Source organism: Phoca vitulina, unplaced genomic scaffold (genome assembly GCF_004348235.1).
Source record: "Phoca vitulina isolate PV1807 unplaced genomic scaffold, GSC_HSeal_1.0 scaffold41, whole genome shotgun sequence".
Taxonomy (NCBI): domain Eukaryota; kingdom Metazoa; phylum Chordata; class Mammalia; order Carnivora; family Phocidae; genus Phoca; species Phoca vitulina.
In genome coordinates this window covers 3,890,495-4,155,962 of record NW_022589744.1, presented here as the reverse complement: position 1 = coordinate 4,155,962, position 265,468 = coordinate 3,890,495, and the positions used below count along the sequence as shown (strand labels likewise).

General features: G+C 44.3%; 4 protein-coding genes across 8 annotated transcripts; 3 read left to right on the top strand and 1 right to left on the bottom strand.

Annotated features, from left to right (window-relative positions):
* Positions 1-241: 241 nt before the first annotated feature.
* CACNG4 (calcium voltage-gated channel auxiliary subunit gamma 4) lies at positions 242-57,648 on the top strand. Its single transcript, XM_032429521.1, has 4 exons — positions 242-510; positions 45,779-45,862; positions 50,874-51,014; positions 54,760-57,648. The coding sequence occupies exons 1-4, from the start codon at positions 291-293 to the stop codon at positions 55,296-55,298; spliced, it is 984 nt and encodes a 327-aa protein (XP_032285412.1). The 5' UTR covers positions 242-290; the 3' UTR covers positions 55,299-57,648.
* An 11,426-nt stretch (positions 57,649-69,074) lies between these two features.
* Positions 69,075-79,656, top strand: CACNG1 (calcium voltage-gated channel auxiliary subunit gamma 1). The gene is made up of 4 exons (XM_032429402.1): positions 69,075-69,309; positions 78,136-78,210; positions 79,177-79,314; positions 79,430-79,656. The coding sequence occupies exons 1-4, from the start codon at positions 69,075-69,077 to the stop codon at positions 79,654-79,656; spliced, it is 675 nt and encodes a 224-aa protein (XP_032285293.1).
* Positions 79,657-98,146: 18,490 nt separating this feature from the next.
* On the bottom strand, positions 98,147-257,231 carry HELZ (helicase with zinc finger). 5 transcript variants are annotated; one of them, XM_032429922.1, is made up of 34 exons: positions 257,162-257,231; positions 255,774-255,829; positions 254,716-254,820; positions 250,831-250,887; positions 228,953-229,180; positions 227,345-227,381; positions 215,989-216,113; positions 213,176-213,232; positions 207,804-207,855; positions 206,355-206,430; positions 204,085-204,283; positions 203,531-203,638; positions 202,181-202,478; positions 193,684-193,951; positions 182,009-182,342; positions 180,998-181,128; positions 174,404-174,583; positions 173,787-173,891; positions 167,854-168,032; positions 164,899-165,017; positions 163,600-163,745; positions 162,167-162,314; positions 158,717-158,900; positions 154,046-154,274; positions 148,090-148,294; positions 141,100-141,151; positions 140,146-140,336; positions 138,214-138,421; positions 131,473-131,552; positions 126,021-126,594; positions 125,361-125,604; positions 123,815-124,331; positions 104,951-105,203; positions 98,147-98,791 (listed from the first exon to the last, which is right to left on the bottom strand). In XM_032429922.1, exons 5-34 carry the CDS (start codon positions 229,160-229,162, stop codon positions 98,457-98,459), a joined length of 5,844 nt encoding a protein of 1,947 aa, XP_032285813.1. In that variant the 5' UTR covers positions 229,163-229,180; positions 250,831-250,887; positions 254,716-254,820; positions 255,774-255,829; positions 257,162-257,231; the 3' UTR covers positions 98,147-98,456. The 5 variants fall into 5 exon arrangements, with proteins under 5 accessions (XP_032285813.1, XP_032285816.1, XP_032285817.1 ...); XM_032429925.1 differs by having other exon boundaries at positions 173,787-173,888; XM_032429926.1 differs by lacking the exon at positions 173,787-173,891.
* On the top strand, positions 235,769-236,130 carry LOC116648110 (60S ribosomal protein L37a-like). Its single transcript, XM_032429928.1, has one exon. The coding sequence runs from the start codon at positions 235,799-235,801 to the stop codon at positions 236,075-236,077; it is 279 nt and encodes a 92-aa protein (XP_032285819.1). The 5' UTR covers positions 235,769-235,798; the 3' UTR covers positions 236,078-236,130.
* Positions 257,232-265,468: the final 8,237 nt, after the last annotated feature.

The window sequence follows — 265,468 nt, the reverse complement described above, 5'->3', positions numbered from 1 at the left end:
GCGGGCCGAGCCGGGAGGGCGGGCCGAGAGGGAGGAGCCCCCGGCCTCCGCCGCCAGCCCGCCCGGCGGCCCGCGCAGCCCTCACTCGCCGCCGCGCCTCGGAGTTTGAGCCCCGGCGGGGGCCCGCGCGCAGGCACGCCCGGGGCGCGGGGTCGGAGAGCGCAGCGCGGCGCCGCCCCCCGGCCCTCGGCCCCCCCAGCCCCGGCGCCCCCGGAGCGGCGCGCGGAGGGAGGAGGGCGGGCGGGCGCGGCGGGCCGGGCCGGCGGGCGGCGGACTATGAGGCGCCCACCATGGTGCGATGCGACCGCGGGCTGCAGATGCTGCTGACCACGGCCGGAGCCTTCGCCGCCTTCTCGCTCATGGCCATCGCCATCGGCACCGACTACTGGCTCTACTCCAGCGCGCACATCTGCAACGGCACCAACCTGACCATGGACGACGGGCCCGCGCCCCGCCGCGCCCGCGGCGACCTCACCCACTCGGGGCTGTGGCGGGTGTGCTGCATCGAAGGTACGGCCGGCCCCGGCACCCACCCACCCCGCAGCACACACACGCACACGCACACGCACACCCTGCCCGGGGTGCCGGCCGGGAAGGGGGTGGGCGCGGCACTGGCTTCGCGCGACACACAAAGGAGCCGGAGCGAGCGGGCGGGTCCCCTCGCGGCCAGCTGTGCACCAGCTCGGGGTCCCTCAAAGCGATCCCACAAACTCCACGCACACGCACACCCCCTCGCACACAGACACAATGAAACACCCCGAAACTCACGGGCGCGCGTGCAGCCCGAGACCGGAGCGATCCCGAGGGGCCGCGCCGGAGCCCCCGGGGGAGGTGGAGGATGGCGTGGGGGCGGGAGGAGGCTGGGGTTGGGGGGAGCGGACCGGAGAGGAGGGGAGGGAGGAGGGGGAGGGGTTGCTTGGCAACCGGTGTCTGTGCGATTGCTATGGGAACTGGCCATCCTGGGGCGGGGCCGGCCGGGGGCGGGGAGCGCCGGGGCCGCTCCTCGCTCGCTCCAGGCCCGGGCCGAGGGGTGGGGGTGGGGGCCGGGCTCCGAGCGGCTCCGGGCGAGCGGGGTCGCCGGAGCCTGACGCCGCCCAGACCCTGCTCCACCGCCTACTCTTCCATGGGGCCCCGGCCCGCTGCTCCCTGCTCGGTGGGGAGGGAGGGGTGCGTCACCGAGACTCCCCCCCCCACCCCGACTCGGGGAGCAAGCCCTTCGTCGCGGTCCCTCGACAGGGAGGCTGCGGGAGACCTCGGCAGGACACCGGAGTGCGCAGAGGCGACCCGCGGACCGACAACTGCCTGGGAGGGGCGTGGCCGCCCCGTCGGGGCAAGAGGGGCGGGGCGCTGCGCCCCCCAGATGCGCGAGGAGGCCGTGTAGTGGGTGTTGTAAGGTTGGAACGCCTCTGGGGGCCGGGATTGGGTGTCCCGGGACCGTGGGGACCGCTCCCTCTGCGGGAGGGGCCCGGACGCCTCCAGTGGCTCAATGCGCCCGACTTCAGCGCCTCCCGCCCGCCCTGCTGCGGAACTGGAACTAACAGGTGGCTGTGGAGGGGCGGTCTGGTCCCAGCCAGGTTGTGGACGGGGCCTGCCGCTTGGTCTTGGCTTTCAGATTGGAGGAGGGATGGGGAGAAGTTGGCGGAACGTTCCTTTCCGATATCCTTGGACAGAGTTTCCTCTTTCTTTTTCTGTAACCTTTTCCCGTGTGTTAACTCCTCCCCTCCGTTATTCGGGGAGTTCTCCCACACACTCAGGCTTCCTTACTGCAGTTACAGCCCCTGCAAATAGTTCAGCGGCGTTGGAGCTTGGTGGAGGTTGGTAGGGAGCTCTTAAAGAGATTATGGCCCTTTTTCTGGCCGCATTTGGAGGCCTCTAAAAAAAAGGCTTTATAAAGCTGGGTCGGCTCCGCCAGGTTGAACTTGCGCCCTTCCCCTCCTCCTAGACCTGCTCTGGCGGGAATCCTGCCCACCTCTGCCCCCCACACCCTCTCCCAAACGAGGCTGCCTTGCCCTTTGCAATCTGGAGTTTAACGCCAAGGCTAAGCGGAGTCTTGGAGGAGCGGGCATGTGCAATCAATAGTTTGGGAAACACAGCCACACAAAGGATCGGTGGGCCCACGATCACACCCTCCCCTTTTCTTTTGAAAAACATCATTTCTGGTGTGCAACTGCTCAGATCACGAACACCTACTCTTCTCATCTGGAGAATGTACCCACGTCACTACCTGCCACAGCACCTGAATTAGACACAGAAGAGGGGCTGCAGAGCCCCCATGTTCTGCCTCACAGGCTCTGCGTGGCACAGTAAGTCATGCCACTGTCACCTCCCAAACGCACACGTGGACCCCAGGCCTCCCAGTTTCCCCGTGGAAATCGGAACTAACTCCTCCACAGCGGCGAGCCTGGCCTCTGCAGAGCAGCTCGAATGCCTCCTTTATTAATTCCTCATCCTAATTAGGACTGATGCTGCACTTAGCATCTAGCCAGCTGCCTGGAGCCATTTGCACCCGGTGTTCATCAAGAGAGCCCCAAGCCGATCTGGGCAGCTGGCTCCGCTGGCGGAGGGAGGGTGGGGAATTGCCATCTGGGGGACTTCACCGCAAGAACTGAGCTGCCTCTGTCATCCTCCCCCCACCCCCCCCCCACTCGAGCTCATGGGTTCTGAGGGCCAAACCAGGCCACATCCAAAGGCTGGAACATCCTCGGACCAACCCAGGGCTGGGAGCGCTGGTTCAGGATTCCTTGTTGTGGCTAGCATCATCCATCCCTGGACCTGGGTGGAAATTGCTGGCAGACCTCGGAGAAGCACAGTCGCCCGACCCCGGTGATGCCTCCACCTGTCAGCGAGGGTCCAGGCCAGGACCCGGACAGCACAGCCATCCCAGGCTTCCCTGGGGCCCTGGTCACCCCAGTGTTGGCTTTGTGTGTAAAATGCATGATTTCCACCTGTTCTCTAGCAAAGTACCCCCAAAGCTTGACATGGGGGAAAAAAAGAAAAGAAAAGATCAAGCCTCTGGGATGAACCTGGGAGAAATCCTGTAGCCGGCCGCTAACAAAGCACTGGTTGTGACGGTGGGACTCGGAAGGGTTTGCTGGCAACTCACAGTGATTCCGTTTCCTGGTTGTCTCCCATCGGTGATGCTGCCGGGGCCCGGAGAGCCCAGCCCTCCGTGTACTGAAGGCATCCCTGCAGTCGGACAGGCCCGCCCCCAGCCGGCCAGGGCTGCCATCACCCCAGCCTCTTTCTGCCCCCCCACCCCGAGCCCCTCTATCGGACAAGCGCTCAGAGCCTGTGCATGTTAGCACATGGCGTGCTCACAGCAGCCCCGAGAGGATGCTGTCTGCACCCCCGTCTGCAGCCGAGGGTACAGAGGCTCAGAGAGGGCAAGGCACTTGCCCAGATGCGCCCAGGTAGGAGGCTGCTGGGCCAGATTTGAGCCTTTGTCTCACTACAAAGCTCTTCCCACCATGTCATCCTGCCCTTTTCCAAACAGCTTCTGGGTTGCCATTAAAAATAGAACCGAGTACTTGACTACCCAGTGGAGCCTAGCTCTGAGGTTGGGCTGACAGCAGCATGAAGCCATTCAGAAGTGAGAATGTATAGGTGATGCCCAAATTGCATAACATACTCTCTCTCCCCTCCCCTTCCCTCCCCTCTCCTCCCCTCTCCTCCCCTCTCCCCTCGCTCCTCCTTTCTCTTCTCTTCTCTTCTCTTCTCTTCTCTTCTCTTCTCTTCTCTTCTCTTCTCTTCTTTCTCTTCTCTTCTCTTCATCTATTTCTGCCTCTGTTTCTGTTTCTGTCTCTCTCTCTCTCTCTCTCTCTTCTACCACGTTCTGGACTAGCCCATCCCCATCACCATCAGTCTCCTGCTCCCTCCCTTCCCAAGCCCACCTCATTCTTTCTTTGTGTCTTTGGTGACACTCAGCCCAAAGCTGGGGACACAGGAAAGAAGTCATAAATCTTTGTGGACTTTTCTATCATAGGTATCACCAACCAGCATTTGTTCAATCTCTAATGCATTTTGCAATTAGGCAAGGTATAGAACGTAAGCAAGCATTATGGAGCATGTACTATGTGCTGGGAACAGAAGACCTCGTGTAAACATAGGAGGGGAGGAGACTGTGGGCCCAGAAGGCCCCAGCTTATGTCAGCCTGCCAAAGCCCCCACGCCCACTGTTAGCTCCGGAGTATTCGCTGGGGCCGCTGGAGGCCAGGGTCCGTGAGGGACCCACCTCCCTCACCTGGGCAACATCTCTCACACCAGTATACCCAGACTTCATTCACACCATGGCACACAGAGAAAAAGAAACCATTAGTACTGCACCCTGGGGCCAGGGGAGAGAGAAGACAGCCACCAGGGACTACCCGGGGGCTCCAGTCGGCCCAGGCCCTGCCCAGGCCCCGCCCAGTTGCCCAGAGGCCTGGGGGCGGAGCTTACTCCTCCAGGACCCTTGGAACCCTTTCTGGGCAGGTGCTGGGCAGTTCTGCCTTACCATGCTCCCAACATAGGACCCTTCAGAGACGTTCTGATTTAAATAATGTCCTTTCCACACCCACTCCACTCCAGGCACTGGGCTGGGGACTTTTCCTGTCTGTGTTTGCTTTCATTTTCTCTTGCAAAAACTCACAGGCAGCCTGTCCAGTCAAACCCAGGTGGGTGGACAGCAGCTACAGCAGGGCGCTCCGAGCTAGTCACCTCACCTGCCGGCTCTCCTTGGCCCTCTGGTGTTGATAATAACAGCCATCACTTAGTGAAGACCTCCGTGCAGGACTATGTTAGTTCATGTCATTGTCAACAACACTTCAAGGTAAATATTAATTATCTGCCTTTCATAGATGTAGAAGATGAGGCTTAAGATGGTCACAGCTCTTGAGTATCAGAGAATGTCTTCGGTCTGGACAGATTAGCCCGGCTTTCCACCAGCCAGAGGATGTCCTTTATTTGAACCACACAGATTTGAGAAGGGGCAAGTAAGGGGGTTGTCTTATTCAGTTTGCGCTGCTGTAACAAAATATGATAGACCCAGTGGCTTAAACAACATTTATTTCTTAGAGTTCTGGAGGCTGGAAGCCCAAGATCAAGCACCAGCCGATTTGGCTCCTGGCTTGTAGGTGGCCCCTTCTCATTGTGTCCTCACAAGGTAGAGTGCAGGCTCTCTGGTCTCTCCTTATAAGGGCACTAATCCCATCATGAGGACCCCCCCCCCACCTCAAGACCTCATCTAAACCTAGTCACCGCCTCCAAAGCCCCACCTCCAAATACCACTGGGGGTTAGAGTGTCAACGTATATGAATTTCGGGGGGACATCAGCATTCAGTCTGTTAGAGGGCTGTTCTCCCTTCCTGTCCCTGCTCCCTAACTGGTACTCACTCTCTAGTCACTCAGGAAGGGGCCCTGGCAGTCCCTTCTCCTGTCCACCTTCCCTTAATGCCCTGGTTCTTCACTGCTTTCTCTCTTCTTGTAAGAAAAAACCAGGTCCTTTTAACTGGACCCGATTGACTTAGTGAGGAGAAGCTGGGGATCCTGGCGGTCTGATTTAAGGACCTCACCACAGAGCCGGCTTTGGAGGACCCCCATGTGAGAGGCTTCAGAAAGGCTCAGTAGGAAAGCAGCAGGTCTTTAAAATAAATCTCCTGGGCACACACATCTCTCTGTGTGCCATGGTGTGAATGAAGTCTGGGTATACTGGTGTGAGAGATGTTGCCCAGGTGAGGGAGGTGGGTCCCTCACGGACCCTGGCCTCCAGCGACCCCAGCGAACAGATGGGGAGACTCGAGATTTTCGGGCTATAGTCAAAGAAGGGCAGCGGAATCATCAGATCCAGAGTCTCAGAGGTGAGGGAAGCAAAGAATGGCATAGCCAAACTAGAGCTGTGGAAGAGAGCCTGGTGGGCCTGAGGGGAGGGGCCTAGCTGATCTGGAACATTCCTCCCATTTCTGACTTTCTGCTATAGAAGCCCCAGAGAGTCCCTTGCCGCCAGCCTCTAGGTTGAATCAGGTTCATGTGGCCGTGACATGGGCCAGCAGGAGGGGTTGGGCGGGGTGGGGGTGGGGGCTCCTCCAGCTGGAAAAACCTCTGAGATTACTTCGTTCAGTGGCTCTCGACCTTTTTTCTGCTAAGACACACACAGAAAGGCTATAAGTCACTGATCTGCCGGGCCTGCTTCTATTCATTCATTCATTCATTCATTCATCCATTCACTTATTCGTCATTCCATACATATTCACTGAGCCCCTGCTCTATGTCAGACGCGTGAGGCTCTTAGTCACAGCGGTGGATGGGACAGACTCGGTCCCTGCTCTCCCGGAGCCAACATTCTCATGGGGTAGCTGACACTTCCAGGTCCTGATGAGGGTTAGGACAGACACAGAGCAGAGGTGTGCTGGGAGAGGCTGGGGAGGGTTGCCATTGGTCAAGAGGACAGGAAAGAGCTGTTGGAGGACTGGAGGAAGACCTTCCAAGAAGAGGAAAAGGCAAGCTGAGGCTCTGAGGCAGGAAAGGCTGGGCAGGGCTCCAGCACCCGCATGGGGGTCCCGGAGAGGCTTGGAGGTCAGGATCAGGGTCAGTGCTTTGAGGGGTTTGGGCCAGGGGAGTAAAGTGATCTGACTTATGATTTTAGAAGAGCCTCCGGCTGCACATGGAGAGTGGAGACTCTGGAAGGTAGAGGAGGCCACCAGGAGACCAGACTGGAAGCCTGGGGCTAATGGGTGGCAGCAGAGATGGCGAGACGTGGTGAGAAGGACAGGCAGGAGGAGGTGAGGAGTCAAGGGTGACTGCCTGGATCTGGGGCTACGGTGGCTGCGAGACGGCGGGGCCATAGCCGAGTGGGGAACACGGAGGAAGGAGCGGGAACAGGAAAGGAAATCAAGCATGTACCCATGGGGGTTCCAAAGTTTGGCGTGACCACCCAATGTGCCCGCCGCCAGAAGTCATGCTGAGAAGTACCGAGGAGGGTAACTCGGGAGGATCACCCTAAGTCCTCACGGTCCCGAGTGTTTGGATTCATCATCAACTGCCCGTCACAACAGGACAGGGTTTGTCAACATCAGGACACCGACATTTGGGGCTGGGTCCTTCTTGGTGGCTGGGGCTGTCTTGGGCGCTGTAGGCTGTTTAGTGGCATCTCCGGCTTCTGCGTACTAGAAGCCAGGAGCATCCCCCTGCTGCCAAGCTGTGACAACCAAAAATACTCCCAGATGTCCCCTGGGCATGGTGGGGGGGGGTGGAGTGGGGAGGCAAAATCAGCCCCCTGTGGAGAACCTCTGCTCTAAGGGAAGCAGCATGTAGGTGGGGGGGTAGGGGAGGACCCGATTCCTGGCAGCTGGAAGGAGCTCCCCTCTCTTCTTGTTCCTTCAAGAAAACACGTGAGGAGAGCAGCTCTACGGATAGGGGGACCTGGCGTCTGCTTTCGGTGACTGGTGGCATAAGTGGTCACTTCCATTCCCTTCTTAAGAGTAATGACTCAAAAAAAAAAAAAAAGAGTAATGACTCGCAGGTGACCCAGCTCACCCCCCGCCAGTGACACCCCAGCGTGTGTCCACACTGGGGATGAGAACTGCTGATGGGGCCTGAGCCTCACACTCTGCAGGCAAAGGAAACTCAAGGCCAGGGAGGCAAAGTGACTCATCCAAGGTCACACGGCTCGTTGGTAACAGGGAGCAGAAGGGGGTGTGGGGGCTGCCTGGTTAGGGCTTCCTGGGCATAGCCTCCCCTCAGGTGGGCACCGGGAAACGCAGGAAGATGAAGGGAGCTCACTCCCTCAGGGCCTTTCTCTGCCACAGCTCATCAGCTCCATCACAGTTAACCCACAAACACACACTCAGACCAGCCAGGGTCCTCCAATAAGGACGCGTGTCCCTGGGATCGGCTTCAGCAAGAGAACGCACTGGTTTTAACCCCAGCGCCATGCCCAAGCCCCCCCCGCAATTCTTGCTCTTCACCCCTATGGCGTTCTGGGAGGTGCTGATGAGACTGTCTCTTCCGAACTGCGAGTCAGGACATGGTACCAGACGAGGGACATTCCTTTTCTAACGTAACAATTTCTTTATGTGAAAACCTTTTCAAAGCTGTGAAAATGACATCACATGATTTTACTCTATTTAGTTCTTCCTCCAACCAAAAAAAAGAGAAAGGAAGAAAGGGACGAGATTTAAAAAAAAAAAAAAGTAGAGGAGGCATTGGGTCAGAAGTAGAAATAAGGGCAGGAAAATAAGAGGATGGTTGAGTTCGATGAGCCCGCAAAATGCATGCTGCAAAGGTTGGCCGTGTTGCTAGAGACGGGCCACTGCTTGTCTCTGAGCTTCCCGGGGCTGGGACGGAGAGGGGAGCATGACCAAATGTGAGGAACCCCATGTGCAGGAAATCACTGCTCAAGAGAAGCCTGATTGTCTCTGATACAGAGGCCTGGGAGAAATGTATTCCCTGTCTCCTTCTATCGCATTAAAATAGACTCTGTTGAAAAGGCAGCATGGGCTGCAGGCAGGAGGCCAGGTTTTCAGTTCAAATCCCAGCTTTCCCAGGTAAGCTGTGCAGCTTGAGGCAGGTTCCTTAACCTCCCTGAGTTGTTGTTCACATACCTGGAAAATAAGATAATGAAGCAACAAATGTGAAAGTGCCCAGCGCACACCTACAGAGTAGGTGCTCCCCAAACGGAATGCTTGGTAGGACAACACTGGGGGGACTCAGGAGTGCCCCTGGCCTCTGTATGCCAGGAGCTTCCCAGGTGTAGGCCTTGCCCCTTTGCATTTCAAGGGCTCTGCGATTTCTCTGCTGTGTCAGGACAGGGCTGGGGGCCAGACGACCCTGTGAGGGAAGCTCTAGGGTCTTTGGAAGCTCCAGTAACTCCCCTGGAAGCCAGGCTCTGCTGGCTCAAAGATGGCAGACTATGACGCCATACGCAGCCATGCCTGGCCTTGATTCTACTGTCCTGGAGCCAGGATGGGGCCTGGGAGCCGCCCTGTTGGGGTGCTGGGTCAGGAGAGTCCTCTGATTGTTTTTGCTCCCTAAACATCAGGATCTATCGCCTCACTTCCACCCCTCTCCCCGACTTCCAACCATCCTTCAAGCCAACCTCCCCCCCGAAACCAACCCCAGCTCTTCCGTTGAGCTCCCGGAGGATTTATGCCCAGCCGCAGAGCTCGTACACTGGCTTGTAGGGCTTGGGATTTTCATTTTTTTTAAAGATCTTATTTATTGATTTGAGAGAGAGTGGGGAGAGCACAGAGGGAGAGTGAAAGGGAGAAGCAGACTCCCCGCTGAGCAGGGAGCCCAATGCGGGGCTCGATCCCAGGACCCCGAGACCATGACCAGAACTGAAGGCAGATGCTTAACCGACTGAGCGCCCCCGGCGCCCCCAGGGCTTGGGATTTTAACTGGAGCTGCTCTCACCCTTCCCCTGCCTATCCCTCCCCTCCCCCACCTCCGAGGATTACAGACCTGAAGCCAGGTCCCTCCTGTCGTGACATCCACCCTTCTGTGCCTCCTACCACACCAAGCCCACAGGGGCAGAGGTATTCCCAAGTGCTGTTTAGGTGTCCCTCCTCCTCCCTGGCCATTGCCCCTGTCTCTGAGAGTGCGGGAAGGCCACGGGGAAATTCTTGACTCAAGCCCAGCTCCAGAGCTTGGGAGAAAACCCACTAGCTAAAGCTGGTCAGCCTCCCTGGCTCACCTGCCATCACTCCCTCCTGCCCCCCACCCCGGGGAGAGAGGCAGGGCGGGATGCCCACCCCAACTCTCTCTCCCAGCCCCCACCAGCCCACACGGAAGCATCGGACACCCGGCCCTGAAGTCACGCGGACCTGGGTTTGAGTCCAGGCTCTGTCACTCATCAGACAAAGTACTCAGCCTCTCTAAACGTCCGTCCCTTCACGGTGAGACAGCCCCTGGGATCACTGTGAAAGTGTCGTGAGTAAACCTCACGCTTACATGCAAAGGGTTGTGTGCAAAATAACCTTCGAGGTGCGTGGCATCTTGTAGATATTCACGGCGGGATTGCCTTCTCCCTGGCTCCATGTTTCCGGAACCTTGGAAATTTTCCCAGAAGAAAAAAGTTGCTCCACCTTTGCAGCCAATTTGAGCAGGGCCCCGGGTCAGCTCCCTGGCCCCCAGGGTCTGGGGAAGGAAGACACTGAGCCTCTGCGGGGATGTTTGGGCCAGCGGAGAACACGGGGCTGTGTCATCATCTCTCAGGGGCAGAACCGCTCGGAGCGGCTTCTGTGAGCCATAAAATCAGAACCTGAGGGCTCTCAGTTAGGAGTTGAAATAGGGTCTAGCACCAAGGCAGTGCCCAGGGCGGTGACGGCGGCCACCCAGGCCGAGGGGCCCCCCACCCCATCTCCTGGTACTGAGGCTGCTGCTGCGAACTGCGGTGTGGCGGGACCTGGGCTGTGATAGAGGAGGACGGGGTGCTGGGCTGTGGAAACATCAGAACGGGGCTCAGGAGACCTGTGGCCTGATCCCAACCCTGCCACTGACCATCTGAACCGTCTTTTGCTTATCCCTCAACCTCCTAGAGCCTCGGTTTGCTTGTTTGGCGAATTGGCAAATGATACCTGTCCTTCCCTCCATCCTTCCCTTCATCCTCCATTCTTCTTCCATCCTTCATCCCTTTATCCCTCCATCCTCCCTCCTCCCTCCATCCCTCTCCCTCCACCCTCCTCTCTCCCTCCTCCCTCCACCCTCCTCTCTCCCTCTCCCTCCATCCTCTTCCTTCCATCCTCCTCTCTCCCTCCATCCCTTCCCTCTCCCTCCATCCTCCCCTTTCCCTCCTCCCTCCATCCCTTCCCTCTCCCTCTCCCTCCATCCCTCCTCTCTCCCCGTCCCTCCTTCCCTCTTTCATTCCTCCTTCCTCCCTCTCTCCTTCCGTCCTCCTCTTCCTTCCCTTCTTTCTCCTCCTTCCCTCTTCCCTGCATCCTCCCTCTGTCCACCCTCCCCGCAGGGTTATGGGATTATGCAGTGAGAAGGTACTTGGGAAGGTGCTGGTGAGGCCCAGCGGCCGCTCCCACAGAGGCACTGCAGAGGGGACAGGACTGCAGGCTGCTGTTCTTGGAAACACGTGGGCTTGGCCTCTCATCACCCTGACACCTTGGCAAGGAACCCCATGCGGGCAGTGGCCTCCCATGTCAGATGTGCTCTTGCTGGCCAGTGTGGTCTCTCCTCAAGAGAATCAGCTGCGACTCCTCTCCCACCCACTCGATGCTTAGCTCAGCCCCCGGCAAACATTGCGAGCCTGCTTGGCGCCCAGCACAGTGCCGGCCACCACAGAGACCAGACGAAAGCCACTTCCCTGCAGGAGCCCTACCAGGTTCACCCCCGGAACACACCCGCTGCTTCCCCACCACTTCTCCCCACCTGGCTCCCAGCCTCTGTCATCTCTCACCCCGATGCCCCATGCAGGGTCCTGACTGATGTCCCTGCTCTCTCTCCTGCCCCCCAACCCATGCCAGCCCCTCACTCACAGCCAGAAAGATCTTATAAAACTATAATCAGATGACATCATTCCCCAGCTTGACACCTTTTGATGGGACCACAACCCATTTGTGATAAAGTCAGGCTCATTCCCTGATCCATGAAACCCTGCAGATGTGGCCCCACATACCTCTCCGACATCTCCCACCAAGAGCTTCAGTTTCCAGAAAAAGAGTCAGGGAAGGTGATATCTGAACCAAGTCCAAGCGATGGTTAATAGCACGGGGGCTGGTCAAAGATACGTGCATTTGAATCCTGCTCTACCCTGCATTCCCTGCAACCTTGGGCAAATTCCCCAGCTGCTCTGAGGCTCAGTTTTCTCATCTGTAAAATGGGATACAGTGATAGACACCCCCAGGCAGTGGAGCCATTCCCCAAGACACAGAACCAAGGAGGAGTGGTCTAGGGGGACTGGAGACAGGACAGCTGGACTTCGGATGGGCTGAGTGCACAGGGTGGGGGACCACCCCTCTCTACAGGGATGAGGCAGGGCAGACCCAAAGACACAGGTGTGGGAGTCATCTGCTGGAGGGATGAAAACAGTTCCCCCTTGTGATGGCATGTCAGGCCGTGAATGTGGAACCCCATTGCCTTCGGTTCCCCCACAGGTCAAATGGCACTGTGGCATTTCTATTTTCTGAACTAAAACTAGATAAAAAGCAGGTAAGAGGTTTTCTATTGTTGTTGAGGGTATAAGATCTTGGTAATACAGGAGGTGTTATTGGGATCCTGAAATGTTGGCATTCCTAGTTTGTTTGAGGAGGTGGCGGGGCAGGGGAGAGGTCCAGACAATTTAAAATCAAGACTGTCCTAGAAAAATCCAGACCCCAGTAACAGGTCACGTGCAAAGGCCTCAAAGCGACTATTGTCACCAGGGCTGTATTCACAGGCCGGGGACTTGTGCAGTTGGGACCCCGTCTGTGTGTTCGGTGCTCTGCTGTCACCATCTTTAAATTCTTAATCATTTTTGAATAAGAGGATCTGCATTTCCATTTTGCCCTGGACCCCGTAAATGACATAGCCTCTCTCGAGTATCCTTCTGCCTCGAGAAGAGCCTTTGTTGAGAAAAATGGGATGGAGAAGCTGGTACCGGAGGGTCCTGAGGTTGCGCAGAAATTGGCGGCTGGAGTGGGGAGTGGAGCTGGGTGCTGGAAGCAGACCTCACCTCTCTCTTTTGTCCAAGGGATGGCCACCAGCTCTACACAAGGCCAGGGGCTGCCTCGGAGAGCAGTAGGACCTAAAACTCTGTCACCGTGAAGCATTTGTGGGGTGCCTACTGAGTGTGCCTGGCTTCGTGCTGGGCTCGGTGGGTACAGAAGGTTCTCGGGGAACTTACCCTCTGGTTCCGGGGAACCCAGAGGAGACAAGGCGGCCACATACAACGGTGCAGGGCGTGGAGAGCTCCAGAGCATACCTGGCTGTCCGGGACTCCTCCTGGGGGCCCTAACAAGACCTGTCTCATAGGGCCGGCAGGAGGATCAAGAGGAAAACACACGCAGGGTTCCACACACATCTGCTTCGCCACAGACGTGCAATACACAGCGGCTGTATGAGGGGCCTCGTGGAGAAAGGTAGCGCATGGGGGGGGGGGTGGGGGAGGAGGGCGCAAATCCCCTGGTGAGGGGGGTCTGAGCCCAGGCTCTGCCTCCCCTAACTGTGGGGCCACCGGCCAATCATTCCACGTGTCTGTCGAGCCCCTTTTGCTTTTTGGCAAAATGGGGTGTTAGCAACAACCTACAGTGCAGATTTGCTCACAGGAGCCGAGATGAGATATGTCCGTGCTTAGCTCGAGCCAGGAATAAAGGGTCCAGTGCCTGGTAGTCAGTGTCCTTTACTAACCCAGAGAACGCCCTGCACGTGGGACGGTGGGAAGGGGTCGCACCTGTGAGGATGGGTCTCAGAGGAAGGGAGACTTCAGCAAGCCCCCGGCCCCCCGCCCAAACCACAAGCAAGGGAAAGCACTGAGATCCCTGAAGACTCCCCGGGGACATTTCAGGACACGCAGGCTCCCTTCCAGGGACCGGACGGTCCGGCCAAGGCCGTGTCACCAGCTCATCTCTGCCACGCAGTGGGGGAGGACGGCCCGCGCTCGCTTCCGGCCCTCGCTCTGAAAAGCCCGATAACAAGCGCACATTGACGGCCGGGTTCCCCTGGGCGAGCATGCTCTTCCCGGCTCGCATCTGAGCCCTCGCCCGATACATTTTCTCGCTTCAGCAATTTGGCATGTCATACAAAGGGGCTCTGATTTTTCCTGATGTCCAGCTCCTCTTGCATGAAAAATAGCTTTTGTTGTCTTTCTGCCCACGGATTCCTGCGTGTGAGTCAAGGCCAGATGCCTGGTGGGTGAAGAGTCCCGTTTGCTTAGCCGTGTGCGGGGTCTCCCTTCTTCCACCTTGGTGGCCCTTTGTGGCCTGTGGCCCCTGAGGTTCAGTCTTTCCGGCAGTTGCCTGCTGGCCCCTGGCCTGTCCCCCCGCCTTTGCTCTGGTCAGTTCGTCTCCCCACTGGGTGGCTGTGTCCCAAGGGTCCTTGTTGGGGTTGTAGCCAACTCCCACTGTCCCACCATCACCCCACCCACCCGGCCAACCCATAGGTCTCCTTCCACGAGTGTCCGTGAAACCAACGCGTTTTGTTATTCCTACCTCCCAATCTTCCCTCCCTCCTTCCTTCCCCCCCCACCTCCCTCCCTCTCTTGCTTTCTGCCTTATATTCCTATTTCTTCCCCTTTCCCTTTGTTCTGTGCCATATTCAAATCACACAAACCCTCTCCTGCTTCCTGTTCAAGGCAGACTTTTTGAAAGTTCTTGAGGCACTTACTAGATAAAAATGTATTATCTTAAGTCTGTGATTATTAGAAGGTTTATTAAACATGGGGAGAATTCTATTAAGTAGCAAATTGAGTGAGTCAAAAACCCATAGATGTGGAACCTCTAAAGGTCATCTGGTACAAAATAGGAATATGGCTATGATTATTCTATGAGGCCAGGAAAAAAAATTGGAAGGAAATTCACCAAAATGTTAAAATGGTGGTCATGGGAACCATGCAAGATTTCTTTGCTCTCCTTCTATCTTTTTCAGATTTTCTGTTATGTTAGTGGGGGGGGGGGGGGAATAGAAGCTTGATATTTAAATTTAAAAAGCATTGGGGGGGGCACCTGGGTGGCTCAGTCAGTTAAGCGTCTGCCTTCGGCTCAGGTCACGATCTCAGGGTCCTGGGATCGAGTCTTGCATCGGGCTCCTTGCTCAGCGAGGAGTCTGCTTCTCCCTCTCCTTCTCCCTCTCCCTCTGTGATCTCTCTCTCTCTCTCAAGTAAATAAATAAAACCTTTTTTAAAAAAATAAAATAAAAAATAAAAAGCACTAGGGCCTGTCTCCAGTCCTCAGACAGATGAATGGGTGTGTAGGTTCATTCAGCATTGACGGTATTTGTTCTCTTTATTCTTAAATGCCTCCAGGAGCGTGCTCCCCGGCATCACGCCCAGTCACCTTTTGTCGGTGTTTTATTACAGGCCACCCCTGACTTATAACCAAATTGATTCCTGGATGAAAGCCTCTATGAGCCGTCCACAGGCGAATTATTGTTTCCTGTAAGCACAAATTACACACTGGGTTTGCATTCCTAGAAATCCATCTCATACCATCAAAGTACCCAAACTGACCACAAAAGTAAATGAAAAGAAAATAAAACCCAGATAGACGCTCCTACACACTTTTCTCCCATATGTAAAACTAAGTACTTCATATAAAAGCTGCATCATGAAATGTTCCTTTGGGGGAATTTTTCTGCCTGAGCCAGACTGGCCCACGTTTCTCGAAATAGGAAATCCAGTGAAGTTTGAACAGAAATTTCTTTCCTTTTTTTTCCTTTTCTTTTCCGAAAAATCTCATCTCCCTGTGGCAAGTTTACGCATGCTTTGTGGCACCAAAAAAAAAAAAAAAAAAAAAAAATCCTCAAACGCTTTAAAATAACGGGTTCTTCGGTCTCGGATTTTTTTCCATTGCCAATTCCGTTCGTGTAAATTGTTTAGAAAAAGGCTTTGCGTGGCGAATACTGGAGGAAAGGCAGTTCCCACTGTGATCTGGACCAGCACCACTTTGCCCTTCGGGGCAGTGAGTCAGTTGACCCTTCAGATGCCCGGTGATGCTGAGCTGTCAACGCCCAGGGGTCCCTGTGGCCAGATGCTCATTAGAGCTGCTTTCAGCGGGCCTTAGCGAAGACAGCCGTGCAGGCCGCCGTGCAGAGGCAGACGTGAGGTCCCAAGCCCAGCGGCTGTGGTGGAGATGCCCAGTCTTACATGGGAGGGTTCTTCGTTGATGCCCATCAAAATCGCTGGGCCTCTGATGGTAACGTTTGTTCCTTCTCGTTCAGTCCTTCCCGAAGCCGAAAACAAAGCACTCATCTTCGCCCTTAAAAGCCCTTCATGTTCTCGCAAGTGGTGCTTATGTCCACCCTTAGTTCTCCCATCTCTGAAGGATCGGGAAGGAAATTTTCCTGTTTTGTTTTGGTTGTTTTGTTTGTTTTTAAACCTGGTGGTTTTCTCTAGACCATTTCTGGCTTTCAGTCAACCAGCCTTCGTAGGGTGCCTGTTGGTGCAAAGCACTGGGCAGGGGGTGGTGGGGAGGGGAGGAACTGCAGGAGACCCTCCCCACTTCTCAGAGGTGGGTTGTTGAGTTGCCCACGAGCAGGTAGGTGCCCAGGCCAGCCCGCCCCGCCTGACGGTGCCCTTGTCCCCCAACACCCTCACCTGCTGATCCATCCCACACACCCCTGCCCACTTCTTTGCGTAGGGTCCAAATTACGAATTTTTTTTTTTTAAATAAGAGTGAATATCTAGTGAGCACTCACTGTGTATCAGGCACTAAATGTATTATTTCCAGAACCTTCCATATGGTATCTCATCATCATAACAGCTCTGATTTAGTGCTATTTAAGTAGTTATTTAATGACCATTGGTTAATCAGGTATATTACAGAGGGAGAAGGAGAGAGAGTGAGCTAACACTCACACGGCGCTTGCTACGTGCCAGGAACTGTCCCAAGCACTTAATTATATATTGATTTAGTTAATCCTCACCCGCCCCGTGAGGCAGGTACTATCACCACTTCTACTGTAGAGATGGGGAAACTGAGGGATGGAGAAATTAAGTTACCTGCCCCAGAGGCCCCAGAGCCGACAAGTGGTGACAACAGAATTCAGACTCAGGCAGTCTAGCTTCACATCACCTCCTCTTCATTTTCGAGCTACAACTTCTGAAAATCGCTAACGTGCAGGCACTTGGCGTGGTGCATCCCCTCCTTACAGCACCGCACGAGCAACCCTTCCCCTGTGGGGGGCGGAGATGCTAAGGCAGGCTCAGGCCAACAGGTACACCCAGGCGTCTGCCTCCAAAACCTGCTTCCAGCTCTTTCTACAGCCCCATGCAAAAAAACTGTCCCCTGCCTGCCGCATGTCGAGAAAGAGGAGCAGGCTTAGTCGCCCTGAGGAGAGGCGGTCGGGTGGCTCTGTGTCCTGCAAATATCCCAAACTGTCCATAATGACACGAGGAACCTAAGGGCCCAAATGCAGGCTGCTGTGCTGCTGGTGGGGAGGGGGGGCTGGATGACAAGAGAAAAGGATGCAGCTCCGCCATTAGCAGCTGCTGGCTGTGAGCCAGGCTGGCTCGGCAGGCTTCTCGGAAGAGGTGGGCACAGCATCGTGACCAGAACAGAGCACGATGCTGGGCTCTGAGTCTGACTCATGCAGCCCAGAGAGGAAAGATTCTGCTGTCAGACTGAAGGCGGCTCTTAAGATCGGGGGCTCTTGGCAGAGAAGGTGAAATGCATTCTGCTCAAGACAGCTCCTTGAAGGAGGCATTAACCATACCCTTCAAAGCCCCAGAACCCACGTTTTGCAGGGGATGCCACCTGTCAGTACACTTTCACACCCAGATCCCAGGTGTTGGCACTCACGTGCTCACTCCCAGCTCACAAGAAGCACATAGAAGAACAGAGTCTGATCATACTGTATGCTTCCATTCCTATCAAGTTCAAATGTAGGCAGGACTAATCCAGGGCAATGGAAGTCAGCAGCATGGCTCCCCTTTGTGGAGAACCGACTGGAACGGGGCAAGAGGGAGCCCCCGGGCATGTGTGGGACCACGTTCTATATCCTGATCTGGCTGGTAGTTGCATCAGTGTAGAGATACGTTCATCGAGCTGCTCTCTGTGTATTATCCTCAATAAAAATTAAAAACAGACAGGGGCACCTGGGTGGCTCAGTCAGTTGAGCGTCTGACTCTTGGCTTAGGCTCAGGTCGGGGTCTCAGAGTCGTGGGATCGAGCCCCAAGTCGGGCTCTGTGCTCAGCACTGAGTCTGCTTGATATTTTCTTTCTCTGCCTCTGCCCCTCCCCACTACTTGTGCTCACTCTCTCTCTCTCTAAAAGAAATAAATCTTTTTTTAAAAAAAACTTACAAACAGACAAATACAGGTCTGGGGTGACAAAGGCCCCCAGGTGGCCTGTCACCAGTCCTCACCTGCCGCCATCGATCCCCACCTGCTGGCCCATGTTTTCTTCAATTCTAGTCAATCCCTCAAATACTCATTGGGAATGTGGGCACCTAGCCTGTGCTAAGTTCTGAGGACTCAGTGATTCGGTTCATTTATTCTTCCCTTCAGCCATGATTTTTGCATCCAGCCTTTTGGGAATGCTGCTCGGCCGGCTAGAGGAAAAAGACTTTCCTGTATCAGCGGGTGGCGTGATTGGGAGCTGACGAGACCTCCCGCTTGGGCATGCCTCCCGAGCCGTAGTCTCTCACGGAACTCTCTCCACCCCACAGAGACGTGGGTTCTGTCGGCCTCAGACGGTAGAACTGGGGAGGCAGAGTTTGAACTTGCATTGTGCACTCTTCTGGTCACGATGCTGTACCCACCTCCTCTGAGGGGAGTCTGAGCCCACCCCAGGGCTGCTCTGGTTATTGGGCCCGAGTATGTGCGGGCGACCAGCTGAGTGCCCGTCTCACCCCACACGGGCCTCGTCCTTATGGAGATGCTCGCCTGAGCCCAGCGCACCTGCTGAGGAGGGGCCAGTCCTAAGCGTAGCAGAAGCTTGGCATGTTTTGGATGAGGAAGGTCTGGCCCAAGGGCCAAGAATGACCTTGCTTCTCTGAAACCGTTCTTGCTCCCAGCCAGGCAACTGTGATTCTCAGAGACCTCTCGTTACCCTGCCTGGGGGAGCCCTCATCCCGCCCCATGTGCCCCTAGTGCCCCGCCAGCATTTCTGAGTCTCCGGCAAATCCATCAAATATTTACTGAGAATTTAAAAACCAGACCCCAGACTGAGTCCTGGACACTCAGGTTATTCATTCATTCAGCATACTCATTCACTGAGTGCCTGCTACTTAACCAAGCAGTGTTCTAGGTGATGGGGGAAGTTTCCTTCACAGCCGTGAGGAAAACAGACAGTGATTCACATAATGATTATATGGTGTCAGAGGACAATAAGCAAGAAAAATCAGGAGAGTGGCCGGGGAGGGCCCCCCTGGGAGGAGGCATTTGAGTAGCCTGGAGGAGGTGAGGAGGTGAGCTTTGGGGAGGTCTCGGGGACAGTCGTGTGGGGCAGAGGGGACAGCAAGCGTCACAGCCCTGTTCGAGCTTGTCTGAGGCCTTAGTGGGTAGAGCAGGGAGAAGGAGATGTCGGTCAGAGAGGGGACCATGGCCACCAGTAAGGACTTGGCCTTTTACTCTGAAGGAAGAAGCACTGGAGAGCACGAAGCAGAGGTCTGACAGGTTCTCACCTGAGTTCCAACAGGATACCCATGGCTACTATGTTGAATTATGTGGGGACTGCCCTTGGCTGGCTCCTAAGTGGGTGGAGAATTCCGGAGAAGCCTGACCTCTGTCAACCTGCGGAAGTCAGGGAAGGCTGCCCAGAGATGGTGACATTGGCTGTGTCCTGCAGAATGTGTAAGAGTCTGCAGTCAGGGGGAACTGACCCTACAGAGAGAGGCACATGCCTTCATTCATTCACCCATTCATTCACTCCTCAACAGACATTTTATTGAGCCACCTGGGTGAAAAATAGAGTTCTGCCCTATTCCTAGAGGAAATGAGTGCCCACTAGGGAGAGCAGAGACAGAGAGACCGCCAAATCCATTACAATTCCGTGTGGAAGTGTGATGATAAATGCATCTTCCAGAAGCTGTAGTCCCACAGGTTGGGGAGAGGGAGACCCTCCGAGGCATAGTGTGTGGACATAGGCGTCTTTCTAGGCAATGGGTCATCTGAGCCCGTTTTGAGAGGTGAACATGAGTTCATTAAGAAAATGAGAAGAAGAGGGTTCTAGGCAGAGTAACAGCATGGCCAAGGTACAAAGCAGGTGTCCAGGCCCTCAGACATTCTGCAATAACTGAGTGCCGACCATGTCCCAGGTCCCGAGCGAGCCACTGCGGATGCACAGAACACAGGGTGTCTTCTGGAATGCTGAAGAAATTTGGGACCACTGAAACAAAAGGTCCAGTAGGAGAGGAGGCCCGGGAGCTGGGGTTGGGGAGAAAGGCAGGGCCGGAGCTTAGAGTCCTTCACACCGTGCTCAGGAGCCTGCATCTGGCCCTCCTGGCAAGAGTTGCTAGTGAAGCGTTCCACTGGGGGTGGCATCCAGGTTCTGACTCGTGTCTTGAGAGCTCACTGTGGCTCTCCTACAGAGGATGGAGCAAGGCTGGAGGCACCGAGATCTGCTAGGAAAATACTGGAAAAGGCCTGACCGGGGGCGATGGGCCCTGGATTAGGACAGTGAGATGGAGCAGAGAGAGAGTGGATATGAGATCCACCTTGGAGACAGACTGGATGTGGGGATACAGAGGGGAGTCCATCACGGCGGGAGGGGGGGGGAGGGGGGGAGGGGCGAGTGGCACCGTACCAAGCAAGACAGGACACCTGGGAAGAGCAGCAGGCTTTGTGAGTGGGGCTGCCGAGGACAGCTCCAGACCAGAGCCCAGGCGCATGCAGGGAACAACAGGGCCTTTACAGGTCGGATCAAACTCTACAAGGCTCTGGTGTCTTAGCTCATTTCTTCACTATTTAACTCTACCCATTTTGCAGATGGGGAGACCAAGGCCCAGCAAGTTGCAGTGAGTGTCCCAAGTGGCAGGGCATGTAAGCAGCAGAGCTGGCCCAGGAATTCGCACAGAGGCAGTCTGGCTCTGGGTATCACGCTCCTGGCCTCCACACTGAGAGGCCACCCTAGGGAGGTCCCCAGCCCCTGGATGCAGCAGAGAGCCGGGAACATCTCCGGGGTGCTGTGAAGAGCCACGCAGGCTGGTACCTGTTTCTCAGCAGGACATGGGTAGCTCTGTACTCCAAGATCCCGCAGATGTGACCCCAGCTCTGTTTCCTGGAAGACCCGCCTGTGGCACCTGCCCCCCCACCCAGCCCTAGTCATGTCTACATCCCTGCAGCAGAGACAACATTGCTGCTCGCTTACTGTCTAGAGACCCCTCGCTATCAACCCTCTAGAGTTAAGCCCTGGCAGACGCAGCACAGAGGCGAGCATGCTTCTGCAGTATGAGTGAGCCTCGAAAACATGGGCAGTGAAAGAAGGCAGCCACAAAAGCTAGGGCTTCCATAACAAAGTGCCACACACTGGGAGGCTTGAACACCAGAAATTCATTGTCTCACCGTTCTGGAGGCCGGAGTCCAAGATCAAGGTGGGGGCAGGATTGGTTCCTTCTGCCCATGTGAGGGAGAATCTGTTCCGTGCTTCCCCCACCCAGCTTCCCCTGGCGGTCTGTGGTGTTCCTTGGCTGGTACACCTCTGTCTTCATCGTCTTGTGGCCTTCTCCCCATGAGCATGTGTCTGTGTCAGATCTTCCCTTCCTATAAAGACATCAGTCCTATCAAATCGGGGCCCACCCTAATGGCCTTCTGAACTGTATCTGCGGTGGCTCTTTCCAAACAAGGTCACATTCTGAGATCCTGGGGGGTTAGAACTTGAACATATGAATTTGAGGAAGGGGGGACACAGTTCAACTCTTCACAGCCTCACACTGTATTATTCCATTTATACGAAGTGTCCAACATACTCATGGAAACAGGAAGCAGATTAATGGTTGCCAAGAGCTCAGGAGACAGGGGAACGGGGGCAACTGCTTAATGGGTACGGGTTTCCATTTAGGATGATAAAAATATTCTAGAACTAGGAAACAGGTTTAGGAAGACTAGGCAACTTGGCTGAGCCCAGAGAGCTACTAAGGGGTTGAAATGAGGTTTGTACCAAAGCTTGTGTTCTTTCGATTACAACGGGGTTGAAATGGAGGTTTCTCCTTGGGCAAGTTGGCTAAGTTCTCTGAGCCTCATCTTCTTTGTCTACAAGATGGAATCGATTGAGCCTCCTCCTTGTCTACCCATGTGAGAATTTAAGGAGATAATGCATGAAAGAATCACTGGCACCTTCTATGTGCTTAATAAATGGTGGTTGTCGTTATTCTATCAGTCTAGGTCCATCCCCAAAAAACAAAAGCCTCTCTCCGTCATTCAGACTGAGGAAATTTCATAAAGGGAGTTGATTTTCCAGGTGAGAGAAGAGCTGAGAAGCCAAACAGGGGAATCATGAGGCACCCAGACATGAGCGACAAGAGGAAGCCCCTTCCAGCCCTGCAGTGAAATGAGACAAGAGGAGGTGGTTTTGCCAGAGGCCAGCCCATCCAGCAAGTGCTTGGATTGTGGCGGAAGCTGGGACCACAAAGGGAAGGACTTTCCAGAAGGAACTGGACCCCCAGAGGAGATGCAGTAGCCTCCACCAACACTGTCCAAGGAAGAGAGGGAGAAACACCCCGACTTCTCCCTTCCTTGTACCTTCTCATGTTCCATCAGAGCCTCCTATTGGCCAAAACTGCCCAGAAGCCACGGGCAAGGGAGCCTGGGAAGTGTAGTTCCCTGGGATACAGGGGTACCCCCAGCTGCCTGGGTGGGTGGTGAGGCATGTTGGTCTGTGTGTGCTGGTTCACGTATGACACCTGCCTGTTGCGATCGGATGTGCCCCTGGTCTGTGCGGGCCACCGGTCTGCACCGAGGGAGAAAGCAAGAGTTGCACCCCATGGCTGTGTGTGAGCCTTGTGGCTACACAACCCCTTTGTGTGCACATGCATGCAACCCCACACGGTATGGCCACAGCGTCTCCAGCCCGAGAGGGCACGGCGGACTGTGTGAGTCCCCATGCACTGGCGCCTGGAAGCCTCTGCAGCTGCATCTGTCAGCAGCCCATCCCTTCCTGTTGCCGGGACAGAAGATCCACGTTGGATCACAAGCATCGGGGCTCAGAGTGGCTCAGCTGATCTGGTCAGCGGAGCCACTGGGCAGGTGCACCTTCCTCCTCCACTGCCCTCAGTGAGAGAGAGGATAGAGGAGCTGGCAAAAGAGAAGGCCCCAGAAACTGCAGCACCAGCTTTTCTTTGAAGTGAGGAAGCAGCCTTTACTGTTTTCCTGAGAAATCCAGGGATCTTGTGGCATCTGCCTATCGACCCCACACGAAGCCTGGCCTCCTGCCGGGCCGGCCTCCTGCACCTGCCCCCATGCTTCCTGTCACCTCCATCATTCACTGGGCTCTTGCACCTGAGCAGCGCCTGGTCTCTGGGGTTCTCCAGAGAGCCCGGAGGATACAGGCCATCGATGTGGGCTGCCTCCCTCAGGCCAGAACACGGCAGAAATCCATTGGCAGAGGCTTCCCATTTCTGGTTCCTTCCCATGCAAGGCATTGAAACAGCTGGAGAGTTGGGTAAGAGGAGGGGAGGGTGAGGGTCTTTACCACTGGGGTGTGATGTGAGTTGCATTGCGCCCCCCAAAAAGATATGCCAAAGTCCTCACCCTGGTATCTGTAAATGGGACCTTATATAGAAATGGGGCCTTTTCAGATGTAATCAAGTCAAGATGAGGTCCCACTCCATAGCCTGGGTCCTCGGAAGAAGATGAGAGCCACGCACAGGGAGCAGGTCCCGTGGAGGCAGAGATTGAAGTGTCGTAGCCGAGGATCGCAGGCAAACGCCGGAAGCGAGGAGAACGGCCTGGAACAGATTCTTCCCTCGGTCTTTCAGAGAACGCAGAGCCCTGTTGACTCTTTGATTTTGGACTTCTGGCCTCCAGAACTATGAGAGAATCAATCTCTTTTGTGTTAAGTCCTCCTTGTTTGTTGTGCTCTGGGACAGAGGGCCTGGGAAGCGAATCCAGGGAAATTAATTCAGCCTTGCCAATAACCACCGAATGAGCCAGCCTCCCGAAGCCTTTCTGTCGTCACGCTCCGAGAGCGGGTAACCTGAAATAAAAGATATGTGACTTCGTTAGCCACTGTGTGTTGAGAACGCACTTTGCAGGCTGAGAAGGAGTCTGCATCCCCTCATCGAACCCTCCCACCAGCCCTCTGACGTCGGGACTGTTATTGTCCTCGTTTACAATTGAGGAAACTGATTCGCAGAGAGCTGAAATAATTTTTCCAAGGCAACGTGAATATTTTTATTTCTTTCTGGGTCAATGGCTATTTTCAAGACTGGACTGAGCTACTGAAGGCTACACGGACTTGTTTAGATGAGAAACCTATTAGTTTGCGAGGCTTTTCTTAACAAAGTACCGCAAGCTTAGTGGCTTGCAACAACACAGATTTATGACCTCACAGTTTCCGTGGATCGGGAGTCGGGGCCAGCCTGGCTGTATCCCCTGCTCGTGGGGTCTCCCCAGGCTGCACTCAAGGTGTCAGCCGGACGGCATTCCTTTCTGGAGCCTGGGGTTCTCTTCCGAGCTCACTGGTTGCTGGCAGAATTGGTTTCTGTTCTCTTGCTAGCCATCAGCCTGGAGCCTCCCAGCCCCGAGGGGTGCCCACAGCTCCTTGCCACACGGCCCCATTGGTGGTTCACAACGTGCCAATGTGCTTCCTTCCAGACCAGCAGGAACGTGTCTCTGACTTCGCCCCCTCCAGCCTGCCACAGTGGGGTTTTATATAATGTAATTTCCTCATCAAATTCACAGGTTCCTCCCACACTCAAGGGGAGCACGCCCGGGTGGGGTGGGGGTGGGGGGCATTCCAGAAACTGTGTTAGGACTCTGCCTACCAGGTCCAGAGGAACTTGACTCGGAGTCCTGGCTGTGTCCCTGACTTTAGGGTGTGACCTTGGGGAAATCTCTTGCACGCCCTTTAAATCAGAGTCTCCTTATTTATCAAGGATGGGCAATCATACCAGCCGCAGAGCACTGTGCGGAGGATTAGATGGGTTAGACCGTCAAGCGCGGCAGTTGCTAGGAGCTCAGGAAGTGGCAGCTTTGCAAGCGCGGTTCCCTCACAGAGGAAAACACGGGATGGGTGGTGTGCATGTGGGAGGCGCCTGGCCCTGGAGCCTGAAAGTGTGGCTGAGCTCCAGCCCCATCTCAGGCGGGGCTCAGCTGTCCCACAGTTTCTGCCTGCCCCTTCCCCTTCTCCTGAATGGTAAGCATCACTGCAGCTTTGCCTGGTGAAAGGTGATGAAATAAGATCCCCCAAACAAACAAACAAAATGCTTTGGAAAGGTCTTCCTCCCTATATAGTGTGAGGCAGGGTTCCCTGTGCCCAGAGGCCAGATCCCATAGGAAGGGTCCCTGCCCCTCCTGGTGCTGAGCTGAGCCGTGGTGGGGGGAGGGGGGAGGGAGGAAGGTGCAGGCTGGGGGCAGATGCCTTTCTTCCTGTGAGATCACTTGTTGGTCCATTTGGTACCTTCGGCACGTGGTGTCATGCCCCTCATAAGAATCTCGTATGGACCAGGGTGTTCTCGCTCAGGGAATGCACCTCCTTACCCAGCCCCCATGTACTAGCTCTGGATATGACCTGTCCCCTCCCAAGCACATACTGATGGTTCTTGGGTGCATGAAGAATCAGGAAAGTGTCTTGCCAACTGACGACCAGAAACCTTGTATGTTTAGGGCATAATGTGGCCCTGACGTTGAAGGGTATAGAAATCAGATATATGGAGGCACAGATGTGCAGGCTGAGCTTTTTTTGCCACTTCAGAGGAGAATTCTGGGTTGGAATTCTGCTGTCTGCTCTGCATTTCCAACCCCACCTCCCACCACGCCGGCTGGGATGACATGCGACCGTCCCCAGTGGGAGCCACTGCTCACCAAACTCCGTCCATCCTTCAAGAGTTATCTCAGAGGTGGTCTTCCCCATGAAACCTTAACCTCATCCATCCGTCCATCTATCCATCCATCCATCCATCCATCCATTCGCTCAACCTAGCACTCCCTGGAGCCTGAAGTAGAGACCATAGGTCTGGCAGGGGGCTTCTTGAAAAGGTAACAGAGTGGGAGGGGGCGTGGTGTTCACATCGCTTTCTCTGAGCAAGATCAGCCATGGGGCCTGGGCCCCTGGGCTGGGTTAGCCCAAAGATGGACTTAATGTGATGCTTAAGAAGCCTCACGTCCCTCCCTTGCACGGGCACTTCCTAGGCTTAATTTTGTGTGTTCTTTTTCTTTAGGAGGGTGTCTAATTGCACAAACTTCAGGGCCCAACAAAATCTAGATCTGTTCCTGATAGGGCTGTAGATATAAACATCACCCAAGCAGGACTTCCCAGGAAGATGGGGTCCCTGCCCATGGGGGCACCGAGAGACCCTTTACGAAAGAAGGTACAGAGTTCCCGAATGTAAGTGCATCCCTCTGTGGGTAGCCCAATTTCCTCCAGCAGGTCTCCCTAAATCAAAGTATGGGGACAGAGACAGTGGGCTTCTCTCTCTGAAATAGAGCCCGTCTCCAGGGGTGGAACTGGGGGGTCCCTTCTGCTCTTAGAACCTCACTCTCCTCAGGCCAGTTACAGGTCCCCCAATAAGGATGGTGAGTTATGTTTCCTTTCCTCACTCTACTCTCTAGCTCCCCAGACAGTTGGAAAACACACTCATCAGACTGACCTTTCAGACTCCAACCAGCGATCCCGATCTGTGTCAGCAAACACAGGGCCCTCCAAACCTGGCTGCCTCTGAGTTCCCCAAAGGAAATCCCAGACGCAACACCCACCCCAGCGCCCAACATTCCCACCCTGGCTCCGACTGGCTGTAAGAGACCTCATGCCTGGCCACCCTCCCCGCCTCACTCACCCGGAGGCCGGCTGGCTCGTGGTCGTGTGGGCCCGAGGCTCGCAGCGGGGGCTGCAAGCACCATGTCGGGGCTCAACATTTGCTGAGAGGTTCTCTCTCATTTATTAACAAGCGGTGGCAGCAGCCCTGTGAATTAGGGCTCGGTTGGAGCCGTGGGCTCGAGAGCCTGGCAGGCAAGGCTACTGGCTTCCAGGGCTTTGGCATCTGCCACACTCCGTGTTGCCCCTGCTTACCTCTGTCCAATGTGCTTGTCTGCTCGAAGTAAAGCATATGCATTTGGGGGCAGAAGGCAGCTTCTCACCCCTGCTGGGGCTGGTCTGGGCCCCCGGAACAGGTGCACTCCAGTCCATCTACCTTCTCCCCCATCGCCGTCCCCACCACATGCCTGTGCCCTCGCTCGCGGGATGACACATTCTGTCATTCAGGGACAATAGTGTCTCAAGGCTGGGCAGATACACGTGGGGAAGGCACATCAGGCACGTGGCCAAGGACCTCTCGTGCTGTACCTAATCCTCCCCTTGGATGCAGGTCCTGCAGTTATCCTGGCTGCTCGAAGCAGGAAAACAAGGCACAGAGGGGTTAAACAACTCACCAAAGAGGAACAGCCCCTAGCGGACTCAGCTGACTCCTAAATTGGCCCCCAGGTGGCCCAGTCCTGGTGACCACTAAGCTGGGTGTCGCGTGAGTAAAAAGTGTGCACTTTGGAACCAGAGAGCTGAGTTCAAATCCTGGCCTCTCTGCTGCTTCTTGGAGTCTCAGTTTCCTTCTCTATAAAATGGGGACAGGTGGTAAATCTAAGGGCCGCGTGGCAGGGTGCCCACACAAAGTCACTCTCTGCTGCCCCTCCCCTCTTTCTTGGAGGCTGACTGGCGAGCAGGTCATGAGCGAAGGAGTGACATCTCCAGGACGGGGAGAGGAGTGAGGAATGGGGGCGCCACAGCATTGACATGAGCTGGAGCTCCACGGGTTGGAACAATTTGCCACCCGGATCGCCCAGCAATCCACGGCCTTGCGAACATAGGTGGAGAAAGCCACCTTGCAATGTGCGAGAGACTCCGTCCAACATCTTTATTTCTCTTTAACAAATTTCCCCTGGGCCAGTTTCAAATCAGGTTTATTCTGGTATCTCAAGGTATAAAGCCTCTCTAACTCAGAGCCATTAGATGTAACATATTCAGGCCTCCACGGACATGGTGCTGGCTCCCGGCCACGGTCGCGCTGCTGACCCCGGTCATGGCACCTTGACGGGCCTCGTTCTCCTGGCTGTGACTTGAAGTGCTGGAGATGGGCGTCCTGAGCTTCCGTCCGCAGGCAGGGCGAGGTCCAGCGGGGGATCTGGAGGCTGTGCTGTTCCTATGTCCAGATCCGGATTTCAGGATTTCAGTCGGGAGGAAAAATGGCTTCCTGAATAATGAAAGCTTTACCATCACACGGCGAGGGCTTCTCGCGGTGCCCAAGGAAGTGCGGACTTCCGAGCTCTGGCTGAGGAAGGTGCGGGGCAGGTGTCCCAAGGGCAGATGGCCGGCCGGCTCAGGCTCTCCCAGGCGTCGCCCCGGCCAGGGTCTCAGGAGCCCACACCTCCCATTTGCCCGCATCTTCTCTGGATGGGCCAACGTGTCTTCTGAAACATCAAGACGAGGAGTTCACGGTAGCACGTGCTGTGTTGAAAGCGGGATCCAGACAGGCCTCTGGGTTTTTCCTTTTTCCCTTTTGTCCCTCCCTATTTACGAGGTGGCAGTTTTTACTCTGGTTTTAGAGTTGGTTAAAATGGAGCTAGTCTGGCAGCCGGTCACCCTGGGTCCCCGGCTGGGCAGCCCAAGGATTCGCCTCTAGATCAAGTTGTATTTATCATATTACAATCGGCTCGTGCTTCCATGATTTGTTGACTTAGGAAGGTTGATGACAAGCGGCGCGTTCCGTTGGCATCTCGTGAACAAAGGCAGTGCCTGAACTGCCAGGGCCTTTGGGCTTTGCGAGTGGGCATACCGTGCCTTTTCTGGGAATTTTCACCCACTGCTGGGCAAGACAGATGGGAGGGCCGAGCAGATGTTCTCTCCACCTTTCCCATGTGGACGCGGAACCAGGGGACCAAGAGAGAACAGTGACACCCCCCTGCCATGTCTCCAATCCCACAGAAACTCCCTTTGGAGAAGTTCAGTGCAATCCAACCACCATGGATCGAGCAGACCGGAATAGGACCTCCAGATTCAAAGATAAGTCTCAGACCTGGCCGTCTGGCTCAGGGAGGAGACCCGATTTAAATGTAAGGCGGGAAGCTGCAGCAATAGGGGTGTGCACAGAGCATTATATGGACTCAAAAAAGAAGGTGGCTGTGGGTCAAGGAAGGCTTCTTGGAAGGGGCAGCACCTGCCCTGATGACTTTTGGAAGTTCACAAGGAGGAAAACTCCAGACAAGAGGGAAAGCCAGAACCAGAAGACAGCTCAGAAGAGCACACCTGGAGTGAGGAGCACTGCACACAGCTCAGTGTTTTTGGAGGACGGGGCCAGCCATGAGACTCGCAGTCAGTGGGAACCAGCCCTTACTGGCCCGCATGCCCAAACTTTATCCTGCAGGAGGTAGAAAGTCACCGACGGTGCTGTGGCCAGTCCCGTGTCACCAGACCACCCCAGCAGGTGATTCTGAGGGAGGCAGTGACAGAATACCAGTTAAGAGAAAGGCCATGCAAACCCAGATGAGGGCACGTCGTGTGAATGGAGGGGAGTGATGGGCCTGAGGCATCCTGTGGGGGTCACGTCGCAAGATCGGCTGGTGGATGGAATATAGGCAAGGGGACAAAGAGGGAAGAGACAGGGTGCCTTCCAGTGAGGACCTCCCAGAGGGTCGGGGCAACACCACAGTGGCAGGAGGCGGAGGGTTACCAGGGGTGGGATGAGAGTTTAAGTATGAGCTGTGCCATCCAGGTGGAGTTGTCCTCTTGGTTGGTCCCCTTGGGCCCCCAGCCCAGGACCTACAGAAGCTGGCGAGTGGGAGGTGCTCCTGAGATGGTCCAGGTAGCTCACGAAACATTCCAGCAGATGGGTTAGGACTCCCTCAGCCCTTGCATGGCCAGCAAGTGCCTGTATCCATGTACGTATTATATAGAGTCCGTGCTGGTGGTAGAGCCGGGGGTCTAAGCGCCCGGGCTCTGAAGGACGATTGCCTGGGTTCTAATTCCAGCTCTGCACTTAGGATTTGGGCAGCCCCGGGCACGTCACTTAACCCCTCAGGGCCTCAGTTTTCCCATCTGGAAAATGGGGTGGATGATAACGGCAGAACCCACAAGAGAGGGCTGTAGGAGGCCTCGATGAGTGAAGACATAAAGCGCTTAGGACGGAGAGAGCCTCAGTACGTGTTAGCTGCTCCTGGTGGTCGTCCTCATTGTAGCAATGGTGGCAGTTAGTGTGGGAGCAGCTGCTCCAGCCCCGAGGGGCTCCCCTCTGCAGACTTTGGTCCTGCGTCCCCCGCCCATCTCCGCAGAGCGGCAAGAAACCAGGGCACCTGCACGCTCTCAGGATAGAGGAGGCTGCAAGTTCAGGCTGCCGGCTGGGTGGCCTCCGGACAGCGGGCTTTGGTTAGACGAATAGGGAGAGGGCTGGCCCCTCCGCCCCCACTGACTTTCAGTGGGCCCGGAAAGGGATGGTGAGTCACAGATGTCGAAGCCCCTGGAGATGATGTGAAATCAGTGGTGTGCAAACACTGATTGCCTTCCTAATTAGGGGACGAATGTGGCTCCTTGCCACCCGCTTCGGCCAGGTCCCCACCCGGGCTCCCTGCGCACAGAGCCCTGCGGCATGCGGGGCCTCTCCTCTCTCCCTTTGTGTCTTTCGCCAGCATTTCTCGTGCTTAATGGTGAGAAGCTGGGATATGGCTTCCCATTAACTTTTATCCTCCCCATAAACGGTCTGCTTGAGTCACAATGACCGTTGTGGGGCTCTCTTCCTGGGGGGTTTCTCCGGCGTAGTGAGCGACACCAGCTCACAACCAGCCTGGAGCTGCCACGTCCCAGCCCACCAACACCCTGCTCGCGGGCCCTGCTGAGCCTTGGACGCAGGGAAGTTAGCTTTTATATTTTGCATTTTTGGGTTTTTTTTTTTTTTCCGTGCAAGCAAAAGCCCCAGGCCTTAGCTCCCAATCTCCTGGAGGAAGCCAAGGCCAATGGAGCTGTGCCTGGGATTACAGGGCCTGGAGCCAGAAGGGCCAAGGGTGCAGGGCACCTGCTCTGGAGGGGCATCAGTATGGCCTCTGGGACAAACTAGGGATAACAAGTGAAGGCTAGGGGCCAGGTCTCCCAGGCCCTGAGTCTGGGCATAGCCAGGAGGAAGTCAGTGAAACAGCCCTGGGAAGGCCACTTTGAGAGGGTGTTGGTCTCTCTAAGCCAGAGCTGTTTTCCAGAGGGGATGGATGATAAAGATGGGGACATGGATGAGCCTTGGGGAATCCTTCCTCTCTGCCCCAAGTCAGTGGGTGACCTCGAGGGAGGCTCCTGTCCCAGAGCCTGGATTCTAGCTGGCCTCCCTGCCTCTTGCCTCTGGGCCGTGGCAGGGCCGTGCCGTCTGTCAGCGGTGTCTGCCCAGTCTTCCTCCTTCAGGGCTCCTGTCGATCCCACGGGCAGCTTCCCTGACTCTGCTACAGGCTCCCCAGCCCCCTTGGTGCCGACTCAAAGTTGAGAGATTCTGGCTGACTGCCCGCCGTAGCCCAGTGCCCAGGCCAGTGTCTGGCATGCGGCAGCCTCTCGGGACACGGGCGTGGACCCGAATCGAGGAGGCCCGGGTGGCTGTGAAGCCTGGGCTGCAGGGCCCTGGGAGGGGGGATGGAATTGACGTGCTCTCTCTGGCTCTAAAGAGGAATGGAAGGTACAGGGGCCAAAAATAAAGAAGCCCTTCCTGGAAAGCTGCCAGGCAGGATGTCAGGTGCTCTGGGGGGTGGGGACAAAGGGACAGGCCACCAGGGCTGTCTGGGGGGTGGGGACAAAGGGATAGGGTGGCTGATCAGCCCAGGCACTCTGAGTCCGGTCTAAGCCTACGATTTGGTGGCTCCTCACCAAGTCACCTGGAAGTACCGGGGTTCTAGCAGGTGAGGGAGAATTTTAACCTGGCGCTCTGGACCACAGGTGCTGGCAGTAGGGAGAAGGATCTTTTTTTTAAGATTTATATGTTTATCTATTTGAGAGAGAGAGCATGCATGCACACGAGTTGGGGAAGGGGCAGAGGGAGAGGAAGAGAGAGAATATTCAGCAGACTCCATGCCCAGCATGGAGCCCGACGAGGGGCTCGATCCCTCAACCTTGAGAGCATGACCTGAGCCGAAATCAACAGTCGGACTCCTGACCGATGGAGCCACCTAGGCACCCCAGTGAGAAGGATCTTAAAAACTGGGTTTGCATCTGGCTTCTGGCTGCCCGGGAGGAACCGTTCCCCCAGCGCCCAGGAAACTCTGGGAGTGACTCTGTGCCCCACACACCAGCCCATCCGCACCACCAGAAAATGCTGGTGACCTGGCAGGTGTGCGCCCTCCAAGACGCCGGCTCTCTCTGATTCCCATCTTTCCACTCTCTCTCTCTTGGCCTTTTTTCAAATAGAAGAAGGAGGCAGGGAGGCACCGTGGTGAGACTCTGGGGCCAGGGTCAGACAGGAACAGAATCCTGGCTTGGCTGCTGGGGGCTCGATTACCTCCGGCAGTTACTTAATGCTCTGACAGTCTTGGCTTCCTCATCTGTAAAATGGGTTCCTAGGAGCTTTTCTACTTCCGAGGTTACTTCAAGGCTTTCATGAGAAAATGGGAAGAGCTTAGCACAGGGCTTTGCAGGAGGTCTGTGCTCAACTGAAGCCAGCCCTGATTAGCCCATGGGTCATGGGGCTAAGGGAAAGCAAGGTCACAAGAGTCAGGAAGGCTTTGCTCGCTTTGAAAGCGACAATATCACAGATATATGAAGACAAGGAAAAATCCATGTCAGTCCTGATAGGGGACCAACCTGGCCTGCTCCCTTCCCCTGGTGGGACCAGCTGTCTCTCTGTCACTAGACTGGAGTTGGTTATAGTAACAACATGTACTCACCAGTAGTACTGAGCTCCCCCAAGTTCTGACAATCAAAATGGTCTCCAGACAGTGTCTCCTGGGAGGCAAAATCGCCCCTGGCTGAGAACCCTTGCGCTGGAGCAGGCAGCGGGCGATGGGCAAAAAGAACATTGAACTCGGAGTCAGGAGACCTGAATTCTAGTCTTGGCGGCACCAACCAGCCCATCACCATGGAAACGGCCCTTCGCCTCCCCAGGCTTCAGGTTCTTAATGTGTAACGTGAACGGGATGAAGGGGATGGTCCCAAAGGTCCCTTCTAGAAGTTCATGATTCCACACTATGATTCTCCTTCCCTCGCCCAGGCCCTTCAATTAAAACTCTCAGGTTACTGGAGCATAACTTTCCAGAGATCTGCAGAGGCAAACCAACGGAGAAGCCTGGAATCTGCAGAGAACTGTTTCACCCCCTTGGAGTTACAGATTTTCTCCTCATTAAAAGGAAGAAAGAAAGAAAAAAACCTGAACCTCGGTACTGAGATTTCATCCAAGCAGCAGGTCCCAAGCAAGTACAAGTAGAAAAATCACAGAGACAATCACTGAACCCCCATTTCCCTGTGTTAGGAGATAAAGGGAGCTATTGGTTGGGGAAGTCTCCCCGGCTCTGTTCAATTATGAATCTCGGTAGGAAGCCTGGAAAATCCCGGCCCACCCAGGAGCGAAGGGTTGGAGGAGGCGTGAGGCTGGTGCTGTGAGTTCTTGAAGAACTCACGGAGGGACGTGAGGGATTTGGGATGGCGCGTGAGGCCAGGCTCCCATCTCCTGCCCAAGGGCCGGGGCGCATGGGCAAGAGCAGGGCCGTGAGGATGGGGCCTCAGGGGGCCAAGAGCCATCTCTGAGGTCCTCACAGCAGGCTTATGTCCAGAGACCTGGTTTATTGACCGCCAACAAGTAGGAAGGCCTTTTTTATTGGGATGGAGGAGAAACCACCATTTATGGGGAAACTTCTCCATGCTGGCCTCACGGGGTCTCATTACGTTATTCCTCATGGAATAAGGAGGTGCACAGGTATCCCCACTTTATAGATGAGGAAGCAGAGACGTATATAATTGTATAATTATAATGGTGTATAATTAATGGACTGGCCTGATGAGGGTTTTCCCAGGGGACTGAGACCTCGAAAGGTGAAGTTCACAGGACACTCGGCTTCCACCTGGCAGCATAGGGACTGGCATTCAGCATTCCTGTCTGCAGACACAATATCCCTCTGTGCCCTGGGATCTCTGGTCTCCCAGGAGCCTACGCTCATCTTTGTATCTTGTAAAAGCTTTGCACACGTGTCCTGAGGAATGATGTATGAGCCGGGCTTCGGAGCCCACCAAAACTGGGTGGGAATCTCTTTCCCCGATGAAGGTGCACTTGGTTGGGTGTTGGGCTTCTCCTGGTTGTAGACACAGAAACCAACTTCTTCTGGCTAGATCCCAAAAGAGGACTTTATTGGATGTGGAGGGTCCAAGGGATTGAGGAAGTTTAACAGCGGACCACTGAGAACACCCCGTTCGTGAACTCCCCAATGTCCCTTGGCCCCTAGGTCCCCTCTGCTTCTGATCCAAAATCCAAACTCCCAAGAGAGCTTCTGGCTGGTCCAGCTCTTGGGCCACCTGTGTGTCCAGGATTCCTGGTTGGGGCAGAGCCATCCAAAGTGGCCACCGGGGAGAACTCTGTGTGAGGAACCCATCCCCAGAGAAAGGGGCTCCCCATGGGTACACTCCAGAGGTACCTCAGAACCTCGGATGGGCTTAGTGCCAGGCACCTGGCCCACGCTTTCTTTCTCTCCTCGTCTTCCGCCCCTCTGGGCAAGCACAAAAGCTTTAGAATCCAGGTCCTGGAGAGCTGTCTCAGTTTACAGAGTAACTTTGCTCTCCAGGTTGCGGGTTTATAGTGACAGAGTTTCAGGGCAGAAATAGAGTTCTCTCTGGGAATCCCACTACCTGGGGAAAGGAGCTTGAACCAGAACCCTAGCAGACATGGAGCCAGACTCTAGCCCCCATTGAAACAGGTGCCATCTTCCTTCTGTTGCTGACGGCAAGAGTGACCTCTCACAAATGCTCCACTAGGACTCTCCTAGTCAAGAGTAACACCCTTTTGGACCTAGTAGCTCACCTAGACTGCTCGAGGGAGTAGGCGTCTTGGAGGTAGAGCCCCATGCCACCATCTGGTTATGCAGACAAGACCTGAGGGAGGAGGCCTGGTGTCCAAGGCGCTGTGGAATCCATTCTTCTCTGTTGGCACCCATCACTCCTCCACGTGGCTCCCTCCTTGTGACTGACAGTGGGTGGGGGCGAGGCAGGCTGAGCCCTGGGTCCGCTGCGGGCCTCCCCGCCCCATGCTCCGGGGACTAGGGCTCCCTGCATTAGTCATGAAGAGACCATTCCAGCTGCAGGAACACTCACAATGGCACCTCCCAGAGCCAACAGCATTCAGTCCAGTCCCCTTACAGGGTGAGGCAGGCACCCCCATGACAGCGGCCCCACATGCCTTTCTCAGCCTCCGTTTCTCCTCACCATGCATGCCTTCTTCCAGAAACTCACTCCCTGGAGCTGTCCCAGACACCCCATCCAGCACTTCTCCATGAACCCCCTACTTCCCTCATAGCACATGTCACTGGCTCGCTTGTTTTAAGGTGATGTGGATATATTCACCTCCCCAACTGGGCTGTAAGTTCCTGCCAGCAGGACCAATGTCTTTGGGCTCCCACAGGGCCTGGCATCAATCAGTGAATACCGAAGTAAAAGAAAGGACAGGCATGGGGCGCCTGGGTGGCTCAGTCAGTTAAGCGTCTGACTCTTGGTTTGGGCTCAGGTCATGATCTCAGGGTCATGAGATCGAGCCCCGCATCAGGCTCCACGCTCGGCATGGAGTCTGCTTGGGATTCTCTCTCCCTCTCCCTCCCCCCACCTCTCTAAAATAAATAAATAAATCTTGAAAGGAAGGAAGGGAGGGAGGGAGGGAGAGAGGGTAAAGGTCAAATGGATGAATCATGTCTCTATCAAAGGAAAGACCCCAACAGATCCTCTAGGCACAAGGAGGCACCTCAATGACTCTAACCTAGGGCTACCCAGAGAAGGAAAGAGCACATATGAAACATGTCCCAGGCACTGGTGGTGGGTGGTCATGATGCCCTAGGAGGCCTCCCAGGCTGTGAATCCCCGTGGCCATGGAGAGGACGTGGAGGGCTCTGGTCTGGTCTGAAGGCATCTCCGAGAAACTCTCTATTCGCCCTCACAACATCCTCAGGATTTATCCTTCTCAAAGTGCTCTGACCAACATGGGGCTCACTGGGCCTCCCTTTGGCTCTGAAAGATCATAAAAATATTTCTCCATTTTCCAGACGCGGAGAAGCTTTCCTGACTTCCACTCGGCAACCCGGGTCAGGTCCTCCATGAAGTGCTCTCTGAGACTCCGGCCTCCTCCTTCAGACCTCTCCCCTCAGTCATAATTAACTCTGTAACCGGAAAGCTCCGGGATGGCAGAGGCCATGTCCGCCTGGTTCTCTTCTTGTATCATTCTTGCTGGAACAGACACGCGCTAAAACATGTAGTATCTTAAACTTCCTAGAGGTGGATTTATTGCTCATGGAACAGTTCAAAGTGGATAGCTCTCTTAGTGGGCAGCTTTCCTCCACGGTCGGATCCAGGGACTCAGGCCCTTTCTGTCGCGTGGCCCCGCCATTCCCTGCGGCGTGGAGAGGGAGGGGCGCCCCCTCTTCTCCAGAGCTTTGTCCGGGAAGGGCGCACACCGCCTCCGCTCACACTCCACTCACCACCTCGGTCGCGCTGCCGCAGCTAACTGCAAAGGAAGCTGAGAAGTACAGGGCGGCCCTGCACCCAGTAAGGAAAGGGCTCGAGTTGTTAGCAAGCGATGTTCTGCTGCATCCGAGGGCCCAGCACGCAGCGCACAGCAGATGCTCTATCGACGTAAGCTGAAGGCCATCGTGGTTTAACGGGGTCTCCCGGAGAGTCCCTCACGAGCCAGGGAACGGGGGCACCCCCAGGAAAGTCCAGCCCAGCCCACAGTGCCTCCTCAAGCCTGGAGTGTGTCTACGGGAGCCCAGACAGTGGTTCCCCAACCGCGCTCACTGCCGCTGGAGAGAGGCCAGTCCGCAGGAGGACTCCGGAGTGTGCCAAGTGGGAAATCACAGTTACCAGGACAGTTCTCCGGAGACAGGCACGGAGGTGGAGGAATCATGAGGGGAACTCTGAGGGGGGATTACGGGAGCAGGAGGTGGGGCAGAGCGAAGGGCTGGAGGGGTGGGAGAAGTGGGGAGCCTTCCAGCCCCAGGCCTGGATGCCTGGCCATGTGCCCCTCACCCTGCATTCTGAGCCCCCCCTCAAACTCTTATGTTGAAGTCCTAACCCCAGGACCTCAGAATGTGACCTTATTTGGAGGTAGGGTCTTTACAGAGATAATCAAGTTAAAAGGCGGTCCTTAGGGTGGGCGCTAAACCATAGGACTGCTGTCCTCAAGCTAAGGGGAAGGGTGGAGACGGACACGCACACGGGGAGAACACCTTGTGCGGCTGAAGGTGGAAATGGAGGCCCGGCCTCTAGAGGCCGAGTGAGGCCTTTCTTCTCTCTACACCCTTCACGACCCTCACCCCATGCACCTCCCTTGAGGAGCGGCCGCGGCCCGCCAAGGCCTCCCAACTTCAAGTCACCCCCATGAAGACTGTGCAGTAAAGCCCCATCTCCCCGCTTCCCACGTGAGACCCCCACACCCGGCCCAGCCTCTTCCGCCTCTGCATCCCCCACTGCTGCTCTCACTCATGCCACGCCCCGAGGTTCCAGAACACAAGGCTGGCCTACCTGCCCACCTTCGCCGCCCGTGCCCTCTGCTTGTGCTGCCCACCATATAGCACCTCTGTGTGCGCATCAGCCTCCCTCCAAATTCCCAGCCTTAGCCAAGCACGGCCCTCGAGTTCCCCCGCCCCCTACGGCCACTGTCCCGACTGGCCCTGGATGGCCGAGCCCTCCACCTTCCAGTGAAAGGCTAATCAGCCTCACCCACCAGCCAGTACCCCTTTGCCCAAGAGTCCGGGAAAACATGCTTTCCCGCCTCTAAAGAGTGTCGGGGACCCATACCTCCGCATCATGCTCCAAGCAATCAGAACTCTCTGCAAATGCACTGCATCCTTCTGACTCCAAAGTGAGGGAGGTAAGGGCGTGGCTGCTGAAGCCGGGTGGCCTGGTTCAAATCCCGGCTAGGACACTTAGTGGCAAATGGTATTAGTCATCCTATGGACCTCATAGGCTTAGTAGGAAGGTGATGTGAGTCAATAAGTGACAGGTGCTTTTACCATAGAGCCTGGCACATAGTAGGTGCTAAGTAAATCCTTGCTGCTCTTCTTGCCATGAGGATAATACTCTTCCCCACCTCCCCCCCCTCAATCAGCCTGGCCAAAGCCTGGCCGCCCCTCAGTTCTCCACTTCCTCCGCAAGGTCCTGGGTCCTTTCTAGAAGAGCCTGTGTCCTCCTGGGAACGTACAGCACTCCAGTCCTCCAAGCTGTTCCCGCCCCTCCCACAGGCAGTTAGGGTTAGGGTTGGGGGCCAGCTGCCAGATACACAGCTCTGGGAAGACACTGGAGGGAAAGCAGCCCTGGTGGGTCATCGGCACCAGGACTGGGAGGCATAGGCTCCCTCTGAGCTTCTCCCACGTGCCCCACCTCCACCCCAAGGTAAGGACTTGGTCCACTTGGCCCTTGGACCTGAGCTGGGACCAGCATATGACGGCCCAATTCGCAGGGCACAGTCCAGCGACACCCCCTTAATTTGGACTCATTAGGAGACAGCTATTTCAGATTATTGTGAAGTCAATTGATAACTATGTAGGAAAATAAATGTCGTTCGATTGTTTTCCAACACATAAGATGATTTAGATGAATCTGCTGGAATGTGCTGGCCCATGGGTGGGCCTCACCCTCACCTCCCCCGTCAGCAGCTGGGCCTCCTTTGGGCTTTTCCACTCCTCCTATTGATCCAGGAGGGCGGGAATGTTCTGCTGTCATGGGTCTGAGCAGTCTCTGCAGGGATGTCTGTTCCCAGATGTGGGCATCACCCCTGAGCCCCCCGCCCCCGACCTCAGCTTTGAGCTCAGCCAGAACTTCAGGCCAAGAGCCTACAATGTGAAGTGCCTCTGATGCCTTCCCCCGCCTTCCAGCCCCGATCACCCCCGCAAAATGATACTCACAGTGATTTCTCCGGGCTTCTCGTGTTGTCAGTGCCCCCAGCCGAGAGCTCGCTCTGTCAGGGTGAGGACGGAGCCTCACTCAGACCTGAAGCTCTAGCACCTGGACCACACTTGGCACATGAGAGTGAAAATCCTGGTGGGGGATGACTGATGCAGAGAAGCCCCCACTCAGCACCTCCTTCCACTTGGCCCTTGCGCTGTATGCTCACACTCATCGTGTCCTCGAGCCAAAGGGGCCTTGTCGTGTCAGGCCGCCTTCTCTGCCCCTCCACCCGTCCCCGCTGACCCACAGCTGCCCTTTCCAAGGCCCGGAGATGCCTTTGCCTCCGGCTTCAGTGTCAGGAAACCATTACCTGGAGGCTAACCCGGCGCTCTTGGCGGCTATGTGGTTGCGCGTCCTGACCTGTCCTGGGGAGGAGGACCAGAAGCCCACGCTTCATTAGAAGCCCCCCCACCACATTTGCTGAGGGGTCTCGGAAAGGTACCGGGAAAAACACTTGATGAGACGTCAAGAAGATGGATTCCAGGCGCCGTCACTCTGCCGCGGGCACTCCAGGCGTCCCCCGAGCCTCTTCTTTAAAATGGAGCAAAAGACACTTTCCAGCTAAGGGAGAATGCCCAGGCTTTCCGAATTGGACTCTCTGCAGCGCGGCCTGGGGAGCAGGCTTTCCAACATTTCTCAGCTCCTTTCTTCCATCTTCAAAGGAGTGTTATTGCAAAGATGAAATGGGCTGATGCATGGAACGTGCTCAGCACATTACCTTTTTCACCGTAGCCTGAGCCCAGGGCTTGCATGCAGGTGCTGTATCTTGGATGGCGGTCCTAGGGAGCTGGCACAGTGGCGGGGGGCAGGGGTGTTGGGGAGAGTGAAACCCAGATAGAGGGAAAGCCAGTGCCAGGAGCATCCCTGAGTTGACCATCTTTGGGCCCGGTCCTCTTGGAACCCGCCCCCAGAAGCAGGCAGCATGGACTCCCAGGAGGGAGGATGGGCACATTTACCCACCAGCTCCCATCCTCCTGCGCAAAGGTTACGGCGGGGGGTTGGGGGGGATCCTCATCATCCCTCGATCTTCCGGCTCCACGCGTGGGCGTGCAGTGCGGCTCTCCCCGCCCCCCAACCTGGGGCAACATACCCAGTGCCCTGATGGGTGCCAGAAATGATGGGTGCAGCCGAATCGAGGTATCGGCAGGTGATCCGTTCGTAGAGCTGGTGGCTGCATGGACGAAGGGCTGGAGTAAGAAGCCGGCAGAGAAGTATGGAGGTGGGGGGCAAAGTGTGTCTGTACTCTCAGCAAGTGTCGGTGACTGCAGTTAGTGTTTGTGAGGATCGAATGAAGTCACACTGATGGAAATGCTTTGCACGCAGTAGAGGAGTACGCGAACGATCACGTTCAGTGATCCGTCTTTTCTCCAGGATTCCGCTCACGACAACAGACCTCGGAAGTGGTCCATATGGAGCTTGTGTCAGATGCTGGCCTTCCTGAAATGACTTGTACAGTGACCTACTCCTACCGCTTTGCACGGAACGTCCAACATCCCCGTAACCAACCCAAGTTGTGGGGGCTGCTCCCCCTGGCTGCATGGGGGGGCATAACCCGGGATGAGCAGCATAGCACAGAGCGGGGCACCAGGGACGCTGCCCCTCAAGAGGCTACAAGGCCGCCCGCAACAGTCCCACCTCCGAGGTCCACACCCCACTCACCAGCTGCGGCATCTGAGTGGAACTGTGGTCCTTCCCGAAGGATGCTCACGTAGTCACTAAGTATCAAAGATTTCCTTTCTTTTCTTTCTTTCAGTAAGCCCTGCCGGTTCATGTTCAGACATTGTAGGAAATTCAGAGAAAAAAAAAGTAAAGAAGAAAACTTTAATTCGCTCATAACCCTGTCTCCCAGAAATGAAACACGGCACATTTTAAGAATATTTCTTTCCAGATGTTTCCTGTGCCTTTAGAAATACCTTTAACAAAAGTGGTCTATGATATCTATAGACGAATGGCTGTATTAACCTATGCACACACATATCTTCTCTACACAAAATAGTTTTAGAATCTTAGAGCAGGAGAGGCTCCCTCTGGCCCAATTCCTGAGTTTTGCAGATGAAGAAATAACTCGCCTGAGGCCATGTGACAAACAAAGTGGTTTCCTGACCCCCAGGAAGGAGAGGATCACAGACCAGTGACCGCAGGAATGCCTCAGTATTCCTGCAACGTGGCCCGGCCAGGATCTCATCATTAACCGCCCTAAATATCACTTAATAGATAACATGGCAAATAGCCTGTTCACGGAGAGAGAGCACATGTGAAGTGGGTTGGAAATGGCTTTCTCTCTTACCTCTCACATCAGCCATTCATTTTCTCCCTATCGAATGCTTTGGGCCGACACTAACAAAATTAAATTTGACAGGGATAAATGTGAAGTCCCTAGGAATAAACATGCCGTTCAACAAAAACAAGTTGGGGGAGGTGAGCCAGTTCTTGAGAAAAATTCCTGGGAGCCTGAGTCGACACTGGGTCCCATTAACAGAAGCATAGAGTCCAGAGGAGAGGAGGGGACAGCTCCACTGTGCTCTGAAACATTGGGTTTGGTGGTGGGAGCTGAGAGTTGGAAGCTGACGCAAAGAAGGGAGCTAGGCTGGAGAAGTCTCTTGGAACCATCAATAAAGAAATAACTGAAGGAACTGAAGATGTCTGACCTAGAGAAGATTTCATTTAAAGGAAATACCCAAATCCTTGACTCTGGGGGAAGGGAGCAATCTTTTTCACTCCATGTACCAAAGACAAGTGGTGCCTTCTTCTCCACAGCCCCCCTTCTTTAGACTAAGGTTGGGGATAAGGTTGATGGGGATGGGGGTCAGGCTTCCTGCCTGTTAATAAGGTCTGCTAGGGGAGGGTCTGGTCTCAACTGTTGGCAGCTGATAGGCCATCCCTTATCCTCAGCTCTGGGCCTCACCTGCAAATCCTGGGCAGCTGGAAAAGTAGCTTTGGCTTCCATCCTGTCAGACACATTCAGTGATTTGAAGGGTCCACACATGACAGACAGATTCTTTTATTCCTAGGGATTATAAGTAGCACCAGTGGTTGGAGTTTTATGGAGGATCTTTCAGGAACTTCAAAGCTAAAGCTGTTTAAAAATGAAACGTCTTGGGGAGGTAATGAGGTCCCCGTGGCTGGCAGTTACCAAAATGGGAGAGAATCAGGAGAGGATTCGGGGCCCCAGTGGGGACATGCACCAGATGACTGGCCAAGTTGCTTTGAAAGCCTGAATCTGAGAGATGACGTGAGTTTCACTCCAGCACACTTAACAAGGAGATGCGCAGTGAACCTGACTTCTTACCCTTTGCCCACCGGCTCCCACAGCTGGCTGAGGAGCAGGAAGATGGAACACGACCGTGAGCAAGGCACCTTCACCTTCCTGTAAGGCTGCACTCCCCCCGGGAGTGAATGAGGCACGCTGCATTTTCTCCCACACAGCACAACACGTGTATGAGCTTCCAAGGGCCCCCGTAACAAACTGTCACAAACCAGGCGGCTGGGAACAACAGAAATGTATTGTCTCACAGTTGTGCAGGCCGGAAGTCCAAAAGCAAGGTGTCAGCAGGGCGGTGGTCCCTCTGAGACCCTAGTAGGATCTTTCCTTGCTTCTCCCTAGCTTTTGGTGGTGGCGGGTAATCCTTGGCATCCCTTGGTATATAGACACATCACTCTGGTATCCGCCTCTGTCTTCACATGACCTTCTCCCTTGTGTGTGTCTCTTTCCACATTTCCCTTTATTTTTTTTTGTAAGAACACCAGTCCCTGAATTCAGGGTCCACCTGAATTCAGTGTGACCTCATCTTAACTTGCTTAGATCTTTAAGACCCTATTTCTAGGGCGCCTGGGTCGCTCAGTTGGTTAAGCAACGGCCTTCAGCTCAGGTCATAATCCTGGAGTCCCAGGATCGAGTCCCGTATCAGGCTCCCTGCTCAGCAGGGAGTCTGCTTCTCCCTCTGACCCTCCCCCCTCTCATGTGCTCTCTTTCTCCCTCATTCTCTCTCTCTCAGATAAATAAATAAAATCTTAAAAAAAAAAAAAACCCTATTTCTAAATAAAGTCACATTCATGGGTACCAGGGGTTAGGACTTCAATCCATCTTTCAGGGGGACATAATTCAACCCCCAAACAATGCCCATTTGTTCCGTCTGTGCATAAGAGTTCAGTGTGGAAGGCGAGAAGGAACGAAGAAAGGAAAGGTAAAGGGGTCAATGCGCCACAGCGTGTGCGCATTCAATGTATCTCTGAGCATAATTGTACGTGGTGGGATCTATAGTGCGTGCACACAGCCCCAAGAAAGAGATTCCGTGGGCTAGTTGAATTGATAAACCATAACTGTGGATGACTATGCAGCCACTAAAAAGAATGGGTTTTTTTAAAACAGTCAATATGTTGGACAGTGTAAGTTCTACTTACAGTTTCTATCGAATATAAAACTCTCCTAAATGTAGAGTTGAGGTGAGCAAAACCTATTGAGGGAACATCTGGAGCAAAGGTATCTGTAGGCAAGCTAACAGTTCAAAACCTGAGTTTTGTTTTCAGATTGAATATATAAATATATTCCTTTCCTCATTTCTGCCAAGGGCATATTTCCCTTTTACATTATCGGTGCCAGAGTAAGCTTTCTTGTCCTAGACTCTAGGCTATTTCTCGCCAGGGTTTCCAGCGACTGTTGGATTAGTATCAACTTATTATTTTTTATTAAAAATAGATAAAAGTTTTTCCAGAAGTTAAATCTATAGGTACTGACCCGGAAGGATGTTTGTACATATTGTTAAACGAGAAAAGCAGGTTATGGATTGAAGCGTAATGTAGAATTCCATTCAAAAAATAAGCATCCTTGAAACCACTTTTATCAGTCCCTTATAAAACTAACCTATCCTATGACTCAGCAGTTGTACTCCTGGGCATTTATCCCAGAGAATGAAAACTTAGGTTCACCCAAAAACTTGTACGTGAACGTTCATAGCAACGTTATTAGAACTAGCTGGACACCGCAGGCGTAACCGCTTTGAACAGTCAGATGTCGCAAACCATGGTACGTCCTGGTTGTGATACTATAATTTCGCAGGATGTTACCATTGAGGGAGAGTGGGAAGAGGGTACGTGTATTATGTCTTACAACTGCCCGCACATCTACCATTATCTCCAAGCAAAAAGTTCCATTTAAAAAAATGGGGGGAACCTCACCTAGATGTACGCGCACACGTGTGCGCACAGCGGAAAATGCGGGAAGATACACATGGCTGGCCTCTGGAAAGCCAGTCTGAAGAGACGTTATTTACTTTTTCGTTGTCAACCTCTTACTATTTGACTTGGTCCGACAAGCACGCATGACTTGGTGATTTTGTTTAGGCTCATAAAGTGGCCCGAAAAAGGTGTGTGGGGAGAGGGAGGACCGGTAGAGGGCTCGGCCCGCCTAGGCCACCCCTGCCTGGAAAACCCTCGCTCTGGGTTTCCACGAACACCCCGGATATGGGGTGTGGGAGGCCGGCGTGAGGGGAGGGCCTGGCTGGCCCACTCTGGCCTCCGTGGGGCCCACTTCCCGGCCAGCCTGACCCTCGTGCTCTGTCCTCCCACTCACAACCCCTCGTGCTTCTCCACCAACCCAGGCGCTCGTGGAAGAGTAAGGACCTGCAGAGGGTCCTCCCACCACCCCTTGACCAAACCCGGCCCACCCCCCAATGGGTCCTCGAGGCCTTCAGGAAGCGGGGGTCTTCACCCAGCACCCCGGCAGAGGGGAAAGCTTGGGGAGGCTAGTTGGTAAACGGGTGGAAGGGCAGCGTGCCCCGCGCTCGTCAGGGGCCTCTCTCAATTGGAAGCACCGAGAGATGGGTGCCAGTCCGGCACAGGCCCTGCTTCTGACACTGCGCCTCCAACCGAGAGGTCAGGCCCGCTGTGGGAGGCCAGAGGGACGCTTGGCAGCAGCTGCACAACAAGAACCGGCCCCAGTGTGGGAAGCAGCCCCAGCCCCGGCCGTGCAGCGTTGTCAAGAGGGGCTCCTTGCAGAAGCAGGGAGGCCGAGCCGGGCATGAGGGGGTGGCTGGCAGGGCAGGGCCTGACGCCCTGGGGGCCCCGCTCCCCGCCTGTGTCCCCTTCTGTGCTGGGCATTCCCAGACTGCAGGGGAGCAGGGGCTGAGAGAGCGGGACAGAAGCTTCTGGAAGGGAGGCCTGGCCTCTCCTCCAGGGTGTCCTGCCTCCCCCTCTGTGGAGGCTACTTCTCAGAGCGGGGAAGGGAAAGCAGGCAGGAGATGGTCTCGGCCTTTCTGGAATGTTCTCTGGCTCCATGTTATCGTCCCTCCATCACACTGATTTGGAGTGTGTGTTAGGAGGGATTTACAAGTGTTTACAAGAGAGGAAAGACAGACAGACATCCCAGGGGCAGATTTCATCCCGACTCACCTGACCCAGACCCAGACCTTCCCCCCAAGACGGCCCCCAGCCCCTCCCCCTCCTGAGTCCAGCCACCGAACCTCTTACCACTCCCCAGGCTCTGACCCCAGCCCTCCCTTTTCTCAGCTTCCTCCTCCACCCAGAAGGCCCCCCCTCCCCCTATTCCCAGGGGCAAATTCTTCATCATTTTTCTAGATGGCTCTGCAGTCCCCTTGGAAGGGGGATCGAAGGTCAGGCTTGCCCCGAGCAGTTCAGCTCGATGCCCCTTGTCCCTGCATAGTTACTGATGGTGGGCCTTTCACTCTTTCGGGCACCCAGATGTGGATCATGAGTGAGATGGTCACCTCCGGGGCGCTGCCCCCACCCCCCTGCGGTCCTTCTCTGTGTGTGTGCCCATCCCCGCACAGACCGGGGATGCCAGAGCGGGCCTTCCTCCTCTCAACGTGCCCCGGGCCTGTCCAGAGCCTGGCACACACGCCGTACACGAGGCTGGAGCGAGTGGGCGCATGAACCCTGCAACATTTACAATGTTCTTTCCCTCTTGCTCTCCCCAGGGATCTATAAAGGCCACTGCTTCCGGATCAATCACTTCCCAGAGGACAATGACTATGACCACGACAGCTCGGAGTATCTCCTTCGTAAGTGTCAAGAATCTTTGGCTTCCTTGGTGTGCGTGGAGCAGGGAGGGGTGTGGCTGGAGGAAAGACGGGCCCCGTGCGGGTAAAGGGGGTGCTGTTCTTGGGATGCTCTTTCCCTCCCTTTCTGATTCAGAATTGTTCGTCCAGAGGATGGACTTTTGTCCAACGCTGCCGTGACGTGCTGGGTATCCCAGTGGACTTCCTTGGTGGGTAGGCCCGTGTCTGGGGAGACTGAGGCAGAGCCGGAGCAGATGAGGGTGTGGGCGTCCCACTCCCCAGGGCTGCTGGTCCTGGCTAGTTTCAGAGTCACTGATTATTGCCGCTGTGCCTGGAACAAGGAGGTTAAGGACATAGGCTCCTCCAGGCCAAGCATCCCGGGGCGGGGGGGGGGGGGGGGGGGGGGGGGGGGTGTGCCGTGACACCCCAAGTACTTTGCCCTGCCAGCACGGCACCTGCCCATCCCACCCCACACACCCAGCATTCTATTCTGGAAAAAATCAGAGGAGGCCGCACCCTCAGGCTGCCTGGGGGAGAAGGCAAGGGGGTGGCTCTCGGCACCAGCTGGGGGAGCCACGGCCTGTGCCCGGGCCCTGGGGCTGCGTCGGCCCCAGACTGGAACTCGCAGCATATACTGGACAAGGACAAACCCCGTCCCACACCCCAAAGCCGGATCTCACCCCTGGGCCTGTGAATACCTCCCTGGGAAGAAGGATGGAGCCACAGCCAGGGAAGGGGCCTGGAAATGGAAGAACAGCACCATTTTGAGGCCACTTTCCCTTTCCCATTAGCTAAGACACACACAGAGCTGCTCACAGCATCCCCCTCGGGGGCCGGGGCCTGGCTTCATTTATGGAGAATCGATATCAGCGTCCTCGGAGGGAGCAGAATTCACTCTGCACCTGCTTATGGATCGTTTGGGTTTTGTTTTTTTCCTAAGAGAAAGGATTTGGGTTCTGAGTCATCTGGTGAAAAAGTACAGCGTGTGGTTCCCATGGAGCCTGGGGAAGTGTTGGGCAGCTCTGGCCGAGCCCAGGACCTGAAAAAATTTGGCTAGATATGCCTCCCAACCCTCCTCCCTCACCTTCTCTTCTTCTTCTTGCCTGTCCTTTCTTTCTGCTTTCTGTGGGGCCAACACTGAAGCAAGCAAATGATATTCCATAGGGCCACCGCAAATGGCCACGCATCTCACACACTGCTCAAGGAATGCCACGTACATAGACTACGGTATAAATGACACCCTTGAGTTGCACAGTGCGTGGCCTGCACAGCCATCCGGGGCGACCCCTGGTACTCAGCCTGGTGGGGATGGCTCAGCTAGACTGATTCAGAACCTGCCATTCTCTGCCCTACCCTGGGCAATCAGGTGGTTCTTAAGGCTCTGAGAGCAGATTTGCCCCACTGACCAGCCCCGGGGCTGTGAGGAGTGAGGCATGGAGAAAGAAACCATCCCCTCCCCATTTCCCGCTTGAACTTACTTGAGGTTATGGACATTGGTGCTGGCTCTTCCTCTTTACTTCCCTGCCCCTGTCCCCTCTTTGTCCCCAGAGCCCTGCAATCTCTTTCTGGATCGTTCTCATGACTAGCGACCCAGAGGTCAGATGATGTAGCTTTTTGAGGTCCCAGCAGGAAGCAGATGGTTTGCTCAGAGGGGGTGAATGAAGGGTAGCTAGTGAAGGACTATTTACAAAGGTGTGGGCAGGGTTAAAGAAAACTCGTGGGGGACGGTGAAAACACCAGGGCTGACAGCCAAGGGAGCCCTTCCACTCCCGGGCCTGAGCAGGTGACGAAAGCAGGTATGGGAGCTGGGAAGAGGGAAGCCGCGAGGATGGGGCTACCCAGCAGGAGCTGCGGCTTTTAGGAAGGAAGGCAGCCACCTCACTGCAGCCCCCAGGAAGGAAGCTAAGGGGATAACACTCCCCTGCGCGCTCCTCCCAAAGCCAGAGGCAAGGGAACCCAAAGATTCTGTGCATGGCTTGTGCCTCCCGGGGCCCAGGGCAGGGGGCAGAAAGTTGGAACAAGGATGGGGAGGGGCAGATCAGGAATTGGTCCTGAAACGAGGTTCAGAGTGCAGGTAGCTGAGAGCTTCAGCCAGAGGAAGCAAGCAACATCCCGGGACAGGCCAAGGTCACGGTCACCGTGCTCATTGCCCCTGATTCCCAATATGTGGTCCTCTGGTCCCCAGACTACTGTGATTCCAAAAATGTGTAGACGCACAGGAGAGAGAGACAAGGGTCATGAGAGTTCATCTAATCACCCATTGAACAAAAAGTGATTATGGACCTACGTGCCAGGCACTGTATTAAGCATGTGGGGGTACTGCACTGGACAAAACAGGGCTCTGCCATCCTGGTGTTGACATTCCAGTGGAGAACAGGTGGGTCAGAGAAGGTCACAGAAGGTTCCATGGTGTCTGCCTGTGGGAGAGCCTGCTGGGGTGCAGCTTAGCTGTCCGGGCACAGGGGATCAGCCCCGACAGGTCCGAGGCTGTCCTCCTCACACCCTGTCTTCGACAATTCAAGAACAAGGTCAGCCTTCGGGCCGTGTGTTCTGAAGTCTTCCAGAGAAACCAGGCTTGTGCATTGAGTTCCATAACCGTCAGAGGGCTTCCTCCTGGCCTTGGGGCTCTGGCGGTGCCCCCCCTGGGTGGTAGACCACCCCACACCCTGCCTGCCATGTCTTTTCCACTGGCCCCGCTGGCCCCAGGGATGCCCATCCGCCCTGCCCTGCACCTGGTGCCCCTTTTCCAGGCTCCGCACTTTCCCATCAGGTGGCTGGTTTCTGTGCTAAGCCCGGCAGAGCGGTGTGAGGGCTGTCCGGAGGCCATGGTGTGCCTGTGAGTGAGTTAGAAGGAGGTGCCCGTCCTCTAGACAGACACAGGTTCTCGCCAGGGCTTGATGTGGCCACGACGCATGGGCTGGACCTCAGCCCCGCTCGTCCTTTAGCTCTGTGCAAGACCCAACCCGCACCACTGTCCACAGCGACCCCAGCTGGTATCTGCACATCCGGAGCTTGGGAATGAGCCCGTGTGGCAAAGGACAGGTACACACATGACTTACGTGGGCAGGATGGATGGCTCTGAGCCAAGTCTGACCTCAGGGACCTCAGAGGCCCTGGGCTTCCTCCTCCCCAGCCCTTCCAACCTGCCTGCAGAACGAGAACATCTAGGGGGAGCTGATCCCGGATTTTTCTGGCCAGCATGGCTCAGAGGCATGTTTCCAAAGCCCACGGGAAGCCTCCTCCCAGAGCCTGTGGCTGCGAGAAGGCAGAGGAAGGAGGAGGAGGTGCTAGAGAGAAGAGCTTTATTTAATGCCCCCAACAAAGCCCCCTCTGTGAAGCAGGGCACACACTGGTGGGCTTACAAGAAAGGAGACAAATGCTGCCTTCAGAGGCTGAGAGGCCACAAACTGGCTCAGCTGGCTCAGGAGTTGGCGCCTGCCAGGGCTCCCGGGCTCACTGTCCCCTGCTGGGGCCACCAAGGGTCTGTGTAGCCAGGATTTCTACTAGGCTGGGAGACCTGCAGGCCCCTCAGGCAGGCTGAGCTCGGGGCTCGTCCCGGTGCCCCCCAGCCAGACGCTAAGGAAGAGGGACCCAGGTCCCCGGAGCCCCTCAGAAGCACAGGGAGTGTATTCTTTTCCTAGGGCCACCAGGATCAAGTACGAAAGCTAGGTGGCTTCAAACAACAGGAATTAACTCTCTCACAGTGTGGAGGCTGAAGACTTCAAGGGGTGGTGGCTGGGCTGCGCTCCATCCACGGGGCCCCAAGGAGAAGCTGTCCTTGCCTCTCCCAGCGTCTGCGGCTCCCAGCTCTCCTCGACTTGGGGCCACTTCACCCCTTTCTCTGCCTCTGTCTTCACACTGCTGCTCCCGCATGCGCCTCGTCTTCTGCCTGTGTCTCTCCCTCTTCTTACGAGGACACTTGTCCTTGGATTTGGGACCCACCCTAATCTAGGATAGTGTCATCTTGAGATCCTTAATTTAATCACATCTGCAAAGACCTTTTATCCAAATACAAGTCACATTTGTAGGTTCCCATGGTTAGGATTTGGTCATATCTGGGGGCGGGAAGAATTCAACCCCCACGGATAGGTATTACTACTCTCCCGGGTTATAAAAGAGGGGACTGACGTCAGAAGTCCGCTGCCCTGGCCATCCCCCTAGTCAGTGGTGGAGCAAATGTGCAGATCTAGCTCTGCTGGGCAGCGAGGTCCACTCATGTCCCACTCTGTTCAGCTACCTCCTCCTCTGTGACCTCGGGAGGTCCCGTGCTCCCGTGTCCCTGTCTGTCATCTGGGCATGATGACAGTGTGAAGACGCTAGAGAGAAAAGCTGTCCCTCAGGAAGTGTGTGCTATGGCCAGGCTCTGGGCTAAGTCCCTTATTTGTACAAAACCAAGTGTAGGATGTAGGTACTACGGTGAACTGCTTTCTACAAATGGGGGAGCTCAGTTTTAGGGGAAATGATTTGACCAAAGCCCCATAGCCGGCATGTCGCGGAGCAGACCCAGACCCACCTGAAGCCAAAGCCTGTGTTCTCAGCTACCCATCAGAGCTGCCTCTTGTGGACACCACTTTCCAGCCTTCCAGAAGCTTCTTAGAGATAGTGTCCGTGAAAGTCTCAGTGGGCTGTGAGGTCTCATCTGAATGGAAGGCAGCCCAGCGTTTTCATGGCTGTCATTGTTGCTCCCAGATGCCATTGAGGGGCTCTCCTGCCTTCGGGCTGGCAGAAGTGTGACCCACACCCAGGGAGAGCCTAAGTGAGCTACGGGCAGACGCGACCCAGGCCACCCGGCATCCTGCAGGGAGTGACCAGCAGGCCTGGGCCATCACTTCAGTCTGGTCCAGCTGCCCCCACCCGGCCAGCTCCCAACCCACCGTGGTCTCCAGGGCCTGATGGGAACCTTCCAGGTCAGGGGAAGGGCCCCGAGCTTCAGGGCTCCGGGCCAGTGCCCATGGCCATGCCCCGGATGGCAGCCCCTCTCACTGCCCTCTGCTCTGTCTCCTGCCCAACCCAGGCATCGTGCGCGCCTCCAGCGTCTTCCCCATCCTCAGCACCATCCTGCTGCTGCTCGGCGGGCTCTGCATCGGCGCCGGAAGGTTCTACAGCCACAAGAACAACATCGTCCTCAGCGCAGGCATCCTCTTTGTGGCTGCAGGTGGGCTGCCAGCTCTGTGGCCCCTGCACAGGGCGCACGTCTTGGTGCGTGCACGGGGGGCGGGGCGGGTGTAAAGTCACTTCTCGTAATTGAGTTCAGACATCCAGGTGTGAGGGGGGCCGGAGCGGAGAGTGGGGAGCAATTGCTCAATGGGCATGGGGGTCTCCTCTTGGCGTGATGAAAAACGTTCTGGACCTAGACAGTGGTGGTGGGTGCTCAACATTGTAGATGTAGCCAATGCCACTGACTTGTGCACTTTAAAGGGTTAATTTGTGTTCTATGAAAAACGTAAGTAAGTCCAAGTGTGCAAAGTGCCCCAAGGGGACAGTGCTGGGCCTCACAAGCCTGTGATGGGGAGGCCTGGCTGAGTCGGGGGGTGGGGGTGGTGGGCAGGGAGGTACCCAGAGGGAGTCAACGAAGCCGGGACCTGCAGGAGCTGACCAGGTGAGGACAGGGCGAAGGGGGTATGGAACTGGCACAGCGACCCAGTGAAAACCCACAGAGCTGTGGGCGACAGTAACACACCCCTTGCCTACCTGGCCCCAAATGGCTTCACCCTGTCACCCCTCTGAGTCTCGGTGGAGACACTTCAGCGCATGTCTTGCCACTGCAGACATGGGAGAAATCCAGGCCGGAAGTGGGTCTCAGAGCTGGTCCCTGGCCAGCAGGTGCATATACACAGTCCAGGACAAAACCCCGGGTTTTCTGGCCTGAGTCTCTGGGGGAGCCTTGAGGGGGCACCTGCCGGGGCAGAATTTGGCCGGTGGCATCCTGGAAGCTCCAGGCAGCACCGGTGGAGTTCAGATAAACTCGCAACAAGGGTCCCTGTCAGGAGAAACAGGACCTGCCTGCTGTCTTAGGCCTTCTAGTACATAAGTTTGAGATATGTTACGAAGTTCAATGATTCTTTTTTTGTAAAGATTTTTATTTATTTGAGAGAGAGAGAGAGCATGAGGGGTGGGGGGCAGAAGGAGAGGGAGAAGAAGACTCCCCACTGAGCAGGGAGCACGACAAGGGGCTCGATCCCAGGACCCTGGGATCATGACCTGAGCCGAAGGCAGATGCTGAACTGAGCCACCCAGGTGCCCTGAGTTCAGTGATTCTTTCCTAAATTGTTACCATAGCTCCTTGCAAGGCCTTAACAGTGTTCTTGCTTTCAAAGCATCTTTTTTCTGACCCCGGTCTGGGGAGACAGCCCTAGCTTGGCCTGAGCTCTGCGTCCTACAACAGCCCAGGAGTCCCGTGATGGTGACAATGAGAATCCAAGTAACGGCGGTGGTCGCTGGTGGTCCTTGGTGGTCAAGCTTCCTTCGCTGAGGACAGCGGAGGGGGGCTGGAGGGGGGTTGGAAGGGCCTCACGGTGCCCGAGCCCATCTTGTCCTCTCTGCATGGTTTCTGTGAGAGAGGGAAGGTGACTTCGGGGTCAGAGCAGTTAAGGGACTGGCTCAAAATCTTTCAGTCAGCTTCTTATGCTCCTTCCTCGACATCACTTCTGCTTCTGTGTCCTTCCAAGGCAATGAATAATGTGTGTGTGTGTGTGTGTGTGTGTCTGTCTGTCTGTCTGTCTGAGGGGGTTGTATGTGTGTCAGGGGTGCAGAGTGTGCATGTGTGTGTGTTGGCAAGGAGAGCCTGAGTGTGTAGAGTCTCCTTCTTGGCCAGGTCCCCATCCCTTTCCTTCTTGTCCCCTCCAGGGGCAGAGGTGGGGGGAAAGGGGTATACCCCATTCTCCCTCCTCCTTTGAGCCCCCAGATTTCTGAAGGTGTGAACCGTTAAAGAAGTCCCAGCCATGAGGTTTGAGTCCTGTCCCCTCTCCTTTCCCCACGGAAGGGAAAGAAGACTTGCACCAACACCAGCTACCACATATGAAGGCCATGTGCCAAGTGCTCAGGGAGCACAACCACAGCATCCCAGATTCTGAGGAGGCCGTCAGGTGGCCCAGGTGGCTGTCAGCCTCCACTGTAAGGTGCCCTATGCAGCTGCCCATCTCCCCAGGAGGAACCATACAAAGCCATATCCAGAGGCTCCAGGTCACCAGAGGCACTGTGGAGTCCCAGGCCCGGGGACACTCAGCTAAAAACATGGGTCCAGAGAGGAGAGGAAGCAGGGACAAGGAGCAATCACAGCAGGCAAGCAAGGCGATGTTCATTTGTTCCTGTTTATTCCCTGGTTTATGGAAGCTTTGATCTTGGGCCAAGGCAGTGGCAGGCCAGGGCTCATGCATAGGGCCCCCAGCTCCAGACCATTCCAGCCCCAGCAGTGAGGTGAGATGGGCCCCTAAAGCATTTGAGGCGGGAAATGGTCAGAGCCTGGGGACAGGTATGGTTCAAAGGCTGGGAGAGCCTGGGGCACACCATCCACACTGGGATCTCTGCAATAGGCGAATGGACAAAGGACATGGCGGTGCATGGACCACACAACACGTTACTTCACAATGAAACACAATGGGTTATAACAGAATGTAAAAGCATGCTCACTGCGTGCCAAGTGCTATTGTAAGTGCTATGTATATATTAGCTCATTTAATCCTCACATCTGCCCTATGAAGCGCATACCACTGGGACTCCCACTTTGCACATGAGAATTCTGAGACACGGGAAGTTGAGTAATAAATTATAGGCTGTGGAGACATTTTGCGCGGGGCGGTGACTCTGAATTCAAAACACAACATGGTACCCTGGGTGGATCCTGGAACAGAAAAAGAACACCAGTGGAAACCCCAGTGAAATCCAAGTAAAACCTGGAGAGTAGTGAGTAGTAACGTACCAGGGGGGTTTCCTGGTTGTGACAGACGTACACGGTAATGTCGGCTGTTCGCGGGGGGAAACCGGGTGAGGAGGTAGAAAGGCGCTCTCCGTACTCTCTTCACAACTTTTCAGTACATCTGACATCCCCAAAGTTTATTTTTAAGTTTTTAAATGCACCCAATGAAGCAGCAGTTTCACGTCAAGGAATTCTTCCCGCAGTTGTAGTCATGTGTGTGTGGGATGGTGTGGACACAAGGATGTCCGTGACAACGCTGCACAGCGGAGGGCTGGAAGCTCCCTGAACGTCCACAGCAGAGCCACTGCTGCCACATGCACTCAGAAAGACAGACAGCTCTCTGTCCTGACGTGGCCCCATCTGCCAGGTGGACTATTCCAGGAAGAGGCAAGGGGACAAAGAGTCTTGTGCAAAGAAAAAAATAGATGGGTGTGTGTATGTGTGTGTATGTGTGAAAGACAGAGAGAGAGGGAGGGAGGGAGAGAGACTGGACATAACAATGATATAAGAAAGAAGAACAGGGGCGTCTGGGTGGCTCAGGCGGTTAAGCGTCTGCCTTCGGCTCAGGTCATGATCTCAGGGTCCTGGGATCGAGTCCCACATCGGGCTCCCTGCTCGGCGGGAAGCCTGCTTCTCCCTCTCCCTCTGATCCTCCTCCCTGCTTGTGCGCTCTCTCTCTCTCTCTCAAATAAATAAGTAAAATCCTAGAAAGAGAGAAAGAAAGAGAGAGAGAGGAAGGGAGGAAGGAAGGGTAGCTGCCTTCAGGAGGGCAACTGGGCAGCCAAGTGCCTGCGCTTTATTGCACACCGCATCTGAACTTTTACTTTACTACCCATTCAAAACCAATTACTTAAAAGAAAAGTTGGCGACCAGAAGAAAGCAACGCCTGTCCAAGGGAGTGTGGCCACCAGCCCCTCCTCTGTTTGTCCAGCCGCGGGTCTGACCTCTGCCTCACGCCCCCCACCCCTTTCTGCTTCCCTTTCAGGCCTCAGTAACATCATAGGCATCATCGTCTACATTTCCAGCAACACAGGTGACCCAAGCGACAAGCGTGACGAAGACAAAAAAAACCATTACAACTACGGTTGGTCTTTTTACTTTGGAGCCCTGTCCTTCATTGTGGCCGAGACCGTGGGTGTCCTGGCTGTAAACATTTACATTGAGAAAAATAAAGAGTTGAGATTTAAGACCAAACGGGAGTTCCTCAAGGCTCCCTCCTCGTCCCCCTACGCCAGGATGCCGACCTACAGGTACCGGCGGCGGCGCTCGCGGTCCAGCTCCAGGTCCACCGAGGCCTCTCCCTCCAGGGCGGCGTCCCCGGTGGGCCTGAAGATCACCGGGGCCATCCCCATGGGCGAGCTGTCCATGTACACGCTGTCCAGGGAGCCCCTCAAGGTGACCCCCGCCGCCAGCTACAGCCCCGACCAGGAGGCCAGCTTCCTGCAGGTGCACGACTTCTTCCAGCAGGACCTGAAGGAAGGCTTGCACGTCAGCATGCTGAACCGGCGGACGACCCCTGTGTGAGCTGCCCCTTCCTCTCAGCACCGGCCTGTCCCCAGAACAGCTGTGTGGATCCCACACCAGGGCACCTGCCCCTTAAGATGGACCAACAATGGACGGAAGCCAAACCCACCCCTCCCTGGTCTCCAGCAAGTGTCACGGGCTGGCTTGGCGCAAAGCCACCCGGGAGACGGGAAATGGAGGCGGAAGGCTGACTTTGTCCCCAGAGAGGGTGTCTGATGCCCCGGGATTCTGAAATCTCCTGAGGCCTTGAGCGGCCCCAGGGAAGACAAAATTGAGCCATTATCTCCTCTTGGAAACAAATCTTGCCAGAAGAATGGGCTTTCGGGGTCCTCCCTCCCTGCCTGGGTGCTGGGCCACCGGGAGCGCCTCACCGGGCACACGGGGGCCTTTGGACACTGGTCCACTGCTTTCTGATCTGAGGTTTCCGTGTCCGTGAGCAGGAAACGAGGAAGCCGAAACTTGCCCCCTTCCTGTCTATTGCGCGCTCTCTCTCTCTCTCTGGCAGTGGCCGGTTGTTGAAATAACGGTGATCCTGAGGAGAAAGCCCTGCGGCCAACTGGTGCTTTGGCCTTTGGGCTGTCCTAGGGCCAGCTTCCCTTGACCTGAGGAGACCAAGGCCGCTGGAAGAATCCGCAGAGGGGGAGGCCTTTGCTGGCCGAGGAGGGGGTGGTGTGAGATAAAGGCCGGAGTCTGTTGCTGGCATTCCTGTCCGCTTGTAGAAGTTTCTGCCTCACACAGAAAGGGCAGAACGCACTGATGGTACTTGAGAGTCTGGAAGATTCCACGGGTCCGAGGAAAGGTGGCCATACGGTCTCTTGCTGGGTTGCTCCCCACTGACCGGAGGAGCCGCTCTGTCCCTCCTCGGGGAGAGGAAGGGGCAGACCCCCGCACCCCCCACACACACACCCTGGTATTTGGCAACAGGACCCTGAACTTCTGATCAAGAAAGGGAGACCCAGGTAAACAGCGACCAAAAAATCAGCTCAAACGTCCACTTCCTAAGCGGTCATTAATCCAGATTTGTTGCCAGTAGAGGCCAGGAGAGCAAGTGACATTCATTTCTTCATCTTAAAAAGGCAGCAGTCCCTCCCCGACTCCTAGGATTGTGATTCATCCTGCCACCCCCTGAAGGGCTCAGCCGAGAACGTTTGGACGGAAAGGCCCCGCCGTGCTGTCCTTCCTCCTCGGGAGAGGGACATCCCAGCACCGGGGGGCCTGGGAGGCGGCTCCATGTCTGACGTTCCTTCCATCCACAACCGTTCCTCCCTCTCCCGAAGCGAGCAGAGAACGTGGAAGCGGGTGTGGGTTCAGAAGCAAAACTTTCTGGAACAGGGAGCTCACCCTCTTTTATATCAAACACGTGCTTTCTAAAGACAAATCCTTTCTTACTTTTTGAGACTTGGTAATCCGATCTCGAGCAGTCGTCTGTGGTCCCAGTAGCTGTCCTCCTTAGAAGTGACAAGCAAATTCTTACCTCAGCCACCTGCTCAGCGACCCCCCTCCACCCCCTGGGCGGACTCAGCCCCTTAGGAGTTCAGATCTGGGTCATGGTCATCGCCATCCTCCTTCGCCCCCGCCCCCCCCGAGAGGAAATCTCCCCGGGGACCCCTCACCTGACCACCCTGGAGTGCGGGCCCGCGGAGGCGCGGTGTGCTGGGGGCCCCTTTGTGCTTGCTCGAAACCCCTTCCTCCCGTTGAGGTTGGCTTTGTGTGGTGGCCTGTCCAAGCATGTGCGGCAGTAAATGCTGGAGTGTCAGGGCTCGTGGCCTGCCCTGCTGGGGGCCAACCCCGTCCCCGTCCTGCCCCCCCCCCCCGGACCACCCTCGGCGCACCCCTCCCCCCATCCAGGACACCATCGCATCAGGCTCAAAGGAAGGGGGCAAAATCTGGGAAGCCACCTCCCAGCGAGGTCCCCAGGCTCTTCTGTCACTTCCCAAAGCCAGGCAGCCGTGCTGTTTCTACCACCTCCACACTTGCTGCCCTAGAGGTTTCTATCATTCCACGGAGAAAAGCTGTGTTCCGATGAATCCTACCTCTTGCCCAGTCCCAGACAGAGAATGTGGGGCCCACTCTAGGGACCAGGAAAGAGTAGAAAAGAAGCAACAAAGGAGGACAGAAGAGCAGGGAGCCCCCGGGCTCCTGGCCCCTCGGCCCTGGTCCACCCCTCCTGCCCACCGACCCTCGGCCAGGGCTGCCCAGGGACGTGGGCGGAGCTGGCTCCCTGCCACCTGTCAGTCTGAGACCTGCGGCCTGGGCCTGCCCCCTCCCATCCCACCGCCCTCTCCAACCAGCCCCTGTGTGTTTCACCAGTTAAGCACCCGTGAATCCTGTACCTACTACTGGTTTTGGGTTGTTGGTTCTGTCTTTTTTTTTTTTTTAATTAAATAAAAACATTTTTAAAATGTTCTCTTCTTGATGTGGGGGGGCGGGAGGGTAGCTAGAGCTCCCCTCAGGTCTTGGTGGGCACTTAGGGCAACCAGTGTCCCTGAGTCTGGGGGGACACGGTGGACCCTCCAGGAGAAGAGGGTCAGGCAGGGTGGATCCTGTGCTGGGCAAGGTGGGTTTCTCTGGCTTCAACCTGGCTTTAATCGGGTTTCCGAGTGCTGGGCAGTGCCGTCCAGGTGTCTCTTCACGGATGGGCTGGAAGGTGGACAGGCCACCCCAGGGCTGCGGTGTGGGCATCCGGGCAGCGAAGCAAGCCTGGCCTGTCTTCAGAACCTTGCAGGGTGGGAGCCAGACAGACGGAACCATGGCCTCGGGGGCCCTAAGCTGCCTGGCTGGCTTTCTAAGGCGTCCAGCCTCCTTTGCCCTCCAAATTCTGAAATGATTAAGAAATAAAGGAAGGCCAAGTACCCCAATGACTGGGAAAGCCGGGCAGGAGAATGTGGCTCCAACCAGAGGCCAGATGGGACCACGCCACCTAATCTCAGGCACAGCAGCTGGCCACCACTGCCCCCAGCCACCGAGGAGGAGTGAGGTCAGGGTCAGCGAGAGGGACAGCGTGACCCCTCTGATCAGGGCAATGTCGACATTCGGTCACAGGCCCTGGCCAGTCACAGCGGACGCCCACCGTAAGCCAGGACCTTCACCCTCGCAGACGGGCACTGGCGGGTTGTCAGCCCTACGCTCTTGGGAGGCACGGCGAGGGGATGATTGGTATCCTCCCCTGGTTCTACCCGAGCGGCTGCCCAGGGGGCTTTTAACATCCAAGCACACGTGCCCCTGTCTTCCAGGACCCAGACTGCGGGTTTTCCTCCTACAGCCCCAGGCTTTGGCGCTCTTCCTGGAACCTAGAGGTACTAAACTCTGAGCCTCAGGAAGGCCTTTCTCACCCTGGTCCCAGCAAAGGGAGGGCGAGGTACACCGTCCCCACTCTGGGGGCAGCAGGAACCCCTCCCAGCATGTCTGAACTTTCAACCCCGGCTTTTTGACCCTCTTTCCTCCTGCCTGAGATGGGTACGTGGGGAAACTGAGGTCCCGGACGAGCCACCAAGTACCGGGGCCGGGGGAGTTCAGTCCCCCACCCCCACCAACTGAGCCCCTGCCAAGCTCCAGGCCGATGGCCCCACCAGCCTGAGCCAACGCCACCCAGCACGAGCCCCATGTGCCAAAACTTCCCTGCCTCCTATTTATTCTTAGTCCTCAGGAAACCGGCTCAACACGAGCTTTGCGGCCATTCTGGTGGAATCCCATGGCAGTCTGAATGTAGGGGCAGGGTACGGCCTCCAACGTGGGGCTCACGGGGTCACGAATTTCTGCCAACTAAAAACTCTGCCACCCTAATCCGCAGCGTTAGATCCACAAGAACTGACACAAAAGGGGCCCCCCCATTCTTCCCTTCACTTACATCACTCAGAGCAGGCTACCAGCATAACCAAAAACCCCCACTCGTAGAATGGCTTAATGCAACAGAAGCTTCCTTCTCACTCATGTCAAGTCCAACCAACAGGGCGGGATGGGGCGTGCTGTGCTTCACACATTCAGAGGTAAAGACCCATCCTGTGGAGGCTCACTCAGCTTCGACATAGGCTTCCCACGTCGCCCTGGCATGGACATCCTGCAGCCCGATGGAGGAGACAGAGGGCAGGTGATCTTGGGAATAGGGGAGTCTTGTGGGGACATTTAATTGACCAGGAAGCTGTGACTTCCCCTTCTGCTCACGTGCTGTTGGCCAGAACTCAGTAACACAGTCACGTCTCTAAGAGCCAGGGAAGATGGGAAATGTAGTCCCACCCAGGGGAAAGAAAACCGGTTAGGCGAACAACTGGCCAGTCTCAGCTCCCTGGTCTATGTCTTTCAGTACCTCCCTCTTTTGCCTCCCCCACCACCAATCTTTGGGGGAATGCCCCCTTGACACTGACACTTTGGGACTGCATCCACCTCTGCGCGGCCTGAGCCCTCCTTCAGCGCCAGTGGGATGCCTGGCCTCTTCTCTGCTCCAGATGCCCCATCTGTAAAATGGGCCCAGGCTCCCTTCTCCCGAGGCTTGGAGGAATAGGCTTGCACTTGCGCCTTGACCCAAACGAGAACCACGGAATCACTGGACATCACGCCCAACGGCAGGGGTAGGCACTTTAGGAATTATCTCATTTGAGGTATTCATCCTAGAAGAGGAAATAAGCCTGAAGAGGGAAGGAGGGACCAAGGAAGAATAAACAGGAAGAAGGAAATCCTTTTTGAGGATGTTCACAAGGATCATGAAAGGGAGATGCCACTAGCCCAGTGGTTCTCAAGCAGGGGTGATTTTGTTCAGAGACATTTTTGGCTGTCACAACTTGAAAGGGGGGGTGCTCCTGGCATCTAGTGCGTGGAGGCTAAGGATGTTGCTCAACATATTACACCTTCACCCCACACGCCAGGAATGATCCGGTCCAAAATGTCCATAATGCCAGAAACCGTGCACCGGCCTGATTCTACAGCGAGGGAGACTAAGGCACCGGTGGGTGAGGTCCCTGGCGCAAGATCACCCGCGAGGTTTTGGTATTTGCATCGACGCTGTGGACATATTAGGAAAACTCATCCGTTTATTTCCAGGATTTCCTTTCCCTGCGACACTTTCTGATTGTTGCCTTTTTCCTCTTCGCTTCTGAGCCAGCAGTTTGGGTAACAGATAGGTTGTGGCAGAAGGAAATGGGAAAACATCCACCTGTCCTGGGTGAGGGTGGGGGGTGCCTGGGTTTGGGGTCAGAAGGCTGACTGAATCCAACCAAACAGGTCACCGGAGAACAAGCCCAGCAACCCAGCCCAGCTCGAGGCTGGGCCGCACCCACCCGGCAGCTACAGGGACGGGGCCCGGAGCCGGAAAGACCGACTCACCAGCAGGCAGCACTGGGCTAGGCCCCCAACATCTCAGAGCCCCCCGTTCCGTCCTCCTGGGTCAGATGAGGAGGGGGCGCTTCCCTCCCAGGGTTATTGGAAGAATGAATAAAACTTAAACGAGGAAAAGTACATAAATACCCCAGCTCAGCAAGGAGAATTAACAGTGAGCTTTCGGGAGCGTTGGCTTCTCCAGATGGACTGTTCTAGAACAGCCCTCAGAGGTGGTGCTCTGAGAGCCAGGCCCGTAGGGTGCCGTGCTCACTGCACTTTGGTTTGGGAGACACCTGTCATCCAGCCGATCCAACACAGTGCAGCGCCCCCGGAAAAGGGCTCCTGTCGCAGCCGCTTCTCTGGCTGAAGCCCATTCATTTCCCCCCTCAGTGGTCTCCAGGCCACCAGGTGGTAGAGGGCACAGCTGCCACACGGCTCCTGCCTTCTTCGAAGCTTCTGCAGGCCCCCAAACCTTACTAGGGCCTTTCCAGTTCCTCACGGGCCATGCAGGCTGCAGGAGCCCAGTCCTGACCACTCTCAGGTGCCCCCAGGCTACACGAGAAGGTCTGGGTTATCCTAGCATGAGGCTGGCACAGAGGAGCAGCCTGGGGTGGGGGTGGGGGGTGGGAGGGAGGGGAGGCCTCCTTGCAGGGAGCTCAGAGCCAGCACGTGGCTTCAGCTCCCTGCACTCGTTCCTAATATAGCACCCCTGGCTGCCCAGCCCTAGACACGAGGGGTGGGGTGAGGGACTGAGGGTAGGAGAGGCGCTCAGGGACCTTAGAATCCAAAGGGGGAGATGAGGCCCATACACCTGATACAGATATTTTTAAACTTGCAGCTTCCAACAAAACTGCCAGTACCACCTCAGGAACAGAAGTCTGCCATGGAAGAGGTTTACAAGTGCTTTTCCTTGTGCTTACAACTGCAGGACAGGGACCTTGGAAGGACCTACTTCCTGACCTTTGTCCCCTGACAAGTTTTCTCGGACATGCATTAACCCCTGTGGGATCTCCAGGATCCACACATTAAATTGCAAAGAGCTAGGTCCTTTTTAAAACAAATACTATGTTTTCCTAATCCTAAGAGTATTCCCTTTTACCTTTAAAAATCTGAAAAATACAGAGAAATTAAAGAAGAAAACCGTATCAGCCAAAATCCCACTACCCAAGATGTAAACACAAGTATAAACTTTCAGTGCACCCCAATGCATGTCGGGGTGTGGCTTAATACGCTGCCTCTGCTCACTGGTTTTCATCATGGGAATCTTCCCGGGTCTTTTTTTTTTTTAAGATTTGTTTATTTATTTTAGAGAAAGAGAGAGCTCATGTGTGCAAGTAGGGGGAGGGGCAGAGGGAGAGAGAGAATCTCAAGCAGACTCCCCACTGAGCACAGAACCCAACTGAGGTTCCACGCAGGGCTCCATCTCACGACCCTGAGATCATGACCTGAGCTGAAATCAAGAGTCAGATGCTTACCCCACTGAGCCACTCAGGTGCCCCTTCCCGTGTCTTTAAATATTCCTCAAAACCACAGTCTTTAACGGCTGCACAAAACAGAGATGTTGCCATTTATCTGACTCGTGTCCTATTGCTAGACATAGCTTATCTGCTCCCTAGATCTTAAATGGGGTCTGAATGGGGCCAAAGTGCTGGGATTCTCAGGATACATTTGGTTAAGATCTGGTGACTTCTCACTATGAACTTCTGGCTCAGCTTTGTCCTACAGCCTGATGAAAAGGTCAGACTCCTTGTCCACCCCGAAAGACACTCAGGATCTTGTCGACACGCACACCTGGGTATCTAGGCTGGGGGGATAACAGCCTCCCCTCCCCAGTAGCTGGGAAGCAGCTTCATACCAAGTTCCTCTTGAAAGCCTGGGCTGCTTCATTCCACCAGACCTCACATTTAGCCACCCTCAGCCAGGCTAAATGTAACTCCTTCCTCTCTCTCAGAGCGTATCAGTTAGTAGGGCTGTGTAACAAATTACACCAGAACTTAGTGGCGTTAAACAACCATTAAATATGGTCATGGATTCTTATCTCTGCTTGACAGGGACAGGATCAGGATGGCTTATCTCTGCTCCACCGGTCTGGGGTCTTGGCTGGAAGACTCGATGGTTGGGGGCTGGAATCATCTGGAAACTTATTTGCTCACATGTCTGGCATTTGACACTGGCTATTGGCCAAGACTTCAGCAGCAGTTTTCAGCCTGAATGTCTACACATGGCTTCTCTGTGTGACCTGAGGTTCCTCATAGCATAGTGGTTGGGTCCAAGGGCCACTGTCCCCAGAGCAAGAGAGAAAGGTGGAAGTCTCAGAAGTCACTTCCACTGCACTTTAAGGGTGAAGACAGTCAAAAGCCTCCTTGAGTTGAAGGAGAGAAGAAATAGTCCACGGTTTTGACAAGAAGTGACAGGTTCTGGAAGAACATGTGGGCACAGAAATACTTCTGTGGCCATTTTTTGGAAAATGAAATCTCCCCTCCCCCCATCCCCATCTCTTGGGTATCCTGCTTGGCTCTAGACTTCTTCTCCACCCACCAATCCTCCCTTCCATTCTCTGTCTCCACCGTGCCCTCTGGAACTCCCTGCAGCTCCACCTCCTGGGACACATGAAACCATCCTCTCTCCTAAGGACTCTCCTTCCCACTCCCCCAACCGCCCCCCCACCGTCCTCCTGGTGAAAGCTGTCCCTTCTTCTGCTAGCGTTCTCTGCCCAGGTTCCCAACATGACATTCCTGGCTGCTCAGCCCCATACTCAATCCCGAGAGATGTGGGGTTGCAAAGGGAGAAAGGGAATCCAAGGGACCTTAGGGTCTAGAGGAAGACCGGGGCCCATACACCTGATACAGATATTTTTAAACTTGCAGCTTCCAACAAAACTGCCAATACAACCTCAGGAACAGAAGTCTGTGGTCAGAGAAGGTTATGAACGCATGTCCTTGGACTCGTAATAGCAAGAAAGGGAAGTGAGGGGGATGCTGATGCCTCCAGACCATTATTCCTCTACCTTCCTGGGGAAAAGCCTTCTCTGAGGGCCTGGGGTAGACCACCCCGAGCTCCTCCTCCTCACTGTCATCTCTCAAACACCTTCCTGGCCACTCCTTCACATTCATCAGAGGCTTCACCTCTGCACCCCACATCCTGCCCACCATCAACATCCATGGGGCCAACCACCCCAACTCCCTGGTCTCACAGTTCTCCTTCCTTCGCACCTCTAAAGACTTTTGTCTCCAACCTGGATCTTGGCAGCACCCCTGACCGTCCCCCCGCCCCCTGTAATCTTCTGGGACAGCATCCTCCTCTCTGCCCACAGCTGCAAATGCTCCACTCCTTCTCTCCCTTACCACCACTCTACCCGTTCTCCAACCTCTCAAGCCCTGCAGGGCCTTGACTGCTCCATATTTTCCCAATACATCAACCTTCCTGGTTGCAGGGCCATCAAGAGTCATCACTCAAACTCATCCTTGCCAATGCCCTCCATTCCCTTGGTCCCTTTTCGTTCTACCTTTTCCCCCTGGAAGACCCCAAACTTCCTAATCTCACCTTCCACCTTCTCCTGCACCCGAGCTGCAAGGTGATGCCAGAGAAAATCAAGCAAATTGTAAATCAGCACATGTGTAGGAAGATAGTGACCTCCAAGGCCTCCAAGGCCTCCAAGGATGTCCAAGTCCTAATCCCTGGAACCTGCAAATATGTCGTTTTACGTGGCAGGTGTGATTAAAGTAAGGATCTTGAGATGGGGAGCTGTTCCTGGATTAGCTGGGTGGACCCAGTGTCATCACAAGGGTCCATCTAAGGGAAAGAGGGAGGCGGCAGAGTCAGAGGAGACATGATGGCAGAAGCAGAGGTTAGCATGGCACCATCATGGGCCTCAAAGATGGAGGAGCTCCTGGTCCCCTGGGCTCACAGGATGGAATTGGGGACAGCAAGCCTGATGCAACAGAGGGTCCGAATTGAACAGTGCAGGGAGGCGGATGAAGTGGTGGAAAGAGGTTGGACCAATTGCGTGGCACCGTGCTTTTTTATAGTATCTTAAGATCAAACGCCCAAGGCCATGGCGCAGCCTAATTAAGGCTGAGCTCAAAATTAGATCAGCATGTTGCCAGGGAAGACTTACTCAGCCCCCTCCCAGGTGTGCCCTGGCCCCAGCTCCGAATGAGGTCCACCTATGGGAGATGTTTTCCTTCCTTCCCCTAGTTATGTCTGGTCCTTCTTGGGAAAAGAGCAGTCATTTGGGACAAATGAAAACTGGTTCATCTGGATAAGTAAAATATAGACAACTCCCGTTTAGCTGAGTGTGGCATATCTAAAGATTGTAGAAAATGTTGGATCTCAGGAGGCTGCTTCCTTTTGAACTTGACCACAGAGGTAACAATGATGCCCTCCTGGGGTGTCCCTCAGCATCTTGAGGCAAATTAGCCATTGGTCCAAGCTGTTCTGGGTCTGCCCCAGCTGCCATTTCTAATGTCCCTATGGCCTTAAACCACATAGAAAGGTCCTCTGGATCATCTGGTGGGGTAAATTATTTGAGTTTCTGTCCCCTTCTTTCAGTCCATCTGTCCACCCAGCCATCCATCAGTCATTCAGCAAATGTATATGAAGATCCACCCTGGGCTCAAATGTGGGGGTGTTCTCTGAGGGCACCCAGAATGAGTATATGATACAGCCTCATTTTCTCTACCCTCCAGAAGCTTATTGCCCATCAGAGAAGTGGATCCATTTGTGGTCTGTAAGTAATAATAATATCACTAGCCATCCTGGATATGACTGCCTACTCTGTTAGCTCAGGTAACAAAATACCATAGACGGACTTAAACAACAGAAATGTACCTTCTCATGGTTCTGGAGGCTGGAAGTCTTAGATCAGGGTGCCAGCGTGGTTGGGTTCTGGGAAGAGCCCTCTTCCTGGGTTTCACCGCACCGAGTCCTCACGTGGCAGAGAAAAAGAAAGAACAAGCTGTCTGGTATCTCTTCCTTTAAGGACACTAATCCCATCATGGGCCCCATTCTCATGACCTCATCTAATACAATCACCTCCCAAAGGCCCCACCTCCAAATACCATCACACTGGGGTTTGGGCTTCAACTTCTGAATTGAGGGGCGGACATAATTCTGTCCACAGCACCTAGCACAGGCTAAGCTGGTAAAGAGCGTTATCCCTGATGCTTGCCAGCTCCCCAGCCAGACATCACTGCCCTCATTTAAGATGCAGGAGGGCAGCTTAGAGAGGCTGATGAGCCCAGCCCAGGACAGCCGAGCAGGCTCTGATCTGCGGCTGGCCACTCCATCCCTGGCAGGCTGGTTCCCCAGGGCGCCCTCCTTCCCCATGCCCTGGAAAGGGGAGGGCCCCCCCCGCAGCAGCTGCGGATATCTCCCAGCCCCAGCTCCCAGCAAACGCCAACATCCACCGAGCCCCTTCCCCGGCCCAGCAAGGTTCTGGAGAGCCGCACAGGTGGCCTGGCAGTGGCCTCAATGAGCAGAAAAGGTCTGTTTGGAGGAATTTTAGGAAACGCGGCTGGGGGGCTACGACTTACCTGCAACCCCTGGAGTTGCCCACATGGGGCCGATTTACACAAAGACGACTTCAAGAGGAAGAGGCCATACATCTTTAATGCTCTGCTCCCTGGGGTGGAGGACTCAGGACCCCCCATGCTGCACAAGCCTGCCCCCCACTGAGGCCAGGAGGTTCACCGGGAACAGAGGCAGGGGGGCAGGGAGAGAAGGAGAGCGGAGATGAGGAAGGTTGAGGGCGGAGCTCTGGCAGATTTACCACCTGGATGGGGAGGCTGGTTTGCAACACGAAGGGTGAGCGGTAACTGCCCTCCACCGGCCTATGGCTTTGGACGGGAGGCCTCAGCTCAGCACTGGCGCTTGGTCACTGGGCAGGCCTGGCTTGGCGCATCCTCTCTCTAGGCTGCAGCTTCCTTTTCTCGGTCATGACGGGGTTCAGGGCACATTACTCCAAAATATGGCACCTTGGCATACTGAATAGTTTAGGTGGAAGGAATTCGAGGAACGGCATGTGCCAGGACCCCCGCCCTGCCCGTCTGCCCTGAAGCAGGACCTGAGACCCTCAGGTGGGAGTTGTCCTCCCTCTACCCGGAGGAAAGGAGCTCCTGCATCCCCAGGACCCCAAGAGGGATCTAAATAGACCTCGCTGTTTCCCCAATTTACTGCACTTAGTTCATAGCCTCTTGTTTTCCTGATATCTTTCACCAACTTTCTGCTCTTCATCCCACTGTGCATCCCAGTGCATAAAAACACTCAGTGTGAACCGTTCCTTCGGGTCTTTGTTTCCCGAGCCAAGGCTCCTGTGTCATGGAAAACTTATAGCGAATAAGTGTGTATGCGTTTCTCTTGTGACAGGAGCCTGAGCTGAGAACTTAGAAGGGTAGAAGGAAAGGATACTTTTGCTCCCCCGTAACCACAATAGAGCCAGACTTCTCCTCCCATCTCCAACCATCGCTTCAGAGTTTGGGCTCTGGGTTCTGAAACCTGGCTTCACCATTTCCCTGCTGTGTGACCTTGGACAAGTTGCTTCGTGTCTCTGAGCCTCTGTATCCTTATCTGTAAAATGGATGTCATAGTCTCACTCACCTCATGGATTGGTGTGAAGTTTAAGGGCAATGATGTGGAAAGGCTTAGCACAGCAGATGCTATATAGTAAACACTCACTCAAGATGCGCTGTTCCTATGATTATCGTTATTATTAACAGACTGTGATTCCAAGGCTGGATGCCTCTGAGTGTTTCTCCGCACACAGGAAGAGTATTTCTGTAAGCTGTGGCAACCTGAGGCCAGGATCTTGAAGCTCAAAACCCTGCCCAGCTCAGGGATCTATTCCTGGCCCCACATCAGCCTCTTGGATAGACCCCCAAAGAGACAACTGGTCAACTGATAAAGAGATGCAGAACACAGGAGGGGTGCAGGGGCTCGAGACCCGGGGGGCACATGGGCAGGCAGGACTCTCTGGGGTCCGTCCCAAATTGCTCTCTGTCCTCTGCTGGGTCCACACACCATCAGCCTCTTAATAGTCCTCTTAATAGTCAACCCACTGCTGTTCTTTTTTACTTAAATATATGTATTTTGTTTTTTTTTTTTTTTTTTTTTTTTAAAGATTTTATTTATTTATTTGAGAGAGAGAATGAGATAGAGAGAGCATGAGAGGGGGAAGGGTCAGAGGGAGAAGCAGACTCCCTGCTGAGCAGGGAGCCGGACGCGGGACTCGATCCTAGGACTCCAGGCTCATTCCCTGAGCCGAAGGCAGTTGCTTAACCAACTGAGCGACCCAGATGCCCGCAAATATATGTATTTTGTAAAAGAAAACATAACTGGCAAATCTTGAACAGAAGTAAAACTGAAACAGTAAAATGAAACCAGAACTACAGTCAGGTCCAGCTGGATTCTTTGTCTTTTCCAGGCTATTCTTTGATTAGCAAGCATTGGAAAGGTGTCCGAGAATTACTAACCCCAAACGGAGCTTTCCTTCCGCACCCAGTTGGAGGGATGCGAGGAGAACTGAGAAGGAAAAAGCGGGGGCGCCTGGGTGGCTCAGTGGGTTAAGCATCTGCCTTAGGCTCAGGTCATGATCTCGGGTCCTGGGATCAAGCCCCGTGTTGGGCTCCCTGCTCAGCGGCGAGTCTGCTTCTCCCTCTCCTTCTGCCCCCTCCCCCGTGCACACCGTGCACTCATTCTCTCTCTCAAATAAATAAAATCTTAAAAAAAAAAAAAAAAAAAGCAAGCAAGCAAGAAAAGGAAACAGTGTTCCCACGCTGGGCACAGTGCTGGGTAATGCCAGGCCCAGGAGCCACCGGAAATCTTCCTGCAGTTCGGGGATGTGCTAGGGCTCCAGAGTTCCTGGCAGGGGATCCTCAAGATGTCCTTAGGCAGGATCCTGAGTCCCCCAAGCCTCCAGGACAAGGACCCACTCACACCCGCCCCACTGGTGAGAGCACCAGGCTGTGGAACCTGTGTCCCCCAGGGTCCCCTGCCCCCACCCAGCAGTGTCCCCTGCTCCTGCAGCCCAGAACAGGCAGATTCCCACCCCCCTAGTGTCCCTGGGGCCTACCCCTCAGTGCCTCCCACTCAGGTGTCCTGAGCTGCCAACTGTGGAGGTCTCAAGTCACCATCTAGAGCCTTCTCTCCTGGTCCCTCCTTGAAGTATTTCAGGTCCCAAGAGGGAAAGAAAGCTCTGAAACCTGAGGAGAAGCTATCCTTGGTGACAGGCCTGAGATGTGCATTAATAGAAGCCTCCCTCAGGCCCCTGACACGTCTGGGCAGCTGCTCAGCCCCGTCTGGTGTCCCTCAGCCCCGAGGCCAGCCCCCTCTGGCTCAGCCGGACACACTAAACTTAGCTTCCACCCCCCAGCTCGATCATCGCCGCCACCTCCCCAGCCTGGCCACCACCTGCCCGGGACACACTGCCACCAGACCGTGGCCCAGGGCACCCACTCTTCCGCCACCACCATGTCCCAGACCCAAGCGCCGAAGGTCCGCGCCACCCTCTTCTGCATCCTGGTGGGCGTCGTGCTGGCCTTGGTGGCCGTGGTGACCGACCACTGGGCCGTGCTGAGCCCCGAGGTGGAGCACCACAATGCCACCTGCGAGGCGGCCCACTTTGGCCTCTGGCGGATTTGCACCAAGCGTATTGTCATGCCTGACAGCAAGGACAAGACCTGCGGACCCATCACCCTGCCTGGGGGTAACGTACCCACTCTCTGATCCCATCCCCCCCCCCTCCCCTTCCCCCCCCCCCCCCCCCCCGGAAAAGGTGCCTGTGGGAAAGAGGGCAGGCGTCCCTGCCTCAGAACAGAAATGCCGCCCGGCCCTCTGTGCCCAGGGAGGAGGATCTGAAGTGCGTGTGTCATCCTGGAGGCCAGAGCCGGCTTGTAAACTGAGGGCGTTTGCCTCTAGCTATTTCTGTCCTGCTGAGGCTCCCGGCTTTTCACCCCGAGCCCAGGGCTGCACAGGTGGGACCAGAGGCTCAGGAAAGAATCCGTGGCTCTACCAGACGAGAGGCTTGTGCTCTCCCCAGCACAGACAGGCTAAACGGCCCTAAGTCCTCGGGCTGAAGGGACACGTGCGGCGGGCACGCTCATTCCGCAGCCTCCAGGCTGGGCGTGAGACAGGATCAGCCACACAGTGTACACGGCGTAGGGCAGAATGGAAACGCAGGGCTCCTCGTGATTATTCTTAAGGGTTTCAGGATGGCAACAGTGAAGCCTGGAGCCAAGTGGGGGGCCCTTGCCTGACTGCAGAGGCCACACACCGGTGAAGCAGGACCTGGTTGTAGACCTGCTTTTTGTCAGAACCATCGCTCTGTGCATTCTCCTAGCTCAGACCCCTTCAGAGCTGGGAAGCATGTCCTCCTGCTCAAATTTAAGTGCATTCCTCAATCCCCCCCCATGGGACTGAACCGCACATCAAAGGTGAGCTCCTTGTCAGGAATACCTGGTATGAGGTTGACCAGTCTATTCTGCAAATGGGGAGCCCTCCACATTCATAGCAGACAAAGCCCATGCTGAGGAAAGAGCCCTGTGTGGAGAATCAGAGGTCTGGGCTCCGTCATGCGTGGCCCACGACGCCCCCCGCCCCGCCCAGTGACTCTGGGGTCAACAAAGCCCGTACAGCTTCTGCTGTCTCCTGTAAAACCCAGTGCTTGGGCTCAGCAACATCAAGTCCCTTCCAGTGCTTACCAGTGCCAATGTGAGGTGGTCGTGGACCAGGGTGAGTATAGTGACCCACCTGATTTTCAGAATCATTCCCTCTGTGATCAGACTGGGTGTTCCTTGAACCCTGCCTTCCAAGGAAGTCCGTGCTAAGTCCCCAGAGATCTTGCAGTCTGTGTGTGGGACAAGGGAGCCCAAATTCCATTCCTCTACTTCTCTTTTTCCTCTTCTTTTCCCTCCTGCTGGCTCTAGAAAACTCCTGCCTTGCTCATTCCCGCTAGATACATGGAAGACTCATAAATACCCAGCTGTCTTAGAAACACTGAGTCCCCGGGCTGAGGGCTTTAACAGACATGGACATGTGCTTTTGAAGGGTATCACATAGCTCACAGGCCCACGCTCCTCAGCCAGGGCCGAGCACACCCGTAAACAAATGCATCATCCAGCCAATTCCCATGGGCAGGGCAGGGTGAGGCAGATTCTCTCTGGACCGTGCAAGGGAATGCACTGTTATGGTCCTGTCCACCTGTCCTCAGAAGCACCTGCCTTTTAAAGTCTGGTGAGTTTATAGAGCAGATGAGCAGGGAGGTGAGGCAAGTCCATACAAGGAAGAGACAAATGAGCAGGAGGTTAGCTGTAGAGGACCAGCAGGCATGGTTTGGCCTTGAGCCTGACCAGAGTCTATCTCTATGCCTTCTTGCCCTGGTCCAGAGTGAATCCTCCCTCCCACACTTGCAAGCCCTGCCCTACCCCGCCGACAAGCTTCTGAAATATGTTCCTGCCTTCCCTCTCCTTTCTCTGCAGATGGACACCTTTTTCCTTCCCCACCCACCTTTCCTGTGCTCTGTGGGATTACTCCTTGCTGCAGGGAGGAAGAGAGTTCATACATGTTCTCTCGTTTATTATTAACAGGAGTCATAACCACAAACACAAATCTAGTACGATCCGCCAAATATTGTTTTCAGTGCCTTCCATATTTTTACTTTGAATGACATCAGAAGAAAGGGCAGAGTAAGAATCTCCAAAAACCCTCTTCTCCATAAAAACAATGAGAACTCTGGCAAAAATGGTCAGAATAAACTTTTTCAGAACGCTGGAAATTAACCAGTCTTGCAGCAATCCAGCGAGGGCTTCTTCGAGAAAACTAGGTGAATCTCAGTAAGAATGGTGAGTTTTGTGGTGCTTTAACTTGCTCTATTCCTGTTCCCCCCTCCCCAACTCTGTCATAGCCTTGAAAACCAACAGCCTGCAAACAGTGAAAATTTAGCAGCCTGGCAGCCCCCAAAGGGGACAGATGGGACCAGATCTCTTTCAAAGCTTTATTCCCAGAGAATTGTCATTATTTGATCTGTCTGGTGGTTTCCTGGAAGTCCCCACTTGCAAGGCTGTCTTTATTTGACCTGACGCTGAGCTCACTCAGTGGAAACAGTCTTTTTCCCAGGGCTCATTTGTCAAAAACAATGAGAAACAATTGCTTAATAGCATAGCTTCCTGAGGCAGTATGCAACAGTCAGGGCAAACAATAGGCTAACCAAAAAAGCTAGAGAATGAGATGTCCATAGGTGGCTTTGAAAAGCCCCAACATATTCTGGATAATTTAGGCCTTGTGCATGCAGAGCGCTGTATGGTATATAAGGAAAGGCCTGAAAAGGCCCTAAGCTCTCACCTTGGGCTGATCTTGAGGCTGTGGGCAAGCAGAAAATGAAGGCTAAGGCAGAAATGTAGGATGTTTGGTGGAGTGCTTAGCTCTCTGCTTAGCACAGAGCCCCTCAGTAAAGACTGGGAGATGTATTCATTCCAAGCATTTTACAAAATGTGATCTGATTACCAAACTAACTGAGCAAAGACTTCAGTGGTCCCACATGACAAAGGAAACAGACTTTACAAAATTAATTAAGTCACTCAACAAACAATAACAAACAGCAACAAGAACAAACCCTAGGGAAAGGTGGGACTCTGATTTCCAGAGTTGCTCATTATATTGCTTAAATATTCCAGCTTTAAATTTAAATTTTAAGTTAAAAAAAATCACAAGACATGCAAAGAAGTAAAACAGTATGGCCCATACATAAGGGGGATAAAACCAATCAATAGATCCTTAAGAAAGCCCAGATATTGGACTTACAGACTTTAAATCAGCTTTTTTAGATACGTTCGAAGAACTAAAAAAAAGTCTAAACAACCAAAGATGAGAATGATGTCTCACGATAGAGATTATCAATAAAGAGATAGAAATTATTGTAAAAGGACCTAATAGCGTGAGTCAGGCCCTGTGTTGCACTCTGCGCTGGGCATGGAGCCACTTAAAAAAAAATACTTTGGGGCGCCTGGGTGGCACAGTTGGTTAAGTGTCCAGCTCTTGGTTTTGGCTCAGGTCACGATCTCAGGGTCATGAGATCAAGCCCCACATCGGGCTCCATGCTCAGCACAGAGTCTGCTTGAGATTCTCTCTCCATCTCCCTCTGCCCCTCCCACTTGTACTCTCTCTCTCTCAAATAAATAAATAAATCTTCAAAAAGAAAACACACACAAGAAAATAAAAGTACCTAATAGAAATTCTGGAGCTGAGAACTATAATAATTGAAATGGAAAATTCACTAGAAGTGTTCAATAGCAGATCTGAGCAGGTGCAAAAAAGAATACGTGAACTTGAAGATAGATCAACTGAGATTAGCTAGTGTGAGGAATAGACAGGAAAAAAAAGAAGAAAAAGGAACAGAGCCTCAGAGTCCTGTGTGATAGTATCAAAGGTCCAATATGCACATAATGGTGGTCCCAGAAGGACAGGAGAGAGAAAGGAGCAGGAAGCAGAAAAGCAGAAAAATATGGCTGAAAAGTTTCCATTTTTGATGAAAAATATTAATCTACAAATCCATGGTGCTTAATGAATTCTAGTAGGATAAATCCACACCTAGACACATCATGATCAAAACTGTCGAAAGATAAAGACACAGATTCTTGGAAGCAGCAAAAAATGACTCATCACATACAAGCGATCTTACTAAAGTAGGATTTACAGCTGATCTTTTTCCGGAAACCATGGAGGCCAGAAGGCATCAGGATGACAAATAGAAATATATATATACTCATCTAATCCTCACAAAATCCTCTATGAGGTCCATACTATTACCATCATCCCATCTCACAGATAAACGAAATGAGGCACAGAGAGGTTGAGTAACTTGACCAAGGTCACACAACTACCATGGCAGAGCAGCTAGAGTTCATATCCCTAAAATTCACCTTCTTGGTCACTACATTATACTATTTACAACAACCCAGTAAGGAGGCTCTCATTCTTCAGGTGGTTCATTCTACTTGTGGGAAAACTGAGGCTCAGAGTGGCCTTCCCAAAGCTAACCTTCTCACAAGTTCAACACCCAAGTCTCAAATCCAGAGCCCCTGTTCTCTCCAGCCCACTCCCATATGGTATTGCCCACTGTACATACAAACACAACTCCTAAAAGCTGCTGATCCAGGCAGACACATAGGAGGACAACTTTTGACATGACATGGTTTAGAAGAAGCTCGACCAGGACCTGGTTCAACAGAGACTTTTCAAAGTCCCATTCAGCCACAGAATGCTGGGGGCTCTGAGGACATAAATTGTCTAATTTGGTTTTTCCCACCGACCCAAAGAGTTTTAGAAGAACTGTCATGCAAAGATCAACATCTGAGGTCAATTCTAATGTCTTCAGAGCAAGAGTAGGGTCTTCCCTCATTGTCAGGAGAGGTTGTCTGTCTGAGAGCCCAAGTGAATCATATCCCCTGCCCTTGGGTTGGACAGAATGTTGTTTCTCTCCAGCTCTGTCTCTTTAGGCTAAGGCAGCAGACTGCCCCAGTACCCTACTTCCCGTATGGCTCATCCTCTCTTCCAGAACCTGGTGCAGGAACTGGAGCCATATGAAGGAACATCATGTTATGGACCCCAAGAATTTCAGGGGCTCCCTTTCCCATCCACATGAGCTAATGTTAGAGACCCAGGCCATAACCAGACTTCTCCCCCCCCCACCCCATTGAACAGCAATGCTCTGACCCTCTGGGCTGGGGTCTTGGGGATTTCTTCAACCCATTGGATAAAAGTCCTCAATCAGAGTGGTAGGGGGAGACAGAGCACAGAGAAACCACTGTTGGGAGCATCAAGAACTTCTTTTACAAAAAGGGTGAAGACAGCCCTGCCGTTGATGCAAGTAACAAGTAAGCGAAATATTTTTTCCAACCCCGAAGTCACTGGCTCCCTTGGTTTTGTGTAAAACAAGGTATTTTTTGAAATATATTAAAGTCTGCATCAACCAGCACTGGGTACACTGCTACATTCTCAGTGATAACCCAGAAGCATCCCCTAATCGTATAAGTTACCCCAACTATCAGAGAAAACCTGCATTAACTCAAGTTCAGATTGGAGTTAAACACGCCTTCTGTTTTAGTTCTTTGAAATTGGCACAGTTAGATATAGTTCTGTGTAGTCATTCCCTTAACCAGAATACTTGCTTAACCAGAATACTCCAACCCCAGTCAAGCTCAATAGCTGAGTTCACCATATTATTTTTAAAGATTTATTTTTGTTTATTAGAGAGAGAGAGAGCGCAGTGGGGAGGAGCAGAGGAAGAGGGAGAGTCTTAAGCAGACTCCACGCTGAATGCAGAGCCACACATGGGGCTCAGTCTCATGACCCCAAGATCATAACCTGAGCTGAAACCAAGAGTTGGACACTCAACTGACTGAGCCATGCAGGTGCCCCAAGTTCACCATATTTTTTAAGGAATAACCCACTTAAGTTTTTAGACCACTGAGTCTTCTGACTGTTTATGACAGACATTTCTGAAATACAGAAAAATAGAAATACAAATATTAGAGTCACCATGAGCCATTTGCAGAGACAAAGGAGGCTGGAGGAACTTCCAGCTTCCTGATTATTGGTCCCAGATCATCACCCTGACATTGGTATCTCCACTGACTTGATCCAGAGCACTTGTTTCTTCTGCCCAGTAAAGGGGCTATAATCCATCAAGACCAAGCTCTAAGCCCTGAGCTTTGTGTAGCTGTAACGGAAGCCAGGGAATGGCATGGAAGGATATCCGAAAGGCAGAAGCAGGAAGGCTCAGAACCTCCACAGTTGTCACCAAGCTGTCACTGCCTCTCTCCTCCAAGCCCCTCGCCTGTGACTAAGTGGCCCACACCGGGCCCATCTCTGATGTCCTACCTTTTTAAGTTGCTCTCGATGCTCAGTGTACCCAGAACCCCCAGACAAAGGGGCAGAAGTGAGGTCTGCCCACCTCAGCAGGAGCCTGGGCAATCTTGAGTGACACAGGCAGATGCCCGGCTTGATTTTTCCCGAATGAGCATCTTGTTGGTGCTGGACATGTCTGGAATGACACCTGGGTCTCACGTGCCCCCACCCCTGCTGGGGTCATCAGGGACCACAAAGGGGCTTGTGGTCTTCCATGGGCAGCCTTGGGGCCCTAGAGTAGATGTTACCCCCAGGCTCAGGGCAGAAGACACTGGCCTTGCTCATGTGCTAAGTTCAAGAGAGGGGACAGGGTTGGCCCATCCATTCTCGCGCCCTACGTTCAGCCACATCAGAGAGAAGCTGAGACTTCCAGATGCCCTGTGTGGGAATCCCACCCACTGGGTGCCCCCCATCCCACACAATGTGCTATCATTTAATAGGGGAGGAGAGGGAGTAGGAGTGTCCCCGGGTCACTGAAGGGGAAAATCTCCCCCAGAAAATCCACAGGCTGGCTTCCCCAGACAGGCAGCCTCCCACTACTATCTGAGCTAAGATGGTTTTCATGCAAGCGGCGGTTTGTCGGGATGGAGCCCGCCACTGATCTCGGGGGGCTGACAAGGCAAACACTAACTACATGTGCGAGAGGGGCTCAGCAGCCCAGAACTGCCAAACAGCGATGCTTTGGCCAGGCTCTGACGGGCCTTTTTCTCACGGCCCAAAGGCTTTTAACTCATGGGTTGCGAGTAGTCGGGGAGGCAGCTGACTGTGAAATATACTTGAATCCAGTCAATTCTTTTCAGAGGGTTTTCAGTGACAACCGAAATTGGCCCTCAAAGAATGAAACAGAAATGTTCCTTTGTCCAGAGGGAGACACACACATGGAGACTTAATGACGTCGCACAAGCCATTCAGAAGCAGTGATTCAAGAGAATCTATAGCTAATAATCTAACAAATAGAAGAGGGTTGCATTATGCTTTAAAATAGCACCGGAAGCTGTGAGAGAGAAAAGAGCAGCATTAATTCTGACATCACTGCTGGCAGTCAGACACCCCAAGTAACTCTGCTCAAAAGGAAAGTGATTTAAATATAGAGGCTCAAAGAGAAGGCTGTTTACCTTGCAGAACAGTCACTGCTGCGAACCCAGGCTCGTCCCCAGGGGTCATCTCCCTCTCCATCATGGGAGCTGCAGCAAACCTGACGCTGGGGGAGGGGAAAGGAGGGGCAGCCATAGGCTTCAGTGGCAATAAGATGATTTAGGTCAGACAGAAGAAGGCCTGCAACCCAATGAAAGCTATGTCTTTGGCAACCCTCCGGCGCATTTCCAAAAGAAAGCAGGCATCAATAATCAGGATCATTGAAATACAGCCTGAAAGTGAAGAAACGAATGCGCAACCTAGACGCCATCTAAACCAGGAGTGGAGGTGTTTCCTACTGAGGGTCATGGACCCACAGGAAGAAGAAATCAGTGGAGGGCCTCACACAAATAAAAAGCAACCCGATTTAATTTTAAGAAACATAAAATAATATATATTTTAAAAAACCATTCAGCTACTCCCTAAAAACGGAGTAAAGAATATTAAACTGTACTCAATAAGCAGTAAGAATATCCTTCAATTTTAAAGTATGTCAAGTTACAAGAGAAACTAAGGGAGAAAAATGGAAGAGAAATTATGCCTGAAATTGTGTTTAAAACCAGCACGAATTTCTTTGTTCTGAGTCCTTCCTCTGCGCCCCATCAAATCCAGATTTTTGGTCCTGCTGTTCACAGATCTTCTATGGCTTTCCTGACACTGATCAGCTAGAACAAGCAGCTGACCAGAGGAGGGTTTGTCTGGCCACAGGTGTCAAGGGTCTGATGAAATGACATGATGATCACCCACATTTGGCCCTTGAATGGAAGTTCTCTACCCTGCACTCAAATCCATCCATTTGGCCCACTCAGAAAAGCTCTCTGTGGGGCATTTTAAGAGACCTGGAGCAGGGCTTCCCAAACTGGGTGAGCATCAGAGTCTTCTGGAAGCTTTTGAAACACATCACTTGCTTCCCAGTCACACCCAGGGCATCAGGATGGGCCCAGATACCGATAGGAAACACAGCCCAAGATTTTGGTATGACCAGGCTTTCTCAACCTCGGCCCTATTGATATACTGGTGCCAGTTAATTCTATGCTGTGTGGGGCTGTCCTGTAGTTGGAGGATGGTCAGCAGTACTCCTGGCCTCTATCCACTACCCGCCAGTGACCCCTGCCAAACAGGTCTCCAGACCTTGCCCAACAAGTCCCAGGTGAGAACCACCCTCTGGTCCTTTGTTGACGCTGTTCCCTGCACCCCCTGAGAAACGAGTTGCTGAGCCTCAGTTACCCCATCTGCCTAATGGGCTCAATACGCACAGGACTCTGGCCCTCTTGACTGAGTCAGCCTTTGCTTCCTGAAGATCTCCTAGCCTCTTATGAAAGCCCCTCATCCTGCTGCAATTTTGGTCTAAGCGGGGGAGAAAGATGTTTGTTTCAAGCCAGATTCAGGGTTTAGGGAAGGGAGGGCCAGTCCACGGGGCTATCACACCCACCCTCTCTTGGTGGAGCCTGCCAGCCCTCTGGCTCAACTCATAGGCTGTCTCCCTCCTTTGCAGAGGAGAACTGTTCCTACTTCAGGCATTTTAACCCAGGCGAGACCTCAGAGATCTTCGAAGTCACTACTCAGAAAGGTGAGCGGGTGGGGGAAAGCAGGGAGGGTCAGGAAGAGTGACTCCTGGCCAGGCTGCTGAGCCAGAAAACCATTTGGCACAAAAGCCCTGACTTCTCTGCTTGCAATGCAAAGCGGCTGCGGCCTGATGCTCTGTGCTCCGAGCCCGCAGCCCTGGGCGGCCGGCCGTCCTGAGCTCTCGGTCCATCCGGCCTTGAGAGAGCCTGTAAGGAGAGGTTCCTGGGGAGGCCCCGCAATCGTCTTCCTGCCCAGCCCGAGGGAGGCCGGAGTGACGGGGAAATGCAACAGTACCCCAACCCCCTGTGCTGGTCTTCGGGGCTGCTGGGGCAGCTGATCCCCTCCGTAGCCTATTGGTCCCCCCACCCCGGGGGGCGTCAGGGGAGCCGCCCAGGGCTCTGGGAGCACGTGTGCCCCGGGGGCCTTCCGGGAAGCACGGGGGCGCGGTGCCAACCCTGCCCAGGGTGTGGGCACGCACGCGCACACGCTCGCTCGGAGCGAGCCTCACGTGCCAGCGCACACGCGAGCACACTCGCTCTGGCAGTCTCTACACGTGGGGTGCGCGTGCACACACACGATCGCGCACGGGGCTCTGCAACAAGCCCCACTTGCCGCGGCTGCCTGGAGTCCCAGGACAGACCGCCCTCCGCCCGAGCCCGCCCCCGGCGCCCTGGCTCGCAGGAAGCTTTCTGTTCCAGAAAGGTCTGCGGCCACGTGGCTCCCGCCTGCTGCCAGGCCTCTGCCCGGTGGGGGAGAACCTGCAGCTCAGCGCCCACCCCCCGCGGGGAGTGGGAAGGGGCTCTTGTTGCCACCCTGGCCCCACCCCTTCCCCCCGCCGTGTGACTCGGAGTGAGGGGTTTCATCTCGGACCCTCAGCGTGCTCCCCAGGGAAATGGGCGCAAGGACGCGCGGCACCGGCCGTCGGGCCGCCGCTGAGCCGCGGTGCGGCCCCTGCCCCCCTGTCCCGCAGAGTACAGCATCTCGGCCGCCGCCATCGCCATCTTCAGCCTCGGCTTCATCATCATGGGGACCAGCTGCGCGCTCCTGTCCTTCCGGAAGAAGCGGGATTACCTGCTGAGGCCGGCGTCCATGTTCTACGCCTTCGCAGGTAGCGTGGGGGCCGTGCCCGTGCGGCCGGGCGGCGGGGCAGGGACCGGGGACCCGAGCGCGGCCCCGGGGGGGGCTCTGGGCAGAGGGCCCTGAAGGTCCCGCTCGGCCCGCAGGCCTGTGCGTCTTCGTGTCGGTGGAGGTGACGCGGCAGTCGGTGAAGCGCATGATCGACAGCGAGCACACCGTGTGGATCGAGTACTACTACTCCTGGTCCTTCGCCTGCGCCTGCGCCGCCTTCGTCCTCCTCTTCCTCGGCGGCCTGGCCCTCCTGCTCTTCTCCCTGCCTCGAATGCCCCAGAACCCCTGGGAGTCCTGCATGGACGCCGAGCCCGAGCACTAGCCCTCCCGGAGCCCCCGCGGGGCTTTCCCCTCAGGAAGCAGAGCCTGGCCCAGAACGTTCTAGAGAGGAGGCGGGAGTTTTACCTCTCCCCGGTCCCACCTACCCCACGACAGCCGCTGCTGCTTCCCTCTCTGAGCCCTTCTCTGGGCTGTGACAGGCTCCCCTGGGAATCCAGCAAGTGGACATGATCCACACCTGCCCAGGGTGGGAGGGAGACGGCAGGGGTGGCAGGTGCAGGGGTGTCTGGTGGGGACCCCCTTCCCCTGGAGCTCCAGGTGGTCCTCGCTGAGCCAGTTGTCTTTGATAAGCTGGGTCCAGGTGTCCTCCGTGAGCCCGGTAGGGACCCTGTGCCCATTTACCAGTTCTGGGTGTTGCCTGTGTAAATAGCCAACCCCTCCCTCCTTCTCTGGGACAAGACACACCCTTTCCACTGAACTGAACGTGCCTCCTTGGTTTCCAAGACACGTGAGGAGCATTTTTTCGCTGGGTAGAATCTGACTGTGTTTGGAATAAAAGCTCTTTGAAAACTTACTTTGCCCTTGCACCTTCCATACAAATTGCTTGGATTCCTGACCTCGGATGGCCCAGGGGCCCCATGACCCTGGAGGAGGAAGAAAAGCATGTGTCCCGGTCCCCCCCGCTGCGTGTGTTGAGGACTTTTGTAGGGAGGTGTGGGGATGAGGCCGGGGGGGGGGGGGGGATGGGGTAATGGGGTCTTGTTTACCAATAAGACTTAGAGGTTCTGAATTCTAGCTTCGATCGCTGGGCCCTGGGATTTTCTTTGGGAGAAACCAGAGACCATCTGGCAAGGCAAGGGTGTTAAGGAGGGGTTCTTTCCAGAGCCCCAGTGCGCTGGCCTCCCAAGTGCTAAGAGCACTCAAGCAGTGGCACTACACGGTCTGATTTCAGATGCTGGATTTTTGTTGCAGGGAACATCAGGAAGCTGCGCTTAGCAGTTAGACACTTAGGGCCCCGCCCCTCCGGAGTGTCCTAAGTTACACTTTCTACCTTCCGAAACCGTCCTGGTAAGTCAGACGCGGGGTTAGCGCTCAGTCCTCTGCCCCTGGGGTTGCAAACTACAGCCCGTGGGCCAAACCTGGCCCGCCGTCTGCTGTGACACAGTCCACAGGCTAAGAATGGTTTTTACTATTCCAAATGGTTTTTAAAAAGCAAAAGAAGAATATTTTATGATATTTGGAAAGTATTTCCATTTCAGTGTCCGTAAGTAAAGTTTCACTGGAACTGTCAAAGAAAAAGTCACTCAAGGGCGCCTGGGTGGCTCAGTCGGTTAAGCGCCTGCCTTCGGGCCCAGGGTCAGCTCCCTGCTCAGTGGGGAGCCCGTTTTCCCTCTGCCCCTCTGCCTCTCTCTCTCTCTCTCTGTCTCTCATGAATAAATAAATAAAATCTTAAAAAAAAAGAGAAAAGAGAAAAAGTCACTCAAGTGGTGTAAGGGCATATTTTAATCAGTAACATACTCTTGCAATAGGGTATAAACTGTGACAGGCTGTCTGGCTCGCACTACCTGGCCCTTTATGGAAAAAGTTTGCTGACCCCTGTTCTGGAGTAACCGTACACTCATCAGTCAGCTAATTCACCCCTCGCCGTTCCCATCTGTGATGGGAGAGAAAAGAGACCCATTCGTTCTGCTTAGAACAATTTAAAGGGAAGAAGCATGAGTCTGGGGGCACCTGGGTGGGGGTCGTGGTGGGGCTTGTCCAGATGGCTCCGTGTTGTCTCAGGGGGTTGGGCGGGGCTTGCAGGAGTGGCTGAGGAGCCTGGGGGACAGAGAGCACAGCCCAGCCTGCTTTCCAGCCAGGGGTGGAGCAAATGGCTGGCACACGATTGTGAAAGCAAAAGGGTCAAAGAGAGCAGGGTGACATAAATGTCAGGAAGCCAAAGCCGGGAGCTGCAGAGAAGGGAGGGGGGCAGGTGAGTCCTGGAGGAGGCTACACAGCCCCACGTGGCCCCACAGCCACCGGCGGGCCACTGTCCCAAAGAGGCAGAGACAGAAGCCGAGGGCAAACGTGCTCCAGGTAGGAGAACGGGAAAACGGAAGTCTGGGCCAGCCAGGGAGTTGGGGCCACGGTTTAGGAGTAGGAAGAAAGACAGACGACCTCATCCCACAAACTCCATTTTGGAAGTCAGTGTTATCATCGTTTTTATTATTATGACGACTTTTACCAGAATTAGACCGGTGTGCATCTTAGGTTCCTACATGGGTGCCCGTGTTTTCGGCACCGAAGAGCCCTTCTGAGTGGAGTACCAACTGAACAGAATACACTTGGTTTCCCAGAACTTGAACTCTTTCAAGAGAGTCCTAGGTGCACCCGAAACTGCTTTGCACACAAAAGCATCCGAGGGTGGCTGCCAGAGAGCCACGCATTCTCGCATCTGCTCCAGCTTCTGCCGTGGAGAAAAATAGGCTGCAATAAAGCAAAACAGAGCCTGATGCCAAAAAGGAAACAGATCCACCAAACCAAGGAAGGAAAACATGCTTTTCTCCCCAGCCCACTGACCTATGCTTGCCAGGAAGGATGTCCAGAAGGGGCAGTTGGTCCGGCTTGCTCCGGCTGGGTCAGGCTCAGGATTCAGGGTGTCTGCTGGACTTCAGCGCAGGGTTCAGCCAGGCCACGCTCTGAGGGCCTTCCGACCCCTCGCTCGGTGTGTGTGCGCATTTCACGACCATCGGATCAAGGTCTCACACACCTTCACTCTCTCGGCTCTTTAGAATTCACTGGATTCCATGAGGAGCCAGGACTAGCAATTCGGTAATAAATATTTTTGAGTGTGCGATTTTTTTAAATGGCGGTAAAATATCCATAGCATAAAATGTACCATCTTAACCATTTTTTTAAAGATTCGCTTATCTATTTGAGAGAGTAGTGGGGAGGCGTAGAAGGAGAGGGAGAAGGAGAATCTCAAGCAGACTCCGTGCTGAGCAAGGAGCCTGACATGGGCTCCATCTCACAACCCTGAGATCATGACCTGAGCCGAAGTCAAGAGTCGGACGCTTGACCGACTGAGCCACCCAGGTGCCCCACCATCTTAACCATCTCTAAGTGTGCAGGTCAATAAGATTAAGTACATTCACATTGTCATGCAACCCATCCCCAGAACTCTTCCATCATCCCAAACTGAAACTTTGCCCCCACTAAGCAACTCCCCACTCCCCCTCCCCAAGGCCCTGGCAACCACCATTCTCCTTTCTGTCTCTATGAATTTGGCTCCTTTAGGGACCTCACGGAAGTGGAATCATACAGTATTTGTTCTCTCCTGTCCGGTTTATCTCAGCGTAATGTCCTCAAGGTTCATCCATGTGGGAGCCTGTGCCAGAATCTCCTTCCTCTTTAAGGCTGAGTGAATTCCATTGTGTGACTGACTCTACCATGTTTTGCTTATCCATTCGTCTGTTAATGGACACTTGGGTGGCGGCCACCTTCTGGCGACTAATGCTGCCATGAACAAGGGTGTTCGAGTATATGTCTTTGGGACTCTGTTTGCAATTCTTTTGGATCTCTACCAAGTGTGACATTTTTTAAATCAAAATTATTGCAAAACATCCACGATGAACACAGTGTCAAGAGTTGACTTGGAGACAGGATCCAAATTATTGACTTTTCCTACTGTCACGCTCCTGTGACTTGGCATCACGATGGAAAGCAGCCACAACCGTCCCCGTGTACACGGGAGAAAACGGAAGCAAGCCTGCTGCTTTCCCAGTGTCTAACCAGGGCCCTTTACCAGTCTGTCCTCACCCGACCTCTGTCCAGTAACTGGGGTGGGGAGGGGGGCGGGCTGCAAAGAGACATCTCACCCTCTCTTTGGCTAACACATACAAGGTCCTGACCAAGCGGTTGGGTTCTTACTAATCCCTCCTTGAGACTGAAACTTTCAAGGATCTGCGTGTATCTCGATTTTTCCTGGCTGCCCCAATAAAGATGGATTTTCATCACATCCTACAGCAATATTTCCCCTGCCAGTGTGGCCTGTCCTATTTGGATCAAATATTTTATTTACAAGTTCATTTCTAATTTATACCCTGCCCACTTTCAGAAAAGACCTGAAGGAGAGACAGGGACTAAGGACCCGGTGATGTGGAACATAGCTATTACCTGCTGCTGTGCAGGTTGGGAGGGAGCTGCCCACGGCCCCCTCTCGCCCACATTTCATCATGTCACTTGTTTGCAGCCACCAAGGCCATAAATTCATCCCCACATGAGGCATGGCTCCTGCATGGTAAAGAAAGTTAACTGAGCTCATTGCCATTACCAGGGGCAATGCTTTCTTCCTTCGGCTGGAACATGAAAGACCTGACCTCTTGGAAATTGTCGATTTGAGTTTAGGCTCGCCTCTCTCTTTGCCCACAAAGTGGTCCTGGTAACCCCACGAAGATGGAGGAGGGGAGATTTGCAACCACTACCAGAGCGTCCTGGGCTCTGAATTTAGGGAGCTCAGATATCAATTCCCAAGTCACTGCTTTACACTGCGGATGCCCTCCCCAGCCCACTCCGCCAGGATGATTTGGTCGCAGCAGACACACGCGGCATTTCCCAGGGCCTGGGGGCCACCAAGCCCTAATGAGGCTAACGAACACAAGGATGCGGCCTACCTAGAAAGGTCCAGGAGGCAGGGAGGTGGTGACGTGTGATCCTCTCAAGGGGGAAGTGAGACGCAGCCCCCGAGGCCGGCCCCGCCTCAGTGAGCGGCCACAGGACACCATGACAAAGGAGGCCGAGGGTGAGACCGGGGCGATAGCTGGCAGTTGTCACATGAGGCGATGGCAATGACAGAAGCCGAGAGGCTCACATGCCGGCTCCCCAGATCCGGGCAGCGGACTCTTGGCCGAGAAACGGGCTCCAGGAACTCCCCAGTGCCACTGTTTTGTGGGGTTCACAGAAGTGATATTTACCGCTGCGGGAGGGCGCGGAAGTCTGGCTGAAAGAAGCTTCTCCTCCTCCTCATCTTCCTCGGAGAGATAGAGGCTCCCTCAAGACCAGGAAGACCCGGATCCATCCCTGCATCCAAGGGGCCTCCCTGTGGCCTCCATGGCAAAGGGTCTGTTGACACACTTCACTCTTCCATTTCCCCGTTCAAGGCCTGCTTTGCACATGGGCTGAAAGCCCCCAGAGCACAGAGGCCAACTGGCCTGTCCACTGGTGCGTGGGGGGCCCCGTGCCCCCAGGAGGCGCCTTCAAGAAGGCAGAAGGAGGGACAATAAATTGCTCTGAGGGAAGCAACGCAGGTTTGTGAGTCGGGTAAAGAACACATGGGGTTGTCTGTCCACGGAGTATTCCATTTGAATCGATGAGGGCCCTGATACGGTTTCCCATGCAAAGGTACACCCTCAGTTACCCTCATCCTTGAGGCCCCACCATGTGCCAGGCCCGGGGCGTGATGGAGAGTTCTAGACTAGGTCAGCTGTGAACTTTCTCAGTTTCGTCGCCGGCAAACTGATGGACCAGCATGCGTGAGAGACTAGCTCATCACTTGGTCCCCCCAGTTCTACTGTCCTCTGGGTCCCCTTAGACATGGAGACACACTAAATGGTCCCATGCCTCAGGAAACATGATTTACACATTTTAAAAATCACTGTGAAATATATTTGAGGGGAGCCTGGGTGGCTCAGTCAGTTGGGCATCTGCCTTCAGCTAGGGTCATGATCCCAGGGTCCTGGGATTGAGCCACACGTCGGGCTCCCTGCTCAGCGAGGAGTCTGCTTCTCCCTCTCCCTCTGCCCCTCCCCTTGCCTGTGCTCTCTCTCAAATAGATAGATAAAATCTTTTCTTAAAAATTAAATAAATAAATAAAATGTTTGGGAACCTTCCCATTAGATGATCTTTAAGATTCCTTCTAGCTACACTCAGTGAAGCAAATCCTGCATTCATAACTGGTACAAGTTCAAGGAAGAAAGCAAGCTCTCCTTAAAATAAAGTTTACGTTAGGGGCACCTGGCTGGCTCAGTCAGTAGAGCACGTGACTCTTAATCTCAGGGTCATGAGTTCGAGCCCCATGCTGGGTGTAGAGTTTACTTTAAAAAAATTAAAATTAAGTTTACATTGCTTATCTTATGGATGGCCAAGGGAAGGATCTTCAGGAAGGAATAGTACGATGAAGGCAAACAGAGGCGCAGATGAGAGAGGTCTGCGGGGAAGGAGACAGCCAGACAGCGATAGGACAGTAAGCGTCCCTCCTTCCGGGATCACCACCTGACCTTCCACGTCCTATCAGCTCACACGTGTCCCGGAATAATTCTTCACCGCCACGGACTGACTTTGCACCCCTTTCCACAGCCATACAGTCTGTCTTCCACCCCCTCTGCCACCAGAACCCCTCCCCTGGGGACCACCGACGGCCTCACCATTGCCAACCACATTCTAGTAGAACTTTCAGTAGCATTTTGTACTTCGGGCCTCTGTTCCTTCCAAAAATTCCCCGGATTTCCTCTTTGTCCTCTTTCTCTTTACAGGGCTCCTGCTTTTCGCACCTGCCCCTTACGCCTGGGGGTCTCCGAGTCTCCCATCTTCGGCCTCCTCGTCCCACATCGCAGTTGCTGAGAAACGTCACTCTTTCCCAGGCCCTCCGCTCCCTGGGAGCCCATCCCAGCCTGCACCCCCCCTCCCCACCTGCACCCCAGGTGCTCCAGAGCGCCCCAGACACATACGTCCAGACCCAACCTCCCACCTCTTACCCGAACCTACCCTTCGTTCTTTGTTGCTCCCGTTTGATGGTGCCGTCCCTACCCACTCAGCCAGGCCGCGCACTGCTGTGTTTGCCGGACTCCTGGCTTGCTCACCAAGCCACGTGTCACACATGCTCCTCCCGAGACCGCTCCCAAACCCGCACCCCCGTCTTGCTCCCTTGCCGCTGCCACCCGGTGTCCCACCAGCCACCAAGAGAGAGTTTTCCAGACCCACCAAGGCCGTCCCCGTCTTTCACACAGGGGGTGTCCTTCGCTTAAACGAATTATGGGCTGACTGAGTGTATTTATTTCCTTTTGATGCTGTAACAAATCACACGAACTCAGTGGCTAAAAATAACACACATTTATTCTCTTACAGATCTGGGGGGCAGAAGTGTGAAAGGCTTCTTGCAAGGCTAGAATCAAGGTGCGGGCAGGGATGGCTCCTTCCGGCGGCTCCGGGCGGGAACGTCCAGCCCCTAGAGGCCGCCCACCTTCCCTGGTTGGCGCGTCATTCCGACCCCTGCTTCTGCCGCCACATCTGCTTCTCCGACTTTGGCCCCCCCCGCCTGCCTCTTCTTAGGACCTTTGGGGTTGCCCTGGGCCCGACCAGGTAATCCAAGGTGATCTCCCTATCTCAAGATCCTTAACTTAAATCACATTGGCAAGGTCTCTTTTTTCCACAAAAAGTCCCAGGTCCCAGGGATTAGGAGGTGGGCACAGGGTCACAGGTTGTGAGTATTCGGAGGTGGACGTCTTTGGGGGAACCATTATTCCGTCTACACCACCGAGTGTCCACACTGCGCGCGGGGCCCGGTGTTAAAGCAGGACCTAACGAGGGCTGACGGTTCCGTGGTGGAGGAGTTAAAACTCAAGCGCCACGGGGTCTGGGCGGGTCTTGGCAGCACAGAGGGCACGGGGCCTGCCCCTTTCCTGAACCTGCTGAGGGCCTACTTACTCCGCAGGACAGCACGAGGTGACGTGCTCTCCAACCCCTCATGCAAAATTCATGCTTCCCTCCTTCTGTGCCCTTGACGCTGTGCCCGCTCACGGTCCCACGACTTACCCCATTCTGAGCAATCGGGCGTGTCTGCAAGCCTTGCCGGGTTAGAAACTCTCGGAAGGGCAGGGCCGTATCTTCTTCGGGATGAGCCCAGCAGCGAGGACCTTCGCCACAGCAGTCCTTCCTCCAGGCCGTCGCACAGCGCCCCGCTGGCTAACGGGCAGGGGCCGCGAGGCGGCCGAGGAAGATGGGCAGGGAGGAATCAGGGGGTGAAGTAAGAAGGCCTCCCGAGGTAAGAGAGGGGCTTGAAAGACCTGGGGCTCCCTGGCCTTGGGCGGACGGCCTGGGAGAACACACACGCTTCCAGAAGCGCTTTGCTGAAAGGCTCAAAACTACTTTAATTACCCTGGATCACACATTTTTTTTTTTTTCCAAAATAGTCTCCTCTTCCATCTGCCCTGTTAGCAGAAGCGCCCAGTGGGAATGATGTGGGTCCTCGGAGGCCTCCAGGGTCACCCTGGGGAGGAGGTTTGATTCATCAGCGAGAGCCTGTGGGCTTACCCACCTTCCAACGGTTCGTTACCTTTGTCTCGGGTTACGTAACCGGCTCTCAGCCCGGTCAGGAAGCTAAAAGGATTGAATCCTCAAAACTTGCCCTTAGAAGAGCCTCCGCCGAGAGCACCCACTCCTGTTCAGCTTTGTAAAAACACGGACACGTCTAGATTCCAAACGGATGAAAGCCCTGACCAGCAGGTGGGTTGCAAGAGCAGCCCCAAAGCCACCCACTCCCTGACTTCAGCCCCTTCCCTCGAGGCTCCTGTGTCTTTTGCACATAAAGGGGACAAAACCCGAAAGACTAATTAGAACATTTCCGAGTTCCCCTTGCAAGGTCTCCAAACTGCCAGGCACTCCGCTCATATCCAGAGGGCTCGTCATCAGATGCCTCAGATTCACATTTCTGTTAATTAGCGAGCAAACGGCATCACACCTCCTCCTCCTCCTCCTCCGGTTTCCTTTGCAGGGGAGCCCAGAGCCCGCCAGCCATGCCCACCTTCCAGAGTCCTCTGCCGGCTCCTCTGAGCACCTCAGCAGAGCCATGTTCTTCTCGGGGATTAGCAGCAGAGTTTCCCGAAACAGTGGCTCAAATCAATTTGCAGGGCACCAGTTTTAATGAGCTAAGAGTGGGATAATACCACGGATTTTGCAAGCTGCAGCTTCTGTTCAATTTAACTACCTCCCTCTGTGGATTTACAGTCAACCAGAGCTGGCTTCAGACAAAAGGGCATTTCATCACTTTCCCCAAACTCTGCATGGTAAGTACATGCCTACAGACTGGGACAAGCTGAAGCAGGAGCATCCGTCCGAACGGACAGAACCATGGGGAAGCTGTCAAACTAAGGGTTCCAACAGTCATACCTGGTAAGACACAGAGTACCGGCGAATGCTAATGCTTTGTCACTGCTCGGGGAGCTGTGTGGAGTGGGTGGGGACAGCTCACTGCTCCTGCACCCCAGGCCATCACTCCGGGCCCAGCTGTCACCTGGCCGCGCTGAATTGGCAAAGGACGTCAGCGGGGCGGGGAGAGTGTCTTGAAGTTCTTCTCTAATCCAAGCCTGGGAGCTGGCCAGTTCCGCGAGCCTTCGAGGGCCTGCTATGTAAAAGGCATAGGGCCCGTAGGTTGAGAGGTCACAGGACACGATCTCTGCACCCACAAACTCATAACCCCCCACCTGTAAAACACACCCTGTGATAGCAGAGGTAGAAGGCTCAGCTGCATGTAGAGAGAAAAAGGGGCTAAATCCAACTGCTGGAGTTTACACAGTCTTGAACAACAAGCAGAGCTTCCCAGAGGAGACCTGGGGTTGGGGGCAGGAGTGCTGAAGGCATGCTCCAAAGTAAAGAGGCAAGAAGTCAGGGGCTCATCGGTGGGGGGGGAGGGGGGGCGGCAAGTGGTCTGATTTAGTCTGCTGTATACGGTGCTTGGGAACAAAACTTGGAGGATGGGGTGGGGAGGGGGGTGCCTCCAAAGTCCAGTGAAGAAATGCAGGTTGTGATGGGAAACCACCAGAAAGAGAGCGGCACGAACAGATCTGTTTCAGCAAAGTAACTCCGGCTTCGACTGGCAGGAGGAACTGGGGCAACGGGGTTCTTCAAACCTGAAGAAAAGGACTTCCATCCACCAGGGGGGTGGTTCGTTTGGACAACACTATGTGAGGTGAGCAGCAAAGTCCATTTCAGACTGAGGGAACTTCAGCTGCTTAAAACCACCCACGCGGGCGTTTGGATATGCAGCTCAACCAAGTTAGGTGCAAACAAGTCTCCCTTCCAGCACTGAGCGTCCGCTAAGCCAACTTTCTCTCCATCTTTGTGCTTGACCTACGCTCCATACGCAATGCTCCCACCTTGCAGGTTTGATGAAATTGCATTTTCCCACTAACTTTCCCACTGATATCATTCTCAGAAAAATGCTCCGAAGAGCACCGAAGTGACACAGGGATTAAAACCTGAGAGTCTTGGGGCGCCTAGGTGGCTCAGTCGTTAAGCGTCTGCCTTCGGCTCAGGTCATGATCCCAGGGTCCTGGGTTCGAGCCCGACATCGGGCTCCCTGCTCCACGGGAAGCCTGCTTCTCCCTCTCCCGCTCCCCCTGCTTGTGTTCCCTCTCTTGCTGTGTCTCTCTGTCAAATAAATAAATAAAATCTTTTAAAAAATAAAAATAAAAATAAATAAATAAATAAAACCTGAGAGTCTTATTTGCATTTTCCCACTAAAGATGGGGACCGGCTTACTCCATCTAGAGCAGACGGAAGAAGCTCAGGGAGCCCTCCAAATCCATTTGATTTATACGTAAAGAAGTGTTCCTCTTTCCAAAATTCCCGAGATGATTTGTGTCATATCGTATCAGTTCAACTCAAAGAAAGCAAGACACCTAGCTTAAAAACTGATTCGCTGCAATGAGTAAGGATTATAAAATGTCCTTAGGAGAGGCTGAGGGTCCTTACCACTGACGTTTACAAACTTCTAAGACAGTGTATTCAAGTTAGATTTATGGTGCCACGCTAATAGGATATTAAAAATAAAATAACCAAGGCACACAAAGCATTCTGTGACCTGCTAATGCTTCTCAAAATCACATCATGGCAGATGCAAAGAATTATTCCCCCAGCAAAAAGAAGACCCTGACTCAGGGTGATTTTCTGCACAGCCAGCATTTTGGGGTTCGGGGGGTGTCACACCACTGTGTCATGTATTATTCATACACCCATATAGTATATTGACATAAACTAGGTTTATGAGTTCTGAAGTTAATTCTGGGCTGCACAAACCCAGCATTAACAAGCGACTTTGGTGACTTTTCCCAATTCCTCAGATCTGTGCTGAATGGCAACTTCTGAGAAGGGTACATTTTCTCGCTGCCCACTTGCAGGTCACACCTTAAGCCCCCATAAAGAAAGGCCGGCCTTTGCTACCGCTGAGGTTCAGAGATTTAAGTCAAGTCAAAAATTTCCAGAAAACTACTTAGAATTTTACAAATGAACACTTAGTTTCACAGCTAGTATCGTGAATAAAGTAAAGGTGCTGTGCCTAAATTCTGTCAGATCTTGGATCATGAAAGTAAAAGGAAGCAGAGAATTGTGGTTCACGCGTAATAAACCAATCTCCAAATTATTAAAAAGGCATTTTATTATAAATACATTTTAGTTGTAGCAGTAAAATACATTTTGTGTTACCATGAATCTTTTAAGACAAAAGAACTTCACTGAGACAATGATCACAATGTAAGAAGTGTAGACCCCGCACCCCCCCCCCCCAAAAAAAGAAAAATTGTTAAAAAAAACCAAAGCGGCTAAAAAAATTCAAAAACCTGGTTAAAAAAAAAAAGAAAATGACCAAAAAAAAAAACAAAAACAAAAAAAAGGAAGAAAATAAAGACCCTAGAGAGTGGCTTTGGGGTTATTTTATGGTACAAATTCATTTTTACTTTGAAGGATAAACTCTTTAGGTATTAGAACCTCTCAGGTGAGGTATCGTTCACTGTGAAGAAAAAAATAATCATTATAATTTTGCCAGAAATTAAGATTATTAGATGGCTGCACAACTGGGCCTGAAGAGGTGGAGACAGATCATCTCAGTTTTATAAAGCCTCCCTTTGGAAGACTTGCCAAAGTAAGACCCCGTACGGATTTGCTAAGTAACTGATTGTATGAAGTTAGCTGAACAAGTTTAGGTAAGAACTGTATTTTTGAAGCATTAAAAAAAAAAAAAAAAAACCCACACACACACACATACACACACACAAAAAAACCTGTCACTAATAACAGGACCCATTCCAAAATGCAAAACCCATTACCTTTATAATTGAGAGGAGAGGTATTTTCATCACCATATTTACCTAGGATACAACTACTACATATACCCAGTACCTTCATGGGTTCCAAAGAATCAGGTCAGACGACGGGCACAGAGAAAGCGGATACAGTACAGTGTATACATGGATTGACAGGAAGCAGGCATGGTCTGGATCTCTAGAAATCCAAGACCCTTCCTCTGGATGGGAGGGGAGGACTGAGAAACATTCTCAGGTGGAACCCACCCGTTGGGACTTCAACCTGTGAGCTACTGAAAGACAGAGAGAGGTCTTTGTAGACAAGGCATCGTGCAAAGCCAAATGTAAGTCAACCAAAGCTCCCTGTGGGCTGGAAATGGACAAAGGAACCTGTGCCGAACATGGAAACAATCCCCGCGGAAGGGTAATCAAGCCTTTCAAGGAGGAAGTGCTGTGTCTGAAGAATTCCAAAGCTGTGCATTCTCTGATGCTTATCATGGGTACTTCTACACCTAAGTATTCTAGAATCTATTGCCTTCAAAATATTTTTTTCTCCTTCTAATATCTCAGTAAATTCAAAGCCAAACTAAAAACCAGAGGCAGAGTGCAATACCCTTCAAGCTGCAGTCTGGGGGGGAACATTACCAACAACGACAGTAATATATAAATTTTAAAACATCCAAAGACTTTCTCAGTTTCTTTCTCAAAAATACCTTGCTCATACATGTGCACCTATGGTTTATGAGTAACTCATGCTGTCTAGGTGGTGGATTCCTCTAGACTGTTTCTGCAAACATATATAGACTTAAGTAGGAAAGGAATCAGAGACAATTATCAATTTTCTGCCATATACAACACTTCAGGCTCCCCTAACACTTGCTGGCATGGCAGAGAATCCAACGTAACTTTGTTAACCTGAGAAACACATCATTTGAAAAGCAAATCCTTTGCCTTCATCCCCACCGCCCACCTCCCCCCACCCCACCCCGCAAAAAGCCGCAAAAACTACGAACCCATTATTTGAGGATTACCTATTGTTTTCAATGCTCCATGTCACTGCCATCTTAGGACCAGGCCTCCTGTACTTAGTGCCGCGATAAATGCAAAGTGCATTCTCGTGACGTTCCCATGGCTCCCTCTCACAATTCTCATCTCCACGTGTAGGGACCGAGACCAACTCTAAGCACACCAAATGCACAGCTTCCAGAACAAAGCCCAGGTTGTAGCGTACACAAAACCAATCTCGCCCTAGAAATGAGTGAGCTCCTGCACCCTAACGTGGGAGAGTACCACAGACCTTAATGGGGGATGGCGGCAGCCAATCCGGAGGCTCTCGTCACTCCAGAGATCTTTCTCCATGAATGTTCCACTCATGGCATCGTAACTATTAAAATTTCTCACGGGGTAAGTTGTTTACACTGAGTAAAGAAACGCATGGTTGGAAAGACCTTCGGACTTTCTCTAGACCAGCAGTTCTCCAAGTGTGGTTCCTGAGCCAGCAGCAGCAGCAGCACCTGAGAGCTTGCTGCAAATGCAAATGATCAGGCTTCAGCCTGGGATCAGAAACTCTAGGGCGGGGTCCAGCGATCTGTGTTTCAACAAGACCACCAGGTTAATTCCGATGCTGGCTAAAGTCTGCCTACCCTGCTCAAGCTTCTAAAATCTTAAAATAGGGCAGATCTTTGAACAGGTATTACTGGGTGACTTCTGTGTTGAAACTATGTAATTTGCTACCCCTCCCTTCCCCTTTACTTCTCAAACATCAAAAGAAGTTATTAATGAAAAAATTCATTTGAAAAAACCAAGTGTTTTTAAAAGTAGTATTGATTTCCCCTCCTAGACATAGTTCTAAGGCAGGCAGTCACATGCTAGGATGCAAAATAAAATACAGAAGAGGCCTCCTATATGAGGTGTAGAAATAGCTAAAAAGACACCCCAAGAACATAATGAAAGTCCCATAATATTGTTTAATGAACTCATAGAATTATATAAAACTTACTATGCTTTATGCTTAATATTTGTATCAAAATAAAATCTCTGTTGAACAAATTGCAAATAAAATCTGGCCTAATGCTGATTACTGAAACTATACGTGTATGAATGTCTCTGGGTTTCCTTCACGCTCCAGTTTTAGAAGCTTTAGACAACTGTATTAACTGGGTTTAGGATTTAACTGCAGCTCACATTACTAAGTCTAGATTCTTCTCCCTTCAAAAAAATTTAGAAACTCCTGTGACTGTTTCCTTAAAGTTTATTCCAAAGTAGGTATTTTCCATCATTTCAAAAATTTCAAATGTTACATTAAAAATGTCTTATTTTTAATGTTTGATATTCTAGTTTAAAGTAGTAACAATACATTTTCTGAATCTCTTATAAGAACGTTAAACGTTAGTTAAGAGTCACTCCTTTTCACAATGGTCTTGCAATTGCTAATTAAACAGATGTATGAAAGTAGTAAGTGTGAATTTAGCAGCTTTACAGTAAAATCTCAGCAAATAAATATCCAACTTCAAGTAGAAGGGAAATGCGAGACGCCTAATATAATGAGAACTGTGAAGACTAGCATGCCACTTACTCTTTCATGATGAGATCTTTATAATATGACAGACATCGCTACGTGAGATTTTGAACAAGAAATCATAGAACATTATCCATTATTTCTAATTGCTGGGTAGTTTGTGGATCAGATGGCAAAGAGGGAAAAGCAAAATCAGATTAACACATTTACTTCCAAGATTTAGGAAGACACATAGGGTGGTGGTAGAAATTAAGGATTTTTGTATGTTCTGGGGATGGCTTGCAAGAAATAATGTCTGGTAAATCATAAAGGACAAATTATTACCTTTGTGGAGCTAGAAGAAAAAAAAAAAAAACAACGGATGGTAGCCTAAATTACATTTTAAGGCAGCAATCTGTATCTTTCAATATATTTAAAGTTTTAATCTTGTATTTTTATACTTTTTCTGGGATTCCCTTTTTAGAGACAACTTTGATATGAAACAATGCTATCTAACAGGTGTCTCTTTTTAAATGACTATTTCAGCAAATCTAATTTTCCTAACAATAGCTGAAATCTAAAATTTAGCTTGAAATTGTTTTTTCAGGCCCCTGGTTCTTAGGCAAGGGTGGCTCTCTCTAGCCAAGGTAGCTAGAGATACATTCTTCTATGTTTATAGTTTTGCTCTTGAGATGTATATACATGAAAAATATTAAACATGTCAGGTAACTACACTAGAGCAAGATAGTATTATATATTAATCATCTCAAAGTGAGGAAATTCAGTTAGCTTTCTCAGCAATTTCAATGCCTCCATAAACAAGGAAACTGTTTTCGCAAATAGGTCTTGGAGATTGCTATGTTTAATTAGGTAATGCTTATTCAGTGGGAATTCTGCTTATTTTACTTATTCTGCAATTCTTTGAACTGAAAAGACCAATTGATGTTTACACTGAACCTGAACTTATTCTAGAATCTCTCATGAAAAAAACCACACAAAGCAGTTTGTTATTTCATATATACAAAATGACCTGGATAGAAAGCCTATCTGTCTGAGGAAAGGAAAATTAAGGTCATGTTAGTTTAAATAGTCAATAATTAACTACTGATTAATCAAAAACAAAGCTCTGCTATAACAATTTGGTAAAGTGTGTGTCAAAATGGCAGCCAAAACCCCTTTTAAAAACACACCAGAAAATATCCATGTTACACTGAATGAGGTTCTTCAAATCTTAACAAAAATTCATCTTTAGATCAGGAGAAAAACCTTTAGCATAGATACTCTACAAATGCTATCACCCAAAAGAATTTCTTTAAGATAAAAAAAGAAAATCTCAAGTAGCACTGAAATTAAAAAGATGAATAAAAAAAATAGTTCTGGCAAGAAAAAGGAAAAACCTCAGAGTGATACGAAGAACAAAGAAGTAGAAAGACATCATGTGAACAATTAACTTCACGTAAAAGAAATCTGTTCTGGAAGAAAAGGAAGCTGGTAATACTTGGTATTATCCAAGAGCTAACATCAAAGATTCTTAAAAAAAAAACAAAAAACAGTTCCATCTCAACTCTAAGGTTGAACCCGGGACGTAAGTTGTTTTCTAAGTCTGCTTTGTGGGTACTTGCTGATACTACCCAAGTAATACCCAGACAGCATGAATGGTCCTCAAAAGCCAGGCCTCATTTCAAGAGAAACTTAAGTGATTCTTGCAGTAAGACTTGCTCAGAACCATTATTTATGGTTGGAAAGATGGCACTGAGTAATGCTGAGGAAGAGTAAGTGTGTTAGAACACACATTCGAAGCAGAATCTAAAATAAGGTAGTGGATGAAAACAGTATCTGAATCCTTGACCGGCTGCAGGAACAGTAAGGAAATGAGGGACACTCAGACACAGCAGAGCAGGGGACTGGTAAGTAGCTATTATTTCTAGGGGTTTTTTTGGAAATAACTGCTTAGAACAGGGCTGTCACAACGACTTAGCAGCTTCCTTACCCAAAGCTTCCAGCATCGGTATATTTATACAAAGTGGTGGGGTGTGCACTTGACCTCTTTAAATATAAATACAAGTAATTTCAAACTGATTTTTTAAAGATTCAAGTACGGAACACAGAAAATCAGGCAATCACTCCACGACAAGGGATTAACTGAAAGCCCTGACAAGCCAGTTCTGTCTTCCTAGTCTCAAAAGCTCTTAAACATGTGTGTTGTGGGGGAGGAGAATCATCATTGCTGAAGAGACTATTTTTCACAGACATCCTCACATCAGAGAGATCTAATTTTCATTTGGGCTCTGCCTTGAGTTTCGTCATAGAGTCGGAAATACATATAGCTATGTGGCAAAAAATTTTCTTTTCTTGTGACTAAAGTTATGTTGAGCAAAATCTGACCTAGTTAAATGTGTCGGCCTGACATCATACAGAGAAAACGTGGTGCTGGAACTTGCCGGCTCTGTTTTCCAACTGTGATTTATACTAACCATTAACACGTCTGCAGTCGACAGGTCTCCATCTGCTGCCTCACATGGAGACTCACGGCCCCTAACAGAAAGCCACAGGCAAATGACGGGCACCCACTCTGCGCAGAAAGACAGAACGGAAGAATAGAGGCACTCCTTCTTTGTCCTGCAGGCTCGCTAACCTTGAACTAAAGGCATTCTCTTCTCCTAAATTGTCTGAGGATGACGGGGGCGGGGTTGTAGCCGGCCCACAGCAACTAAACTCCAGTCACAGAAGAGATGTAAGGAGTTTTCTTTACTCCTGCTACTTTGCAACCCCATTTAAAAAATGTACTGTGAATACAGGATGGCCTATTCAAAAGCAGTGCTCCAAAAAACTATTTTTGAATGGATCATCAGGATCCATTGGTTCATTAGCAATGTTTTCCAACCTTATCTTATTAAAAAAAAAAAAGTTATATTGTAGTTTCAAGATATCTCTGAAGTATAAAAGTAGTACTACCAAATCAGGAAAACAATAAGGACATGCATTCTTTCAAATGTGTTACAAGACTACAAGTTTCAAGAGGGTAAATGTTTTCCTTTGGATTTTACCAAAGTTCATTCAAAACAATTTTTAGACTGTAGAATATTTAAGATAGCTATTTAAATTTTATATTTTTATACAAGTTCAGTGGGGTTATTTTTATAAGAATCAAAAGACATGAAAAACAAGGGTAGTTTTTTGCCCCAGATTTTGATGAATTTTGATACATCTTGGACAAACATTATATTTCTTTTTAATGATGTTCCTCAAACAAAACAGTTAGCAAAATATTTGAATTGCCATATATAATGTCACATTTTAATGTAAACATCAAATAAGGTACCAAAATTTTTACTGGAGGGGGGAAAAAAAAAAACAAACCTTAAAGCGGCACAATTCTTTATACCACTGGAGGGGGGAGGGGAAAGCCAGATTACAAACATTTACACATGCATAGTGAGAAAAAAAGGATTTTACTAAATTCACGCATTTTTAAAATAGTTATCAAGTCTACTAAGCACCAACAATCCTAAAAATTTTTCAGCTTCATGATTTGTTTAAAAAAAAACACACACACACTATCAAATTAACGTTAAAAACAAGCTTGAAGTATAGCTTGTCCAAAAAATAACTAAATATGCCAATGTTTTTTCATGTTACAAAAAACAGTGGCATACAAAATACACCTGCAAAGAATGCCTTTAACTCTATCCTACAGTGGATGGAGATTACAACAGCACATCATACATAGTCTAAAACTATAAAAGTTTTAGAATGCAGCATCTTGTCACAAAAAAAAAAGCTGATAAAACTTAAAGTATTTAGAAGATGCTGCCCCTTTATTTTAAAAAATTTTAAATGAATTTAAGCAAAAATAACATACATTTGTACATCAACTGGCCATTTCTGGTACAGAAACCCAGCATATGGTAATATTATTGAATAAATGTAAATGCTACTTACAATTTTTTTTCTTTTTAAATACATTTTAGACAAAGTTTTTTTTCTTTTTTTTTATAGTTGCACAATTAACCTCTTAGCTGCTAGCTTGATGCAAACATATGTAACAATACACAAATTTAAAAATATTTTTTATTCTACATAAAAGCTGTCAAAAGACTCACGTCAAAAATGCAAAATAATGGAATATACTTTTAAAAAAATTAGTTGCAAGTCTAGCAGCAAAGCAATTAAGTGAAACGTATTTAATATTAAAACAAAGGGAACTGTGCATCTATAGATGAAGTCCAACTATCTTAATTCTACTGATACAAACAGAAATTAAAACATTCTCCCTTGAGGGAAAAAAAAAAGTGATTATTTAAAATAGGAGTAAAAGCCATTGCTGCCTGATGAGCTCCCCAGGCTAAGTTCCTGGAATAGAGACAGGGGGTCGCTGCTCTTCTTGGCCTGCTCAGGCTGGGGCCTGGGCTTGGGAGGGGCCCGTAAAGCGCTGGCATAGGACATGGTGGGCTTGCTGCCCCCAGAGCCCTGCTGGCTACTGCTGTTGGCCGACTCCACCATCTGCTTGTTGGGCATGAGAGGGGGGAACTGGCCGAGGTGCTGCAGCACATTATAGTTGAAGGAACTGGACACCTCGAGGTTCTCAGACTTCAGCTGATCCTCAGGGGCTTTGACGGTCTTGGGTGGAACTAAAAGCAGAGAACAGTAATACAGATTTAAGGGCACGCCCAGCAACATTCGTCCATCCGGTCAGCTTAGGGTATCACAACTGGTTCCCATCTCCGGGAACTCAGTGATAGTACAGCCACGAGGACAGACCACTTCTGCCACAGAATGTTGAAATCACAACACATCTAGGGGCGCCTGGGTGGCTCAGTCGTTGAGCATCTGCCTTCGGCTCGGGTCATGATCCCAGGGTCCTGGGATCGAGCCCCGCATCAGGCTCCCTGCTCAGCGCGGAGCCTGCTTCTCCCTCTCTCACTCCCCCTGCTTGGGTTCCTGCTCTCACCATTTCTCTCTCTGTCAAATAAATAAATAAAATCTTAAAAAAAAAAAAAGAAATCACAACACATCTAATCAAATGTCTCAATCTCATTAATAACACTTGCAAAAGAATTAACTATGTAAACTGGAATAGCTAACATATAAAACTAAAGGTCAAAGACGAAGGTTTGCTTCAAAAAACTAATTTGATATGCGTACACTGTGATGTTTATTATATTAACTGCTCAACTTTGAAAGTGGGAACATACATGTTCTTTTTTAAATAGAAAGGAGCTGTATATGCAGACTCTGGTCAAACAGATCTTATGATTAACCTAAGTAATAGTAACATTAGATTCCATTTCTTAAAAATGCTTCCTTTTCTTGTAATACGTAAGTAAACAAAGAATATGGTGGAGGAAAAACGGCTATAAATTTTTCTTCACATTTCCTGTATGTAATTTGCCTGATTCTTAACATCCTTTAAGATTCAACTCCACTCTTCCTAATTTTATTGTCCACTAAACCATGACTTGTTTTCAAACACTGTTTTTTTTCAATCTTTTCAATGTTTAACTGAAGTGGGGGGAGGAAAAATAATTTTCCCTCTACTCTTGTAGGTTCTTGGCTGAGACACCCCCCCCCCCATAGTAAGACAGATTAACAAGAGAAAAACAACAAAAGTTTAATAAACATGCATACTTTCTGTATACATGAGGGAGATCCAGGAAACCTGAATAACTCCCCAAAATGGCCCAAGCCAGCAACTAAAGTAACATCTCCAGCTAAAGGCAAAAGAAGACGTTGGGGGTAGAGGGCAGTTATGCAAGGTTACCAGGAAAAGCACAGTGAACAAGGGTAAGGTTCTTATGCAGGGTTAAGTTAACTTAAGGTAAACTGTTGTCTTCTCCATGGATAGTTTCCAGAAATTTAGAATCATCCTTCTCTTCCTGGTACAGAGAGGGAGATACTCTTAAAAATAGAGATTTCCCTTGTAAATGTAAATCTCTCTTACAAAAGGGTAACTCTCACCCAGTTTTTAGAGCTTCTGTGTCTATAGTTTCTTAAAAATAATCAGCCTAAAATAATCTTTATGCCAAAAAAGCCTATTTGAGGGTGGCAAATTCTACTACCCTTCACTAATATTGTATTGGATTATAATCATAATACATATTCATTGAGGTTAATTTGGAAATTACAGAAAAAGCCAAAGAGGGGGCGCCTGGGCAGCTTAGTCGTTAAGCCTCTGCCTTGGGCTCAGGTCATGATCCCAGGGTCCTGGGATCGAGCCCCGCATCGGGAACACTGCTCCGCAGGAAGCCTGCTTCTCCCTCTCCCACTCCCCCTGCTTGTGTTCCCTCTCTCGCTGTCTCTCTCTCTGTCAAATAAATAAACAAAACAAAAAAACCCAACAAAAAACAAAAAACAAAAACAAAAACAAAAAAAAAAGAAAAAGGCCACATTCCCATATACCACAGATAAGCCTTAACTTGTTGGTGTGCTTCTTCCTAAAGACATCATATACCACCGATACTTCATAAGTTATTTAAGTAACCTCTCATTTTTAGAAATTTGGATTATAGTCAATTTTTCACCTTAAATACTGTGATAAATGTTATTATAGACAAATATTTATTACAGACAAATATTCACGACTACTTCCTTACGATCAACACTGAAAGTATAATGCCTGAGTCCTGAGGTATACACACAATTAAAGCTTTCGGTAACTACAGCCAAACTCCCCTGCAGACACATACTGCCTATACACACTCCGCCAACAATGCCTGCTCATTTCCCTACCCAGTCACGAGACTGGTGTTACTTGTTTAGCCTTAGTCTATCTGATAAATAAATACCTTGTTGTAGCTCTAATTTGCATGTCTTTTGATTACTGGTGTTTATGATTTTTTTTCCTATGTTTATTATCTATTTGTGTATTGGGATGTTAAAGTGAAAATATTTCATTTTTTAGTCTTCGCATTTCATTGATTTAATATGCTATTTTCGCAGTACTATTTTAAAACTTTAAAAATTCATAAAATTGTTCAGGGGCACCTGAGGAGCTCAATCGGTTAAGCATCTGACCCTTGATTTCAGCTCAGGTCATGATCTCAGAGTCGTGGGATCAAGCTCCACATTGGGCTCTGTGCTCAGCTCGAGTCTGCTCGAGATTCTCTCTCTCCCTTTCCCTCTGCCCCTCCCCCTCCTCATGAGCTTATGCGCGCTCTCTCTCTCTCTAAAAATAAATAAAATCTTTTTATTTTATTTTATTTTATTTTTTTAAAGATTTTATTTATTTATTTGAGAGAGAGAGACTGAGAGACAGAGAGCATGAGAGGGAGGAGAGTCAGAGGGAGAAGCAGACTCCCCGCTGAGCAGGGAGCCTGATGTGGGACTCGATCCCGGGACTCCAGGATCATGACCTGAGCCGAAGGCAGTCGCTTATTAACCAACTGAGCCACCCAGGCGCCCTTTTTTTTTTTTTAATTCATAAAACTGTTCAAAATTACTTTAGGGACACCTGGGTGGCTCAGTCAGTTAAGCATCTGCCTTCGGCCCAAGTCATGATCTCAGGGTCCTGGGATCGAGCCCCACATCAGGTTCCCTGCTCAGCAGGGGAGTCAACTTCTCCCTCTCCCTCCACCGCTCATGCTCTCTCTCACCCCCCACCCCCTCTCTCAAATAAATAACATCTTAAAAAAAATTTTAGTTTAAACCACGTAACATATTTTTGGAACATTTTTCTCTTGTCCAGCTAGATGTCACTGATTTTGCAAAACAATTATTTTTAAGAGCATTAGTTTAACAAACATTTCATGATGAATCACTGAATTCTACTCCTGAAATGAGTATTACACTATATGTTAATTAACTAGAATTTAAGTAAAAACTTGAAACATAAAAAACGAACATGCCAGACATTTCAATATGTAACAGTGGCCTGTACTACCTAATATAACACATAAATATTTTATTGCTGGTTCAAAAACTTACTGTTTTTATTTACTTTACTAAGATTTATTATTTAACCATGCTCTCGTTTTCATGACAATATAATTAGAGTTTAAACTATTTTCAACTAAATAATCAGTACTTACAAAATAACTCCAGAGGCAGTTTAACCTAATGCCTACATTCTTACTGAACCACAAATTCGAGATCTCTATTAATGTGACTTACCACATATTCTCTAGATAAGAGAAACTATCCTTTAAAACTATTACTAATCTGGGGGCGCCTGGGTGGCTCAGTTGGTTAAGCGACTGCCTTCGGCTCAGGTCATGATCCTGAAGTCCCGGGATCGAGTCCCGCATCGGGCTCCCTGCTGAACAGGGAGCCTGCTTCTCCCTCTGACCCTCCTCCCTCTCATGCTCTCTCTACCTCATTCTCTCTCTCAAATAAATAAATAAAATCTTTAAAAAAACAAACAAACAAAAAAAAACTATTACTAATCTGATACCCAGTGATATTTTTCAAAGTGCATATCTCTATCTAATCTTAAATTTTCATCCGTACATTACTAGAGAATGTCTGATAAAGTACCCATTGTCCCCCGGTGGGCATCACCAGGTGTAAAGGCTGGGCAGTGTGACCAGACCGCCCACCCACCCCTCAAGCGTACAGGACCTATTTGCATTATCTTCTTACTCAGCAGACATTCACCAAGAGCTTGAAGTGTGATCAGTGACAAAACAGGAAATCCAAAGTTCAAAAAGGTCAAAGACAATTCTCTGCTCTCAGACTTTCAATTGTGGAGAAAATACGGCATCAGACACAATGACCACTTTTAAATTCCAAACCAATACGATATAAGCAGTTTTCTTTAACTCAAGAAGTCTCAAACTTCAGAAAGAAGTTTCCCATGTGGTGACTGTTTTCTTTCTGATTCACCACTGGCAATGGCTGCATTTCTCTAAAAATGAATAAATAAATAAATACTGATGGACAGGAAGTTGTGCTTCAGTATACTCATGGTCTTGAGTTCATTTTTTTAACATTTAACTGTTACTTTCAACTAAAGAATACTGCAATTTGTCTGCTAGTAATGACAAAATAACAACTGTATATTTGTGGAAAGGATACCATAAAATGACATGTGCTTTGGACAGTTATTTAGAAACTTTCTACCTTATCAGTTCAAGTCAGGTTTTTACTGATTTGGGCCAAAAGTTATCCTAAAATTTAAGGTGGGAGGAAAAAAAAAGAGAGAAAGAATGTTGTTTTTAAAATAAATTATAATAATGACTCAGCCATCAAAAAGAATGAAATCTTGCTGTTTGCAACGACATGGATAGAACTACAGTGTATTATGCTAAGTGAAATAAGTCAGTCAGAGAAAGACAAATATCATAAGATCTCACCCATGTGGAATTTAAGAAACAAAACAGATGAACACAGGGGAAGGGAAGGAAAAATAAATAAGAGAAAAACAGAGAGGGAGGCAAACCATAAGAGACTCTTAACTCTAGGAAATAAATTGAGGGTTGCTAGAGGGGAGGTGGATGGGGGGATGGGGTGACTGGGTGATGGGTATAAAGGAGGGCATGTGATGTAATGAGCATTGGGTGTTCTATGCAACTGATGAATCACTGAATTCTACCCCTGAAACTAATAATACAATATATATTAACTAAATGAATTTAAATTAAAAAAATTTTTAAGTAAAAATAAATTTAAAAATAAAAAAATTATAATAAATAAATAAATGATAATAAACAAAACAACTAAAAATTAACAAATCCTTATCACTGATTTGTAATTGAGATGTTTCTCAGGAAAGTCAGGTATGATAACATGAGTGTATATATGTCAGACGTTTAAAATGACAAAGCAACCCCAGGAAAAATACAGCACCTTATACATTGTAGGTATTAATGAATGTTTAAAAATTAAAATGACAATGTCTCTTGCCAGGAAACAAAACCAAGATCTTTCTAATGCTTTTGTCCTATTATGTCTATTGTTCTAAAAATATGCTTATATGGCACATACTCAAAAATGGGCCAGTTACAGAAACAATAGATTCACATTCTAAAGATGAACAAAATTAAATTCAAATACAAAGGCTGATGCCACCAGGGCAGAAATTCATCCAACAAAGATCACAGGCTTGTTCACAAAGATCAACGTCTACAGCCCACAAAGAGAAGGCTACAGGTTGGAGAACTCAAATAGTATCATTTGTTTCCTTACATTTAATATAAAAAAAAGAGGAAAGGGAGGAAAGATAAAAGTTTAAGGCTAAAGACTTTAAACTTCTACTGAACAATACAGTATAGGGCCATTCCAATGCCTTCCTATGCCTTTTTTTTTTTTCTCTTTAGCTTTGGATTTCTCAGTTCATTAGAATACAAGGAATAAACACAAGGTTTCTAAATCTCAAAATGTTGGACTTTATTAGTTTCTCTCCTGGCCAAACTCTATTGTGTAGCAAACGACTTTATTGACAATAAAACCTTGAAAACTGACCCAACCAATTCCTCCCACCCCTAATCCTGAATGAATGAATGAATGAATGAATAAAATAATAAAAAGCCAGAAAACAAACTTCTCCCAAGCAAAGGTGATTCTATTTAGAAATACACTTTAAATTCCATTGCTTCTTTCATTCATTCACAGGTCAAAATGATCAAAGTGATGAGCTCCCAGAGACAGATCTACTTCCCTTCCAGACCCTAAATATGGACTCAATATAGTCCCAATTAACATTGTATGCCTGAGACACACCTATGAGCTATGAGCATTAAATATTATTCCAAGACAATAATGTAAATGGGCTGGGGGAGGAGAAGAAAAACTCCAATATCCAGGAGCTGAGTAGTTAAAATTGCAGTTTTAACAACCCACCAACTCTGTCTTACCTATCAACTCTCTGGGCTGAGCTGTCCTGCTGGATCCATTACACGGAATGTTCTGATAGGGGGTAGATGAGGTGGTGTTTACCCAGGACTCCGGGGATGAAAAGTTGAAAGAAGATTGGTTATTATGGTCCTGAAGCTCTTTACACTGAGCAAGACTGTCTTGAGGAGTGCTTACTTCTTCAGAACAAGGCTGGACTGAGCTAGATGAGATTCTTCTTTGGTACAAGGGCCGACCAGGTCCTCTGGGTTCATACTACACAAAGAAAAAGGACATTTCATAAATCAATGAAACTTACACCCCCTCACACCCTTCGGTACACAGCAATCTTACTGTATTAAACAGCAATTCTCAAAATACTCTCCTCTGGGACTATGACCCCTCCCCACCACCCGGCCCTGAAAAGCAGCCTGAGCTCTGGACACCGTTCTGGCCCTTAGCAGGCAGTCCTATGACAACACACGTCTCATTTCTGATTCTGTTTTCTTGTCTGTAAGATACGGAGCTGAACTACCTGTCTTTGGTTCTAAAACTCTATTGCCATCTTAGGGAACATTAGACTGAGAATGAAGAAACATATCTGCTCAAAATTAAATGGGGGAAATTACAGTCACAGTCAACGGACCCACAGCCACCTTGAACAGTAACTCATTCTAGACTTCTCCCTTGTGCTGAATATTCACAGCCTCCCAATTTATTATTCCTTAGACTTGATGGCAAGACATGACTCCTCTGGCCCAACATGAAGTGCTCTTTACCTGCGCGTCCTTTCACATAGTCTTCAACTGACACGGAACATTATTTTCTTCAAAAAAAAAAAAAAAAACCTTTAGGGGCACCTGGGTGGCTCAGTCAGTTAAGCATCTGCCTTCAGCTCAGGTCACGATCTCAGGGTCCTGGGATCGAGTCCCATATCGGGCTCCCTGCTTCTCCCTCTCCCTCTGCCCCTCCCTCCTGCTCATATGTGTGCACTCTCTCAAGTAAATAAATATAATCTTTTAAAAAAATCCTTTAGGGTGCCTGGGTAGTTCAGTTAGTTAAGCATCCGACTCTTGGTTTCAGCTCAGGTCATGATCTCAGGGTTTTGAGATCAAGCCCCACACAGGGAGGAGAGAATCTCTTTCCCTTTTCCCCCCACTTATGCTCTTGTGCTCTCGCTCTCTCTCTCTCAAAAACACATCCTTTATACATTTGAAACCCAACTAACTTACTCCTTGTATTTTTTCCTCCCTAAACTGCACACCCCAGATCCCTCTAACCCTCTCAACAAAAGCCATCAGCCAGCCATTTCAAGATTTTTTACCGTTTCTCATCGCCAAAGGCAAGGGAAGCAATGGCAAAAATGAACTATTGGGACTTCATCAAGATAAAAAGCTTTTGCAAAGCAAAGGAAACAGTCAACAAAACCAAAAGACAACCGACAGAATGGGAGAAGATATTTGCAAATGACATATCAGATAAAGGGCTAGTATCCAAAATCTATAAAGAACTGATCAAACTCAACACCCAAAGAACAAAGAATCCAATCAAGAAATGGGCAGAAGACATGAACAGACATTTTTCCAAAGAAGACATCCAAATGGCCAACAGACACATGAAAAAGAGCTCAATATCGCTCGGCATCAGGGAAATCCAAATCAAAACCTCAATGAGATACCACCTCACACCAGTCAGAATGGCTAAAATTAACAAGTCAGGAAATGACAGATGTTGGCGAGGATGCGGAGAAAGGGGAACCCTCCTACACTGTTGGTGGGAATGCAAGCTGGTGCAGCCACTCTGGAAAACAGTATGGAGGTTCCTCAAAAAGTTGAAAATAGAGCTACCGTATGATCCAGCAATTGCACTAGTGGGTATTTACCCCAAAGATACAAAAGTAGGGATCCGAAAGGGTACATGCACCCCGATGTTTATAGCAGCAATGTCCACAATAGCCAAACTGTGGAAAGAGCCAAGATGTCCATCGACAGATGACTGGATAAAGAAGATGTGGTATATATACACAATGGAATATTATGCAGCCATCAAAAGGAATGAGATCTTGCCATTTGCAACGATGTGGATGGAACTGGAGGGTATTATGCTGAGCGAAATAAGTCAAACAGAGAAAGACATGTATCATATAACCTCACTGATATGAGGAATTCTTAATCTCAGGAAACAAACTGAGGGTTGCTAGAGTGGGGGGTGGGGTGGGAGGGATGGGGTGACTGGGTGATAGACACTGGGGAGGGTATGTGCTCTGGTAAGCGCTGTGAATTGTGCAAGACTGTTGAATCTCAGATCTGTACCTCTGAAACAAATAATGCAATATGTGTTAAGAAAAAAAAAAAAGAAGGTAGCAGGAGGGGAAGAATGAAGGGGGGGAAATCGAAGGGGGAGACAAACCATGAGAGACGATGGACTCTGAAAAACAAACTGAGGGTTCTAGAGGGGAGGGGGGTGGGAGGATGGGTTAGCCTGGTGATGGGTATTGAGGAGGGCACGTTCTGCATGGAGCACTGGGTGTTATGCACAAACAATGAATCATGGAACACTATATCTAAAACTAATGATGTAATGTATGGGGATTAACATAACAATAAAATATTTTTTTTAAAAAAAAGATTTTTTTACCGTTTCTCCCATACTCTCGGATTTCTTCCTGCCTAACTACTGTGACCGATACCCAGCCTCCATTTTGGTGGCAAGGCAGTATGAGTAGCAGTTAGGTGTACAGTCTCAGTCTAGAGCCAGACTATCACCTGGGCAACTGACCTAACCTCTCGGGAGCTTTGTCTGTAAACGCAGCTTCATGACCCACAGGACCTACCTCTCAGGACTGTGGTAAGAATTAAATGAGTTCAGCATGTACAGCATTAAGAACTGTTCCTGGCACATAGGAAGGGTTTGCTGTCATGCAAGTGTTTTAATACAACATATAAAGATAAGATTCCAAGTATATCTTAAATGATGGAATGAGACTGACCTTTTATTGCACCCCTCTCCCTCCTCCCCAATAATAACAGATTTACTATTCAGTTTGTGATCATTATGATTCTGAGGAATCTTTCTTTTGCCATTGCTGTTAGCAATAATTGGAAATCTGGAAATGGAGATTAGATTACAAAGAAGAGACAGAGACAGTAATAGCAGGATGTTTGTTGGGAATATAAAACAACACAAACCGATATTCTCAGGCCAACTGAACAGAAGAAATTGTGGATATAAGCACTGTGAGGGTAAAGTCTTCCCAAATGAACCACTAGGATATAAAGCAGGGGAGGGAATGGGCCTGGACTGCCTGTCCTTGTTCAGAAAGGCAGGAAAGGACAGGAGGAAAGCAATTTTCTCACTATTAAATGATGAGTGTCTAGGTCATTTCTTCATTTCCAAACTTTTAGTTACTGGATGAGGAAGGCAAGAGATAATACTTCCATCTGGCTAGTTCTTTTTTCATATATTTTTATTGCTCTTCTGTCTCTAAGTATAATATCGAAATTCACCTTTAATTTTGCTCTGCTTTAAAAGAATGTTTTCAATGATCAAGATCATTCTGAATCTGATTCTGGTTTTCTAGAATATAACTGTCAACTATGAATTTAATCAGCACATTTGAAATTTCATTGTCTAGGTCATTAAATTATGGTGTTCAGTAGAATAACCAACCCTCCTAAACTGCTTCATGTTCTCTAGGGCTAGGCAATCCCTGAATGACTAACGACAATAGCTTGTGCAGTGTGTCTTTTTTATCAAGGTTTGTTATGAAGATCATCAGCTCCTAGAATCAAAATGAAGTGTTTCTTTTTATTACCATGCCCTGAGTGTTTAGTAATAAGCCCAGTCACAATCTGCAGGGAATCACATTCTAAAATCTCTACATGTGAATATGAAAATACAAAACTAACATCTGTTAAGGCCTCAGAAAGAACAGGTTATGATAATCAAATCCCCTGGTGATACAGAACACTAAATATACTCATATAAATTTCAGGCATTAGCTTTATAAGCCTTTTTTCATTAAATACTATGCATACATATGCTGGTAGTATAAACAAATACCTTTTTACAATGAATAGATATATAAACCACAAAGCTTAAATGAGGAAAACTAAAAATCAGAAAGCAACAGAAAGCTGATATGAAAGGAGACAATATTCAATTAAGCTTTTTAGAAAATGTATATCATTTGTGTCATTCAACTGAAATCCAAAAAAAAAAAAAAAAATCACACAGTTGACATGCATAGCAGGAACTGTGGAAGTAGTGTGTAACATATTTATTGTTAATAGTTCCTAAGCTGCTATTGAAAAGGATGAATGTGCAGATGAAATACGAAATTCAGGGTGCCTGGGTAGCTCAGTTGTTAAGCGTCTGCCTTCGGCTCGGGTCATGATCCCAGGGTCCTGGGATCGAGTCCCACATCGGGCTCCCTGCTCCGCGGGAAGCCTGCTTCTCCCTCTCCCACTCCCCCTGCTTGTGTTCCCTCTCTTGCTGTCTCTCTCTGTTGAAAAATAAATAAAATCTTAAAAAAAAAAAAAAAAAGAAATATGAAATTCAATTTCAAATCACATCATAAATATGACTGATCCTTTCTGTCAGAAAAGGAACCAAAACTTGAAATTGTTTTTAAAAAGTCTACGGGTACATCTATTTCATACAACAAAGATGAAGGTAATGCATGAAAATATGATTTGCTAGTTTGGAATCTGTTCTCAAAGGAATTTGAGTAAAGGCAGAGAAATCTTGATGATAACTAAAGAAAAAAAAATGGTTCATATACCAAATAAACTACATTTTAGCAGTTCTAAAGTTTTCAGCATCAGATCTGTACAGTTTTTGTTAGATTTATACCTAAATATTTCATTTTTCTCTGAGCTATTTTATTATTTTTTTATTTTTTTTAAAGATTTTATTTATTCATTTGAGACACAGAGATACAGACAGAAAGAGAGAGCATGAGCAGGGGGAGAGGCAGACAGAGAGGGAGAAGCAGGCTCCCCGCTGAGCCAGGAGCCTGATGTGGGGCTCGATCCCAGGACCCTGGGATCATGACCTGAGCCGAAGGCAGACACTTAACCATCTGAGCCACCCAGGCGCCCCTGAGCTATTTTAAATGGTACTGACTTGTACATTTTGGTTTCCAATTATACATCGCTAGTATATAGAAATGAGATTGATTTGTGTGTGTTGACCTTATATCCTGAAACCCTGCTATAGTCCTATTAGGTCATGGGATTTTTGTTGGTTTGTTTTCTGGATAGATTCCTTGGGCTTTCCTACATTGATAATCATGTCATCTTTGAATAGGGAAAGTTTTAGGTCTTCCTTTCCAATCCCCATGTCTTCTATTTCTTTTTCTTACCATACTGCTTTGGCTAAGATTTCCAGTACAATGTTGAATAGGAGTGTTTAGAGTGGACATTTTACCTTGTTCCTAAGTCTTAGAGAGAAAGCATTCAGTCTCTATCATTAAATATGATGGTAGCTGCGGGATTTTTATAGGTGCTCTTTAACAGGTTGAGGAATTTCTATTTCTAGTTTGCTAAGAGCTTTTATACATCACAGATATTGTATTATATCAAATGTATGTGGCTTTGTGGGGTTTTTTTGGGGGGGGTAATATCTCCCGATACAATCTTGTGATTTTTCACTGTAGACAGTATGGAGGATTACACTGATTTATTTTCAAATACCAAACCAGCTTTGCATTCTGTGGCCTCCACACTGGTGTGCATGTTAAGTAGGTGCCACATGCCGCATGGCCCAGAGCAGGAGTAAGACCTGGCATGGTCATAGTGTATTATTCTTTTTTATATATTGCTGAATTCAATTTGCTAAAGTTTTGTTGAGTATATTTGCATTAATGTTCACAAATACCAGTCTGCAGTTTCCCTTTTTTGTACTGTCTTTGTCTAGTTTTGGTATCAAAGTAATGTTGACCATATACAGTAAGCTGAAAAGTGTTCCCTTCTCTTCCATTCTCTGGAAGAGATTGTGTAAATTGGTGGCATTTCTTTTTTAACATGTTTGAAGGAATTCAGTAGTGAGCTATCCAGGCCTGAAGATTTCTTCTTGGGAAGTTTAAAAAAAAAAAAAAAAAAAAAAAACCTTGGGAAGGTTTTTAAACTACAAACTCAGTTTCTTTGACAGTCAATAAATATTTAACAAAAAAATTAAAATGCTGAAAGTTGAATACCATATTTTCTATTTAATTTTCTCAAGATTTGAGGAAGAAATTTGTGACTACAAAGCACTCTTGGGCTCTACTAACTTACTTCAATTTAGCTCTTCATAAGGTTATCATCTTATGTTTAAAGCAAATGTGCTATAGTTTCGTAGAGAGGTACAAAGCAACCCAGAAAGAAAGAAACTAGAAAGGAGGGAGGAGAGGAGTATCCCTGTTAGATTAAAAACAATTAGTATTAGCAAGCTAGGCAAAATGTGATGGATAAACTACAGTTTGCAACAATAATGTCTATGGGTTCATGTGATGTCATCTATTGAAAAGTACTTGACAAATTATAAAACAGTATTTTTTAAAAAGGCAGGATTCCCAGTTAGTGGTAGAGACTGGCCCAAGACTCCACTAAAATAATAATAAATGAATGTAAAAGATCCACAACAGTCAAGACCAAATGACCAGCCACTAGTAAAGGACACATTTCTGGAATATACGGAGACAATGGAGGAATACTGTCTGTGAAAAGAGAGCCACAAACTAAGATGGGAACCAATCTGCCCTACAAAATTCCAGAGACTCAAGCCTCAGAAATACCAGCTACCATGACAAGTGGAGGGATAAACGTGAGGGTTTAAATGAAAGTCTGTGCAGGGAACAGCTGGTCTCACTCCGCATTCCCCCCAACAACCAGAGGAATTCAAGCATTAAAAGATCCCCAGGGAAAAGCCTGCCAGGCAGTAAGTCCTGAGACATGTACAAAACTCCCAAGTTGCTCTTTAGTGACATAGACAATTGAAGGTTACTAGACATTTAAGGGGAGTTTCCAGCATAAAAGATGGTCATAGATAAACAGAGGAAAAGGGAGGCCCAGAGGAAAAAAAGTAACAATGATGTTTTAAAAGTATTTTTAAAATATTATAATTAGTTCTTACTAAAATTCTAAAATAAGACAACAACAAATCCTCAACTAGTTTCCTCGAAAAAGGCATTACATTTATAAAAACAAAAATAAGGTGTTATGAAAACGGAAAAATTTGAGAATAAAGAACTCCTGGAAATTAAAACATTTGTGGGCTCGAATATAAAATGCAATAGAAGGGTTTGTAGATAAAATAAAAAAAAATCTTTCAGAGAATAGGAAAAAATACAAAGATACCAAAATATGACAGGACCAAAAAAGATACGGAGAATCCAGGAGGTCTAACAAATGCTTTAGAAAGAGAGAGAAACAGAAAAGAGATGGTAGAACATTATCAAAAATATAATGTAAGACAATTTCAAAGAGCTGAAGGGCTGAGTCTTTCTCTAGAGCTGTCTGAAAGACCTTTCTGTGATGAGGGAGATGTTCTGTACCTTCACTGTTCAATAAGGTGACCCCTAGCCACATGTGGCTACTGAGCAATTGAAATGTGGCTAGTAGAAATAAGAAACAGGTTATTTTATTTCATTTCATCTTAAATAATATCTAACCCATCAGGAATTCCTGTAGGTTTTAACCACAAATAGACCTTGACTTTTATTTACGTCTCACCATTTCCACTGCTATATAATCCAAGCCACCGTCATTCTTTTGTCCAGAAAACGATGATACTCTCCATTATTTCTTTTATATCATTTTAAAGGATTATTTTTAAAATAAAATGCATTATCTAAGCAGAACTTTAAAAACAACTTTAATGTCAACATTAGGTTCTTAAGATTCAATCATAACAATAGAAGCGAAATTTATCTTGATTTCTAAAACCATGGTACAGTTGTCTCTGGGTTTTGTTACTGTTTTTCTTAAAAGAAAAGTATACTGAAATGAATGTGACTTTGTAGCAAAGTGCATTAGAATCAATTTAGTTCTAAATAAAGAAAAATACCATCTGAAGCAACTCACAGGCGCTTACAATTTGCAAATAGTATCCTCCCACCAAGCAATTTTATTTTGCTACATCCAAACACAAGGTAATAGAGGAGATACTAGAATGAATGCAATATTACATCTGAGAGAGAAATGTCAGATTCGCTGCTGTGACATTTTGAGCTACCTTGAATCTATCTGGTTCTTGTTTACTCTTCTTGAATATGAAACAGGAGAGTTATCCATTACAGACCACGCCTCTTACAATGAGAAAATGTCAGTTTGGGTAGGAAATAAATATTACACAGAAGTTTGCCTTTAACTTATTAACTATTTGCATTTTCTCTGAAGAATCATAGTTATCATAATTAAATAAATTTCCTAGCTTTAAAACACAAGGTAATGCCAGAGGGTATTTGTTTTATATTTAAAGAACACTGAGAAGTGGGGGCGCACGGGTGGCTCAGTTGGTTAAGCATCCAACTCTGGATTTCAGCTCAGGTCATGATCTCAGGGTCATGGGATGGAGTTCCGTGTTGGGCTCTGCACTCAGCGCGCAGTCAACCTGTCCCTCTCCCTCCTCCTGCCGCTCGCTCACTCGCTCTCAAATAAATAAAATCTTAAAAAAAAAAAAAAAAGATTCTGTCTTCCTCTGCCCCTCCCCCCACCATCTCTCCCTCTCTTAAAAAAAAAAGAACATTGAAGAGCGAAGTACATTCCTTTTAATTTTCTGAATTAATCATTTGGATAAACATTTAGCAGCTGGAACCAGATAGCTTTTAAGAATTAAGACTTCTAAAAAAAAAAAAAAAAAATCAAGAATTCTAAAATGAACCATCCCTCCTCCCAGCCTCCCCACCAAAAAGGAAAACTTTATACATCTGAAGATTTAACTCTTTGGTCCCAGGAACATAATTTGGTATCCCCCACCCCCACATCTACTTCATGTAATTGCAATCACTTCTCATCTTCCAGGAAGAAACCTTACTCATGGCATAAAAAGCTGAAGAACAGTGTGAAACAGAGGAGGCTGGGCGTCCGGAGTCTGAGATCCACTTTAAGTAGTAAAACTGCTTAAGCTGCAAGTCCCTGAACATCTTGGTGCCTCAGGCTCCTTTAAAGAGGAGGAGGAGTGAGAAAGATGATTTTCAGGCTTCAACTACTTTCAAAGTTCTGTTTTTTAAGAGTCGTCAATAAATCAGTCTTTCTCAATGAGAATATATTTTAACTTTTTTTTGTTTAAGTAGGCTCTACGCCTAGCGTGAAGCCCAACGTGGGGCTTGAACTCACAACCCTGAGATCAAGACCTGAGCTGAGAGCAAGAGTTGGACGTACAACTGACTGAGTCACCCAGGCGCCCCTTAACTCTTTTTTATTAAAATGTCCAAACATAATCCATTAACAACTTTAACAATCATCAAAAATTTGCTCTATCTGCTAAAATAACTCAAATGTGATACCACATACAAGCCTATTTATTTAAATTCAAAAACTGTATAGCATGCTAACTGACTACAATAAAATGCATTCTGGGCAATGAGTTTAAAATTTCAATTTTTTCCCCCCCAGAGGGAAATTTCTAGAAATAAAAAAAAAATTTTCCAACAGAGAATGCCCTTTGTATTTCCACCTATACTTCAGCCCTATGAGCTAATTAAAGATATAAACCATACTTTTCTCCCCTTCTTATTTCTTGACTACGTTTTGCTTCCTGTTGTTCTGCACAGTTTTCAGTTTCTTTCATGAAGAGACTCTTCCTTCTACATCTATCTCCTGCCAATCAGATTGTTCCTTTACTTTTAGACGGTAGCCCAATCAATGTCCAACACCGGTTTCATTTTAGAGTCCTTGGGTCTAAAATAATTTCATTATTTATTGCTTAATGGTTCATTTTACTCTGTCAGAGATCCTTACTTCTAGGTTCAGTATCAACTCTATATACGTTTGTGTTTATAAATATTCTTTATGCTAAGCTGTGAAACTGTTATGTTGCTAAACATATGAGCATCATTTTCAAATAAGGCTAGTGCTAATATATATCTTTCTAAATATCAAAATATAATGCTAAAACCTCAAAAGTATACATATAAATAAGTAACTGGGGGAAAGGTCACAACTAAGTTAATTAGAGCTCTATTTATAATTATACTATCAAAGCTAATCACTAAGGAAGAGCTCAATGCTCTAGTGAAAATTCCAAGTGTCATTAACAATGGTGCCAGAAACGTTCATTAAAATAGAACATCTCATTTAAATGATTAGCTTTGATAATTTAAGCATGAATAGAGGTCTAATTTATTAATCTGCTGATCACTGTCTCTGTTATGTGCACCAGATGGTTTATTAGATACCATACATTAACGATCCATCTGAGAATACTGCGCTCTGTTACCACCTGGTTACACAACCTAAGTCACAAGCTATCCTCACCCACTTCTAAAGTCAGAACAGGCAGAATATGTCAATCAGCCAAGAACATAATCTTCAAGCTACATTTGTACAAGATTTCACGCCAGAGAAGGGAACATGGGGGTGTGGGGTAATCAGACAGCACTAAAATCAAAACTACCAACTAACTTCAAAACCAGATTTCTTTGAAGGAAAAAATAAAAGCTAATAGATGAGTCAAAAGTGTCTTTGTTCAAAAACCAACACATAAGACAAGAGATATTTCAAAGCAGATTCATCACAGAGACATATATGTCATCTCTAAGACGCCATCGGTAAATGTTGATTGACTGAAAGCTGGTCAAGATGAGTGACTTACAAGCATCCACTCTCACTGGAAGGTCATCACAACAATACCACCACTGCAACACAAAAGCATGCAGTTTCAAATTCTGAGACTTCTCCAGTGAAGGTTTTAAAAAAGAATTTTCCACGCATTACTCATAAGCACTTTTATTTTTTTTTTAAGATTTTATTTACTTGACAGAGAGAGAGACACAGCGAGAGAGGGAACACAAGCAGGGGGAGTGGGAGAGAGAAGCAGGCTTCCCACCGAGTGGAGAGCCCGATGCGGGACTCGATCCCAGGACCCTGGGACCATGACCTGAGCCGAAGGCAGACACTTAACGACGGAGCCACCCAGGGCCCCGCTCGTAAGCACTTTTAATCGAACTATTTCATGGTGAAGCACACCCTACCTGACAACATTTGTTCTGTACCAGTATCAGTATTGCGGGTTCTGTGTTAAATGAAAGTTTTTAATGTGGTAAAACTATGCCCACTTAAGAAGAATGAGGATTTGTCTCTCAAGGTAAAATAACTGGGAAGTATAATGGGGGAAAGAAAAGGTTCCATTCATAATAAAAAACAAGGAACAATCAATGTAAATTTAACCAGTAATGAAGCTGCTATAGAATTTTACAGAGGAACATTCAAAAAATAAAAAAGGAAGGGAGAGAAAGAGGTAGAGGAGAAAAATTAAAATACTGAGGATTACCAATTTCTAAATGAGAGGTTTAAGAAATTTGTAAAGACAAAATTTCCCTTAATTTAAGCTACACGTTTGAAATAATTAAAAAAAAAAACCCAGGAGGCGCCTGGGTGGTTAAGCGTCTGCCTTCGGCTCAGGTCATGATCTCAAGGTCCTGGGATTGAGTCCTGCATCAGGCTCCCTGCTCAGTGGGGAGTCTGCCTCTCCCTCTCCCTCTGCCTCTCCCCCAGCTTATGCTCTCACTCTGTCAAATAAATAAATAAAATCTTAAAAAAAAAAAAACAAAAAACCACACAAGAAAGGTTTTTCTTTGGGTGTGGGGGACTGTGCGGGGCGGGGGGGAGGAAGAGTTCACAAAGGACTCTAAACTTATGGTAGAAAAACCAATAACTCTCTGCTCTTCTGCCCACCCCTGGAAGGAAAAAAAAACACAGTAAGAGAAACTTTACACTATCAAATGAAAATACTACAAAGTCTCAAAAATTAAAACAATGCAATTCTAGTACAGAAACATAAATATAGCTAGATGAGGAGAAAAATCACAAGTCTGCAAACAGATCTGAGTGTATACTGAAGAACAGCGTCTTACTTAGAAGTTAAATTATAAAGTTGTCATACAAAGTGGTAAATCTCATACAGAAAAAATTACCCTTGAAAAATTGTGAATCATGCCAAAATTACTAGAAACTGAACCCTTGGAAGCTCCAAAGCCAAGAATTAACTTTTATTGCTTCTCTTTATATTTCATCTCTCCCCACCCCCACAGCGGTTAGGTGAAATCCAAGTATGACACAGTGCTGATATAAAAGAATTTAGCATTTGATAAGAAAGCTACTATTCTATTTAGAGAGAATGCAGTAATTTAACGAGTATGAAGACAATTGGCTAAATATTTAGAGAAATATTAAATCATAATCCCAAGCTTACACTTAAATTTGAAATCAAATTGGAGCAATTGATCACTCTATTTTTCCAATCAGGAATGGTCTGTAACCTGGCCCAAGGTAAGGGTGGCACCTTTGCCCTCTGTTCCCCTCCTTATCCCATCATCAGAAAGAACTAGAAGTGGGAGAGGGTGCTGGCACCACTGGCAGACCACAGTGCCCCAGCCTCATCCCAGCAGCTGAGGGCCAGGGCTTTGGTTGCATTCAAGCTAGGTAGGAAAACCCACTGCATTTAAGACTTAAGCCTTAAACATCTAAATGAGAATACTCTAAAAATTTTAAGTAGCAAAAAATGTTACAGAATAGGATCAAGATCCCATTCAGGCACCTTGACCTGGTGGAAAAAAAGGCTTGTTGAGGTGATAAAACTGAGCACAGAAATTAAGGGAAAAAATTGTTTCAAGTTTTCCCAACAACAAGTAATCAGCCAAATGTTGGTATTTATGAATGCTATGAAATCACATGTTCTCTATGAATGCTATGAAAAGCCAAATGTTACAGTAGCTATCTTTGTATAGTGAAATTAGAAATAACTATCTCTAGCTACATTTTCCACAGTGACCATGTACTTCATTTGTCAAAAGAAAACGGAAATTATTATAAAAAAGAAAATACTAATGAAACAATATGAAAAACCACCTCTGTTCAAAGTTAACTGTTAAGCTAACATCTAGATGTTTTCATCCCACATAAGATTAATCTATCAAGGTTTCTAGCAATAAAAGAATTCACAGTACAGAAGGAAATAAGACATTTTTCTACATTGTTAATGCTAAAGAAATTATTTTAAAAGGCTAGAAATAAACACCAAACTATTCATTCTGTGAGATGACTCATGCAAAATCTTTTTGTACCACACAACACACAAAAGTTAACCCAATGCACTTGAAAATGTCAAAATCCGCAATGTGGTAGAAATAATATTTTCCTTGTCAAGGTATTTTTTCAGTGTTCCAAGTTAGTCATCATTAGAGAATCCTGTGCATCAAAATAAAGATGACCAAATATTTCTGCAAAAGTAATTTCACTCTAAGGACCCAGTGACAATTGAAGGTACTTATTCACACACAGCTAAGCAGTAATATCAAATGTTAAGAGCTTGAAGGTACAAAGAACTTAAATTCCAAAACTAAGTAATATTTAAGTATTTCAAAGATTAAATAACGTACATTATTCAGTATTGAGTATTATTTAGTAAAGTACAAATCTTTAGAGAACCCTATAAAGCCTTTGGCACATTGTTTCCTCCACATATTATGAACTCATTTGGCAGGTTAACGAAAAAACATCACAAGAGGGACACCTGGGTGGCTCAGTCAGTTAAGTGTCTGCCTTCGGCTCAGGTCATGATCTCAGGGTCCTGGGATCAAGCCCTGCGTCTCGGGCTCCCTGCTCAGCAGGGAGTCTGCTTCCTCCTCTCCCTCTACCCCTCCCCAATGCCTGTGTGTGCACACTCTCTCTCACTCATAAATAAATAAAAATCTTTTTTAAAAAAATCACAAGAGATATCAGTATAATTGGCAGAGGTAAGTAACTCCAAAGTCCATCGCTCCATAAAAGCAATGAAAAAATTGGCAAAACTGTCACCATCAACTTTCTTAAATTCGATAAATTAAAGTTTGCAGCAACCAAGGGAGCATTTCATCAAGAAAAAAATGGAAAATTCAGTAAGAATAGTGAGCTCTGTGGTATTTTAACTTACTCTAGTCCCAACCCCCTGCTCTCCAGCTCAATGGTGGCCTTGAATATAAGTAAGGCCTTGCATTTCCAGCACCAGGACCAGAGGGAGCAGAGCAGGTCTCATTCTCAAAGACCTGTAATTACTTGTTGTGACCCGTCTGGTGGTCCCTGGAAGACTGGCTCAAAAACAAACAAAAACACTTGCCCTGTCTTGTCTGAGAACTCAACCAGTGCTAACAGGGCCGTATCAAAAACATTTACAGGCAAAGGTTTTAGTCACTGCTGCCTGAAGCAATGGATTAAGAGTTGGACCAAACAGCAGACTAACCAAAAGCTTAGGAGGAAAGGCTTTAGGGAATAAGGGCTCTGAAGAGCTCTGACACATTCCTGGGAATCTAAAAGACCACATACATGCTGTGCACATGTTCAGAAAAGACCTGAAAAGTTCCTACCTCTGGCTGATCTGGAGGCTCTGCAGAAGCAGGAAGTTAGGGCTAAGGCAAAGATGTAAGCTGCCTGGCTGAGCATGGAAGGTGCACCCAAACACACATTCCGACGCCTCTGCAAAAACTGGGCCATGTTTTCAGTCCTGGGCATTTAAGGAAATCTCTGTGTCATGGTTAGTTGACCATTAAGCTAACAGCATGAAGACTTCAGAGGCGACACAGGACAACCACAGACTTTAAAAAATTGTTTCAGAATTTTTAATTTAAAATTATTTTTTAATTAGATCAGAAAAGTCACTAAACAAATGATAAAATCAAAAAGCAAAAGAATGAGAAAGGGGAAATTGCATGCAAACTGAGACAAAAAGAGAGTCGTGGTGGCTACACAAACATCAGAAAAAACCTACTTGAAATGAAATTGTTATAAGAGAGAAAGGACACCATATATTGATAAAAACGTCAATCCATCAAGAAGATGTAACAAGTATATATAAACTAGGGGCGCCTGAGTGGCTCAGATGGTTAAGCGTCTGCCTTCGGCTCAGGTCATGATCCCAGGGTCCTGGGATCGAGCCCCACACCGGGCTCCTGGCTCAGCGAGGAGCCTGCTTCTCCCTCTGCCTCTCTCCCTGCTCATGCTTTCTCTCTCTCTCTCTGTATCTCTGTGTCTCAAATGAATAAATAAAATCTTTAAAAAAAAAAAAAAAAAGTATATATAAACCTAACGACAGAGCCCCAATATACATGAAGCATAAACTGACAGAACTGAAAGGTAGAAACAGAAGATTCAACATTAATAGTTGAGAGATTTCAATACCCTACCTTTAGTAATAGATATAAAACCTAGACAGAGATTCAAAGGAAACAGGAAATTTGAACAATATAAACCAAAGCGACCTAACATAACTACAGAACACTCCAGCCAACAAGAACAAAATACTCATGCCTCTCCAGTGCACCTGAAACATTCTCCAGAAAAGACCATATGTTGGGCCACAAAACAAGTCTCAATAAATTTTAATAGATTAAAATTATACAAAGTATATTCTCCAACCACAATAGAATGAAATCAGAAATCAAAAACACAAGGAAATTTGAAAAACTCACCCTGGATACACTTGCTTTTCTCTAATTTACCAAGTAAGTGCCTTAAACATTATACTAGAGTTCTGGCCAGGGCAATTAGGCAAGAAAAAGAAATAAAACGCAGTCAGATTAGAAAGGAAGAAGAAAGATATATTTGCAGGTGACATTTTATATAAAAAAAATCCCAAGGTATCCACAAAAAAAATCTATTAGAGCTAATTAACAGTTCAGCAAATTTGCAGATATATAACTGTATTTCTACACACTAGTAATGAACAATCCAAAAATGAAATTAAGAAAACAATTCTGTTTACTACAGCAGGAAAAAGAATAAAATACTTCAGGATAGATTTAACAAAAGAAGTGTGAGACTTATACTTGGAAAATTACAAAATGCTGTTAAAGAAAAATTTTAAAGGACCTAAATAAATGTAAACATATCCCACGTTCAGGTACCAGAAGGCTTAATATTGTTAAGATGACAATACTGCTCAACTTAATCTAGATTTAAAGCAATCTCTTTTAAAATCCCAGATGTTTTGTTTGTTTGTTTGTTTTGCAGAAATTGACAAACTGATCCTAATTTCGTATGGAAATTCAAGGGACCCAGAATAGCCAAAACAATCTTGAAAAAGAACAAAGTACAAAACTCATACTTCCAAATACAAAACTCACTACAAAGATAGAGTATACAAGACGGTGTGGTAGAGCATGAGGACATAGACAATAATGAAGAGAACTGAAAGCCTACAAGTAATCCCATACATCTATGGTCAAGTGATTTCTGACAAGGTTGCCCAGACCATTCAATGGACAAAGAATTCTTTTCAACAACCGGTGCTGAGAAAACTAGATAACCAACACGCAAAATAATGAATTTGACACCACCTCATATAACACACAAAAATTAACTCAATATGGATCAAAGAACTCAATGTAAAAACTAAAACTATGAAACTGAGGAAGGTAGACATACATCTCCATGAATTTGGATTAAGCAACAGTTTTTCAGGTATGACATCAAAAGCACAGTAACAAGAACAGCAACAATGACAAAAACCAGATAAATTGGGACTTTTTCCAAATTAAAAACTTTTGTGCATCAATGGATACTATTAAGAAGGTGAAAAGACAACCCACCGAAGGAGAAAATACAGCAAATCATATGTGTGATAACAATCTAGTACCCAGGCTATATTTAAAACCTCTTACAGCTCCACAACAAAAAGGCAACCAACCATTTTTTTAAATGGGCAAAGGATTTGAATGGACATTCCTCCAAAGATACACAAATGGCCGATAACCACATGAAGCGATGCTCAACATCTTCAGTCATTAGAGAAATGCGTATCAAAACCACAAAGAGATACCACTATACGCCCACTAAATGACTATCATAAAAAAAAAAAAAAGGGAGATAATGGAACCTTCACACATCACTGTTGTAAAATGGTACAAGGCACTGTGGCAAACAGCTTGGCAGCTCTTCAAAAAGTCAAACATAGAGTTACCAGATGACCCAGGAATTCCAGGTACATAATTAAACAAGAGAACAAAAAATATGCTTTCACACAAAAACTTGTTCAGCAGTATTCATATTAGCAAAATAACGGAAACAACTCAAATACCCATCAATCGAGGAAGAGATAAACAAATTGTGGTATATCCATACAGTGGAGTATTACTCAGCCATAAAAAGGAATGAAGTACTGACACGTGCTACAAAGTGCACGAGCTTCAAAAATACTGCTAAAGAAGCCAGACTCAAAAGGCCACATTTTGTATGATTCCTGTTGTATGAAATGTCTCCATAGAGACAGAAAAGTAGATTATTAGTTGCTAGGGACTGGAGGCAGGGAGGATTAGGGAGCAACTACTTAACAGTTATGGGGTTTCTCCCAGGGTGACAACACGCTCTGGAATTAGAGAGCAGCAATGGCTACACGATATTTTATATAAATTAAAATCCACTAAACAGTACTTTAAAATGGTGGAAGTGGTGAAGTTTTTGTTATATGAATTTTATCAGAAATAAATACATAGGTAAATATAGAAAACATCACTTAACTGAAAATTACATTACTGCTTAGCTGTTAAGCCCTTCATTATAACTTGAAATAATGTCAGATAAGTGTCAAATCTTTAAAAGTACGGTTCCAAATTTCTAGATCCCCACAATACATATATACAGATACCAATTCATCTTATGCTTACAATTTATATTAGGAGCCCCAGATGACAATTAAGTTGTTTTCATGACAGTTATTAAACGAGATGAGCCAAACAATGTCTACTGGAACAACCTGAACAAATTACCTCCAAAACTCTACAAATAAGGTATAGGACCATCCCTATGAAACTTGACTTTTTAATCAGCACTGCAAAACACGAGAATTATTTTTAAAGCCTTTAGAAATCAACGAGGAACTGCCAAAATGAAGCTAATGTCAAAAAGGTATCTTTCATGTATCAAATTGTAAATGTTTATCCTGTTTTAATAAGAAGACATCTGAGATTGATAATGACCACAACCAACTTTCTACATAATCATCTTTAACCACTGCAAACTTAAGGGGACCAGCTAGACAACATGTTTATAGTCTACACCAATGGTACCATTTTGGAAGTTTTATAACTTGGAATTACTAAGATTTTCATTTCAGCGAAGATCCATAGAGATGCTCTTTAGAAATACCTAAGTATTTTAAGATAAAAAATCCACCTTAAAATTTACCTTAAAATGCCCAGTTGAGCAGAGTCAATTCCACATTAAGTACACTGCCCATTCTGACACTCAGGAATCAGTACTGCTGCGTATCAACTGCCCCAGGCTAAGAAAGCACGGCACTAGGAATTCACCACTGGCTGAGAAAGCCAACATCTACGGAAAGCTTAATTAACACATTTATAACTGACAAATGTAACTTAAGTAAAAAGACAAATCACTAGAAACCATTTGCCCGGATTAGACAGAACAAAAAGCTGCTTGAAGGAGAGCCTCCTCAGGTCAGTCAGATGTTAAATGTTCTAAAACAGCAATAAAAGACTCTAAGGGACATGTTTCAACAATAATGACCATTCTACAAAGCCTGAAATACCACAATAAGAGGGGAAATTAAAATAAATTCCAAGAAAAGATTATCTTTAAAAGACTATTAAATTCAGTAAGATCTGTCCACTGTTCTCATCAAATCAATAAATACTACTACTTTTCACAAAAATTTAATCCCAAAAGGAAAAAAACGAAAAGAAAGACATTTACCTCTTCTAAGCTAGGGAGCGAAGAAGAAGATACTGTTCGAGATGACAATGGGTGAAATGGCTCTTGACCAATAGCATGTTGATGATTCTGTATTTGTACAAAAGGGTTCTGCGGTGGCCTGTGAGGCAATGGAGGTAGGCCATAGGGAAAACCCGGCCCCATTAGGTGATTCTGTTGTAAGTTAGCAAAAGTCCATGCTCCATCAGGTGCCAGGTATTTCAAGGGAGGAGGGGCAAGGTGTTCAGATGGCAACGAAAAAGGCGAGCTGAATATCTGGGGCGGTAGGCGCTGTGGAAATGCTGGGTTGTTGGCTACTTCAATGTCTCTGCTGTTGTCATTAAAGTTAGAAAAGTGGCTACTGTGGTCTGTGCTGGATGGGGGAGATGGGACTGCTGGTGGGCTCCTAGTCTGAATTTGTCTATATTGCAAAAGTCTTGATTGAGGTGGTGGCATTTCAGCTAGTTCCCGTGTTTCACTTTGATCACGATTAGATAGTTCTCTGATTAAGTCTTGAAACCTACATAAAGACGATGAAATATGAGGAAAAGAAAACAAAAGAAAAGCTCCGTCACATCAAGGAGAGCTTTAGTCAACTACAAGTGTTAATTTTTACAGACAAAATCAGAATACTTCATTAAAACTAACATTAATTAATCTCAAAAGTGAGCATTAAGGGGCGCCTCGGTGGCTCATTTGGTTAGGCATCAGACTCTAGGTTCTGGCTAGGATCTCAGGGTCGAGAGATCGAGCCCCACGTTGGGCTCAGCGCTCAGCGTGGAGTCTGCTTGTCCCTCTCCTGCTTCTCCCCCTGCTTGCACATGTGGGCTCTCTCTTTCAAATAAATTTTAAAAATCTTTTAGAAAAAAAAGTGAGCATCAACACTCAATACATGCTGAGTTGAAGACACTAAATATGCCCAAGTACCTGATTTCTTTCTTTTCCCTTGGCATTAAAAACTGTCCTTGACATATAGAGAAATGTCTTTGATAACTGGCTGTTATAAAAAGTCACCATCATGGTAGGCCTTGTTCAGGGGGATTAGGAAACACTTCATTGCATTCACATGACACTGGCCATAAAAACAAGTTTAGAATAAGGACTGAACACTCAAACATTTGTAGTTAAAAGAAGACAGAATTCTGTGCAGGTTGGGAAAAAAACTGATGATAAATTTCTAACTTTCAATCACTAATTTACTTCCGTGTCCATTCATTTCTTGTATTACTACTGAGTATGAAAAAAATGCTCACAGTGATGGTACACTTCTTTTTCAGGAGAGCCACAAAGCGAGGGGCCACATTAATATTCAATCCACAACAGATTGTCCATGCCCAGATTTGCACCAGTTACTTCTAAATGGATTCTCTGTATTTTAGAGTCCATCAAAAGAACTGTGTTAGCATGTGCCTAGAAGGCCAGCATCCAATTTCTTTGGGACAATATTCCAACTTGAGGCTTAAAGGACGACATCCAAGAAAGAAAACAGTGGGTGTGGGGAGAGGGTGTGGGTCATGTTTCAAAGGCTATTTTTACTCTGTAGAAATACCTTGAGTCTGTTGTTTCTGCTTCATCTTCGGCACTGCTGGGGAGCTTCCAGTCTGTTCTCACTGGCGGCTGATGTAACCCGACGGGCGGCTGAGGAAGATGCTGGAGGTGAGGATGAGGATGGTGGTGGTGTGGGTACGGAATACTGCCCTGACTGAGATAGGCATGATGCTCGTTCCACTGCTGTAACCGCACTTGCTGCTGCTGCCTTAGTGTTTCTAGAGCTACACCCCCGTGCATACGATCTGCAAAATATTTGGGAAGAGTTTAAATTTTCATGCATTTGGGGTTTCAGGTTAATTTGGGGTTTCAAGTTACTCAAGGGTTTTTGCAACCAGACTTTCTTCACAGAGACAAAGAAATGCCTACAGTTTGGGTTTCGGAGAAAGCAATATTTTCTAAATTTGCCAGTAACTAAAGTCATGATAAAGATGATGATGATTCTTCCTTACCTACATAATCATGTAAACTGGCATGACCTGGATGCTTGATATCACTTGGCATTTGGAACAAGATTCTGACTGTTACACTAAGCAACTGATCTTTGCTGCCATTATTTGAAGAAATGAATCAATCCTGACCCAAATTAATATTGCACAGTACATGTCAATTTAAGGAAATAATCTCTGAATTTGTCACATCCAGCAGTGACAGAACTTACCTAAAGCCTCCCCTATAGGCAATCCTGGGGGGTTCTCATCAGTGAAGTTATTCAGATGTGAAGGAAGGAGGGGGCCGGGCTGTGCGATGGCTCGCAGAGGACTGTGGCCTTCTTGCAGCATGGGAGGGGGATGCTGCTCAGGAATCACAGCCTCTGCAGGAGGGGACTGTGGTCGGTGAGAAACTGCACTATTAAAGAAAGCGCTGTTGGGTCCTGCCTGATAGGCAGGAGAAAGTTGAGGAGGTGGCTGCTGAGTCAGCTGGTTCAACGGATTCTGTGGCGGGACTACCTGATTTGGTTGGGGTGGCATCTGATTTGGTTGTTCAGGCAAATTACTCTGCTGCTGATTTAGCAAGGCAGCGTGCTGTTGCGGAATTGGAAACGGTGGTCTGGGTAGCTGGGGAAGGGGATGAAAATGACGACTGGGGATTGCATACTGTGCATGGGGAGAAGGGAGAGGAAGATTTATGTGTCTCGGGTTGAGATTATCTTTGCGATGAAATTTGGTATTGGGATAAACAACACCAGGACGCGACTCAGGACTTCTGTTCTGTGGATTTGATTCCAAATCAATCTAGAAAAAAATAAGAAGTCTTTCTTAACTATGGAAGATCTGGGTCCTGTGGCTCTCCACCTTTTCCCACCCCTAGCACATCTACAAGATAGGACAGATTCTTATCAGTCACAGCTGAGTGCTAGGTGCCCAGTCAATCACTTTCTGACAATCAAAGGAGGGAATAAATATGTTTTAAATTAGAAAAGATGAAACAGAAAAAAGCATATTAAACTTGAGTCCTAAGAAGAGATAGTGCCCTCTTATTAACATACCCACTTTAATTCCTTTAAAAACATTATTTTTAATTTCACACTTTCTTCCTTGGAAAGATAACTATTTATTTCCTTCTGATATAAATCATTAAAATGTGTCCTTTCCTTCCAATTTTATTGTTTTTACACATCTCTTTCTTCAAATATATCTATATTCATTTTAAAAATACTTGTCTCAATTTAAACAACTTTGAAGTGAACATATAAATAAGTACTTTATCACCTTTGTATAACCAATTTGGTTGTCAATTCTTGCCATTAGGTATTGACATTTATTCTTTCAACAAACGTTTCCTGAGAGCCTACCAAGGGCACTGCACCTCGTGCTGGAGACTTAAAAAGGCAGTACAAAGACTCGGTCCGTACCCTCAAGAGCTTATAGCGAGGGCTGAAACCATGATCCTCAGGCCATTTCCGGCCCACCGAATTTTTGCAGTTAAAGTTTTACTAGAATGCAACCACCCCCGTTCACTGACACACTGTCTATGGCCTCTTTCTCACAGCAGTGGCAAAACCCAGTGACTGCTCGGAAACCATGTGGCCACAAAGCCTTAAGATGTACTATCTGGCCTCTCGCAGGAAAAGTTTGCAAAGCCCAGGCTTGGAGGCCAGTAGAGGATACCAACAAGTAAACACAAAATTAGAGGTGTTAACAAAAGGAAGTGATAGGAGAGCCTAGTGCCTGAGACAATGAGAGGTGGCTTCACAGAGGCTATGGCGTTTGAATTGAATCTTGCACAGGGAGCTGAAATTTACCAGTGCGGGAAAGACATTCTAGGTAAAGGTAACAGCTTAACCAAGGGGGGGGGGGGGGGGAGGAGAAAAATATGGCAGATTTGAGGAGCATGAGAAGCTTTGTGTACACACAGCTACAACGTCACTTGTTTAGGTGTTAGTTTTCCCTTTCCTGACATCAGATAAAACTGCAAGAGCCCAATTACACAAGACCCTGAATGATTCAATACTGAGAATAAACATTTTTAATCCTGTATGTAAACTGTGCTAAGCTACCAAAGATTTGTAAGCTAGAGAGTGCTGTCATCCTTCTGAAATCCAAATTTGATCGTAAGTGGTGACAGTGTGAAAACAGAAATATAACGTGGAAAGAAGCAATTTTTCTTTCCCATCTCTGTCAAAACACTCAATGAGCTGCTATGGTATATCAATCTCCCTATAAGTTTCAATGTGGAAATAGTCACTGAGGACTTAGAGTACTTGCCTCACCAAAGGCTCTCAAGCTAAACACAGAACTGACCACTCTCCAGAACCCAGAACAAGCAGCTTGCTCCTGAACTGCGGCTGAGGTACTCCTGGCAACCAAGCTATCACAACGGCAGCGACGTGCCCATCATGCCTCCGGCGCATTTTCATCTCTCATCACTAAGTTCACATGGACTTGCCACTGAATTGGGCCAATAAGGTCCTTAAGATCACTGGGTGTATAGAAACTGCCTAGAAGATGAAATGAGAAGAATGACAATTTCAGGGACGCCTGGGTGGCTCAGTCGGTTAAGCGTCTGCCTTCAGCTCAGGTCGTGATCCCGGGGTCCTGGGATTGAGCCCCGCATCGGGCTCCCTGCTCAGCGGGGAGTCAGCTTCTCCCTCTCCCTCTGCCTGCAGCTCCCCCTGCTTGTGCTCTCTCTGTCAAATAAATAAATAAAATCTTTAAAAAAAAAAAAAAGAATGACAATTTCATCCCAGTCTTCCCAAGCAGCTGCAAAGCCTGCTCTCTGAATGTCTCAGAGCCCATTACCCACAGTGGCATTATAAATATGGAGGGTCTTCAATAATGAGTTCATTAACCGTTTACAATGAGCCAAGATTTAAGCTTTATACATTAAATCATTAAACTTTATCTGCAAAATTAAAAACAAAGTTTCAGAACCTACTTAAGGTTCTTTGTAAACAAACATTGTCCCCCATAAATCTTCATCTTTTTGATGACTGATGCTACATTCAGCTGGGATATACATCTTTCTATGTTGAAAAAGCATACTCAGATCACATGAGGGAGATCGTAATGATTACGTGTCAAGGTTGTTTATGGACAAGCTGCCTCCTTCACTTCTGACTTTGACATGGACAAGAAGCTAGGCCGGTCATAGAAACTTAATCAAGACTGTGCTCCCTGGGTGGCTCAGTCAGTTAAGCTGCCAACTCTTGATTTTGGTCATGATCTCAGGTTCCTGGGAGCCAGACCCTCCTTGGGCTCCCCACTCAGCCAGGAGTCTGCTTGTCCCTCTCCCTCTGCCCCTCCCCCCACCTCTCTCTCTCTAAAATAAATAAATCAATCAATCTTAAAAAAGAAAAAAAAAGACTGTGCTACTCAGGGCGCCTGAATCACTCAGCTGGTTGGGCATCTGACTCTTGGTTTCGGCTCAGGCCATAATCTCAGGGTCATGGGATCAAGCCCCACGTCGGGCTTTGTACTCAGCACAGAGTCTGATTGTCCCTCTCCCTCTGCTCTTCCCCCTGTGCGTGCTCTCTCTCTCTAATGAACAAAATCTTTTTTTTTTTTTTTTAAAGATTTTATTTATTTATTTAACAGAGAGAGACACAGTGAGAGAGGGAACACAAGCGTGCGGAGTGGGAGAGGGAGAAGCAAGCTTCCCGCAGAGCGGGGAGCCCGATGTGGGGCTCGATCCCACGACCCTGGGATCATGACCTGAGCCGAAGGCAGACGCTTAACGACTGAGCCACCCAGGCGCCCCATGAACAAAATCTTTAATAAATAAGTAAAGGAAGGAAGAAAGGAAGGAAGGAAAGAAGGAAGACTGTGCTACTCTATGATACTACAATAATGGGCTAAGCAGCGTAGAGGACTGTAATGTCTGAAGGAGCCTGAGAATTAAATTATTACCAGAATCAGATTATCCTCCATCACTTTCCTCTTAATACTGAGGCACTGAGTCAAGGAGAGCTAGGAATTGGCATGCCCCAAGGCCCTAGGACAAAGCATCAGCGTGGAAAGAAAATGAAACACGTCTATCAGGTTGCCTAGTTCCTGAACAGGGAAAGATCATAAGAGAAATTTTACAACAAGGACACGAGAGACACTTGGCTATCTCAGCTTCGGCGGCTCTCACAGCACCCAAGGCTCTTGTGGTAGATTGCACCCTGCGCTGCCTTGGACTAGAAGGGCTGCCACGGCTTCCTCACTGCCACCTACTCTCTCCCCGCATCCCCTTCCACACACACAGAACCTCCACTTGCACGGCAGCTCCCGTCAGGCTCCAGCACGAGGGGCCACCGGCTGCCTCATCTGTACTCCTCCAGTAGGTACTAAGTCCTCTCAGCTGTAGAAACCGTGACTCAGAGCTGCTTATGGGACATAAGTCACTGAGTATAGAGTACAGCTGCTTAAAGCCAGCCAAGTTGGAAATACAGATTTGGAAGTCATTATCATGCAGCAGAGATTTAAAACCATGGAACTGACCTAGTTTATGGTGAGAAATCATAGAATGCAGAGAGGTGGAGGACAGTGACAGAACCCTGGGAAACCCCAACATAAGGACTAGGGACAGATGGGAAGGGGGTGGGCAGGAACTTATAAAAGAGACAGGTCATGTTAGAGTTGCACAAAGTAGAAACGTATGTCAAAGAAACCAAAAGAAACAAGATGGTCAAGAAGAATGAAGTAGAAAATAGTAACAAATACCAGAGAAAAGACAAGTAAGACTACAACTGAAGTGGGTTCATAAGAGTTGGTCGCTTGAGGGGCGCCTGGGTGGCTCAGTTGGTTAAGCATCTGCCTTCAGCTCAGGTCATGATCCCACAGTCCCAGGACTGAGCCCCACATCAGGCTCCCTGTTCAGCAGGGAGTCTGCTTCTCCCTCTGCCCCTCACTCCGCTTGTGCTCTCTCTCTTTCTCTCTCGCTCTCTCTCAAATAAATAAATAAAATCTTAGAGATTTCCAGTGGCACTAATTCAACCAATGATTTGGCTTTCCCTAACTGGTTCACAAGTACAGAAGCAAGGAGAGTAGATGAATGGGTGGAAAAAGAATTTAGGATTAGTGATGACATGAGTAAGTCATGGGGATAAAACGTACAGCATAGGGAATATAATCAATGGTATTGTAATAGCGTTGTACAGTGACAGGTGGTAATTACACTGCAGTGAGCAAGCATAACATACAGACTCACTGAATCACTATGTTGTACACCTGAAATTAATGTAACATTGTGTGTCAACTATACTTCAATTAAAAAAGTTAAGGATTTATACAGAAGGTGTAATGAGAGAACAAGGTAAGCTAAAGCTACTTAAGGAAGTTAGGTCTTCCTTCTTCACTATAACAACTCTTTGCATTCTGAGATTATTTTCAATGACGCATCTATAGCTGTGTCTTCACTTAGTACTTTATCATGGAAAAGCTCTAAATTCAAGTCTATCACTGAATAACACAATTTGAGAAAAGTATATGAATAAATCAGATAATGTAGCCACAAAGAAAAGGTGAAGGGAGAGAGGATAACACAACCCACCAGATCCTCATGAAACAATAAACATAAAAGACATACATAAAAAGATAGAAAATTTTCTTTAAAACGTCAAGATTCCAAGATGATCAATTAGACTAAATCCATCAGGACAATGCATTCACCAAATGTAAGCAGCATACCTGTTTTGATTCTGTAGGCTTTTTCTCTGGTGTTCGAATCTTATTAATTTCAGGTCCAGGGTTATTTGTATCACTTTTACCTAAGAAAATATTTTAAAATTCTTATAAACTGTCTCCAATGGATGTTACATTTCCAATGACTAACCATTATTAGACAGAAGCAGAATATTTTGAACATTTTTCACCCATTATATCGATTTATACTACTGCCTGGGATTTGCTTTTTCTAAAGTTTCAGAGTTGCAGTTTCCCTGCAAGAAAGAAAATTTATAATTAAAGCAAACCTCATTGTCAAAACAAAAGCTTAATAAAGGAATGACCTTAAAACATGAAATAATTTCAAAGATAACTGCCCATTCTCCAGGAATTTGTAGCCTCGTTTTCTTAAACTAGATGCACAAAAGGCATTGGCATTCTTGCTTATTTATAAAGGCTCAATGCTTTGGCCATTCACAAATGCAATTAAGCAAAAATCCAAAAATATGCCAACCCAATTAACAAAGGAATCTAAACTGAATAGATATTCCGAAAGGAATGTAGTTACACTACTTAAAAGTAATAGCAAACTAAATATAAGTGGATGATAAATAGTAAACGAAGCAAATTAAGATTTAAAAACATTCACAATTAGAATAGAATTAAATAATGCTATTTCACACATGAAAGGATCTTATTTTTCTTTCTTTTAAGATTATATTTATTTACTTGAAAGAGACAGAGAGAGAGAGAGAGCAAGGGGAGGGGCAGAGGGAGAGGATCTCAAGCAGACTCAGCTGAGCACGAGCCCGATGCAGGGCTCAGTCTCACAACCCTGAGATCATGACCTGAGCCGAAATCAAGAGTCTGATGCTTAACCAACAGCCACCCAGGAGCCCCACACACGTGAAGGGATTTTAATCTATAAGAGTTAACTGTTGGATGTTTTAAATTCCTTGAAAAAAATCCCTGATTTGGGCTACTGTTTAAAAACACTCTTTTGGGGCACCTGGGTGGCTCAGATGGTTAAGCGTCTGCCTTCAGCTCAGGTCATGATCCCAGGATCTTGGGATCGAGCCCCGCATCGGGCTCCCTGCTCAGCGGAGAGCCTGCTTCTCCCTCTCCCTCTGCCTCTCTCCCTGCTCATGCTCTCTCTCTCTCTGTATCTCTGTGTCTCAAATGAATAAATAAAATCTTAAAAAAAAAATAAATAAATAAAAACACTCTTTTATGGGGCACCTGGGTGACTCAGTCAGTTAAGCATCCAACTCTTGATACCAGTTCAGGTCTTGATCTCAGGCTCATGAGTTCAAGCCCTGCACTGGGCTCCACATTGGGCATGGAGCCTACTTAAATACATACATACATACATACATATATACATCACTTTTTTAGGAAAGCCACTGGAAATTTGTAAAATGAATTTTCATTCCAGAATACGGTTACTACTAAACTTCAAGAAATGAAAACTACAATGTCTGAGATGAAAAATACACTGGATGGAACTAGCAGATTAGACATTATAGAATAAAAACTTAGTGAACTTGAGCAACAGAAACTACAAAAAATGAAATACAAAAAGAAAAAAGAGAAAGAGAAAAAAAAGGAAAGTGCATCCATGAACTGTGGGGAAACTTTAATCAGCCTAGTATTTGGGTAGTTGGAATTCCTGAAGAAGCCAGGAGGAGGTGAGACAAAAAATATCTTAAGAAATAAAGGTCAGGTGCCTGGGTGGCTCAGCCTTTAAGCGTCTGCCTTTGGCTCAGGTCATGATCGCAGTGTCCTGGGATCGAGCCCACATCGGGCTCCCTACTCCACGAGAAGCCTGCTTCTCCCTCTCCCACTGCCCCCTGCTTGTGTTCCCTCTCTCGCTGTGTCTCTCTCTGTCAAACAAACAAATAAATAAATAAATAAATAAATAAATAAAAACTTTTTAAAAAAAGAAATAAAGGTCAAAAGTTTCCAAACTTGATGAAAACTATAAATCCATAGATCCAAGAAGCTCAACAAAACCCCAAACACAAGAGACACGAAGAAAACTACACCAAGGAATATCATAAGCAATCTACTAAAACCAGTAGAAAAAGAAACTCTTAAAAGGAGTCAGAGAAAAAAAAGTCACATTACATATACAAAACAAAGGTAGGATGACATCAGATTTCTCACTAGAAACAATTCAAGCAAGAAAACAGCAGAGTAACATCATTAAAGCACTGAAAGATTAAAAACTGTCAACCAAGAATTCTATACCCTGCAAAACTATCTCTCAAAAATGAAAGTGAAACAAAAATATTTTCAAGCATACAAATACTGAAAGAATTCATCACCAGTAGATTTACATTACAAGGAATTTTAAGAAAAGTCCTTCAGGCAGAAGGAAAATTCTATCAAATGAAAACATGAATATACGGAAAGAAAGAAAGATTACCAGAAATGTTACCTACATGGATAGATACAAAAAATTATTGTTCGTATTTAAAACTCTTTAAAAAAGATACTTGGGGGCGCCTGGGTGGCTCAGATGGTTATGCGTCTGCCTTCGGCTCAGGTCATGATCTCAGGGTCCTGGGATCGAGTCCCGCATCAGGCTCCCTGCTCCTTGGGAGCCTGCTTCTCCCTCTGCCTCTCTCTCTCTCATGAATAAATAAATAAAATCTTTAAAAAAAATAAAAAATAAAAAATAAATAAAAAAGATACTTGGCTGGGGGCGCCTGGGTGGCTCAGTCATTAAGTGTCTGCCTTCAGCTCAGGTCATGATCCCAGGGTCCTGGGATCAAGCCCCGCATTGGGCTCCCTGCTCAGTGGGAAGCCTGCTTCTCCTTCTCCCACTCCCCCTGCTTGTGTTCCCTCTCTCACTGTCTCTCTCTCTCAATCTGTCAAATAAATAAAAATCTTAAAAAAAAAAAAAAGATACTTGGTTGTTTAAATAAAAATAATAACAATGTTTGGGCTTATAACACATGTAAAAGTAAAATGCATGACAATAATATCATAAAAACCAGGAGAGGAAAAATTGAAATATTATAAGGTTCTTTTACTGTACATGAAGTGGTAAAATATAAATTAGAAAGTAGACTGTGAGAAGTTAAAGATGTATACTATAAACTCTAAAGCAAATACTAAAATAATACAGAGTTATAGCTAATAATAAAAAAACGGAGATAAAATGGAATCATAAAAAATATTCAACTAATCCAAAAGAAGGCAGGAAAAAAGTCAAGGAGAAACAAAAAACAGATTGGACAAATTAAAAATAGATAGCAAGATGACAAAATCAAGCCTAACTATATAATCACATTAAGTATAAATGGTCTAACACCCCAATTAAAAGGCAGAGATTGTCACACTGGACTTAAAAAAAAAAAAAATCAAGAGCCAACCACATGCCATCTAAAATAAATGCACTGTAGGGACTCCTGGGTGGCTCAGTCAGTTGAGCACTTAACTCTTAGTTCTGGCTCAGGTCATTATCTCAGGATCTCAGGATTGTGGGATTGAGCCCCACATAGGGCTCCAAGCTCAGCAGGGAATCTTCTTAGGATTCTCTCTCTCTCTCTCTCTCAATCTCTGTCCCTCCCCCACCTCCCTCTCTCCCAAATAAGTAAATCTTTTAAAAAACAAATAAAATAAAATAAATGCACTTTAAAGATTTTATGTATATGAGAGAGACAGAAAGAGCATGCACGAGAGAAGAGGCAAATGGGAGAGGGAAAAAGAGAATCTCAAGCAGGCTCTGAGCTGAGCGCAGAGCCTGAGCAGGGCTCGATCCCACAACCCTGAGATCATGACCTGAGCCAAAATCAAGAGTCAGATGTTTAACCGACTGAACCACCCAAGTGCCCCAAGAAGTGCACTTTAAATATAAAGACACAAAGAGATTAACAGTAATAGGTAAAAAAAAAAAAAAAAAAGAAAGAAAGAAAGAAAGAAAAAAGGGTAAAAAAAGATATACCATGCCACCACTAGTCAAAAGAAAGCTAAAGTGATTACATTAGATATTAAGCAAAGTAGGTCACAGAGCAAAGACTATTACCAGGGATAAAGGAAGTCATTCCAAATTCACAAGAGTTAATTAATCAAGAACACATAATCCTAAATGTTGATGCTCTTAATAACAGAACTTCAAAATTAATCAAGCAAAACTTCTTAAGGAAAAATAGACAAATGCCAATTGTATTTGGAGATTTCAATATTCTCCTCTCAATACATATTTTTTAAAAAGTAGAAAATCAGCAAGAATATAGTAGTTGTGCACAATTCTATCAATCAACTTGATGTAAGTAACATTTATAGAACACTCCATTCTTTTCAAGTGAACATGGAACATTTGCAAAGATACACCATATTCTGGACCATAAAACAAATCTCAATAAATTCAAAAGAGTTTGAGTCATACAAAATATGTTTTCTTACCACAATGGAATTAATGTAGAAATCAGTAACATAAAAATTCTTAGAAGATCCCTAATAACTAGAAACTGAAACTCCCCTTTCTAAATATTCCATGGACCTAATTTCAAGTGAAATTAGAAAGTGTACTCAACTGAATGAAATGAAAATACATCAGAATTTGTGGGATGCACTACTGAGGAGGAAAACTGTAACACTGAATACCTATATTAATTTAAGCTTTCACTCTAACAAAGTTTGTGCAGGAGTCATATACTGAAATCTTTAAAAAAGGGAGCAGGGCACTCAATACTGTTAAGATGTCAATCCTCCCTAAATTGATCTACAAATCAACACAATCCCAATCCAAATCCCAGGAGGGTTTTTTGTAGAAACTGAGAAGCTGATTCTAAAATGTACATGGAAATGCAAAGGACCTGGAATAGACAGTTTTGAAAAAAGAACAAAGTTGGAAAACTCATAGTACCTGATGTCAAGACTTTCATAAAGCTACAGGAATCAAGACAGCACATCTGGCATACACATAAACACGTGCATCAACAGAACAGAACAGAGACTTCATATATGCAATCGATTTTCAACAAAGGCACTACATTTAATGGAGGAAGGACAGTGTTTTCAACAAATGTTGCTATATATATATATATATATATATACACACACACACACACACACACACACATACACATACAGAAACAAACAAAAAAACCATCTGAATTCTCACCTCACACCACATATAAAACTTAACTCAAAATGGACCTAATGTGAGAGCTAAAACTATGACATTTCTAGGGAAAAAAACACAGAGCTTTGTGATCTTGGATCAGTCAAAGAAATTTAGACACCACACCAAAAACATGACTCAAAGAAAAAAATGGATAAACTGAATTTTATCAAAAGTAGAAACTTCTACTTTTTGAAAGATACTGTTAATGAAAAGGCAAGCCATATCCTGGGAGAAAATATTTTCAAAACATGTATCTAATTAAAGATTTGTATCCAGAAGGTATAAAGAACTCTTATAACTTCATAAAACACACTAATAAAAAAAGTGGGCAAAAATATGAATAGACACTTCATGAAAGATATACAGAGGGCAAGTAAGCCCAATGAAAAGATATTCAACATTATTAGTCATTAGGAACATGCAAACTAATACTATGATCAGACACTATCACATACCCACTAGCAAGGGTAAAATTAAAAAGAATGACAACACTAAGTGCTGATGAGAATGTGGAACAGCTAGAAATCTCATACGTTACTAGCTGAAATGAAAAATGGATCACCACTTTGGAAAACAGCATGGCAGTTTCTTATAAAGTCACCTATGTATTTATAATATGCTCAGCAATCTTACTCCTGGGAATACACTCTAGAGAAATGAAAACGTATGTTCACACATATGTTCACAGCAACTTTATTCATAAGAGCCAAAAATTATAGAAATAACTAAGGTGACCATCAAATGATGGGTAGATAAAAACATTGTGGCGCATCCACATAATAGAATACTAATCAACAGTAAAAAGGAAGAAACTACTGACACAGACAACATGAATGAATCTCAAAAGCATTAAGTTACGTGAATGAAGCTGGACACACCAAACTATATACTCTGTGATTCCATTTACATGACATACTAGAGACAAAACTCCCGATTAGTGGTTGCCCAGGGCCGGGGGTTGGTGAAGGCGGACTACAAAGGGATATGAGGAAACATTTTGAGTTATGGAAATATCCTATATCTTGATTCTGATGGTAGTGAACAACTCTCTGTATTTGTCAAAACACATCAACTATATGTTTTAAAAGTGAATTTTACTGTATATAAATTATACCTCAATAAACCTGACTTTAAAAAGCAGACTGGGTAATTTTTCCTTATTTATAATTCAAGTAGACAGGAGATTGTGATTTACATAAGAACTACTTTAAATCAAGAGTAGCATTCATGTTTAGTACAGCACAAAAATAATTTGGGTCAATAAAAATGTTTAACAGGAGAGGATTTTCCAGCTCAATTTTAAAGAACTGTCATTTAAAACACTCTAAATATTGGCCACCTAGGTGGCTCAGTCAGCTGAGTGACCAACTCTTTGGTTTCGGCTCAGGTCATGGTCTCAGAGTCGTGAGATCGAGCCCCGTGTTGGGCTCCTCGCTCAGTGGGGAGTCTGCTTGAGATTCTCTCCCTCTCCCTCTGCCCCTCCCTATGCTTTATATAAATAAATAAATAAATAAATAAATAAATAAAATCTTTAAAAAAAAATAATCATACTGTTAAAAGAACTTTATATGTTGATACAAACAGGCATATCATCAATTCAGGAACATGAGAACAGTGAAGCAGCTCACCATTTCGACTTGGCTCATGCTGCTCCTTCTCCTGATGCGGGTTTTGTGGCTGCCCTATGCTGACAGGCGGGTGGTGCCCAAGGCCGTATGGTATGGGAGACCCCCGTCCGTGTGTCTGTAAGAGGTTCATATTGTAGGCCATCGCTGCCTGGTGTGTAAGGATCCGAGGATCGACTGCAAATCTGCCCTGGTACCCTGTCCATGGTACCTAGGTTAGTACAAGAAATAAAATAACTGCATTACGTGCATTTTGAAAGGCAAGCTGCCATAGTGCTGTTGATTAGGAAAGAGCAAACACACACAGAGAGATGTTAATTTTATCAAAATGAATAACTACAAAGTCAATGCTAATTGTAACAATTGGCAGAATTACTGCTACATCTTAACTGGTCAAAAACTGGCTTCTTTAAAAAAGAAAACTGGCTTCCTGAATCTTTAGTGTGTAGGGAAAATTGATCATTTTTCAGGTTTGGAAGAAATTGAGGACTTAAAACTGATAATTACTCCTTGACACATTACATCATTTTATAATCTTGAATCATTTCCCCCCAATATGAAGGTATACATGTCATAGGTTACCAAGGAAATTATCTTTTAAATTATAACTGCATAGTTACATAGTTTAATAGACTAAATGAGAGAACAGGGGGAAAATTAAGAAAGAATTTAGTCTAAGGAGTCTCGACACAAAATATACATATTCCAACTTTACATGAATAACCCAATCATTTCATGTGTATTTACTGTAGGGAAAATTCAAACAGGCTATTAGTTTAATTAATGCTTTTGATTAATTCAACTCTTCCCTTAAACCACAGAAACAGAACATTTCTTTAGGTGTTATCTAAACATATAATCTCTGCGTACTAACATAAAAGGATAAATACAATGACATCTAAGCTACTGCCCCTCTTACTGTAATATAACTGTTAAATGCAGGCTCCTAAAAAAAATCTTATATAATAAAAGCCTCTTTGACCTAGTAAAATGAAATATAAATCCTAAAGGACTAAAGCAAATGATGTATAATGTTGCCAGGCTGTCTGGGAAGAAATAAGTCAGCTATGGGGAGTGGGCATGAATTACATATTTCTTACTGACAGTTACTCTCATTGGCTGCTGTAATTGTAAACTATCGTGATCAATATGGCTGAGAAAGGTTTATACAGCTAGGCATTTTTCCATTTTGGTGGTGGGAGGTGCCAAAAATCCCTGGCAGTAATCACCTCTGCCTGAAATTACAATACTTGCCTTAAATGAAAGATATGTTTTCTAGGCTAAAATTCCTGAATTTGGAAATATTATTATATAAGCAAATTAACAAAATTACCAAAATATTAAAGAATCTTAAAGGAATTTAAAAATGGGTTATACACAAGATGGAAGCCCTCTAAATATCTATTGTCTTAGAAAGGATTTAATAATGTTTTTAAGTACCAGTAAGATTTCATAAGGAGTGAAATTTCTCAGAAAAATTCACAGATCCAGAGAGCTAGACTAATCAAAGCTTCTTTGCCTCCTCCAAAAAACTATATTTCTTAGGAAAGGTTAATGAATTATGTAAGAATAAAAAAGTAAAAGATAAAATAGAGCATCACTTTATAAAACAAGAGACCAATTTACAAGCTATGTTAACTTTCAGCTCAATTTTCCCAGTAAAAATATTTTAAAAGAATACAAAGGCTTCTCAATCAAAACATCCAATTTACAGATTTCTTCATAGCCACTGATAATCTAGTAACAAATTGTAAGCAACAATTCATATTTCTTTGGTCATTTCAAAATCTGAAGGTTAAAGAAAGAGCTGCTATAAAAGCTTACAGGCACCGAAAAATTTTTTTTAAAAAGGTACAAAACTATTTGGGATAGTTACTAATTTAAGGAAACCTATTTTATTTTATTAAACAGAAAGTATCTCAAATGTCCACTTACAGGTAAAGGCACCGACATAACGACATTCCCTCCATAGACAGCAGGTACGTAAAGAATACTTGTCCCCGTGTGAGGATCTATTCTTTGAACAGGGCTTGGAGATTTCCCCAAATTTGGGTGAGGTCCAAGAGGTGGTGGAGGAGTATATGCTCTAATAGGATTGCCAATAAGTACAGAAGGATTGGGCTGAACTGAAAAAGAGAGAGGGTGCACTCAGTAGTTGTACACATTCCTCTAGACAAGAATAATTTAAATCACCAACAGCAAAATACATTTCCCAGGTCTTCCCTAAGATATCTTATAATCAAAGAAATACCAATGTGGAAGAGCAAAGCATATTAAAAACACATAACCATTTTACAATGTTCCCTAAAATTAGCTTGAGATATACAAAGTATTCCTTTTGTAAACTAGTATAACTGTAAATGTCTTCCAAGAAGCTAGAGGTGTGTCTTTCAAGAGAGAAAACCATACACACTCAGTAAACATTCTTCTAAGACTAGGAAAATAAATACAATCCTTCAAAATGAAGTTTTGGCTTACAACTATAATATAGCCACAAACAAAATGAAGGTTAAGCAATTATTATTTTAAAAGCACAATTTCTAATATTTTAAATCGTTTAAATAAACTTCATCTTGAAATTTCAATGACCCAACATTTGTAGAATATATTTTCTAAAAACTCTTGTTGCATGGGCTTAAATGTTTTTCCTCAAAACTTCTGATATAAATCACCTGTTTTCAGAAACAGCATAAGAGAATTCACAAGACCAGATGTGTTGAATAAAAGAGTTAAGTGAGTTCCAAAGTGAGTGAGTGTGTGTGTGTGTGTGTGTGTGTGTGTGTGTGTGTCCCCGCCTCCTCCCCATCCTCCTCTTTCTAGTGATGAAGTTTGGGGTTAAATCTCTTATACAATAAATGCAAGTTATCTCAGAGCTAATTTTCCACTTACCAATTCCATCATTCTGGAAATGATCATTCTGGGTATGATGGAGGCTTTTCCCCTTTAAAGAAAAAAAACAAGTATAATAATTTAAAACACATTTAATATTAGGAGAACAATAACCACTTTCCTAATCCTATGCAAACTGAATATATACAGCAACAATTAAAATTCAAAGACTGCAAGTCCGTAATCAATAACCATTAGACTGCTTTGAGTCAACTTTCTTTTTAAATATTAAGTCATGGGGGGGCGCCTGGGTGGCTCAGTAAGTTACGCGTCTGCCTTTGGCTCAGGTCATGATCTCAGGATCCTGGCATCGAGCTCCATGAAGGGCTCCCTGCTCAGTGGGGAGTATGCTTCTCCCTCTCCCTCCACCCCCTTTCCCACCCACTCATACTCTCTCAAATAAATAAAATCTTTTTAAAAAATGGATAAATAAATAAATATTAAGTGATGGTGCTAGGCCTCGAATTTTCTCAGCTTCAAATTAAGGGTATCTAAAATTCTTTGTTTAAATGATTTTTTAAATAAAAAGAAATAAGCAGTCAATGTGACTGAAACCTAAATTCTGTTCCTTTGCAGCTTCTCTACAAATTTTCTATTAATTAAATGATGAAATGAAAAGTTGCTTTTCAAGGGAAAAACATGAGTCTTCAATCCCTGAGGATGAAAACCTTTAAAACAACCATGTGAACATAAACATGGTTTGGGACTTACGGTATTTCGAGCATGATTCATGGCATCTTAAAGTGTAAAATTTACTAAAGGGATAGGAAAAGACACTGACACAATCTGCTTAAGAGAATGTACAAATGTTCTAGAAAGCAATTTGGCAATATTACCAGAAACATCAAAAATGTATATACACTTTAACCCAATAATTGCACTTTCAGGAATTTATCCAAATAAAATAATACTGGATTTGGGCACAGATGTTCATCACAGCATTGTTTATATGTATGTTAAATGTTAACAACCTAAATGTTCATCAACTGAAGATATATTAAATAAGCAATGCTAGAAATGGGATGATTTTAGGGCAGAAACAACATCTGAAGAGACAATGGTTCTGAATTTCTGGACTTCAAAAATGTCTTTCTCGCTCTATTGGCTAAATGTAACACAAAGCCATGATACAACACAAGTAGCACGTTATACAACTTACCCTTAGACACACACAAATCTGTTATTTGTACATAACATCTGAAAATTGAAGGGGAGGGTGGATAACATCTATAGCAGGGAAAAAAATTTCTTCCTGGCCAAAGCGAAAGTACAGTGACGCTTCCTTCATCTCCCTATCTGTCACAATGTTAATTATTCAAGTCAGCACTAAACATCAAAGGCGTGCGGTCAGGTAGGTTGGTTATGAGCGGACAAGTGCAACGAAGCTCCAACTCTTAGAGAGTCAGAAGAAACACTCAAAAAAGAATCACAGTTGGTCCATTAATCCGGAGACTGTTCCCAGTGATTGGCACTAGCTATAAAAAAAAAAACTTCTGAGGAATAGAGGAGCAATAAGAAAAGCATGGCAGGAGAAAGAAGAAACCATGAAAAGGTGAGCGTTGCAGGCAGCAGAGATGGTGGAAATAGGTGGGAAGATCAGAAGAAGAAGCAATCAGAAGTGACATCAAGAGCAGCTGAGGCACATACACTGATGGAAGAAAGGAGAGAAGACTATTCCAAAAGGGTAGCAAACCATTTCGATTCCTTAGCCTCTAATGAACCATCAAGCAGGGGTGAACGTGCAGCATGCAGAGAAAACAGTGATGTAGTCATAGTGTGGTACGAACAGCCCTCCAGAGATGTCCACACCCTGATCCCTGGAATCCGTGACTATGCCATGTTATGTGGCAAAAGGGACTCCGCAGATATAATTAAGTGGTGTATTTGAAATAAGGAGATTATCCTAGATTATCTGGGTGGACCCACTCTAATCACATGAGCCCTAAAAGCAGAAAAATTTCCCCAGCTGGAGTCAGACAGATGTGGCAGAAGAGGCAGTCAGAGATTCCAAGGGAGAGAAGGATTTAATACATTGCTGGTCACTCTGAGAAAACACAAGGGCCAAATGCAAGAATAGGAGAGAAGCCTCCAGAAGCTAAGAACGCTCCAGCAGGCAACGAAACAAGGACCTCGGTCCTGCAACCACAAGGAACTAGATTCTGCATGAACTCAGAAGCAGATTCTTCCCAGAGCCTCCAGATAAGAGGCCAGTCAGCCAACACTTTGATCCTGGCCTTGTGAGACCCAACACCAAGAAACCAACCAAGGGTTGGGACATGTGACCCAAAGAAATGTGAGATAATACATTTGTGTTGTTTTAAGTCACTAAGTTTGTGCTAATTTGTTGCAGCAACAATAGGAAACCAATACAAAGAATAACCACAGTCTAGGTTAATCCTATATGTAAAGCTGGAAGCAGGCCAGACAATACACATCAGCACTCTGGGTTGTGGGATACACCAAATTAAAAAGCAACTTGGGGTCTATCATGTGAAAAGATATGCACCTCTGCAAGTATAATTCAGCACTCTTGTACGGTTCAGTGCGGGAGGTACCTTACTCAGATGCTTCCACTTAGCACGCAGCTGTTGGGCAGTAAGTGTACTTGGTCCGTAGAATAATCATATGGTGTTTGGTAGCTTATAAACAAAATAATAATGTAGCAGTAGGGTTAGCACTAACTGTCTATAAAAGTCATTCCACAATGATAATTCCAAAAGTTTGCTAATAAATCTCAGAAAGAATGTGAACCTCTAGTAGAATGTCAGGATTTTTATAAGCAAACATAGCTCACGTCAACATAGTTTGTAAGGACCTTTTACTCTACCATTCGTTTATTCAAATATTTACTTTTTCACACATTGTTTTCCATTTACGCATTCAACAAATGTTAATGAGGCCCACCACATGTCCACCCCTGGCTGGGCACTTCGGCTACTAAAGTACACAGACTGACATGCTTTCTGATGTCCGGACAGTGAGACACAACACAAGCAGCTGGAGACAGATGATGAAAACAACTGACAACTAGAATCTATAAAATAATGCTTCGGTCTTTTCAGAGGATCCATTTCTGAGTATTATCTATGCTCTGTCCTGTTTTTAGTGTGTGCGCAAATGAATCTGTTCCATTTTAGCAAAGCTTCCAAACATTGCTCCCAGCAAATGCCCTAGGAGTAAGTGGAATGAAAACAGGCAAATTGCTTTTCTCCATGCTAATTCTGCAGGCGCCCATGAAACAGGCGCTTGGCGATAAATGATGCCTGCAGAGAGGGAGGCAATAAAGGGCCAGCTCGGACAACCGGCTCCTGGAGCCCTAACACTCTGTACCTTCGCTAACACCATCACAGAATGGACCTCTTACATAAAGTTATGTGACTGCTCAACAGCTCGGGGCATGTTTTGTTGCCAAACACAACCCTAAGCAAGCAGGTCCTGGAGCACTTTTAACTATCAGCCAGGCTTCTGATGACTGCATCTACATGAAATGAGACTGGGATTTAAATCATCAATACTAACTGTATCAACAATACTAATTTTTAATATTTCTTATGCACAGAACTGTGTTAAAAGTTAAACATTAAGGAAAACTTAAGGGGCAATTGTATGGTTTAGTATCACATTTTCAGAAACAGCATCCTTGGGGCGCCTGGGTGGCTCAGTCGGTTAAGCGTCTGCCTTTGGCTCAGGTCATGACCCAGGGTTCTGGGATTGAGCCCCGCGTCGGACTCCCTGCTCAGCGGGAAGCCTGCTTCTCCCTCTCCCACTCCCCCTGCTTGTGTTCCCTCTCTCACTGTCTCTGTCAAATAAATAAATAAAACCTTTAAAAAAAAAAAAGAGGGGCGCCTGGGTGGCTCAGTCGTTAAGCGTCTGCCTTCGGCTCAGGTCATGATCCCAGGGTCCTGGGATCGAGCCCCGCATTGGGCTCCCTGCTCGGCGGGAAGCCTGCTTCTCCCTCTCCCACTCCCCCTGCTTATGTTCCCTCTCTTGCTGTGTCTCTCTCTGTCAAATAAATAAATAAAATCTTTAAAAAAAAAAAAAAAGAAAGAAATAGCATCCTTTTCTAGCAATGAAGTAAATCCCCATTCATCAAAAGACTCTAGCACATGAAATAAAGTATGTGGGATTTGTTTCAAAATTTTCCAGTGTGTATATCTGGTGGGGGAAGGAGGGGAGTGGTCTGTAGATGAGACAAGATTAAGTTGGTAATTAATAAACCTAGATGACAGGGGGTCACCCGGGTGGCTCAGTCGGTTGAGCATCCGACTCTTGGTTCTGGCTCAGGTCATGATCTCAGGGTCCTGGGCCTGAGCCCCGAGTTGGGCTCCATGCTTAGCGGGGAGTCTGCTTGTCCCTCTACTCCTCACGCTCATGTGCGTGTTCTCGCTCTCTCTCAAATAAATAAATTCTTAAAAAAAAAAAAAAAAAAAGAAAACCCAGATGACAAGGAATTCATTATACTATTCTACTTATGAATATGTTTGAAACTTCCTACAATAGAAAATTAAATAAAACAAAACTCTAGCACAAATTCAAACCTCAAAACAATTTAATGGAAGTAAAAGAAAATACTGGGAGAGAAAGGAGATAAAGTGACAAAAATAACCTCTTGCTCACTATACCTTAGTTGTTTAAAATTATTGATTATTCTCATACATGCTTTAAATAATCAATAATCTTAAATAGCCAGGTGTATAAAAAATGTGATGAACCACTGTGTTAGTGACATAGAAACAACAGACGATATGTGTTGTATCAGTGAAGAATATTTTCTAAAAAGTCAAAAAAAAAATCAGGGCAATGGCTGTTTTGGCCATTAATTAAAATTACACAATCCTCTTACTAAAAGAGAAAAGCCGGGGCGCCTGGGTGGCTCAGTAGTTAAGCATCTGCCTTCGGCTCAGGTCATGATCCCAGGGTCCTGGGATCGAGCCCCGCATCGGGCTCTCTGCTCCGCGGGAAGCCTGCTTCTCCCTCTCCCACTCCCCCTGCTTGTGTTCCCTCTCTCGCTGTGTCTCTCTGTCAAATAAATAAGTTTAAAAAAATAAAAATAAAAGAGAAAAGCCACACCAAAAAAAAAAAGAGAGAGAGAGAAAAGCCACGCTACACTCTACTTGATGCATCATAACCATTATTCTCTTATCAAATATTTACTGAGCACCCACTACATGCAAAGAGTGGGGCGAGGCACTAGGGGCCATAAAAAGTATATAGAAGAGGATTTTTGTCTTCAGGGAGTTTATGGTTTTAGAAAAGCAAGTGGATTGAACATATATTTACTTCACCTTTAAAATGACAACAAAAAGCAAACTGCAGGATCTTGCTTAGTTAGGGTCAGTCCACATTTGGTATCAGGGCTTGAATCTAGCTGCACCTACAGTACATAAACTGATGCTTACATTCTCAAGTCAGTAAGAAGAGTTTACGCTATTGTAGTTAGGGATGTGCAAAGGGTATAATGATTTTACAACATTTTAACTAAAAAAAACAGTAAAATAAAAAAATGTCTACCTGGATTCCCTACTCCCCACACACCCTAAACTCCTTGCTGATCCCTGTAGAGCCTATTCTCTCACACCTCTGGCCTTCTGTATAAGCTCTTTCTTGAGCTTCATTCATTCATCTAAAAAATACTTTTAAGCACCTATGGTGAGCCAAGTGTTGTTCTAGGCACCAAGGCTAGCACAGTAAGTAATACAGGCAAAAATCTCTGCCCTAATGGAGCTTTTATATCCTAGTTTCTGAAATGTCTCCTCAGTCTAGCACTATCCCCATCTACTCAGTGGGCTCCTAAACAAGATCTCTGTGATGGAAACTGCCTTGAATCCACCTACTTCCTCTGACCATCACCCTCCACCATCTGCTGCAAAGGACTCCGGGGGCCTAATCCGCTTATCTAGGCTTCTCTAGCACCTACCATAGCAGCTGGTACACAGAAGAAACTTAACTATCTGACAAATAAGTTGATCATCAATTTATTAATAGTTTAAGCTTTAGAAATCTAGAAGATTCATTTATACAAGATGCTTAATCCCCTGGAAATCCCAAATCACTAAACATTACTGCACATTCGGTCCATTTTTATTAAACTAATAACATACAACAGTATTTTAACACAGAAGTAGTTCTCTTCTCAGCTTAATACCTATTTAGCTGAAAGACTTTCAAGATATTAAACCATTAATTACTGTTTACACATCAGGTTTTACACTTTTAAAATGAAGCCCCAAATTGAAATATTCTTTTACTTCATTCATGTCATTTAATACCATACTGATGACTATAAACACACCAAAAAACCCAGAATACTAAACATGCCATTCTCATAACTTTCTTTTCTAGATGGTAAGTGCAAGCATATGTTTTTCAGGCACTGTAGCAAATACACCAGCTGTCCCTGCCCGAAATAACTATGGTTCAAAAGTAGACATGGCCCTGACTGACCCACCTCCACTCCTGATTGGATTACTTCTTACACAACAAATATAGGTCAAATCAATTAAAGTAATCTTCAAGTCAACCAAATTTTTTCACTGTGTCAAATATTACTTGAAATGAATTGGTCAGCAACACAGGATTAGAACTGTTTTCTACGAACACTATTATATAATATTATTCCTTGTAATAATATGTTCTAAGGGCATGCTTTTAATGAGTGTTGACAGTCTTTTAAACTGCTTTGTTTTATTCACATCTTGCTAAAGAAAAGCCTATCAGTAGAGAGGACAGGGAGATATTATACAAAGGACACCAGAAGCAACCAGGTACTTGAAAACTTTTTTGAGGATGATTAGGACATTGAGCACGGCTACACACCACACTGTATTCTCACTTACATGTCCAAACTAGACAAGCTCCTTGCAGAAACTGCTTGCCGCCAAATGTAACCTTCATTTCCAATGCTTAAAGTAACTTGCAGCCCAATGAACCTTGGACCCTTCTGTGCTGTTCTCTCCCTCTACCCTCTTGGATTCCATCAGCAGGCTTTACCTTGGGGGGTGACTGCTGCAGTTTGTTGGTATTTCCTGAATGCTGCAGTCTTAGAGCCCGGGGGATAAATTCAGGTGCCAGCGGATTCAACACATACGTCTTCTTGAGTTCTAAAGCCTCTAGCTGAGCTTTGATCTGTTCAAAAGTGATTCCGTGTAGGCTATTATTTTCATGACACAGGGCAATAAACCGTTCCCAAAATTTCCTACAGAAAAGATTTAGAAGATCAGTTTACTATATCAGTGGATAAAATCACAGAAATGAACATAAGCAACTAAAGATAGTTTCGAATTCCCGCTTCCCACCCCGAATCCTCAGATCAACATTCATCTGACTATGATTCAGGTATAATCTTTCCACCAGATCACAAGACTCCAGAAGTTTGATTCTGAAACTATAGTCATGTCAAATATTGTGGAAAATACAAATTATGCTCTCAATTAATTTTGGCTGACCAATGCAAGTAATGTGGTCAATGCTCAATTATCCACCAATCTAAAATGGGTTTTGTTATCCACATAATAAGTAAGGATTTCAAAACTGATGCTACCTCATTTTACAGATGATTTGTACTTCAAGACATACTCACATATACATTATATACATATACAAATATAGACACATACATAAATCAGACCAATTTGAATTATGGGGCCAAAGGAGCCTGGTGCTAGATGACTAAGAAAAGCCAACTCAGGACATAAATCTGAGCCACAAAGTAGATAATCCTCATGGAAGAATCTTTTTTTTTTTTTTTTAAAGATTTTATTTATTTATTTGACAGAGAGAGAGATAGAGCAGGAACACAAGCAGGGGGAGTGGGAGAGGGAGAAGGAGGCTTCCCGCGGAGCAAGGAGCCTGATGTGGGGCTCGATCCCAGGACCCTGAGATCATGACCTGAGCCGAAGGCAGACACTTAAGGACTGAGCCACCCAGGCGCCCCATGAAATATTCTTAAATAACTAGCTATTCCTCTATTTTTCTCTTACTTAACAGATGCTTGTAACAAGCAGAACATTAATTGACTAAGAGAGTTTTTAATTAATTATGAAGAATACAGGAAGCTGGAATGTGAATTTTAATGTTGACTATTCATTTCCTAATCAAATTAATAAACAGGAAAGGAAAAAAATACATTCAAAAACTTGTTGCAGTTGGATAGCTGTTTTCCTACAGGTCTGGAAACTGATCTCCAAATATTAAAAATATTAAATACATATTACAAAAGACAACATAAAATTTTTTTAATTTTAAATGACCATTATAAATATGCATACCTATCTTTAATAGGAGGTTCAAATAACGTTTTATTACACTATAAAAGATATATGATATGGTTTCTTTCCAAGTTGGTATCCTTGTGTCCAGGTGGACAAGAAGTAATCAAGATGGCTTCAAGAAGCATAAATGAAAAGGTTTATATTATAAAAGTTAGTATATGAATGGGAATTAGGTTATTAATATATTCATAAAACTTTGCAGGGTTTAATTTTGAACTATGTTTCTCTTACATATGTCTTTTCTACTTTTTTAAAGGTAAGTTTAAGAAATGGGTCCAAAAAAATTTCAGGCCTATATGTCAACAACAGGAAAAGTACTACAAAATATTAAATATGCATTTATGACAATAAGACATAAAGGCTAACAAGATAGTCATTCAGTTACAGGAAGTACGTGTTGCTAAGAAATGCATACTTTTACCCTTTATTTCTATTAAGAACCCTTCTGGGGGTGCCTGGGTGGCTTAGCTGGTTAAGCGTCTGACTCTTGATTTTGGCTCAGGTCAAGATCTCAGGGTCATGAGATGGAGCCCCACGATAAGCTCCAGGCTCAGTGCAGGGACTACTTGTCCCTCTTCCTTTGCCCCTCCCTGCTCTCTCTCTCAAATACATACATACATACATACATACAATCTTAGAGGAAAAAAAGAACCCTTCTGAAGGAATCAAGGCTCTTTTTCTCATAGTCTGATAGCTAAGGAGGAATTACCTTTTTTAATTATTTTTTATTCATTTATTTGAAAGAGAGAGTGTGTGAAAGAGACAGCACAAGCAGAAATTTGTTTTTATGCTAACCCTGCTTCTAGGATCACTGATAAAACACTGGAAAATCACTTGGCATCCTTAAGTTATAGAGAGTGCATATGTATACACGCACAAATACCTACATCTCTACATACATATGAAATATGATTGTATCTCACTGAGTAAATGGAATTTGCTAATGAAGAAATTCAGTTCAAAGGAAAACCTCCTCCAAACACATTGGTTTGGAGAAATGCATGACTCCTCTCTGGCTCTCCCCATTCAGCGTAGATTTATACAAGCATATTCATCACTTCCTGGGAAAGGCAGGGTAACCCAGAGAGAAGAGCCTGGGTTTTGAAGTCAATGTGACATCTGTTTGAGTGAACTATTTAATAGGTATATGACCTTGGGCAGTAATTTAAACTCTTTGAATCAGGAAGCCCATTTAAAATGAAAATAAAATTCCCACATTGCAGGGTTGTTGGGATGACTGAATAAGGCTAAGTGTGCAAAGCACTTAACCAAGCACCTGGCAAGAGAAAGCTGTCGGTAAACAACAGCTACTATATTAAGATTCGTTGGTTTGGCGAGCTGGGGAGGGGGAAGTTCACTACATTCACTTCAGGTTAATAGATAAATTCTATTTAAAAATACAACAAAAAAGATTATATAACGGTTGCCTTCTAAACTGGTATACTATACACAATAATTATTCCTTGAAAATTTAATATTTGGAAATATATTAGTTTTTCATAAATATTGAATGGGACACAGTGCAGGTGGGGCTGATTAACTCAAACTACAAAGACTTCATTCCTCTGTTATTATAGTGCCTAAGAATCATATATGTCAGGATGCCTGGGTGGCTCAGTCGGTTGGGCGTCTGCCTTCGGCTCGGGTCATGATCCCGGAGTCCTGGGGTCAAGCCCCGCATCAGGCTCCCTGCACAGCAGGGAGTCAGCTTCTCTCTCTGCCCCTCACCCCGTTCTCATGCTCTCTTTCATTCTCTCTCTCAAATAAATAAATAAAATCTTTAAAAAAAATAAATAAATAAAGGCCATATACAAGTCCACAGCTAGGGGCACCTGGGTGGCTCAGATGGTTGAGCATCTGCCATTGGCTCGGGTCATGATCTCAGGGTCCTGGCATCGAGCCCCACATGGGGCTCCCTGCTTGGCAGGGAGCCTGCTTCTCCCTCTCCCTCTACTCTCCCTGCTTGTGCTCTCTCGCTCTCTCTGTCAAATAAATAAATAAAATCTTTAAAAAAAAAAAAAAAAAAAACAAGTCCACAGCTAACATCATACTTAATGGTGAAAAGCTGAAAGCTTTAAAAAAAAGAGAAAAAGTCGCCTATGTCCTCCAAGTTTACTTGTATTATGAGATTAAATTAATTTCTAATAAAATTAGAAAGATTAAAGCACAAATACCCATACCCTTCAACTATCAGCTCTTGGATTAAAGCCGTGATTAAAGTGTCCAAATAACACAGATAATGAGCATTCTAAATTAGCTATAAGTCACATGATTTTTTTCTCCCTACACAATACAGTTAACCTCTCTGAAAATATTTTGCCTAGCTTATAAATTAATTTGTAGTCCTTAATACACTCCAGCTGAGTAGTAAGAAATAAGCAACCAACAGACCTGGCTACAAGTTAAAAATTAGCCCTAGATAATTCTGACAGCATGGCCTCACAAAGAACTATTCACCTATTTGCTCTGAGAAAAATAACAATTTATGTCAGAGAAGGGGTAAAAAATGCTGATCTCATGGAATTCACAGCATAATACAACTCTACAGAAATGGTTTTTAAAAAAATAATATACTTATAAATGTTTGACATTATTTATAAAAAGAGTTCAAAACCAGTTTGGCTCAAGACTATTGTTACACCTATTTATTCCCCCAACAGTTTCTGTTTTTTTTTTCCTAGTTTTTTTTTTTTAATAAGTTGTCCTATTTTATGTTTTAATCTATTAAATTCTAATCAAACTGTATGTATTCTTACATTTTTCAAATGATAAATATAAAGAAAAATGGTAAAATATCACAGCAATATTCTAACCAAAAATGCTTTCAATGAATTATAAAGTAACTAAAGTAAAATTCTTAGGAGAAAAGCCAAATTACTATACCTAGTTTTATTCATTTGTAACCTGGAATTAATATATTCCCTTTCCCAACTTTTTGTCATTAGTGGCCAAAAATGAACAGAAATCTATCTTTTTAATATGAAATTAAATATATTTTGGGGTGCGTGGGTGGCTCAGTTGGTTAAGTGTCTGCCTTCAGCTCAGGTCATGATCTTGGGGTCCTGGAATCAAGCCCTGCGTCAGGCTCCCTGCTCAGTGGGGAGTCTGCTTCTCCCTCTGCCTCTCTCTCTCAAATAAATGATAAAAAATCAAAAAAAAAAAAAAAAAAAAAGATATTTTACAACAGGACTGTTTAGGTGTGCATAAATAAGTCATGGACCACTCAAGTTTTGTGGATTCCTTTTTAAATAAACGGTTATTTTTCATAACCTAACCATAAATTAAAACTACTTGATTCCTTTGTTAATGGCTTTCCCCTATAAAGTACATTAACTTCTTCTGGAGTCTTAAACTCTAATACATGCAGATTATTATTAAAGGTCCCAGTTGTCTCCCTTCCCATAGAATTCTTCTTCCTGCTGAAACAGGAAAACAGACAATAAAATGCTGCCATATCTATATCGCAATAGAAAACTTGGTTTAAGCAACTTCCTAGCAGCTCTGTCTACTTTAATTCTAACATATCAAAAAGAAATAGTTACCCAAGGCATATTTGGGACTTTCTACATCGCTTTCTACTATCTGAATTCACGTTGACAGGTCTTAGAATACTTCCACAACTTTAAGGAATCCCTAGTGTATTTCTTTTCCATAAAAGAATATACATTATAAATTTCTGTTCAACTGTTTTTTTGTTAATGGTAACATAATTTTCAACACTATAAAGACCAAGTCTTATATGACTGGCTTCAAACAGTTAAAATTCCCATTACCTATATATACAATAAGTGTATAAAGAGTAATTTCTTATTTTGATATTTTAACTACATTTTAGTAGAAATACTTCCTTATGACTACAATCTAAGGAATACTAGCAACACTATTCAAAGACAAGTAATAACCACTCCTAACCTCCTTAATTTTAAGACCCTTGGATTAACCAAACACAAAGAATCATTTACACTGAGAAGCCCTGAGAGAAAATAAGTAGAGAAGGAAATTCATCAAAAACAAGCTGACACAATAATGAAGGGGAAAAAATGAAATAATATCAATATAAAATTCAGTCTCCATCAAAGATACACATATACACAAAACCACCTCAGGACCCTTGCACAAGCTGTTCCCTCTTCCTGGAGCACTTTTACCCCAGATAACAGCATAGCTCACTCCCTCACCTCAAAGTCAGCTTCTCAGTGAGGGATGCTCTGACCACACTCCATAAATCACAAACCAGCCCACTGCACCCCCATCACTCCTAATTCCCCTTAATGTTCTATTTCTCTTCCATTGAACTTACCACGTACAAGACTACAGGGTATTCTTATTTTGTTTATTCTCAGTCTTCCTCTCCTCCCCAATAAAACGTAAAGCCCACAAAGGCAGAGATTTTTAGTCATTTTTGTTCACTGATATATTCTTAGTGGCTAGAAAAGTGCTTAGAACATAGTGGGCACTCAGGAAATATCTGCTGAGTGACGACTAAATGAAAGACTACATAATTATGAACATAATGAATAGACCCAAAGCAATGTATTTTTGTGTTCCCACTGGATATCAGGTGACTGAACCTGATTTTAATTAGCCAAGAGGTCATATAAATAAGTATATACATAGGGATGCAAATTACTCTACATTTTCCCCCTTTAATGTCTCAATCAGTAACACATAATTACCTGCATCTTCCAATAGAGCACAGAGCAATGGGATCACCCACCACAGCAACCAGGGATTGTGCTCTTGTGATGGCAGTATTGAGAAGTTTGTAGTTAGATAAAAAACCATAATCTAAATCCTCTGTGGAATCTTCCAGCAGCTGCTCTTTCTTTTTAATCGGTGTCTGTTTATGTTTACAAGTATGCCTTGTACGTACTGTACTAAGAAACAAAACTCTGAACTGTTTTCCTATAAAAAAATAAATAAATAAGAGACTTAAGACAAAGCATTTCAGTTTTTAAATGTTATTGCTAAGTAACGAGTGTCCGTGAGAAACTGAAACTCCTATGTCCTGCAGGTGGGAATGTCAAAGGGTATGTAAAACACTCTGGAAAGTAGTGTGGCAGCTCCTAAAACAATTAAACGTAAAACTAAAACACAAAATTAAATTTAAGCATAGAATTAACACAGGATCCAGCAATTCCACTTCTGGGCATTTACCCAAAAAAACTGAAAGCAGGATCTCAAACAGATAATTTATATACCCATGTTCATAACAGCCATTAGCCACGGGGGCAAAAGGTAGAAACAACCCAAGTGTCCATCGACAGATGAATGGATAAACAAAATGTGGTGTATACATACCATGGAATATCATTCAGCCTTAACCAATTGAGCCACCCAGGCGCCCCTATCATCCAGCCTTAAAAAGGAAGGGCATTCTGACACACGCTGCAACATGGATGAACCCTGAAGACATTACGCTAAATAAAATAAGCCAGTCACAAAAGAACAAATACCACAGGACCACACTTATATAAAGTACCTGGAGTGGTCAAATTCACAGAGAGAAAGCAGAATGGTGGTTGCCAGGGGGAAGAGGGAAGTGGGACAGGGAGTTACTGTTTCATGGGTACAGAGTTTCAGTTTCACAAGATGAAAAGAGTTCTGGAGACGGATGGTGGTGATGGTTGCACAACAAGGTGAATATCCTTAATGCCAATGAACTGTGGCATTTTATGTATTTTTGAACTGGAAAGACACTTTCAGAATGAACACATAAAAATGGTTAAAATGATAAATTTTTTAAAATTTAAAAAATACTATTGCTGGAACCAGCCTTAATGATTATCTCATCTAAGGTCCCACTCCACACAAGGACCATTCCTTGAAGCAAGGTCATCTAGCCTCTCCCTAACCAAAGGCAGACACAGCTGATTGCATAAGGAAGGCTTACTGAGACTCTAGTTTGCACATTTTTTCTTCTGCTCTTTCTTATAGTAACACATCTATTTCCTCATTCTGTGACAAATCTACAAATTTCTGAATACAGTTTTAGTATCAATCTTCAGTCTTCTCTAGCCAAACAACCCAGGTTCTTTCAATCATTTCTGATTCCCCCCATGTGGCAGTTTTTAGACCATTACTTATCCTAGGTCTCCTTTGGGTGCTTCCTATCTTACTGGTAATATTCCTTCTAAATGCAAGCCCAAATGTCCACTCTCACCATTACCATTTAACATAGTACTGGAAGCCTTAGCCTCAATCAGACAACAAAAAGAAAAAAAAGGCATCCAAATCGGCAAGGACAAAGTCAAACTTCCAGTATTTGCAGACAACATGATACTCTATGCAGAAAACCCACAAGACACCACCAAAATAATGCTAGAACTAATACATGAATTCAGCAAAGTCGCAGGATATAAAATCAAAGTGCAGAAATCTGTTGCATTTCTATATACAAAAAATGAAGCAGAAGAAAAAGAAATCAAGAATCGATCCCTTTTGCAATCGCAGCAAAAGCCATAAGATACCTGGGAATAAACCTAACTAAAGAGGTAAAAGATCTGTACTCTAAAAACTACAGAATGCTTATGAAAGAAACTGAAGAGGACACAAAGAAATGGAAAAGCATTCCATGCTCGTGGATTGGAAGAACAAACGTTGTTAAAATGTCTATACTACCCCCCAAAAATCTACACATTTAATGCAATCCCTATCAAAATGCTACCAGCATTTTTCACAGACCTAGAACAAATAATCCTAAAATTTGTATGGAACCACAAAAGACCCCAAACAGCCAAAGCAATTCTGAAAAGGAAAAACAAAACTGGAGACATCACAATTCTGGATTTCAACGTATATTTACAAAGCTGTAGTCATTAAGCAAATATGGTCCTGGCACAAAAACAGACACACAGATCAATGGAACAGAATAGAAAACCCAGAAATGGACCCAAAACTATATGGTCAACTAATCTTCAACAAAGCAGGAAAGAATATCCAAAGGAAAAAAGACAGTCTCTTCAACAAATGGTGTTGGGAAAACTGGACAGCCACATGCAGAAGAATGAAACTGGACCACTTTCTTATTCCATACACAAAAATAAATTCAAAATGGACGAAAGACCTAAATGTGAGACAGGAAACCATCAAAATTCTACAGAACACAGGCAGCAACCTCTTCAACCTCGGCTGTAGCAACTTCTTACTAGACATGTCCCTGGAGGCAAGGGAAACAAAAGCAAAAATGAACTAGTAGGACTTCAAGATAAAAAGCTTCTGCACAACAAAGGAAACAATCAACAAAACTAAAAGGCAACCTATGGAATGGGAGAAGATATTTCAAGCCACATATCTGATAAAGGGTTATTATGCAAAATCTATAAAGAGCTCATCAAAAGCAACACCCAAAAAACAAATAATCCAGTTAAGAAATGAGCAGAAGACACAAATAGACACTTTTCCAAAGAAGACATCCAGATGGCTAACAGACACACGAAAAGATGCTCAATATCACTCATCATCAGGGAAATACAAATCAAAACCACAATGATGGGGCACTGGGGTGGCTCAGTCGGTCAAGTGTCCTACTCTTGGTTTCGGCTCCGGTCATGATCTCAGGATTGTGGGACTGAGCCCCACACTGGGCACCGTGCTCAGCAGGGAGTCCGTTTGAGATTCTCTCCCTTTCCCTCTCCTTCCCACTCCGTCCCTCTTCCCCACTCAATACTCGCTCTCTCTCTAAAATAGATAAATAAAATCTTAAAAAAAAAAAAATCAAAACCATGTACCTCAGACCTGTCAAAATGACTAAAATTAACAACACAAGAAACAACAGGTATCGACGAGGATGCAGAGAAAGGGGAACCCTCTTGAACTGTTGGTGGGAATGCAAACCGGTGCAGCCACTCTGGAGGTTCCTCAAAAAAATAAAATTGAATTACCTTACGATCCAGCAATTGCACTACTAGGTATTTACCCAAAGGATACAAAAATACAGATTCAAAGGGGTATATGCACCCCGATGTTTATAGCAGCATTATCAACAATAGCCAAACTATGGAAAGAGCCCAAATGTCCATCAATTGATGAATGGATAAAGAAGATGTGGTACACATACACATGCACACGCACGCACACACACACACACATACACACACAGGCCGGAATATTACTAAGCCATCCAAAAGAATGAAATCTTGCCATTTGCAATGACATGGATGGAACTAGAATATATTATGCTAAGGGAAATAAGTTAATCACAGAAAGAAAAGTACCATATGATTTCACTCATATGTAGAATTTAAGAAACATAACAGGTGAACATATGGGAAGGGGGGAAGGGAAAACAAATCATAGAGACTCTTAACAACAGAGAACAAACTGAGGGTTGGTGGAGGGAGGTGGGTGGGGGGGGGCTAGATGGGGGATGGGTATTAAGGAGGGCACTCGTTGTGATGAGCACTGGGTGTTGTATGTAAGTGATGAATCACTGAATTTTACTCCTGAAACCAGTATTACACTATATGTTAACTAAAATGTAAATAAATATTGAAACAAACGCCCAAATTCTGAGGGAACTGGACAACACATGATATAGAACTATTTTGTCCCCATAACCTAAAACTGTATTACTCTTACTATTGTATATTCCCATGAAACCTAAAACTGTAATTATACTGGACTTTTCCAGCACTCACATGATAGTGTTGCTACATATATTTAAAAGCACAAACTCGGGGCGCCTGGGTGGCTCAGTCACTTAAGCATCGGACTTCAGCTCAAGTCACGATCTCAGGTCCTGGGGCTGGGACCCACATCGGTCTCCACACTCAGCAGGGAGTCTGCTTGTCCCTCTCCTCTCCCTCCACCCCTGCCCGTCCCTTCTAATAAATAAAATCTTTTCAAAAAAATAAAAGCACAAACTCTATAGCAACTAATTACATGAAGGCAATTTAAATGAGCTCCTGGTAACTATTCACTTAGGAACATCTATAGATAAAAAACAAACTGTGCCTTTAAAAATGCATTTAAACAGAATATGCTTGACAAGTTCAAGTTTTTGAAAATCTTTATGAACAAATCAATCTTCAGATACAGTACAGTGACAGGAGGTGGCGCACACTACTGTGATTGTAACTATTGCACACAGATGTAGTGTGTGGCATTCACACCATTATGGTCACTGAAAAAACCCATTTGTTCCTGCTTCTTTCATCTGGATATAAAAATGTAATAAACACGTAAATGAGCTTGACCTTTAATTGCCAAATTTGGCATTAATGAATTTGGTATGAAATGAATACACAACTGCTTGTCCAGAAAAAAAGATCTTGAGAATTAAGAATCAAATGTGCACACACCTTAAGATTTAAGCATCTGAGTAACTTAGTTCAATTAATACTTACCTTGAACATTTAGCACCCTTTCTACATTAACATCAGATAATCTCTTTTTTCGAAGTTCAGCACGTATCCTGAACACTTGATCAGCATATGGCGTCACCACACCAATACTGCCATCATCCAACTTCCCCCACGCTACTGGCCACTTCCTTCTCAACTCTTCCACACGTTCCACCACTTCGAACACCTTTAAACAACACACATATGCATATTAAAGATAGCGTAACTGAAGCAAATGTATAAAGGATGCCATTTTAGCAAATGTCATTTAAAAACTACCTCTAAATAGGAGTAATGCTTTGCTGAAACAAAAGGAGAAAAATTTTATGTACATTTCAAACAGTAAAATTCTACCCAAGTAAAATGCACCCAGGGAAAACATGAATATCAGACACAATGTAATGGGCAAATGGCCTTCATCCTTCATCCAGCCTCCATCCTTAAATGGGGACAGGTTCAATTTCCTATGTGGGGAGGAGGACAAAGATAGGGCCATGAAACTGGCAACCCCATCTAGGGAGTCAGGGAAGCAATTCCCCACATTCCCAGGATTTCTCAGTCCATTCACTTGATACGAGGCCAGTGAAACGAACAGCCAACTGAAAGAGTCCTAGAGTCAGTGCCACCATTAAGTCTCAGCAGTACAAGATCTAGCACTGTCACCGTCCCCCACTGATACAACTAAGCAAAGCAGCCAACAGCTAACATAACCACAGTTGGGACTAAGACAAATCTGGATTGGAGAGACACTTTGACAATTCACTGCTTCCTAGTAATACAAGTTTGCCCAAGCCATTTAATTAACCTTACAATAAAGTAACACCATATTCTACCCAACTGAATTTATTCAATCTATTTTAATACAATGAATTGATCGAAGTTTCAATGCTTGGAGCAGTGGCGGAAACAATGATTAATAAAACATGTTCCTTGCCTGCTGAGAGATTGCTGTATATTTAGAAAACAGATTCCATATATATGTATGTATATTCCATATATATATATATATGAAAACGGTAGGCTCAACAGAGGGTCAGGCAAGACTCTAGGGGCATAGAGAAGAAAGTTGTTTTTTTTGTTTTTTTTTTAAGAGTTTATTTATTTATTTGAGAGAGAACGTGCACGCTCACGAGCAGGGGGAAAAGCAGAGGGGAAGGGGAAGGAGGGGAAAAGAATTTCAAGCAGGCTATGCACAGAGCCTGATGTGGGGCTCGATCTCACAACCCTGAGATCAAGCCTTGAGTCGAAACCGAAAGTCAGAGGCTCAACCAACTGAGCCACCGAGGCGCCCTGAGAATAAAGTTTTTTAAATGTATTTTAAATAACATTATTTAATATTTGTTAATAATATGTACTTATATTTACAATGTTAAATATACTTAATAAAATTTGACAGTATTTTTATTTCTTTCAAGAACTTGAGGATTATCAGCTAGGATTCACTTCTCACTGCCAGATACAAACTCAATGAATGACAGAGATATGTACTAGAGTCTCCCTTTTGTCACAATGATTTAACATCAAGTGCTTCAGATATATAGACTGCCCAAGGGTTCTGAAGAGTAAACTGGACTGAAGGTATGGCGCTCTCACTAGAAGGAACAAGAAAGGTGGCCTGAGTCTACTGCAATAAAGAATAAGAAATAATAAGAAAAACCTATCTTCACCCATTTTGTTAAATATGGGGGTAGATGAAAGTTGGGGAGACACCTCTACTGCCCGCCCCACCCAAACACACACACAGAGTTCCTACCACTAAGCAATACAAAACCATTTCTCCACCTCATCCCTCTGTGAAGGGATGCCTAAAACTGAAGTCAAAATACATAGACTTGGAATGGTGATATAAGGAGCTTGGGGAAACTTCTCTCCCAGACAGACATCTATTAAGCTGGTCAAAATTTGCAAAGTCTCTGGAGATTGATCAAAAACTTTACAAGAAATTGAGAAGCATTTATTCAACAAAGTGTATAGAAACTCAGTAAGAAGAGGGAGGCCAGGGCATTCAAGCTAGGTACTGCACCCATCCCCACACAGCTCTTACAGAAAGGCTATCTCAGCAGCTGAGAGGCAGTTCCCCTCTCCCCTAGCTCCCTGGGATGAAAGAGTTACTCCAGGTGGTTTGGGCAGCTGGTGAGCATCAGATCCCATTTTCCACAGCTCTGTGCTGCAGAACACCTATACTGAACAGTTAACAGCAGTTGATTTTCTTATACTGCCTTCTAACTATAGACCTCTGATCAATTTTTAAAAGGAAAGATGAATTACTATTACATAATAAGACCCATTTCTTTGTAAATAAAATGAGTAAAGCATGGGACTCAAGAGAAGAAAGGGAAATGGAGATCACAGATCAAGACCCATTCCTCTAATGACCAACCAAGCATACTCCCTCCTCTGGGTTTCCTGAAGTCCAGAACTCCACTCCCTTATGACAGCCAGAACCTAACCCCAGAGTCTCTGGCCTGCTGGCCCTTAAAGACTTCACCAGGTTTTTGTCTGCTACCTGACCATTTACCCACATTCTCTCTAAACTTAGAAAGTCAGAAACTATAAGAGAACCATACAGGTCATAGCACATAATGGCTTAGCAACACTGTCCTCTGGGCCTGTATAATCTCTCTGGAGCACAGGATTCTGCAATTCAAGTCTTACTCATTTAAAACGATAACTCATTTGAGGGGCGCCTGAGTGGTTCAGTCGTTAAGCGTCTGCCTTCGGCTCAGGTCGTCATGGTCCCAGGGTCCTGGGATCGAGCCCCGCATCGGGCTCCCTGCTCCGCGGGAAGCCTGCTTCTCCCTCTCCCACACCCCCTGCTTGTGTTCCCTCTCTTGCTGTCTCTCTCTGTCAAATAAATAAAAAATAAAATCTTTAAATAAATAAAATAATAACTCATTTGAGTATGTACTATGAAATATAATCACAGTCTATTTTAGTTAGCTAACAATAATAATTATATGAAAATAATATTGGCTTTTCTTTTAAACGAAGTAATGTATTTTGTATTTTGTCATAAGAAATGTAAATCAAGGGGCGCCTGGGTGGCTCAGTCGATTAAGCATCTGCCTTCAGCTCAGGTCATGATCCCAGGGTCCTGGGATCGAGCCCCACATCGGGCTCCCTGCTCAGTGGAGAGTCTGCTTCTCTCTCTCCCTCTGCCTCTTCCTCTCCCCCTGCTTGTGCTCTCTCTCTGTCAAATAAATAAAAAATAAAATCTTAAAAAAAAAAAAAAGACATGTAAATCAAATGTAATCAAAATGTAAATCAGTTTTTGTTTCCCACAGGAGACTGATCTTAACAAATCAACGGGATACAAAAAGAATAAACTTTACATGCTATTTTCATGTAAATGACATACAATAGGACGTCAACCCAAAATCGTAAATGAACAGTCAACAAGAATAGACCATGTGACTGTGAAAATGTCAATAATCTGCAAAAGAACTAAGGTACCTCTGCATTATTATAAAAAGCTGTGCTATTTTTTTCTTGTACATCTTCCCCTCGTGCTGTAAAGAAAGTTAGTGGGTAGAAATCCTTGTGTGCTGGTTGCTTTCCACTGGCCATCAGTTTGCCCTCATAGAAGAGCTCAGAGGTGTAACTGCCAAAAAAGACCAAAATAAATAAATAAATAGTGATTTATCATCAAAATTAACTTTATCCATAAGAAAAAAAATTATATTGACTATAAATTATAGTCAATTCTAATAATGCTGCTTTATGTCCATGATTAATTTTAATTCAAACACCTAACACCTATGAGGGCAAGACTGTCCCCAAAATTAATCACAGCAATAACAACAGAGTAGGCTCCTGGTATACCATTGCTAAATGAATCTGGTCAGATATGAAGCCAGAATATAGAAAGAAAAGGAAGAAATGACAATAGTCAATACTAGGTAAGAATCTTGCTCTATGAGGAAATTGCTAGCTATTTTCCTGGTTAATACATATTTTTATTTATATGGATCATTTACTTACACATGCAAACACAAAGATATATAGACACTGAAACACATACAACCGAAGGACATTCAAGTCTTCAGCTGCAAAAAGAATACTTTTTACTGATGAAAAATACTAAGTACTTGATTCATTACTGACTGCAGCAAATGACTGGCAACAATAAGGAGAACCACATTTTGAGAGATTGATAAAAGCCATAGTTAAATCTAAATTTATTTTTATATCTATCTTATTGTTTTCAGAGAAACCTAAAAATGGTTTTCACTGACTAACATAATCAATATTACTAAATTATACTAAACTTTAAAAAACTAAGTTTTTGGTGGGGTAGTGACGGGAAAGGAGCACAAACGGGCTTTCCAGAGTGCTGCTAGTGTTCTGCTTCTTCATCTGGAGGCCGGGTTACATAGGTATGTTCAATTTGTGACTGTTCATTGAGCTGTCACTTATGATATTTTTACTTTTATAGAGGCATACTGTATTTAATAGAAAACTTTAAAAACTTTATGACTAAGTTTCATGGTTTTTCCTTCCTTACTTGCTTCCTCCCTTCTTTCCCTACTTTTAAAACAGATTCCTTATATAACACAGCCAGACATAAAAGAAACTACTATGTGTTCTGTCAATATATCTGTTTATTACATCATGTAGTTTTACATATATATTACATATTTAGTCACAGGAAAACATCATAACTGGTAGAAACTAAAATTTTAGTTTCTAGGATTGTGTATTTTGTGAAAAATTGCAGCTGACCTTTGAGGTGCTCTTTTTCAGAAATAAAATTTAACATAATTTGCAATGCCAGGGACACCACGTAACTGTGCTGGGACTAGTCTGTCCCTCGTATCAGTGCCATACAGAGTTCCCACCCACCAGACTGCAGGAAGTGTGACACAGAAGGGGCAGCTCACACCTACTTGATGATAGCTTCATGGGAGCGGTAGTTCTCACATAGGAGGATCCTACATGGAAACTCGGCAGGGTAATGCTCATAGAGTCGATCAAGTAATGAAACATGAAGGTTTCTCTCCCTGGCAAACTCGCTGTAAACAAAAGGACTGAGCTGTAACAGACAAACATACAGAGAAAATTTAACTAAATATGCAAGTAGCACTTTTTTGACCTACTTATAAAAAATCCACTACGCTGAAACCTCTAATGTACTAAATCTCAACATGCTGAATGCTGGAATAAGCAGAATCAAAAATACTTTCTCTGAACAATTTTACTACTATAAAGAACTAGGCTAAAATTTCTAACTTTTCGTTTCAGTATATCAACAGTAGCACAGAGTTTCTACACATAGATTAACAAAGAGCTCCTCCAACATAATAATAAATAGCCATTACTTCACTAACTTTCAGAGATGCAACCCACTGCATCACTGGGGGAGTTAATCAGTTATTTCACTAAAACTGATCAACTATTTAAAAGGGTGAGCTGGAAGGATATACAGCCTATGACTAAAAAATTTAATTTAATAATCAGTAAAATAATGCTTTTTATCTCATAAAGTATAAGGAGCCATTCTTGATCATACCTTTGATGACTAAAGAACAAAATTAAACTACTTTTGACAAAGAAACAAAAACAGAATTTCTTCCTCTACATTCAGCTCTTTCCTGGATGTCGTCAGAGCTACAATACTATATAGGTTCAATCCCGGTTACAGCAGAAGAGAAAGAACTTCAAACTGCAACTTTGTAAAACAAAGATTAATACAAAAATTCTATTTCTCTTTCCTTATATAATAGGTACTGAAATACATAAAATCAGACACATTCTTTGAGATGTGGGCTGTCATTTTGAATTAAGTATACTCTGTTTCCTATGATGGCAAAAAAATCAACCCTTCATGAAAACAAATGCTAGGGACAAGAACTGGGGAACTGTAGGAAGGATAACTTATATTTTCTAAAGAAAAGTAAAAATCAAAGAGTCACACTCTAGAAAGCTCATCTTCAAATTAAAAACATGAAAATTATAACACTGACAGACTCATTCATCCCACTCCCTATCCAAAGAAGGAAAAAAAACAGTGGGATAGTAATTTTCCTTCTGAAAAAGCAGTATTTTTCATTATTAGTACAGAAATATTTAAAGTACTTAAACTGTAATACATGGCACAATCTCAGAGGACGTTTTAGAAAACAGAATATTAAACATCAAAATATAATTAGTAGTTCCTTCAATATGATGACTCAGAGGGCACATACCTGCATGTGGTCACCAGCCAAGACAATCCGAGTGTTTTTAGTTGCTAACGCTAGAGGCATAATGGTTTCACACTCCATGGCCTGGGCAGCTTCGTCTAACAGGATGTGTGTAAAAAACCCTACAAAGTACAGTAATAAACACAGTAAAGCAACACACAGCAGCAATAAAGGCAGCAGCAGTTCTTTCCTTTTCTGCTAAGGCAAGAGTTCAGTGGGCTCATTTCAGAGCTACGAGTACTTGTAATGCCAATCCTCAATTTAGAAAATCGTTAATTTAAATCATTATTTGAAGAACGGAGATGAAAAGAAAGAACTATTCTACCCAATAATAGATATGAAATGGCATCTGGTGCTAAGGACCCCCCAGAGGAATAGTTGACTGAGTACATATAAAAAAGATGTTTGAAGTACAAGATAGCAGCTTTTCACCAAAAAAGAAGGGCTGGCAACTAGACACTGATAGTCCTCTCATTATTTATGTGATGAAATATCAAAAATAAAACAATGGCAGTTTATAAGTAACTTTAGCTTTACCATACGTATTGAACATTAAAGAAAATCATACCTGAAATCTAATATAAGGGAGAAAGTTATAATCCAACCTTGACTGAAACAAAGGGGTTATCGATTAGCAATTCACTAATTTGATTATTTAGGGGTTTGTGTGTGTGTCTGTGTGTGTGTGTGTGTATAAAATTATTTAGTCTAACAGCCTACCCTGGCTGAAAAACAGAATCACCAGTGTGGAAAAAATGACAGACAGATGTCAAGCATCTAGAGTAGAAGGCATTTCACATCTTGAATGCTATTGCCACTCACCCTGGGGCACAAGATTCTGTGTACAGAAGGGAGGTGAAAGTCCTTTTACCCTTAAGTGGGGTAAAGAGGCAAAAATCTCACGGTCTCAATGTGGAGAAGGAAAAAGTTCTCCCCTATGGCCAATACACCGAGTTAGGAAGAAGGGGGCCTTCTTTTTACTAGTGTAGCAAAAGAACAAAATAGTGTCTCAACAGAATGACAAAGTTATAAAACTCTCTGAATTAATTAGCCTCCTCTGAGGAGGGCCCAAGAACTGAACCTCTATTGCTATCCCTATTTCTATGAATATCAGCAAGTTCCAAACCATTTTTTATGCAACTCTGTAATGCAACTTGTTTTTTGGTTGGGAACCTTCTAAATCTTACTAACTGGCAGTAATAACCACCATCATCATCCATTCATACAAATGGTTATGGTTGATAGTGTAGTATTAATAACTGTTGTCTTATTTCCTGACAGTGGCCTAAACATGATAGACGCTTGTGCATTTTTCTCCCTGTTAAGGAGACTGTGTTTTTTGTTCTACAAAACTAATTACTTAAAAACTACTGTTTTCATTAGATAACAGTTAAATAGAGCTAGGCTTGAATCAGGAACTGGATATATCATGAAACTGTTATAGCTAGTGCTTAAGCTAGTACAGGTGACTTGAATTAACCAAACTGATTTAGCCTGAGCCTTGGTTTTCTTATCTGTCAAAGAACCCTCCCTCCAGAGGGCTGATACAAGAATTAAATGAAATCAAATATAAGCAATGCCCAGAACAAAGGACATAGGCAACTTCTAAGTTGTTCTTCCATATTCTTGCTCTTCAAAGCCATTCTTTACTTCCCCACAAAACTACACTGTTAGGAGGTTTGGGCATTTCATCTACGTGGCAAATAGGCAGAGTATAACCATGAAGTAATGAGACTGATTGTTAAATAAACATACCAAAATTTACATTTCAAATAAGTGTTGTTCCATTCAAAGAAGTCAGTTGGGAGGAAATAGAACTCACTCCAATGATGCAGTCACTTGTTCAAAACATTTTTGAAACTCTGCTTTTGTAACTGCCCTCACCAGCCAGCTATGAACTGCATGCACAAGAAAATAAGTCTCATTACATGAGAGGCACGTCTCTCTCTCTTTTTTTTTTTTTTTACCCCTAATGGTATTGCTCAATTTGATCACCTACCTTATTTACCAGACATGTCTCAGAAAGATTTTGAAGCTTTTCTAAAATTAAATCTACCCTCAAAAAAGAAAGTTTGGCCACCATTCATTCATTTAAGATAAACAGAGGTTTATCAAGGGCCTCCAGGTATCTATACCCTGGGCCAGATGCCAGGAATTCAAGGTGAAGAGAACAGTATCTACCTTCCAGGGACTCCAATGTTCAAAAGAATCTGTCACTGGCTCTGAAAGCAATTCCAAAAGGAGAGAGCAAAAAAGTGTTGAGCAATGTCAACCATTATAATATGGCAGTAATAAATGAATATTCTTCCAAAGCAAGTACCTTAAAGTGGTACCACTTTTTGATGGTTAAGTTCTGCCATACTTATCAGAATTACTTGTCACCTTTTATCTGTACTTCGTATTAGTTTGATTTTACAGATTCCTGTACTTAAATATAATAATCTTAATAGTATGTCTAAAAAAAACCTATCATGATTGCTGTCTCTACACTGTGTAACACAAAAGCATTTTAAAGCAAAAACTTGAGAAAATCTTAAAAAAAAAAAAACTAACACTATCCAAATTTGAATTTTTCACATGACCAATAGTAAGTAAATACCATCTGATAAGAGAACAAACAGAATAGTGGTCACTCAAATGTCTGAACTAGGGGTTGACTTTTTTTTTTTTTTTTTTTTTTTGGTAAAGGGCCAAACAGTATATACTTTAGGTTTTGTTGGCCATACAATCTCTGTTGCATCTACTCAACTCAGCTACTGTGGCACAAAGGCACCCATACGTAATAAATAGGTAAATAAATGGGCATGGCTGTGTTCCATGCAATAAAACTTTATTTACAAAAACAGACAACAGGCCAGATTTGGCCCACAGGCTATAGTTTGCCAACCCCTGGTCTAAACTGAATGCAGAAACCCTATGCATTTAGAGACACCCTATCTGTGTCTTGAGTCAGCATACCAGGTTCAAGGTCCAACTGACAGAGGTACTGGGAAGTATTCAATGTAACAACAACCACTCGGTGTTTAAGAATATCTTCTTTCTGTGGCATCTGAAAGGTGGAATGTGCGCTCGAGATCAAACAGTACTGATGCACAACTGGGTGGACAGTCTTTACCCAGCGATTTCTGAAATATACCCTATAAAAGAAGATAATATTTCCTATTTATATTTATTAACATCTTACCAGCATAATCAAAAAATTAACATTATTACGTTAAGACTGCCATATCTGAAAATTAACAAATAAATCTGGTAACCATTAACACTCTACTGAATTAGAATTTAACATACAACTGTGACTATGCCCTACCAAAAAAGGATTCAGACAGAAAGCATATGTACTATCATAAAATAAATATCTAATTATTTTTAAGTGTTCAGATTAATCTTACAACAGAATGACAAACAGTTTCATAAGCACTATAGTTTTTTCAGTTCAAAAGATTCCCATTTGGGAATTACTTTTTTTCTAGAATATTCTTACAAAAATATACTTAATTCATATTGTAATTCTCTATGCTAAAAAAAAAAAACCGTGAATTGCACACCTACAACAGAAACTTAAAAGTTATCTGCATTTCACCTCAGAATTCTTACACCCATGTTTAAATCTAAAGGAGATTTACCTAAATTATCTAAAGGAGATTTAAAAATAAATTTAAATTTTGGACAATCAGAAAAATCTTAAGAAAGACCATCTCTTCCATTAATTGCAAAAGAAAAATATTAATAGGCCTCATGCAATAGACTACTAAAATGGTACAGAAACAAGGCATCCATCCATCCACCCACCCACCCATCTCTAACCCACTCACATATAACAAAGATCTACTGGGTGTCTACTATGCTCCAGCACAGAGACAAATCACATGGTTTCCCAGCTTTCATAAAGGCTTTGATTTACTCTGATTTTAATGGAAAGCTATCAAAGAGTTCTGACAGGGCAGTCACATGATCTGACTTATGTTGGTAAAGGACCACTCTTTCTCTGGTAAGAATATATAGTTTGGGGAGCTGGGAGGGGGAGGGCTGGACAGTGGTGTGCTGGTAAATGTTGCACAACCAGCTTGGAGGGTAGGGGTGGAGCTGATCCGTAGTGTTTGCTGACTTCTGTGGTATAAAATCCACTACCATGGCCAATTTCAAGCTACCAACATGATGTCACCAAACATGAACTTGGGAAGACATGTACATGATTGGTTCTCACAAGCCACTACAAGCTGGCTGCAACACACCACCGACTGGAACAGAGGCAGGGGCAGGGGAGGGAAACAGGGAGACCAGCTAGGAGGTTGTTGTAAGGGTCTGGACAAGAAAAAAATGACAGCTTGGACCAGGGTGGTAACAGGAAAGATGTGAAAATGGTTGGATTCACTACACATTTTGAGAGTAATGCTGACGGGATTTAGTGAACCAGATGTGCAATTTAAAAGAAGGATGATTCTGTGCCTTTGAAACTAGATGAACGACAGTGGTGTTTACAAAGATGGTCAAAGTGAAGAACAGATTTGAAGTGAGAACAGAATTCAGTCGTGGACAAATTCAGTAGCAGACATCCATGTAGGGATAGTCAATAAGCAGGGGGATGTATAAGTCTGAAGTTCAGGAGAATGTCTGGGACAAGAAATACACAATTGGGATAATATTTAAGCCTCGGGACTAGATGAGAGCAGCTGGAGAGTAAGTGTAGATAAAAAAGAAACTAGTTGGGAGAATGACCGATGGTTACCCCAACATTTAGAGGCAGGGAAAAGAAGGGGAAACAGTAAAGAAAACTGGCAAGAAGCAATCAAAGAAGTAAAAAAGAACTCAGGAGAGCGTGGGGTCCGATGAAGGGATACAAACGTCCATGTTACTAACTCTTTTGGATATTCTCCAGGCCCATCACAGTACTTGACTATTAGCAGCATCCAGCCCTGTGGCTGTTCCCTCCTTGCAACACTCTCTGCCCTCAGCTTCCATGACTCAACCTCTCCTTGCCTTCGTTCTTCCTCCCTAGGTTAGAATTCTCCTAGGCTTACTCATCACACTCCTCTTCTCGGGCCCTATTCTCTCCCTGCCCATCTCAGCCAGGCTCATGACTTCAATCACCACCAGTACTCTAGTGACTAACACATTTTTCTCTCTCCAGCCAAGACCTCATCTCCAGAATGCATATCAACTTTTTATTTAACATTTGTCTCCTTTAGGATATTTAAAAGGCAGCTCAAATGTAATATGCACAAAACCTAATCTAATGATCTTCTAAAATGTATTCTCACCTTTCATGATACACTTAAAAACTGGTTATTACTTTTAAGGGAAGCAAAAATATATATATATAAATTAGAAAAGTAAAGAAATATATTTTAAAAGCATTACTCTGATAGGAAGGACTGTAAACTTGGTAAAAGTAACCAATATCACTTCTAAAAGATGCAAAAATGGGGGTGCCTGGGTGGCTCGGTCAGTTAAGCGCCTGCCTTCGGCTTGGGTCATGATCCTGGGGGCTGCATCGGGCTCCCTGCTCAGCAGAGAGCCTGCTTCTCCCTCTTCCCCTATTCCTCCCCCCGCTCATGCTCGCTCTCTCTCACAAATAAATAAAATCTTTTAAATAAATAAATAGATACAAAAAGGTTAAACAACATGTTTTAGGTTTTAATAAAAAATAATTAGATCAGCAAAGCGGAATTTACTTTTATGTAAATGAAAACTCTCATTTTACAAATTATCTGAAAAAAATCATTTAAAATTATGATTCCATTAATATTAACTAAAATATGTGCATTTAAACACAGAAATTACTAGAAACTAAACTCCAAAATGTTAGTAGTATTTATCGCTGTGTGCTGAGATTACAGATAATTTTATTTTCCTCCTTGTTCTTTTCTATATTTTCCATACTTTCCTAAATGAAAATTTCATTGTAAAACTGGAAAAATGGTTTTTCAAATTACTCATCAATACTAATGCCAAGCACCACTTCGCCCTCAAAGGAAAAATAAAACTTGAAGTTCTAAGTCTCACTACTGACTTTTTTTGCAATTACCTTGGAAAACCACCTCAAGTTGAAGCTACTAAAAAGAAAAAGTTTGATTGTTAAGCCTATATCTCCTTAGAAGTACAATATTCTGGTGCTGACTTCAAAAAGTTTAAATATTTTCTTGGTGCTTTCATTTTGTGCAACATTTAAGGTAGACACTGTCTACAAGATTATTTAAAACACAACCAACATTTTTCAAAAACTGCAGAATAGTGACAAGTGTCACCTTCAAGCTCATAGTATGAAATGTGACACCAATTAAGTAATTTACATATTTCTAGGAACAAACCATCCACAGATCCCACATGAATTATGATTGTTAGAGTAGGAGATTGCCTGAAATTTTATTCATGTATTGAATTCATATAAAATAAACCCCCCAAAATGTTATTACACAAGATACTACAGAATCAGAAAGACCTGATCCCAGAATAAAATCTATTACTCTGAAGATCTGTATAAAACAACAAATACCTTCTATTTGCCCAGAAAGCAATAAATATACACTCTCTCCATAGATAACCTCTATCTACTAAGTAATAAGTCTGCCAGAACCAGATACCGATCTTCAGAACCACACACAGAAACTGTGTTTTCCTCTCTAGTCCGTCTTAAGGTTATTTAAATGAAATATTTAATTTAAATGAAATAACGAAATATAATCTAAAATGGTTTCTAAAACCTCCATCCCCAAATATTTTAAGCTCAACTCCTGGCAAGTAATAGAATTTTATACATTTCAACCATAAGTGTGTATATTTGAACATATGTACTGTATTAAACTATTTAACGTTTATGACCATTTTCACACTTTATGGCATTTACTATGGCCCACTCTAGACTACACTAAGCAGAAGGCAAACTCTTCAACCGTCGTACACCACAGAGACAGCACATCTTCAAAGTCACACGCAGATACTTAGTGCCCCCTTGTGTTCTTTCCCCTGTATCCTGGGACAGATCAAGCTCTCCCCAGAGTGCTCAGCCATGCTAATTTCCTCTATCCCATCTCCCATACCTCTCATGTTTGTTGTCCATCAGGATAATTACAAATTAGTCTGAGTACAGATGGTACTAATAAATTTTAATAATTCAGTGCACTATCCTCCTAGGAAATACATTTACAAGTTAACACCATTCCCAAAGAGAAAAACCATGGTGAAAATATAGGACCACAAAAAGAAAAGATTTAGTAAAAGTCAAGCCTCTTCTTATTTTATTCTATTTACTAAATGAAATAACTAGAAATTTATATTTAAATACTTTTCCAGCTTTCTGACTGAACCACTCTTAAGACTTACGGAGAGGTGAGATTTTCTGCTAAAGAGCAAGTTTCTATATCTGGGCCACTACAACTACACATATACCCTACTGAGACATAACTTCTTATTCTACACATTTAGACGCACTACCTGTTGGATTATAACCTTCAAAACATAATTTTACGTGGGAAAAGTTAAACATAATGCTAGTCACATGGTAGATGTGAATCAACAACAGTTCTTCAGGCCCAAATAACAAATGACCTATCCTAGGTCAATCAAGATGTGAGGGGGCTTTACTTCATTGCTTCCAAGCCCAAGCACACCATGACAATTGAGGCTGTCACAGTTCCTACATACCACACACATATACAAACATAAACACACACACCAACAATAAAAGCAAACGAAACACCTCCATTAAAGTAAGAACACTCATAGCAACACTGCTACTAGCTACTGAGCTTTTACTTATGACTAAAAAAGATTAGAATCTGAAGCAAACTAGTTACTGATGAACTTATCCAGTGATAAATACCACATTTTCATTTATAGTGATTGTATATATGTGATATTTTCTTATTAAATACAACTGGATTCTACTTAAAACAATTATTTCTGCTCTAATTTATCTTCCAGAGTGAAAACAAAGTATGGCATAAAAACCTGTGTTAGCAGGCCACACCACCTTTTTCTCTTTTGTTCTTTTTAATGCAATTGTAAAATCATTCAAATGGCTTTGGTTGTGGTTATTAAGAATTAAATAGCATAATCTCATTTTTCCATGCCTGGACTCAACTAGAAATAAAAAGTTAGTGGATTATGATTCAAAAGTGTGGTTAGAAATTAATTTGTAAGCAATAATTGTATTCGAACAACACAGGGCATGACATTATTAGTTTGTAAAATGGCAAAACTAAACATTAATTCATATAACAATGAAAGCAAATGGTGTATAAACAACCATTTAATGATTCTTTATTGTTTTCTGAAGAAAAGGATTTTATTCCCCCACAATCCGTATTTAAGTACATTTCATATCCATATACATTTAAGACGACCTTTCTATATCAACGTAAACTTTTGACACTTTGTTTCTTAAATGACTGCAAGAAGTTTTAAATACCAGTCAAATACATTTTGTTGCAGAAATCATATCAATATTTCATGCTTCTCTAAAGTGTAGCTTCTATGAAATTACCTGCATGATCACAGTCAAAATTTTATATCTACTGCATGACTACTCTGCCATGCAAAATATGCTGGAATTTTAATTAAATTTGATTTAAATAAATCATATTTATATTATTTCATCATAGTATCTTTTAGAGGTACACATCAAAATTTGCTCAGATTGCAACAACATTTTTACATACAAAACTTAAAAAAGGATGTCTTTCTCTTTACTTAATGTTTAAGAAATGAATGTGGTCAAAGATTTTTAAATTTTTCCTTAATTTTAAATGACTGCTTCAAAAGGCATCACCTCCAAATGCCAACATACAGTTAAAGATTTTGCGTTCTTCAAGTTACTAAAATCTTTACAGACACCTTTTCTTAAGAATAATAAAGTATGATACAGATACATAATAAGCCTTAAAAAATACCTGAGAGGTCTTGCCTGGGGATTGCCTGCTTCTACATATGGATGTAAATAATCCTTTATGTAGAGGTCAGCAGCACTATTAGAATGGGTGCAAATGAGGATCCTGCTGAAATAAATGGTGCAAATAAAAAGAATGATAAAACACAAAACTACTCAAGCAGTATAATACCAAACAAAAGCAGTGGCCATCTTAATATCATACATTTCCCTCAACCTGCTCAGCAATCTCCAACATATTACTCAATGATGTTTTCAGGAAACCATTACTCTTTAAGCTGTAAAGGAAACAAGTTCCCCCAAATTCTTTTTAAATCTATCACACAGAACATTTTTTACACACCCAACTCTTTTGGCTATAACATATATCACAATTCCTTTTGCAGACTTGGAATTTTGATGGCTATTTAAAAGGTATCATTCTCTACACTGCCAGTTTTTAAAAACAGTATGTTTTAAAAGAATTCAAATTTTAGTCCTTTGGGGTTTTGGTGTGTGTCTTTTTTTTTCCCCCCCAAGCTGAATTAAAGTGGTCTTGCTAGCCTTAGCTTTGTACTCACAATAAGGACAGAGGCCTTGTGCCCTAATGATGAAATCGGAGCACACATACCACCATCTCACCTCGTCTCCTGCTGCTGGAGTATGTGCTTGACGGCCTGAGCTAGAGTGAATGTTTTGCCTGTCCCATAGGGTCCAATGATGAGAACAGGAGGCAGCTGTATTGAAAGTGGAGTTGTAATGGCCAGAACAGCCTCTTTCTGTTTTGCATTTAGCCGAGGATCCAACTGCTCATCCCACTGTCTACAGAAAATAAAAATTTATTTTAAACACATGCACCTTATAAATAAACAAAACACAACATGAGAGAATCCTAAATTTTACTGAACCATTAAAAATACTGAAGAAGCAGAGCATCTACAAAAACAAATGCTTATTCTAAAACTTCTCTTCAGAAAACTACCCAAGAGAGTCGGTGCAGGGTGCTTCACTATGTTAATCAAAACTCACTTTAATTACTTTGTCCTATTCCAAGTGCAAAAAAAGATTTTTTTTAAGATTTTATTTATTTATTTGACAGAGAGAGACACAGCGAGACAGGGAACACAAGCAGGGGGAATGGGAGAGGGAGAAGCAGGCTTCCCGCCATGCAGAGAGCCGGATGTGGGGCTCGATCCCAGGACCCGGGGATCATGACCTGAGCCAAGGCAGACGCTTAACAACTGAGCCACCCAGGCGCCCCTCAAAAAAGATTTTGATAACTAAAGAAAGCACACACACTTCTAGTCTAGCTGCTACCAAGTCTATAAATAGTAATGGCAATGTCTCAAAAATTTAATATCCCTCTGTTACATAAAAGGATCAGAAAACTTTTTTTCGGGTAATAAAGAAGTATTAGTTTCTTTGCACAGCAAGTAAAATGCAAAAGGGAGACAAACCGAATTTCAAATTCTAGGCCACTGAAGCTCTCTTTAGTGAAGTTTAAAACAAGAGGCAAAGAAAAAACCTGTATGTTCCTGGTTAAGAGATATTAAACCTTTACAAAGTTCTTAAGTCAGAAAATAGCAGTTTGGTTTTTTTTAAAGGTATCAAAGAGGGGCAGGTGCCTGCATGGCTCAGTCGGTTAAGCATCTGCCTTCAGCTCAGGTCATGATCCCAGGGTCCTGGGATCAAGCCCCAAGGCAGGCTCCCTGCTCAGAGGAGAGCCCGCATCTCCCTCTCCTCCCTGCTCGTGATCTCTTTCACTATCTCTGTTGCTATCTCTGTCTCTCTCTCTCTCAAATTATAAATAAATAAAATCTTTTTTTTTTTTTTAAGATTTTATTTATTTGACAGAAAGAGACACAGTGAGAGAGGGAACACAAGCAGGGGGAGTGGGAGAGGGAGAAGCAGGATTCCCGCGGAGCAGGGAGCCCGATGCAGGGCTCGATCCCAGGACCCTGGGATCATGACCTGAGCCGAAGGCAGACGCTTAATGACTGAGCCACCCAGGTGCCCCTAAATAAAATCTTTTTAAAAAAAAAAGGGGGCGCCTGGGTGGCTCAGTTGGTTAAGCGACTGCCTTCAGCTCAGATCATGATCCTGGAGTCCCAGGATCGAGTCCCACATCGGACTCCCCACTCAGTGGGGAGTCTGCTTCTCCCTCTGACCCTCTCCCCTCTCATGCTCTCTCTCACTCTCTCTCTCTCAAATAAATAAATAAAATCTTAAAAAAAATAAAAAAATTAAATTAAATTAAATTAAAAAAAAAAAAAGTATCAGGGGTGCCTGGATGGCTCAGTCGTTAAGCATCTGGCTTTGGCTCTGGTCATGATCCCAGGGTCCTGGGATCGAGCCCCGCATCAGGCTCCCTGCTCCGCGGGAAGCCTGCTTCTCTTCTCCCGCTCCCACTCCCCCTGCTTGTGTTCCCTCTCTCGCTGTCTCTCTCTCTCTGTTGAAAAATAAATAAAATCTTAAAAAAAAAAAAAGTATCAAAGGCCAAACAATATGAAATGTTTTCTAATATTGTCCGCCATACACATAATGTACATATGTCCTATAACACCTGTCATAGTAGCACAAATGGTTGCTGCAGTGGGATCTATCCTTACGAGTGTCCCTTCTATGACTTGGCTAAGTTTCGAAGATTTAAATGGACAGCAGATGCTACATGGGATCAAACCAAGTGGAGAATCACCGGCATTCTTTCCCACAACTACAATTAAAATACTAAATATTGCAACAAGTATGGTAAAAATGATAGGGATGTGAACCAAAATAGGAAGGGTGTGTAAAGAGATGCTTAGAAAATTTACATTCAAAGTGCCTACAAAATAATCCTGCAAGACGAGAATGTGGTTTAGACAGGAAAATTCCATCTCTCAGCGGCTGTACTCTACAGTAATCGGAAACTAGTTATTCATGGAAAATCTTAATACTTTCAGTTTTTAAAAATTATAGCTAATGCTATATTCGGACAGATAATTTCAAACAAATGAAAGTCTCTGAGGAAATGTAAAACTATAGAAAATAAACTTTGACTATATAAACATGCCAATTCTTATTTTTTTTTGAAACTTAAAATTTTTAAGTAAAAAACAAAAGAACTCTGACCAGTGGCACAAATTTCCTGGAAACCATTCACTAAAGCTCAAACTTTTTAGTTCAAAGAATCTCTCATCATTAAACAGCTTATTTACTCATAATTCTGCCAGTACCTAGCAATATTCCATTTTCTGTAAAAGAGGAAATTACTTTAGGTAATCACTAAATCCAGATCTAATATATGTGGAGAACTGTGGAACAGTTACCTCAAACCACTCATGGCATCTCCTCTGCCTTCCTCTACTACTGAGCCTAGACAGCTAAAACACTCCGTTTCTCACCCTCCTCTGCCGGAGCTCCAACTCTGGTCAATGAGCTTATAGGAAGAGGTCCCTCACAAGGGCTTCTGTTACTCAATAAAACACAAACAAAGCCTCACTAGGAGAAAGCCCTTCTTGCTCCTCTGCCTTCCTCCTTCACCTGGCTGGAAGGAGATCCTGGTAAACAAAACTCCATCTTAGAATCAAGAGGTAACAGACATCAAGAAGAAAACCAGCATGCTCTAAGGTGGAGAGGAGGGGAGACCTCAGTCCTGGATGGTACTGCGGAGCCCTTGCAAGTCCTAGACCACCTAACCCCTGGGCTTCTATCTCTACTTGTTTAAGCCACAGTTAGTTCAGTAAACTGTTACTTGCATCCATACCTGACCCCAAGGGCTCCTGTATCTATACATGGACATAACGACATGTGCATCAGGTGGTCATTCTAAGAGCAAATGAGATAATACATGCAAGCTGTTTAGAAAAATAACTGAGCAATAAGTGCTCGATTAACGTTAGTTTCTATTACTACGTTCACTGAGGATTTCAGAAAAACGACTTATTACTTGACCAATACACACTTTCAAAAACAAATAAACGGAAGTTTTAAAAACACCTTCTAATTCTTCAAATGTGGTGACTTCAATGAACTTATAAATGAGACCAATAATAAGTTATATATAAAAGTATAAATCTAAGACATTCATGACGAATTCATAGGTATAGCTCTAAAATACAAGATCTCTTTATTTATATAGGCCACTCTACTTATCAACTGCTTTAGTATAAATAAGTGCTTCAGAGGAGATCAGAAACCATCACTGCTGATCACCTCTACAGTTTCCGGGCATGAATGAGGAAGGCCAATGAGCACAGCTGTCTTTAGTGTACCACCTGCCCAATAAGGGGAAGAGGACTTACAATACATACGCCAGTAAGACCCATCTCGAGTTTCACAGTTTAAAATAATATAGTCTCTTCAAGCTCATTTTGAATAAAAATTACTTAAACCCTGAACCACATTAATTCAAAGTCCTTTTTTCCCCTGGTCTAATGCATTTTTATAATTAATTTACAGACCACATGCGTGAGAATAATTTCTCAACTTCATTTATCTATCTATATTCTACCTTATCCCAGAAAAGATTTTATATGGCTAATGGTTTCTCAGTATATTCCTCCACTCAGACACCTTTTGATTACTATTTAAATTACAGTGTACGGAATCTCTTCCTGCTCAGAAGTTTTCTGATGCTGACACTTTCTTAGTTACTTTTGCAGTTCACACTTGCAGTCAGTGGTGCTTGAATAACAGTTATAGACAATATAATTTTCAGAAGTAAACATATCAAATACATGCCTAGAAGTTTACTGGTATGCCCTCACATTTGAAACCCTAATTTCCTTCTTTAAACTTGAAACTCAGTAAGTTAAATATATCATACATTAATAATGTGTAAGGCCCTGTTGAGGATTTACTGATAAATGAAACACAGTCTCTTCCTTCAAAGACCTCAGAGTACAATGAAAACAGGAGGGGCGCCTGGGTGGCTCAGTCGGTTGAGCGGCTGCCTTCGGCTCAGGTCATGGTCCCAGGGTCCTGGGATCGAGCCCTGGGTCCGGCTCCCCGCTCAGCAGGGAGCCTTCTTCTCCCTCTCCCTCTGCCTGCCACTCTACTTGTGCTTTCTATCTCTCTGTCAAATAAATAAATAAAATCTTTAAAAAAATCAAAAAAAAAAAAAAAAGAAAACAGGAGAAATGTATGCAAGTGACAAAAATTAATTTGAGAGAAATTGTGCTTGAAAGCACAAAACTAACTGAATCTAGCACACAGCAGGTACTCAAGAAATTTTTGTTGGAATAATGAAAATGGTAGGGTCAGGTTTCTCTCCTTGAAGGAGAGCACTTGAGCTGGACTGAATCTTAAAGGACAGGGGATCAACAGATCAATATTGAGCAAAGATTATTTCAGGGAGAGAAAATCATTTACAGATAAAAATGGTGGAGGAGGAAACTCTGAGTTTAATGGGTAGAAAGTCTCAGTTTTGCAAGACGAGAATGCTCTGGAGACTGACTGCCTGACAATGTAAAAACACTACTGAACTATATACTTAAAAATAGTTTAGGGCGCCTGGGTGGCTCAGTTGGTTAAGCGACTGCCTTCGGCTCAGGTCATGATCCTGGAGTCCCGGGATCGAGTCCCACATCGAGCTGCCTGCTCAGCAGGGAGTCTGCTTCTCCCTCTGACCTCCCCTCTCTCATGCTCTCTCTCTCTCTCAAATAAATAAATAAAATCTTAAAAAAAAAAAGTTTAGAGGTCAGTTTTGTGTTATGTAAATTTTACAATTTTTAAAAAATTTGTAAGAAATTAAGTGTACGGCCAACTAAAGAAACTTCAAGGTAATTCAATATGGCTAAAGCATGGGGATTTAGAGGGAAAGGGGGGGGTGTCAAGTAGAAAAAAATAAATCTGAAGCTACTGTTGGAAGCCCTGTCAATGGAACTATGTAACAAGAGGTTGGTGTTCAGCTGCTCAGACTATCCACATATCAAGGAGACGCCATCAGAGATTTGTAACCACTGAAACGAAATGATTATTTTAGCAAACTAACTGTGGAAGAAATATGTGGGATGGACGAGAGAACAGAGATACACACTGCAGGACAGAAGACCGACTAGAAGGCTCCTTACATAGTCCAGCTCTAAATTACACACTGGCTGTAAGAACGGAAGGAGGGGAAAGGGTGCAGAGAAGGTGAATCAAATGGGAACTGAGAAGACTGGAGTTTTACAATTAGTAGATCACTGATTACTTTCAGGAGAGTGAGGAAGTAGAAAACGGAGATCACAGGATGAGTATAAAGAACAGCAGAAATACATAAACTACTCCTGCTTGAGAATTTTGGTAATAAAAAGAAGAATGGGAAAAAGTAAGGGTAAGCGAAATTAAGGAGAAATGATTTGGGTTTTCTGTTTAAGGCGTCTTGTGCTTTGTTCTGTTTTTAGAACCGAAAGAAATGGAATGTGAGGGGAAGAGAATTTGCCACTTCTAGGCCTGGCCCATAAAACTTTCCTACGTGATCCCCTGTGCTCATTCTTCCCCTGCCTGCCAGCTGGATGTCAACACACAGGGTGAAACCATGGAAACCACTTACTGAAGATACCAGGGCCTCCATCAGTGGTGGAGTAGGGCCACCCGACCATGACTGGATTGACACGAGTGATAAATAAATAACCTTCTATTGTGTAGAGCCACTGAGATTAAAAAAGAAAGAAAGAAAAGGTGCAATGAGCAGGGCAGCAGCAGGGGCCAAGAAGATAAAAACTCTGGGAAAAGGATGACAAGAAAGATGCAGTCATACAGCCTTCACGGTTAGTCTGGAAACAAATCAGAAGTATCTTTATAAAGACACGAATATGTACCAAAGTGAATTTAAGCAGGAAAATATTTATACAACCATTAACCTGAGAGCAGTTTCTGAAATACTATCTTCTATGATTCTTTTTCCATTTTCCAAAATTATAAAAAACGTCTTCTATATTCAAAAATCATTTTAAATGAACTGTTTGAACCACATTAAAAGGTCCTAATTTTCCCACTCAACTTATACTCAGAAATATTCCTGAATCGCTTGGCATTCTATCAAATTAAGGCTGTTGAGAAAAGCAATAGAACTCATTTAGACTCTGAAGACAAGTAAAGAAAGTACATGATGAACCTCAAATGTTTCCTTTTAAGGGCTCTTTCATTCTCCTTTCTCCACTAACACATGGCTCCTGGAGAGTATGGCAAATCTGCTTAAAAAACTATATTAGCGTTATTCAATTTCACATTAACACAACTTCCTTTAGTGAGACATCTCCTTTTCTGTACCTGTTGGGACTCCAAGGTATGGTTGGAGTCATAGTGGTGTCTGGAAACAAAACCCCATTGTCCTTGATCCTGTCTAGCGCATAATGCATTTCACAGAGGGGTAATCGATTTAATTGAAACTGAAGTTCAACCTGAAACACAAAATAAAATTTTTTTTTAAAATGCATGAATGCAAACATCAATGCTTACAGCTTGCTAAAAATTTTTGCGGAGATAACCTTTTGGGAAGCCAAGTTTAGAGATTCTTTTAAGTGCAATGCTGTTTTAATAAGAATTATTATGGCTAATATTTGCTTTGTTTACTTACTGTCAGGCATTGTAATATGCACTTTACATAAATTACCTCATTTACTAGTACCAATGATATATGTATCATTATTAACCTCATTTGACATCTAAAGAAAATGAAGTACTTGTGAATCACTTAATATCTAAATCAAGGTTATCTGGTTCCACCATATTCCTATGAATAATATACTTGATAAAATCAACTAACATCTGTGAAATATCATCTCTTGAGTGATAAAAACCAGGCCTAGGACACTGTATCAATTTACTATGAATAAATAATAATCACCAAATTTTATGTTTAAAAAGAAAAATAAATAAAATTTTAAAGAAGATTGGCTTTCCAGTTAAATATGGCAGAGTGAACACACAGTTCACCTAAGAAACCATAAAGAGAGGAGAACACAAGCAGATACAACCTGAGATAAGAACTGTCCCTGGATGTGGCTTAGTTTCCTTTCATCTGTTCTTCTATTGCTGATTTAAAATTCTAATCAGAAAGTTTGGCCTCGTATAAGACTGGAACATTGTAGATGTTACTTAATTATCGAATTGGGTTTCTCTGAGAGTTACCAGGGGTCTAATTCTCCACCCACCTCTGTAACACTTCAAAATCAACTGCACTTCTGGTTAGAGCAGAAGCTAGAAAACCAAACCAGAACTGTATCAGCTAACAAAGATATATAGACAACCATAATGGAGTTGCCTCACTTCAAAACACACCTGTGTGTCATAATCAGGCCGAAGATTAAGTTCTTCACAGCATTCCCTGGATATCCTTAAAAATATATATTCTTTTGTTTTTTCTTCAATAGTAGCTTCATAAACCTTCTCTTTGGTTCCCTGGGTCTGTACTAACTTCTCTTTAGAGACTGGTAATAAATAAACAGCATTGACTTTGGTCATCACCAGCCGTCCAGCCAAAGTATCTTCAGAAAGTGTTTCAGTAAGCTTAAAGCGACCAAAAAGTTGTCCATTCTGAGCATACTTTGCACCTCCAGAAACTCCAGTGAGCATGAAACTTGCCAGAATCTGCAACTGCACTTTAAGGTTGAACCTAAATCAAAAGTAGAAAATGAGTCTGAATGTTTTACATCAAAAACAAAAAACTAGAAGAGCAAAACAAAATAAATCAAATTTAAACATACAGAAAATTAAAACTTCATCAATTCCACTCCATCGAGCTACAAACCATATATTACCTTTCTGCCATTAATCCAAGCGGGAAAAAAAAAAACTTTTTTTAAGTCAATAAACTCTCACCCAAGTTACATAAAGGCATATACTTAGTTGAGTTGAAGAAAACATTTTTAAAACCTGAACATTTAAGGGGCGCCTGGGTGGCTCAGTCGGTTAAAGCGGCTGCCTTCGGCCTGGGTCATGATCCCAGGGTCCTAGGGTCGAGCCCTGAGTGGGGCTCCCTGCTTAGTGAGGAGTCTGCTTCTCCCTCCCCCTCTCCCCCCAGCTTGTGCTCTCTCCCTTGCTCGCTCTCTCTCTCAAATAAATAAAAATCTTTAAATAATAATAAAAAAATAAAACCTGAACATTTAAAATAAAGCTAAGTATGATATTTTAATAAAATGAAATATTATTACAGGTTAATTAATACAGAAGTCTGCTTGAACACACCCTGGGACCATTAAAACTTTACAATCCCCTAAAGCCAGAAGGAAATGCAGTGTTGAAACTACAACGGACCTTCATTAAACTGAGGCTTTCCAAGTACATCTTACCAAAAGATTCAAACTGTGAAATTTTTCTTTCAATGCTGTTAACGAATAACATCCAGAATAAACTTTTGTTCATGACTACACTGAGACAGATCCCATTCAGGAATTACGGAAAGAGAAGTTAAGCGCTAGCTAGTCAGTCAATGGCTGGTGCACTCACTTGCACCCACTCCTGTGTGTGCCCATGAGTGTGAGAGAGAATGTGTGTGTCGAACAAGTAAGGAGAATCAAGATCCACACGGGCAAGAAATAGGACGTGGAAGAAAGATTTAAACTAACGAACAGCCCTCTCCTTTGCCATTCTTGAAACAGTGCTGTGAGAGAGAAGACAAAGCAGTAAAAGAGGAAAGGGAACATTTTCTACTTTTTCTTCCTAAGATTTAAAATTAAGTGAATGAAAAAAATTAAGTTCTTTTAAAATCTAAATATCCATTTGTGGAAAAGGCTACTTTTTAACAGGACTACTGAACTGTTTTCTTTTCAAATCTTCTTTTTGTATATACGATGCTAAGAATATCTTATAAATTCTTAAGGAAAAAAGAAAACAAAACTTTTTTTAAATACTGTAAATTCCTTAATGGAAACATCTGTTTACAATATTAGGAAAACAAATCTAATTAAAACACCGTATTAAGGGGTGCTAGGTAGCTCAGTTGGTTAAGCATCTGCCTTCGGTTCAGGCCATGATCTCAGGGTCCTGGGATAGAGTCCTGCATCAGGCTCCCTGCTCAGCAGGGAGTCTGCTTCTCCATCTCCCTGTGCCTCTCCCCCCCCCACCCTCATTCTCTCTCCCTCTCTCTCTCTCAAATGAATGAATAAAATCTTAAAAAAAAAAAAAAATTAAAATGTTGAATGTGGGCGCCTGGGTGGCTCAGTCGTTAAGCGTCTGCCTTCAGCTCAGGTCATGATCTCAGGGTCCTGGGATCGAGCCCCACATCGGGCTTCCTGCTCGGCGGGAAGCCTGCTTCTCCCTCTCCCACTCCCCCTGCTGGTGTTCCCTCGCTCGCTGTCTCTCTCTCTGTCAAATAAATAAAATCTTTAAAAAATAAAAAAATAGGGACGCCTGGGTGGCTCAGTCGGTTGAGCGGCTGCCTTCGGCCCAGGTCGTGATCCCAGGGTCCTGGGATCGAGTCCCACATCAGGCTCCTTGCTCAGCAGGGAACCTGCTTCTCCCTCTCTCTCCGTCTGCTTGTGCTCTCTCTGTCAAATAAATAAAATCTTTAAAAAAAAAATAAAAATAAAAATAAAAAATAAAAAAATAAAATGTTGAATGTCCATTTATATACTTTAAAGTTAGAAAAGTAAAAAATAAAAAAATAAAGTTAGAAAAGTATAAGGATAGAGAAATACTGTTACAGAAATCTTTAAGGAATATAACATATCTGAATAGCTACTTATGCATGTAATAAATAATAACGGTTTACAAGTTCCATTAGTAACCTAAAAATAGAACACTTAAACTCCAAAAACATATATAAATACATACTAAAGTTAATATTTAATGATCTGGCTCAAATGAGGATTAAATGAATTCCAGCAGTATTTGCCATGTGTGTGGAATTATTAAAAATCACGTTATATTTTTCTCATTCTCTGTGCATATTTTACTAGATCCAAAATAGGAAAGTAGGATGATAATTTAAAGAAATACAGTTTGGGGGCGCCTGGGTGGCTCAGTCATTAAGCGTCTGCCTTCGGCTCAGGTCATGGTCCCAGGGTCCTGGGATCGAGCCCCGCATCGGGCTCCCTGCTCAGCGGGAAGCCTGCTTCTCCCTCTCCCACTCCCCCTGCTTGTGTTCCGTCTCTCGCTGTGTCTCTCTCTGTCAAATAAATAAATAATATCTTAAAAAAAAAAGAAGAAATACAGTTTATATGTTATCTAGTTACATTTGACTCTTCAAAGACTGGAACATGCACTAAGATTCACATAAAAATCAGTCTTAAAATGAAAATAAAAGTATACTACACTCCCCAGTTTACATATAATCTATGTTCACCTGCTTTTTCTTTTTTGTAATAAAATATATGCTTTAAAAAAGAACAGGAGCCCATGGCATAGTCATGCTTTTTCAAATACAGTTAAATTTTTACTTTACTCCACATACATGAGATTTAGGGTCATTAAAAGTTTTCTGACAGAAAAGAAATTTCTTACAGTGCATTCTTCATTCAGAAATGGTCTCTCTGGGGGCACCTGGGGGGCTCAGTTGGTTAAGGGTCTGCCTCCAACTTAGTGAGTCATGATCCCAGGGTCCCGGGATCAAGTCCCACATCCGGCTCTCTGCTCAGCAGGGAGTCTGCTTGAGATTCTTTCCCACTGCCCACCCCCCAACCTGCGCACACATACATGCTCTCTTACACTCTCTCTCTAAAGTAAATAAAATCTTGGGGCGCCTGGGTGGCTCAGTCGTTAAGCGTCTGCCTTCGGCTCAGGTCATGATCCCAGGGTCCTGGGATCGAGCCCCGCATCGGGCTCCCTGCTTCTCCCTCTCCCACTCCCCCTGCTTGTGTTCCCTCTCTCGCTGTGTCTCTCTCTATCAAATAAATAAATAAAATCTTTAAAAAAATAAAAATTAAAAATAAAGTAAATAAAATCTTAAAAAAAAAAATTCAGGGGTGCATGGGGTGGCTCAGTCGTTAAGGGTCTGCCTTTGGCTCAGGTCATGATCCCAGAGTCCTGGGATCGAGCCCCACATCGGGCTCCCTGCACAGCGGGGAGTCTGCTTCTCCCTCTCCCTCTCCCACTCCCACTGCTTGTGTTCCCTCTCTCGCTTTGTCGCTCTCTGTCAGATAAATAAATAAAATCTTAAAAAAAAAAAAAATTCAGCTTAAACACCATCTTATTCCCAAAAGCCGACTTGATTCCCTCCTTGACTTGACTATCCTCCTTCTCCCCACTAATGTGGGGTAGATGCTCTCCCGTGGGGCCCTTGTGCATTCCTCCATTGCAGTGTTAATTACACTGTATTATAACCCTATATATACAGGTCTGTCTCCCTTAGTGGATAACAAACATTTTTCTAAGTTTTTATTTTAATTCCAGTTAGTTAACATACAGTGTTATATTCGTTTCATGGATTACAAACTTTTGAGGAAGAAAGAAATATAGTGTTTGCCTTAGAATCAGCAGTGGCTACTCTTAAACCTAACACCTTGAACACTCAATAAATTTTGTTCATTGAATTATTTTTACATTTTCATAATAATCTGATTTTTTCCAGGCAACATATTTTTCCATTTCAACTACTTTATACTATTCCCTAACAAATTCTAGAAATTGTATAATATTTCCTCAACTAAGGTAATATATTAAAATTTTACTATTACATCTATTTTAGAATCTGCTATCCCAAAAAACACCTGATCATAATTTAGAAAGCATGAAAAGTTCACCTCAGTCTTAAAGCATTAAGAGAATCCTCTTATGACATTCAGTTGTACCTTATAACAAAACTTTTGAGGTAGAGGCACTAGAAAATAAAAGTACTAAGAAATACGGCTTTCCCCCAGAAGATACATCACATGTTCAAGATACAGACATAATAGACTTTCTGGTATAAGTTAAAGCTAGTAAATTTTAATTTTCTAAAAGATTAACAGCCTAAAACTAAATTACATTAGTAAGATTTCTTAAGTATTTAAAACAACATACATATTTTTAAGATTTAGTAACTCAGAAATACCTAGAATAAAAAATTTATCCTACAATTAACAAAGATATCTCCTAATAAAAAGAAAAACCATCTTTCTATTATTGCTTGCCACATTCTGAAATCAGCCTTAAAGCTTACATAATTCCTAACCTTTTGGGAAAGAGCAGAATAGCAGCCAAGCAAATTCTGACCAATTTAATATCATACTTAGCTGAAAGAAATATGGCTCTATCAATCTTAGCAATAGTTATATCTCTTGAGTGTAACTTTAAAAGAATTTCAAAGCTATACAGAGAATTTCACTTCCTACAATTTCTGACTAAATGAATGATAACAGAAATCAACCAAGGTAATAAGCCAATACCTGGGTTTACTGAGGCAGAGCAACAGAACTGAGGCATACCCAACAGAGGCCTTGCCTCACCCATCTTAATGATGAAATGTGCTTCCACACACCAGGTCTGTCATGTCAGCTGTCAGCACTGAGAAGCCATGACGACCTGAGTACTGAGTATGCCTGCCACTACACAGTTTAATGGACACAAGAGCTTCAGCCAAAGTCAATTTCTTTTGAAAATGTGCATGTAAGAATCAAATAGATTTCACTTCAAGGCAGAATCATAATTGAATGCATATCAACATGTAGCTGAAGACAAGAGAAATACTTCTTTTTTTTTAAATCCTGAAAGAACTCAGAAGCATTTTCTAAAAGTTAAATGAAATGCAGTATTATCCTTACCACCCCCACACATCTCACACTAAAACTTAACATAAAAAGAAATCTTAATTTCTGGACCGCTTTGAAAAATCATCCCTTTTCTTTAAAGTAAAAAAATAAAAAGATAAACTTGATTACTACATCCAAACTCAAGCCAAAATATATTTTGTCTAATCTTGAGAGGTTTCATTCAATCCCATTTTAACGGAAGGAATGCTAAAAGGTGACCATGTAAAAATATAATCCAAACCTTACAATTAAGATGTAAGAACCTTAGGGGCGCCTGGGTGGCTCAGTTGGTTAGGCGACTGCCTTCGGCTCAGGTCATGATCCTGGAGTCCCGGGATCGAGTCCCGCATCGGGCTCCCTGCTCGGCAGGGAGTCTGCTTCTCCCTCTGACCCTCCCCCCTCTCATGTGCTCTCTCTCTCCTCTCATCCTCTCTCTCAGATAAATAAATAAAAAATCTTAAAAAAAAAAAAAAAAAAAGATGTAAGAACCTTGATATTACTTTAATGATTAGCAATAATCTCCTTCAACTGTCAAAGTTCTGGGGCGCCTGGGTGGCTCAGTCAGTTAAGCGTCTGCCTTCGGCTCAGGTCATCATCCCAGGGTCCTGGGATCAAGCCCCAAGTTGGGCTCTCTGCTCAGCGGGGAGCCTGTTTTCCCTCTCCCTCTGCCCCTCTATCCCCACCCCAGCTCATGCTCGCGCTCTCTCTGTCAATATAAATAAATAAAATCTTTAAAAAAAAAAAATTGTCAAAGTTCACAAATGACTGATACATTCTCTTGATCTTAGGAAATATTCTATTAATCATGGGTTAAGTCTGACTATGTCTCAAAGAGGCACATTCCAGTGCATACAGAATACATTATTACTGTCAATACACATCCAGGTCATTTAGAGGGACAACTCCGTTTACCCAACCATTGTCTTCTGGCTTTAAATTGAGTCTCAATCCACAGCAAAACATTCTTCACCATTCTAATGGTGACTTGGGTTTGCTTTGATGACTGACTGGTGTTGATCCAATCAGTCACACTAGAGCATGTCACACTACAGCATGGCCCAAGGACCAAATCCAACCTTCAGCCTGTTTTGTATAGCCCTTAACTAAGAATGGTTTTTACAAAAACAAAAAATAAAACAAGATAAAACAAAAAAGCTATGCAACAAAGACTATATCAAGTCCACCAAGCCTTTAATATTTACTTGCTGGACCTTTACAGAAAGTTTGCTGATACCTATACTACAGCATAGATTAGTAGCTGCATACAGAGCTGCATACAGAGCCCCCTCAAATCCAGTTTTTAAATATATCTTTCACGGTATTTGTGCTTAAAGAACTAACAATCAAATGTTGAATTAAATTCAAGGCAACATTAAAATATAGACAAATACTAATTTAAAGGGGAAAGGAGGAAAAAACAGAAAATACAATTTTTTTAAGTAGTATATAAAACTTTGTCAAAAATTTTTCAAAATCCTTCAGTTCATGTCTGTTATTTGTCCCTTGTCCATCTGCTAACAGACACCCTCTGAGAACTCCATCTAATAACTAGGAGGATTTGCTTCTTGGTATGTGCACAAACTCTATCCTGTACTTCCCAAAATTTTACAAAAGCCTGTCAAATTCAGAAGTGTAATTTACCACCCTTTACATCCAGGGGGTTACCTTTGGGTGAGAGAATCACTGAAAATTTTCAGAATTCTCTGACACAGTAACTACCTACTTGTCACATTAGACATGTGACAATAAATTCTCATTTCTGTCTTTAAGATCCTTCAAACTCTTGTGTACTTGGCATAAATAACATATAAAAAGTGATCCTACAGTCTTATATTCCATTTGTAAATATCCCTATTTGAGTCAATAACTATTTTAAAGATTAAAAAAAAGAGAAAGCTCAGATATTCCTACTATACACTGTCTTACTACAATCTTTCTTATATCTCTAAGGGCAATTTTACACCTGGGTCATCAAGTGCTACAACTGATAATATTCTAACTTCCTTTCTATTTCTTTGTTTGCTTTTTCTTATTACAATAGTAATATCTGGTCATTGTACAACATTTCAAAAATAGAGAAAACCACATTAGGACATAAAAATCAGGGATGCCTGGGTGGCTCAGTCAGTTAAGCGTCTGCCTTCAGGTCAGGTCTTGATCCCAGGGTCCTGGGATCAGGTCCTGCATTGGGCTCCCTACTCAGCAGGGAGCCTGCTTCTCCCTCTCCTTCTGCCCCTCCACCCCCCCCACCTTGTGCTGGCGCACGCACCCACACGCACTCTCTCTGACAAATAAATAAAATCTTTAATAAACAAAAAAAACATAAAAATTAGTCATAATTTCACCAACCAGAACACATAATGCTTTAACTCTTCCCAATATTTTTATATGCAAATATATCCATGTATATGCATGTACATACACACATACAAAATTAGAATTGCAGTGGATGCTTTCATAACCAGCATATTCTCCCCTTTATACTGTACCATCAGCATCTTTACTGTTTTGAAAATTCTTCAAGAACATAATTTCAATACAGAAGTTCCCCCTTATCTGCATGGGATATGATCCAAGGACCCCCAGTGACTGCACCATGGATAGTGCCAAACCCTACTTATACTATGTTTTTTCCTAACTATACATACCGATGATAAAGTTTTATACATTAGGTGCAAGAGATTAACAACAATAATAAAATAATTATAACAACATACTGTAAAAAAAAAAAAAAGCTATGTGAATGTGGGGTGTCTCTCAAAATATCTTACTGTACTCACACTTTTTCTTGTGATGATGTGAGATGATAAAATGCCTGGGTGATGAGATGAAGTGAGGTCAATGACATAAGCATAGTGACGGAGCATCAAACCATCACTGACCTTCTGATGATAGATCTCAAGAAGGATCTTTTGCTTCTGGACCACAGTTGATGGCAGGTAATTGAAACCACGGAAAGTGAAACCACGGATAAGGGGGAACAACTGTAGTTCTACAACACTGGATTATATGGCTAGATCATAATTTACTTAAGTTCTCCTTCACTACTCTTTGAAAGACATTTGTTTACAGGCATCGTTAACTTCACCTCTGATTCTTTCTTCAGGATGATTCCTCGTAAGTAGAATTACTACACCAAAAGGTTCAAACCTTCTAAAGACCTGTAATACAAATTGCCAAATAACCCTCCTCCAGAAATATACCAACTTAGTCTGCCACCCATGTTCATTTCATGTTGCAGGTATTTTCAAGCCCCTCTTAAATGGGCTTTTTTTTTAAGATTTTTTTATTTATTTGAGAGAGCTAGCAGGGGGAGGGGCAGAGAGAGAGAGAGAACTCAAGCAGTTTCCACTCAGCACAGAGCCCGATGCAGGGCTCTACCCAACGACCCTGAGACCACGACCCAGGCCAAAACCAAGAGTCAATGCTCAACCGACTGAGCCACCTAGGTGCCCCTTATATGGGCTTTAAAAAGCCCTTGCAAGGTGCTCTTAGAGTGAACTTTCATCCATTTAGTTTCTTGATCAGTATCTGACCTCCGCAATATTGTAGGGTTTTCTTTTATCTATTCAAATTTCCTTTTTTTTTTTTTTTCTTAAGAGAGGGAGAGAGCACAAGAGCAAGTGGGAGGGGGCAGAGGGAGAGAAAGAGAGAGAATCTCCAGCAGACTCCATGCCCAGCACACAGCCCAACACGGGGCTCAATCTCACAACCTTTGAGATCATGACCTGAGCTGAAATCAAGAGTCCAATGCTTAACCCACTAAGCCACCCAGACACCTCAAATTTCCATTTTTCAAAAATTATTTTTAACGTAATAATCCATAAGCTTATTGATCTTTAGTTATAAGTTCTGAGGTAATGTATATGGAAGGATTTTTAAACCGGAACAAACAATATTTGTTACATTTAAACAAATATGAGTTAATACATAATTTCTTCTGAATTTCTATTATGGTACTCCAAAATAGTCTCTTAAGATTCTGGTAAGCTTTTAAACTCTATTTCATCCCAATATTTATGATTTTTTATCAATGTTTTCTTTACTAAGAAAAGGAACCTATGACCATGTAAATAACATACATGCATATTAATATGTGAATATACATTATACAAGCCACTGTCCTTGTTATTTTTTTTAATCAAGGTTTATTGAGCAATAGCAAAATGAAAGTACAAAGCTCCCAAGGAGGGAGGGGAGCCGAGAGGGTTGCCTTGTCCTTGTTATTTAGTAAGTGACTATTTCATTAGAACTGTATATGGACACAGTTAATAAAAGTCTTCTAAGAGACCATCAATGGCCATAATTTGAAGTCTTAAAAGAGTAATGAAAAATATATTCTATCTAACTTGGTAAATCTTACAAGCATTTAATTTGAAATTAGATATGTTCCAAAAGCTACATCATATTTAATCTATAAATAAAGTAACACAAAGTATGTTTAAGTTTTTACTTTTCTTTTTCTGAATATATCCCTTAATGAGTGTTCAGTATCTACTAATATTAATGATAAGGTATCAATAAAGATACCTTAGGAAAAAATAGGTTGTTTAGGCTATATCTAAAGGGAAAACTACTTATAAAAAATGTATTTATGTCTCATAACTATGGTTCGGTATTTTTTTTTTTGAAGATTTTATTTATTTATTTGACAAAGACAACACAAGTAGGCAGAGCAGCAGGCAGAATGAGAGGGAGAAGCAGACTCCCCGCTGAGGAAGGAGCCCAACGCGGGGCTCAATCCCAGGACCCTGGGATCATGACCTGAGCCGAAGGCAGCCGCTTAACCGACTGAGCCACCCAGGCGCCCCTATGGTTCAGTATTTAAGGCTTGTTCCCATTTTATCTAAAAAGTGGAATGCTACTACCAAATATAACAACGATTTCATTAATATCTTCCTTCACTCAAACTTTCATTTTTTTTAATCTTTCTTTATTTGTTTTATTTATTTATGAGAGAGACAGCACACGTGCAAGAGAGGTGGGGGGCAGAGGGAGAGCATCTCAAGCAGCCTCCACAGTGAATGTGGAGCCCAATGCAGAGCTTGATCTTACAGCCCCGAGATCATGACCGGAGCCAAAATCAAGAGACAGACGCTTAACCAACTGAGCCACCCCAGTGCCCCAAATTTTCATTTCTAAGATTATTTTTCCTATAATGACTCAAATAAGCTTTTGTGATTGTTTTGTTTTGTTTTGTTTTTAAGATTTATGTATTCATTTGGGAGAGAGAGTTTGAGTGAGCAAGCAAGAGAACACAAGCCGTGGAGAGGGAGAAGCAGGCTCCCCGCTGAGCAGAGAGCCTGATGTGGGGCTTGATCCCAGGACCCCGGGATCATGACCTGAGCCGAAGGCAGACACTTAACTGACTGAGTCAACCAGGAGCCCTCAAATAAGCTTTTGTATTTACTCTTGGTCTTTACCTGTGGCATATGGATAAAATGTAAAGTATGTTAAAGCATTTATAAGTGACTAGAAAGGTTTTGTGTTTTTTTTTAAGATTTGTATTTATTTATTTGACAGAGAAAGACACAGCAAGAGAGGGAACACAAGCATTAGGAGTGGGAGAGGGAGAAGCAGGCTTCCCACCAAGCAGGGAGCCCAATGTGGGGCTCGATCCCAGGACCCTGGGATCATGACCCAAGCTGAAGGCAGACACTCAACAACTGAGCCACACAGGTGCCCCTAGAAAGGTATTTTATTATTATCGAATAGTTTTCCTGAAGATTTAATTCATCTCATTCTTTTTTTTTTTTTAATATTTTATTTGTTTGAGAGAGAGCGTGAGAGAGTGAGCACACAAGCATGGGGAGGGGCAGAGAGAGAGAGGGAAAAGCAGACTCCCAGTTGAGCAAGGAGCCCGATGCAGGACTTGATCCCAAGACCTTGGGATTATTACCTGAGCCAAAGGCAGACGCCCAACCGACTGAGCCACCCAGGCATCCCAAATCATTTCATTCTTAAAATTACATTCCAAAATATGTGGTCTCTTTCAGTTTTTGTGCATTTATTCAATATTCATCGAGCACTCACTCTGACTACCATTAAGAGAAACCTCCTGTACAACGGGGACCACATATTTACACACCTAGCACATGGCAGTCTTGTGGAAATGAACTATATACTATGCACTAGAGAGGCCGAGACAAACAGGACACAGCACTGAACAACAGCTATTGAGTAACAACCTTTACTACCTATCTTCACCTAGGCACACCTCCATTTTAAAAATAAAAAATAACCATCGAAAGGGGAGTTTTTAAACAAAGTGTTTCTAAAATAACTTACTTGCTAACTTCTTTATACTGGGCTATCTCCTCAATATAAAGAAGGTCATGCAGCCGTGACTGATAGTTGGTCTTGGTCAATGATTTGTCTAAAACGGACTGGGTAAACAGCTGGTCAGCAGAGAGAGGAATTTGGTATCTGATAAGAAGGCTCTTCTCCAAATCAGTAGTTTCATTAGGTTCAAAATCTATAATAGTCTTAGAAGAAGAATCCCAACGCTTAGCTGTGGTTACTAGCTGTTGTTTTGCATGCATCAGGTATTCAAGATCTAAATGGAAACAAAAAACACATTTATAAAGGAACACAACATTAAAATTCTCAAATAATACATTACACACTTTGGTAGGAGCATTTTATATGCTAGAGCTAATAATTCTTAAAAATAAAACAATACAAAAACCCATTTGACAGAGAATCTTCCCCATATCAGAAATCTTTTGTCTAGCTTAACAAAATAACATAAATAGGAGCCCATGTAAAAAACACCTTTTTCATCAGGATAGAACATAACAAAAATAGTTATTAACATATTGAAAATACAGATTAACATTTAGAAGTTAACTCGCAGTCAAAAGAAATCTGAACTGTAGGATAAATTCCTCATAAGATAAAATCTATCAGGTGATAATCACTTTTCTCCTCCTACCACCAGTACCTGCCCGTTACAGAAAGAGATCAGAAAACTGTGTCTTCTCTTCTGTTGTAAAGCACAGAAAGCAGCAAAACTCTCTGAAAGTCAACTTACGACAAACAAAAATCTTTTAGAAAATACTCATGTAAAAATACTGCTAATTCCTCATTAAAATGTGATACGATGTACCATTCAAATGCCATTTCAGAAAAATCCAGTTTAGCCTCAGTTAAATTAGACTGTAAGTAGGGCACAATGTCAAAATGAATGACTGTTCAAGTTCTGACATCTCTGGAAAAAAAATGTAGCATAGTATCAGCACAGGGTGAAATATATCGTAACATAATTTCTGAGCACTGGGTGGGCTCACTCTATCTGCAGTGCACATTACTTTTCTCTTGGGTGGAGCATACATATACCTATAAATATGAAGCTTAACCAAAAGGGGGGAAAAAAGTTGCTTAACTGACTCATTAGGCTGAGATCCAGTTTTAATACAACATAAATTGAAAAGACGGCTTCACCAAGTCAGGTTAAATTTTGGGAAGATATAATAAGAAGTTTAAATGGAGATCAGCTATTCTTCAAAATACAAAAATAAGTTACCCTGCACTACCTTTGCAATGAGAGAATAATGCATAATTGCCAAGTACTGCTTAGTGAGAGATTTTCCGACATTTAAATGTTATATATAAATTACAAACATTTAAGAGTCACCCAAAAAACATTTCTCAACACTAGAAAACAGTTTATCCTAACATCTTATTAAAGATTCAAATGTAAAGGACCTAATTTCTTGCCTTTGCTCCTTGAAAAGGTATTTCTACATGCCAGTTTTATTATTTCTCAAAGGGTAAAACAAATACAACTATACTCATCAAGCTATAAAGATGGCCTGCATTCTTACAATACTCTGGATGAGACGAGGATGGTCTGTTTTTGCAATAGCTTCAAAAGTAGAAGTTTCATAAAGTAAACTAACCACATTTTCTCCCTAAATCATCCTAAAATTGGGCCCTGCCCTTTCATTCGTTAAATCATAGCTACAAAAAGTATTTAAATTACACAAATGCCAACATTCCTAAAAGAGATTATACCATCACTAAAAATCAAATGATAATCATTATCAAAATAACAAGGATGTACATAAAAATTTATTTTCCTTAATTCAAAAGTCAAGAGAAACAGTAATAGTACAGTGACAAACCAAATAACCAGCTCTTTCAAAATAAAAACTAAACTCTACATATTATCAAAGAATCACTATAATATGTCTTAAAGGATGTCTATTATTTGGAGATAGGGCAATTATATTTCGTAATTTTATTTTAAATAAGATATTGAATCAGACTATGCCTAGATCAGGATTATGTTCACATTCTTTAAAAAGTCACTAATTATTTCTAACTGATGTTTAAGTAACTGGGATAATAAGAAACCTAAAAGAGGGGCGCCTGGGTGGCTCAGACATTAAGCGTCTGCCTTCGGCTCAGGTCATGATCCCGGGGTCCTGGGATCGAGCCCCGCATCGGGCTCCCTGCTCGGCAGGAAGCCTGCTTCTCCCTCTCCCACTCCGCCTGCTTGTGTTCCCTCTCTCACTGTGTGTCTCTCTGTCAAATTAAAAAAAAAGAAAGAAAGAAAGAAAGAAACCTAAAACAATAGAGCTTTCCTTTTAAAAAGATTTTTTTATCACCTATTTAATATGCAAAGCAAATTATACAGTCATTCTACTCTAGACTACAAGTCCTCAGGCTTTCTGGGAAAAGTGGCATGAGAAACATTATTTGTTTTTCTCATCTTATCTAGACAGTACCATGATTCCCACCCTGATTTTATGAAATTATTAAAATTAGTGTCTTCAGCAGATAAACAACAATTTCAAAACAATTCCCAAACAATGTTAAATTTTATTTTTTTAAATGACTACAAACATACTATGGGAGAGGGGAGAGTTCGGGGAACAGAAAAAAGAATCTTAAAAAACATCCATGTGTGCCAACATCAGAAAGTCTGCAAATTACTAATCTCAGTCATTAATTTAGACATCAAAAATGAATTGTGGCCAGTGACTACTAAGGACATATTTTGCCAGAGCTACTTCTCTTTCCCTACTTCATCTGAACTTGAGACAAGCTTCTGCCTCCAATCCTCTCACTTATAAGAAGCAGCTTATTAAGCCTATTCAAACATCCACCTAACTTCCAGTCCTTAAAGGTTGTTAGGTCTTAAGAGTCCCTGTTCAAAGATTTTTTTTCTTAAAGATTTATTTATTTATTTTAGAGAGAGAGGGAAAGGGAAAGGAAGAGAGAGAGAGTAGGGGAAGGGGGCGAGGGAGAGAGAGAATCTTAAGCAGACTCCCCGCTGAGCACAGAGCCTGATGCAGGGCTCGATCCCACGACCCCGAGATCATGATCTGAGCCAAAATCAAGAGTTGGACGCTTAACTGACTGAGCCACCCAGGCGCCCCTTAAGAGCTTACCCTTTTCAAATAGAGGAGGGAGAGGACGTTCCCCATGGGGAACATGACTATTACCGGGCCTCATTCCAGCTGCACCCCCAGCACATGGTAGCAACTGCTAACGTCTAAACCACACGCGTGTGCTACTCGGGGAGCTGAGCCAGTTCAGCCTTAGTAAGTACTCTTCTTCAACCTAGATTAGGCTAAAATGAAAAACACTCTGCCAAGATGAAAAGTGAATAGGTTAAGGATCAATACTCCTAAAACCATACAGGGAAGAGCTTAACACTGACTTCTTAACCAACTCTAACAATAATAAATCTCAAAGCAAATCAGACAGAAATTATAAACCTGTAGGATCTGCTACCCTGAGATGCGGTAGGCAGAAGCTATAAACATATTTTAAGAGAAATTCACAAGAAAAAGTTAAAGATAATTAGAATATACCTAATTTTTTGAAGATAACATAAGGGCAGAGCTGCTACTGCCACAAACAGAATTCAAGGTTGGAATGACTAGTCGGACCCAAGCTATGCTTCCCAACTTCCCTGGTCCCGCTGACCGAGAACAGCAGTGCCCTCCTTGTTCAGCCACACAGTTACTATGCTAACAAAGCAGCGAAAGGGTCGGTTTGCTTTATCTTGAAGAATATAATATAGCAGACTTGAAAATTATCCTTAACAGAACCTAGAGAGTAGACAAGAAAAAGTAAGGAGAAAAAAAAAAATCCAATGCTCTACACGTCTAGCACAAGGGTGGACGCAGAAGAAGCATGCAATAAATAAATGCGTGCCAAATACTGAATATATTCAAAACAGCTCTACTTATCTAGGAGTTAAAGAGAATGAGATGAAATGATTCTCAATTCCAAAATCACAGGTAAACACTCTTCCTTAGGACACATTTTGGTTGTGCCTTTACAAGTCTGGACTGCCCAAAGGAACAATAAAATTACAAATCTGAAAGTAATCCCAAACTATCATTTCAGCTATCCATTTCAATATCATTCCTTTCCCAAAAACTGCTACATAGAAACAAGATTAGCATCGCTTGGCTTACCCATATTGTCTGTCCCTATTTTCCATCTTTTAAAGAAGCCAATAAAAAGTTAAAACAGCAAAACAGCAGCACAGGAGTACCTCATTACTTTTTACATGCTTCTACTCAACAATATTTATCTTCTACTGACAAATATACTATTTTTTAAAATCTATTTTTCTATGACTTTTCATACTATCAATATCTATATCGATATTGATATAGATACATCTATATATACCCTGCCCTTAATTTACCAACAACTTTGGCATCTGGAGATAATTTTTGAGTCGTACTAAATTTTAATGTAAATGTTAACATACACTGCTAGACTCAAAGTAGGGAAATGTACACTATCAAGTTTTCAAATTTAAATATAAGGATTAATTTTCAACACGTAACTTCCAGATGTTCAAAGCAGAATTCCAAATCAGTTTTGCCAAGCAAAAATTTTCCATTACTCAAAGTCGTGGGATAAAGTGTATGATGCAGTTTGTTTTCTAAGCAAGGGGACAACTCACTAACTTCCTTCTTTTGCCACATTTTTGAGAGTCACATCTTTAACCCAAAACAATTCTTTGGTGCATACAGTGTGTCTTGCTGAACCTAAATCTCACCAACAAGGGGAAAGCACTGAAAAAAGCAAAGTTAAAGCTATACCTATTTCCTGAACAGTTCGCAGAACTGCCATTTACAACTAGAAGAAAAAAAATTCACTCATGGCCTACAAACAGAAAAGGTTTGGATGCTTTAGATATCATGAAAATAGGGGTGCCTGGCTGGCTCAGTCAGTAGAGCATGTGACTCTTAATCTCAGGATGGTGAGTTCAAGCCCCACGGTGGGTGTGGAACCTACTTAAAATTAAAAAAATAAATAAAAGTAAAGAAATAGATATCATGAAAATAATATTTTTAAAAATGGGGTACCTGGGGGGCGCCTGGGTGGCTCAGTTGGTTAAGCGACTGCCTTCGGCTCAGGTCATGATCCTGGAGTCCTGGGATCGAGTCCCACATCGGGCTCCCGGCTCGGCGGGGAGCCTGCTTCTCCCTCTGACCCTATCCCCTCTCATGCTGTTTCTCTCTCTCTCTCTCAAATAAATAAATAAATAAATAAAATCTTTAAAAAAAAAAAAAAAAAATGGGGTACCTGGGGGGCTGAGTCGGTTAAGCATCCAACTCTTGGATTTTGGCTCAGGTCCTGGTCTCAGGGTTGTGAGATCAAGCCCCCATGGGGCTCCACGCTCAGCAGGGAGTCTGCTTGAGATTCCCTCTCTCCCTCTCCCTCTGCCCCTCCCCCCACTCACACTTGTGCTCTAGACTGTGCTTTCTAAAACACCAAAGAACTAAAAATTACCACAACAGGTCAGCTAATGTCAGTAATGACCCAAAAAAGTCAGCCAAATGTCACCTAGCTTGCCTAAACTGAAATTTAAGTTCTTCTGTTTATAATATTCAAAATCTCCTATCAGAAAATACATTTTGTACATTCTATATAATTGTCTTCTTGTAATAATTATTCTTCCTGGCCCTGGAAAACAAATTTCACTATGGGAAACTGTTTTGTTTCCAAATTAGTTCAAGAAAATGCTTAATTGTTTTCAATTATTTTCTACAACGTAACTACTTAGAAGTAAAACTTTGTTTGAAGAAAAATAAGCAAAGATAACAAACTGCAAAGTGGTCATTAAAAAAAGGATATAAAGTATCACAAAAAGGGGTAAGGCATGGTATTAGTTCCAAATGGGAGGATATCTTTGTATTCCTTCTACCATATCTGAATGAAATACAAAATTCATTATATTTTTTCTGATATTTTATTTATTTGAGAGAGAGAGAGCACAAGAGAGCAGAGAGCACAAGCAGGGAGGTGCGGAGAGGGGCAAAAGGAGGGGCAGAAGCAGACTCCCCAGTGAGCACGGAGCCCAATGCAGGACTCGATCCCAGGTCCCCAAGATCATGACCCAAGCTGAAGGCAGACACTCAACCGACTGAGCCACCCAGGCACCCCAATTCATTATATTCTCAAACCGATATATTAGAAACCAAATAAATAAAACTATTTCTTCCAGTCACCACACTCAAAACATGGGTCATCCTGAACAACTTCTCTTCCACCACCTTCTCTTGGCATTCTCTCGCCAAGATGCACAGGTGCCATGGTTTTAAGGGCTCAGGTCTTTAGGCTTCTCAGCCCCTCCCCTCTGCATGCACCCTAACCCCAGGCCTCCCTTTTCTAAAAAATTCTCCTTCTCTCTTCCTACTTTCTTCATTCTCTTTGTAAGCCAGGAATTATCCTAGTCATGGCTCATGATAAAACCCGACAGCTACCATTTACTGAATGCCTACCTTGTGCCAGAGACCAGACAAGGCTTATTTTCGGTCTCACAATGATCCTCTAAGATAGACAATTGTAGCCCCACTTTACAGAGGTTTCCACATGAAGTTCAGGAATGTCAAGTACCCTGCCCAGGGTCGCACAGGTAATGAGAAAAATCAAGATTCAAATCCAATTCTACCTGACTCTGAAGTCTGTTTACTGCTCTTTCTCCAACTAGAAAACTACCATATACCTGAGGCAAAAGTAGTCAAAGTACCCTTAATCTCTCAAGCCCATGAGTGTGCCCTGAAATCCTCATCATCACCTCCTTCCCTCATCTGTCTTAATAGTATCATTTTCTCTTACTTTTTAATACAAACATGTTAACATTTTATATTATTAACTAAACAGACTTTCATTAACAAGATACAGATTCTTGACAACACAAACTTCCTTCTATGGGAAAATGAATCATGAGTTACAAATCACCCATCTAAAAGTGAACTTTTATAACAAAACCCACATGTAAGCCAAGAACATCCTATGAGAGTACACTAGAAAAGCGGGAAATGCGCGTTGGTCTCTCTTCATGATTGAAAAATGGTGCTTCCTAGTAGTTCTCCAGTTCTAGTCCCTGAAAGCAACTTACTAGTACAGGGGTAGGCAAACCACAGCATGCAAGGTTAACTCCAGCCTGCTGTTGTTTTTGAAAATAAAGTTTTATTGGAACACAGTCATGCCCATTTGCTTACAGATTGCCTATAGGTGCTTTATCATCACAGTGCAGAACAGAGTAGTTGCAAAAGACACCATTTGCCTGGCAATAGGCAAAATAGTAGAAGACTATCTGGCTCTTTGCAGAAAAAAAATTGCCGAAGAACTCCTATACTAACAAATACAAATTAAATATTCTTATTTCATCAACTATATATTTGGCTATAGGAATTAACATATTCTGATTCCAAAGAGTACTGAGAAGATGAAAAAACAGAACACAACGGAAGAAAAACGGGTATAAGGAATCAAAGTAAGTAAAAAATAACATTTAAGTGAGGTTTAAATAAGTCTGGGTAGTATTAGCACACATACTAGAAAGTAATGCCTAATTCTTCGATCTGAGCCCAAATGTTGCTTTAACTTTACCAGCAGCTAAAGTAAAGGAGACAGAACTAGATCCACTTGTTCACTGTGTCCAAAAAATAAAACCCTAGCCTTTGCTCATGAACAAAAGTTCTAGGTTCTCATAAATGGGACACGGTGGTACAGAGTGAGCAACGTCCTCCACAATATAGTTACAGTCAATACAACAGCCAAGTTTCACATGAAGTGTTTGTTAAATAAATACTTAGTGTTCATTAAAAAAAATAAAGCACCTATAATCCAACCAAGAGCCAAAGAAATGCAGGGAAATGTGCCCTTTCCTTGTCCTGCTGGATCTTGGCATAAAACTTAGGAATAGGCAGTAATGTAACAACGTACAAAGTAATTATCATTTTCTGAAGGTGCTTACATGTTGAAAGCAGGGACCTCTTCCCAGGAACAAAGAGCAGATCCTATTAAGGCACCATGGTCTCCTTTACTAGTGAATGTACAAAACCAACTTATGAAATCTTATATTTAGGGTTTTTCATTCAACGGTACTAATGTCAGCAAAGTTAACTGGAGACTCAGTCAGACACGGAAATAGACATTGGAGATGTACTCACGATCACCACTGAAATAACAGTCTACCCAAATTAATACGGAAAGGTTTTACTGTGCTAAAATCATCTTACTTTAAAAACAAAGCTAGCAGACCAAAACAGACCTGATCATCTCCTCATACAAGTTTGAGGAAGCTCCAAGCAAGTTTGCCTGATGACTATATAAAGAGAACAGGGCATAATGTGAACCATTCTGATCCCATTACACAGTAAATGAGTCGACTGCTTTGGATTTTTCCTTATTATTCCCTCTCTATCCATGGAATATTTAGGGGCCAATACATATCTTTCAATGCTGCTATTACAGTGCCTTTTAATACATCGTATCAGGGAAAAAGTCTAAATCTTACCTTCTGTAGAGGCCGCATCAATCATGACTCTTTGCATGAGTACTGGTTCCAATCCAAAGTCGAAAACTATGGTTTGGCGAAAAGTTCCAAATATTTCTGTGTTAAATGCTATCCCGACTTTATACACGTAATGATCTAATCCATTTTGGGCCATCTTTCCTCCTATCCATTCTTGACAGTTTTCTGGGACTTCTTGTGATACCTGGGTAGTACTATCTCCGGCAGATATTGCAATGATACTAAAATGAGGACGATGAGCATCATAAAGCAATGCTACACGATACAGCATTCTTGCAGGCTACAAGGAAGTTAAAATAATTCATTGAGTACAAGGGGGTGAAAAATCCAATTGTAATTGGGCTCTTCAATGAAAATATTCCCATAAGGGACTTTTACTTTCCCATGCTTCTAAGAGATTATATTAAAAATACAAATTGTGCTCATAAGCCATTTAAGAAAAAAATGAGAATGGTTAAAAAAAAATCAGTTGTTAAAATTATATACGTATGATGTCATTTTTAACTCAGTAAAGCTGAAATTTTTAAAAATGATATATTTATGCTACATCTCTAGCCTCCCTGCTCTTTCTAGGATAACCTCATCTTTCTTTGTGGCAAAAGCTATACCACCCTGTTAGATCACTGACCTCCAACTTTCTATACCTTTGGCCTAAGAAAGTTTTATCTAGCTTCAAGTAGGAAGTCTTCATAGGAGTGCAGTTACCTCTGAAGGCACTGGATTGGGTTCAAGGTCGAAGCTAAATGTTCCCAGATTTTTCATCCCAAGATGCAGACGATACAGTGGAAGAAATGCCACCAAAAAGTACACAAAACTTTCCACTGCACATCTCCACAAAAAAGTTTGACTGCTTCATTCTTAAACTTTGAATATTATATTCAAGATGGGAGGCACTGCAGAAAATGTCTCATATTAAAAACCCATAATTACAGAATCTGTGACTTCATCAAATCAAATATAAAACCAAGCTGTTACTGTCTAAGTATCTTAGAACTGCCAGATTAAACAATTCAATTTTTAAATAGTTAATTATAAGCCATGAACCCCATCTTATGTTCCAACTTTGGAAGAGAATATATCAAAGACCTCTTTATCAAATTAATAAATTAGCAAACATCTAAATATCTACAAAGACTTTTATCTCAAAATCTAAAAATATTAGACCATTAACGAACAAAGTACAGAAATACACTTTAGCACAATATAGAACCTACTTAAGATGTACTCAGATTAAAACATTTTCAGTGCTCTAACACAGAGATTTAAAGGTCAAAAAAAGCCTTAAGAAAATCGAAAAAAAATTATACTCTTTAATTAGCACAAAATTCATACCTTACAAGTAAGAGCAAAGGTCCATGTCTGGTGAGATTTTTTGGTGTTGACAGTAACCGACAGATCAGGATTATGCTCTACTTTTACTCCTTCTATACATTCACTAAGCTGAAAATAGAGAGCAATTAATGTTATATTTTTAGTCCCAAAAGCACAAAGAGAAACTTTTGGCATGGTAAATAAATATCAACGGTAAAGATGTTGATGGAACTGTTTACGAAGCAAGATATTTTTTACATATTAATTTTATGAGAACAAAATATAATAAAGCTTAGGCAAGACATAAGAAAATTAATAACAACAAAATGGCAGTAAACACTCCCTGAATGAAGATTAACGTAATACCTGCAAATCTCCAAACAAATGGCTTAGTTCTGCTCTTTATTTTAGCCAAAGGGTCTACTTTTGCTACAAAAACACTTTATCAGAATCAAGTTCTTCATATAGAGGATAAGGAAATAAACCAAAATAGCACAAAACAAAGTCAAGACTCAAACAAGGTCATCGTTTAAAACAAACAAACAACAAAAAAAAATGCAGTTTATTTTCCTCACCACTTTCTCAGGAGATAATGAATTCATCCACTTTTCTATCAAGGTTTCCATGTAACTGCCTGAGAGCTGTTTATTCTCATTTTGCTGTTTCAATTTTATCAAGCGTGAAGCATATCTTTTCTGCCATTCTGCTAGTTCTTCCTGGGAATGTGCTGAAGTACACTGCGCACCATACCTACAGATTCCTTGCTCTAAAAATCTAAGTAGAATAGGAAAGACTGTTTTATCATATACTTTGTTGGACCATTTAAAAGATAAACTTCCAGCATTTGCCCTCCGACTCTTCAATAACAAAAACAAAACTTCATCTCCTGAAAGGCCATATTTATCACACCGACTTGCGCAGAGGAGGAAAAAGAGGTTTCAAGAACATTTATGACAGTTAATCACTACACCAACTTTCCATACTCAGCGACTTCTTTTTTGGAATAAGGGGATGCTAAAGCAAAACATAATCGATCATAACCACCCCTCACCCACAACACCGACATTGAAAAAGTAGCTTCCTTCATGATGTAACAACTCTATTTAGACAATTCTTCTCAGAGCAGAATTTTCCTAAAGCAACACTGACATCAAGTGGATCGGTGCATCAAACACAGGTGTGCCCTACTTCTCAAAATGATAGGACCTAAAGACAATTCTCCACACGCTAGGAATTTCATTCTAAAAAAAAATATTACTATATCATTAAATTATCATCTTAAGGCTTCTACTTTTCACCTTCAAATGTAAGCCTTTACTCTTTTCTATATTACTATTACCTATATTTCATTGAACATACTGGACTATATTCATTTGCTTGAAGTTTTAAATAAATTAAGGATAAAAGTTTTATATTAGAATCTCAATTAATTCAATAGATTAAAATCTTCAATGGTAAATTCCTAAATGTTCACATTAAAGGACAGAGTTAATGGTTTCTCAGTGTTTACGACTCAGAAAATTCAACTGACAATTCAGTGGTCAAAACAGATACGCAAAACTTTATTAATTTTTTTAAGTTTTAAATATCCTACAAAATTATGGGTCTAGCCAGTTTTTAACAACTGAAACATCAAAAAATTAACAGATCTTCTGAGAGAAAAAATGAAAATTAAACTATAAACAGCAAAATAGAGATGAGAGGTGTTATATTATGGATAAATTTTCAACTGAAAAAATATGGACCTTATAAGAAATATAAAACGAACCACAGCACAATGTAAATTATCAAATGGTTCACCCTATTTGCAAAGATGACTGTATTTAAAGCTTTTCTTAATGATACAAAGTACTTGAACTTAAATTATACGACTTACTAAGTTCTCTTACACTTTGTAAGACACATTTAAAAATCATGCATTTGTTTCTCTTAAGTATGTCTTAATGAGCCAAATATTTCTTTGTCTATTCCTTTGTTTTAAATTATTTCTTTAAATACTAAAGGTTTGGTATTTTTATCTGGCCTATAAATTTTCTCACATTTCCTCTGCTTAGGATTGTGTTCTACCTCTACCACAACATGATGCCACCAGGATTTTTGAAATTTACTACTTAGTTTCTTTATTTCTACTATAAAATCATATCTGATCTTGACTATTCAATCATCAAAACTACATATCCAATTTCCTTCATTATCAAAAACAATCTATAATAATGAGACTTTAAATCTAAAATCCCTCATTACTAGTTCTTATAAAAAGAACGAGTTCACCTTTCGAAATGTGACTTTAATAATTCTTTCCAGCTTAATAACGATTTAATTTTGAAAGGTTAGCCCTTCAAATAGAAATTACTCATAAATTATATATAAGGATAACATGAAAGTAATAGATTTTCTTTTTTTAGAAAAGTTATTAAAATAATTTAACATTTCTTCATCTATTTTATGCTCTACGTCAGTATATATAATTTCAATTCAATCACCATAAGTTAGAGGTACATTTCACATAAATAAGAGACCAGAATTAAATTCAGTCATAATAATTCAACTGGTATTATAAAAGACTTCTATGCAAAGTCTTAACAATCCCGATTTAGATCACTGTTGTTTGTAACTAAAAGAAGGCTCACTGATATGGCCTTGACTTTTATTATTTAATGATAATGACCATTAATTATGGCTTCTGTTTCAAGTTGAAAATAAACCATTTTACTCAATCACTATACTTCTTCCCTCACATATTATCTTCTTTAAATTGGAATTACTACTTTTCAGAAAGTGAAGGAAAATCATCTATCCTTTGAATAAAGACATGTCATTGGTTTAAAAAAAAAATTCACGTTACCTTTTACACAAAGTATATTCCTCGCTGCTTGTGATTCCCCTAGGTGGTGGGCGGAAATGCCAACCATTACAAGATCCTAGAGAGTAATCAGGATATAGTCTTATCATTTGAGGCTTGCTAATAATTCTGATATTTTAATGTGTAAGAAATACTATAAACCCTCCACACACATCATCCTAGATGATGTAAAAAGGACATGACATACTTGCCTCCACCAAAAAAGTAATCTACCGATCAAATGAGTTAAATTCAATTAACCACAGGAAACTTAGACATCACTGAAGTAGTTGCCCAGCAGCTAAATCAGGTCGATGACCCTGACTCTATCCTAGCAACTGGTGGACATATTTCCAATGCAGTCTCTTCCCTAACAACTAAAGGGGGAAATGTTGGCATGCCTGTCATTTCTTAAGTATAAAATGTGTCTCTATTAGGATTATTTCAGGAATGAGAAAATTATCATATCCTGAAAGGAAATTTTGTAGAACAAATTCAATACTACATATTGAGTGCAAAGTTCCACATTATTACCCATGTTCCTTAGCATTTGTCTGGCACATGTCATTGTATCAAGTAATCCTTTTTTACAATTGAAATAAAGTTCAAAAAGTTGAATTCTGACATAGGAGCTAAAAAATAACATTTATTTACTTCTGAATACAATGAGCTTTGATTCATTTAGGTAAAGGTTCCAAATAAACCAAGGAAAATAAGGCTTAGGAAAGAAAAGGCCAGAGCAACAGAGGTTGAGCAGCACCAAATTTTCAAGGACCTCAAAGCCATTCTCTATTTCCTCACGAATCGTGTGCTACCACCCACCCCCCCAAAAAAGATATTCAGCCAGATTGAGTTCAAAGCCGTGTCTCATCCCTTTCCAGCTGTGTGACTGGAAAAACCACTGAACCTGAATAAATATCAGTTTCATCCCCTATCAAAAAGATGGAGAAGCCAATACATGTTTTTGTGAAAGCCGCTACCACAGTACACAGTATCCAGCAAGCACTCAATGAATGTTGGTCCCTCTTCCCTTTCCTCTGGCAACAGAAGAGGTCACGGATTTTAACTGTGGCAGGAACAACTGAGCTTACAGATCAGGACTTCCAAAAAGTAGTAATTGGACTAGCCTGGGACAGAAAAAGAGAAAGACTCCCCTCTACAATGTAGAATGTAGCAACGTGACATTGCTAACAATGAGGTTTACTTACACTCAGAGCTACATGGAGGCAAGAAAATGATACTTCCTACCTCCATGACTCCATTATTCTACAAAAAGGGGCCAGTGAAAAAAATGTTTTCATCCACACCTACTTCTTAAAATTAAATTTGTATATTCTCTCCTATACCTCCACTTACATGTACTGTAACTCAGTAAATGTCCTCCCAATAATCAATAACAAAGCGATGCCTGCAATTACAGCTAACAGAAGTAACAGAGAATGGTGTACTTACCCCCTTCCAAGTCTTCCACGTGATATCCAGAGAGGACGTTACTAGTTGCTGTCTGAAATTTTTCAAATGAAAATGTTTTTATAATAAGAAATAACCAGTTAATGTTGAATTAAACTTGGACATTTTCAACATTTTTTTAAGGTTGAGTTTGAATACTTAGAAATTTTAATAAACATTAATATTGTAAACAGTATTTTTTGCATCCATCTCTGCTCTATGTTAAACTATGTTTAAATACAGAAAAGAGGTACTTATGTGGCCTTCATTAAGGAAACTGATAGATTCCCTATATAAAAATTACCTGGTAGTAAATGATAAAGTCCATGGAGTAGTGCCTCCATCCATTTATTCATTTCACTCTCCTCTTCCTAACACCTAGGAATGACCAGCTAGAGAGGTGCCTTTCTCCTGCACTGAGTGCAACACCACCACTTTGGGGCCTGGAGCACATCCTGCCAGGTCCTGCTTACTCTGGGATGAGCCCTTCTCCCATGAAGCTGAGGACCCACTCACTCTGACTCCCTGGTTTTCTTGACTCAACTCCCTTGGTGTACATAAATCCCCAACCTGCTCCTTTGGCTCTAATTTTACTCTAAACTCTACACCTCCCATTTCAACTGAGTGCCAGCCATAGCACTTTTTCTTATTTTTCTTAACTACCGACAGCATTTTATGTGCCAGATCATTGTCAGCCATGTACGGATCCACTGCCAACAGCCTGACTGCCTTTCTACATTCTCACAGCTCACAGGATCAGGTACATAATGGGTGCCCAGTAAATGCATCCAGGATGGGATGGGTGGATGGACAGATGATCATCCAAGCACTTCAAACAAATATGTCCAAAATTAAATTCGTCATCTTTATACCAAATCTCATCCTCCTTTTCATGCTCCTTATCTCAGGCTAATGCTCCCAAAGAGAGCAAGACTAAAATCCTGAAAGCCATCTTAAACTCTCCCTCTTCTGTCCCACTCTGAATATTCTCCAAATCTTGTCCAACGAGGTCTAGAGTGTCCCTCTTATCTGTCTCATACTCTTTACTTCCACTGCCACTCTCCTGGACAAGGACCTCATCTGCCCCTGAACCAAATGACCACCAATGTTACCCTGTACCAAGTCACCTCTGGGTCTTTACCTAGCACCCCCATCCTTTAATCTCCTGCCTTCCTGGTCTCCCCACAAACTGCTGATCTCTCCTCTCCCTGCTCATACTTCCACTGCAGCACTTACTGACCACAGGTAGCCTGCCCTGTGGGTACATCAGCTATGTGCATCTCCGACTGGCCCACCAGATTGTTCTTCACAGACAGCTCAGCTTTCCAAAACCCAGAGAACCTTGAACAGCAGCTCAGTAAATGTTGAATTGAATCAGAGGAAATGGTATCCCAACATGAAATTTGGAATGTCATGTACTGCAGAAATAATGTCTAAATGCTAATTGGGTATAACTGAAACAATAATACCACTATAATTTATATGTCATTAATTAAATTGGACTTTTCAGGTTGGGCTGTTAGTAATCACTACAAGACTGTTTCTATAGGAAGATGCCTTCTGATTCTCAAACTACTTACTAAAAATTTTTAAAGACAACCCATTCTTTCTGTAAAATGAGGACTGAATATAAGAACACATAAGCTAAATCAAGAGTAATTGTTTACATTATAAGGATTCTATGTTCACAAAAAGGATACGTTAAAAAAAAATCTCTTTAAATTCTACAAGCAAGGTCTAAGTGCCACAGTCTCACACTAGCCTTCAAAATATGATCTCAGGGGCGCCTCGGTGGTGCAGTCAGTTAAGCGTTCAACTCTTGGATTCGGCTCAGGTCGTGATCTCAGGGTCATAAAATTGAGCCCCACATCAGGCTCCACACTCAGCATGGAGTCTCCTTAAGTTTTTCTCTCCCTCTCCCTCTGCCCATCTCCACGCTCTAATAAATAAATCTTAAAAAATATATATTTCAGCATCGAATTTATAAATATAATAGCTAAAAGCTCACTTCATGTGTGAATTTAAAGTACCTCCTCTAAAAAATTTATCAAAATAGGGGCACCTGGCTGGCTCAGTCAATGGAGCATGCAGCTCTTGATCTCGAGGTTGGGAGTTTAAGCCCCACGTTAGGTGCAGAAATTACATAAATAAATAAATATTTAAAAAACAGTCTTTAAAAATTTTATCAAAATAAATTTACCAGATATGCAAGAAAAAATGGGAATAAAATGTTTCAGTCCTATAATAAAGCTGAAAGCATTTATAATTTTTTTTTAAAGATTTTATTTATTTATTTGAGAGACAGAGAGCACATGAGAGGGGTGAGGATCAGAGGGAGAAGCAGACTCCCTGCCAAGCAGGGAGCCCAATGCGAGACTCGATCCTGGGACTCCAGGATCATGACCTGAGCCGAAGGCAGTTGCTTAACCAACTGAGCCACCCAGGCACCCATAATTGTTAAAAGGGAGAAATACATGGTGTGTTTCACGAGTCAGCATCTGCAGTGATGTACAAATGAGCGGGGTGCCTGTACGGACACTCAGCTCTCAGGCTGGTGGGGTCTGGAGAACAGTACATCACACCAGAAGGGCTGGTAAAAATGAGAAGCTTTACCTGAGTTTAGGATTTGGCCACCATGGCTTTTAGGTCCAAGGTATTGTGTTTCAGGGTTTTTTTTTTTTTTAAACACCTTTTCATATGCTCAGACCCCAAGATGGAAGGGCAATATCAATTAGTTTATGATCAATCTTTAGTTTATACTGACACCTTCAGGAAAAGCAACCAAATTTCATATTGCTAGGATTTCTATAAATTTACAATCAAGTCTGTTAATTTGATATTTTAAATCTTTATATTCTGTTTTGTTTCCATCAGTCAGCCTTGAGTTCCATGTCTTTATCCTTATCCACTAGCACTTAAACACCAGCTCAGTTCAATCTTTAAAACAAATTGTTTCTATTTTTTAATACGTCATGCATAATAATAAATAAGGGTATCATTGTTCATTAGCTTTTTCTAAATGGATTTTTTTTTTAAGATTTTATTTATTTATTTGACAGAGAGACAGCGAGAGAGGGAACACAAGCAGGGGGAGTAGGAGAGGGAGAAGCAGGCTTCCACCGAGCAAGGAGCCCGATGTGGGGCTCGATCCCAGGACCCTGGGATCCTGACCTGAGCCAAAGGTAGGTGCTTAACGACTGAGCCACCCAGGCGCCCCTAGATGGATTTTTTTTTTTAATAATATCAGTTCACATACTACTTTGGTTACAGAGAAAAGTTAATCATAAACAAAACTTAAGTAACTTCTCCCAAAAGTACAGTCACAAAATAGGAATCAAGTCATACTTGTGGCCTTACATGTGAGAGCATTATAAATATTAAAAATTAAAATTCACATATATATAAATACATAAAATATATACCTCTCTGTGTGATTATCAGGTGTAAAGCTGATAGTTCAATTAAGGCAATAAGAAAGAAGCAAGCCAAAAATTTTAATAAAATGAAAGGTCATCTTATTTTACATTCCATGTTAAAAGTCTAAAACATTTATAATTGTCTTCCTTTAATCCTTAGAAATTAAAAAGACTACATATATACAAGAAAGGAAATGGCCCTGAAGTTAATTAGAGCTTACTGACACTCGGTTCATTCATAGTAAGACAAAGAAAATAAAATTTTTTTTTAAAGCCTATATAATGGGGCGCCTGGGTGGCTCAGTCGTTAAGCGTCTGCCTTCGGCTCAGGTCATGATCTCAGGGTCCTGGGATCGAGCCCCACATCGGGCTCCCTGCTCAGTGGGGAGCCTGTTTCTCCCTCTCCCACTCCCCCTGCTTGTGTTCCCTCTCTCACTGTGTCTCTCTCTGTCAAATAAATAAAATCTTTAAAAATAAATAAATAAATAAAATAAAGCCTATATAATTGTAGCAAAACAAGTAGTATCTTTACCCAGCTCGTGCAATTCATGATGACTGCCTTCTTTGCTTAATGTCTGTCGATATGTGTGACGTGTTATTAGATTTAGAACCAGAAAGTAATCTACAGGAGCTCACAGTTTACGTCTGGGCCTCTGTTCTTTCTCTCCACCCATGTGGAGCACCCTCCATCTCACTCACCACGGGACTGGCACCTTCTTAACCCTCAGTTCTTTGCTTAGCTATCTCAGCCTCTGACCAACCAATCCAGTTATTTTTTCCATCACAGAAAGCTTACTTTTTTCCCCTCATACCAGTTTCCTCAATGTGAATTATACCTATAGTTGTCTAATTAATTTATTTGTTTGTTGTCTATCTCTACCCCAAGACTTTAACCTCCCAGACTATCTTGGGTATCTTGGTCAGTGCTGTATTCCCAGCACTACATATAGGACCTAGCACATAGTAGGTGCCAGTTTTCTTAATAAATAAGCCAATCAGAAGGTGCCTGGGTGGCTCAGTGGGTTAAGCACCCAACTCTTGGTTTTAGCTCAGGTCACAATTTCAAGCCTATGAGATCAAGCCCCGTGTCAAGCTCTGCACTCAGTGGGTAGTCTACCTGAAGATTCTCTCCCTCTACCCTTCCCCTCCCTCACACACACGTGTGCACCAACCCCCTCAAATAAATAAATAAATCTTAAAAAAAAAAGAAAGATTCTCTCTCTCCTTCTCTCTCTGCCCCTCCTCCCGCCCCCTCCTGCACTCTCTCTCAAAAAAAAAGAAAAAGAAATAAATAATAAATACACCAACCAATCACTTTACAAGGCTTCCATTTATAATAAAAGCTGACAAAAATAGCTGTTTTTAAAAACAGACATCTAAATAAAAATACTTTTATATGCCTGTATGAGGAACAGAAACTTGAAACTTACAAAGCTATGGGCCTGTTCCATGCCACTGCTGTCCCCTGGCCTTCCATGTGCCCTTCAAGTGCTTCACCAGAGCACGTTTCTGTTCACCAGTTACCCTGATACACATTATTTCCACCTCCTAAACTCCATTCTCTAAAATCAGTCCTTAAATCACAGACCTCTTTAGTTGCTTTAAAAAGAAGGCTTGAGGGATATCTCATTTTTAAGGACAGTATATTTTCTAACAGCCAGATGTAATTAAACACTAAAATTTCCCAATCATCTTTCCACTTTCCAACCATCTGGCCAGAGACCGCTAACAAGAATTAGGAACAGAAGACCTAGGGTGCAGGGGAGACATGAGAAGAAGCAAGGTTCCTGGGATGGGACCAAGATGGGTTAGAAAAGAAGGCCAGAAGTTCCACTACCCCACCTTAACAGCCTTGCTTTCTTGGCTGATGCCCAAAGATTTTCCAAATTAATACAGAACACTTACTATAGCCAGATTGAATTAAACTCTTTCCAAAGAGATCCACTGAAATAGTCTTACCTCTGTTTCTGTGAGAAGTGTTTTTAGTCTTGTCAAATCCTTTGTTACCATCCCATTCTGAAAAGGGTGGATGAAAAAGGCAAAACCCAGTTAGTATATTAGTTCTTTGCTATGCGGGCATAACTCAATTCCTCCACTGTTTCTAAGGTTTATCTATAAAAGGACAATGCTATCCTCATCTCCCATCCCACTACCATTAATGATGATAATAAAGCTAATCATCTGTAAGAAGGACAAAATACACAGTGTGGCCTAAAACACTTTATTCACCTTGTGTAAGAGTTTAGAATCAATTCAATAAAATATTCACAACGGGTGTCGCTGAAAAGCAAGATAGGATATGCAAAGAGAAAAATAAACCTACACTTATTTTGAGCTTCCCCCCCAAAAACTAATGGGCTTATATTTACAAAATGGTGAACTCAATCAGTTATCCATGATTCAGATTAACATAAGATGATCATTGCACTTTAAAGATAGCTCATTAATAAAGCAGTTGAAGGAAAACAGGCAAAATAGTCACTCTTCTGAAATTCAAATTTCACTTGAGATTTAAAAGCAAATACTTCCTAATTTTAAATTAAAAAACCCAACAGGTAAAACTGTGTAATATGCTTAACTTATACTGAAAACTTCCTTAAGGATAGAATTATCTTAATAATAAAGAAGAGGGGCGCCTGGGTGGCTCAGTCGTTAAGCGTCTGCCTTCGGCTCAGGTCATGATCCCAGGATCCTGGGATCAAGCCCCGCATCGGGCTTCCTGCTCAGCGGGGAGCCTGCTTCTCCCTCTCCCACTCCCCCTGCTTGTGTTCCCTCTCTCGCTGTCTCTCTGTGTCAAATAAATAAAATCTTTAAAAAAAATAAAATAAAGAGATAGATTCTTTATCGTCTATTTAGAACTAAGTAGCTATCCAATTTTGCTATATTAGTAATACAGTTTAGCTTTATATTCATTTGTAAATTTGGTGAAATCAAAAACCAATTATTAAACCAGGGTGCCCAGGTGGCACAGTCGGTTAAGCATCCGACTCTTGGTTTCGGCTGAGGTCGTGATCTCAGGGTGGTGAGACAGAGCGCTGCATGGGGCTCCGCACTCAGCGGGGAGTCTGCTGGAGAATCTCTCTTTCCTCCCTCTGCCCCTCCCCGTGCTTTCTCTCACTCTCTCTAAAATAAATAAATAAATCTTTAAAAAAAAACAAACACACACAATGTTAAACCAATTAAATAATTCACTGTACAGTAATCCCTCAGAAAATGACTAAATTACCCCGAGGTGGGTCATTACATTACACTCAGCAGTATACCAAGTACTTTCCTAATTTCTTTTTTTCCCCAACCAAATATATTTATTTGCAGTGAAAACACTCCAGATTTTCACAGTTTACATCGACTCAGAAGACTAAGTGAGGTGCAGGGAATTCATGCTATATAGCAATGTATACAAATACTTTCTGGCTTTTCCTGTTTTCCACTGATTCCTCAGAAATATCCACAAATTTTATAACAGTAACCAACTGGTGAAAAAAGTTTTAACATCTTTTCTTCTCATTTCTATAGATTGCCAATTCTAAAGTTCCAAAATGTAGTCCCTCAATTATCTCAACCAAAACCATAAAAAACTCCAGAAAATTAAATGCTACATACAAAAAATTATTCCAAAATCTGAATAGAATTAGGTCATTCCATCAGAGTGGTGAGAGCGGAATATTAATTTACACCGATAACATCTTCAGAAACAGAAGTAATTACTACTTAGTTTAGGTAACTTTAAACATTTTATAAAATAAATGACTGGACTTAAGAACCCTATACAATCATATGTCCACAGGAGCATTTTAAAACCCAAAACTATACGGGTGCCTGGGTGGTTCAGTTGGTTAAATGTCTGCCTTCGGCTCAGGTCATGATCCCAGGACCCTGGGATTGAGCCCGACGTTGGGCTCCCTACTCAGCAGGGAGTCTGCTTCTCCCTCTGCTCCTCCCCACTCCCCGCCCCCCGCTCCTACTCTCTCACACTCACTCCCTCTCTCTCTCTTTCTCTCAAATAAATAAATAATAGTAAATAAATAAATAAATAAACCCCAAAAATAAGGAGTGCACCTGGCTGGCTCAGTTGGTAGAGCACACTCTTGATCTCAAGGTTGTGAGTTTAAGCCCCACATTGGACCTAGACCTTGCTTAAAAAATAAATAGCGCAACCATGTCAGGACCCCTCTCACTCTTGAGAGCTTTTTCTGGATCTTCACTGAATAAACTTCTATCGCTTTACTCACAAAAATAATTAATTAATTAAAACCCAAACATATTCCCAGGTTCTATTAAATGACATCTTTATTTTTTTTTTTAAAGATTTTATTTATTAGAGAGAGACAGAGAGCACAAGCAGGGGGAGCAGCAGGTAGAGGGAGAGGGGGAAGCAGGCTCCCCGCCGAGCAGGGAGCCCGACGCAGGGATCGATCCCAGAACCCTGGGATCATGACCTGGGCAGAAGGCAGACGCTCAACCGACTGAGCCACCCAGGCGTCCCTAAATGACATCTTTAAAGAAAATCATTTAGTTATCCTATACTTTCAAAGTTCTAAAAAGTACCTGCTATTCTTATATATATTATCACAAACCATAAGAACCCAGTGATTAAACATCAGGTTGTTGAAGAGAAATGAGTATCTAAAGATACTCACGAACTTTGATCTCTAATAAAAGGAAGTAAAAGGAAAAATGCAAACTTAATTACTTTTCCCCCACAATATGCTTAAGGAGTCAAATGAATGAATCCATTTTCACACATTCAGAATTAGAGCTCATCAACGTACCAGGGACTCTCCTGTCAGTGACTTGGCAAGAATGTTGGATACCAGTTGAAGCTTTCCTTTCAGCTGCATGCAGCAAAGCACTGCCTGAAAGGCACCATCTCCCTTGGCCAGGCCTTCTCCCAGCACTGTCAGGAAAGAACAGCCAGCATTAACCATGTAACATTAGATGCACATTTTTCTTGATTATAATATTAGCACACTATCACAAAGATGAATTCTTACACACTAAAAGAATTAACTTCAAGTACTAGTAGAAAGCAGTGATGTTTCAGTTCTGTCCAAGACATACATAAAGACAAGAAAAAACATGGTGGAATCCACATATCTAACCCACTAGCAGCCTACAGCCAGGTAGGATCACATCAAAGTCACAGGAAGAAGAGTTCATCTTAAAGCTCTCTCTCCAGTGAAAAATACCAGTCAGCCTATAATTCTGGGTAAATGAGGGCTATTAACTGCAAAGATATTTTCTGAATAAAGTTCCACATTTTTAACAGTGAAACAAGAGATCCAGTACCATTAAAATGCAAAAGAATAGAAGCTGCAAATCTCAACATGTGGTATTCCTAAGCAGCTAAGAGTTAGCTTTTATCAAAAACAGCAAGATTAACTAAGAACCTAATTGTCACATGGCCACAGAAAATGCTAACCTAATTGTTTGCAAGTGTTTACAGACTTAATACAATCACAGGAGCACATATTTCTAAAAACACAGAATATACTCATTTTTATGCCATGTCATTTGAGATGATTTCTCACAGCAACTGCTAATGGCTCACCTAGTAAAACAATCTGTATCTTTCTCTTCACTGCTAAGTCCAAGATTCTATTTTTAGTTTGTACACACTTTAGCTTCCTTTGCAAGAAAATAATTTGCTGAGAGAAAATAGTTTGGAAATTGCATTTTTTTCTAATTATTTCCAAGGAAATGTGTAAGTATCAGTATAATATACTGCATATTTAAAGTCCACTGGGTCTGTTCATAATGTATTTATTTTAGTTGTACTGAACATATCCTTTCATTATGTTGTTCAATTTTTCCATTACATAAATAACATTACAAGAACACTAATAAAATTCTACATAAAAATTCCCCATAAGTTCATCACTCAACTAAACAGACTGTCTTCACTTATTCATTTTCTCTTCCAATTTTTATCAATATTTACGTAATTTTTACATGATTGTAACTGATATAAATACAATAGTTTGTATTCTGCTTTGTTTTCCCTTGGCACATTCAGTATCTTCCATGGTTCTCAGAGTGTTTATGCTTATCGTATTATTGCCATATGGCGTTCCATCAAGTGGATACATCAATTTATTTAACTACTCCCTAGCTCCAGAACAATCCCAATTTTTAACTATCGAAACTAACAATGCAATAAACATCTTTATGTATATATCCTTTATTGAAGCAGATTACTAAATTGAAAGTTGCAGTCTCTCTGTATTTAAGAAGGTTTTATTCAATTACTTTTAGTTTGGGACAACCTGTTGTCTCACTCCATCCACATTACAGATCTACTCAACTGTCCCCGGATAATTCCAGTAAGTGATTAACTCCAATAGAGTATCATTAAGAATGTCTTGAACATCTTATAAAATTCCCCAGTAAGCCCACATCTCCCTCAGCTCTTACTATTCCTAAAACTATTCAAATATGACCTTTGGCAAATCACTTTATCTCTCTGGCCCTCAGTGTGGTCATCTGTAAAATAGAAACACATATAAATTTGTTTTAAGGATTGAATAATAAAATGCTTTAAAGAAACGATAGTCCTACTAAGGGCTGGACTACTTACATTCGCTAAGCCTGCTTCCTCCCCTGTAAAATGGAGGTGAGAGAAGCTACCTAATAAGGTCGTGGTAAAGATTAATTGTGTTAATTATGTAAAGTATCTAGCACAGTCTCCTCATAAGAGTTCCCTAGATGTTACCTTCCCCTTCTAAAAATTATACAGCAGTATTGAGAACTGCGAAGGAAATATCCTAATTCCTTTTCAGCAATTGGAATATTAAGAAACTAGCTGTCAAGCATTAAAGAATGTTTCAGGGAAACAAAAAAAAATCTAAGAATATTTCAACCTCAGGTGATTATGTCATGTTTAAAGAGTATTAAATCACATGATAGTTTACAAAAACACCTCTCACAGATCTTTGGTTCTGTACAAGGTATTTGCCAGATTTTATTTTGCAAAAGTTCTTGCATTACATTTATGTTTGAAGGCCTGAATATTTGTCAAAATTATGTTTCCTTTTTTTCTCTCTCTCCCTTTTTTAGACAAGAATCAGTACTGATATACTTTATGCCAACTGTTGCCCTAAAATGCAACTCAGTTTGCCTAATAGGATCCCATATGAAGAACTATCAAAAAAAAAAAAAAAAAAAAAGTCAACATTTATAGATAAAAAGCTCTCCTGCTATTGCATCATATAACAAAATTAAATTGCGATATTGCCAACCTGGTCCCTTATTATCTGTAATATCTTGAAAAAGCTTGAAAGAAAATAAAGTACAACCCTGTGTATTATTAAACTTGCCTTAGCTATAATAATGAACTTGCCAAAAGAGAGGACATTAAAAATATAATCTAATCTTGAGCATTGTAAAAATGTTACAATGCCTTGCAGAAAAATTCTCTTCCCACCAACTATCTGTGAGATTTTACTGTGAGCACACAACTATTCCCAAACTGAACAGCTCCTTCCTGTCTATTGGGAGTTACTAAGGAGGAGACCTAACACCTTACCTCTGTTGCTATATTCAGGTCTCTGTCCCTTCTCATTCTTCAGTTTTTGTAATACGTCTTACTTGAAATGTTTTAGACTAGAAACTAAGTAATATTAAAGGAATATTTAGGGCACCTGGGTGGCTCAGTCGGTTAAGCCACTGAATTGGGCCAATAAGGTCCTTAAGATCACTGGGTGTATAGAAACTGTCTAGAAGATGAAATGAGAAGAATGACAATTTCAGGGGCACCTGGGTGGCTCAGTCGGTTAAGCGTCTGTCTTCAGCTCAGGTCATGATCCCAGGGTCCTGGGATCGAGTCCCGCATCAGGCTCCCTGCTCAGTGGGGAGTCTGCTTCTCCCTCTGCCTCCACCTCTCCCCCGCTTGTGCTCTCTCTTTCTCTCATGCTCTCTCTCTCAAATAAATAAAATTTTCTTTTTAAAAAAAGGAATATTCATTCAACTATTTCAACAAAATAGCCTCTCTTAGGGTCTGATAGCCTCTGGCTACCAAAAGGAGACAATCAACAATTAAAATTTAATTCCCCTTACTTGTAAAGAATTACATGCAATGAGAAAGGTGATTTAAAATAAGCCTTAAACACAGGGGCGCCTGGGTGGCTCAGTCGTTAAGCGTCTGCCTTCAGCTCAGGTCATGATCCCAGGGTCCTGGGATCGAGCCCCGCATCGGGCTCCCTGCTCGGCGGGAAGCCTGCTTCTCCCTCTCCCACTCCCCCTGCTTGTGTTCCCTCTCTCGCTGTGTCTCTCTCTGTCAAATAAATAAATAAAATCCTAAAAAAAAAAAAGGATGAAATAAATAAATAAATAAAATAAGCCTTAAACACAGTAAATGTTGAGTGTAACTATTTTTTTCAGTGACATCACTATATTAGGCTATTTCTTTCATCAAGTCCTTAGTTATCTCTAAAATCTTTCATTGAAAAGCTAAGCTGGGGCGACTGGGTGGCTCGGTCGGTTGGATGTACGACTCTTGGTTTCAGCTCAGATCATGATCTCAGAGTCCTGGGATCGAACCTTAAGTCAGGCTCTGTGCTCAGCGAGGAGTTTACTTGAGGATTCTCTCCCTCTGCTCCTGCCCCCCTTCTCTCTCTTGCTCTCTAAAATAAATAAATCTTTAAAGAAAAGAAAGAAAAGCTAAGCCTAATCAAGATATTTTTCCAAAATTTTCAATCTACAACAAACAAGGCAATAATTATTCAATGGAGAAAACAGGCTCTTCAATAAATGGTGTTGGGAAAACTGGACAGCTACATGCAAAAGAATGAAACTGGACCACTTTCTTACACCATACACAAAAATAAACTCAAAACAGATTAAATACCTAAATATAAGAACTGAAACCATAAAACTCTTGGAAGAAAACACAGGCAGTAATCTCTCTGACACTGGCGTTAGCAACATTTTTTTAGATATGTCTCCTCAGGCAAGGGAAACAAAAGCAAAAATAAACTACTGGGACTACACCAAAATAAAAAGCCTTTGCACAGCAAGGGAAACCATCAACAAAACAAAAAGACAAACTATGGGGCACGTGGGTGGCTCAGTTGGTTAAGCGACTGCCTTCGGCTCAGGTCATGATCCTGGAGTCCCGGGATCCAGTCCCGCATCGGGCTCCCTGCTCAGCGGGGAGTCTGCTTCTCCCTCTGACCCTCCCCCCCTCATGCTCTCTCTCTCTCATTCTCTCTCTCAAATAAATAAATATCTTTAAAAAAAAAAAAAAGACAAACTATAATGGGAGAAGATATATGCAAATAATACATCCAAAAAGGGTTTGATACCCAAAATATAGAAAGAACTTATACAACTCAACACCAAGAAAATAAACAACCTGATTAAAAAATGGGCAGAGGACCTGAATAGACATTTTTCCGAAGACATAAAGATGGGCAACAGACACATGAAAAGATGTTCAACATCACTAATCATCAGGGAAATGCAAATCAAAACTGCAGTGAAATATCACCTCATACCTGTCAGAATGGCTACAATCAAAAAGACAAAAAATAGTAAGTGTTGGTGAGAATGTGGAGAAAAAGGAACCCTCGTGCCCTGTTGGTAGAAATGCAAATTAGTGCAGCCACTGTGGGAAACAGCGTGGAGGTTCCTCAAAAAATTAAGAAATACCATACAATCCAGTAATTCCACTACTGGCTATTTACCCAAAGAAAATGAAAACACTAATTTGAAAAAATATATGCACTCCTAAGTTTATTGCAGCATTATTTACAATAGCCAACATATGGAAGCAACCTAAGCGTCCACTGATGGATGAATAGATTAAGTAGATGCAGGGGCGCCTGGGTGGCTCAGTGGGTTAAGCATCTGCCTTCAGTTCAAGTCATGATCTCAGAGTCCTAAGATCATGCCCTGCATCGGGCTCCCTCATCAGCAAGGAGCCTGCTTCTCCCTCTCCCTCTGACTCTCTCCCCTCTGCTTGTTCTCTCTCTCTCAAATAAATAAAATCTTAAAAAAAAGAAAAAAGATGATGATGATGATAATGTAGTACAAGGGTTCCTACGTGGCTCAGTCAGTTAAGTATCTGACTCTTGATTTCGGCTCAGGTCCTGATTTCAGGGTCGTGAGATCGAGCCCCACATGAGGATTCTTTCCCTCTTTCTCTCCTTCTGCCCCTCGCCCCCCTCTCGCTCACAAGCGCTCTCTCACTCTAAAATAAATAAATAAAATCTTTTAGAAAAAAAAGATGCAGGGCGCCTGGGTGGCTCAGTCGGTTAAGCAGCTGCCTTCGGCTCAGGTCATGATCCCAGGGTCCTGGGATCGAGCCCCACATCGGGCTCCCTGCTCAGTGGGGAGCCTGCTTCTCCCTCTCCCACTCCCCTGCTTGTGTTCCCTCTCTCGCTGTCTCTCTCTCTGTCAAATAAATTAATAAAAAATCTTAAAAAAAAAAAAAAAGATGTAGCGCACACTATGGAATATTACTCAGCCATGAAAAAGAATGGGATCTTGCCATTTGTGACAACATGGATGGACCTAGACAGTATTATGCTGGGTGAAATGAATCAGAGAAAGACAAATACCATATGATTTCACTTACATGTGGAATCTAAAAAACAACAAATAAACAAAAGCAGAAACAGACTCTTAAATACACAGTACAAACTGATGGTTGCCAGAGGGTCGGGGGGTGAGAGGAGATGGGCAAAACGGGTGGAGGGGTGTGGGAGCTACACTCCAGCTTTCCAGTTACAGAATGAATAGGTCACGGGCATGAAAGGTGCAGCACAGAGAATACAGTCAGTGGAACTGTAATAGGGTTGCACGGTGACAGATGGCAGCAACACTTGTGGTGAGCACAGCATGACGTATAAACCTGTTGAATCACTATGCTACATACACCTGAAACCAATGTAACATTGTGTGTCAACTATACATCAGTTGAAAAAAAATTAATGACCGGGCACCCGGCTGGCTCAGTCAGTAGAGCATGCAAATCTTGATCTCAGGGTTGTCAGTTTGAGCCCCACATTGGGTACAGACAGTACTTAAAAAATAATAATGACATTCTCAGCTAGGGTTTAAAAATCTGGCAGCCTTATGAAAAATATTCATTGATGTTTATGATGACTGAGTTTGATCTACATACTACATGTAGCACAATACTCCTTTAGTTGGTAATATTTTCTTTTGATTTCAGTTTTGCCATTTATCTCATTCTATTTTGTTATTTTTTAAGTCTTAGTTTTAATTCCAGTTAGTTAAAATACAGTGTTATTCTATTTTGTTAATGTAAAAACTCTAAGTTTCCTATATAATCAATATTTCAAACGTAGAGGAAAATAATTATTTCAGGAAAATGTTCCTGTTATGCCAAATACAACTTAGGTTCAGATAATGAAAACAGAGTTGCCCACCTCATTTATCCAGTGCTCACGAGTGTGACAACTATCACGACCTACAGCACAACACCAAACTGAGAACCAAGGTCCATGAACTTAAAGCCTATGTAGTTAATTTTTAAGATCCCTTCAAGTCCTGGAGCCCCTGGGTAGCTCAGTTGGTTAAGCAACTGCCTTCGGCTCAGGTCATGATCCCAGGGTCCTGGGATCAAGCGCAGTGTCAGGCTCTCTGCTCAGCGGGAAGCCTGCTTCTCCCTCTCCCACTCCCCCTGCTTGTGTTCCCTCTCTCGCTGTCTCTGTCAATTAAATAAATAAAATCTTTAAAAAAAAAAAAAAGATCCCTTCAAGTCCTTACTCACAGTCTATTTACTCTTTTTGAAATAAAATTCCAACTTTAAACTTTGTGATTCTAATTAGTTCCTGGCTTGAAAGAAATCAGCCATAAAAAACATTTTGGGGACAACCAAGTAAATTTGATTATAGACTAGGTTTTAGGTAATATTAGAGAATCACTGTCAATTTTATTTGGTTAATAAAAAAAACCGTGATTATGCAATTATGGCCTTATTTTTGAAGATGCATACTAACGTATTTAGGGATTAATTATCATGATGCCCGTCATTATTTTCAAATATCTCAGAAAAAAAATGAATACGGTAGGGCGCCTGGGTGGCTCAGTTGGTTAAGCGACTGCCTTCGGCTCGGGTCATGATCCTGGAGTCCCTGGATCGAGTCCCGCATCGGGCTCCCTGCTCGGCAGGGAGTCTGCTTCGTCCTCTGACCCTATCCCCTCTCATGTGTTCTCTCTCTCTCAAATAAATAAAGAAAAAAAAAAATGAATACGGTAAAATCTTACAATCTAAGTTTTGAGAATATGAATGTTTATTAAAAACATCTATTTTCCTACAGGAAAATATTGTAATTTCTTCATTAACAAAAAACACTTTTAAAGTTTTTTAATTCTGTAACAACGACTGCCTGTCTGATATCTTAACCCTGCCTGAGAAAGTGAAATCAGAAAGTCAGAAGCAGCAAATGGAAAAGAGGGAGAAGGTAGTTACAATGAGGCATGTTGAGCATTGCAAGAAATGCAAACTGACAGCCTGACAGTAAGGGAACAGACGTCAAAACAATACGGTATGGAAAATGCAAACCTAAGGTTGGGGCCAGTAGGACAGGAGCCATTCCATAGCTCTCCAGCATTACAAAGCAGTATAATAATTAACAGGCTGAGATTCTTGACTTGCTTTTTATTACTAACTCACTGCCTAACCATGGTATTTTCTCTTACATTAAGATTACCAAAAGTTGAAAAGAAAAAAAAATTCATCTAATAGCAGAACTCTACAACTAGCAATACATACATATAAACTTGGCCAATATTCCCAAATATCTATTTCAAATAAACAACTTTATATACACTGCTTTTGCATTTAAGTAAGCGTTTTCCATGTTCTTCCATATCACCTAAATGGTAACGAGGAATGCACAGAATTTAAAGAAGTCCTCCCTTACTGGAAGCTGATTTTTCACTTTTACACGTAGCACTGCAATGAACACCAGTCCACATACAATTTCTTCCTTCTTTTGGATTATTTACTTGGGAAAGCATCCCAGAAATGAGATTAATGGGTCAAAGGGTATAAACATATTACCATGCTGCATTCTCCCTCATACTCCACCAACACAAGAGTATACTTATTTCATTAGAACTTTATGCTAGACATTAGTTAAACTTTTTTTTCCCCAACATCATAGAGGTACAGTTGGTATACAAAACACTGCATATAATTAATGTATAAATTTGGTAAGTTTACACATATGTATACACCATGTTACTATCATCACAATACAGGTAATGAACATATCCATCACTCCCAAAAGGTTCCTGGTTAAACATTTATTTTAGCAATTCAGTAGTTGTAAAACAGTATCTAACTGTAAAAAGCTAAGTAAAACAACAGAAAAATATTCCATATGCTCCTTCACTAACAGCATTTACTCTCCTGTGATTTTTCACAAGTCATTTAACCTTCTGGGACTTTGTATGTCTCCAAAATGAGAAGACTGTACCAACCTCACTACTACTCAAGGGAGTGAAAAGTGAAGAAAGAGGGTCCATTTCTCACACATGAGATTGGCAAAATGTCAAGACTGACAGGTTCCAGTGTTACTGAGATTATGGGGCACAGGCATTCTCATGTACTGCTGCTGCGTGCGTGCATCAGAAACGAATCTGACAATGTCTGTTAAAACTGTAAGCATATATTCGGGCACCTGGGTGGCTCAGTCATTAAGCATCTGCCTTTGGCTCAGGTCATGATCCCAGGGTGCTGGGATCAAGCCCCACATCGGGCTCCTTGCTCAGTGGGGAGTCTGCTTCTCCCTCTCCCTCTGCTGCTCCCCCTGCTTGTGCTCTCTCCCTCTCTCTCTCTCTCTCACTCACTGTCAAATAAATAAATAAAAACTTTAACAAAAAACTGTAAGCATATAGGGGCACCTGGGTAGCTCAGTCAGTTGAGCATCTGCCTTGGGCTCAGGTCACGATCCCGGGGTTGTGGGATCAAGTCCCGCATCGAGCTCCCTCTCAGTGGGGAGCCTGCTTCTCCCTCTCCCTCTGCCTGCAGCTCCCCCTGTGTGTGCGTGCACACACTGTCAAATAAATAAATCTTTAAAAAAAAATTTAAGTAAATCTTTAAAAAAATTTTTAAATAAATCTTTAAAATATACACACACACACACACACACACACACACACACACACACACATATAATTTTAAGCCAGATATCCAACTTTTAAAACTCCTTCACCCAGGAGCGCCTGAGTGGCAAAGTTAGTTAAGTGTCCAACTCTTGATTTCGGCTCAGGTCATGAGCTCAAGGCCAGGTTCATGCTCAAGAGGGAGTATGCTTGAGATTCTCTCTCCCTCTCCCTCTGCCCCAGTCCCTACCCCCACCCCCGCTCTCCCTCTCTCACTCTCTCTAAAAATAAATATGTCTCTTTTTAAATTTTTTTTATTTTTTATTTTATTTATTTATTTGACAGAGAGAGACACAGCGAGAGAGGGAACACAAGCAGGGGGAGTGGGAGAGGGAGAGAAGCAGGCTTCCTGAGGAGCAGGGAGCCCGATGCGGGGCTCGATCCCAGGACCCTGAGATCATGACCTGAGCCAGAGGCAGACACTTAACTGACTAAGCCACCCAGGTGCCCCTAAATACGTCTTAAAAAAAAAAAAAAAAGGAAAAAACAACTCCTTCACCTAAACATCCAACTTTTAAGACTATCCTACAGAAACAAACAACAGTAAGAAAGAATATATTTTTATTACAGGATGGATTATAATGAACAAACTAGAAAACTAGAACCACCTGAATGCCCAATATGAAACATTTATAGTATGGAATATTAAGCAGTAATTGGAAGTGGTAGAACTTAGAAAGATATCCATGATCTGTTGGTATGGAAGAAATATGCTTTGTAGTGATCATATAAATCTTTTTTAATTTTTAAAGGAAAACCCCTATCTACATTATTATAAGCATTTGTGTTTGTCACTATGGAAAAAGGTACTAAAGATCCAGCAAACTAGTAACAGGGATTTCTTCAGATGGGCTAAAAAGGGGAAATGATTCCCTTCTTCATATTCCTCTATATCATCTGACTTACTATTATCTGGCTTATGGGTAACTTTAAATGTCCACAGGTAGTAAAGATTTTATTAAAGGAGGTTCACATTCTTCAATGAATGGTTATGTCCAATATGCCACAGGAGTAATAGTTTTTAAGGTTTACAACAAGAACAGTTAATACTTTCAAAAGTTCTGATACAAAAGCGTAATAAAAAGCTTCTAACTTCTGTTTAACACCTCAGCACCCCTCCCCCAAATTCTGGATAAATGACACATTACAGTACTCAAATTACTGAGCTGTGCAAAAAATCCCACCAAGGGTGTGTGAGAATGCACGCTGAACCCCTTCTCCCACTCACTCAATTCATTCCAGTGAACTGGCAGCAATCACGAAGAAAAGGATTCCTATTCTATGAGTACCCAAAGAGCAAGAATCTTTTTAATTAATTTCTCGCCCAAAGAAAACAGGGAAAAGCACCAAGGAGCACCCTAGACAGTCTCTCCTCTCTAAGGGAAATCTTCTACTGAAGGGATAAAAACATTTTAGGAAGAACAAGCAAGCATTTCAATTGACCCAAGCTTAACATTTAATCAATGTGTGTTACAGTTCTTAAAATTTGGCTCTTATTGACTGAAAATACACAAACGTGAAAAGGACACTATCAATGTTCTCACTCGTGACTAGGAACAATGTTCAAGTGTACACCCGTCAAGGCAAGGAAGGTGTCATCTAAATTAGTTACTAGTCATCACTGTAAGGTGGGGTGTTTAAAATATAATCTCGGGCGCCTGGGTGGCTCAGTTGGTTAAGCGACTGCCTTCGGCTCAGGTCATGGTCCTGGAGTCCCGGGATCGAGTCCCACATCGGGCTCCCTGCTCAGCAGGGGGTCTGCTTCTCCCTCTGCCCTCTTCCCTCTCGTGCTCTCTGTCTCTCATTCTCTCTCTCTCAAATAAATAAATAAAATCTTTAAAAAAAAATAAAATAAAATAAAAAAATAAAAATAAAAATAAGATATAATCTCTCCTGAAATTAGCATATAAAAAAATCAAATCTTAAACATTGCTCATTTAAATAACTCAAAATTTTCAAAGTAGAAAACAGTCCCATTTTTAAACATACCATGCCTACAATCTTCATCAGCTTGCCCGTAGTTTTTCTGCAAAATAAAAAGATACAAGATTAAATTAAGTAGTTCAAGGGCTGCTTAACACAGATTTTATCCAAAAAGAGCTCTGCTTTGTTTCAAAGTTTAATTATTAATGTTTCAAATATAATATTCACAGAGCAAAACCAACTCATGTGCTCTCTGAGGATTACATAGTACTCTACAAATAAACATTATAATGTACTTCCCTGTCCATTTACTCACTCGACTTCTCACTTTCTCTAGCTCCAAATCACCAGAGCCTCCTCCTTCATGATCACCCTCAGCTAACGACTTCACTGAAGGAAGGAAACTCCACTTTCCAATTGCTCAGACAAAACAACATTGAAGTAAGGAATCTGTGACAGCTCCCTCTCTTTCACTCCCTGCATGCACAGATTAAGAAATCTTACTAGTTCTATCTTCAACTTAGAACCAGAACCAAAGCACTTCTCACTCTCTCCACTGCTACCATTTTGTCTGAACCACTATCATCTCTGGCATGGATTATTCCAACAGCCTCCAAACTAGTCCCCCTGCCTCTACACTTACCCTTCTATAGCCTATTCTCAACAAAAAAGCCAAAGAATTCCTGCCAAATCAGATCATACCACCCCTCTGCTCAAAACCCCACAAGAGGGACGCCTGGATGGCTCAGTCAGTTAAGCGTCTGCCTTCAGCTCAGGTCATGACCCCAGGGCCCTGGGATCGAGTCCCGTATCAGACTCCTTGCTCAGCGAGGAGCCTGCTTCTCCTTCTGCCTGCTGCTCCCCCTGCTTGTGCTCCTCTCTCTCTCTCTCTGACAAATAAATAAAACCTAAAAAAAAAATTAAAATTTAAATTTAAAAAACCCACAAGAGCTCCCGATCTTAAGTAGAAGAAAAACAGGTCCTTACAGGGACCTGGAGGACCCCACAGGATCTAGTTCTGTTACCCACTCCTTGTCACATACTTTTCTCCAGCACAGGGGCCATCTAGCTATCTCTCAAACATGCCAGGCAGCCTTCTGCCTCAGGGTCTTTGCACTGACTGTTTCCTCTGCCTGTAATGCTCTTCCTCCAGATCTTGACATGGCTCACTCCCTTACCTCTTTCATATCACCTGATCAGTGAAGCCAACCTTGACCACTCAATTTAAAACTGCAACTGCAACCCTAACCCTAGTATCCCCAATCTCCCTTGCCCTGTCCGGCTTTTTTTCATGCAGACTGCTACCTTCTAACAATCTAAAGTGTCTACCTATATATAATATCTATTGTTTACTGTCTGTCCCCCTAATAGAAAAAATACCATGAAGGATCTTCTTTTTCACCAATGTATACCAAGTACCTAGACCAGTGTCCAGCACATAGTATACACTCAATAAGTATCTGGTGAATGAGTGAATAACCCAAAATGTTATACATTAGTGCAATTTAAAGGCTTAAAAACAGTTGTTGCAATTAAACATATTCAGCAATCACTAGCCAGGTCGCTCATCTCCTCAGCCCAGAATTAGGTGATTATGACCAACAACTGTCCCCACTCAATGAAAAAGTCCCTTTTACATGGTTCGGCATTGGCTTATCAACAGTGTTTACTCACCAGCTGCAAAAATGAGGCAATTCTGTAAAGAAGACTCTCAATTTTGATGCTTTCTATCTCCAGTGGACATGGCCCTGTGAAGTCGGCCATGGAGTACTGGCCAAGAGAAAGGAGGGCCTCTGTGCAGTGCTTGAGGGTCATTTCATAGTCCTGCCTCTTAAGTGATTCACACGCTTGTTCACATGACTTCTCAGCTCTTCTGTCTTCCATGACTCAGGGACAAAAATCCTAAAGGCAGGAAGAAAGAACAAGTCAGAGAAAGTTTTAAAATCTTACTAAATTCTAGCCTCCTTCCTACCTCAGCTGGTTTCATTATCTACCTGAATAGTTACTCTCAATCAGCCTTCTGACCAAGCTGCAGCTGAGCAGCGGCTACTGACACCACAAAATCTACACTTCTCTTTTATATTTTGTGAAATCTTTACTAAGATCCAAGCAAAATGTCAACCGTAAGTCAGTATCATACAAACAACACATCAAATGTATACATGAAACATGACTTTGAATATTGCAGGGTGCAACAAACCAGGAAGGCCTCTTTTTTTTTTTTTAAACCAGACAGTACAGAAATGTTTCATATCCAAACCTCCCAAGTTCAGTCTTACAATTCTGTGACTGTGACTGCAGAGAATCGAAATCTATACCATGCAGGATTTTTCCCACCAACATAAAAAAAATGGCTAAAATCCAACTTTGAACTGCCTATTAATTCAATTCAACAAAGACTGCCCGAAGCCAAGCCCTGTGCTAGCAGCACTGAAATCAAAGATGGAACATGGCATCACTGCTTTCAAGAAACTCCGATTCTAGCAAGAGCAGCCAAGCACAAATGAACAATTACAAGAAAGACTTATTCCATCTGCCAAAAGGCATGAGCTGGCCTCAAAAGGTGAACAGAAGTTCACCACGCAGAGATGATAGGGAGAGCATATGTGGGCTTTTCAGAGAGAGGAGTTCAAGTGAAATGACGAGAGGAGAAACTATGTGACTTGAACTCCAGCTGTGTCACGGAAAAGAGGAGCAGGAGAGACGAATGACCTCACATGCCACAAGAAGTGAGAGCTTTCTTCCACAGGTGATGGGGCATGATAGATTTTTAAATAAGGAAAAGAATCTGGGGCATCTGGGTGGCACAGTCGGTTAAGCGTCCAACTCTTGGTTTCGACTCAGGTTGTGATCTCAGGGTCGTGAGATCAAGCCCCGCGTCAGGCTCCACGCACAGTGCACAGACTGCTCAAGGTTCTCTCTCCCTCTCTCTCTCTGCCCCTCCCCAAATAAATAAATCTTTAAAAATAAAAATAAAAGTAACTAAATAAGGAACGGCTCTCTTGTATAGAAGTCCTGTGAAGAACTGCTGAGAGGCAGGCATTGCCATTGATAAGAGACCACTACGGTGGTCCAAGGAAGAGATACTGAGAATTCAAGCACAGCCTCTGCCTAGCTGGATCACTCACACAGCAAGAGCACAAAACCTACACGGAGAAGACCTAAAATCCTTTGACCTGATGATCACAATACTACTTCGGAGGATCACTCTTGCTGACTTCTAGTCACCAGCTCCGTCAAGCATGCAGATTGCTTTTCTTGCCTGCTCCCACCTTACTCGCTCTCCCGCTCTTCCCTACTTTCCACCTTACCCACTGGCCCCAGGTACTTCTCTGTCCCTCTTGGCTCTCTCCAGCCCACACGGACACTCCTGCCTGGCCTCTCCAGCTTTGATGACAACCTGGCCCCACGCTCGCCCAGCTGTTCTTCAGCCACCTGCTGCCTCTGCACCGCAGCAAAAGCCAAAGGCAGACACCTGCGGATGGGCCCCCAAAACACAGTGGCGGGGGGTGAGGCAGAAGGACAGACATCAGCAGAGGTCCGGGCCCCTTCAACTTTGTGATACTTGTATGTCAAAAAATGTAGAAATTTCTAAGGAATGGACCAAGAAAGAGTCAAAAAGGACTTCAGCCTCTGTCAGCATTTGTTAAACTGGCTGGTATGCACATGGGTATAATATTCTCTACTTTTCTCAGTTTGAAATTTTTAATTAAAAGAATACCAAAACACGGTTTTAAAATTACAGGATATTTTAAATGTTTACATTTAGCAAATTAACTTTTAAAAAGAACCACAAAAACAAAAACAATAAAAAAAAAAATCTGTTATTCACAAGATAATCCAACAAATAGGGGCGCCTGGGTGGCTCTGTCGGTTGAGCGTCCAACTCTTTTTTTTTTTTTTTTTTAATTTTATTTATTTATTTGACAGAGAGAGATAGTGAAAGAGGGAACACAAGCAAGGGGAGTGGGAGAGGGAGAAGCAGGCTTCCCTCGGAGCAGGGACCATGACCTGAGCCGAAGGCAGACGTTTAACGACTGAGCCACCCAGGCGCCCCCGAGTGTCCAACTCTTGATTTCAGATCAGGTCGTGATCTCTGCATCATGAGATCAAGCCCCATGTCCGGCTCCACACTCAGCAGGGAATGTGCTTGAGGATTCCCTCTCTCCTTCTCCCACTCTCTCTCTCTCTCTCTAAAATAAATAAATAGGGGCACCTGGGTGGCGCAGATGGTTAAGCACATGCCTTCGGCTCACGCCATGATCTCCAGGTCCAGCGATCGGGGCCGACATCGGGCTCTCTGCTCAGCAGGGAGCCTGCTTCTCCCTCTCCCTCTGCCTCTCCCCTTGCTTGTGCTCTCTCTGTCTCTCCCTCTCTCAAATGAATAAATAAAATCTTAAAATATCTCACTTTAAAATAATTAATTAAATCTTTAAATAAATAAATAATACAACAAATATCTAGAGTACTGTGTCCTCAGTCTCTACATGGCGTCCCTTTCAACTTCCTCAGCCCTCCTTCAATGGGCCACAAGCCCCAGTTTGACTTAGCGAAGCTTAAATATGTTAGGTGTAGTTGGTATTCATGCCCCTTAGACAAACATGCATCAATGTGGATGAAATCAATTACCAAACAAAAATCAAAAATGACAACTTCTATATTACTACTGTGACTCTGCCCCTTAGACATAAGAATGGCATTATAAGATAATCACTAACTTATTACACAGGCCTCAGCTGATGCTCCTGACACTACGGGCCAGATACTTCTTAGTTTTGGGAGGCTGTCCTGTGCTTTGTAAGATGTGTAAGAGCATCTCTGGCCTCTACCCACTAGATGCCAGTAGTATCTCCCAACCTGTGACAACTAAAAGGGGCTGCGGACATAAGCAAAGGTCCCCTGGGGGGTAAAATCATTCCTGATTGAGAATTACTGATACAAACAAGCATACAGTATTTGCTTGGCAGGTAACAGCAACAATAGATAGATAAACCCACGGATACCAAACACCCCAGAATGAGCAAATCTTTCCTATAAAACTCTGAGCCCACATGTAGAAAATATTACAAGAGGTAAAAAGAAAAGAAAAACCAAGAATGCACAACCTACAATCTTTCTTAGGGACAGAATGCAGCACAGTGATCCAAACATAGGCTCAGAGCCAGAGAACTTGCATTCAAAACTCACCAGCCCCCCGCATTCACCAACCCCCTCACTCACCATCAGCCCTGTCACTCAGACACTCGCCAGCTGCATGGCCAGGGCAAGTGACTTAACCTCCTGTATCTCGACTTACTTCTAAAATGGCAAGACAACTAATGCCTACCTCCTATGATTAATGCAGGCTTAGGGAAAATAGTATGTGTAGAACACTTATAAGAATGCCTGGCACACAATAAGTGCTCAGTTAAGTGTTAGCTATTATTTTTCCCTAAAATTCCAAATTTTCAATTTATATAAAGTAGAATCACTGCACTGATCTCTACAGTAATGTAATTATAGAAAACAAAACAGCACTCTACATAACTACTTTACTTACTTAACAGAGGAATTATTTTCATCTATTTTATCCACCTCAATAAACTGATAATGATTATGGAAGAACAGCCTTTGGAGAAGTAAGTACATTTGTCACTGATCTAGACGAGAAAACCCCTAAAAGTGGCTATAAAGGGAGATCACAAGACTCTTGTCAACATTAGCCACCAAACATATTCGCCAGGGAAATCTCAATAACAACATATAAGTAGAGATGAGAGGCAGAACTATTAACGTCAGGAGCTTTGCAGGTAAATGACTTAAGAGTTAACATCTGATTCATTAGGTTCAAGAGCCTACCTCAGAAGAGGATGTGAAAGTTTCTACCACAATTACCTTTGTTAATCAGGTCCTGAAAATTAGTTTCTACCTAAGTCCTACCTGAACCTCACTAGGAGTACTTTGCTGTAGTGTGGATCACAGTACGAAACAGGTCTTATTCAACTGTTTTCTCTGGTTTTTCAGAAAACCGCAGGACCTTGCTACACATACTCCTGAAGAAACTAAAGTGCTTTCTCACAGGTAAAATAAAACCTGCCAGTCAAGTGAGATGATGCCGCAAGCCATGCTAAAATGGACTACAGAAAACAGAGTAAGAGATCGAGAACTACCTCTCCTAGAAGAGGCCAGCACCCAGATACACCTCACTGTGGGGCTGACAGACACTCTGGACTAGGACACAGATACAGCCATATCGATAGCATATGATCCCGCTGCCTGGCCAGAACAGCCGGATCCAAGGGCAGACACTGACCAAGCTGGGTCTAGAAGAGTCTCTCCCATGGGACAGGGAGGTCCAGGGAAAGGAGATGAGTCACATGAATCACATCAATATAGGAAGAAGCACCATATCCGCCTATTGTGAGATGTACCCTCTATCAGCCTTGATTCTTTCTCTTCCTGTTAAAAACATTCAACTTGCATAAAAAGAACATAAAACACTGTAACTTTCTACAAACTCCGACCCCTGTGGGGAACATGGGCTTTGGAGTGTGTAACTTCACAGGCAAGAAAGCAGGAATCAGAAACCAGGATTCCAATCCAAATCCATGAACTCCTGCAATCTGCTGCTGACCTACAGAAGAGACTAATATCATTAGTTGTTTGGCCACCCAGTATCCATTCCTCTTCCCGGTAATAAAAGCCCATACTTCCCCTTTGAGAATTCACCTCTCCCCTACTCTCAGTCCATGTGGTTCCTGAGGAGCAGACTGCACCACGGCAAACAAGGCTGCCGTGGCACAACCGGCCAATCCAAGTCTCACAGCCCAGAACACAATGATTGGCTCAGGGTGAGACATGTGACCCCATAAGAGCCAATGAAACATGAGACTTTTGCTGAGGCTTCTGGGAAAGAGGTGTTCTTTCCTGCTAACTCTAAAATCTGAGAGACTCCAGGGGTTGAATATGCTGCGGCCATTTTTCTAACATATAGTGCCTACAACTGAAGTCTATACAGGAAAAGGCAGAGTTGATTCATGGGGAGAAACTGAGTCCTGACGTCACTACTTGAGCTCTGACTCCAGCTAGCTATGCCTGGACCTTGCAGTTACATGAGCCAAGAAATTTCCTTCTAGTTTAAGACAGTTCAGGTTGACGTTTCAGGCAGTTGGAACTAATTGATATATACGTACATCTAATTTGTACCTCACAGGAAGTGAAAAACAGAAGGGGCTGGTGACTGTCTCATAAAACAGTATCTACACACAATTGCTAATAACACTGGCCACAATTACTGATTACTAATAACAGGAAGTGTAGAGAGGGAAAAAAGTGTGGTATTTGGTTATAATGCCTATTGAAAATATAATTCTAGGGGCGCCTGGATGGCTCAGTCGTTAAGCGTCTGCCTTCGGCTCAGGTCATGATCCCGGGCTCCTGGGATCGAGCCCCGCATCGGGCTCCCTGCTCCGCGGGAAGCCTGCTTCTCCCTCTCCCACTCCCCCTGCTTGTGTTCCCTCTCTCGCTGTGTCTCTCTCTGTCAAATAAATAAATAAAATCTTTAAAAAAAAAAAAAAAGAAAGAAAAGAAAATATAATTCTAAAACATTTGTTTAAACGACTTCACCATAAAGCTATTTCAGCAGTAATAAGAACCATTTACTGAATGCTTATTTTGTGCTGGATGTTGTTGAAAATACTCTATGTAATCTAATTTAATCCCCATAATGACCTTATATGGTGGATATTATTTTTTCCAATCCCATTTACAGAGAAGGAAACTGAAGCACAGAAAAGTTACTTACCCACAGCTATACTGTAAACAACAGAGGCAGGATTCAAATCCAGACAGTATGACCCAGTTCAGGCTTTTAGCCATGACACTGACTCTGAACCCACAATCGAGGTTCCAGTGCTGTTCCAAGAGTAGAAACTCAAACCCAGGCACTTCCAAAAGCATCAAATGTGAATCTAAGTATCACCATTTTAATTCTAAAACAGTCTTAATGACTGATTTCCTACATAATTCTGCATTATAGAAGTATCCGTGTGTTAACCATGTTAGAGATTACCATTTAAAAGTGGGAAAATCCTCCCAAATCTAAGCCAATCATTTTTTTTGGTTAAGCAAAAGTCCTAGGAGTCCCCAAGACTAAGGAGTATTTTAATTAGCACCACCTTTCCATAAAATGATAACATTTGCACCTTCCACAAAAGTCAACTTTATGAGAACATTCCTATCACTAAGTTAGTTTTCACTGCTTTTTTTTTTTTTTAAAGATTTTATTTATTTATTTGACAGAGAGAGACACAACGAGAGAGGGAACACAAGCAGGGGGAGTGGGAGAGGGAGAAGCAGGCTTCCCGCGGAGCAGGGAACCCAATGTGGGGCTCGATCCCAGGACTCTGGGACCATGACCTGAGCCGAAGGCAGATGCTTAACAAATGCCACCCAGGCGCCCCTTATTGTTTTTATAGGAAAGAAACTTGTTTTAAAATCTATCTATCTTGCTCTCTGGGCTCAGACCTAGTTTGCGGCGACATGGCTAAACACACCAAGAAGGTCGGAATCGTGGGTAAATACGGGACCCGTTATGGTGCCTCCCTCAGGAAAATGGGGAAGAAGATTGAAATAAGCCAGCATGCCAGGTACATTTGCTCCTTCTGTGGCAAAACCAAGATGAAAAGACGAGCTGTGGGGATCTGGCATTGTGGCTCCTGCATGAAAACTGTCACTGGTGGCGCCTGGACCTACAACACCACTTCTGCTGTCACAGTAAAGTCTGCCATCAGAAGACTGAAGGAGTTGAAAGACCAGTAGAAGCTTCACCATTTGAAACATTGCTAGCCTATAATAAATGGGTTAATTTATATAACATACATACATACATACATACATACATACATAAAATCTATCCATCTTGGGGCACCTGGGTGGCTCAGTCGTTAAGCGTCTGCCTTCGGTTCATGATCCCAGGGTGCTGGGATCGAGCCCTGCATGGGGCTCCCTGCTCGGCGGGAAGCCAGCTTTGCCCTCTCCCACTCCCCGTGCTGTGTTCCCTCTCTCGCTGTCTCTTTCTCTGTCAAATAACTTTTTTTAAAAAATCTATCCATCTTCGTACAATTCAAAAAAAGGAAAAAAAATGATAAATTAGACGTAATCAAAATTAAACATTTTTGCTCTCTGAAAAACACCGGTAAAGGAATGAAGAGAAAGCTAAAGACTAAGAGAAAATTATTTGCAATCACATATCTGAAAAAGGGTTTGTATCCAGACATAGAAAGAACTCTCAAAACTCAATAGTAAGAAAATAACCAAATTAAAAGCTGGATAAAAGATTTCCACACACACTCCACAAAGAAGATAGGATGATGGCAAATTAGCACATGAAAAGATGTTCAATGGCTTTAGTCATCAGAGAAAGGCAAATTAAAACCATGATCAGACATACTACATACCTATCAGAATGGCTACATTACAAAGATTGATGATATCAGTGATGTGGAATAACCAGAACTCTCATACACTGCTAGTGGGAATATAAAATGGTACAACCCGGGGCACCTGGGTGGCTCAGTTGGTTAGGCGACTGCCTTCGGCTCAGGTCATGATCTTGGAGTCCCGGGATCGAGTCCCGCATCGGGCTCCCTGCTCAGCAGGGAGTCTGCTTCTCCCTCTGACCCTCCCCCCTCTCGTATTCTCTCTCTCATTCTCGCTCAAATAAATAAATAAAATCCTTAAAAAAATAAAATAAAATAAAATGGTACAACCCCTCCAGAAAAAGGGTTGACAGTTTCTTAAAAAGTTAAACATATACTCACTGTATGACCCAGCAATCCCCTCTCCCCACAGACAGCTACCCTGGAGAAATGAAAACGTATGTTCACACAAAAATCTATACACAGATGTTTACAGCAGCTCTACTCATAACTGCTAAAAACTGGAAACAATCCAAATATCCTTTAATAAGTGACAATGGAAAACTACTCAGCAATAAAAAAAGAATAAATTTGCAATATATGTAATACCTTAGATGAATCTGAAAGAATAAAAGAGCCCAGTCTCAAAAGCTTAACAGGGTATGATTCCATTTGTATTATATTCTCAAAAAGCCAAAACTATAGGGATGGAAAAAGGTCAGTGGTTGCAGGGGTGATGGAATGGGGATGGGTAACTACACAAGGAGCGCATGAGGGAGTTTTCTGGGATGACGACAGTGTGTATCCTGACTGTGGGGATGTCTGCAAAAACTATACATGTATTAAATTGAAAAATTTTTATTACCAAAAGAAAAAGCCACTTTTACAGTATGATAATTTCAAAGTAAAATTTTAAAATTACTTTTAAAATATGAATCGCAATGTCACAATTAACATGTTTTTTAAAAACTGGAAATAGATACAGAAGGGTAAGTGTTGTTAATAAATGGAAAACTTCTACACATTTCCCTTTCCATGCATGTACGTTTTAGAGGCAAGAATGGAGGCTCAGAAAGAATATCTCCAAATAGAGCAACCATTGAGTTCACTTGGCACAAAATATAGGATACTTCTGAAGAATTCCATCATCGCTAAGTAATCTGTTCAGGACCAAAAGTAAATATTGGAAGAAAAATGCAATCAACAGTGCACCACAAAGGTGGTAGGTAGACAGGCCTGGACTAAGACATCTTCAGTAACCGATGATAAAAAGGAAGGTGATTTTTAAAAGCATCATTCTTTTCCCACTGTGGACTCCTTTCTATAACAGTATAAGAAAGACCACCATGAAATCAAGTCATGAAAGGTATTTTATTGTTAAAAAAAAAAAAAAAGAAAAAAATCAGTTATCTTCCCTAAATTAACTTTTCTTGTTAATGTAGTTATGTTCCTCCTTCATTCCAAAAGAGCTAAAGCTTATTTGACTACAGACAGACTTCAAAGAAAAAATAAACTGTGACCAAACAGCAGGAGCCAATGGTAGTAAATAAAATTTCCTCAATCTAAATTGAAGATGATTTCTATACTGTCTTATACATTTGTTTCCATCAGAAACAAAAAAACTATCTTCCTCATAATTAACTTGGGTGGAATGAATTGGACGGCATTTGTCAAGATTTGCGAAGACTGATGATGAGTTTTGCTGGACATTAGAACTATCCACTCACTAACAGCCATAATCGGGTCTTGATTAGACTCCAAGTTGTCCTTAATTATTAAGTTACATAAACAATAAAACCATAGGAAAACTTAAAAGACACATACAATAAAATACATAAGTTTCTTTACATGACTAACAAAACAAAAATTTAAAGGAAGAATTGCTAGGAAAAAATTAAGAGATTCACTTTTTTTTACAAAGTCAGTAATTTGCCTTTAATCTGCCTCATGCATTGTTATTTTCCCTGTGGAAACTCTATTATTCTGAAAACAAGACTCTTCTGGAAAGTAAATGTATTGTGACAAAAGAAGAAAAGCCAGATTGATACATTATTAAAATAACCCATATGACCTAGCCCAGTGGATTAAGGAAAGCATATCAGAGCATGCCCCATTCTCCAGACTCAGTAGCACAGCTGTGGGGGGACAGTGACGCCACTAGAAGGGTGTCATGCTTCCTCAGGGACACAAAACGTTAAGAACCATTACTCCAGAGGTGGCACGGTGGTTCTGAAATGCCTATAAAATAATGTCCAGGCTCATTACCAGATGTCCAGGCCACCCATAGCCTGGCTACAGCCTAACTTTCCCACCACTCCCAAAGGACAGTCAGGCTTCTGAGTCTCTGACAATGTCCTTCCCACTGCCTGAATGTCCTTTCCCTCCTGTCTCTGAACCTAACTCCTACTCAGCTTTAAATGAATGCTCCCAGACTTAACTTTCCTAAAATGTTCTCCCTCCCAAACCAGCACTACTTCCTATAGAATGATTTGGCCTCTTAATCATTTATTATTTTGAATTAAATATATAAGATGTTTTATCTGCCCACACAACCATCTTATAAATAGGGGTCATATTTTATATCATTTATATCCCCAAGACAACAATTCAATTCACTAAAGCCATTCAGTAAATACTTTAATTGAATTTCCCAAAGAGATGGCCTAAAATAACCTGAATGCCAAGCATTCCAAGAACTGTCCTGTACAAAATTCAGTACTCATTAGAATTCCAAGTCATAAAGAGGAATATTGTGTTATCTTTAAATTTATCTGCTTTTATCCAAAACTGGAATCTGTCATGGTTCTATGGGATACATAGGCAAAATATTCTGCAAAGTAAAGAAACTTTTATTCACTGTACTGTATTTAATATTTACCCAGACTTGCATTTTTCTCTAAAACTCTTATAAAATCTCTGAGCATGCAAGAAGCATTAGATGAGCGACTAAGCCCACTGAGAAGAAAACTAGAAACTAAAATCACTCATATTCCATTTTGAATAATCTCTTTCATAAAGAGGTAAATTCTCTTTATGAAAATTATGAAAATCTTTATGAAAAATTGCAGAATGCATGAAATTCAATAGCAAAGTAAAATGTTTTAAGTACATAAAAGAAATATCCTAATGGACCTTCCACCATCTGTCTTAGTAACTAAAATGATAAAAACAAGAAAAACTAAATTTTAAAAGTTGTATGAACAGCTAAAATTGAGGGGTTTTTTTCCATCTATTAGTCTGACTTTTCCTGACCCATATTTTAGAATTGCCAGCAATGCTGGAAACAGCCTTCTTTCAATAATTCCAAATTATTTCTTGAAAAGTTTGAGTCTCCTCTCAAATCATCTAACATGCCTACTAATCAATAAAAATATATATATTTAAAAACCCATATTTATGAAGCAATCAAATTAAAAGACTTTCTAGAAAAGGTTGCTACTTGGGTGCCTGGGTGGCTCAGTCGTTAAGCGTCTGCCTTCGGCTCAGGTCATGATCCCAGGGTCCTGGGATCGAGTCCCACATCGGGCTCCCTGCTCGGCGGGAAGCCTGCTTCTCCCTCTCCCACTCCCCTGCTTGTGCTCCTGCTCTCGCTATCTCTCTCTCTCTGTCAAATAAATAAAATCTTAAAAAAAAAAAAAAAAAGCATTAAAAAAAAAAATAGAAAAGGTTGCTACTTGCAAAGAAAATTTTTGTACTAAAAAACATTTTCTATTCTTTGTATTTCTTTATTTTCCCTTTTAGATTATCTGTGGAGACTTGTAAACACATCATAATCCCAAACAGTTGAGCTTTTTAAATAAAATATAAATCAATTTTAAAAAAAGCCAACTGCATAATTAAAACAAAATGGTACTACCACCACCACTACCATCATCCTTCTTAAAAGCTGTCTTTAATTTACCAACAGTCTATGTTCTAAAACTGTATTTTCAAATCAGCGTTTGAAACTCGGTACAGAGTTTCCTACTCCCATATATAAGTAAAAACAAGTTTTGGTAAAGTAAAAAAAAAGTAGATTATAAAATAATACAATATATAATCCTACTTTATAAAACATATATGTATTGAATGTTACATAAAAAGCCAAGATATGAAACAAAATATTAAGAGTGAGTATTCCTTCCCCAAAACCTGTAACTCCAGTCTAATCATGAGGAAAACATCAGACAAACCCAAACTGAGGAACACTCTATGAAATACCCAACCAGGGGTGCCTGGGTGGCTAAGTCAGTTAAGTGTCCGGCTCTTGGCTTTGGCTCGGGTCCTGATCTCAGGGTCGTGAGATGGAGCCCCACAAAGGGCTCTGTGCTCAGCGTGGAGTCTGCTTAGGATTCTTTCTCTTCCTCTACCTCTGCCCCTCTCCTGGCTCACTCACGCACACTCTCTCTTTCAAATAAATAAATAAATCTTCGAAAGGAAGGAAGGAAGGAAGGAAAGAAAGAAGGAAGGAAGAAGGGAAGAAGGGAGGAAGGAGGGAAGGAGGAGAGAGAGAAGGAAAGAAGAAAGAGAAATACCTGACCAGGACTCTTCAAAATTGTCACAAAAACAATGAAACTCTGAAAAACAGTCATAGCCCAAGAAACATGAAAACTATATTCAACATGGATCCTGGATAGGTCTTTGAAAAGAAAAAGGGCTTTAGTGGAAAAACTAGGAAAAACCAAATAAAATCTGGATATTACTTAACACTAATTTTCCAATGAAGGTTTCTTAGATTTGACAAATGTACCATAGAAATGTAAGGTATTAACAATGGGGGAACTACTTCTTGAGAAAATTTTGACTTGCAAAAGAGGAGTGACAGGTTGGTGACTGTGAATTTTGACCCTGATTTTAGATAAGCTGCATCAATCTCTGCTCAAGTGTAAACTAAAAAACAACAACAATAAAAAAACCAATGGGGAAAACTGGGTGAAGAGTACATGAGAACTCTATACTACATTTACAACTTTTCTGTAAATCTAATATTATTCCAAAATTAGAAGTTTGTTTAAAAAATTAAAGTGGAGGGGCGCCTGGGTGGCTCAGTCATTAAGCATCTGCCTTCGGCTCAGGTCATGGTCCCAGGGTCCTGGGATCAAGCCCCGCACTGGGCTCCTTGCTCAGTGGGGAGCCTGCTTCTCCCTCTCCCATTCCCCCCTGCTTGTGCTCCTTCTCTCGCTGTGTCTCTCTCTCTGTCAAATAAATTAAATCTTTAAAAAATAAAAATAAAAAATAAAGTGGGTATCTCTGAGTGGTGGATTATGGATTTTTTTATCCATCTGCGTTTTTCAACAAGCAACATGCTTCACTGTCATGGAAGGCAGCTATGCTCACCACTATATCACCAACACTGTACCATGCTTCACTGTCATGAAAAACAAAACGGGGGGGGGGGGGTAAGTATTCTAAATTTTTAAAAAAACTAAACAGGGGCGCCTGGGTGGCTTGGTCAGTTAAGCATCTCACTCTTGGTTACAGCTCAGGTCATGATCTCAGGGTCCTGGGATCAAGCCCTGCAACAGGATCCGAGCTCTCCTTGGGATTCTCTCTCCTCTCTCTCTCTCTGCCCCTCCTCCAACTCTCGCACGCTCTCTCAAATAAATAAAATCTAAAAAAAAACTAAAGAGACATAATAACCTAAAGAAATAAAATACATTTTGGGGACAAATGGGGAAACATATATAGAGACTTGATATTTGATAGTAAAACCATTAGTATTACTGAATTCTTAGGTGTGATAATGATATTATGTTTATGAAGAAAAATGTCCTCATACTTAGGAGATACAGTTGACCCTTAGGGTGCTGACCCCCATGAAGTCAAAAATCTGTTTATAACTCTGACCCCAAAAACTTAACTACTAATAACCTACTGTTGACCAGAAGCCTTACTGCTAACAGTCAATTAACGCATACTTTGTATGTTATCTTATACAGTGTATTCTTAGAATTAAGTAAACTAGAGAAAAGAGAATGTTATTAAAAGAATCACAAGAGGGACACCTGGCTGGCTCAGTACAGCATGCAACTCTTGATCTCAGGCTCCATGTTGGGTGTAGAGATTACTTAAATAAATAAATCTTTAAAAAAAAAAAAAAGAAGAAGGAATCACAAGGAACAGAAAATACATTTACTGTACTGTAAACACTCCATGTATAAGTGGACCTGCACAATTCAAACCTGTATGAATGAAGTACCATACAATATGTCTGCCACTAACTTTCAACTGGCTCTGGAAAAAAAAACTCTATTTAGAGAAAGAGAGAAAGAAAATTACAGCAAATGCTAACAACTGAGTGGTTGATTATACTAGTCTTTCTACTTTCCTATAGGCATAAATATTTTCATAATATAAACTAATGGTTCTCTTTAACTTAAAAAAGTGATTTGAAACCCAAACTAATCCAGGGGTGCCGGGTGGCTCAGTCAGTTAAGCATCCGACTCTTGGTTTCAGCTCAGGTCAGGAAATGATCTCAGGGTCGTGGGATCGACTCCACATTGGGCACTGGGCGTGGAGCCTGCTTGAGATTCTCTCCCTCCTTCTACCCCTCTCCCCCTGCCCACTCTCACTCTCAGTCACTTTGTAGGTGCGTGCTCTCTCTCTCAAAAAAAAAAAAAAGCCCAGAAAATAACAAGTGTTGGTGAGGATGTGGAGAAATACATAGCTAGTGGGACATAAAATGGTGCTACTACTATGGAAAACAGTATGGTGATTCTTCAAAAAATTAAACATAGAATTACCACAGGATCTAGCAATTCCACTTCTGGGTTAATTTCCAAAAGACTTAAAAGCAGGGACTCAAACAAATACTTGTATACCCTTGTTTATAGCAGCATTATTCACATCGGCCAAAAGGTGGAAGCAACCCAGGTGTCTATTAACAGAGGAATGGAAGGGCGCCTGGGTGGCTCAGACGGTTAAGAGGCTGCCTTCGGCTCAGGTCATGATCCCAGGGTCCTGGGATTGAGCCCCATGTCTGGCTCCCTGCTCAGCGGGGGGCCTGCTTCTCCCTCTCCCCCTGCTCATGCTATCTCTCTCTCAAATAAATAAATAAAATCTTTAAAAAAAAAAAGATGAATGGATTAAAAATGTGGTACTTACATACAATGGCATAGTATTTATCCTTAAAAAGGAAGGAAATGATGACATAAGCTACAATATAGGTGAACCCTGAAGACACTATACTCAGTGAAAAGAGGCAGACACAAAAGGACAATGTATGATTGTACTTACATGAGGGACCTAGAATAGCCAAATTCATAGAGAAAGTAGAAGGCTGGTTGCCAGGGGCTTGAGGGAGGGGGAAATGGAGAGTTGTTGTTTAATGGGTACAGAGTTTCAGTTGGGGCAATGAAAGAGTTTTGGAGACGGAGAGTGGGGACAGTCCCATAACCACGTGAATGTACCTAACTGCCACTGAACTATATGGCTAAAATGGTAATTTTATGTTATGCCTATTTAACCAAAATTTCTTAAAAAAAAAAAAATACAGAAGCCTTGATACCCTCCTTATAAGCAGTGAGGCCCATGTCCTAATCCAGATGCAAACTTAAAGACTCCTTATTGCCCATTTCCCAGTATGCCCTACTGGTGAAGAACTGAGAGCTCACATCGCCAGAGCCAGAGCCAATGGCGGAAAACTAGTCCCACTAAATAAATTTAGAAAAGCCAAAGCACAAGGCCAAGTCCAGAGTAGTTGGCGAGAGGCAGGCTAAGGAAGAGAAGGCAAAGGCAGAAAGCAGAGACTCTCCCAGGACAGGGGCAGCTGATGAGACTGGTAAGGACAGCACAGTGGTGAGAACAGGGAAGAACAGAGAGCAGGAGAGCTCAGAGAAGGCAATTCACCCAGGATAAGGGCGGGGAAGTGGAGGAAAAGGTAAAAGAGAATTTTAAGAAGGGGATTCATTCAAGAAGGGATTCTGCCCAAACGTCAGCAGAAAAATGACTTCCTTCCATTGAGGCAGTCGTTTGTATCCAAAGAAACCAAGAAAATTGATAAAGCCTATGGAAAGTTAGGAGGAAAAATATTTTCCTATGAAAGACTACTACTATGGCGCCATCTCCAGAAAACTAACGCCATTTTTTTCATTGGTTTTTGTTTTTTACAAGAAGAAAACTTACTTGTTTAGGAATAATTTCAACGTGGACCTACCTTTTTTTCTTTTTAAGATTTATTTATGTATTTGAGAGAGCAAGCCCGCGCACAAGCCCACACGTGTGCTCCAGCAGGGGAGGGGCAGAGGGAGAGGGAGAGAGAGAATCCCAAGCATATTCCACACTGAGCGTGGAGCCCGACACAGGGCTCGATCCCACAACCGCGAGATCATGACCTGAACTGAAATCAAGAGTCAGACGCTTAACCAACTGAAGTCACCCAGGCACCCCTGGGCCTACCTTTTTTATTTGTATCAAACACCAGTATGCCATGAATGACTTTTAAATGTTCTGTGGGATAGGGGTTAAGAGCATACAGGCTTAAAACCAGATCTGCCTGAATTTCAATCCTGGCATTGCAACCTGAGACAATTTACATAAAAATTTGCCTCGATCTCCAAATCTGTAAAATTGGGATAATAACAGTATCCACCTCCCAAGACTCTTGCAAGAATTAAATAGGTTAAATTACAAAAGTACTCAGAACAGTGTCTGGCCCACTGTCATAAAAGCATTAGCTCACTATTATCCTCCAAATCTAGAATATGAGCTCCATGGAAGCTGGGATTTTGTCCATTTTGTTCACTGTTAAAGCCCTAGGTTCCTGACGTATGTGCTGAAAAATAAAAATTTGTTGAATAAGATAAACTTTATGCCAGCAACACAGAATCCCAAAGTTGAATAGTACTACCTTTTTGTTATTACTGACAACTAAAATCTGCATCATAGTTTAGCCTCAAAGTTTAGAGTATATACAGCATTTTTTACCTATCTTATCTCAAGTGATTCTGCAAAGCTGCTATCATTTATCTCCATCTCACAGACAAACTAAGACTCAAAAGACTTAAGTGATTTGCCCAAAAACACAAAGTCTGAGGCAGAACAGGATTCTGTAAGTTAATCCTACTTCTCTTCCCTCTACACTATACCCAGACAGCTCAAAGCATACCCTACTGAACTGTTCAAATTCTCCCTGCCTGCCAATGAACCAAGTTTAAGGTCACCAACACACTTCATCTTCCCATTTGCTTTCAAGTAACTGATGGGGAGGGAAGAAACAGATACAACACAAACAACTGCTCAAGTCGGACAATGGGTACAGCAGGTAGTCTTTCTCCACTTTCTGTGGAACCTTTGAAAGGTTCCATAATAACAAATTTTAACTAAGGGGCGCCTGGGTGGCTCAGTCAGTGAAGCGTCTGCCTTTGGCTCAGGTCATGATCCCCGAGCCCGGGATCAAGGCCCGCCTCAGGCTCCGCGCTCAGCCAGGAGTCTGCTTCTCTCACTCCCTCTGCTCCTCCCAGCCTCCATGCTCATGCTCTCTCTCTCACTCTCTCAGATAAATACATAAAATCTTTTTAAAAATATTTTACTAATTAAAAAATAAAGTCCGAGGCGCCTGGGTGGCTCAGTTGGTTGAGCGACTGCCTTCAGCTCAGGTCATGATCCTGGAGTCCCAGGATCGAGTCCCGCATCAGGCTCCCTGCTCAGCAGGGAGTCTGCTTCTCCCTCTCCCGCTCCCCCCTCTTGTGCACTCTCTCTCTCAAATAAATAAATAAAATCTTTAAAAATAAAAAATAAAAAAAAAAATAAAGTCCTCATTCCCCAACTGAGCACACCTGGGTGTGAGGAAAACAACCCAGATGAGAACCTTCAACACTTTGCAGTGAGAGGCAGGGAAGAGAACACTGAATTGGGAATCAAGAAGCTTCATCCGTGCTTGGCTTTATTAAGTGTGAGACCTCACAAATTTCCTCCTCTGTTTCTTATAAGATTAAAATTCTGATTTCAGCTTTCTACTCGCTCCCCGGACTCAACAAACAAAACCAAATTCATCTCTCCTCTATTCCAAACCCCTAAGACCTGTTCTCCCCTCCTGACTTCCCTATTCCCGATGCCTATTCTGCCAGCCACCCAAGCATGAAAACCTCACCACCACCTCTGACTTGAGACATCGAACTTACTGTTCCCTTCCCCTCCTACCTAATCCGTCACCACATCTCTGTGTTCAACCTCCAAAATATCTCCTGAATGCACTGCCATCGGTTCAGTTCAGGCCCTCAACATCCCTCCCTTGGACTATTACCATGAATTGCAACTAAAGTCCCTCTCTCACGAGCTTGGGTGGCTCAGTCGGTTAAGCGTCTGCTTTTGCCTTGGGTCATGATGCCCCAGGATGGAGCCCCGCCTCAGGCTCCCCGCTCAGCGGGGAGTCTGCTTCTCCCTCTGACCCTACCCCCTCTCATTCTCTCTCTCTCTCACTCACTCTCAAATAAATGAAATCTTAAAAAAAAAAAAGCCCCTCTCTCTGTTTCTCCTCACTGCCAATCCATCCTATTCATCCTCGGTCTGGCATTTAAGACCCTCCAAAACCCAGTCCTGACCTCTCAGCAGCCTCACCTTCCACTATGTTCCTTTATGTCTCCCAGGGTCCAGGTGGTTTGGACATGCAGTTTCCTGATGTCCACCTCATTTCCGACACCACTGCCCCACCTCTGCTCAAGCTATCCTTCCTTCCAGAATGCCCTCTTCTTTCCATTGCTTCTCACCTTCCTGATGGTGCCATTTAAATACCACTTCTTCAGTTGAAGTGTTCCTTGATATCCCCAAGGGGGCAGTATCACACCCTCTACTTAACCACTAAGCACCTTGGCTGAACCTCTTTTATAACACCTACCAAACTCCTAATAGTCCTTTCTTTTTCTGGTGCCCCTAATCTCCCTACTAGATAATTCATTCCTTGTCAGTAGGAAATAGGTCTTATTCCTCTTTGTATTCCTCAGAACAGAGCTTCTCAAAGACTATGCAAAGGCACAGTGGCATGCCATGAATGAGTTAAAGATGTTCCAGACAGTAATCCCCTCAGCCCTCCAAGCAGTCACAAAGGGAATTCAGCAGCCAGAGTCCCCACCGGTCAAGTCTCAAGCATTCTCACGTAGCCTCCTCCTTCAACCAGGTAGACACCACAATGATAACTTGGAGGCACTCAGAGGACACAACACAGCACACGATACACAATGGATGCCCAATAAACGTTTGCTGAACTGAATCTGAAAATAATCTATCTGTTCCCCTTCAACCACTATCTCCAAGATCACTTACCATCTAGACCTCTTTGAACATTTCCTCTGAACGTGTGCTGGTTATCTTTTTAATAATCACCGGTTTATTTGCTGGCTATACTTGCCTTACTATCCAAAGCTCACATCAATACTGTATTGCATAAAATAGCAGAGGATACGCACAAACAATTCACCAAAAAGAGACTGAAAGAGTAAAATTCAACATTACAGAACAAAGAAATGCAAATGCCACTTTACACTACTAAATGAGCAAAAACTTTTAAGTATTTCTGTCCAGCTATGGTACAACAGGTATATCCCTGTATCTGTTAGAAGTACAAACTGGTACAACATTCTTGAAAAGCTATACAGCAATATATACAAAAAGCCATAAAAACATTCATTCCATTTAACACAATACACTCAGAAATGTACCCTAGAAATATAATTAGTCAAAAAAATAATACCAATAATACCTTACGATAATGTAAAGTCCTAAGTGAAAACCAGGGAGCAACATAAATACCTAACACTGAAAGATTTAAGTAAATTATGGGAGCATGACTTGATGAAATATTTTGCAATATATAAGCATACAGGGGCGCCTGGGTGGCTCAGTAATTTTTGAGTGTCTGACTCCTGATTTTGGCTCAAGTCATGACTCGGGATTGTGACCCACGTCAGGCTCCACGATCAGTGGGAGTCGGCTTCTCTCTCTCTTCCTCTGCCCCTCCCTTCACTCATATGCACATACTCTCTCTCAAATAAATCTTTTTAAAAAAATGTAAGCATATAAATTAAAATTGTGACATCTATAACATGGAAATGTTCCGTGATCTAGTAAGTAGAAAAAATTCAAGTTACATGCACCATAATTAAACATGAGTAAAAAATATATTATGTGTGGGGTGCCTGGGTGGCTCAGTCAGTTAAGCGCCTGCCTTCAGCTCAGGTCATGATCCCAGGGTCCTGGGATTGAGCCCCACATCAGGCTCCCTGCTCAGCGGGGAGTCTGCTTCTCCCTCTCCCTCTGACCCTTCCCCCCACACTCGTGTTCTTGCTTGCTCTGCTCTCTTTCTAAAAAGAAAAAAAGAAAAAATATGTATGTGTGTGTATATACTTACATATATATACATATGCTTACATATAAAAATATATATTTTAATGGAACACCAAAACAAAAATCAACTATTTTAGGGCAATAATCTAAATATTTAACAATTTATTTAATACCTATTCTTCTTAACATAAAAAAGAAAGTTCCCCCATACTGAGGAAACAGAGGGGTTCCAGGATATAAGCTCGATAGAGCCTCAAGAGTCTCAAGAAGAGGTCCACCCCTCCCTTCCACTGCTCATTTTGGCCTTAACTGAGAACTCTCATGCATTCCTTATCACAATGACCTCTATATGACACCCCCAGACCCCAGCTTTCCAAGGCCAACAAACCACCTCAACTGTTTTGAACTCCCAAATCATGCAAAACAAACATAAACTCTAAAACAAAGAATGCCTACAACTGTGTGTTACTTTAGCAATCAGCAAACAGCCAAGCCCAAATTCAATTATAAACCCTGAAAGTATATAGTATTGTCACATTAAAGTTTCTGGGATTCTCAAAGCCAACTTGCTGACTCAGTAGTGGACTGTATCACAGTTAAAAAAAAAAAAGCAGTATGGAATCACGGACAAATCAAAGAACTAAGGGCCAGGAGACCAAGGTACAGTTAAAAAGAAAAAAGAAAAGTTACTTTAAAAACAAAGAACTGAAAACTAAAAACTCCAGCTTAAAGCAGATGGGTAAAATGTAGCTGGCCATGTCTTAAAAATCTCACCCAGCCAGAGTCCATAAGGCAGGATGGCAAGTCATTTTATTAACAGATGAAGCTTTCTTGAGCTGGTGAAGTCTAACAAAAGACTAGTACTGAATATATCAAAACATAATTTTTAGCACTGATGCTCCACAAGGATAAAATTAAAGCAGTCTTCTAATTGTTTTTTCTGTAATATCACCACTGTCTAATAATGAAAGACCAAGATACAGGGGCACCTGGGTGGCTCAGTCATTAAGCGTCTGCCTTCAGCTCAGGTCATGATCCCAGGGTCCTGGTATCCAGCCCCACATCAGGCTCCCTGCTCAGCAGGAAGGCTGCTTCTCCCTCTCCCACTCCCCCTGCTTGTGTTCCTGCTCTCACTATCTCTCTCTCTGTCAAATAAATAAAATCTTTAAAAAAAAAAAAAAGACCAAGATACAATAATGGACCAAAAAAATTAAGTTATTGTGAATCAGAAATAATAAAGACTAAATTGCCTTTCTTAGAAGGGAAATTCAGCGAAAGATAAATAATTTGGAGGCCTAATAAATATAACCATTAGGAAAAAAGTTTAACCTTGTGTTTCTATTGCTGTGTTCTCAGTATCTAGACTCAGTATCTAAAATGCAGATATATACAATCATTCATGACAATACATACACAGCAGATACCAGGATAAACAAACTATTCAATACTTAACCAAGTTCATCAGAGCACAGGGTGATTACCACTCCAGAATGTTGACACAAAAACTGAAGGGCCTCTCAAGCTCCAATCATATGCAGATAGGATGAGCCCCTGTGCAGTTACTCATTCAGAACATGAGTGGAAGATTAACCTACCCTCACTCCTCTCCAAACAAACTCTGACAAAGCGGCAAGCAGTCTCTTCATAGGATGTTCATCATCATCCTGTCTGTTCCAGAAGTAGCCAATTCAGTCGGGACCTGCATCTTCAGGTTTCCACGGTCTCACTACTGCCCAACATCATTCCCCACCCCCCACCCCCACCCCACCCCTGTCCCCATCCCCACCTTATTCTTCCTGGACGGACTCGCCCTCTAGATTAAGCCTCTCTTGTCGCCTTCTCAAGCATTACCAAGTTCTTGTTTTCTAAATAAAGCTTTCCTAAACCTTACTCACCTGCAGTTCACTGCACTGGGTATCACCCAAATAGCCCATCAGAGCTCTTTATAATTTCTGAAAGAGAGAAAAGGAAGCTTTTAAATACATAGTAGAAAACACCTTTGCTGATGTATCAGTTCTGAAGCATTTGTATCCAGTATTCACAGTGTATGGTCTTTTGGTCCATAGTATTTCAGTAAAATGTAGCATAACCAGCCAGGACCAAAAGTCCTGAGATAAGAGACCAGTGATAAAAGTTTGGTTTATTGTTGCTATTACTTAGCTGTGTGACCTTGGGCAAGTCACTTGACTTCTGCAGGCCTAAATTTCCTCATCTGGAAAAGAAAACAGACTAGATAGAAGTAGCAGAGCACATTACAATGGAAAGAGCACAGGCTCTCCAAGACAGAACACCAGCACCACAACTTACCAGTCTTATGACATTTGTTAGCTAGTTCACATTTGGCCTAAATTTTCTCCTCTGCAAAACGGAAATAACAACTATCTTAGGGTTGTTATGAGAATTAAGGGAGAGATAATGAGTTATAAAAAGCCTATAGTAAACATACTGTGCAGTTTATCATAAAATTCTACAGCTGGTAATTACCACCATTACCCCCAGCCCTAAGGTTATATGAATTCAATTCCCAAATATTTATTTCCTTAAAAGATCAACAAATCAAAACTGTACCAACCTGACAATGGAATTAACTGTTTCACTAACAATTCAATTACAGTTATCTTAAACTGATGGAAGTTTAAGATTATCAATATTACTTAACATCGCAGGAAATAGGAGCAGAAGAGTCCCTGCGTAACATCTAAACTGGTTCGGTGCCCATGCCTTCCCCGACTTCTCCCTCTGCTTTCACTACTACTAGTGTACACCGGCAATAGAGAGGCCTTCCAAAAGCCAAATGACACCAACTGTTTTCTAAGGGTCAGGTCAGGGGAACACAACTGAAGATGGAGTAAGGAGAACAAAGTCTTTTTTTTTTTTTTTTTTTTTTTTTATCTTTTTTACTGGACACCTGGGTGGCTCAGCCAGTTAAGCGTCTGCCTTCGGCTCAGGTCATGATCTCAGGGTCCTGGGATCTCTGCTCAGCGGGGAGTCGGCTTCTCCCTCTCCTTCTGCTGTGCTCCCCCTGCTTGAGCTCACTCTCTCTTTCTTCCTCCTCTCACTCTCTCTCAAATAAATAAAATCTTTAAAAAAATAATAAAAATAAATCTTTTTAACTTTATAAACTTAAGTACTGTTCAATTTTGTTTACTATAGCATGCATCAGTTTTTACATAAAAATAATTGTTTAAGGGGTGCCTGGGTGGCTCAGTTGGTTGAGTGTCTGCCTTCGGCTCAGGTCAGGATCTCGGGGTCCCGGGATTGAGCTCCGCATTGGGCTCCCCGCTCAGCGGGGAGTCTGCTTCATTCCTCTCCCTCTCCCTCTGTGATCTCTCTCGCTCTCTCTCAAATAAGTAAATAAAATCTTTAAAAATAAAAAAACAATTGTTTAAAACTATATTAATTATCATATTGCCTAGTGACAGGAAGCTCGTCTTACAGGAATATTTTCACCGCAAGGAAAATTTCCACAGAAGAAAGCAAAAAGGCAAATTCAGATGTGCTGAGAACACCTAAAATATGGCACAGAAATAACAAAAATCACAAACATTCACACTTCAGAATGGTTCAGTCAAAAAATGCGCCATGGATTCTTTGAAGATCTAATGATGAATCAGGGGGTTTTTGGTTCAAAAGCAAGATGAATATACAAACTCTGGTTTTACCAGACAACTTCCTGCTCTTAGAGAAAATGATCCAGCACGATTTATACAAGTAAACAAGTTGGTATGACTATCTGGCAGTATGTTGAAAAACTTTCAATTTGTTTTAGACAATTGATAGCTTTTAAAAACTATATTACATGTACTTACATATTTAATATATATAAATTAAAAGTCTTCATGTTACATCTACAATATTATTTTTAAAAGAGGAATATTAACTCTATTAAATTCAGGATTACTCAAAAGTATTATCTCAGCCACTCCTGAAGTGACAAACCACTATGTTTTATGTTGCTTCTAGCCAATGCTACATAAATCCTGACTACACCCATCAATTTAAACGAACTGTAAGCTGGTGTGGCCACATTCTCCACACGTAACATAGTTCTTTCCCAGAAAACATTTCAAAATATTACTTAGAAATCAAATTATATTTGAACGTACACTTATCTAAGTTTATGAAAATAAATACCCATAACAATTTGCTTATAATTTTTAAGTAGCTCCTCACTCTATCTTGTTTATCAACAAGTCGATAAACTTGACCCAAAATCCTCTACCATCTGAAACAACAGGCAAAAGACAGTATTTCTTGCGCTGAGCCAGTATTTGGATCTTAAATATAGTCTGACAATTATAAACTAACTTTTATTTAACATTAATACCAAGCCTACCTCTTAAACAGGGAATAAAAATGCATGTATAAGATCTGGTCTACTTATTTGTAGGTCCCTCTGCAATATTCTTAGCCTTTCATGAATATGCTGTGTATTTTTAAACTACACAAGGCCCTCTGCAAGTAGGAATGATCTCTTCCATTGTTTTGGCATCACTCCCCTCCCCAGGAAAAAACTGGACAGTCCATAAATGTATACAGACTTTACAATGGGGACTGAATTTTTTTTTTTTTTAAGATTTTATTTTATTTATTTGACACAGAGAGACACAGCGAGAGAGGGAACACAAGCAGGGGGAGTGGGAGAGGGAGAAGCAGGCTTCCCACTGAGCAGGGAGCCCGATGCGGGGCTCGATCCCAGGACCCTGGGATCATAACCTGAGCCGAAGGCAGACGCTCAATGACTGAGCCACCCAAGCACCCTGGGACTGAATATTTTTTATATTAGAAAATGAAAAATCTTCCTCACAGGGGCAAAAATCAAAGTTTGCCCCCTGGTGGAGAGGTACTTAATGACTCCCCAAAACCACAGACTAACCTAAAAATAGTGTCCTAGCTTCTCAGCCAAAAGGACAGACTAAAAAAGCTACTCTTTATTCAGCTACAAGACAGTGCCTTCAACTTAGCCCCAACCTTTAATATTATGGTATTTCCTATTTTAGAATATTTTGTGTAACAACTTGTTTGATAACCAACCACTAACTTCATTTTGAAGCGAATACTAATGATTCACATGGTCTACATGTGTGAAAATTATGGAAAATGTCTTGACATAATTCAGGCCAAACAACACTAGCCACAAGAGATTACCAATTTCTAAATATTCAATTTTTTTTTTTTTAAAGATTTTATTTATTTATTTGACAGAGAGAGACACAGCGAGAGAGGGAACACAAGCAGGGGGAGTGGGAGAGGGAGAAGCAGGCTTCCCGCCGAACAGGGAGCCCGACGCGGGGCTCAATCCCAGGACCCTGGGATCATGACCTGAGCCGAAGGCAGACGCTTAACGACTGAGCCACCCAGGCGCCCCTAAATATTCAATTTTTTTTAAGTTTTCATTTTATTTTATTATTTTTAGCATTCTCTATGCCCAACATGGCGCTCAAACTCACAACCCAGAGATCAAGAATCTCATGCTCTTCCAACTGAGCCAGCCAGATGCCCCTAAATATTTCATTTTTAGACTACAAATGAACATCTCCATAGGCTAAGAAGCAGATCACTGGTTCCTTCCCACAAAGTAATTTGTAAATTTAAATATATAAATAAAAATAAAAGGCTCTGATTGGAAGGTCTAAGGCATGAATATGCCTCCATCTGTAAGCTGAAAATAAATAAACTTTAAAATCCACATTTGCTCTGCCAAGAATAAAAATAAAAATATTTATAATACACACAAGCACTGAGTTTCAAACACAAGCAAATGTGGCATATGCACTTACAAAAGGATCTTGATTTACGTCCACCTTCCTCTCCCAAGTTTTGTTTTGTTTTTGTTTTTGTTTTTGTTTTTTTTGTAAGGCAAAATGTCAATAGAATGCCTCAATCTGGAAAAAAATAAAGCACAGCTTATTCTTCTTAATCAGATGTTCTGAGAAATAGGTAAAGTTTGTGAAAGGATTTCAAAATCCAAAGGCTACCCATTTGTGTTGGGGAAAACACACACACACACACACACACACACACACAACTGCAGTGGGCCCTAATAACTTTACATTTTCTCAACAAACCATAATAAAATATTTTTAAAGTTGAGAAAATTGCTTGTGAAAAACGTAAAATTAGCAAATTTCTCTCCTCCTCCCCATTATAGAATATACTAACAGTTCACTAATACTTTATCAATAATGTCCTTTAAATCCAAAGCATTAGAAGATAAAGCAGCACTTCCAATTCACACACTACGTGACCAGAAAATAATGACAAACCAGTCTTATCCCTAATAAACTAACCCAAACTCAACACTATCGTTTTTATTTCAAAATAACTATGGGAGAGACCAATACTATTCCATTTCTCAGAAAATAAAAGGAATGACTGATGCATAAAATCAATCTTTCCAACGGAAAGGGTGTTCTTGACAAGAGTCCCAGTAACTTGGACACACAAAATCCACATATACAATCACTAACACTCAATGTAGAGAATGTGATAGACACCAATACACATATGAAATTAAGACACCCAATTAAAGTTACACAAGGAAATTTACATATAATTACCCCCCACTCCTGTGAAGATACTGATCAAGGATAGCTGCAAGTAACATTTGGCTCTGGATAAGCTCCACTATGGGTAACTAGGCTGCAACAACTTAAATTTGGTACATTTGACACATTTTTCCTTTCTAAAGCAACCCCTTCTACACACCCATTTGACTGATTGAGATATTTGGAAAATAAAGATGGTCCCATCAAATTACTTAGTTTCAGCCTCACCCTTATGCGATGATTAAAATAAAGAAGGGAAAAAGGTAAATCATTCTTAACTGCAGTCTCACCTTACACATCTCACCAGCACTGTAGTTCTTTAGTGATCAATTACTTCATCCAATTCCTGAGGCAAACAGAAAAGTAAAATGTGTCTGTACAACACCAACAACAGACATGATCAGTAGCAAATACTTCATCAGCCCCAAGTGAGAGGGCTTCTAAATTTCAAATGGAAAAAGTTACCAAAATGGTACAGTATGCAGTTCTGTAAATGATTATTTTGCTTTCAAGTAAAAACATTTCCTTTCTATGTGATGGAAGAACAGACTATAAAATGCTCTTAAGATCCAAAACGTAAAAAAAGCCATCTCTTTCGGCACTGATTGATGTTACTTTCAAAAAAGAAGAAGAAAAGAAATGAAGGACAGGAAACCTCATTAATATAAGTTCAAGAGAGGCCAAAATTAAGGACAAACTAGCCAGGACAACTCCTCCCCCCCCCCCCCCACAACCCCACACCCCCATCCACACCCGGCATCCACTGTCTCTAGAGTTATCCATATTATATTAACGATTTGCCTGAAAAGTCTAAGTTGTGAGGGAGAAGCAATAACAATTTTGAGTTTCAAACAAAACCTGAGGATCCCAATCCAAGAAGAACCCTAAGACCCTGGCTTCCAGCCCTGTCTGAAGGATCCTCAGCGAAGGAGAGGGTGCAGAAAGCTCAAATAATTTGGGGGTAGAAGAACCAAAGTTCCCTAAATAAAACTGCAGTCCTTAGCCCTAGAGAAGGGGAGTCTTAAAAGAATCTCCCAAAAAAAGATAAGTCTGTTTTTATTTTTGTTGATGTGCTTGTGGGCCAATGAGAATTTCCGAAGAGGGGGGCGGAGGGGGGGGGAAGTGAAGCTCAGGCAACAGCCCCCGGCGGGGGAGGGAGGGGGCGCACCCCTGACCCACTTTTGCCGACGCCCACCCTCGGCCCCCGCCCCACCGCCGCAAGTCCGAGCCCTGAGGGGGCGATCAAGCGGGGCGTGGGAGGCCCGCACCCTCCCCGCACCCTCCCCACCCCCAGCCGCGACCCGGAGGAGGGGAGCGTGCAAGGCGGCTCGACCCCCCCCCTCCCCGGAGTGCCCGCGGCAGGAGAAACCTCCCGCAGGCTCGCGGCCCGGGTCTGCAAAGCCCCCTCCACCGCCTGGGCCCCGGGCGCCGCGGCCCCCAGCGGAGGGGAAGGGGACCGAGGAGGGGAAGAAGCTGTAAACAGCCCCAGCGTCCGGGCCTCGCCTCGAAGAGCCCCGCTTCCCAGGCCCCGCCGCGGGCCGCCTGGGTCCCCAGCCCGTCCGAGGGCCGCCCCTCCCGGGGCCCCGGGGACCGGAGGGGAGTCAGGTCTCCTCCCCAGAGAGCTCCGGCAGCTCGCGGAGCGGTCCCAGCAGCAGAGAAGGGGGAAGTCAGGACTTACCTGTCATTACTTTCTACGCCATCTTGGATCCACTTGTCAACGTCCCCACAAAGCATTATGGGTAAGAAAGAGCCTTTAAAGTGACTCCCCCCCTCGGCCCCCGACTCCCGCCTCCCGCCGCCGGCGCCGCCCCTCCGGCCGCACCTCCCGCCCGGAAAGTTGCCGCGGCTGGCGGGCCGGCTCGGGCGCCTGCAGCCGGGCCCCCTCCCCTCCTCCGGGCTGTTTGCATTTAAAATTCACCCCCATTTTAAAAATGTGGCTTTGGGTTTTCCTCTTGGCTCCTGCCCCAGGGTTCCCTTCCCCCCACCCCTCGCCTCCACGCCTGTTCCCTTTGCCCCGCCGCCCTCCTGCCCTGGCAGACACCCCACGTCTGCATTTAATCAGCCCGAGGTTTCCCTGCTGCTGGCAGCAGAGAGCTGCTCATTGATTTATTTATGCGCATTTATGCGTCTGTTATTGCTCTAGATCCTCGGTGCCCGGCGGCGGGCTTCTGCGGCCGGCTCCCTGCCCCGGGGCAGCCGGGGGTCGCCTGCAGGGCCGGGAGCCCCGCAGCACCGCAGACCCGTCGGCGCTCTCACTCCCGCATCCGCAGGCGGAAAGGTGCCTCTATCCTGGCAGCGCGTTCCGGGGCCGTCGGGCTCCAGGACCTGGGCGGACACTGGCCCCCAGTCAACCGGCGTCAACGCGCGTTTGGGGGTTGGGGGAGAAGTAACAAGCTGAATGGAACTTTTACCCGTTTGATCTCCCTCCCGCTGTCTCCTCCCCTCGGCGGGTAACGTGATCCGCGACCCTCTAAGTGGGGACCCCTCCCCTAGGAATGTGACTTTAGGCACTGCCGAGTCCACCCTTTCGCATTCTACGCAGAATGCGGACTGTGACTTCCCGGGGCAGGTAACTCGGGGGCTCAGGCTGTTGGATCCGACCCGGACGGGGAGGCGCGCCAGGGCTCTGGGAGAATCCGCGAGAGGAGAGGGTACGGGGCTGGCAGGAGGGTGCGCCCACCTGGGTCCACCTGCCGGATCCCAGCAGGAAGGCGAGCCCTAGAGGCTGGGCAAGGGGAGGATTACCCGCGCCACTCCCGCCTGGGAGTTGTGGGGGGACGCCCGGAGTCGCCTGTCTGCGACGGGGTGCGCTGTAAGTAGGGGGCGCAGAGACGCGGGGCGAACAACCCCGCAGCCCGCTCACGCCCGCGGGCTCTTTGCAAGGCGCAGACCTCTCCCCGAAACCCGCCGCGGGCTTTTGGGTTGCGCGGGGCGAGCGCAGGACTCGCCCGCACCCTCGCGCAGTGGTCCCATGCCCCCTGGAGCCGCTTGGTCAGTCCCCCAGCTCTCTCCCTTCCCAGGGACTCTGGTACTCTGCTTTGCAGACTTTGGGAGCCTGCTCTGGTTGCCTTTTTTTTTTTTTTCCAAGCAAGCTTTTACAAGGAGGTGTCCAAGGGAAAATCCTCTAGGACATCAATGCTTGTGAAACTGTGTTCGGTACAAAATGTTGTTGAAGGGTTCTGAAATTAGAAGAATGCGCGGGCATTTAACCTCCCTCTTCGGTGCACAGGGAGTGCCCAGGGCCTGGGTCTAAACTTAGGTTTTGCTCCCCTCCAGACCCTACGACAACTTCTTTCTCTCTCTGCACTACTTTTCCCTCCAGAAACCTGCATGGTTGCTGACACGAGCCCTGCCCCCAGGGAACAGAAAAAAAAAAAAAAAAAAACCCCACCAGGCAATTGTCCCGGCCAGATGAGTGGAGTGAGGTGTAGACTCATTAAGGGATTGGCCCGGGGTCAGCCATGAGGGAGGGAACAAGGTAATGAGTCACTCCCAGCCGGCACAGAAGGAGGCGTGCTGGAGAAGGACCTCCCCTGAGTCACCCGCTTCTCTGAGCTTGGGAAACTGAGGCCTGGAGCCAGGTTCTTAGCTGTTCCCGCACATGCAGCCACGCAGGACCTGTGGACTAGAGGGAGGGCACTCAGAGGACCCTCTGCTGCTCTTCTCTGAAAAATGGGCTGCCCCTCCCATCTAAAGGATCTAAAGTCTACTTTTCACGGGGTACCGTAGTTACTCCTTTTCCGGTTCTCCTTGTGCACTTGCTTAGACACTCCTATGTACTTATTTAATGGTTCCTTTGTGTTTACATGGCACTTTAGGTGTGTGGTCTGAGTTGCCTATAATTAAACACTGAATGGGGGGGGGGGGGCAGGCTGAAGCAGCCAAGAACTATGCCTCCCAAAGGCTTCCTTAGTAGGTACCTTTTGTTGCCTTGCATAGGCAACCCAGAGAAGCTCAGAGTTTACTGTGACTGCCGGCCCATTAATCTACTCCAGTGTGCATCCTGGTACATCCTTGTCCAAGACACCACCTGTTGCCTGAGCTAGATGGCCTCCTCACTCTTCTCCCTGCTTCCACTCTGCCCCCTGCAGTCCATTCTCCATCTGACCAACCCTGTGGCATGCCTGAAATGTCAATGCCTGAGTCCTCTGCTTAACCCCATCAAAGATGGCCTGTTCACAATTGGAAGAAAATCCAAATTCCTCACTGTGGCCTACAAACTCTTGTGTGAGGGGGTGCAGCCTCCCTCCCTCCCTGGCCATGATCCGGCACACTGGCCTTGTCTTCCCCTGCAACACCCCAAACTTCCTTCCAATGAGAACCTGGTCACCCCACATCTGATGAGCATCATCTTTTCAGCTGTCTGCTCAAAAGTCACCTCCTCCAAGAGGACTTTCCTGATCCCCTTAACCAAAAGAGGTCACTCACTATTCGCTTACCGTGCATTAGAAATGATCATGTTGGGGGCACCTGGGTGGCTCAGTTGTTAAGCATCTGCCTTCGGCTCAGGTCATGGTCTCAGGGTCCTGGGATCGAGCCCCGCATCGGGCTCCCTGCTCAGCAGGAAGCCTGCTTCTCCCTCTCCCACTCCCCCTGCTGCGTTCCCTCTCTCGCTGTGTCTTTCTCTGTCAAATAAATAAATAAAATCTTTTTTTTTTTTAAAGATTTTATTTATTTATCTGAGAGAGTGAATGGGAGACAGAGAGCATGAGAGGGGGAGGATCAGAGGGAGAAGCAGACTCCCCGCTGAGCAGGGAGCCCGATGTGGGACTCGATCCCAGGACTCTAGGATCATGACCTGAGCCGAAGGCAGTTGCTTAACCAACTGAGCCACCCAGGCGCCCATAAATAAATAAAATCTTAAAAAAAAAAAGAAATGATCATGTTTGTCTATTATGGGCCCCAACCCCATTAGAGTGTAAGCTCCACAAGGACACAGGCCTCATCTGGCTTGTCCCCTCAGTGCCTAGACTAGGGCCTGGCACATATATAGACACTCAGCAAAATATTTGTTGAATGAATGACCACACGTTTTTTTAAAGATTTTTTTTTTAAGTAATCTCTGCCCCCAATGTGGGGCTTGAACTCATGACCCCAAGATCAAGAGTCACACACTCTACCAACTGAGCCAACCAGGTGCCCCTGAATGAGCAGACATTTATCAGAGCAGGGTGGTGGTGGTGAAAGCGCTGGAGCATAGAATGAGGGGCTGAGGGCCCTGCCTTCCATGTCTTCAGGCCACTCTGACCATGCACAGCTATAGATGGGCAAATAGTAATGGAATGGGGAGGAAACAGGTTCTTTGGCCAACATTAGTGGTACTCCATTGTGATTCTGACCTGATAAACACTGCCCCACATAAGACCCCAACCACTCCCCCACCCCCTCCTCCCCATTCCTCTTACTGGCCAACCCTTCTTTTCAACCCCGAGACTGTCCTTAGATCTCTCTTCTTCACCTACACTCCCCTGACCCACCACCTCTCAGTCTTTTTTTTTTTTTTTTTTCCATCTCTCAGTCTTAAGGCTTTAAATACCATCTTTACCCTGAAGTAGGACTTTAAACCTAGAGCTGGAGTCCAGAGCTTTCTCCGGAGCTTCAGACTCTCTGCCTCCCCACTTGGATCTCTCAGAGACATCTCACCCCACAAATATGTTCCACCACGGTCTTCCCCAACTCCATTCTTGGCAACTCCATCCTTGAAATTGCTCACACCACAGTCCCTCCTGTCTTTCTCAGACTCCACCTTCAACCCATGTACAAATCCTGCTTTGCCTACAAAATGCATCCTGAATCCTACCGTTTCTCATCACCACCATCACTGCCACTCTGGTCCACACCACTGTCATCTTCTCGCCATTCCCACCTTCCAGTGCATTCTCAGGGTAGCTGCCACACCTGGTCTGGATAAAATGCATATCAAATCTTTTCTGTCCTATGCACACAACCTTCTGATTTCCACTCCTCTCATTCAGAAGAGAAGCCAGAGTCACACAATCGGCCTCGTCTCCTTTCTTTGACCTAATCCCCCCACCTCTCTCACCCTTGCTCTGCCTTAGCCTTGATGGCCTCCTTTTTGAGTGTTTCCTCCTTCAGTAATATATCCACATGGCTTATTCCCTCACCTTCTTCAAGGCTTTACTCACCCCAGGGTATCTGCTTCTCATGGTCCTACTTCAAATTTCAATATTCCTCAAACACATACTCTGTATTTCTTTCCCTGCTTTTCTTCCATGGCATTTATCACCTTCTGACATGATAGGTAATTTGCTTAGTTAATCAGTTTCTTGTCTATCTGTCTCCATGTGAGGAGTCAGCTTGCTGATCACCAAAGATGTCTGTTTGCTGCTGAGAACCACATTTCCCAGCCATGCCCTTGAAGCCGGCTAAAGCCTTGTGACTACTTCTTGCAGATGGACTCAGCAAAAGTATGACTGTGGAAATCTGCCTGATCAAAAATACATGCATCATGGGGCACCTGGGTGGCTCAGTCGGTTAAGCGTCTGACGCTTGGTTTCAGGTCATGATCTCAGGATCTTGGGATTGAGGCCCCCATCAGGCTCATGCTCAGCGGGGAGCCTACTTCTCCCTCTCCCTCTGCCTGCCGCTCTGCCTACTTGTGTGTGCGCTCTCTTTCTCTGTCAAATAAATAAAATATTTTAAAAATAAAATAAAAATGGGCGCCTGGGTGGCTCAGTCGGTTGAGCGCCTGCCTTTGGCTCAGGTCATGATCCCAGGGTCCTGGGATAGAGCCCCTCATAGCGTCGGGCTCCCTGCTCAGTGGGGAGTCTACTTCTCCCTCTCCCTCTGCCCCTCCCCCACTTATGTTCGCACGCACGCGCGCGCGCTCTCTCTCTCTCTCAAATAAATAAAATATTTTTTAAAGATAAATAAAATAAAAATATTCTCACTCCCTCTCCCTCTGCCCCTACCCCTCTCTTGCTCACTCGAACTCTCACACTCTCTCTAAAAAAACAAAAATACTTGCATCCAACACTAAGCTGAACAGACGATAGACCTTTATTACATTAATCCACTGACAACCTCTTGTCTATTTGCTGTAGCATCTAGCATCTTAATGACTACACCGTGGTTACTATAGCCCACTAGCATGCAAGTTCAATGAAGCAAGGATTTACAACATATGTTTTGTTCATTTATATGTTTATCCTTAGTGCCCACAACAAGACTTAGCATACAGTAAGTACTTAATGACTACTTGTTGAGTGAATGAATTCCCTTTTCCACAACCACTCATGAAAATTAGTGAATGGTTGACAAAGAAAGGACAATAGGAAAGACATTTTAGCTTGTTTTTGCTAAAGAAGCAGAAACTGTGGGTTCCGAGAGAATCACTGGATACAAGGCTTTGATAAAACCACAAAGAGTTCCCTTTCATTTTGTTCCCTGTTTTCACCTTTTTCTTCTCCTTTTCTTCCTCCTACTTTTCTACCTCCTCCCTCTCTATTCCACCCAAGTCCTGCTTCATTCTCCCCCTCTCCTTTCTCTTCCATGAATTTTCTTCTTTTTCTTCCCACAATCTAGCAAGAATTTCCTGCCTATTCTGAAACTTTAAAAGTCCTAGAAGAGAGCACAGGCAGTAATGTCTCTGACATCAGCCATTGCAACATTTTTCTAGATCTGTCTCCTGATGCAAGGGAAATAAAAGCAAAAATAAACAATTGGGACTATATCAAAATACAAAGCTTCTGCACAGCAATGGAAACAATCAACAAAAATAAAAGACAACCTACTGAACAGAGGAAAATATTTGCAAATGACACATCCAGTAAAGGGATAGTATTTAAAACTTAAAAAGAACTAATAAAACTCAATACCAAAAAAAACACCAATTATCCAATTTAAAAATGCGCAGAAGTGGGGCGCCTCGGCTTGGTCAGTTAAGCATCTGACTCTCGATTTTGGCTCAGGTCATGGTCTCAGGATTGTGGGATCAAGCCCCACATTGGGCTCCAAGCTTTGCAGGGAGTCTCCTTGAGGTTCTTTCCCTCTCCCTCTCCCTCTGCGCCCCTGCACTCCCTCTCTCTCTCTCAAATAAATAAATCTTAAAACACAAATGGGAGAAGATCGGAACAGATGTTTCTCCAAAGAAAACATACAGGTGGCCAAGAGACACATGAAAAGATGCTCAACATCACTCATCATCAGGAAAATGCAAATCAAAACCACAATAAGATATAACCTCACACCTGTGAATGACTAAAAATAAAAAAACAAAAAAACAAGAAACAACAAGTGTTGGCGAGGATGTGGAGAAAAAGGAACTCTTGTGCACTCTTGACAAGAATGCAAACTGGTGCAGCCACTGTGGAAAACAGTATAGAGGTTCCTCAAAAAATTGCACTACTGGGTATTTACCCAAAAATTACAAAAACACTAATTCAAAGGAATATGTTTATTGGAGCATTATTTACAATAGCCAAATTATGAAGCAGCCCAACTGTCCATCGTTAGATAAATGCATAAAGAAGAGATGGTATATATATGCAGTGGAATATTATTAGCCATTAAAAAAAGGAAATCTTGCCATTTGCAACAACATAGAGCTGGAGAGTATAGTGCTAAGCAAAAAGAGTCAAAGACAAATACCATGTGCTTTCAGTCATATGTGGAATTTAAGAAACAAAACAAAGTAGGGACGCCTGGGTGGCTCAGTCGTTAAGCGTCTGCCTTCGGCTCAGGTCATGATCCCAGGATCCTGGGATCAAGCCCCGCATCGGGCTCCCTGCTCGGCAGGAAGCCTGCTTCTCCCTCTCCCGCTCCCCCTGTTTGTGTTCCCTCTCTCGCTGTGCCTCTCTCTGTCAAATAAATTTAAAAAGTCTTTAAAAAAAAAAGAAAGAAACAAAACAAAGTAAAAATAGAGAGACAAACCAAGGAACAGACTCCTAACTATAGAGAACACACTGATGGTTACCAGAGGGGAGGTGGGGGGGGGAATGTGGAAAATAGGAGATGGGGATTAAGAGTACTTTTATTGTAAAGAGCACTGATTGATGTATAGGATTGTTGAATCACTATATTGTACACCTGAAACTAATACGACATTGTATGTTAACTATACTGAAATTAAAATTAAAACCTTAATTAAAAAAAAATAACTCACTGCCTTTTGATTTGAACAGTGAGTGCTCAGCTAGGATGTCTGTCACTTAAAATATAGATGTGGCAGGCATACCTGGGTGGCTCAGTCTGTTAAGCATCCAACTCTAGATTTCGGCTCAGGTCCTGATCTCAGGGTTGAGAGATCGAGACCCAAGCTGGGCAGCATAAGCGCCACAGAGTCTGCTTAAAACTCTCCCTCTCCTTCTGCCCCTCCGCCCCCCAAAATAAAATAAATCTTTATAAATTACGGAGAGAGAGGAGTGAGAGGTAAGATGGAGTAAAAAAATAAACAGTAAATCCCGGGTGCCTGGGTGGCTCATTCGATTGAGCAGCTGACTTGATTTCGGCTCAAGTCATGATCTCAGGGTCCTGGGTTTGAGCTCTGTGCCAGGCTCTACATTCAGCAGAGAGTCTGCTTGAGGATTCTCTCTCCCTCTCCTCGCCCCCAACCCCTGCTAATGCTCTCTCTCTCTAAAATAAATATATACAAGTTTAAAAAAAAAATAGTAAATTCTTGGAATCTTACCCTCTGCTTCTGCCCTACCATTGAGGACAACCCAAACAAATGGATAATATATTCTTCAAAACATCTCTTGACCACATCTGGAAGGTTAACAAAAGTGAAAAACTACCAGGGTAGAGAGAAAAGGGAGGTAATTCTGAAATCTGGGGTCCTTGTGCCCTACAGCCCATTCCTTTTGACAACTCTTTGAGTCAAGAGTATCACCTCAGGGGCGCCTGGGTGGCTCAGTCGTTGAGCGTCTGCCTTCGGCTCAGGTCATGATCCCGGAGTCCTGGGATCGAGCCCCACATCGGGCTCCCTGCTCTGCAGGAGGCCTGCTTCTCCCTCTCCCACTCCCCC

Coding starts and splice junctions, on each gene's coding strand:
- CACNG4 (XM_032429521.1), top strand. CDS start 291: ATGGTGCGATGCGACCGCGGGCTGCAGATGCTGCTGACCACGGCCGGA. Junction 511..45,778: donor GCGGGTGTGCTGCATCGAAG/GTACGGCCGGCC, acceptor TGCTCTCCCCAG/GGATCTATAAAGGCCACTGC. Junction 51,015..54,759: donor CATCCTCTTTGTGGCTGCAG/GTGGGCTGCCAG, acceptor CTTCCCTTTCAG/GCCTCAGTAACATCATAGGC.
- CACNG1 (XM_032429402.1), top strand. CDS start 69,075: ATGTCCCAGACCCAAGCGCCGAAGGTCCGCGCCACCCTCTTCTGCATC. Junction 69,310..78,135: donor ACCCATCACCCTGCCTGGGG/GTAACGTACCCA, acceptor CCTCCTTTGCAG/AGGAGAACTGTTCCTACTTC. Junction 78,211..79,176: donor CGAAGTCACTACTCAGAAAG/GTGAGCGGGTGG, acceptor CCTGTCCCGCAG/AGTACAGCATCTCGGCCGCC.
- HELZ (XM_032429922.1), bottom strand. CDS start 229,162: ATGGAAGACAGAAGAGCTGAGAAGTCATGTGAACAAGCGTGTGAATCA. Junction 158,901..162,166: donor CTTTTTATAATAATGCAGAG/GTACCTTAGTTC, acceptor TGTTGTTTAAAG/GTGTTCGAAGTGGTGGAACG. Junction 105,204..123,814: donor CGCTCCCTAGCTTAGAAGAG/GTAAATGTCTTT, acceptor TTCTTTGTGTAG/TATGAACCCAGAGGACCTGG.
- LOC116648110 (XM_032429928.1), top strand. CDS start 235,799: ATGGCTAAACACACCAAGAAGGTCGGAATCGTGGGTAAATACGGGACC.